This window comes from Mytilus galloprovincialis, chromosome 9 (genome assembly GCF_965363235.1).
Source record: "Mytilus galloprovincialis chromosome 9, xbMytGall1.hap1.1, whole genome shotgun sequence".
Lineage (NCBI taxonomy): Eukaryota > Metazoa > Mollusca > Bivalvia > Mytilida > Mytilidae > Mytilus > Mytilus galloprovincialis.
In genome coordinates this window covers 13,526,402-13,814,759 of record NC_134846.1, presented here as the reverse complement: position 1 = coordinate 13,814,759, position 288,358 = coordinate 13,526,402, and the positions used below count along the sequence as shown (strand labels likewise).

The window sequence follows — 288,358 nt, the reverse complement described above, 5'->3', positions numbered from 1 at the left end:
GTATTAATTAAAAGTAAACTTCATTTCAAATCAGCTAAAATTTTGAAACGGAGCATGGAATTTGATGTTAATAAAACAAAAGTCATATTTTTGTACAGATATTACTCTTTTTTCTTCAAAGTCGAGGGATGTATCTTTGGAGCATACTTTGAATATAGATGATCATATCAATATAGAATAAGATGAGGCGAATGCTTAAATGTTCACTTACCTATGCAAAAAGACAAAAATTCTTTACAGGTTTTTTTTATACTGTTTTCATTGTTATAACATTTTTTACATCGATACTTGGAACGCCCCTCTAAACATTCATTAGTTGGACTGCTATGCAAGGCTGGATATTATAGAATCATATGAAATGATAAATACATTAACATTACTAATTAAAAATTTTGTTTTCTGTCTAGGTTTTGTTTTTCAGAAACCTTTCTAAGTCACCAATGTTCTAAATGATCTGTCATATGAATAAACAGTGGAACAAATTATAACCAGGACGTCGGTCTTTATTTTTATACTACAGTTGGTGTATACTATAATTTTTAGGATTGACTTCAGCATTTAGATTTTTTATCGTCAGACAATTGAATGATCACACCGATCATTATTATTTCTATTAACCAGTAGGGATACTTACTACCCATTTGTTTTTACATTGCGAAGATTTCAACTGATTTATTGTTGTTGGTTACACTTTAGTCGAAAAATACACTAAAGATATTACATGACCATGAAATGAAAACGATTAATCAATAATCCGAATAAATGGATAAAGAAGGACTTTTTTACATTTTCGGAACATTTGAATTTAGATTTCCATGCTGGTTTCAGAAGTACTATTGCTTGTAGTTTGGACAATTTCGTTATTTGCCTGGCATTGTCTATTCGTAAATCAGGGAATCCCTTTAGTATAAATGAGGGAATCCCTTTAGTATATTCCGCACACAATGATCACACATTTTGACTCAAAAGTATAAAGTACAGTAATCTTAAAAACATGTAAGTGAAACAAATGTATTTTGTGTCTACCCCCCGAGGTTTACCCTAACTATTTTTAAGGAGTGTATACAGATTCAACAAGAAAAATCAGTATGCTATGTAATAGCAAGCGGAACAATTACATCATTTCCATCACATTAACGCTTGGATCTATCTGTACCTAGTTTGCTTTTCTAATATGTGTCTATTTCTTCTAACTTACGGAAATTAGTAGATAAATAAATCGCAATTGTTTTGAACGAATCTTGGCGGAACATTTGGCAGACCCTGAATTACATATCTCTTTTAAATTATTTTTGTATCATTCCACTTGTATGCACATTTTCAATATAAATGGTCATTATTATAAATAGCTAACAATAAAATGCTTACCTCTTTGCATAAATTTCTTTATTATTTTCATGCAACGTTTTTCTTTGTGGTATTTTTCATAAAAGCATGAAAACATCCCCTCACTGGTATTGTGTCTATTGCAATTAACACTTCCCTCGTAGGCTCCTTCGGCTGATTTTAAAATCAAAATGTGAAATTATTCCAAACAGATACCTCATGAATATTTGATTTTTAACCATATATGAATTTATTCCGGTAAAATTCCCATTAACATTCCATAGATCCACATGGTATGTTTACATTTTTGTTCTTGCAAAGAACATTTTATTAAACAAAGCAAAAAAAATAAAATACTTTTGCTACTAAGGAAAAATAAATTAATTAGTAAAACTAAAAATAAACTGCTTAGTATAAGTAACATTTTATGTTATTCAAAAGATTCTTTAACAATTGTACTTTATATTTCATTTTGTAAAAAATATCATAAACATACATAAGAAAATGCCTGTACCAAGTTGGGAATATGTCAGTTGTTATCCATTCGTTTGGTGAGTTTGCGTTTTCGATTTTGCCATTTCGCTAGGGACATTTTGAAGTTCCTCGTAGTTCAGTTATTTGTGATTTTGATTTTTAGAACCAGATATAGAGTTGATAAAAAAAAAAAAAAAAAAAAAAAAAAAACAGAAATTGTTTTACTACAAGTGCGACGTCGCCACTCCCGTGGTAATCTCAACATTCTCCAATTCTGTAGCTTTATTCGCACTTCCGCGAAATATAATGACGTCTAGGGTTCAAATAGTTTCATCGAGGTCCAATAGTTGAAAACTATTTATCGATTAAAAAGTTAAAGTTTTTCAATGTTTGAAAAATAGTGAAAATATTGTTTACTTATTGTATATAGAAAAATGTAACTGAGATATCATAATACATGTTGTAGTCACACGACTTTAAGTGTTTTTGGTTAACGAAAAACTTCGGCGCCAAAAACACTTAAAGTCGTGTGACTACAACGAAGTTTTTCGTTCAAGAAGTAATCACTTTTTTTTTATTTGCTTTTGAGATCTTGTAGTGATTTATGTTTGTCTGTGTGAATTTTTCAACACTGCCACAGTATGTACTTAAACAATGTGTGTTTGTCAAGTCAGACACATGCATGTGACCTACCGAATTAGACTATTTACGGGGTTTGTAATAACATGGGCAACTTGACTGGTGTCAAATGTAGAACAGGATCTGCTTACCTTTCCGGAGCACCTGAGATCACCTCCGTTTTTTTTTGATAGGTTTCGTGTTGCTTAGTCTTAAGTTTTCTATGTTATGTCTTGTGTATTATTATTTGTCTGTTCGTCTTTTTAATTTTAGCCATGACGTTGTGAGTTTGTTTTCTGTCTACGAGTTTGACTGTCCCTCTGGTATCTTTTGCCCCTCTTTTGATGATTTAAAACAATCTATAATAGTTCATTCACTCACCCTTTCCATGACATTCAGTAAATATGCAGAAAATGACAATCACGTAGAGACTGTCCATTTCAGAAGATGAAGCCTAGAGAATAACTATCTGTTATAACATAAAACATATTGATATCATTCGAAGCTTAGAGAATAACTATCTGTTATAACATAAAACATATTGATATCATTCGAATAGAGTTTGCACTCTGTGCTTTTCACATTTCCGCAAATCTCAATTCATAGGAATTTAAACAATCATGAAGTACTTGTAATAATGGGGAAGTTGACATTTATTAAAAAAGTTATTCTGGGGATTATAGTGTAACTTATTTCAACAACACTAAAAAAAAACCACTAAAACTTAATCAAAATTTTTTTATGTTTTTTTTTCATGATAGATCAATATTTTTCTTCTTCGTTGAAAACATGTTATTTTGTATAGATCATCAGAACTTTAACACAAATATGAGAGTTGTTTTCTGGTTGCAATGTGTCGTTTTGTTTCTGTCTAATGACATATTAACCACATATTTCTTTACTCATATCATGCGCAGTCACTTGCAGTAATCTCATTATATTAACTATACTTTTTATATAAAAATAGATATTGTGGTGAATCATATGGGTTGAAAAATACCACTTAATAATTCAAGAGTAAGGCAGACTGAACCCCGATCCAATCCTTAGTTTTCTAAAAGAGTTCTTTTTCCCCAGTTTAGTATATACTTAATGCATTTATTTTACTATAATTAAAAATGCATCAAACATAGATATTGGCAAAATTAAAAGTCTCTGATTGTTGATATTTTAGAAGTAAAAGTGACTACATTGATAATCATAATTACTCCAATTTAGCGATTTATTAATATAATACCTCAACAGCCATTTTAATATTATTAATAAAAGATTTATGGTTTTGTAAACTGAATTGTGTATTATACTAACCTATATAACCTATATAACCTTATAAATCAAAAAATGAAATATTAAAGACCAACTGTTGGACAATACGTTTCCAAATGTTGAACTTGCCAATTTGAGTTATATGTAATATGTTAGTTGATATTGTATTTCGTGTTGGATCGTCGCCTTCTGATTTATTGATGTACAGGTTATAATCTTTTTCGAAATAGATATGTGATAAACATTAGCTGTTATGTTTTGATCGCAATTATACTGAAGGTTTATTGTTTATTAAGAGAAAAACACAACCGTTGAGAATGGTTATATGCAATTGGAGCAAACTTTTAAATGGTATATGATATCTGTCTCCACTGCTAAATTTAATAGAAATAAAATTGTTAAGCAGGATACATGTTTCTTATGTGTTTAAGCTATATTGTAAAACACTTTTAGTTACAATTCACTTTACACAGTAGTATCACCATCATGGCCCGTTGAAGACTTTCAATTCCATATAGCATTATTTGCTCATGAGGTAAAGATTCGTCAGTGTCAGAATTTAATGATACATAAGTAAAACTGTTATATGTTATGAATCATTTGATGGCCTAAAACTAAGATTTCAACTAACTCTACCATGAAATGTCCAACTTAAGTTTTGACGCTCCTAAACAATCAAGTATTCCAACATCTTGGTCTCGACCATGATTGATATTACCCAAATAACGTGTTACTGAAATCGATATCACGTGATAAAGTAAATGGAATACTGGGGTAACCTAAAACCAGTGAAGGTAGAATAAAAAGAGAACGAAACTTTCAGATATGGGTGATATGGGATCAGTAAAAAAATATGGAATTCATATTATTCATCTTGCTTGAATGATCTCACAAGGAACCACTACTCGTATTTGTTTTATTTCCGCGTTGTCATTGTAATTGCTATTAATCTTTTGTTATCAGATATTTTGATATCGTTGATAGAAATAATTGTTTTTCGTATCTGAGTACTAGGCATGATTTAGGTAATTTTTTGTTTAGTTTCGGAGTACTAGGCATGATTTAGATAATTGCTGGGAGATCATTTTCCAGTTCGTTGAATAAAAAAGACAAACAAACAAAAGTAAGAAGACAACCAACGAAATATATAAATAAATCAGTTTGAAGTCATCTTTTTTCTATTTTCTCTTTTTCTGATTTTAATAGGTTAAATACTTTATATGCTGTTTTTCGTGTTGGCCCTGATTTATTTCTTGCCAAAAAACCAATGTATTAGACAAAAGCCCTCGGTTCGTTATTGGGGCATCAGGATATAGCTGCGGACCATTTGGCTACGGAGGTTTTCTTATTTCAAACGTACCGAATTGCGACTCAGGTTCATGTGGCACTTATTCCAAAAAATATTATCGTCCGTGCATAGCTTGTAAATAGATAAAGTTCGATATTTTCTTATGATAAGACGTACCCAATTATGTTTGAATATTCATTTCTTGAAACTGTTTTTCGGTATACGCTTCCGCGTATAAAATAACACAACGATCTAATATCTACGGTTTCACTGCTAATCGGGTCAATAAAAAAATGCAAATAATAAAAAAAAATCTTGCAACCCAATGATACATAGTTTTCCAAAGCGACATTGTCTAAACTTCTTTTATTCAGATAAGAAAATGTAAAACATATTAGGAAGAGCAACTACATTTCTAAATGACATGCAATGAATGTATTACGTTATCTTTTCATCATTTTAGTATATACATCATTAAACGATATGTGTTAGACGTATAAGGTTAATTCTGTTTGTTTTTGTTATTTTGCACTATATGTAAACGGTGTAATTTTGTCCTTGTATAATGTGTAAATTAATTCAGTAGTTAATAGATTGTCACACAAAAATAAGCAATAAAGATTTAGTTGGGTTTTTTTACGTGGATAATATATTTTATTGCACTCTATTGCTGTTAACAATTTACTTAGTGTACAGCATTGCACTAAGTATCCCTGATATATTAGTTATTAGGTATCCAGGGAGAATGTCTAATAAAAGTAAATTGATGTTACATTACAATATTACAATACTTTTAAATGATTTCATGTTTACCGGAGAATTTCACTTCCATCCGATAGTTGTTTTTGATATTAGATAAATGTGCATCATATTTGCCATCATCAACTTGTGATTTGGATAAATTTAATTCATAATACTTAGACATTTTGTCTAATTTTAAAGGTAAGTTGACCATAATTTCCGTGATGTTTTGAATCATAATCGAAGTTTTAACTTATTTGAAAACTGTGGTATTTTAGACTAAGAATATATGTCTAAACTCCTCAGGTAAACATGATTATACACAACATCAGAGTGTACAACACAAAGTTGTCAAAAATGAAATAAAATAAAAAAAGTTAAAGAAGAAGACAAAAAAGTGTGTATTATACAATATTGAATAATATTTTATTTTTTTTAACATGTGTTAGATGTTAAAGTACATTATTGTCACCTGACATGCTCAAGTCATGTGACTTAATACTTGGGTCATGTGACCTCAGGGATATTTATTATTATCTAGGATCATTAATGCAGTTTAGGGTTTTTATAATCAATTTACTGTTTTTTCTTTTAATTGCATTATTGACCTCAACTATATATTTTATTTCTGCCTTGAATATTTTAAAGATATCTATTTTTGTAATAAAGATTTAGTTAGTTTTACCATCAAGTCTTAAATAAAGAATAGGAAAATATTTGTATTCTTTTTGTCTAACAATGATAAAAAAACATTATGATTCTGTCAAATATATTGGATTTTTCAGCAGTATTTTCTACTTCTTTAATAAAATCTAATGTTAATGGTCCTTTAATGGCATTATAACAAACAATATTAAGGTATCTTAGACTTAATATAGACATACAATAAAGTTATCAATTTTACATTATATATATCAACACTCATAAACATTTGTGTCAGTATTTTTATTTTTTAGAAATTTCATCGACAGCTTCTGATGTTGCATGGGAAGATGTTTTGTCAAAACCTAATTGGATTATATTGTTGGTCTGATCACTATGGCAAATAACTATATCCCCATTTTCTCCTATTTGCTTCTCGTGATCTTTATTTTTATCTGGTGAGGATTCGATTTTATCTTCATCAATTTCAGTGTAAACGCTCTCGTCACCATTTGAAACACTGAACCTTTTTACAATTGGTAAGACCAGGCTGCTCAGGTCTTTATTATATTTCGTAACGGAGGGATCAAGAACAAAGTACTCGCCTTCCGCCTCGTCAGTATTTAAAGATTCGTTCTCAGAAATAATAGCGTTGTCTCCCTTATTTGTACTGGATGGACAATTTTCAAGATGTGAAATCTCAGTTCCTTGGTTAACAGAGTATGGTCTTTTTAGTTGTTCTCTCTTATTTTTCTTTGATCTGTAAAAATGTATATAATATTTAGGAATGCAAAAAAAGGTTTAACATTTATTTATATTATTTGGAAAGGTATCTTACTACGAACGCATACGAATGTTTCTGAAGAAATTGGGTGAAATCTTATTTAAAATCTTACCGTCGATCGGCATAAAGTGTAACGGAAACTTTTTTTCAACTTTTATAATTTAATGGCTTAATTCTTTTTTTTTAATTTTCGTATATCCATGTAACACCCCAGGATAAAAGCAATCCAATAATATCAAAGATAAAAGTAGATTTTTTTTATAAATTGCTTTTTATTTCAAATTGACGATAACTTGTTGGCATCATTTTTTTTTAAAGAAAAAAAAAGTAAATGGTAAAACGATGAGAGACATGAAAGAACTATTGTTTCAATGTTCTCTTTATCTTATATTCTCTGTTGGAAATCGTAAAACATTCAGTAATATCAAAGTTTTATTTACAACGACTTTTTCGAATTATCAGTTAATAAATTTCGATAAACTTTTCTCCACTCGTTCTAGTATTTATATCGCAAACTAGAAATTATCAGTCTTTCCTGTGACTCAATAAATCAGTTAATATATATATATTTTTTTCATAGATTATATAAAACAGCTTTAAACATGAAATAAAACATTTTTTTTAAAGGTAAATCATGTTTTATTGATAGTTTTTCACTTTTGTTAGTGGATACACATGAAATAAAACATGAGCCGACGTAAAAATATTTGACCAAGACTTATTACCGGATCATAAAGATTCACCCGACGTTCTTTTTTGTGTTTGTATGAAAAAAAACCGATAATGAAAAAAATATATAATCCGCTAAATTGATTATTATGTTTATATCAAATACACGTTGTAGAATATTTGCCGTCCAACGAAAACGAGTATGAAATGAGGTCATGTGATATGATAGCTATGAGACGGTTATGCATCATTAGAGAAATTCCCAAGATATGAGCGACCATAGATAGACGTCGGCCCTTCTAAAATGATTAAACCCCAAAGCATTTAAAGTGGTAAAAGACCCAGACATAACAAAGCGTAAAACAATTTAAACAAGAAAAATAAATATTGCCATACACTGGGGTTTCATATGTGTTCTGGTCACCATTGTAAGAACATTTATCCATAGCTTCTTCTATGTTCTTCTGGTGAACGCCCTCAATATCTCTCGGGGGTTGGATTTCATCACCATTAATTTCATTATAAACTCTCTCGTCACCGTGTTCAACACTGAACATTTTGGTCTCTGGTAAGGCTAGGCTGCTCAAGTCTTTGTTATATTTCGTAATGGCAGGATCTAAAACAAAGTAGTCGCCTTGTGCCTCGTCAGTATTTAAAGATTCGTTCGCAAACAGAATAGTGTTTGCTTTATTATTTGTATTGAAAGGATTATTTTCAAGACTTGCAATATCACTTCTTTGGTGTTGTTTTGTCAGCTGTTCCCTTTTCTTTTTCATTGATCTGTAAAACATACATGTAATAATTAGGAATACGTAAACAGTTTAGAATATTTTTTTTACCATTTTGACAGGTATCGAACGTATTCGAATAGAATACTGCAATCATAATGTTGTTAAACCTTATTTTAAACCTTAAAGTCGATATAATGTATGACGTAATATGTGTGGAACTTTCAAAATTAAACTCAATTTGTTTTAATTCTGGTACTTCCAAAACATTTGCAAGTCAATTAATTCCAAAAGATTGATATCACTACACGAAACCAATACATAATTAAATGTTTGTTTTCTCTTATTTTTGAGTGTAAATTGACATTGCGATAAGACGTGTTACGGTACTTGTCTATCCCAAATTCATGTATTTGGTTTTGATGTTATATTTGTTATTCTCGTGGGATTTTGTCTGATGCTTGGTCCGTTTCTGTGTGTGTTAGTTACATTGTAGTGTTGTGTCGTTGTTCTCCTCTTATATTTATGCGTTTCCGTCAGTTTTAGTTTGTTACCCCGATTTTGTTTTTTGTCCATGGATTTATGAGTTTGAACAGCGGTATACTACTGTTGCCTTTATTAAACATGTTAAATATCCAATGATATTTATAATTTATAAAGGTGATATTTTCTAAATTGCCGTTTCTTTTAATTCGATGTTTAGTCGCGGCCGTTATTTAAAAAAAAAACAATAAACAGATCGTATTACAATGACTACTTCGTTAGAAATGATAACACATTCATTTTCTAACAAAGTTTTACAAACAACAACATTTTTTATATAGAAATTAGTGAATTATATTATTATACTTTTTTTTTTTTTTTTTTTTTATCTTTTTAAATTTATATTTATCAGCCATTGCCCGGATTCTATCTCGCTCTGTAAATTAAAAAAATGTATAAAAGCATAATCCCACCGAAAAACCTGAATTGATCAGATTGTCAGGATAAAAGCCCAACTTTCTATTTCCATTTGTTGAACATACAACTAATTGTTTCAAGCAGGGGGAAAATATGTAATTCTATAAAAATTCGACGAGCTTACGAACAAGATATATTTATCAATATTAGAAAACCTGCATCACAGCAAGTTGTTAGAGATGCAGACATAATCAAACGTAAAACAATTAAAACGAGAAAATGTATAATGTCATACCCTAATGGGATTTCATATCCTGTCTGGTCACTATCATTAGACCCTTTATCCGTGACTTCTTTGATTTCATTCTGGTAAACTCCATCCATATCTGTCGATGATTTCATTTTATCTTCATCAATTTCGTAGTAAACATCATCGTCACCATCTGCACCACTGCATTTTTTAATTTCTGGTAATTTTCGGTTGCTCAAGTCTTTATCGTATTTCGTAATGGAGGGATCGGGAACAAAGTACTCGCCTTGTGCCTCATCATCAACTAAAGGTATGTTAGCAGAAAGAACATTGTATCCTCCCCTGTTTGTACTGAATGAACCACTTTCATATTTTTCGATTGCAAGTCTTTGATCGATAGACATTTGAATTGTATGTTGCTTTCTCTTCTTTTTCTTTGATCTGTTTAACATTAATGTTATAAATCAAAATAAAATAAAGATCTAAAAATATATTAACTATTAAAATGTTGACCAGTATCTTACTACAAATGCATACGAATGGTGTTAACTTGTAAACCTTATTTTCAAAATTTACATAGGCATAATTGACGAAGGGACAATTAATTGAAAAAAGGTTAAATACCAAGAACCGACCTCAAAGGGAAAGTTATTTTTTCTAAAAATGTTCTCTTATATTTGATGCGTTTCCCTCAGTTTTAGTTTGTAACCCGGATTTGGGTTTTTTTTCTCAATCGATTTATGAATGTCGAACAGCGGTATACAGCTGTTGCCTTTATTTATTTATTTATTTATTAAACTTTCCTTAATTAAAAACTCTGAATATTTAACCAAAAGAAGTTATGAAAAGTAACTGCCATATTCCTGACTTGATGCAGCATTTATCAGCTTCTTAAAATGCTTCCAAACTCTCAAATGATGAACATGTTGTTACTGATTTATTTATTATGACTGTGATGTGTTGCAATTCGAAATTGACATATTTGACATATACGACAACCGTTCATGCTGGCTGTCCAAATTTCTCCACCTGAAAAATCACATTGCCAGTTGTCTGCTTGTTTACACACAAAAAAAGGGAGGTTTATGGAAGAGCCTACACAAACGCTCTGCACTTATACACATCGAATATAGAAATTACCTTAATCATCCTAATCAGAATTGAAATAATTGATGCACGCTATACTCAATTGCAGTTTTAACATGGGAAGGCATTGTATTAGAGTTATTTTAGCGCTCACTATCGCTCGGGCAAATATAATCACGAATTGAATGCCTACCTATTTAAAACTACAATAAAGTATAGTTTGCATCAATTATTTCTTAAACAAACGAAAATCAATTTACCTTCTTCTGCATATGAAAAAAGTCATGAGTATAACAAAAAACAATATGATTGTGCCTGTTATTCCAACTGAGATACCAACTATCGCTCCAAGTTTGAATAATTCTGAAAAAGATTGACACCATTAACAAAATTGGTATATGTATGTGTGTATGTAATTTATGTATTTTGCCAAAACAATTATTTAACATTTTCATATTTAATCCTTTCCATTATTGTTCGTTTTTAGATTTTGAAATTATAATGAACCAAGGTTGCAACTCCTTCAGGCAAAATTGACCTAAGATAATTTTTGCTAATTTATTAGGATGTTATTGTTCTGTACGCTCTTCAATTGTTTCGGCTCTTATAAAATCCAGGCTTTCGAATATTTTGCTGTGTTTTTTCCTGGAGAAGATAAATCCAGCCAAGCACTTCGAACCCATGAAATTTATAAAACATGTTATTTTCATTTTACATCACTGGAGTACCAGTCATCGAGGTTAGGTAAACAGTACATCGGTACTAACATGATTTACACAAAATTCCAGTCTAAAATTGTCCGTTTATAATTTTTAAAATCATAAAGAAACTTAGGTTACAACTCAATTAAGAAAAGTTGGTTAAAATTGATTTGGCTATTTTATTCGGTGAATTGTTTCGGTTTTTATAAATCCTTGGCTTTCAAATATTTTATTTTGAGCGTTTCTGATGCAGGAAATTAAAAAAGAAATTTTGGACGCATGAAATTTAAATTAGGATCTTGCTCTCCGGTAGGAAAATCGACCAAACTGGACTGTATTTCCTCCATATGTGTTTATCCTTGGTTTATAAACTAGTATATACGAAAAATGATTTAGTATGATTGCCAATGAGAAAAATCTCCACATCAAACCAAATGACCAAGCAATTAATAGTTATAGGTGATCGTACGGCTTTCAACAATGAGCAAAGCCCACGCCGTATAGTCAACTACAAAAGGCCACTAAAGGACAAATCTTAAACAGTTAAAGCGAGAGAACTAACGGCATAACTTATGTACAAAATAATGAACGAAATACAAATATGTAGCACAGCAAGAAACGACAACGACCTTCTGACAAAGTTAAACTAGTTTCCTGGCGCTTAAACATCAACTAACCTGGGACAATGGTGAAACAGCACAAGATAAAAACAAACTATGCAAAACAATAAACGAAAAAAAAAAGAAAAAAAAACCTTCAGTCACGTAATTACAGGCTGCTGTCTTGGGATTAGTATAAACATGTTGCGGGGAAAGACATGTTAGCGAGATCACAACGCTCCCCTAGATGGGACAGTTATAGCTCTTCATCTTTTATATAAGCTTTGGATTTCAAATATTTTGGCCACGAGCATCCCTGAAGAGACATGTATTGTCGAAATGCGCATCTGGTGCAAGAAAATTGGTACCGTTAATGTTATTGTATAATAATAATTACATTAGATGTATGTTTCATTATAATATTTTATTCTGATTGGCTAACTGCACATCACGTGTTATTCCGTAAGCAGTTGTATTGCTCAATACAACTTTTCACTCCTGATAACACGTGCTCTAACAATAAAGTGCACAGGTGAATTAAATAATAAAATATATAAAATTCGTGTTTTCATGATCATAGCTAAAAAATGTAATTATAAGTATTGAATGCTTCTTTTTGTAACTTTATAGGGTTGTAAAAGCGTTGACCGTGCGTACATTTTTAGAATGAAGCGCGGAAACAAAATGTACTTCGGTCAACGCTTTTACATCCCAATGAATTTACAAAAAGAAGCATTCAATTCTTAAGTACAAAATAAGAACGAACTATAAAAATCAGTTGAAAGGTCCTTATTTTCGTTAATACCAATTTTCTTGGTTTGAGGAAAAAATGTATTTTCGTGGGTATTTGATTTCGTGGTTTTTCCAAAGTCTGCACACATGCCAATAGAAATTTTGTACTTCGATGAACATTTCAATTCGTGATTCAAATGTAACCACGAAATCCACGAAAATTGGTATCCCACGAATAATAATGATACACAATCACAAAATGGACGATGACGGGTACTTTTACATCCCAACAACAAAGACACCAAGTACATATCTGAGACTACTCACAGTTACTGACAGCTTGTTCTCGAGTTAAGTTTGACTAATAAAACATCAAAAAAAAAAATTCCAATAGCCTCTGGTGTGTCGAACCCATATACTGGGCGCCACGTTCGTTACCCCTCAGGAACACGTTTTCCTGAGTTACGTGATAAATCCGAGTACAAAAATTAATTCTTTGCGGTATCAATGTTTCATTCTAGCTTTGATGCCTCTTGTTAGATTCTATTTTATATTTGAATACAAGAAAGGTTCTTTCAAAGGTAGTTAGTATCCTACACTTCATAAAAACATTTCCAAATCCTGTATAAATAATTGAAAATAGGCTTTCAAGTTACAACTTGGTCCCAAATTTCTCTGCAAATTGCCCGATTAGGATTAGAACAGCTTATAAATTCGGTATCTACGTTTATATCCGTAGAGAATTTAACACGCTGTACACCAATTGACAATAACCCACCTTCTATTGATATAGCGAAGATCAGAAATCTCATTACATTGTTGTCTTGTGTTTTTTTTTTGTATATTTAAGATTAAAATAAAAAAAAAGACAAAAAAATTAGTATAAACAATAGTTAATCTTTTGCAGTATGCACAACTTAACTTGCCTTTGTGCGATTTAAAGCTTTGCATGGAGGATTTTTTTTGTTGACCGTTTTTTTTACTTCATACCGAATTTATTAAGGTTTTTGATTAATATTTTATTGGCGTCTACCTTTTATTATTATAAAGTTAACGCCTTTATCTATATGTACTCAATATATTCTATTACTTTCTTTTCCCTTTTTCCTTTTGTGTTTTTTGTCTTTCTGTCTTCCATTTTCTTTCAAACTCGTACTTGTTTCTACATCGTCTGTAACGCTGCCTTTATCATAATCGCAGTTATGTGAATCTACAAAAAAATAAATAAAGAATCATTGCGTAATCATGATAAGCTGATGTTGTTGTATACATATGGTACCCAAACGGACCATTAATTCAAACAATAGAACCATATACCGGGAATTTAAGAGTAGTTGTAACTTACATAATAAGTGTGCTCCTATCGTGAAATTCTTTTGCTATGTTAAACAATCCCCTGCTATAGCCGGTGTATTTTATGCTTAATTACACATGTAAAGATGAAAAATATTTGATTGTTTGTTACAAAATGAGAATAACACTAAAGCGCTGTTCTGGATTTAGCTGTTCTGGATTTAACTTCATCAGGAACAAAATATTTGTAAACAAGGGGAATTGTTTACGTACTTTAGTCCGTACTAGTTTAGAAGTAATTTAATTTCTCTTTAATCAAAAACTTTTAAGGGTTTCTTTGTTGTTTCAGGTAAGGGCGAAGGTTGGCCCCTAATAAAAGTTAGAAACTGCTGCATTTTTTCGTACCTGTCCTGAATGTTTAGTGGTTGTCGCTTGTTGATAGGGTTCATTAGGGTTTCTCGTTTCTCGTTTTCAATATAGATTAGACCGTTGATTTTCCTGTTTGAAAGGCTTTACATTAGTCATTTTGGCAGCCATTTAGAGCTCATTCTCAGATGTGATCCAATACCCTATGTTGAAGGCCGAACTTTTACAAATAATGACTTTGATGGAGAGTTGCCTCATTGGCACTCAAACCACAACTTCATTCTTATGTCTATGCATGTCACATACATGTCATCGTACTGCCTTTAACAAGGAGTACCACTTAGAGGCACTGGCATAACTTAATGTAAAACAATTTAAAAGAGATTTTTTTCCAATTTATACTTTAATTCCTGAGCTAATTAAATATTTGCTACATAACTATCCAAGACAATATTACAAAAACTCACTGCAATCCAAGCTCCTGACCCTAAACAAGAAAATAAAGAAAGGGAAACAATATGTTAGTGAGAACTGTGATCAACCCTACCACAAACCTAGAATATTGTGTAATTATGATTTATAAATGCATTAATGTATCATTCAGTTAAAAAGTCTTGACACATTTTTCCATCATTATGACTTGCTTTCTCAGTAAGAATTTTGTCACCTTTGTCCTTTGCTGTCAGATTATGCTGATTTCTAACACTTTCTGCAATAGAAACAGTAAGCAAATATGTTTTAAAACATTAAAATTGTGAATTACAAACAATATGTAGGGGTTTTCTTCTCTAAAAGATTTGGATGAATTCGAATACAGAAAGCTACTATGTTTTCAGTGGCGTGGGAGCGAGTTTTTTTTAATTCTCAATTTGAAAACACTTTGCCAAAAAGGGCCTTTCAGTTGACACCTTGTCCTCTTTCCGTTTCCAACACCATTGCTTTCAAATGTTTTTTCTTTTAGAGTAAACACAAAGGATGAAAAATGTGATATGTCTCAGTCTCATCCTTGTTCAATAATGCGCTATACAGGTTCCGAAACGAGAACATCGTTATTATATCACAGACTAGTTTATAATACAATTGATTCTTTTGATAGACATGCGATTTAGAATAAAGTAAAATCACAAAAATACTTTACTTTGAGGAAAATGAATGTGGAAAGTCCATAATCACATGTCAAAATCAAATAACAAAACGCATCAAAAACGAATGGACAAGAACTGTCATATCCCTGACTTGGTACAGGCATTTTCAAATGTAGAAAATGGTGGATTAAACCTGGGTTTTATAGCGCTAACCCTCTCAATTTGATGACTGTCTTTATATATCTCCCAATTGATACGATATTCCCGTGCTTGCATTTCCTATCATGATTTTCTTGATAGAGGTTTGCTGCTCACAAGGAAGCTATTAAACCAAGAGTTCCAAATAGTGAAGTTGAAATCATCCCTTCGTAAATTTTACGGACGCCATCACGAGTTGGTTGACCGTTATGGAATAACCGTTTCACAAATGATATCGGATATGTTCCTTACGTCGTAACTACAATCCCCTTCCCTTTCATGAATATGACCTACCGAATTAGACTATTTACCGGATTTGTAATCACATGAGCAACACGACGGGTGCCACATGTGGAGCAGGATCTGCTTACCCTTCCGGAGCACCTGAGATCACCCCTAGTTTTTGGTGGGGTTCGTGTTGTTTATTCTTTAGTTTTTCTATGTTGTGTCGTGTGTACTATTGTTTTTCTGTTTGTCTTTTTCATTTTTAGCCATGGAGTTGTCAGTTTGTTTTAGATTTATGAGTTTGACTGTCCCTTTGGTATCTTTCGTCCCTCTTTTAGAATTAGTGAGTACGACTCAATTTTCTATAAATTATTTCATATCTTAAGCATATTGTTGAAAACTGAAGAAATGAACAAAGATCATAACCAATAACACTAAAAACGGTTTAAGTTTTCTTAATTCAAGAACTGATGTCTAAGTTTTACACTGTGTTACTGAATGAGAATGGTACAATGGTTACTTGAAAGTACGAAAATACACGATTTATGTTCGAAATGTAACATTTAACATATGTCGTACACGAAGCATCATCGACTTTAGAACAAATATTAAAATATAAGTGTTACAAACCACATGGTTTATCTTCCACTCGAGTATGAAACATATTGGAATAATTTTAACTAAATTTTCTCACATCACAATTTTAACGTACCTATGGCAAGCAACAATATTTTTCCGCATTCTTCTTCACTACACCTGTTGTTTCCATCGCCATCTGTACATACCATCTTTGACTGTTTCACAAAACATCCATCAGTTACATTTTCCTTCATGACTGGATTGAATTCATATAAAATGGTACATAAATAAAGGCAACAGTAGTATACCGCTGTTTCAAAACTCATAAATCCATGGACAAAAAACAAAATCGGGATAACAAACTAAAACTGAGGGTAACGCATTAAATATAAGAGGAGAACAACGACACAACATTAAAATGTAACACACACAGAAACGGACTAAGCATTAGACAAAATCCTATGAGAATAACAAATATAACTTCAAAACAAAATACATGAATTTGGGGATAGATAAGTACCGTGACACGTCTTATAGTAATGTGAATTCACACTCAAAAATAAATGAAAACAAACGACACAACGGAAACACAACGTTAAAATGTAACAAACACAGAAACGAACTATAACATAACAATGGCAATTCCTGACTTGGTACGGGACATTTTTAAAGGACAAATGGTGGGTTAAATCAAATTATATACCTACATGGAGTTATTTTCTTTCAGAACGACAGGTCATTCTTTTTCAGAATCAACCCGGACGATACCATGTTTTATTGAAATATGCTCAAAGGCATAAAATAATGACCTGTGTGAGGTCATTATTTTCTTTGATAAACATGCAATCTATGATTTACTTCAAAACTTAATTCGTCTAATAGTTTTTTGTTGCCGATTTGGAAATTTATTTTTTAAAGTTCAATCGATGATAGGTGTTAAAGAAACCGTCATTGTAGTCCCGCATTTTAATTTTAGAAACAAATAACGTGAAGTACGTGAAGTTTTGTTAATTTATCGCTACACTAAAGAAACGTTATCATATATGTCAAATAAATTTTAATGTAGACTTTCATAAGATAAATCCAGATTTAACATATTCGTGTGTAAGATTTTAAAAATCTTATTAAGTCAAACTGAATAGGTTGATTGATTTTTGGTTGCTTGCTTACGTCCAGTGGCAAATATTTCATGCATGTTCAGAACGATACACACTGAATAGGAAATCATACTGTGACCTAAATGTATTTATATTCGTCTTCGTGTCAGTTCTTAACTTTTTAAAATTTATGTATACCTTTTACTCTTTCAAATGATCAACTAATAAGATAGTCTTATATTCTATTGAATAACATTAACGTAACTCACGAAAGGGTCGGGTGCGGACTGGAGGGTACATAATTATATCCTGATTATCTTTTAATAAAATTGTATTGCTATTCAAAATACAATCTTTCTGAATTTTTCATTCGATTCAAGTAAAATTGTTAAAAAAAATGACCACTTTTCCGAGATAGAAAAAACATAACAAATAGAAAAAAAACATACCCATCCCCCTTTTCTATAAGCTGAGTGGTACAATAAATTACTTACAATGTGTCTTGTATTTGTCATACACCGTTATCGGATGGTAACAATACATTTGTGTCTTACTTCATGCAGTTACAGTAATATTTTTATTGTGTATGGATAATAATTTTTAAAAGGTTTATATCTAAATTATCTAGTGAGTTTTATTTCACATTCTAAATGAGCCGCAGGGCGTATTAAAACCTGAACGCATTGAAAGGAATATCCCACTTAAGTGTTGTCGGTAAAATAGGATATTTAATTTTACAAATTTTAATAAAATTAATATTTTTTTGACGGTATATAAGTCAGATAATGCATATTTAAAGGTTTTTCTTGTCGTAGAACACACCTCGGGGTGTCAGGATTGTTCAAAGAAAGACCTCCCTCCGGTCGGTCTTTCATTTGATCAATCCTGACCCCCCGGTGTGTTCTACGACAAGAAAAACCTTAAAATATGCATTATCTATAACATAACCCATGGAGTGAAATATTCGATACTTGTTTGCCAAGGACGGCATTAAATTTTTCATAACCTTTCTCAATGATATTTTGAAACTAGCTAATAATTAGCGACAAAATATAACAATTGAAACATCGTTCGTCAACAGTTTTAATCAAACTTAGATGTGTACGATTAGTTTAAGAGGCTAAACTATCAGTTTTAACTGATATCGTCATACAACCAATCAAATTCTTCCAAATGAAAATATCTTTTGTAAATCATGAAAAGCTTTCATGTATTTAACATCATAACTAACACTCAAAATAAAATTATACATTGTAAAGTGTTCAACTGATTGATTGGACACAATGTGTGAGAAATTTTTACAGTCACTATAAAAATATATAATATAAGGTTCGACTGGAATAACTCGCATCAACTTTTTAATAACGGTTTGAAATGACAACTTTATAAAACGATATTTGCTATGCTAGATGCTTGACACACTCCATACACGGAACGTCATTTTAAAAGACAGTGTTAAGTGTTCACGGGCTGATATAGGGGTCTCGGAATGATACCCGGGCCGATATGGAAAAGGCAAGGTATTGATCTCTATATATGTATTGCGTTTGTACTCAACCAGAGAGAAAATCAATTGAAAAGAAAGTAGTTTACAGTTGATATTTGTACAAATGAAATTTATTCATTGTGCTTTTTTCTGTAGATTTAGTCTCCTCTCTTGTTTGTCTTATTTATTTTTAGCCATGGCATTGTAAGTTTATTATCGATTTATGAGTTTGACTGTCCCTCTGGTATCTTTCGCACCCTTGTTAATCCTTCCATGTTACATTGTACGGATAAATACACGAAAATTTGTTAAAAAAACTTGTCAGACCCAGATTTATATTATAGATTCTGAAATGTTGATATAATATTGTGTCTTTAAACGATCTTCTGGTATCTCTCGTCCCTCTTTCCATTTAACTTGCATTTTTGGTAAGAAGTCACTACTTTTTGTTTTGTTTTAATGTAAATAATTTTAATAAAAAACGACCTTAAGTAATAAACATACCTCCATAGATCGCCATCTGTATAATTTCTATACATTCTTTTTTCTTATGGTAGTTTCTGTAAAGGCACGAAAACAAGGTGTTCGTTTCGTTGAATTCTTTGCAAGGCCAATTTTCTGTTACCGCAATTTTATGTAAATCTGAATTATGATTGGAAAGTATTCCTAGAATTCAACATATAAATGATAGATAAAAGCTATTACTGAACAGTTTTTTTCTAATATTTCATAACATATTAATTTTGTTAATTACATTAACTCATATCAAGTTATTAAAATCCATAGAACACAGATTTACCTGTTTTAGTGTAAAAATACAATCCGAAGACAAAGCAAAATGAATACAACTAGGTACTTATATTTTTGTCTTAGTATAGGTACAAAACAGAATTTGTATTGATATCTCAATTTTAAGTATTTATTAAATTTTGACTGTCCCTCTGGTATCTTTCGCCCCCTTGTTAATCCTTCCATGTTACATTGTACGGATAAAGCATTTATATTATAGCTTCTGAAATGTTGATATAATATTGTGTCTTTAAACGATTTTCTGGTATCTCTCGTCCCTCTTTCCATTTAACTTGCATTTAACTTGATATAATATTGTGTCTTTAAACGATCTTCTGGTATCTCTCGTCCCTCTTTCCATTTAACTTGCATTTAACTTGATGTAATATTGTGTCTTTAAACGATCTTCTGATATCTCTCGTCCCTCTTTCCATTTAACTTGCATTTAACTTGATATAATATTGTGTCTTTAAACGATCTTCTGGTATCTCTCGTCCCTCTTTCCATTTAACTTGCATTTTTTCGTGTTGCTAAGTCTTAAGTTGTTTTTTTGTTTTGTTTTGTGTACTATTGTTTGTTTGTTTGTCTTTTTCTTTTGTAGTCACGGCGTTGTCAGTTTATTTTCGACTATTGAGTTTGAATATCCGTCTGTTATTTTTGGTATCTTTCGCCTCTCTTTTGCTATACATACCAAGATTTTTTTTATGTACTAACTAAACATCTACTTTATGTTTTTTTCATATGTCAAATTTACATTTGACTTCTTTACTTTTTATGTTCATTTGCTTTTTGTTTTTCCTGTTTCGATATTAATTACTAAGCCAATTCTGGTTACATAACAGTCGTGTACGTATTAAACATGAAACGATGTAATAGTGTATTCACTCACCTTTTCCATGAATTCCAGTTAACACGTGGAAAAGAACAATTAAAGAAAGACTGTTCATATTCCTGATGATAGACTAGGAGAATACATAACTATCAAGGTATATATATAATAGTGTTAAAATGCAATTAAAAAAACTAAATATCATAGGAAAGCGTAGGTACTAATACATTCATAAAGTACTTGATGTCACGCGGAAGGAAACATTGATGTGACTAGTTATCATATAAACAAGAGTTAAACGCATTTTCACAAGGGAAACAATACCCTACTTCGACAATTTTTTTTATGTATAAATAGAAAAAATAACGATCTACTCCATTGAGACATTAATTATTTTTGAATTTGATCACTTAGAATTAAAACCATACGATAACAGGTAAAATATTTTGCCCAATAATACCTATGTATCTTTTAATATAAGATTTCATAGGTCATAAAAGGTCATTTGAGAAAATTAAAGCAGATTCCTGATTTTCTTTATTTTGATTTCAGACCTAAATAGTTATCAAAGGTACCAGGATTATAATTTAGTACGCCTGACGCGCGTTTCGTCTACACAAGACTCATGAGTGACGCTCATATCAAAATATTTATAAAGCCAAACAAGTACAAAGTTGTAGGCATTGAGGATATAAAATGCAAAAAAAATGTGCTTAATACGGCTAAGGTAATATATGCCTGGGATAAGAAAATCATTAATTTTTCGAAAAATTAAAACTTTTGTAAACAGGAATTTTTACAAAAATGACCACATTATTGATATTCATATCAACACCAAAGTGACTAATGTTTTTTTTTCCATACTTCCTCATTGCTTTATATGGTCGTTAAAAAATGTGAAGTAGGAGTATACGATAAAATGTGTTTTAATTATATAAATGAATCTGAATAGTTTATTGGTGTGTTATTGTAATGTCTTCAACATCAACATGATCAAATAGAGGTACTATAGTGCCTAACAAGATTTTGTGAGGTAGACGAAATTGACTTTAAAACGATCGTATTGACTTTTGATGTGCAGAAATAGGCAGATCGGACATATTTTGACTTTAGTTACTTACTTCTTAAGTTTGGGATTAATTGTAATCAACATATTCCAATGAGACTAAAAGATGCTTTTTTTTTCTTATGATAAATAATAATTTTACCTGCCGTAGTCGTGCGTAAAATATATTTCGGTATTTCTCTTACGAAAATGACTTGTTTAATGGAACAAAACGTATTATTTGTAAACTTTCTCTTTACTCTTCACAATAGGCTTTTAAAAAATAACCTTTCCAACTGTATATTCCAAAAATTTTGTGAAAATCGAATAAGTGGCAATTCTTACCTTTCTTACCTTAACTTTCATTGATAAAACATAATATTGACTCGTACAGTGTCCAGTTTGAAGGTCATTTTAGTTACCGGTCACATTCATGCACGTTCTAATTAATCAATAGTCATGTATGAAAAGCATAAACAAGTTTGAAGGTAAACTAATAACAACTTAATCCAATCAAATTGCCTACGATTCAATAACAATGACCAGTCCACATCATAAAAATGTATAGGGGTAAACTGGGTAGGGAGAAAATGTCAGATATATTAAGTTCATTATTTTGCAATAACGAGTAAAAATTTGTTAACCGATAGATTTGTTATAATTTCATAATCATGTCGTTATGTATTGGTATAGTTTTTGGATCATTCATTAGCGTATTTAAGGCTGTAGAAAGTTTGGCCTTCAAAAGTCAACATAATCATTGACTTTATAAAGAAAATTCACCTTTTTAAAACATTGAATGTTTCACAAATAATACGCGACAAAGCAAAATCATTTCTTAAAACACTGCAAAAAAATAATTCTGATTGATGCAGTGGTATTGTCATAAATTGCACTGGAGTGAACATAGGTACATCAAACGTCGAATTCCCTCACACAATGTTATCACACACTATAAATACTTATCAAAGGTACCTGGATTATTATTTAGTACGCTAGACGCGCGTTTTGTATACATAAGACTCATCAGTGGCGCATGAAGATGAAAGCATTCACAATTAATTTGCAAATTATATAGAATAAAGATATACCAAAATTATGGAGAAGAATTAATTGTGATAAGTAAAAACAAGCATGAACAATAGAAATAATATATAGCAAATAGGAAATATATCGATTAAAATAACCGGTATGATAAATATTGTAATACATGACGCTTACTTAAAAATCTTCAGGTATAGCAGAGACACGATGGAGTTTCGATATCGACGATATCTTTTCGATATCAATATGCATCTTTTAACTGTATGTGTCGCAGCAAACATAAAATCAGTCGTCGATATCGATTCGTTATTTTCGGTCAAAATCTTTACCTGAAATGTCGCTTTTGAATAATCTGTTTATATATAGACAATTCAGCTTCTTGTGGTTTTTTGATGTTTCAAATGTCGATATCGACCTTTCATGTAGAAAACGTCATTGTAGGTATTACGATATCAACGACATCTAGTCTATATCGACACATCATGTTCCAAATGTTACAGTTATCAATTAAGACAATTTTGTTTCTTCTGGTTCGTATATTTCAGATTTCAATATCAAAATATCATCGACAAATTGTGTTCCAAAAACAATAAAAATACTGAACTCTGAGACTGATTTAAAAAAATCCAGTCCCTAATCAAATGGCAAAATCGAAAATTCAAGCAAATCAAACGAATATTGGGTAACAACAGTAATATTCCTGACTTGGTCAAGGCATTGTCTTATGTAGAAAATGTCAACTGGTTTGATAGCTAGCTAAACCTCTCACGTGTATGACAGTCCCATAAAATGCCATTATTGACTAAACATTAAACGTATTTTTCATAACGGCAAATAAAAGAATACTTTAACACGTTATTAAGAAGATATTGACAAGTTCTGAAGGAACTCCGACTCATATAAAAAAGAAGAGGTCGCCAAGGAAAGGCACAAAGTTCGCTCCAATAGGAATGCCGACAATTTGTTGAAAAAGTCTACCTCCAAATTCAATAAATTTATTGTCCATAAGAAACTCCAGCATATTGGTCGCTTGTTCCTCAAGGTTCCTCTTCACCTTTTTGTTCACTTTTAACAAAATTCGCCGTACGGTATCACACCTGTCTATCTGCTTCAGTAACATGTATAGACCATTTAGTTTCTACTGGTTCATCGTTTAAAATGTCGATATTTCCCTTATAATATTTAAAAAAAGTTTTGCATGATTTGTATATCTTTTCATTTCATTCAGTTAGTTAAAGAGGGACGAAAGATACCAAAGGGACAGTCAAACTCATAAATCTAAAACATACTGAAAACGCCATGGCTAAAAATGAAAAAGACAAACAGAAAAACAATAGTACACATGACACAACATAGAAAACTAAAGAATAAACAACACGAACCCCACCAAAAACTAGGGGTGATCTCAGGTGCTCCGGAAGGGTAAGCAGATCCTGCTCCACATGCGGCACCCGTCGTGTTGCTTATGTGCTAACAAATCCGGTAAATAGTCTTATTCGGTAGGTCACATTCAGGAAAGGGAAGGGGATTGTAGTTACGACGTAAGGAACATATCCGATATCATTTGTGATACGGTTATTCCATAACGGTCAACCAACTCGTGATGGCGTCCGTAAAATTTACAAAGGGATGATTTCAACTTCACCATTTGGAACTCTTGGTTTAATAGCTTCCTTGTGAGCAGCAACCCTCTATCAAGAAAATCATGATAGGAAATGCAAGCACGGGAATATCGTATCAATTGGGAGATATATACCCCGTATGCAGGTGCTGCTGGAATGTTGCTACTTAGAAATGGAAAGTTCACAATTGGAAAGCTGAAATCATCTCTTTTGTCGTAAAGTTTTGTTTTCAACCGACCCTCATTGTCAATTTCTAGATGTAAGTCAAGATATGAGGCCGACTTAACTGTATCTGTAGTATCCTTTATCTCTAGCTCGATTGGATAGATGCGTTCCACATAGTCACCAAATTTTGAATTATTTAGTGAAAGAACATCATCTATATAGCGAAACGTAGAGTTAAAGGATAGTGCTAACTTCTTATCTTTCTTCCTAAGAAGTTCCTGCATGAAGTCAGCCTCATAATAATAAAAAAATAAGTCGGCAAGTAGAGGGGCACAGTTTGTTCCCATTGGAATGCCGACAGTCTGTTGAAAAACACGTCCTCCGAACGTAACAAATATGTTGTCAATCAAGAAATCAAGCATCTTGATAATATCAGTTTCAGAGAATTTTTGTTCGAATCAGAGTGATCCTTTACAAAGTAGGATTTATCCCTCCCTAGTTAATGTCTCTCAATTAAATGTAATGATAAGAAGATCTTTTACAGGTGGACGCATTTCTAACCTGTACAAAATTAACGTGGAGCAAATTTTGTGACTGCTTTCCAAGTTAAGAAAGTTTTGGCAGACAAGAAAGTGAATTTAATCGGTGGTTGAACCCCTACATGTTATGATTTCTAATGAGACAACAAACCACCAGACACAAAACTGATGAAAATGTAAACAGTCTGTAACTAAGATTGTCACAAATACCGATGTGAATCATTTCAAATGATGAAACAAACGTTCTGAAATATGTAAACAAAGTCTCTAATGCATGACTTGTTTCATTATGAATTGTTTTTGGCTTCAAACTAGCTGTCAGTAACTGTGAGTGCTCTTAAATTGTACTGTCTTGTTAATTTGACCTGTTGATAATATTTGTTATGCTTTTTTTTATTCATTACTTACTTATTCAGGGTTATATCTGGTTTATATACCAGCTTTGAAGTGTTTGGTATCACTTTAATTATTCACTTCTTCGTACTATGAACATCAACACTATTTATTTTGTAAAAATATTTCCTTTCTCCATTTAAACTATATACCTAACAACGAAATTATTTTCGTTTACCTGTGTATATTATTATTGTATATGGCGGATTTTTTTTTTCTTCATCAAAGTGTTTAATATTTAACAGCGGTGAAATACTTTTACTTTAATTATTCACCCCTTATCTTATTTTATTGGTTTTGTATATACATTAATTGAATCATAGATCAAATGTATTCGTTCGGTGAATGTTCACTTGTATTATTTCGTTTTTTGATTGCGTTAAACCATTTCAATTGATATTTGATAGTGTGTCTTTCTATGGTGTTATGTTACACTATTGTTTCAGATTACAATGAAGGTTGTGTACCATTAAAACGTTTAATCCCGCTGCAATTGTTTGCACTTGTTCTAAGTCAGGAATCTGATGTTCAGTAGTTGTTGTTTGTTGACATAGTTCATAAGTGTTTAAAATTTCTCGTTTTTGTGATTTTAACACTAGTATTTATTTAGATCTTTATAGCTTCATGGTTGGTGTGAGCTAAGGCTCCATGTTGAAGACCGTACTTTGACCTATAATGGTTTACTTTTATAAATTGTGACTTGCATGGAGAGTTGTCTCATTGGAACTCATACCACATATTCTTAAATCTACTAGTATATAGTAGACAAAAATCAAATAAAGCAGAAAAAACGACGACAACAACTGAATCAAGGTGCTCCAGAGTAGGGTGACAATGAGAATATATCAGGTTAAGCATGCTTATGAGTGCAAAGTCGATTCTTAAATCTAGAACGACGGGTTTGCGTCAATTCATAAAAATACATTTGAAAATAATTTATTATTAAGATAGACACAAAATAAAAAAAACACGTTTAGGAATCAAACAAGTACACAAGAAAACACTTTAAATCAAATATTTATCTGTTGTCTTTTACAAAATATTTTTTTTCTTCTCTTTTCCCTCTCCAGTTTTTTTATGCTAAACACGTGATAAAAGATTATTTCATGGTATTTTCTATATCGACCTTTTTTTCTCTTGACCTTTATCCATCATGCGTTTTGTTTTGGAAGCCTCGCTATAAAAACATGACAGATGGACAGTGACATCTAAAAATTCATTATTTGTATGGTAAATCGTTATATTGTATTTGAAGAACAGACCAATACTTCAAAGTGGTGTTGTCTATAACCATTTTCTTAAAAACAATATATACTGTAATAAATATTCTGATAAGCAATTTGTTTTAATATGCAGTACATGCTTTTGAGTAAATTCCGTACATTTTTCTTTCTACTTTCTTTTCATTTTATCGACGGGGCGAAATTTGTTTTTTTACACAATATGTAAATAAAAAAAGGTTAAAACGGTATGCCTTCAAAGGTTTAGTAAAAAGTAATGTTAACAAATACCACATTTCAAAGGAAAATTCAAAACAGAAAGTCTCTTGAAAATTACAAATTTTAAATTAAAATCTCAAACACATCAAAAGAATAAAAAAACTGTCATATTTAGGGCTTGGCACAGGCTTAAGTAAGCATAACTTTCGGGTCTAAAATTAAGAACAGAAAAATTATTACACTATTTTTGCCAAACAAATCGGCTTTAAGAATATTTTTCTTCATAAACAAATCTATTGTGAACGGCTTGTTGGTTTTCATTAAAGCAAACAATGTCAAAGAATTTCAGACTAAACATAGACAAAATGGTAAACTAAACAATGTTTAGGATACATAAAAATACGTATATACAATTGAGTCAGTACTCTTTTTTTCCTAGATGCTTTTATCGTCTACCTCAGATGATACATGGTAAGTGGTATTGTCGAACCCTAAGTGGGTACCATGGTTGATATGATCCGTACTGTAAATGACTATATCTTTAACATCTTCAATTTTCTTCTGCTGATCTACCTTAATAACTGGCGATGATTCGATTCGATCTTCATCAATTTTATTGCAAACGTTCTCATCACCTTGTGTAACACTGAACCTTTTAACCTCTGGTAAGATCCGGCTGTTCAAGTCTTTTTCATATTTCGTAACGGATGGATCGAGAACAAAGTATTTGCCTTGCTCCTCGTCAGTATTTAAATATTCGTTCGCAGACATAAAAACTTTGTCTCCCTTGTTTACCCCGGATGGACTATTTTCAAGATGAGCAATCTCCATTATTCGGTCATTAGACTGTTGTCTTATTAGTTGGTCTCTGCGATATTTGAAATGTAAAAAAAGTTAATTATTTATTTTTGTAATTTTGAAAGGTATCTTACTACGGACGAAAACGCTTTCAACTTTTAAAATTTAATGGCTAATGTTTTTCCCGTATTTCCAAGTTTAAACAATAAAACATGATGAATTAAAACATACATAAATATCAAATTATATCTTTTATAAATTGCTTTTTATTTTAAAGTGACGTTAAATTATGGCCATCATGTTTTGAAAGATAAAATAAGTAGATGTTAAAACGATGAATGACACATGAAATAAATTTAGTTGATATTCGTAAAACAATACTTTATATCTTTTATCAACAACGTTTTACACACAAAGCTATTAATAGAATTATTATTCAGTAAATTATTTCAGTATACATTTTCCACTAGTTCTTGTATGTTTACCGCGAACTAGTACTGTTTTAAATAAATATAATTCAAAAATCAAACACATTTGACCCATACTTATTACCGGGTCATAATTAATGACCAGAAGTTGTTTTCAAGTAAGTAGGAAACGCATAACTCATAACGATTTTTTTTTTTTATCCGATTACTAAATTATCAGGTTTTTATAATATTTATTTTGTAGAATATTATAAGATTACATTATGTGATATTATTTCGATGAGACAATTATTTCCCCTAAAACAAATGACCACGATATTAGCAGCTATAGTTAAATGTAAGCTCTTCAGCATTAAACAAGGCCCATACCATAGAAAGTTGTAAAAGACCCAGATATAACAAACTGTATAACAATTCAAACGAGCAAAAAATTAATATTGCCATACCTTGGGGTTTCATATATGTTCTGTTCACCATTGTAAGGATATTTGTCCTTAAACTCTTCTATTTCCTTCTGGCAAACACCCTCCATATCTTCATCAATTTCATTATAAACTGTCTTGTCACCCTGTGGAACACTGAACCTTTTGATCTCTGGTAAGATTTTATCTTCATCAATTTCGTAGTAAACACTCTCACCACCCTCTGCACCACTACATCTTTTAATTTCTGGTAATTTCCGGTTGCACAAGTCTTTGTCATATTTCGTTATTGAGGAATCGAGTACTGTAACATAGTTCTGTCCTTGTTCTTCGTACGTATTTAAAGATTTGTTCTCAGAGACAACAATGTATTCTCTCTTGTTTGTACTAGATGAACCACTTTCAAGATTTTTCATCTCAAATCTTTGATCGATAGACTGTTGTCTTCTCTGTTTTTTTCTCTTCTTCCTCTTTGATCTGGGAAATAGAAAAAAAAGATTAAAAAGTAAAATCACAAAACACTGAACTCAGAGGAAAATTCAAAACGAAAATTTCTTGATCAAATGGAAAAATCAAAAGCTCAAACACATTAAACGAATGGATAACAACTGTCATATTCCTAACTTGGTACAGACATTTTTCATATGTAGAAAAAGATAGATATGTTACATTTAAACCGGTACCTTACTACGAGCTCATACGAATGTTTTAAGAAAATGTAAATTCTATACCAGCCAACCTCATTTAAAACTTTAACGTTTGCATTATTTATCAAGGACCATGTAATGCAAAAACAATAATACCGAACTCAAAGATATTAAAAGGTGAAAGTTTTTAAAACACTACGAAATTCAAAGCATGACTATATTTACCAGCAGAAAGACTGGAACACAAAAGTCTCTTTTCTGACTTAGTATAACCCTTATTTGTGAAAAATAGTCATTTATATACAAGCTTAACCTCCTCCTAATATCAAAACTGCTTTAAACCTGTAAAATCGACAAAATTGGGTGACAAAACCAAACAGATGTGATCGGATAATGTGATGTTAGTTGATATCCAGCAGCAGCATGAATACACACTTATAAATTATAAAGCGTCCAATCGTATGTCTTTGCGCGCCGTTCAGTGAATACAAAAAACCAAACACACGAAAACAGATGCACGAATACCAAACCAAGTAAAGAGACAATTGCAAAAAAAAACGATATGATACAAACCACAAATAACTAACATCTTTAACTCAAAACAATCCTGCAATGTTTATGAAGTAGAAACCTAATGTTTATCTATAACAGCTTGCCACTTTCCGTTAATCTGTTTAAGAATGAGGACGAGACTCTCTAACAAAACGGTAAATATTTTTACTCAGACAACGATGACGATTTCTAGTAGCAGCTGCAAGCTATTGCATATCAAATGAGTTGAGAAATGTGTAGCAGTTGTAAGCTATGTAATCCTAAAAGTTGCGAAATGTAAACTTGATAACCACTGTATTCAAAATCGGGATATATGTCGAAAATGAGGCGAAGGAAGTATGTATCCGTGGCTTTTTAAATGTCGAGTTTAGTGTGATATTCATCAGAATCTATGGTCTAGTGATATAATGCGGGAAGATATATATATTCAATAAAAGGGACTTTTTCTATAATTTGCTTTGCTCACTCGCCAAACAAGGCCTGTTGACTTTACATTTTAACCTTGATAGGAATAACTGTTTTGAAGCGGGTACTTATAGATCCTTATACGTTTTGACGACGCAATTGTCTGACACAAAAATTTATGTCTCGACTTTTCTTTTGACGATAGCCCGGAAAAGAAAAATGTTGTCATGTTAAATATAAGCAAAAGTAAGAACTAGAGGCTCTAAAGAGCCTGTGTCGCTCACCTTGGTCTATATGCATATTAAACAAAGGACACAGATGTATTCATGACACAATTGTGATGGTGATGTGTTTGTAGATCTGACTTTATTGAACAGTCTTGCTGCCTACAATTATCTCTATCTATAATGAACTTGGACCAGTAGTTACAGAGGAAAATATTTTGTAAAAATTTTTAAAAGCTGACTATAAAGGGCAATAACTCCTTAAGGGGTAAATTGATCATTTTGATCATCTGGACTTATTTGTAGTTCTTACTTAGCTGTAAATTATTGCTGTGTACAGTTTATCTCTACTTATAATAATTTTCAAGATAATAACCAAAACATTTCCTTAAAATTACCAATTCAGGGGCAGCAACCCAACAACGGTTTGTCCGATTTATCTAAAAATTGTAGGGCAGACAGATCTTGACCTAATGAACAATTTTATTCTTTGAGATTTGATCTTAATACTCGAGTTTCAGAAAAATGAGACAAAAATTGCATTTTACCCTATGTACTATTTTTAGCCATGTCGGCCATCTTGGTTTGCGGTCGGGGTCATCGGACACATTTTTAAACAAGATACCTAATAATGATTGTGGACAAGTTTGGTTAAAGTCTTTACAGTGTCAGAGGAGAAGATGTTTGTAAAAGATTACAAAAATTTACAAAAACTTGTTACAAATTTACTATAAAGGGCAATAACTCCTTAAGGGGTAAACTTACCATTTTGGTCATGTTGACTTATTTATAGATCTTACTTTGTTGAACATTATTACTGTTTACAGTTTATCTCTATCTATAATAATATACGAGATAATAACCAAAAAACGGCAACATTTCCTTAAAATTACCAATTCAGGGGCAGCAACCCATCAACGGGTTATCCGATTCATCTAACATTTTCCGGGCAGATAGTTCTTGACCTAATAAACAATTTTACTTTCGGGCCAGGTAAGCTAAAAATATCTGATTTAATCGGCTATCCTTTAACTATTGGGAAAGTATCCGACGAAGTCAATAATGACTTCACAGGCAGTCTTTTTTTTTAAATTAACAGCTGTTTGTTATTTCTGAGTTTTTATTTATTACAATGTAGATTCAAACTGGATATAATGAATGTAGAATTATAAAAGACAACGATGTTCCAAACTGTTTTTTTTTTAATTTTGCTTGATTTTTAAACGTATAATTCATTTATTTTCGTTGTCAAAGGAAATTAAAAGTGGCGAACAATATATTATTTTGGCGAAAGAGGTGCCGAAAAAGAAAATTGACCTATGGAAACACTGGCGATAGCTTTATTTTGTCAAAACTGATATCTTACAATGACTATCGGTACTTGTTGTATGTTATTGATGAATTGACATATTCAATAAAGAATCGTCGCTATTCGAAAGAACATCTGCCAAACAATAGTGATCAATAAAATTCGGACATTCTGGCTTCGGGAACGAGTTTTCAAGAGTTCAAACCTATAATAAAATTTACGGTACCAATTTTCCTTCACCAGATGCGCATTTCGACAATGCATGTCTCTTCAGTGATGCTCTTGACCAAAATATTTGAAATCCAAAGCTTATATAAAAGATAAAGAGCTATAATCCAAAAGGTCCAAAAAGTATAGCCAAATCCGTGAAAAGAATCAGAGCTTTGCATGAGGGAGATACATTCCTTAATTTATAATAATTTCTAACATTTAGTAACAGCAAAAAAACACAAAATGTTGAAGCGAGACTGACACAAGCATGGAAAAAACTTTAAAAATCGACAAAAAGGCAAACACGTACAACGGCATACAAAACACTACATAGTAAAAAACCCTGATCTTTTAGTAAGCACTCATGTGTAATAAAAATAATTCAACTGTTTTCAAAACTTCTCAAAAAAAAAATCAAAAATATATTACTTAAAAGCTGTATTTGGCAAAACTTTATGGAATTTTGGGTCATCAATTCAATTTTTACTGTTTTTATTCAAGCGTCATTGGTGAGCCTTTTTAACACGAAACTCTCGTCTGGTATGCATTATAGTGTAATACCACCAACTCACAGTACGGTTGCATGCAAATTACTTCTGAAAAATATCTCTTTGATTGGCAGTTGTAGGAAAATTAATCATACATGTCATTGCAGCAAAGACAATCTGGTTCATAAACATATATCTGGATATTTAAAAGTACCATTGTTTTATCATTTTGCGTTTCCATAGAATATTTTTGAAAAATTGAGGTTACTTGGCTACAGGGTGGACAAAGTATTGCCCGCCCGGGAAAACCCATGTATATTATTTGTCTAATATGTCTTCTTGTACACTTGTCTGAGAGTTGCTAGAATAGTACATTCTCAAATGTATACACTTGTATTATAAGTCTCTTAAACAAGTATGAAACTTATTTATAAATCAAAATGTGTTTATAAATATTATAAATGTATTGCATTTGTGTTTAATCACTGAATCCTCTTCAAAATTCAGGCCAGTATTTCATATTACCCAGTATTACCCAGTAAAACCCGGCTTTTACCAGTATTTCATACTGGGCTGGGCAATACTCATAAAACCCGGGATTTTGCCAACCCTGCTTGGTAACTTAGCAACATGAACCCCACCAAAAACCTAGGGTAATCTCACGAGACGTTAAGCGAATCCTGCTCCGCATGTGGAAACCCTCGTGTTTATGTCATTACAAACCCAGTACATAGTCTAATTGAATTGGTCACAATCGTGAAAAGGGAACGAAATTGTAGTTACGACATAACGAACATATCCGATATCATCTGTGAAACGGATATTCCATAATGGTGAACCAACTGGTGGTAGCGTCCGTAAAATTTACGAAGGGCAATTTCAACTTCACCATTTGGAACTCTTGGTTTGGTTTGATAGTTTCCTTGTGAGCAGCACCCCTTTATCAAGGATATCATGATAGAAAATACAAGCTCAGGAAAATCGTATCGATTGGAAGATAGATATTCCGAATGCAAGCTATTGTGAACCGAAATCACCTCTTTTGCCGTAAAAATTGATAGCTTCCTTTTGAGCAGCAACCCTCTATCAAGGAAATCATGCTAGAAAATACAAACCCAGGAATATCGTATCAATTAGGAGATATATATTCCGCATGCAAGCGCTGCTGAAATGTTGCAACATACGCAAAGTTCACTTTTGGGAAGCTGAAACCATCTCTTTTGCCGAAGTTTTGTTTCCAACCGACCCTGTCAATTTCTAATTGTAAGTCAAGATATGAGGCAGACTTCACTGTATCTGTTGTATTCTTAAACTCTAGTTTGATAAGATAAATGCGTTCAACATATTCACCAAATGTTTTGAATTATTTAGTGAGAGAATATCATCTTTATATCGGAAAGTAAAATTAAGGATATTGTTGATTACTTTTCTTTCTTTCTAAGAAGTTCCCGTTTGAAGTTATCTCTATAAGAATAAGGGAACAAGTCGGTATGCAAATGGGCACAGTTGGTTTTCATTGGCATGCCGATAGTTTGTTGAAAAACACGTCCTCCAAACGTTGTCAATCAAGCAATCAAGCGTCATGATGATGTTAGTTTCAGATAATGTTTTGTTCGAATCAGAGCAATTTTTTACAAAGTAGGATTTTCCCTCCTAAAGATAATGAAACTTTACTCATGCCAAGTTTTTCTTAATTTGAAACAAAGATAAGTTCTGAACATTTTGTTGTAAAGTGCAAGTTAAAAAAAGACTGATAAATCAATGTTCGTTTAAATCCTGCACATTTTAATCCTGATATCTATAATGAGTTTATCTACCGGTTAGCGATTATATATTATAACAAACTAAAATAAATGTACCTTCGTCTGCATACATAAATAATAGCCAGTATAACCAGAACTAATATTAGTGTGCCTGTAATTCCAACTGAGATACCAACTATCGCTCCAACTTTGAATATGCCTGAAACAGATAGAAACCATTAGTTAGTAACATATGTGTACGCATATATGAATGTTTATATTCATGTGCGTATGCAATGTTATTTGGAAGAAAAAAAATTCAATTTATAGTAAACCAAAGTAATCGATTACAAGCACGACATGGCAGAAAAATAAGTATAAGTCTCGTAAAGACCTGTTGGTGACCTTCTGCTGTTGTTTTTTCTATGGCCGGGTTGTTGTCTCTTTGGCACATTCCCCATTTCCATTCTCTATTTTATTATGAGATTAATATTAAAATGTGGAACTTTTAATATGCATTAAGTAAAATCTTTAAGGAAAGTTCTTATTGCTGTTTAGTTAAGGACATCAATAAGGTCAATGTACCAATTGTAAGTCATCCAACTACACCCCCTTCCCATCCCACCCACGCTAACAAAAAATCAATCGGAATAAAAGGAAGATAAAAGTATATCAAAACGTTATAGAATTACGACATTTGATATTTTTGCAAATGCCACTGTCATATATAATATTCTTTCTTAATCACAATTTCCAAACTGTAGCAATTGTTACATGTATTTAAACGTTTTACAATAAAATTACGACTGAGCCTCACTTTAATTTGCGAATTCACATAAATGTATTGTGTTTACAAGTTCTAACCGGATCAAACCCATAGCTTCATTGATGAGTTCATCCCAAAACACTTATCTTTAGATGGACTGGTCTATGATTAGCGAGCAGGTTTAACCCCGTCCAGTCAAGTGAAATACATCAAGTAATATCTTTATATTACTGCTTCGGGTATAACTAGTGAACTTGAAGCAAGAATGGCGATAAAACAAAAGGTTTGTATCAAAAGAAATGTTCACAGCCGAATGATTGGTAAGACGAATATTGTGTGAAAAAGTATACATTTGAATGCTTTTGCATGATTAGTATAAATAAAGGCAACAGTAGTATACCGCTGTTCAAAACTCATAAATCCATGGACAAAAAACAAAATCGGGGTAAAAAACTAAACCCAAGGGAAACGCATTAAATATAAAAGGAAAACAACGACACAACACTAAAATGTAACACACACAGAAACAGACCAAGCATCAGACAAAATCCCACGAGAATAACAAATATAACATCAAACAGTCCTTATATCTTTAGATATACAGACATTTTACCAAAATTCTTGTTATTGCATTGAAAACGATAATTTAGTCCAAATTCATTTCTATGTGTTCGGATTTTTAGAGCAGTTTGGGCTTTTTTTCGAGTTATTATACATATTTCATATATGTTAAAATGTTATGCTTCAGTGTATTTACGTTTAAAACCAATAAAAATAAAAAAAGGTTTAAAATTTTGTACTTTTTAAGGCACGAAACTAATGCAATCATCCTGTTAATCAGTTTGGTAATTGTGTACTACGATTACACTTTATAAACAAATATATTTCATTTGTATATATTGGTGTGTTTTACAACTTATAAATTACATGTACAGTTTATATTTATGATATCAATAATATAATGTAAGCATAGATAATTTGGGTTGTGACGTACGTACTTATAGTGTGTTCAGTTGATGCACTGATCATTCCATTGTTAACAATGCAATTATGAAATTGAATTTAAATGTTATTTTCAATTGAAATTGGTCAGATTTAGTGTGTGTATGTTTTGTTTTGTTTTTGTTACTAATGAATTTGATTGTAGGGGCAGAGGGTAGACCTAATTATGTGGAGTATTTTGATAGTCCATTTTTCTGACTTAATTTGATTTTCTTATCAAACATCATAAGACGATATTGCAGCGTATATATAGGCTATTTAGTAGGTCATTTATAACCTTCAGGGATTCCGACGATGTACATTTCGTGTGCAGAAAATTATAAAATAAATTTGATAATCGTAGTAATATGTTTTTTATTGATTTGTTTAGAATATATGATATTATCTTTCACTTCATTACAGGTATAAACTAGAACAAAGTCATTTGTTCAAGTCAAGAATACCTTCTTTTTTTATACCATTAGTTAAAAAAAAACCGGATGATTTCGCAGTTGCTCTCAAAAAAGTCGGGACAATAATAAACACTGATTGTTTTGGATAAATACAAGTAAATTGTGCTTCTTTGTTGATCAAAACTTTTAATAGTATTTCTAATAAGTTGGGTAGTCATGTAAAACTATTATAATTATAAATTAGAAGTTGATTGACCTTGTCGAATGTTTTTTTTTCACTCAATAAAGCTCACAATATACTAAATGAAATGGTTCGATTCACTCGAAAAACCACGATCCTAGCTGGACACTATAACTATGGTGTTAGTGGTAGTAATAGCAAATCCTTCACAGTTTCAAACTTATCTTGCCTAGGCGCGTTCAAAGCTATGTTATGGTACAGAGACTGGTCAATTTTCAAAGACCACATATATACATTACAGTTATTTCTGGTATTTAATTTGTTGTGGTGTTAGGTTGCTGGTTTTTTTTCACGTTTACCTTTTAAATAACAAACTAATTATTAATATGCATTCATATTCTTTATATTACCCTTTTTGTAGTTTTTTCTGTCTCCGTTCTTATAATTTCCTTCTGCATTTCCGTTTCTTTTCCTTTCTTTGTAATCATCGTCTATGTTATCATTGGAATTTTGAGAATCTACAAGAACTAAAAGATATTAACTGCTAATTTCCAAATAGATGATATATTTTTATATGTTTTACATAATAGTAAAATTAAGTATACACCATTTTTTCATACAATGGTTAAAACCTGATTTATGTAAGGCGATTGATTCCTTTAAAATGAGTTTTTTAATGCAGGAACAAAAAAATATTTATTTTAATTTTTGAGCTCGGCAATAGCAATTTTCAATGAAAATACAAAGGTTAATTTGTAGCGATTATTTTTCTCTCTTAATTAGGAAACTTTGTTTTCGCTCTCACATGCTGTGATGCATTCATCGCAGATAATTTTCGTACATATAGAACAAAGTCATTTGTTCAAGTCAAGAATACCTTCTTTTTTTATACCATTAGTTAAAAAAAAACCGGATGATTTCGCAGTTGCTCTCAAAAAAGTCGGGACAATAATAAACACTGATTGTTTTGGATAAATACAAGTAAATTGTGCTTCTTTGTTGATCAAAACTTTTAATAGTATTTCTAATAAGTTGGGTAGTCATGTAAAACTATTATAATTATAAATTAGAAGTTGATTGACCTTGTCGAATGTTTTTTTTTTCACTCAATAAAGCTCAAAATATACTAAATGAAATGGTTCGATTCACTCGAAAAACCACGATCCTAGCTGGACACTATAACTATGGTGTTAGTGGTAGTAATAGCAAATCCTTCACAGTTTCAAACTTATCTTGCCTAGGCGCGTTCAAAGCTATGTTATGGTACAGAGACTGGTCAATTTTCAAAGACCACATATATACATTACAGTTATTTCTGGTATTTAATTTGTTGTGGTGTTAGGTTGCTGGTTTTTTTTCACGTTTACCTTTTAAATAACAAACTAATTATTAATATGCATTCATATTCTTTATATTACCCTTTTTGTAGTTTTTTCTGTCTCCGTTCTTATAATTTCCTTCTGCATTTCCGTTTCTTTTCCCTACTTTGTAATCATCGTCTATGTTATCATTGGAATTTTGAGAATCTACAAGAACTAAAAGATATTAACTGCTAATTCCCAAATAGATGATATATTTTTATATGTTTTACATAATAGTAAAATTAAGTATACACCATTTTTTCATACAATGGTTAAAACCTGATTTATGTAAGGCGATTGATTCCTTTAAAATGAGTTTTTTAATGCAGGAACAAAAAAATATTTATTTTAATTTTTGAGCTCGGCAATAGCAATTTTCAATGAAAATACAAAGGTTAATTTGTAGCGATTATTTTTCTCTCTTAATTAGGAAACTTTGTTTTCGCTCTCACATGCTGTGATGCATTCATCGCAGATAATTTTCGTACATATACCTCTTTGTGATCATTTTATTCCTTAACTTTGTGTTTGCTATTTTGTTTTGTTATAAACTATTTACGTTTATTGCACATTGGTAAACTGCTGTAGCTGAAATTTATAATATGTTATAAAGAGATTATTTCACAGTAGATTATTTATCAATTTTTTTCAGTGACGTCCCATATGAACGTGCAATGAACAGACAATCTTTATTGCTAAATTCTTTATTTACAGCCTGGGCATACAGAGAGAACATCTTACAATCTCACAAATAGTAAATTTTGAGGTGTTGGCAAATTCTTCATACCAGAATATAAAGCATTTCTCAGAGCATCTCAATTCGTGTACCCAACGGAACCCATGACTATGAGTACCACACGATAGAAATGAATTCAGTTTCTTTATATTACCTTGTTTTATGTCATTTTCTCTTTCAATTATTCCTCCATTTTCTTCTCTCTTCTTACTACCATTTTCATCTTTTGTATTTCTGCTTGTACCATCATCACATTTAAATGAACCTACAAAAAAATAATAGAGATTTACTGCGTATTCTCAAACAGCTGATATATGGTATATGAATATAGAAGCATTTAAAGTACATACTATATTATTAATATGCATTCATTTTCATTATATTACGTTTTCTATTGTTCTCTCTGTATTTTCGTTCATTTCTCCATTTTCGTCCCTTTCATTTTCATGTTTTCATCTTTTGTATCACTATCTGTGTTATCATTGGAATTTTGAGAATCTCAAATAAAAGAGTTGAACTAAAATATTATCTCCTCTTTACTGAAACAAGTATACATGTATGTAACCTTACTTATTACAACAAAGAGTTAAACTTAGACTGTATAGCTACCTATAAATAAACTCCGCGATACCAAAATGGCAAACATTTAAAGGAGAAAACTAATGAATTATAATTTTTGTATTTTGTGCTAATCAAAAAAATGTTAAATGTAACAACAGGACTATTAAAATCCCTCGACTACAGATACCTGAATTTTAAGCAGACCGTGCAAGGGCGAAATAGCTATGCATGGTCTTTAAAATCTTCCATTTGTTGTTCCTGGCTTAGAACAATCAAATATTTAGAGGGAACAATTGTGGTTGTAAGCACTCTGATCAAACCTAAGTTAGTTGTGATGCTGAACGAAAATGAAATCTAGTTAAAAATACAATTCCAACTAATAATTAGACAATGTTTTGCCAGACTTAAAAGTAAGTACAAGTTCTCAACTTTATTTGAACCGATTATATCACCTTATCACCTTTTATAATCGATATTCCTTAACTATCAAAATATGTGATCTTTCTATGACCCTGAGTTCTATCATTGCAACTTTTTCAATTATTATTACTTGTTTCCTTTTCTGGTACTTCGTCATGTTTTTCCCCATTATCCTTTTTCTTCTGATCACGCCAAATGTGTAAATTTTCTGAAATAGAAACTATCTAAAACTTTTTTCATATAAAAAAAGTGTTAGTTTTTCCCTAACAGCTGTTAGGACATTTGACAGAAAATATGTTACGTTACCTATGTTTTCTTTGAATTGGTGGTCATAAAATTGCATGAAAAGTGATAAGCAAACCAAAGCTAATTTTTGTGTCCATATTTAATTAACAAATAAGTGGCCAGAAAGTACATGTCAGTTTTCCCTCTTATCCGCCTGTCGTCTTTTACGCCAGTGCTATTTAATGTTTCTCACATTTTATTTATTAAGAATAATCAGTGGTTTAAAAGTTCAGGATATTTAAATTCTATATTTGATACAACACTCCAACTTAGCACTACGGTTTTTTAAAGACCGTTATTTTAAGCAGACAAGTTTATATATATATTGTATATAAGTCATCTATTTGTTAATTCGTAGACATTGACAATATGCAACCATTTTTGATAATGTTGTATCAATATTAGTGACCACGAATCATATCTAAAGTGAATTGAGGAAAACTGAGATAAAAAGTATAAAAAAAACATCGCAAAATGGTCAAAATTGCCTTTTGGCGAGAGCTGCTGTCTAAGATTTATATAAAATACACCTTAGTACTGAATGAACGTTTTTTGCAATAACTTCTAAGCGTCGCGAAGAAAGAGGGTTTAGTTACTATATGTTATATTTCACTCCCGTCAAAAGGTATTCATACGAAATATCCGTGACTTTAAGAAAAAAATGAAATATTCTTGTTCAGAATTAACATGTTGTTCTCCCACGTTGAGTATGTTACATTTGGTACCAACTTGAACAATATTATGTAAACTTACCTATAGAAAGGGACAATAGTTTTCTGCAGTCTTCTCTCAAACAAATGTTGGTTTTCTTATAACTTTTTGTACATATGTGTTTTAACTCCTTCACCAAGCAATCATCAGTCAAGTTTGTATACATTACTGGATATGACGAATTATATGAAATGAAAATTCGATTGATGTGACTCATAAAGCGAACTATTTAATTCTTTCACTTTTTATGGTTTTTTTTGTTGGCTAGGCCATGAAATTTGTTCATAACCTCTTGAAATCGCATTTTATTTTGAATGTTTTGCAAGCTTGAACATGCATAAATAGCGATAAACGTAACAGCATTAACATCGATCTTCAATTTTTTAACAGTTGGTTTGTTTCATTAATTGAAAATTGAAAATTACCAGTTGGAACTATAACCGTCATGCAAACAATTGAAGCTTTTAAACAAATGTGACTCTGTAAGTCTTATGCGTTTGAAGCGCGTGTTTGTATTTAACTTCACAAGCACGGAACGCTCGATTTGCCAAATATTTGAAAATCAAGAACGTATAAATTCATAAACACATTAAAAAAAAACAATACATGTATGACTATGCCAAAAAAAACCAAGAATAATAGCCAAATCTTTTTAAGGTTAAATGTTTCGAGAAAATTGGGACCATAGTATCGAAATACCTATGTTATTTATTAACAACAAAAACAAAAATATCAAAAATATGTTTCTTGGAGTTCAGTAGTTTTGTGATTTTACTTTTTTCCCCAAGTAGTCAAGGAGCCTCTGTCATTTGTTAATCTGTTTAATTTAAGTTTATCGTTCAGTATGACGTCCATTTTTACTGAAATTGCATATATGTTTGTTTTAGGGCCAGTTGCATCCCGCCTCCGGGTGCGGAATTTATCACTGTGTCGAAGACCCATTGGTGGCCTTCGGCTGTTTACTGCTCTTTTTTCGGGTTGTTGTCTCTTTGACACAATCACCATTTCCCTTCTTAAAATTGAGACTAAGATTTAAAGTAAGTTTTATACAACAAAGTATTTCAAATGCAGGTTTATATTACAGTGTTTTACTTTTACGACACACAGCCTAAATGAGCTAAATATGTGGTCTGTAGGAATAAAATTCAACCAAATCATACGTTGTCTCAGTACGTAGCAATATCACCCTGGTAATGTCTTATGTGTTGTCTTTGTTTATGCGTCTTTTTTTATAGTGTTGGTTGTATGTGATTGGTGTAATCTTTTATACAGTCCTTGGATGGTGTAAACTTCCCACTAACACCATACACCATTACACCATACACCTTGTACCATTACACCATACACGTTACACCTTTACACCATACACCTTAAACATTACACCATACACCAATCCCCGTTCTATCTACACGATCCGCAATTACCCATAATGTAATTAAATTTCAAACATTAAGATTATATTTATTGTTTATGTTTGCAATCCGAAAAATTTAAATAAAAAGAACTTCGTTTTTAACCAATGAGATATTTTACACCGTTCATTTACACCATTCCCGATCGCACGTTACACAATCACACCATTTCTCATACACCATGACACCATTCCCCTTACACCATACACCATAGCACCATACACCTTACACCATTTCACCATATGCCATACACCATTTCACCATATACTTTTTTTTGGGAAGTTTACACCATCCAAGGGCTGTAGCATCAATTATTTTTTATTAATTCCTATTTTCCTTGTGAAGTATGATACCGTTAGAAAGGTCTAAATATCTAGGCTACTCTTAGTTCACGAATATTTGTTGTTCTGTGTAGCCTTTAATCCAGAACTCTTAAATAAAATATGTCTTCGACCTGAACTAATATTTATATAAATACAAATACAAATAAGTAAGCCTGATATTATGTTTTTTACACAAGGTCATTGTCTAAAAGTCTGTTAATATTTGATAAAAAACAATTACAGCATCAGTTTCATGCGTGTACTTTAATCTAAAAAATTTAAAATTACTACATTAGGGGAATTTTAACAATATGTTGTCGTATTTCCGAACATGTGTACAAAATATAATTGTTGAGAGCATGATGGAAACTCCTTTTGTTTACGTTTCAGCAAACATCGAGCTTTATAAAACATGACGAAAAAGGGAACGTCAAACCATCAGTTGAACCATCAGTAAATAAAGGCAACAGTAGTATACCGCTGTTCAAACTCATAAATCCATGGACAAAAAACAAAATCGGGGTAACAAACTAAAACTGAGGGAAACGCATAAATATAAGAGGAGAACAACAACACAACACTACAATGTAACTAACACTAAAACTGTCACCAACATTCTATTGAAAGTAAAGCTTTACATTAAGAATACTTAACGATTCGAAGTTTACTCTTCCAGTGTATACTACATACAAATTAAGACAGGTAAAGTTTGTTATGTTTGTCTCAAACTTGTCTTCCATTGACGGTACCGTTGTAAATAAACTCATCATAGATACCAGGATTAAAATTTTATATTTACACCAGACGCGCGTTTCGTCTCCAAAAGATTCATCAGTGACGCTCTGATTAAAAAGGTCAAATGAAGTACGAAGTTATATACCATATGTCTACTCAGTGACGAAACATAAAGGAACGAAGTTCAAACAATATCCTTAGTGTGAAAATAATACGGAAGTACTGGCTAATGTGTATTGCTTTTTTAAGTATTGTAAATTCAGAATTAATTGCATTTATTAAAAGCGATTTTGTCATTCTTGACTAAATTGCAATTATAAGTTTTACTATATTGTTAAAAATCCTATTTAATTCATATGCAAATAGTTCAAAATGCTAGTTTAATTCATTGCGATTTTAACCCTGACGCATTTTTTCTCATTGATAAAAAAATTGCAATAATTTCTGAATTTACAGTGTATGATCAAATGTTGATGGGTCGATAAAATAAAGTAATTTCTTCAATACACATTTTTGTAATAACAAACATCTATTAATTACAAGCTTACCTCTTTGGATCACCATCTTTACGATTTCGATACAGCCTTTTTCTTCATGATATTTTTTGTGAAGACATGTAAATAACGTTTCGACTCCAAAATCTGGTATGCACTCCCCATGAAATCTGTTTTGTTCTTTTCCTAATTTTAGTTAAAAATCAAAAGTATAAAGACTATAATTTACACCTTTTTTTCTTAGATATCATATCATCTCAATTCAGTACAAGGTAACTCGTTATTGTAAATAAACCCAATAAAACGCCTAATTTGTTTAAGTATAAATCCCTTTGTAAAACAAAATCAATCAAAAGACAAAACGAATAAGTATGAATTTTCATATGAGTACCTTATAGGTCAAGAATTGTAGTAGACATTTATTTCAGGACAATTGGGTAGAAAATAATCTTAAAATTTTCTTCAAGTTTTGTCAAATTGTTATTCTATATATATATATATATTCAAAAGTAGTTTTTCCTTCACTTACTGAACACTTATATTAAAATGTCCTTGTTTGGAATGTGGTTTCCTCGGAAGGTAATCATTTTACATGTGTTTTATTAATGTAACGTTTTTTCTGCCCGTAGCAGCATTTCCAAATTTCTGGGGGTTTTCAATATGTCAGCTAACATATTATCACTCTTCTGTTATCTATGATTGATTTAAAGAGATATTGTATGTTTTTTTTTTCTGTTTTAATGTTATCCACGGTTGACATAATAAGTAATAAGGCAATATCGGTTTCCTAGCAGTCATTCACGTTTAAAGTTTGAAACATTTCTATAGTCCATTCACTCACCTTCTCCGCTTATTCCAGTTAATACGTGGAAAAGGACAATAAAGGAAAGACTATTCATATTCCAAAGGATAGACCTACAAGATTAAATAACTATAAATGACCATTGATCATATTGAAAAAATGAATCTAAAACACATTATATTATATTATATACTGAACTCAGAGGAAATTCTAATCGGAAAGTCCATAATCACATGGCAAATTCAAATGACAAAACACAAGGCGTAGGTAGTAAAACTATCACGAAGTACTATGTCTCATGTGGAAGGAAACATTGATGTACATTGTAATTATATATATATTAGAGTTAATTCATTTTCAAAACGGAAACCAATACCCACTCTGTCTAAATATTTTTTGTGCATATAGCAAGTATGTACTACTTCATAAGGACATTTGTATTTTTTAATCATGTCTACTTTTAAAATTGAGCTAAAATATCAAATTTGACTTTTGTATTTATTGTGTTCTTTGACTTCTGTCAAAATGACGTCTAAAACTAAGAAACTTATTTATATTATTTAGGTTATTTTTCTAATTATTTTCCTATCTTATTAATAATTATTTGTAGTAATGCTTGATTACCGTGATTATTAGAATAATTTTTACAAACCTATGCTATAATTTTAACGGCCTTTTTGGATAAAATAACTGGGTGTCTTTTCATTTCATAGTAAAAATTTGTTGTTAACATTTTTTATATTCTTATTCACATACACTAAAATAGTGGTGTTAATATATAGTGCATCTAATATCAGATTAAAAAAGAGGGACGAAAGATACCAAAGGGACAGTCAAACTCATAAATCTAAAACAAACTGACAACGCCATGGCTAAAAATGAAAAAGACAAACAAAAAACAGCACACATGACACAACATAGAAAACTAAAGAATAAACAACACGAACCCCCCAAAAATCTAGGGGTGATCTCATGTACTCCGGAAGGGTAAGCAGATCCTGCTCCACATGTGGCACCCGTCGTGTTGCTTATGTGATAACAAATCCGGTAAATAGTCTAATTCGGTAGGTCATTCATGTGTGAAAAAAAAATGTTTTTAAAAATTCAGAGGCAAGCCATCATTTGCATACCATTATGTGAAAAAACGTTTATTTGATTCATTTAATGGTTGCATCTTACATGTTCATCTGACTGATTAAACGTAAAAATATCCTTATCTCTACTATTTTGTCACTTTATCCTTCAGGGTAGAAAGATATTTCAATCTATCTAATATGTATGTATTAATTGTACTCATTGCGATTAAATCATTGTGGTCCTTGGTTTGTTCAAACGGTTACATTTGGAAACACATTTGAAATAAAGAAATATTTTCCCTCCTACAAATCTCTAATTCCTTGTTTTTATTTAGCTTTTCTTAATTTCATGAATCGTTTGATTTGCTTTTCAAAGTTTGTACTAGTGTTTAGTTTTCAAAAATGTTTGCTACGATTATTATTGAAAACTAAATCACATCAAAATGCACATCTGGTGATCAGCTTAGAAAGAGGGACAAAGATACCAAAGGGACAGTCAAACTCACAAATCTAAAACAAACTGACAACGCCATGGCTAAAAATGAAAAAGACAAACAGAAAAACATAAAAACAATAGTACACGTGACACAACATAGAAAACTAAAGAATAAACAACACGAACACCACCAAAAACTAGGGGTGATCTCAGGTGCTCCGGAAGGGTAAGCAGATCCTGCTCCACATGTGTCACCCGTCGTGTTGCTTATCTGATTACAAATCCGGTAAATAGTCTAATTCGGTAGGTCACATTCATGAAAGGGAAGGGGATTGTAGTTACGACGTAAGGAACATATCCGATGTCATTTGTGAAACGGTTATTCCATGACGGTCAACCAACTCGTGATGGCGTCCGTAAAATTTACGAAGGGATGATTTCAACTTCACCATTTGGAACTCTTGGTTTGATAGCTTCCTTGTGAGCAGTAACCCTCTATCAAAAAAATCATGATATGAAATGCAAGCACGAGAATATCGTATCAATTGGGAGATATATACCCCGTATGCAGGTGCTGCTGGAATGTTGCTACTTAGAAATGGAAAGTTCACAATTGGAAAGCTGAAATCATCTCTTTTGTCGTAAAGTTTTGTTTTCAACCGACCCTCATTGAAACAGGTCTGGTTTTTATGTATTTATTTACTATATTCTAATTCCTACATTTCGATTTTTAAATGGTCTATTGCTATAGATAATTCAGATCAATGTGCTAATCATTTATTTCTAAAAACTTCTATATTAAAAGCAAAAGCAAAAGCAATAGTAATTTGCATTATTATGACCAAAATGAAATAAACAAAATTGCTTACCATTAATTTAAGAGAACTCCTTACAAAATATCAAACTTGTTATCACCAACTTGCATAGCTTTTATGACAGTTACACTGCAAACTACAGAGTTATTAAAAACAAAAAATACACAAAAACATTTATAATTTTTCCATTCAAAATGGTAATGGTGGTTTTTGTTCTATACTTCCTCATTTCTTTATATGGTCGTTAAAAGATGTCAAGTAGAAATATACATTCCAATGTGTTTTAATTATATAAATATATTTCAAAACAATTTATCGGTGTCATATTGTAATTTCTAAAAATATCAACATGATAAAATAGAGGTACTGAATTGTGCATGAAGATGAAAGCATTCACAATTAATTTGCAAATTATATAGAATAAAGATGTACCAAAATTATGGAGAAGAATTAATTGTGATAAGTAACAACTAGCATGAACAATAGAAATAATATATAGCAAATAGGAAATATATCGATTAAAATAACCCGTATGATAAAAATTGAAATATGTGACGCTTATTCAAAAATCTTCAGGTATGGCAGAGACACGATGGAGTTTCGATATCGACGATATTTTATTTATATCAATATTCATCTTTTAACTGTATGTGTCGCTACAAACATAAAATCAGTCGTCGATATCGATTCTTTATTTTCGGCCAAAATCTTCACGTGGAATGTCGCTTTTGAATAATCTGTTTAGATATAGACAATTCAGCTTCTTGTGGTTTGTCTGTTTAAAATGTCGATATCGACCTTTCATGTACAAAATGTCATTCTGTTACTGTTATCTATATAGCCATTATATAGTTTCTTCCGGTTCATCTTATTAAGATGTGGGTATTGACGATATCAAGGACATCTAGTCTATATCGACACATTATGTTTCAAATGTAAAATTTATTAATTTAGACAATTGAGTGTCTCCTGTTTTCGTATTTTTGAGACATCAATATCAAAATGTCAGCGACATCTAGTCAATATCGATAAATTATGTTCCAAAACAAAAACAAAAATACAAAAATACTGAACTCAGTGGAAAACTAATCAAATTGCAAAATCAAAAGCTCAAATACATCAAACGAATGTATAACAACTGTTATATTCCTGACTTGATACAGGCAAAGTATTATGTAGAAAATGGTGTATACAACCTTGTTTGATAACTAGCTAAACCTCTTACATGTATGACAATCGCATAAAGTTCCATTATGTTGAAAACGATGTGCGAACAAAACTAACTGACACAATAGGTAAAAATGTCAATGATAGGGGTACAGCAGTCAACGTTGTGTTATTATCTTAATAAATCTTAAAACACAAATGTATTAACAAGCATTAACCATGGCAAAATAACATAATGACGGGAATTATAAATACAGGGTGACGTCATTGTAAGAAAGAAACACAAAAAGACATATAGACAAAGCATATAAGCAAGAGTGAAAGACAGGAATACAAAAACTATCAAAGAACAATAACACAATTACAGGATACAGTTTCACGTCCAATGCTCATCACCAAAAACAGACTAAACAGTAAAAGTAATATTCCTAACGGCAAATGAAAGAATACTATATGACGTTCTTAAGATGACAAATAGTTATCAAAGGTACCAGGATTAAAATTTAGTACGACAGACTCGCGTTTCGTCTTCATAAGACTCATCAGTGACGATCATATCAAAATATTTATTAAGCCAAACAAGTACAAAGTTGAAGAGCATTGAGGATCCGAAATTCCAAAACATTGTGCAAAATACGGCTAAGGTAATCCATGCCTGGGATAAGAAAATCCTTAGACAAACAACTTCAGTATTAAGGATTCTTCAAGACTACCTTGTGCTATTTGTGAAGTTGATAGCGATTATCTATCACAATGTCTTGGTACATAATTACGATGATCCTTTTTGAAAAAAGTACCAGACGTTCTATGATATACCCCTGGTTCATCAACTTTCTGCTTAAACACTGGTGACCTATACACAGTCTTAGTAGTTTCTGCATGCCCTCAAATACCGAATAAGTTGAAAATGTATATTCCATATGCCGTTGAGGTTGGTACATTGCTACTAAGTTTGGGTAAATTGATAATTTCAAATTTAAGATTGACTCGTTTTTCATTGATTCTGGTACTGAGATGAACATGTATGTCAAATTCGAGATATAGATCTAAAAATGAGGTAGAGGAATCAATGTCTGTTGTTTCTTTATTTTCTAGTTCTCTAGTTCTGATTCAATTAGCAAAATTTAAATTGTTTATGGTTAGAACATAATCAATAAATCTGAAATGAAATTACCTACATTCTTGGTTTTGGCAAGTGTCTGATTGAACTCTGAGTCATATGAAAAGAAGAAGAGATCGCCAAGGACAGGCGCACCGTTATTTTTCGTACTCCATTTAAACTATATACCTAACAACAAAATTATTTATAATTAGATATATAATTACCTGTGTATAATTTATTGGATATGGCGGATTTTTGTTGTTTTTTCTGAAACTGTTTAACATTTCACAGCGGTGAAATACTTTATTGATTTTGTATTTACATTGTATCATATACCAAATGCATTCGTTCAGTGTGTTAATATGTGTTTTGATTGAGTTAAGCCGTTTCAATTGATATTTTACAGTGTCTCTTATTATGTTGTGATGTTACACTATTGTTTCAGATAATGGTGAAGGTTTTGTACCATTAAAACGTTTAAACTCGCTGCAATTGTTTGCACCTGTCCTAATAGTTATCAAAGGTTTCAGGATTATAATTTAGTACGCCAGACGCGCGTTTTGTCTACATAAGACTCATCAGTGACGCTCATATCAAAATTTAGAAAGCCAAACAAGTACAACTTGAAGAGCATTGGGGATCCAAAATTCCAAAAAATTGTGCCAAATACGGCTAATGTAATCTATGACTGGGTTAAGAAAATCCTTAGTTTTTAATTAATTCAAAGTTTTGTACACAGAAAATGTATAAAAATGACCACATTATTGATATTCATGTTAACACCGAAGTATTGACTACTGGGCTTGTGATACCCTCGGGGACGAAACGTCCACCAGCAGTGGCATCGACCCAGTGGTGTAAATAATTATCAAAGGTTTCAAGATTATACTTTAGTACGCCAGACGCGCGTTTTGTCTACATAAGTCAGGAATCTGATGATCAGAAGTTGTTGTTTGTTGACGTGGTTCATAAGTATTTATAGTTTCTCGTTTTTCATATAGATTAGACTTTGTTTTCCAGTTTTGATGGTTTTACTCTTGTAATGTTTGAGCCCTTCATAGCTTGCTGTTCCGTGTGAGACCGTACTTTGACCTATAATGGTTTACTTTTATGAATTGTGACTTGGATAGAGAATGGTCTCATTGGCACTCATACCACGTTTTCTTATATCTATATAGTAAATATAATGAAATACGACAGAAAACTACCGACGACAACAACTGAATTAAGGGGCTGCAGAGTAGGGTGACATTGAGAATATATTAGGTTAAAAATGCGTATGAGTGCAAAGTCGATTCTTAAATCGAGGACGACGGGGTTGTTTCAATTCATAAAAAATATATATTTGAAAATAATTTATTATTAAGATCGACACAAAACAAAAATTATAACAGATCTAGGAATCAAACAAACAAGTACAACAGAAAATACTTTTAATCAAATAGTTATCTATTGTCTTTTATAAGAAAAAATTCTTCTATTTTCCCTCTCCAAATAATATTTATGCTAAACATCTGATAAAAGATTCCTATATCGACCTTTTTTTCTCGTGACCGTCATCAATCCCGTGGTTTGTTTTGGGTAGCCTCGAAATGAAAACATGACAGCTGGAAAATTACATGTAAAAAATCATAGCCTTTATTGTAAATCGTGAGATCTTATTTGAATTACAGACCAATGCTTCAAAGTGGTGTTGTATATAACCATTTTCTTCAAAACGATACTGTATTAAATATTCTGATTAGCAAATTGTTTTAATATGCGGTACATGTCTTTGAGTAAATTCCGTACATTTTTTTCTTCTTGTTTTTTTCATTTTAGTTAATTAAAATCAGGGCGTAATTTCTTTTTATACAATATGTAAATAAAAAATAAAAAATACAAAGGTATGTGTTAAAAGGTAAGGATAGTCAAAAATGTTTAGTAAAACGTAATGTAAACAAATACCAAATTTTAAAGGAAAATTCAAAACAGTCCCTTGAAAATTACAAATTTTAAATTAAAATCTCAAACACATTAAGAGAATGAAAAACGACTGTCATATTATGGACTTGGTACAGGCTCTAGTAAGCGTAACTATCAGGTTTTAAATTAAGAATAGGAAATGATTACACTAATTTTGCCTGATAGAACTAATGATGATTCCGCGAAACAAATCGGCTTTATATTGTTCTTCATAAACAAATCTATTGTCAACTGCTTATGGTTTTCATTATAGCATGCAATGTAAAAGAATTTCAGACTAAACATAGACAAAATGGTAAAGTAAACAATGTTTGGAATATATAAAAACACTTATATACAGTTGTGTCAGTACTCTTTTTTCCTAGAAGCTTTTATCGTCTATCTCGGATGCTACATGGTAAGCGGTATTGTCAAACCCTGATTGGGTACCATGGTTGATATGATCAGTATGGTAAATAACTATATCTCTAACATCTTCTATTTGCTTCTGCTGATCTACCTTAATAACTGGCGAGGATTCGATTCGATCTTCATTAATTTCATTGTAAACGTTCTCATCTCCTTGTGCAACACTAAACCTTTTAACTTCTGGTAAGACCAGGTTGCTGATGTCTCTATCATATTTCGTCACTGATGGATCGAGTACAAAGTATTCGCCTTGCTCCTCGTCAGTATTTAAAGATTCGTTCACAGACATGATAACTTTGTCTCCGGATGAACTATTTTGAATATCAATCTCCGTTCTTTGGTCAACAGACTGTGGTCTTGTTTGTTGTTTATTCGTATCTTTCGTTGATCTGTAAAAATGTATGTGATATTTCGGGATGTAGAAAAGGTTATACATTTATTTTTACTATTTTAACATGAATCTTACTACATACGAAAACGAACGATTTTGAAGAAATTGCTTGAAACCTTATTTAAAATCTTTATTCTCGTGGGATTTTGTCTGATGCTTGGTCCGTTTCTGTGTGTTACATTTTAGTGTTGTGTCGTTGTTCTCCACTTATATTTAATGCGTTTCCCTCGGTTTTAGTTTGTTACCCCGATTTTGTTTTTTGTCCATGGATTTATGAGTTTTGAACAGCGGTATACTACTGTTGCCTTTATTTAGCGTCGATCGGCATAAATTTTAAAGGGACTTTCATTTCAACTTTTAAAATATAGCGGGTAAACTTTTATTTTTTTTATTCTCTTATTTTCTTAATGATACCACAGGATAAAAGCAATAGATATATAGATATCCAATTATATCCTAAATAAAAGGTGATATTTTATAAATTGCTTTTTTTCAAAGTGCTGTTTACATGTGGCCATCAAAAAAACAATAATACGATGGTAAAACTATGAATGACGCATCATATAACTTTCATTTCAATTATCTCTTAATATTTTATTCTCCATTGGAAATCGATAAACATTCCTTTATATCTTTTCATGCCGAGGTTTTATACATAACGCATTTTTTAAATTATCAGTTAGTAAATAATTCCATTATACTTTTCTCCACTCGTTCTGGTATAATCATCCCAAACTAGTATTTTTAAGTCTTCCTTCTGATTCAATAACTCAGGTCAGTTCATTTCTTTTAAAATAATATAATACGGCGTTTAACAGGAAACAAATACCGTTGGTTTTCCCGTTTGAATGCTTTTAGACTGATAATTTTGGGGCCCTTTTATAGCTTGTTGTTCGGTGTGAGCCAAGGCTCCGTGTTGAAGGCCGTACATTGTCCTATAATGGTTTACTTTTATAAATTGTTATTTGGATAGAGAGTTGTCTCATTGGCACTCACACCACATCTTCTCATATCTATAAAGGCCGTACGATGACCTATAGATGTTAATTTCTGTGTCATTTGGGTCTATTGTGGACGGTGGTCTCATTGGCAATCATACCACATCTTCCTTTTTATATGACCTAACGTGAACAAATTTGACCAAGACTTATTACCGGGTCATAATGATTGGGGCAAATTTCTCGTCAAGTTTAAATACAGAAAACCGTTAATGCAAAAAATATAATCAGATAGAATCATATTTATTTTGTAAAATATTTGCTGTAAAAAAAACGAATATGCAATTAAGTTATATATGTGGTCATTGTTATATCATAGTTGTTTCTGTGTGTGTAACATGTTTACGTTGTGTTTCCGTTGTGTCGTTTGTTTTCTCCTATTTTTGAGTGTGAATTCACATTACTATAAGATGTGTCACGGTACTTTTCTATACCAAATTCATGTATTTGGTTTTGATGTTATATTGGTTATTCTCAACGGATTTGGTCTAATGGTTAGTCCGTTGCTGTGTGTGTTACATTTTAATGTTGTGTCGTTGTTCTCCTCTAATATTTAATGCGTTTCCCTCAGTTTTAGTTTTTTACCCCGTTTTGTTTTTTGTCCATAGATTTATGAGTTTTGAACAGCGGTATACTACTGTTGCCTTTATATATGATATGATTGGCATGAGACAATAATTCACCGTAAAACAAATGATCAAGATATTAGCAACTAAAGGAAAACGAAGCCCTTCGGCAATGAACCAAACCCACAACATAGAAAGATGTAAAAAAAAACCTCGACATAACACAGCGTACAACAATTCAAATGAGAAAAAAAACATTGCCATACCTAGGGATTTCATACATGTTCTTGTCACCGTTGCCAGAACATTTGACCTTAACTTCTATTTTCTTTTGGCGGACACCCTTCATATCTGTCGGGGGTTGGACTTCATCTTCATCAATTTCATTATAAACTCTCTCGTCATCCTGTGCTACACTGAACCTTTTGATCTCTGGTAAATCTAGTTTACTCAAGTCTTTGTCATATTTCGTAATGAAGGGATCGAGAACAAAGTACTCGCCTTGTTCCTCGTCAGTATTTAAAGATTCGTTCGCAAACAGAATAGTGTTTGTGTTTTCTCTATTATTTGTACTGAAAATACTACTTTCAAGACTTGCAATCTCACTTCTTTGGTCGATAGACTGTTGTTTTGTCAGCTGTTCCATTTTCTTTTTCATTAATCTGTAAAACATACATGTAATAATTAGGAATACGTAAAAAGTTTAGAATATTTTTTGTTAAAATAATGATTTTGACAGGTATCGAACGTATACAAATAGGATACTACAACCATAATGTTGTTAAACCTTATTTCAAACCTTAAAGTCGACATAATGTATGACGTAATATGTGTGGAGCTTCCAAAATTTAATGGCTAATCTTTTTGTGAAATTGTCGATTTTTCAAATTTGTTCAAGTCAAATACTTTACACCGATTAATATCACTAGATGAAAGCAATACATAAATGAAAATCAAATAAAATTTTTAATAAAAAAAGGGGATATTTTGATTAATTTGTTTTTCTATTTAAAACTTAAGGCCGTCATTTTTTTACAGCAACAAAAGAAAGACATAAGTTAATCGGTGATAATGCATGTTTTATAAAAACAAATATTATCTAAATGATCTTCTGATGTTTTATTTGCCACTAGAAACCGTAGCAAATTCATTTACTAATACATTTTAACACACAATATCAATTTTGAAACATCAGTTTAAGTGAATTATTTCAGTTTACCTCAAAACACAGTTATTTGTATATAGATGCAAATTTGTATTGAAGAGTCTTTGTTCTGACTTTACCATTGTGCTCAGCTCTTAGAATTAAATAACCCTGCTTAAAATGTATAACAAAAATAATCCATCCTTAATTTTTTTCAAACTATAAAAAATTATTAAACAATTCAAACGAAAAAATTATGCTGCCATACCCTAATTGGATTTCAGATCTTGTCTGGTCACTATGATAAGAACTTTTATCAGTGAATTCTTTGATTTTATTCTGATACACTCCATCAATATCTGTTGAAGATTTGATCTTATCTTCATCAATCTCGTAGTAAACATTATCATCACCCTCAGCACCACTACATCTTTTAATTTCTGGTAGTTTCCGGTTGCTCAATTCTTTATCGTATTTCGTAATGGAGGGAACAAAGTACTTGCCTTGTGCCTCGTCAGTTTTAAAAGGTATTTTAGCAGAAAGAACATTGTTTCCTCCCTTGTTTGTACTGAATGATCCGCTTTCATACTTTTCGATTGCAAGTCTTTGATTGATAGCCTGTTGTCTTGTTAAATGCTTTCTCTTCTTTTTCTTTGATCTATTAAACATATATCTTATAATTGGGACTTAAGAAAAAAAAAAGGAAAATATATTATTTTCTAACTGGTATCTAACTACGGGAGCAACGGAATGATTTTGAGAAAGTGTAAAATGATACCATCAAACCACATTTAAAACTTTAATGTCGGCATAATTTATCATGGAACATGTAATGCAAAAATAGTATAAACAAGAAAACCGAACTCAAAGATGAATTAAAAAAGTGTTAGTTTATACAATTGACAAAATTCAACGCCAAACAAACGCCATCAGAACGACTGGAAAATAAATATTAGTTTTCGTACTTGGTACATGCATTATTCGTGGAGAAATACGTGGTTCTATAGGAAGCTAAACCTCCCGTGAATATGAACATTTTTTATAATCTGCTATATTGGCAAGTTAAGGTACAACACAAACATATATTATTGGATGATGTGACATAAATTGGGATCCAGCAGCAAAAACAGACAAATTTGCCATAACAAATTTTGAAGTACATAATTATTTTATTTCATTTGAGCTGACTTATAGGTCCATTGGGTCGGGTGAATTAATATTTATCATATATTATAGGTTTGTAATCTGTATATATTTATGCATGTCACTATAATACATGTACATAATTTACTTACTTTACTTAGAGTATCAAAATAATAATGGCAAATACACATTTCCATTAATGTACATAAGTGAAATATCAAACTACAAGGTAATACAAAATGAAAAAAACCTATAAAACTTAAAGGGGTCCAAATCGTACGTCTGGTTGCACCGCACCGTGAACACTCAAAGTGTACTTCGTACACGGATGATGATAGAACATTGCTGCTTAAAATGTATAACTTGAAAATTATAATCATGTAAAAATAAATCTGTAATTAATGTAATCTCCAGTTTAGGGTGATACTCGTCTAAATTTATCGAAAGTAATGAAACGTGAGAAGATTTAAATCACTATTTCTATAAATATTCAAAAAAAGGTGACTTTTTCTATAAGTTGTTTTGCTCACTCGACAAACAAGACCTTTTGACGTAATTTTAAGCTTGATAGGAATAACTGTTTTGAAGAGGGTAATAATAAATCCTTATACGTTTTAACGACGCAATTGTCTGAAACAAACATTTACGTCTCGACTTTTCTTTTGACGATGTCCCGGGAAAAAAAAAACCTGTTGTCATGAATAAATATATTCAAAAGTAAGAAAAATCTCTGACTTTATTCTGCTATCCGTTAACTATATGGAAGATATCCGACAAAGTTAGTCAATAATGGTGACTTCTTTGAAAGTTATTTTTTTTAAAAGAAGATGTTTGTTATTTCTGAGTTTTTATTGATTACAATGTAGATTCAAACTGGAAATAATGTATGTAAAATTATAATAGACAACAATGTTACAAACTGATTTTTTTTAATTTTTGGTTTGATTTTTAAACGTAAATTATGTTTATTTTCGTTGTCGAAAAACATTGAAAGCGGCGAAAAATATATTGCTTTTGCAAAAAATGTGCTGAAAAAGAAAATTGACCAGGGAAACACTAGCGACAGCTTCATTGTGTGACTCAAAACTGGTATCATACAGTTTTAAAATTATTATCGATACTTGATGAATTGGCATAAAATAAAAAATAATTGTCTTTATCCGGTAGAACATCTGTCAACCAGTAATAAACAACAACATTCGGGCAGCATGAGTTTTAAAAAGATCAAATCTATAAATGAGAGACAGATTATAGCAACCAAAAATGGAATATGTTGAAGCGAGGCTGACATGATCATGAACAATCCCCTAAAATCGAGAAAAAGCCAACTATGTACAACGGTCTATAATCATTACATAGAGGGAAAAACCTGATCGTTTAAAAGCACTCCTGTGTCGACATGAATTATTATTGATATGGTCATAAATACATGAAATATAGTCAACATTTTCAAAACTTTGGATTTTTCGAAATACATGTACTAAGAATTATTCATTTCAGAAATAGATTACATGAGCTCTATATAGCAAAAGTTTATGGAATTTTGGGTATTCAATGCAATTCAACTTTATTGGGTTTTTTTAAAGTGTCATTGATGAGTCTTTTCAACACGAAACAACTCTTTTCTGGTATGATTTAAGTGTAATACCACCTTATCATAGTACGTCACATCCGATTGCATACAAATAAATGTTAAAAAATATTTTCTTGAATGACAGTGGTAAGAAATTAAACTTACATTTCATTTCAGTAATGAAAATCTTAGTCATAAAAATGTATCTTGGATATTTAAATACACCATTATTTTTTCATTTGGTGTTTCTATGACATATTGGAATAACTAGAGGTAGCTGGGTAACTTAAGCTTGTGAACAGGACAAGATGATGACAATTTAAATGATTAAATTCCATTGACGTTCAAAATAGTCACCAAATTTTGAATTATTTTGTGAGAGAACATCATCTATATAACGAGAATAAAAGTTAACGATATTGTTAATTTCTTTTCTTTCTTTCTTAGAAGTTCCTATATGTAGTCAGCCTCATAAGAAAAAAGGAACAAGTCGGAAAGAAGAGAGACACTATTGGTTCCCATGGGAATGCCGATAGTTAGTTGAAAAAAAACACGTCCTCTATACGTAACAAATATGTTGTTAATCATGCAATCAAGCATCTTGATGATGCCTGTGTCAGAGATTTTTTATTTGAAATAGAGTGATTTTTTACAAAGAATGATTTATCCCTCCCTAAAACAATTAGACTTTACTCATGCCAAGTTTTTCTTTATTTGAAATAATGATAAGTTTTGCACATTTTTTTGGAAAACTGCAAGTTCAACTAAGAATAATAAATCAATTTTAATAATAATCCTGAAAAATTTCAATCCTTGTATCTATAAGGAGTTTATCTACCGGTTAGTGATAATGTACATGTATTATTATAAACTAAAACAGATTTACCTTCGTCTGCATACGAAAATAATAACCAGTATAATCAGAAATAATATGATTGTGCCTGTTATTCCAACTGAGATTCCAACTATTGCTCCAACTTTAAATATGCCTGAAACAGATAGAAACCATGGGGGGAAAAGTAAGTACAAATAATATCAATTTCTTTTTCATAAATATTTGACATGAACATTGATCAATTTGTTATCTTCGATATCAATGATATTGTACTATACGAGGTTATCATCGTTCAGAGTAAGGAGGACGCTTTTTATAAAGACAGATAAAGTACTTTGATCTTCCTTTCCGGTGGGAAAATCCCACAAACTGGACTGTATTCCCGTCATTTGTCTTAATCTCCTGCTTATATATAAAAAGAAAATTTGGTATGATTGTCAATGAAACAAATCTGATAAAAATAACCATACAAGTCAGTTGAAAAGGCTTAACTCATTACATGGATACAAGAAGAAATAAATCTAACCAAATCACAGAGTGAACGTTTATGGGTACTTTAAAATCCCAACAACAACAAAAAAGACACCGGGTACAGATCTGAGAGTATTTGCTTTTACATTACATTTTGGATTATAGCTCTTCATCTTTTATATAAGCTTTGGATTTCAAATAGAAATATTTTGGCCACGAGCATCATTGAAGAGACATGTATTGTCGAAATGCGCATCTGGTGAAGGAAAATTGGTACCGTTATTGTTCAAAGCTAATAACAACTAATAAAAAAATATCCTGCATTTTTCGGATTAAGATTAGCTAATAAAACATCACTAAAGCCTAATTAGCCTCCAGTGTGAAAACATTTTTGATTAATAAAAAAAAAGGCTTTCAAGTTACACTTTGTGTCCTAATTTCTCTACAGATCGCTCGATTCGGATTAAACCGGTGCTATTGAAAGCTTTGTATGAGGACTGTATTTTTACTTCGGACATAATATTTTGAGCTTTTAGGTTAATGTTTTTATAATGTCAACCTTTTATAACAGTCTTTCATTCATTTGTACAAAATCTGTTTATATTACTTTCTGTTTTGTTTTTCCCTTTGTCTTTTTCCTTTTCTTTCCCATTCCTACTTTTGTTTACATCGTCGGTATTGCTGCTTGTATCATCATCGCAGTTTTGTGAATCTGCAAAAAAGGTATAGAGCTTTTATGTATATCCCTGATCAGCTGATGTTGTCATATAAATATGGTACTCAATGGACCATTCATTCAAACAATAAAACCATCTACAGAATAAGTGCGTTTCTATCATGAGTTTCTATTGCCATAGTAAACAATTCTCTCCCATGGCCGGTGTATTTTAAGCTGAAAAACAACTTTAAAAATGATACTCTCTACTGGAATAAAATATGTTTGCTTTTGTTACAAAATGAAAATAACTTTATCAATTTCATTCGTTCAAAGGGCTGTTCTTGATTTCCCTTCATCATGAACGCTTATACAAAACATGAGTAAACAACGTGAATAATTTGCGTGCTGTAATCCTTGTTAATGGAGTTCGCTTCTCACTTTCAAAATAATCAACGTTTCAAAACACTAGTTTATATTGATAGGGGATTAATAAAGGAATCAAAAGAGCAAAACATTATAGATCAATGTGCTTGTTTTCGAGATATTAGCTATTAAAGTTTGGGTGGGAAAATATTCTTTCTTGACTTTTCATAGCTTTATCATTGACAAGTTTAAGTTCTCAAAAACTATTAAAAAATAACTAAAATTTTATAAGACTTTTACAGATTGCTTATCATTATACATGTAAAAGATTTATAAAAAGAAAAATGGGGGTCAATGGGCATTTTTTTTTAGGCATTCAAATGGATAAAACCAGAAGATTCCGAAAATCTGACAAAAATCCCAAAGCATGACAACCGAACTTCCTTAAAATCTAAATTTCTTCTTGCATAGCACAGATCTATATAATTAGATGAACTGTTCTTCAATCAAAAACTTACATGAATTCACATATATGTCACTTAACTGCCTTCAATAAGAAGTACAACTAAGAGGCCCTACGATAACTAAATAAAAAGCAATTAAAAAAGTGAAAATAAAAAAAATAAAAAATCTAACCAATGTTTACTTTAAATATTGAGCCTATCAAATATAAAATAAATACAACTATATACAATTTAAAAGAGCAAATAAAATACAGGCTCCTAACCCTCAACAAGAAAATAAAGAAAGGGGAACAATACGTTTGAGAGAACTCTTATCAACACTACCACTAACCTAGAAATTTTGTGTAATTATGTATTAATAAGACATTATTGTTTTAATCAGTTGAAAAGTTTTGACTCATTTTCCAACCATTATCAATTTTTGCTTGTTGGTACTTTGTCACCGATATCACTTGTTTTACCTTTTTCATTTACTTTCTGATCACGCTGATTATGTAAACTATCTGCAATAGACATAAGATTATTTTTTCAAAAGTTAAAAATAATCATATTAAAGTCATATGAAACGATTGACTTGTGAAAAATAATGTTTATCCAATTCTTGAAGCAATGCATGTATATATACTAAAGGACAAGGTACGATAAGGCCCGTTTTTGTGCACGATTTTATCATTTTTTACGCATTCATATCGTATAATCCTCATTTTTTCTCTTGGTCTATAATGATGTGAAAATATGGCAGCTAATTAATTGTTTTGTTTTTAAACCGTAGTTTACTGATTGTCACCTTATAGTTAACAATCAACAACGAAGCATGGATATTGAGCACGTGTATAACATCTACAATAAGATAAAAGTTTATTTCAGTGACAGATCAATGCGTATTGCGATCACCGTATTTTTCCGAGAAAGGTCACGCTGAGTTCACCGCATACGGAAAACATATAGGCGAATTGTTTACTGGAAGCAAACAATTAAACAAAAGTGAATTTCTTCTAAATTTAGACAAATTGTAGAATTTTTCTTGAGAAAAAAGTATTATATTCATAACTTTAATAATGAAATTAGAAGTTTAGTTATAAAAAAATAGTTTACATCATTTTTTTTTATTTAGAGTACAGAAATAAACTCATTATAGATACTAGGTTTGAAATTTCATATTTGCGCCAGACGCGCGTTTCGTCTATATAAAAGACTCATCAGTTAAGCTCGAATAAAAAAATGTAAAAAAGACCAAATAAAGTACATTTTTTTTCCAATTTTAATTGATATAATTGGTCAACAAGATATGTGTCAGATGCCACCCTTGTCCCCATGCATTTTGGTTCCTATGCCTGTTAAATATTTTCCCTTTCATTCATTTAGAATGATTGCAAATCGTAAAACAATGTATTACGACTCAATCTCATTTTTTGTACAATATTGCGCTATGGTTGCTCTAAAACGCATGGTTATAATATAAGTCGTTTACTTGTCTGTTTGTAGACTTTGACTATCTTTTGGGTAGACTACAAATTTAGTATCAGTGAGTACGACTTCTATAATACTTTTGTTATATCTAAAGCAATGTGTGGAAACATAAAGAAATAAAAATAGATCATAACCAATAACATAGAAAATGGCCTAACTGTCTCAATTAAAGAGGTGTTGTCAACGTTTTACACTGTGTTACTGATTGATTGTGGTACAGAAGGCTACTTGAATGAATGATGTTACAATGTTTATATTGAAATGTTACATTTAATGTATGTCGAAAACGACGCATCGATAATATAAGAACTACAACTAAAATATTTGTGCCAAAACACATAGTTGTTCATTCAAATCGAGTAAGTCAAATGTTGGGACAACTTAAACTATGCATGTATTTTCTCACATAAATGTTTTAACGTACCTATGGCAGACGCCAATACTACTCTGCAACTTGTTTTGTTACAGCTGTTGTTGCCATTACCGTCTATACATAAACGCTTTGACTGTTTCACCAGACAGTCATCAGTGATTTTTTTATTCATGGCTGGATATAACGATTTGATATAAAATTATAAATAAATTGAAATAACCCATGAAATGAAATATTTGATATTTTGTTTGCCTAAGACGACATGAATTTTTCTTATAACTTTTCTCAGTGACATTTTAAAACATATTTTGAAACTAGCAATAATTCGCGGCAAAAATAACAGTTGAAATGTCATTCTTCAAAGGTTTTTTTTACAATTTGAGTTTGATCTATAAGTTTAAGCGGCTAAATAAACAGTTTTAACTGTAATCGTAATACAACCAATCAAATGCTTTCAAATAAGAATTTTTTTTGTAAATCATGTGCGTCCCAAGAGCTTTTATGTATTTAACATTATGAATAATGCTGAAATTAAAATGTACATTATTAAGGGTTTAACTGATTGATTTAATGCAATGTGAGAGAAATTTTGATTGCCACAATACAAATATTTCTTCGGTTAGAACATATGTCATCTCATCAGCCTTATTATAGCGGCTTAGAATAAGACAAAAAAAGTTCATAAGAAGGAACCAAGACCTTGTTAATGAATATTCTGTATCAACTCCACAAATAATCACGATGGTCTTGAAGTATAAATCATGGGTACTGAAGTTGTTTTTCGTCTAAATAACGTGTTATAGTATTCTTTTATTGTCTTTATAATATCACTTTTACTGTTTAGTCTGTTGTTTTGGTGGTATCCATTTGACGTGGCTCTGTACTTAAACTTCCCGTTACTGTGTTATTGTTCTATGATAAATCTTGTATTCTTGTCTTTCGTTTTTGCTAATGGCTTTGTATTGTCTGAGTGCATTTTCGTGTTTCTTTCTTGCATGTGACATGGCCTTGTACTTATACACCCCGTCATTGTGTTATTGTGTCATAATCAATGTGTGTTTATATATAGGTTTGTTTTTATAGTGATTAAAAATATAACAAAACGTCGACTGTTGTACCCCTATTGTTGACATTTTTACCTACTATGTCTGTGTTTTTTTATTCACACACCTTTGTCAATATAATGGAATTTTATACGACTGTCATACAAGTGAGATGTTTAGCTAGCTTTAAAACTAGGTTTATTAGACCGTTTTTACCATCAGAAAATGCCTGTACCAAGTCAGGAGTATGACAGTTGCTTTCAATTCGTTTGATGTGTTTGAGCTGTTTGGTTTTGTTATTTGATTAGAGACTTTCCGTTTTGAATTTTCCACGGAGTTAAGTTTTTTTTGTGATTTTACTTATTGCTATTCTGGAAGCGTGACACACTTCATACACAGGACTTCATTAACATATACGATGTAAAGTGTTCAAACACAAAATTAGAAATTGTCATACGAGTTTATTCCAGTTCACAGTCAATATAAAAAATGAAAAGTAGGATTTTTCTTTCTTTCAATTCTATTTAAAAAATATTTGAAAAACAGAGTAACAAAGTCAGACAATGTCTAATATGAAAAGTTCTTGCGTTCAAATCCAAACTAAAAGCACGTCATCGAAGTCGATTAGAAGTCAATTTTAATGACTAGCTGATCTTATTTGAGAAAATCTTTAAATATTATTTAGTTGAATGGAGCATGGTATGGTGGAACAATCAATGAACAATTTTCACATCAAAATCTTTAACCTGGATTTACCTCATACGCCCAGATCCCAAAGTTTGATAGCCGAATATGCGAAACTAAAATAAAACGAGAGGCAAAACCCATATAAGAAAAAACTTTTCTGGAATACAAATAAATCTTCCTTTCTTGATAAAGTCTCGATATATCACTGCCAGTTTTTTTGATTTTTCTGTATATTAAGTCTTTTCTCTAGTTAATCCTTACATGATAAAATGTATGGATAGATTAAAGACTATTTGTTGGAACAAGTGTCAGACCCAAAATACCCAGGTTAATCCACAATTTATTTTATTAAAATGTCCTGTACCAATTCAGGAATATGGCAGTTGTTGTCAAACAGTTCGTTTCTATGTATTTTGGCTTTTGGTTTTGGTGTACGTCAGTGTTTTTGTCGTAATTCTCTTATATCTGTTGTGTTTCCCTCGGTTATATTTTGTAACCCGGGTTTGTCTTTTGTCAATCGAATAATGACTTTTGAGTAGCGGAAAACTGCTTTGGCCATTATTTATATATTGGTCCTGCGTTATTGAAACACTTTGTCATGTCAATAATATTAATGCTTTTAAAGTATTAACTGCTTATTTCAATCGAATGGTTGCTATGCTGAACAACTATTAATAATATGCTTACTACTATGAATCATCATCTTTATAATATCGATACAGCTTCTTTTGTTATGGTAGTTTCCGTAAAAGCATGAAAACATCTGCTCGATGTCACTATGTTGTTTGCAATTTCCTGTGTAATGTCCAAATATGAATTATACTTAAAAAAACTCCAGCCAGTCAAAGTATAACTGTTAGACTACAAACTATTCTTCAACAATTTATAATCATATCAATTCGTTCAATTCTTTAAACTCATAACTAGCTATTCAAATTTATAGAACGACGATCTACTTGTTTTAGTGTATAATAAAATTAGAAGACTAAAAACAAAAACATACAACTATTAGTTAGTATATTAATCCATATATAAGTACAAAACAGAAATGATACTGACATCTAAATTTTATGAATTGTAGTAGATATTTATTTCAGGACAACAGTCAACTGGATAGATCCTAATCATAAATGTTGCATAACGTTTTTTACTTTGTTGGAATGTGTTTTCCTCAAAAAGGAATAGTTTTACTTGTGTCTTCTAAATGTGACTTTTCCTTGGCCCAAAGTACCATTTTGGGGTTGAGTTTTTTTTATTATGTCAAGTTTATATTTTACATTTCATATGTTTCCTTACATGCTTTTGATTCTCACTTTCAAAATAATTAACGTTTCAAAACACTAGTTTATATTGATATAAACATGAGTAAACAACGTGAATAATTTGCGTGCTGTAATCCTTGTTAATGGAGTTCGCTTCTCACTTTCAAAATAATCAACGTTTCAAAACACTAGTTTATATTGATAGGGGATTAATAAAAGAATCAAAAGAGCAAAACAAATTATAGGTCAATGTGCTTGTTTTCGAGATATTAGCTATTGAAATTTGGGTGGGGAAATATTCTCTCTTGACTTTTCATAGCTTTATCATTGACAAGTTTAAGTTCTCAAAAACTATTAAAAAATAACTAAAATTTTATAAGACTTTTACAGATGGCTTATCATTATAAATGTAAAAAAATTATAAAAAGAAAAATGGGGGTCAATGGGCAATTTTTTTTAAGGCATTCAAATGGATAAAACCAGAAGATTCCGAAAATCTGACAAAAATCCCAAAACATGACAACCGAACTTCCTTAAAATCTAAATTTCTTCTTGTATAGCACAGATCTATATAAGTAGATTAACTTTCCTTCAATCAAAAATTTACATGAATTCACATATATGTCACTTAACTGCCTTCAATAAGAAGTACAACTAAGAGGCCCTACGATCATAACTAAATAAAAAGAAATCAAAAAATTGAAAATAAAAAATAAATAAAAATGTAACCAATGTATACTTTAAATTTTGAGCTTATCAAATATAAAGTAAATACAACTATAAACAATTAAAAAGATCAAATAAAATCCAGGCTCCTAACCCTAAACAAGAAAATAAAGAAAGTGAACAATACGTTTGAGAGAACTCTTATCAACACTAACACTAACCTAGACAGTTGTGTAATTATGTATTAATAAGACATTAATGTGTTAATCAGTTGAAAAGTATTGACTCATTTTCCAATCATGATCACTTTTTGTTTTGTTAGTACTTTGTCACCAATATCACTTGTTTTACCTTTTTCATTTACTTTCTGATCACGCTGATTATGTAAACTATCTGCAATAGCTTTAAAAGTTAAAAAAAACTCATATTAAAGTCATATGAAACGATTGACTTTTGAAAAATAATGTTTATCCAATTCTTGAAGCAATGCATGTATATATACTAAAGGACAATTTACGATAAGGCCCGTTTTTGTGCACGATTTTATCATTTTTTACGCATTCATATCGTATAATCCTCATTTTTTCTCTTGGTCTATAATGATGTGAAAATATGACAGCTAATTAGTTGTTTTGTTTTTAAACCGTAGTTTACTGATTGTCACCTTATAGTTAACAATCAACAACGAAGCATGGATATTGAGCACGTGTATAACATCTACAATAAGATAAAAGTTTATTTCAGTGACAGATCAATGCGTATTGCGATCACCGGGATTTTTTACGAGAAAGGTCACGCTGAGTTCACTGCATACGGAAAACATATAGGCGAATTGTTTACTGGAAGCAAACAATTAAACAAAAGTGAATTTCCTCTAAATTTAGACAAATTGTAGAATTTTTCCTGAGAAAAAAGTATTATATTTATAACTTTAATAATGAAATAAGAAGTTTAGTTATAAAAAAAAAAGTTTACATCATTTTTTTATTTAAAGTTTCATTTGACTTTAAGAGTTTATCTTCTCTAACTAATCTCTAATTTTGGACGAATAAGAGTACAGAAATAAACTCATCATACATACCAGGTTTGAAATTTCATATTTGCGCCAGACGCGCGTTTCGTCTATATAAAAGACTCATCAGTTAAGCTCGAATAAAAAAATTTAAAACAAAACCAATAAAGTACATTTTTTTTTCCAGTTTTAATTGATATAATTGGTCAACAAGATATGTGTCAGATGCCACCCATGTCCCCATGCATTTTGGTTCCTATGCCTGTTAAATATTTTCCCTTTCATTCATTTAGAATGATTGCAAATAGTAAAACAATGTATTACGTCTCAATCTCATTTTTTGTACAATATTGCGCTATGGTTGCTCTAAAACGCATGGTTATAATATACTATAAAATTACTTGTCTGTTTGTAGACTTTGACTATCTTTTGGGTAAACGACAAATTTAGTATCAGTGAGTACGACTTCTATAATACTTTTGTTATATCTAAAGCAATGTGTGGAAACATAAAGAAATAGAAATAGATCATAACCAATAACATAGAAAATGGCCTAACTGTCTCCATTAAAGAGGTGTTGTCAAAGTTTTACACTGTGTTACTGAATGATTGTGGTACAGAAGGCTACTTGAATGAATGAAGTTACAATGTTTATATTGAAATGATACCTTTAATGTATGTCGAAAACGACGCATCGATGATATAAGAACTACAACTAAAATACTTGTGCTAAAACACATAGTTGTTCATTCAAATCGAGTAAGTCAACTTAAACTATACATGTATTTTCTCACATAAATGTTTTAACGTACCTATGACAGACGCCAATACTACTCTGCAACTTGTTTTGTTACAGCTGTTGTTTCCATTACCGTCTATACATAAACGCTTTGACTGTTTCACCAGACAGTCATCAGTGAATTTTTTATTCATGGCTGGATTTAACGATTTGATATAAGATTATAAATAAATTGAAATAACCCATGAAATGAAATATTTGATATTTTGTTTGCCTAAGACGACATGAATTTTTCTTATAACTTTTCTCAGTGACATTTTTAAACATATTTTGAAACTAGCAATAATTCGCGGCAAAAAAATAACAGTTGAAAAGTCATTCTTCAAAGGTTTTTTTTTACAATTTGAGTTTGATCTATAAGTTTAAGAGGCTAAATAAACAGTTTTAACTGTAATCGTAATACAACCAATCAAATGCTTTCAAATAAGAAAAGATTTTGAAAATCATGTGCGTCCCAAGAGCTTTTATGTATTTAACATTATGAATAATGCTGAAATTAAAATGTACATTATTAAGGGTTTAACTGATTGATTTGATGCAATGTGAGAGAAATTTTGATTGCCACAACACAAATATTTCTTCGGTTAGAACATATGTCATCTCATCAGCCTTATTATAGCGGCTTAGAATAAGACAAAAAAAAGTTCATAAGAAGGAACCAAGAACTTGTTAATAAATATTCTGTATCAACTCCACAAACAATACACGATGGTCTTGAAGTATAAATCATGGGTATTGAAGTTGTTTTTCGTTTAAATAACGTGTTATAGTATTCTTTTTTTGTCTTTATAATATCACTTTTAATATTTAGTCTGTTGATTTGGTGGTATCCATTTGACGTGGCTCTGTACTTAAACTTCCCGTTACTGTGTTATTGTTCTATGATACATCTTGTATTCTTGTCTTTCGTTTTTGCTAATGTGGTTATGCTATTGTTTCAGAAAAAGGGAGAAGGTTTGGATCCATTAAAACGTTTAATCCCGCTGCAAATGTTTGCACCTGTCCTAAGTTAGGAATCTGATGTACAGTAGTTGTCGTTTGTTTATGTAATATATACGTGTTTCTCGTTTCTCGTTTTGTTTATATAGATTAGACCGTTGGTTTTCCCGTTTGAATGGTTTTACACTAGTAATTTTGGGGCCCTTTATAGCTTGTTGTTCGGTGTGAGCTAAGGCTCCGTGTTGAAGGCCGTACTTTAACCTATAATGGTTTACTTTTTAAATTGTTATTTGTATGGAGAGTTGTCTCATTGGCACTCACACCACATCTTCCTATATCTATTTGTATTGTCTCAGTGCATTTTCGTGTTTCTTTCTTGCATGTGACATGGCCTTGTACTTATACAACCCGTCATTGTGTTATTGTGTCATGATCAATATGTGTTTATATATAGGTTTGTTTTTATAGTGATTAAAAATATAACAAAACGTCGACTGCTGTACCCCTATTGTTGACATTTTTACCTACTATGTCTGGTTTTTTTTATTCACACACCGTTGTCAATATAATGGAATTTTATACGACTGTCATACAAGTGAGATGTTTAGCTAGCTTTAAAACTAGGTTTATTAGACCCTTTTTATCATCAGAAAATGCCTGTACCAAGTCAGAAATATGACAGTTGCTTTCAATTTGTTTGATGTGTTTGAGCTTTTTGGTTTTGTCAATTGGTTAGAGACTTTCCGTTTTGAATTTTCCACGGAGTTCATTTTTTTTGTGATTTTACTTATTGCTATTCTGGAAGCGTGACACACTTCATACACAGGACTTTATGAAGATAGACGATGTAAAGTGTTCAAACACAAAAATTTACTCCAGTTCACTGTCAATATAAAAAATGAAATCTAGGATTTTCTTTTCTTTCAATTCTATTTAAAAAAGTATTTTGAAAAACAGAGTAACAAAGTCAGACAATGTCTAAATATGAAAAGTTCTTGCGTTCAAATCCAAACTAAAAGCACGTCATCGAAGTCGATTAGTAGTCAATTTTAATGACTAGCTGATCTTATTTGAGAAAATCTTTAAATAAAATTTAGTTGAATGGAGCATGGTATGGTGGAATAATCAATGAACAATTTTCACATCCGAATCTTTAACCTGGATTTACCTCATACGCCCAGATCCCAAAGTTTGAAAGCCGAATATGCGAAACTAAAATAAAACGAGAGGCAAAACCCATATAAGAAAAAAAAATTCTGGAATGCAAATAAATCTTCCTTTCTTGATAAAGTCTCGATAAATCACTGCAAGTTTCTTTGATTTTTCTGTATATTTAGTCTTTTCTCTAGGTAATCCTTACATAATAAAATGTATGGATAGATGTAAATTTAAATTAAAGACTATTTGTTTGAACAAGTGTCAGACCCAAAATACCCAGGTTAATTCACAATTTATTTTATTAAATGTCCTGTACCAATTCAGGAATATGGCAGTTGTTGTCAAATACTTCGTTTCTATGTATTTTGGCATTTGGTTTTGGTGCACGTCAGTGTTTTTGTTGTTCCGTCGTAATTCTCTTATATCTGTTGTGTTTCCCTCGGTTATATTTTGTAACCCAGATTTGTCTTTTCTCAATCGAATTATGACTTTTGAGTAGCGGAAAACGGCTGTGGCCATTATTTATATATTGGTCCTGCGTTATTGAAACACTTTGTCATGTCAATAATATTAATGGTGAACAACTATTAATAATATGCTTACTACTATGAATCATCATCTTTATAATATCGATACAGCTTCTTTTGTTATGGTAGTTTCCGTAAAAGCATGAAAACATCTGCTCGATGCCACTATGTTGTTTGCAATTTCCTGTGTAATGTCCAAATATGAATTATACTTAAAAAAAATTCCAGCCAGTCAAAGTATAACTGTTAGACTACAAACTATTCTTCAACAATTTATAATCATACCAATTCGTTCAATTCTTTAAACTCATAACTAGCTATTCAAATTTATAGAACGACGATCTACTTGTTTTAGTGTATAATAAAATCAGAAGACTAAAAACAAAAACATACAACTATTAGTTAGTATATTAATCCATATATAAGTACAAAACAGAAATGATACTGACATCTAAATTTTATGAATTGTAGTAGATATTTATTTCAGGACAACAGTCACAGGACAGATCATAATCATAAATGTTGCATTACGTTTTTCACTTTGTTGGAATGTGTTTTTCTCAAAAAGGAATAGTTTTACTTGTGTCTTCTGAATGTGACTTTTCCTTGGCCCAAAGTATCATTTTGGGATTGCGTTTTTTTTATTATGTCAAGTTTATATTTTACATTTCATATGTTTCCTTACATGCTTTTGAAATATCGTAGTATGTTTTTATTTGAAACTGTTTTTCCTTTTGGCATATTACGTACTTATAGCATTTCATAAAATTCATGCCGTTTAAAATATAAAATGCTTTAGTAGTACATTCAGTTACCTTTTCCATGAATTCCAGTGAATATGTGTAAAAGGAAAACTAAGGAAAGACTGTTCATGTTTCTGAGGATAGACCTAAGAGAATAAATAAGTTTAATTGTACACATATCATAATGTTTAAATGCAACTAAAAAAATGTATATAATAGGAAAGCGTAGGTAGTTAAACAATCATTGAGTGCTTGGTCTAATGCGGAAGGAAACATTGATATAAATTATTATTTTTAAAAAATTAGAGTTAAACCATTTTTACGACGGACTTAAGTACCCTTCTTCCGCTATTTTTTTGTTTTTGTTTTATATATATAAATAGAGCCATAATTTTCTTTTTAATATGGACACTTGTAATGTTTTGAAAAATGGTCACTTTAAAAACGAATCTAAAATATAAAAGTTGTCTGTTGTCATTAATTTGTCGTTGAAATTCTGTCTAAAGGATGTCAAAACCAGTAATTATTTTTATTTTTTTTAAAGTATTCTCACTAAATTATTCAGTGTTATATGTGTTCAGCGGTTGACACTAACTTTAAAAATGTAGAAGTATATAGGAAAAGTAAACTATAATTAAACAGTTCTTCTAATTGTGTTGTAGTCAAAAGAACGCAATTTATGTGCCCCCCCCCCTTTCCCAAGAAAATTTCGAAAAATAAAATGTAAAATATAGTAGAGACTCTCAAGAGCCTGTGTCGCTCATCTGCATTTACTGATGCGTTGGAAATCATGTAAAATAAGGTGAAAATCATAATTAACAGTAGATATTATGATGATATCTAAGATAATAACAAAACAACTGTAAAATTTCTGTAAAATTACTAACTCAGTGGCATCAACCCAACAACAGGGATGTCGGATTCGTCTGAAAATTTCAGGGCAGATACATATAAATCTGATCTAAGTTTTCTATGTTGTGTCATGTGTGCTGTTGTTTGTTTGTCTTTTTCATTTTTAGCCATGGCGTTGTCAGTTTGTTTTAGGTTTATGAGTTTGACTGTCCCTTTGGTATCTTTCGTCCCTCTTTTGGAAGGCGGGGTCATCGGACACATTTTTTAAACTAGATACCCTATTGATGATTATGACCAAGTATAGTAATATTTGTCTCTGTAGTTTCAGGGAAGAAGATTTTTGTAAAATGATAACAAAAATTTACAAACAATTGTTAAAAATTGACTATAAAGGGCAATAACTCCTAAAGGGGTCGACTGACAATTTTATTCATGACGACGCATTTGTAGATCTTACTTTGTTGAACATTATTGCTGTTTACAGTGTATCTCTTACTATAATAATATTCAAGATAATAACCAAAAACTGCAAATTTTCCTTAAAATTACAAATTCAGGAGCAGCAACCCGACAATGGGTTGTCAGATTTGTCTGAAAATATCAGTTTTAACGATGTCAGATTTACTCTAAATGCTTTGGTTTTGGAGATATAAGCCAAAATCTACATTTTACCCCTATATTCTATTTTTGGCCATGGCGGCCATCTTGTTGGTTGGCGGGGTCATAGGACACATTTTTTAAACCAGATCCCTTATGATAGTTGTGTTCAAGTTTGGTAAAATTTGGCCCAGTGGTTTCAGAGGAGAAGATTTTTGTAAAAGCTAACATACGACGACGAAAGACGACGGACGACGGACGCAAACTGATGGGAAAAGCTCACTTGGCCCTTCGGGCCAGATGAGATAAAAAGTTTCTTACCATTAATTAAAAGTTCCTTACACTTATCCAAACTTGTCATCATAAGCTTTCGTAGCAATTGGTAATGTTTTTTAATACTTCCTGATTGCTTTATATGGTCGTTAAAAAATGTCAAGTAGGAGTGTGTATTGAATTCACATATCAGAACAGTCCATCGGAGTTATACTAGAAATTGTCCAAAATTAAATGAAGGTACTACATTCTGCATGAATTTCGAAGCATTGAATCATAATTTGTTAATACATAGAGTAAAGATTTACCGAAGTTATGAAGAATAGTCAAATGCAATCATTCAAAAATAAATAAGATAAGAAATAATATATACAGCAAATTGCTAGAAGAACATATCGATTAAATAACCCCTATTATAGAATCTCATTTACGTCTCATAAAAACTCAAGGTATGTCAGAGACACGATGTAGTTTCGATATCTACGACAACTACAATAGCTTATTGATATCAATATGCATTTTGTACTAAATGCGTCGCGGCAAACACGAAAGCAGCCGTCGTTATTGATTCAATGGCTTTTGTCAATTTTTATACTGGCACGTTTCTTTTTGTTTATCTATTTACCTTAATGATATCAGCGAATTAAGTTCAAAATGTTTATATACTGCAGTCATCTTTATAGCGTTTAGTTGTTTTTTTATTGATTTTTTAAGAAGACAATAACAATCACAACAAAGTAAACAAAGACTCACAAAACCAAAGGACATATACATCAACAGTTATAAATGTTCTAAATTTCTATTTGTTACATCTATTTATATAGATAATTTATATTTTTCTGTTAGCCTTTAAACCTGGTTTTATCTACCGTTTTTCACAAAAGAAATTACCTGTACTAAGTCAGGAATATAACAGTTATTATCCATTCGTTTGATGTGTTTGAGCTTATGATTATGCCATTTGCTCATGGACTTTCCGTTCTGATTTTTTTTGGAGTTAAGTATATTTGTGATTTTACTTTGTAGTCTTCGTTTAAAGAGATTCCTCATAATGTGTGTCTCTAGAAATGTTGCTATGTGATGAGTTTTATAAAAAATGCTAGTAAAAGTTGAATTGTATGTTCTATCAATCATTTATATATCACAACTTCTTGAATATTGTATAACAAAGAAGATGTGGTATGATTGCCAATGAGACAACTATCCACAAAAGACCAAAATGACACAGACATTAACAACTATAGGTCACCGTACGGCCTTCAACAATGAGCAAAGCACATACCGCATAGTCAGCTATAAAAGGCTCCGATAAAACAATGTAAAACAATTCAAACGAGAAAACTAACGGCCTTATTTAAGTAAAAAAAATGAACGAAAAACAAAAATGTAACACATAAACAAACGACAACCGCTGAATTACAGGCTCCTGACTTGGAACAGGCACATAAATAAATAATGTGACGGGGTTAAACATGTTAGCGGTATCCCAACCCTCCCCCTAACCTGGGACAGTGGACTACAGTACAACATAAGAACGAACTATAAAAATCAGTTGAAAAAGGCTTAACTCATCAGATGGACAAAAATACAAGTGGACGTGGCCGGGTACATATACATCCCGACACATTGAACATATCTGAGAGTACTCGCAGTTATCTGACAGCTAGTTCAAAGCCACTAACAACTAATAAAAAAATCATGCATCTAAGACTAAACTATCAATCCGTACACATCCAACATCCAATGGATTTAGTGTAAAGACGTCATGAACATTCCACTATTTTTTGTGATAATTTACTTTTGGTGATATATATATATATATAAAGATGTAATGTACTTCGTCAGACAGTAAGATTGAAAAATAATGGTACATACATTTGAAATTCGTCCAATTCACTGAATTTATATGATCATATGCTAAATAAAGTTAAATGTGAAATAAAAGCTGATACCATTTTTTTTCCTGATATCTTCATTCAAGAATTTCTTTTAAGCGTTCCCGTGTTTGAAAATGAAAAAGAAAAAAATCCGAAAATCACACTTTTACGCGATTTTACCAAAAAAAAAACTGCACCGTAGGAAACTCAACGACAGGGCAAAAATGTAGGCATAATGTTTACTCTATCTTCATGTGAGTTTTCAGCCGTGAGGGATTTCGGTCCATTAAACTCTTAAAACAAGCGACTTTTCCCGATTTTTCACTTCACTATAAATATTCCTATTTTAAAACAGTTTATCGGTGTCATATTGTAATTTCTCCAACATCAAAAAGAGTACTGAATTGTGCATGAACAGAACACATTCAAAATTAATTTGCAAAGTATATAGAAATAATGCATATTTATACCAAAATGATGGAGGAGAATTAACTGTGATAATTTAAACGTTAAAAATAGAAATTATATAGCAAATTCAAGTAGGACATATCGATTAAAATGAACGGTATCATACAAATCACAGAGACTCTTATTTATTAAATACTTGAGGTATGGCAGAGCAACGATGGCGTTTCGATATCGACGAAATCTTATCGATATCAATATGAATTTACAACATTCATCTATATAGACAATTAAGCTCCTTGTGGTGTGTCTGTTTCAGATGTTGATATCGACCTTTAATGTACAAAATGTTATTTTGCAGCCGTTATCTTTATATACATTATAGTTTCTTCTGGTGCGTCTAATTACGATGTCGATATTGGAAATATCAACAACATCTAGTTGATATCGACAGATTATGTTCCAAATGTACAATTTATCAATTAAGACAATTAAGTGTCTCCTGTTTCGTATATTTTAGACGTCAATATCTAAATATCAGAGATATCTGGTCAATATCGACAAATTATGTTCCAAAAAGAAATATAACAAAAACACTGAACTTCAGAAAATTCAAAAAAGGAAGTCCCTAATCAAATGGCAAAATCAAACGCCCACGCACATCAAACGAATGGATAACAACTGTCATATTCCTGACTTGGTACAGGCATTGTCTAATGTACTAAATGGTGGAATTAACCTTGTTTTATAGCTAGCTAAACTTATCACGTGTATGACAGTCGCAAATATAAAAGTTCAATATATTTACAGCAATGTGTGAACAAAACAAATTGACATAATAGATAAACATGTCAATAATAGGGGTACAGCAGTCAACATTGTGATATTAACTTAATTACTGTAAAACAAACAAATATATTAACAAACATTAACCATGGTTAAATAATATAACGACGGGATGTATAGAGGCACGTCATATGTAAGAAAGAAATACCACAAGGTTTATCGATAAAGCATATAAGCAAAAATAAAAAACGAGAATACAGAAATTATAATAGAATAACAAAACAATGAAGGGATATATAAGTAAAAAAAGAAACACAAAATGGCATATAGACAAAGCATATTATGTCCATTGTATGATTTGTGCATCTATTCATTTTATAGAGTTAGTTAAATGTAAAGATAAGGATATCTTTTACAGAAGGGTGCAGTCCTAACATGTACAAACACTAACTTGGAGTAAACTGTATGACTGCTTCTAAAGTTAACTTATCAACATTTTAAGCAGACAAGGAAGTAAACTTCGTTAGTGGTAAAACACGTACATGTAGTTGTTTCTAATGAGACAACAAACAACCAGACACAAAACTGATGAAAATGTAAACAGTCTTCTACTAAGATTATCACTAATACGGAATCAATTAAGGAAGTACAAAAAGAAAACACTTTAATTGAAATATATATCTATTGTCTGTAAAATTTGTTGAAATTGGTTTTTTTCTGTTTTCTCTCTCTAATTTCTTCTTCATGCTTAACGTGTGATAAATTATTACTAGGCGTTTTCTATATCAATAAGTCCTTTGACAAATGACAAAATTAAAATCTCAAACGCATCAAACGGAAGGAAAATAGCTGTCATATTATGCATTTGATACAGGTTTTATTGGGCATAATTAACAAGTCTAAAATAAATAATAGGAAAATAATTTTTAATAGTTTTGCGTGACAAAAATAGAACTAATGATGATTCCACAAAACAAAACAACTTTTAAGTATATTCTTCTTCGTAAACAAATCTATTGTGAACGGCTCTTGGTTTTCATTATAGCAAGCCATGTCAAAGAATTTCAGACTAAATAGAGGCAACAGTAGTATACCGCTGTTCAAAACTCGTAAATCAATCGACAAAAAACAAAATCGGGGTAACAAACTTAAACTGAGGGAAATGCTTAAAATATAAGTTGATAACAACGACACAACATAAAAATGTAACATACACAGAAACAGACTAAGTATTAGACAAAATCCGATGAGAATAACAAATATAACATCAAAACCAAATACACGAATTTGGGATAGAAAAGTACCGTGACACGTCTTATAGTAATGTGAATTCACACTCAAACAAAAGAGAAAACAAACGACACAACGGAAACACAACGTTAAAATGTAACACACACAGAAACGAACTAAAATATAACAATGGCCATATTCCTGACTTGGTACAGGACATTTTTAAAGACAAAAATGGTGGGTTGAAGACGGTTTTGTGGCATGCCAAACCTCGCACTTTAAAGGCAATGTGAAATATAACATTAAAATGACAACATAATATTACAGGAATACAATACAAATGAATAGGAGAACATATTAGACAAAGAAACACATGAATAATAGCTAACAGAAGGCATCAGGTTTAAAATTCAATATACCAGAATCGCGCCGTCCACACAAGACTTACCAGTGACGCCCAGATATAAAAGTTCGAAAGGGAAAACAGTACAAAGGTGTACAGCACTGAGGATAAAAAGTTCAAAACATAGACAAAATGGTAAAGTAAACAATGTTTATGATACATATAATCACTTATATATAGTTGTGTTTGTACTATTTTTCCCTAGAATCTTTAATCGTCTACCTCAAATGGTAAGTTGTATTGTCAAATCCTTATTACGTTTCATGGTTGATTTGATTACAATGTAATAGGTTAATAACTATATCTCTAACATCTTCCATTTGCTTCTGGTGTTTTACTTTCATATCTGTCGAGAATTTAATTTTATATTCAGCAATTTCATTGTAAATATTTCCGTCACCCTGAGCAACACTAAAGTTTTTTAACCTCTGGTAATTCCCGGTTACGCAAGTCTTTATCATATTTCGTTACGGATGGATCGAGAACAAAGTACCCGCCTTGTGCCTCGACGGTGTTGGCAGATCGAATAGGGTGTCCTTCCTTGTTTGAATTGGATGGAACTCTTTCAAGATTTGCCATCTCAAACCTTTGGTCAACGGACTGAAATCTTGTAAGTTCTTCTCTATTTTTCTTTGATCTGTAAAACATATATGTAATAATTGTGAGCAGGGAACAAATGTCATTAGCTTTTAACATTTTGACAGGTATCTAACAGAGAAAGCAAACGAACGGTTGAGAACAAGAAGCTAACTGAATGTCGTGAAACTTATTTGAAACCTTACTGTCCACATGATTTTTGACGGATATTTTATTTCTACTTTAAAAATTAAGCCGCTAAAATATTCTTTGAAATTTCGAATAACGAACGTTTTTATGTCATATTATTTATGAATATTGTATCAAAGCAATACATATAAATGTATTCATAAATAGATTTAATATAAAGGCGGATATTTTCTTTACTGGTTTTGCCTCAAGCTAGCGAAAACTTGTGACTAATGAAAACAGTATAAAGACGGCAAAACAATGAATTTTAAATAAAAAGGATATCAGTTGTTTGAAAGATCCCATTCATTTTTTATTACCTTTTTTATCTTTAAAAATCGTAACCATTCATTTCAAACACGTTTTTTTTTTATTATTATGAAAATGAATTATTTATCAATATTGCAAAACACAAAATACGAATATAGATAAAATGATGTGGTCTAATTGCAATGAGACAAATATTCATCATTTACCCAATGAGATGTGAGCAACTATATATCAACAAACACCCTTCCACAGCATAACCAGGTGTAAGACCCCGACAAAACATAACGTATAACAATACAATACAAGGAAAAAAATGTATATTGTCATACCCTAATTGCGTTTCACATCCTGTCTGGTCACTATAATAAGAACCTTTATCCCTTACTTCTTTTATTTGCTTCTGGTGAACTCCCTCTATATCGGTCAAAGAGTCGATTTTATCTTCATCAATTTCGTAGTAAACATTCTCATCACCCTCTGCAACACTACATCTTGTTTGCGCCTCGTAAGTATTAACAGATTTGTCAGTATTACGAATATTGTATAGTCCTTTGTTTGTACTGGATGGACTACTTTCCAGATTTGCCATCTCAAGTCTTTTGTCGAGAGATTGTAGTCTTTTCTGTTGCTTTCTTTTCTTTTTCTTTGATCTGTTAAACATATTATGTAATAACTGGGATTAAAAAACAGATATAAATTACATAACTACAAAATTGGTATCTGACTACGACGGCATACATTTTTATGTGGTCAAATTTAGATTTGATTCCATAAAGCCTTATTTAAAACGTCGGCATAATTTATTACGAAACATGCAATGCAAACAAGTTAAAAACCAAAATATTAAACTCAAAGATGAACTAAAAAGGTGAATGTTAAAAAAAAAGGGCAACAGTAGTATATCGATGTTGAATAGTAATAGCTTGATTTAGGCAAAACAAATCCCTGTAACAAATTAAAACCGAGGAAAACTAAGCAATTATAAGAGGAAAACATCAGAAACACTGCACTACAACAAACGCAAACGCCCATATACATAGAAACGGACTGTTGTTAACATCTGTCATATTCCTGACTTGGTACATAACATTTTAATGAAAAATGGAGTGTTGAACCTGCTTTTATTGCTAGCCAAACCACCAGTAACTTAAACTGCAATGCTAAAAATATCAATAAAATGACAACTCTTTGTTCCAGGGAAAGTTTTGAATAGAGTAATGTTAAACCAACTCAAACATGCATTAGATAAAAAGCTTCGCGACAACCAAGCTGGATTCAAACAAAACAGATCATGTTCAGACCAAATAGCAATATTACGCAACAATCACAAGAGGTCGATTCATCACTCTATTTTGTTTTTGTCGACTTTTCCAAATCCTTTAACAGCTTAGATAGAGGTGTGTTGTGGCAGTTAATGAGGCGCTATGGCATTACCGAGAAATGTGTAACCATCATCGGAAGCAGCTATTCAGGAATGCAGAGCAAGATTATACATGAAGGTCAACTAACAGAGGCCTTCTATATAACAACTCGGATAAGACGGTAGAAGCAATGGTATCCGATGGACCATGTTCACCCAGCTGGATGACCAAGAATTTGCCAATGACATTGCCTTGCTGTCCTAAAACTACCAACAAATGCAGGTCAAACTACCACAGGTTAAAAAAAAGAGCAGCAAAACAGGCCTTTCCATTAACCACAATTATACCAAAGTGTTAAAGTCAAACACAAGGTGCCTAGAAAGTCTGATGGTTAACACCCAAGCATTAGAAGTGGAATCCTTTCCATACCTTGGAAGCGTAGTGGATAATCGCGGCTGTTCAGATAAAGATGTAAAAATCAGAATTGGTAAAGCAAGAGTTGCATTTAATATGATAGGATCCAGTTGGAAAGCAAGAAACATCACTCTCAAGACCAAAATTTGCTTCTTCAATTCAAATGTAAAAACCATACTCTTTATTGAGCTATGACTTGGAAAACAAAATAAAACTGCTTCAGAAACTGCAAGTCTTCTTTAACAACTGTCTCAGGCGCATCCTGAACATCAGTTGGCCTGCGAAGATATCAAACCAAGATCTGCTGGAAAAGACCAACCAATCCTTATTTGATGAAGAGCTAAAAAAGAGAATGTGAGAATGGATAGGGAACACAATGAGGAAGCCAAAGAACAACATTACAGGGCAAGCATAACAGTGGAACCACAAGGAAAGCGTGTCAGGTGCAGACCAAGATACACCTGGAGAAGGAACGTTGCAGTCTAGATGGAGAAAGAAGGGTACAAGTGGCATGATCTGGAGAGCCTAGAAGGACAAGGTGGAGAAATGTCGTTAGTGGCCTATTATCCACCAAGAGCAAAATGATTAAGCAAAGTAAGCAAGCTTTGTGACAAGAATACAGCAGAAATTCAGCACAGAGGAAAACATGAAGAAATAATATAGGAGTAAATTAAAACATGTAAGCCGCAGAATAACAACGCACACCTTCAACGAATTTACTATGGCACACCAGACTTAAAAAGAAAACTGACGAAATCGACGCCAAACTATATTAACAAAATTAAACAGAACGACTGGACAACAAATATTATATTCCTGACTTGGTACAGGCATTATTCTTGTAGAAAATAGCGTGTTGGACATGATTTTATTGCAAGATGAACCTCCAAAATTGTATAATGTGTTACATTGACCAAATTTGTCAACAAAATTTCAAGTACATACAGTATAGCAGAACATAATATTAAATACACATTCCAAATAGAAATTGAGTCATATATCAATAGCCGAGGGTTAACAAAATGGAAACAGCATGTATGACAGTCGCATATCAATTGTATAAAAAAAAATCGTACATTGTGACTAAGAGAACGAGTATTTAAAAGAACAAACCAGAGACAGAAAATAGCAAACAAAACATAAAACGTTGACGAGAGACTAACAACAAAAAAATGGCAAACATATACAACAGTCTACAACAACAAAATGGCAAACAAATACAACAGTCTACAACAGCAAAATGGCAAACATATACAACAGTCTACAACAACAAAATGGCAAACATATACAACAGTCTACAACAACAAAATGGCAAACATATACAACAGTCTACAACAACAAAATGGCAAACATATACAATAGTCTACAACAAACTACATAAAAACTGATGTTTTATTACCTGTGGGTTAGGTGGCAAACATATACAACAGTCTACAACAAACTACATAAAAACTGATGTTTTATTACCTGTGGGTTAGCCTGAATTTTGGTGAATATGGTAATAACTATGAATTCCTACAACAAACTACATAAAAACTGAAATGTTATCACCTCTGTGTTAGCCTGAATTTTGATTATTATGGTAATACCTATGAATAAACTTGTTTACAAAACGTCGAAATATTACGACTTACTATTAAAGGAATAGCGTACGTCAAATCTTTATGGAATTTTTAAGTCGCCATTGAGGTGGGTTTTTTATTCGATGGTCACTGACGATAAAATACAGCTATGGCGAACACAATTTAATCATGGTTCATATATTAATGAGTTTAATTAAAGGTATTTTTAGATATAGTGTTACAAACTAAATTTAATTTACCTTCGTCTGCATATGACAATAATAACCAGTATAATCAGAAATAGTATGAGTGTGCCTGTTATTCCAACTGAGATACCAACTATTGCTCCAAGTTTGAAAATTTCTGAAAAAGATATACACTATTCACAAATAACATATATAAATATGTATGTATAAATAAAGGCAACAGCAGTATACCGCGAAATTCATAAATCGATAGAAAAAACAAATACGCGTTACAAACTAAAACTGAGGGAAACGCATCAAATATAAGACAACTTCGACACAACATAAACACAACATTAAAATGTAACACACACAGAAACGAACTATAGTGTAACAATGGCCATTTTCATGACTTGGTACAGGGCATTTTAAGAAAAAAAAAAACTTCCCGCTTTAATGGCAATGTTAATTATAACATTAAAATGACAACATCACATGACAGGACTACAATACAAATAAATGGGAGAAAATATAGGACAGCGAAACAAACGAATAATAGCCAACAAAATGTACCAGGTTAAAAATTAAATACGCTAGACGCTCGCCACGTCCAAGTTGGGAATGGAAATGGGGAATGTGACAAATAGACAACAACCCGACCATAGAGCAGAAAATAGCCGAAGGCCACCAATGGGTCTTTAATGTCGCGAGAAACTCAAGCACCCGGAGGTGGGCCTCAACTGGCCCTTAAACAAACATGTATACTAGTTCAGTGATAATGGACGTCATACTAAATGTATGTATATATGTATGATTGTATATATATGTATGCAAGTTATGTAATTTTGAAGAAGAAAAAATACTTGTTAATTCTACACTTATGATATAGATTTATTACTTAAGCAGTAAATCAAAGCAAACAAAATAACTTCAACAGCATGACTGTGCAAAATCAGTGCAACTAGAAACAATGTAATGCAAAGGGGAGAAAACTTCTAAAATTTGGAAGAATTATCTGTTGGTTTTATTTAGCCTCCAATACACTTATAGATTTCATATTTCAGAATGTTTGCATTGCCTAAGAGTATTTTCATTGGGGGATAACGAACAAAAAGAATAAACATAGGGAAAACACAGGAAAAATAACAATAAGCTTGGTTTTACGATAATTAATAAATGAACTGCTTATATTTTTTTTAACTCTTTTATGTAATTTGTCAATATTTTTTTCTAAAAGCGTGATTGATATGTAAAATGTTTACATAGTGTCTAATCACGTCAGAATGATCATGACATGATAGAATTATTTTGATTAAAAAATTTTGTACTTCAAAGCGGACCAATATGATACATTTCAAAGACAGAAATTTTAATTGATTAACCTAAAACCCATTTTACAATTAAATCAGATATTTATTACACAGTACACTACACATATATTAAAACAGACTCAGGTTAAACTAATCATATACTCTGGGCTTAAAAACAAGACGTTTATAAAAAAAGTAACCGAAAAACTAGTCAATATAAAACATTGACACCTAAAACTTTAGCAACACAAATCTCGTCAAATTAATATTGGTGATCACATGTGCTCTAGAACGGTTTTCAGAGCCTGCTCTATATAGGGTATCAAGTACACATGCAATGATAAGTCTTATACGAAGGTTACATTTGAGAAAAAGAGAACATTAGTGTGGTTATTGCAACTGAAGCATATCAGTCTGTTTCCGTGCAAAAAATACGATATTGCTTAAAAAAGAGGGACAAAAAATACCAGAATGATCTTCAAACTCATATGTCGAAAATAAACAGACAACGCCATCACTAAAAAAAGAGAAAAATACCTATAAACAAACGATATAACACAAAACGCACCATATAAGAACTAAGGTCTGAGCAACACGAACCCAACCACAGCTGAGGTAATTTCACGTGCTCCAGAAAGGGAAATCGAATCCTGCTCCACATGTGACACCCGTTGTGTTGCTAACGTTATTACATAAATATCAACCAAGCGTTATAAGAATTTTCTAAGGAATGAATCCAACTTCACCCAGGGTAGAAAAACAAAGAAATGGGTTTCAAATGGGAAATCTATATAAAAAAGTTCGAACGCATTCAATCTATAAGGTGTTATTCTCAGTTTGTGAGCCCTAACGCTATTATAAATAAGATATCGTTTTTGTCCTATAAAATAAATAGATAACCCGAGACTATGTTCAAATGTTTTCATTATATTACTCTTCTTTTTATCTTTGTTCCGATTTTGATCATTGTTTCTTCCATCCTTTGTTAGTTCTACGCGACCCTTTTTGCCTCTTTTTTCTGCCCTCTCTTTGTGCAAACTTTCTGCAATACAAATTGGTATTACTTCTTAATGATAAAATGCAAAATTACAAAATATATTAAAAGTGTTTTTTTCTCCAACACGTCTCAGGATACAGAGGAGCAAGAAAACGGTGTCTATTCAATATTTCCTCATCTTCAGTTCCTCCATTGTTTTTAAATCAAATGATGTTTTATATAACAATGCAGTTACTCCTTATACAATATTACAGCTGTGGTGATAAGAAAAAAGAGCGCCTCACAATTAAAGCCATTGCAAAGTTGTTAAATCAGTTATATGCTTGTTTATTCGTCTACATAGAGCTGGTATTAACTCATTTCATATAAAAAGGTGTCATGTCTGAAGTGGTTTCGACATATGTTTTCATTTAAAAGTGTGAAAAATGAAAGATGAACAGAACCAATAACAGAAAATTAACTGAACGCCAAAATGCCTACTACCATGAGCTGTCATCTTTCTGTGGTGGTACGAAATAGAGTTGTACAATGTCTATCAATAAATGGTTCATCTACGGTTGAAACAAAACATTAATGACTTTAAAATGAAAATATCGTTTTTCATTAGGTAAGGGTCTTTCAAATCGAGAGTACATTTGGTACCGTCTTTAACTTAATTTCCTCACATAAAAATAAAAATTGAAGAATGGTTATGTGTTGACTCACCTATACAAGAAGCTAATGATTTTCTGCAGAGGTCTTTTTCTTTTGCACAGCTTCTAATTTCAGTACTTGCGTTACACTGCTCCAACAAACATTCGTCTGTTGAATTCTCACGACGGGCTGAATATAAGACAATCATACATAAATGAAAATTGTATTCAAATAAATTATGAGGTTAAAAATTTCATACTTATATATAAGAAGATGTGTAATGAGTGCCAATAAAACAACTCTCCATCGAAGTAACAATTTGTAGAAATTAAACCATCAACATGTAGCCTTTTATATAACATTTTTCTCGATTATTGTATTTTGAATAATATCACGTGTAATATTTAGATCACAAAATAACAGCCAGAAACATAGGTGTGTTCTATTTGTTTGAGGGGAACCAACTTTATCATCTACAGAATCAAAGACAATTGACGGCTCTTCCGAATGGAAAACAAATGATGATGAAACATTGACTCACTCGTCACGCTTTTAAATGTTTCAAATTAATTATAAAAATCAGTTAAGAGTTAAAATTAAAAAAGGAAGGTTCTTTTTATCAGTAATACACATTTAAAAAAACCGGTTATCATGACATTTCATCGACTTTTTATGACGATATAAAAAACGCATCAAAGAGACAATGTTTATAATTTCGTACGCCGACGAGCGGGTTTGTCTGCACAATTTTCATCAGCGCCTCTGCACTTAAAATTATAAAAAGGTCAACTAAAATAAATCTATATGTCTAGCTTGCTGTTTGATTCACTGATAACAAATGCTGAAATTTTCGGTATATGTTTAAATTTTCGCAAATATTACAATAAACGGCAAAACTTTCCAATGCGTCACTTTAAACTTTATTACTCTTTAATACATACTTATATATGTATATATAGCTCACTCTGATACAAATGCGTATAATCATAAACAACTATTTGTAATATACTCACCGTTAGGTATTATCATCTTTATAATTTCAATACAGCTTTTTTCTTGATGGTATTTTTGGTAAAGGCACTTAAACTTTTTTTTGCTGTTTCCATATTTTTGACAAACTTTAAAATAAAAACTGACAATACAATATAATGCACAGTAAGACAATGGAGATTTTTTCCCCAACAACATGTTTTCCAATCCTATTCATTGCAATTGCTTCTTCAATCAATTTCACGTGAAATCAAAATCCAGTGAGTTTCACATCAAACGAACTTACACGTGAAACTCACGTGAAATCAGTGCATGTGGGTTTTACATGCATCTCATGTAAAACTCACGTAAAGGATAAGGGGCATTACGGCCCTTATTTGGCTAAAAAATTACGGCAAATTCAAAAGTTATCATACATATTCTTAAATTACCGAAAACTTGACTAAGGTACATTGTTTTCAGAAAGACAAAACAAATTTGACATTGAACAAGTTACCATGGTCACAAATCATGACATAATTTGCATGTTTTGTAAAAGTTAGGGTTTTTCCTTATTTTTCATCAAATTTTCAGTATAATAAAGATTGAAAAAGTATGTGCGCACGCATTAAACAACTTTATAATAGGTAAGATTATGTCAAAAGTTATAATAAAGCTTCTGTTAAATTATTTTGTTGTTTCTTGGCTGCGCACGATGTCTCCACAACGAAAATAAAGATAGAAAACTTCATAAATTCTGTATTTTTTTTTACATGAAGTTCATTTGAATTTTTTAATTAAAGATTCAAATAACAAACTTCAGATTCAATCAAAATCATGAAAAATACCATATTTTTTTATAACATCACGGGAATATGTTAAAGTGAGTTTCATGTACAAGCTTGATTGAGGTGAATCACATGTGAAATTTACGTGACGTATGTATAAGCAACTAAGAATAAGCAGTAAATCCAGTTAAAATAATATTTGTACTTGTTTCTTTACAAATATTTTGATATGAGCGTCACTAATGAGTCCTATGTAGACGAAACGCGCGTCTGGCGTACTAAATTATAATCCTGGTACCTTTGATAACTATATAAACATGCAAACTTTCTGTGTTATAGCAGTCATGCATGTATAAAACATATAAAGTTTGTATATCCATTCACTTACCATTTCCATGAATTTCAGTTAGTACGCTGAACAGGACTACCACGTAAAGACATTTCATATTCCAAAGGCGGTACCTACGATAAGAAAAGAATAACTGTTGATATAATGTTAAATCGCAAATCTAATTTAAACAATGTTCTAATCAAGCGTCCACTCAACTTGATGTACAAAAAAGCGTAGCTTTATAAAAACCGATCATTGAATAATTTTACTAATGCGGAAGCCAACGTTTAAGCAGAATATAATCCTAAAGACAATAGAGCATTTGTTAATAACGAAACAAATACTTTGATACTTCCTCAAATTTATGTTTTTCACCAATAGGAACAAAGAAACTCATCATAGATACCAGGAATACAATTTAATATTTGCGCCAGATTGTATGTTTTAATTGTAGCTTCATTAGAATTAAAATAAATGTAAAGTTACCTTTTGTCTTTAGTGTATCGTATTGTTTCTGTCTAATAGACGTATAGACCACATATTGTATTTATATTATATTGTCTCTAGATAGAGATTTAGTATTATATGTGATAAAAGTTAATAATCGTGATTATATTCAATTATTTTTATTCAACCCTTGTTATAATGGTTTTATAAACAATAAGATGTGGTATAATAGACAATGAGACAACTCTTATCTAGATACCAAAATGACATAGAAATAAATTACTATATGTCGTCGGTTTTTCAGATACATTGACTTAATTTCTTTTCATATTCTCTGAACTTTAGTTGAGTTATTTTTTTCCTTATTTTTTCACATATTTCAACTAGCAACTTACTAATATTGGTGTTAGTACATAGTGTATTGTATATCCAACCACAGACTTACAATGTACTATTAATCGATATGAGTAAATACTCCTGGTCCAAATCAATCAGAAGCAATGTGTCATTTTCATATCATTGTAAAAATAAATTTTAAAAATTGGTATTTGACTGGATTGGGTTATACCTTTTGCCTTTTTTTGTATTTATAGGTTCCTTAACTATTTTTTAATAAGTTTTGGATATTTTTCTCAAGCATCACTTAAGAAACAATTAATTTCAAAATGGGCATCTGGTGCAGATAAATTGATACCGTCTATGTTATGACTACATTTTTCGAGCAGGGATGGCCATTGTATTCATTTATAATTATACAACTCAATTCACTGTTTACCTAGTTTTTTACTTTATATTAAGACGAACCATTGATTAAAACACCAATCAAGTCGTTGACAGTTCTTTGATTTTTGACACGGTGATGTTACGATATCAAAATTTGATTTAGATAAATTAATGAGTTATTAACTCTTACACACACATTCAATATACATGCAAAAATAGATGCAAAATATATTTTTAAATTAACGACATACAAAAAAAGTATTCATTAGCTTTCGTCGTTTTCGTGACAATTATACACACTACATTATTTTTTGAGGAAACAACAACAAAATAATTTAGAATATATCCATACAATAAGTGCAAACTCATATTGTAACTTTTTTAAAACTTCCTTATTGTTGCATTTGTACGTTAAAAAAATGTCAAGTGAGGACACATTTTTATACAATCATGTTAAAAGTTCATTTCAAAACAGTCGTATTGTAATTTGTTAAACAGCAAAGAAAGATAGTAAAATCATTCAATTTGCATTATCTAAAAAACGAAGATATACCACCTGTATAAAGAATGATTTAAAAAAACATCAATCTACAATACAGTTAATTTCAAATAGGACATATTGAGAATAATAACCTTTGTGATTGAAATCTTTTCAGATTCACTTTGTGTATGGGTACCCACTGACTGTATCAACAAAATACACTGCAGATGATATTTTTAAAATGCTAGAAATTTTGATCGACAATATATTTGTTTAGTTTTGGGGATTGATATTTCAAAGACATTCTTTTTTGCAATATGGGTACTAATTGTACAATCCCATGTTGCCGATTTGATTTTGCAATCGTATGAAGCAGATTTAACAGATCATTGTAAAAGACAAAAAAGAAAAAGCAGCTAACGAAATTATAAATTTTACTTTCAGATATACTGATAATTTCTTACCACTGAATAACCTGTTTTTAGGCAGTACTTATATCGCATATATACCAGTGAACTTGAATTAAAGAATACTACCCTCTGTTCCATTGTATGGTTTTTACATATCTTAATTGATACGTTATGCTTGTGTATTTTCAGACTATACAGACTTCATAAACAGGAGTGTGCTCCTTACTTAGAAACTGATCTAACAGAGTTATAAGGAGGAAAGATTTAAAATTACACTTTGTTCATTTAATAAACACCATCAAGAATTGGTTGATCTATAAGATGAATGTATGTCTTAAAGTCATATGAAACGAGTGAGTGGTGAAATATAATGTTTATCCAATTCTTGAACCAATGCATGTATATATCATAAACTTAGTCCTCTGTGCACGAATTTATCTTTTTTTACGCAAATATATCGTTTAATCGTCAATTTTTTTCTTTCTGTCTGTTATGATGGCTGCTCATTAAATGCCGTGTTTTGAAGCCAAAGTTTACCGATTGTCACCTTATAGTAAACAAATAACAAAAAACATGAGTATTGAGCACGTGTTTAACATGTACAATCAGATAATTGTTTATTTTAATGACAGATCCATGCGTATTGCGATCACCGGATTTTTACGAGGAGGATTACGCTTAGGTCACTATGCATACGGAAAATATGTCGGCGAATTGCTTTCTGGAAGGAAGCAATAAAAAATAAGTAAACTTTTTCTAAATGTGGACAAATTAAAGAATTTTCCTCAAAAAAAAGTATATGTACATATGTTGTATAATGAGAAGTATCTATTTAGTTATAAAAAACATATGCACAATTTATTTTAATTTGAGGTTTCTTATGACTTTAAATAAGGACATTTTTTCACGTCGTAGATTATGGTTTACCACCAATGTCGTATTATCTGCTTCAAACGTAAGTTATTCCCGAATATGACTGATTTTTCTAGTATGAATTTGCATGGCTATACGACGTGTATTTATACATCAGACATTCATTCATTTACTTACATGTATGATGTTACTTTTCAATGTCCGGTTGGACATTCTGTTATGTTTTAATGTTTGTGATTTGAATTCTATATGTTCTTTATATTTCTCACATGTCTTATATGTTAGTGTAGGCGAGTTACTCGTTGTTCTTCTTCCGTGTTTTGATGTTCAGTGGTTGTATTTCGTTGATGTGGTCCATAAGTGTTTCTCATTTCACGTTTTTTATATAGATGAGACCATTGTTTTTTTCTGTTCGAATGGTTTTAAACTAGTCAATTTTGAGGCCCTTTATAGCTTGCTGTTCGGTGTGAGCCAAGGCTTCCTGTTGAAGGTCGTATTTTGACCTATAATGGTTTACATATAAATTAAGAATTGGGTAGACAGTTGACTCATCGACACTCATTCCACATCTTCTTATATATTTTGTGTATTGTATGACTAAAAATGATATTATATGATTTAATTTAGATGTAACATAATATAAAAATGCTGACGGGATTACATCCCTGGATTTCTGTTAAAAAAATGCACGCTCTTTTAACTAGAATGCCAGACTAGTAAAGAAAATTGTTAACAGTATATGTAGAATTGCAGTATGTTTTAAAAAAAAGTATACCGCGTCAGCACTTTTATACGTGGGTATTCATTTTACAAATGTACTTTGAATTGTAGAATTATTAATTCGTATGGAATAAAAAAGTAAGCCCTTTACGATTTGTTTTCATATGAGTATTATAAGGAGATGAAATGAACAGTACATCACCGGATATTATCACCGAACGTCTTGACTTTCATCTACCTTAACAAATTTTCTCGTGTGAATTAAAAGTTAAAAAATTCGAATCAGCTTAGATTTTTAAAAATTGAATGGGGAAAATCCTGTCTGAAGAAGTATATATATATTTCGTAGTACTTTTGTTGATTGTCGATATAATTTCTAAATATTATTCCAGTTTTCATGTAGTCAAAACTACATGTATTGTGCACAGTGAGGAACAATCTTGTATATCTGTATATGTTCGATAATCATCACTTAATCATTTATATGTTCGATAATCGGGATAATCATGCACACCTCCATTATTTGTATGAACATCCAACACATATTAAAGCAGGTATTCCGAAACTGAAGGAGTTAGGGGGAGACAGCCAATCAAACCATGATCTTTTTATGTAACTAGTACCAACAAAATGAGTCCAAAGACCTGTCATTTTCATATAATGTCAGGAATATGACAGTTGTTTTCCATTCGTTTGATGTGTTTTGTCATTAGATTTTGCCATGTGATTAGGGACTTTCCGATTGAATTTTCCACGGAGTTCAGTATTTTTGTGATTTTACTTTTTTTTTCTTAAAAATATTCAAAAGAAATAAAAAGCACACCTTCGTTACGAGTATGAACTTCAGAATATTCAAAAGAAATAAAACGCACACCTTCGTTACGAGTATGAACTTCAGAATATTCAAAAGAAATAAAAAGCACACCTTCGTTACGAGTATGAACTTCAGAATATTCAAAAGAAATAAAAAGCACACCTTCGTTACGAGTATGAACACCCTACATAATATGATAAAAATTAAAAAAAGAAAGTTCTAAATCAAATAGTAGTTCCAAAAGCTCAAATGCATCAAACGAATGGATAATAACTGGCATATTCCTGACTCGGTACAGACATTTTCTTATGTAGAAAACTGTGGATTAAACCTGGTTTTATAGCTACCTAAACCTCTCACTATGTTTATGTGACAGTCGCATCAAATTCCATTATATTGACAACGATGTGGGGATATAGCCGAACAAACAATGTATCCTAATTCGGACGGACGGTCGAATGGACAAACGGACAGGAATAAAGTAATATGCCCGGACATTTTGTCGCATGTGCATAAATAAACAACCACTGTTTTCAATAACAATGAATGGTTTAGGGAGTATTAGTATTTGTCTTGTGAGTCGGAGCCATTTTTAATATATCTTTTACAAATGTATCACACTTCACATTTAATATATACCCAAAAAAACACTATGTTGAGAACTTATCAAACCAATTGGAAAATGTCTAGAATAGTTTCGGATTCACATTTAATGGGAGGGCTTGATCGGCGTTCTGTTTCAACCTTCATATGAATATAATTATCTGAAACCGACATTGCCTTTTATTAAACTGTAAAATCAAAGCGTTAAAACAAAACAAAAAACAGTCCATCTCATATTTTTTTCATGCTTTCTAATATTGTGAAAACGTTCCTAGGAACATTACGACCATAGTTTGCTAAAGGATTTATTGGAAATTCAAGGCAAAATTAGATCATGTGAAAGCACTTTCCGAATCCTATATTTGAACTTTATGTAACATTGTATTATAATATTCTATTCTTGTAATTTTTCATTAATAAATACTGTTCAAACTAAACTAATGCACTTTAGTTTAGTTTTTTTAGAGCAGGATATGTTTACCCTTCCGGAGCACCTTAGATCACACCTAGCTTTAGGTGGGGTTAGTGTTGCTTATTCTTTAGTTTTCTATGTTGTGTCATGTGTACCATTGTTTGTCTTTTGTCTGTTTGTCTTTTTCATTTTTAGCCATGGCGTTGTAGGTTTATTTTTGATTTATGAGTGTGACTGTCCCTCTGGTATCTTTCGTCCCTCTTTTAAATTAAATATATCTATTGTTTTTTCTCTCTCTCTAATTTCTTCTTATGCTAAATACTTGATAAAAGATCACTAATGGCTTTTTCTATATCGACCCTTGTAAATTCCCTTGACCCTGATCCTATCCAGACCATGGTTCGTTTTTTAAGGCCTCGGAATGAAACCCGGACAAATGGACACTGACATCTACAAATTCATGATTTTCCTATCGTAAATTGTGAGATTTTATGTGAATAATATATTATCGATCCTTACAGTGATGCAATTAATGGTGATTGCGCTAAACAAATTTAATATAATTATATTCATTCTTCGTAAACAAATCTATTCTGAACGGTCCATTGTAAATAACAATGTCAGAAAATCTCATCTTAACATAGACAAAATGAAAACAATTGTGTATGATATCAACGCTAAAATATCTTTTTGACAGTACTTTGTGTCCTAGTAGATTTGATCTTCTACCTTTAATGTCACATTGTAAGTTGTATTGTCAAACCCTATTTGGTTTCGATTGTTGGTCAGATCAGTATGGTAAATAGCTATATCTCGAACTTCTTCTACTTGCTTCTGGTGATCTGACATCCCATCTTTTGAGGTTTCTGTTTCAATTTCAACAATTTCACTGTAAACTTTCTCTTCACCCTGTGAAACATTGATTTTTGTATCCTCTTGTAAGACCCGACTGCTCAAGTCTTTATCATATTTCGTCACTGATGGATCGAGAACAAAGTACTCGCCTTGTGCCCCGACGGTGTTTGCAGGAATAATAATGTTTTCTTCCTTTTTTGTACTAGATTTACTACTTTCAAAATTTGCCATCTCAATTCGTTGGTCATCAGATATTAGTCTTGTTAGTTGTTCGCTTTTCTTCGTTGATCTGTAAAACATATAATTTTAATGTAATAACTGTGAAAAGACGAACAAAAAGACATTATTTACTTTCAACATTATGCCAGGTATCTAACAGCGAAAAAACACGAGTTGGTCAGAACAATACCCAAAGGAGTAGGTCCGGCCGTAAGGACCGATTTTGGCCTCAAATTTCAGGTTCATCTGACAAAAGACTTTGACCACTTTTTAAACACTTAAGTGTCTATTTCATTTGAATTAATTAGTTTATGTGGAAGATTTTAACAGATTTAGTCATTAAAAACCATCCGATTCAAGCTCAAACATGAAAAATCTACCAAATATGCCGAATAAAGGCAACAGTAGTATACCGCTGTTCAAAACTCATAAATCCAGGGACAAAAAACAAAATCGGGGTAACAAACTAAAACCGAGGGAAACGCATTAAATATAAGAGGAGAACAACGACATAACACCGAAACGTAACACACACAGAAACGGATCAAGCATCAGAAAAACACCACGAGAATAACAAATATAACAAGAAAACCAAATACATGAATTTGGGATAGACAAGTACCGTGCCACATCTGATCTCAATATCTCAAAAATAAGAGAAAACACAAACGACTCAACGTTAAAATGCAACACACACAGAAACGAACAATAATATAACAATGGCCATCTTCCTGACTTGGTACAGGACACTTTTAAAGGGGAATAAAAGTGGTGGGTTGAACCTGGTTTTGTGGAATGCCAAACCTCGCACTTTAATGGCAAAGTTAAATATAACATTGAAATGACAACATAATATTACAGGACTACAATACAAATAAATAGAAGAACATATTAGACAAAGAAAAACATGATTAATAAATAGATAACAAAAAGCATCAGGTTTAAAATTCAATACGCCAAAAACGCGCCTTGTCCACACAGGAATTACAAGTGACGCCCAGATATAAAAGATCGAAAGAGAAAAAAGTACAAAGTTGTACAGCACTGGAGATAAAAAGTTGAAAAGGTTTCGCCAAATACGAAAAATGTCATTTTTCAGTTGGTTTTTGGTAAAAACGAAAGTGGCCGCATCCGTGTTCATCCTCAACCTTTATATATGTTATGTATTATCATCAAATACAACTTACGTTTTAATATTAAGGATGAACACGAATGCGGCCACTTTCGTTTTACACGAAAACCGTCTAAAATTTAACTAAAATGCTAGAATTATGAAGATTTCAGTAATTTAGCAAGACTTAATGGTGCTAGTACCGGATAAATTTGCATTGTATTGTCAAAAACAGCCCATATTTATGTAGCAGAAGCATTCTACTGTCTAATGAATAACTAAAAGTTTACATTTTAACAATTTTGTAAAACTGCTATATTTTGGGGCCAAAAAGGGGTCTTACTGAACCTACTCCTTTATTGCAGTGAAACTTTTTATGACCCGACGTCATAATGATTGACCCGACGTTACATTTTCGTTAGCTTAAAAAGAATGGTTTCAAAATTAAAAACACACATATATAATCCGATAAATAAATTATCAGTTTCTATCATATTGATATAATTGTAAAATATTTGCTGCTCAATACAATTCGTGGTGTGGTTTTGTTGCAATGAGACAAATAACCACCGTAAATTGTATGACGTTGATATCAATTTTCCTTGATATGTGATTTCGTGCTTTTACCCAAAGTCTGCATACAACCTGATCAAAAATTTGTGATTCGTTGAACATTTCGAAAATTCATTCACACGAATCCACGAATAACACGGAAATTGGTAACCATCGAATAATAATGAATCCACAGTATAGGCCAACGAACGCCCTTAAAAAAATAGCATATCACAGAATAGCAAGCTATACAACCATTTGACATACCCTAATAGATCTTTGGTCCGATAACTATGGAGAGAACCTTGAACTCTACCTTCTTTTATTTGCTTCTTATGAACTCCTTCCAAATCTGTCGAAGATTTCATTTTATCTTCATCAATTTCATAGTAGACATTCTCATCACCATCTGTACTACTGCATCTTGCAATTTCTGGTAAATTCCGGTTCCTCAAGTCTTTATCATATTTCGTAATGGAGGGATCGAGAACAAAGTACTCGCCTTGTGCCTCGTCAGTGTTTTGAGATTTGTTTGTAGAAAGACTATGGTATTCTTCCTTGTTTGTACAGGATGTATTACTTTTTAGATTTGCCATCTCAAATCTCTGGTCCATAGGCTGTAATCTTGTTATGTTCTTTCGCTTCCTTTTCTTTGATCTGTTTAACATATAAGTAATAACTTGGAATAAGAAAAAGGATAAACATATAGATTTTAAATGCTGATCTGTATCTTACTACGAGAATATACGAATATTTGTGGAAAAATAGTGAGTTAATGCTGTAAATAAAGGCAACAGTAGTATACCGCAGTTCGAAACTCATACATCGATAGAAAAAAACAAATCCGGGTTACAAACTTAAACTGAGGCGAACGCATTAAATATAAAACCTTGTTTAAATCATAGCGTCTAAATAGATTATCACGATAAATTAATTACCAAAAAAGATATTTGCAAAAATACAAAATTTGATGATAAATTCAAAATGGAGGGAAATAATAAAACCTTAAAATATCAAACGCACGGTTATGTCAATTAACAAGTACTGTTCATAGTACCTTGGAACAGTATGGCTGATACATATATATGTTCCTGATAGTACATACATTTTCAGAAGAAAATGTGTTGTCAAACCTGAATTTATAGCACGATAAACCTACAACTTGTACGCCAATTTTTTTATTGACTGTTATAGTGACAAAATAGTGTGAGTAATTAACACTTACATTATTTGTTAAGACTGCAATTATTTGAATACATAGAAAAAACTTTATTCCCATACATCACATACACACAAATACTACTATCTTAAAAGTACAAGAAAAATCCGTTCAAATTAATTGAGGGACGAAAGATACCAAAGGGACAGTTAGTTGTATTGCATATGTTAATATATATCTCCCAATTGATACGATATTCCCGTGCTTGCATTTCCTATCACGATTTTCTTGATAGAGGGTTGCTGCTCACAAGGAAGCTATTAAACCAAGAGTTCCAAATGGTGAAGTTGAAATCATCCCTTCGTAAATTTTACGGACGCCATCACGAGTTGGTTGACCGTTATGGAATAACCGTATCGCAAATGATATTGGATATGTTCCTTACGTCGTAACTACAATCCCCTTTCCTTTCCTGAATGTGACCTACCGAATTAGACTATTTACCGGATTTGTTATCACATAAGCAACACGACGGGTGCCGCATGTGGAGCAGGATCTGCTTACCCTTCCGGAGCACCTGAGATCACCCCTAGTTTTTGGTGGGGTTCGTGTTGTTTATTCTTTAGTTTTCTATGTTGTGTCATGTGTACTATTGTTTTCTGTGTTTTTTTCATTTTTAGCCATGGCGTTGTCAGTTTGTTTTAGATTTATGAGTTTGACTGTCCCTTTGGTATCTTTCGTCCCTCTTTTAATAGGAGCCAAAACTGTGGATACGTACTTTTAGAAATGCAATACAACTAACTAAATAATCAAATGTTTCAGAAACAGACGTCAACAAGAATGTTTCGTCAGTACACGGATGCTCCATCCACACTATCATTTTCTATGTTCAGTGGACAGTGAAAATGGGAGGGCGGAATCTCTTATTTGGCTTTAAAATTAGAAACTTCGTATCATAGGGAACATGTATACTAAGTTTCAAGTTGATTGGACTTCACGTTCATCAAAAACTACCTCGACCAAAAACTTTAACATGAAGCGGGACAAACGAACGAACGAATTAACGGACAAACCAGAAAACATAACGCCTATAAATAGGACATTTATAGTGTGCCTTATTACTTTGAAATGTTACACTATTTTTTTCAGACAATGGGAAGGTTAGTAGCTATTAAAACGGTTGAACCCGCTGCATTTGCTTGCACCTATCCTAAGTCCGGAATTTGATATTTTATTAAATATAAAAAAGAAGATGTGGTATGATTGCCAATGAGACAACTATCCACAAAAGACCAAAATGACACAGACATTAACAACTATAGTCACCGTACGGCCTTCTACAATGAACAAAGCCCATACCGCATAGTCAGCTATCAAAGGCCCCGATAAGACAATGTAAAACAATTCAAACGAGAAAACTAACGGTCTTATTTATGTAAAAAAAATTAAGTTGTTTGTTGATTTGGTTTATAAGTGTTTCTCGTTTCTCGTTTTTTATGTAGATTAGACCATTGGTTTTCCCGTTTGAATAGTTTTACTCTAGTCATTTGTTGACCCTTTATAGCTTGCTGTTCGGTCTATGTCAAGACACCGTGTTGAATATCGTTAAGTATTGCTGGATTAGATGGAGAGTTATCTCATTGGCATTCATACCACATCGTCTTATATCTATTACAATGCAAAGGCATGCAAAATGAAAATAACACTATATGACATTATGCGTCATAATCGTATCTCTAGACCCACTACATCAAAGAACACCCAAATTAAAAAAAAACTAAAAGCTGGAAGCACGAATGCCGATCCATGTCAAGAAACCAATTTGAACAGTACAATGTATATGAGATAATGTGTGGAGGTTAATTGTACTGAATAAAAGCATCAATACATATAAAGTATGCAATATTATCTTACCTCCTATACATTTCTAGGAATATGGTTGTTTAAGAGCGTCCTCGCGGAGACCGTGTATATTTGATATTAGGTTAGTAGGGAGGCGGGGCTTATTTCATACACGGTTAGTAGTGGTGTTACGTCCCTTTATATTCCATATTAGGTAAAAAGGAGGCGGGGCTTATTTAATACACGGTTAGTACATGGTATTACTTCCCTTTATAAAAACAAAATGATACTGAAAAAAAGTCTTGAAATTCAAAACAGTGTAGCTGTGGCCATTGATTGACACATTAAAATCATCCATTGACTTGGACAATTTACGTGAACGTTTGTCTGTAACGACCACTGTTCACGACGTACCTACGATAGACATTTAAACTGTGGGGTCACCAAAGGTTTCTTAACGCCTTTAATTATAAAATAATTCGAAAAATTAATCAGGAATAACCTTTGTGTTTTGATTTATATAATTGATATAAATCAAAATATCGTGTTATTTCTGATTAATTTTTCGAATTACTTTATTTAGGTGTTGAGAACCTTTGGTGACCCCATAGTTTAAGTGTCTTTAAAAAGTACATAGTGAACATTGGTCGTTACATACAAACGTTCACCTAAATTGTCCCAGTCAATGGATGATTTAAATGTGTCAATCAATGGCCACAGCTACACTGTTTTGAATTTCATTCTATAAATAAGATGGAAATAAATTCATAAAACGCATTTAAACCTAACAAGTTGTTATTGTTGGCATCTGTTTTTGTAGGATCAATGGAAGTAGTTTCTTAATGCTAACAGGTATTGAAGACTTGACCATTTTGATAGGTCACAGTTCTAAATTTCACATGTCAAGATAATCGGTAAGATAAATTCGTTACATAGTGCGCTTCGCTCTCACCCCATATGGAATTTACTGACCCCATGTATACCGTATTAGGTCACTAGCACATTATGTAACTAATAATATCAGCCTTTTAAAATTATTTCAAAGCGCTCACTCATATGAAACGCTTGATATTGTGAATCACAATTAATACATAGCGTTATATGTTTGATATGTTAATGATTAATTGACAGACGATCAATTGTGACCATGTAGTTAAAACAATCTTCAAAAATTAAAACAAGTGCATTCTCACTCTTAGAACAGGTGTCCAAGAGTACAACGTTATAATGAAGAAACAGAAAGTACCAAAAGAAAAATCTAAAGTTTATTGAATACGTGCAAGAAGACTAATACAGGCATAAAAACAAACAAAAAGTTTGAAAACCGCTACTAAAACAAATATATTTTTTCCGATTGAACTTTGGAATTTTTAGTTAATCATTCGAAAATAACTTTACCTTCGTCTGCATACGAATATAATAACCAGTATGATCAGAAATAATATGATTGTGCCTGTTATTCCAACTGAGATACCAACTATTGCTCCAAGTTTAAATATTTCTGAAAAAAAGAAAAACATCATTAACAAATAACATGCATATATACATGTAAAACTCGGAGGTGCGATGGTCCATTTGACGCCTGGTGGCTATAGTTCAACATCTACAGATATGCAATTGTTATGAGATGTACAGGCAGATTTTTTATTAGTTAGTACATGTATATTTTACATTCATTATTGGCTATGACTGTCCTTAACAATATTTTATTCAATTGTATTCTAAATGAGAAATCGTCCTCTTTGATTTCTGTATGTGGACATCATTCTGCGTGAACATTTTATCTGATATTTTTTCCTCTCATAAGTTCCTCGTTTATCGTAAATATATTGATTTGTTTGTTTTACCATAAAAAAAAACACTGATATTGAACTTTCCGAGGTTATCATACATTTCTATGTAAATCTTTTGACGAAACATGATTTATTATGCAAATTCAATCAGAAAAAATATATAGAGACGCAAAATTGCATAAGTGTTAATTTCATGTCGATAAATTCTATGGTGATTGGTTACATTTTGCTACCAACGTTTCATGCATATCGATATTTTCTAATTATTTCTTCGATAATTACTAGTGGAGTTATAAAACCACGGAAAACAGTACGATGAAGTTTCGTTTGACAACAAACGCTCATATTCGAAAAATGGTGAAAAAGAATTTAATAATTACACTATTTTGTTGTTTTTTTTTTTGTTTTTTTTCCATTTCACTTGATAATATTTGTGTTCGTTTTGAGATTAAAAATACCTCAAGGTATTTCTTTGAAAACACAGTTTTTTCTCATCATTAGGCAAATCATTTGATTGCATTTAACTGTTTTACCCTAGGTGATGTTTCATTTGATACATGTAATTTGAAAAAGATTAAAGGAAGTGTTCATTCTGTATGTTCATCTACATCATGTACATTTCCGAAATCAAAAACATCCTCAATTTAAAGTATTTTTATTTAGTTGTAATTTTTTTCCACGGAACTTTGTGGTAACAACAGCAAATCTTTTGCAGCATGCAAAACTTGTCTTGCCTCTGAGTATTTAAAGCATGGAATATGGAAAATGGAGTTTTCAACTTTTGAAGACCATATATTTACTTTAAAGAAAAATAATCATGCATTGATTTATTGTATTGTAGGGTGACTTTTTCCTTTGCGTTTTCACTTTAAGTAATTTCGTTGTTACTTTTATTGATATTACCGTTTTTATTGTTTTCTCTGTCTTCTTTCCTTCTTTTCCCTTGTCCCTTTTCGTTTTCTGTAGTTCTTTTGTTTTCATCGTTGTTATAACTTTCTGTGGTATCATCGTAATGTTCTACATCTAAAATAAAGAATCATCATTGTTCAAATTATTTTTTTAAGCAAACATACAGATTTCAGAATTTTTTTGTAAAGGTTCTTTAAATTCATACATAAAAAAAAACTAATGAAACAGCAATTAACCTTTACCAGGAAAATTGGAAGTATTATATTGACAGGAACTACAACGATTAATTAGCATTTATTTATAACCCGGCTAGCCCTGTAGAAAAGATATGTCTAATTAGTACGCTGTCGTTAATTTCTTTTGTGACTATCTGCGATGCCGCGGTCATAAATTGACCAGAGATACTTCTTATCAATCACGTGGTTTTAATCTAGACAGCTTAACAATATTACCTGTCGGAAAACACCTTAACTTATTTCAATCGCGTCGGTAGACCTTTATTCGTAAACAACTTATTTAAACAAATCGACTGATGCATAAAAAAGGAAAATCGGCCCAGAATTAATTATTCTGCAACGATTTGAAATAGTGAGTCACATTATTTTATAAGTTTGTGGGTGAAGTTTAAATCGCGATTAAGGTGTGTTCCGGTTACCGCCGGTTAACATTAAATATATTTGATAAATATCAAAACTGTGAAGTTCAGAGTAATATATATGGTACTGGGTCGATGCCTCTGCTGGTGGACTGTTAGTCCCCGAGGGTATCACCAGCCCAGTAGCCAGTACTCCAGTACTGTCATGAAAATACGGATTTTTTGTGTTATTAAATTTGCTGTTACAAAATGTTAAAAAATATTATAAGTTAAGGAATGTATCTCCCTCATGCAAAGCTCTGATTCCTTTCACGGATTTGGATATACTTTTTTGAAACTTTTGGATTATAGCTCTACATCTTTTATATAAGCTTTGGATTTTACATATTTTGGCTACGAGCATCACTGAAGAGACATTATTTGTCGAAATACGCATCTGGTGCAGAAAAATTGGTACCGTTAATGTTATTAAGTTACTGGATAATCCTGGAAAGTAGAAATTTCCAGTCTACAATACGAAAATTAATCGAGCAAGTACCAATCAACAAAATACAGCAGAAGAAAACAGATATCTAACTACGTTATACAGATATTTATATAATACATTTCTGTCCTTTAAAATATGTGATCATTATCCGACCAAATGAAACCGTCCAAATGATACTGGTATATATTATTGAACAGTCGCACAAGTATTTGTATAATGTCCCTATACTAATTTTTGAGTCGCAGTGCTAAAACAATATTTCAACACATCGGAGTTCAGCTGAACATGTGTATATACCAACCAATGATCTTACCCTGGATTTAGAGCGAAGCTTCATAATTCCTACATTTATTAAAAATCTCTTTGATCTTTTGATTTTATCAGAACGATCATTTACAATCGTCTTAAATATGCAGGAAATGTGTGCCACTCAATGGAGTAAACAGTAGTTATTATATAATCACAACTTGCGATATATATTACATATAGTGCAATTTCTACCGAAAAAATTAATCAATAAAAAAGGGGCCTTTATTTAATAACTTTCCATCGTCAATGTGTTTTTCTATAGAATTAATGATGACTCGCATTGATCCATCAATCACTCAATATGCACAGTTAGGTAACGGAATCTACCGAGGTTTGCCGATTGCTGTTTCCTAAGAATTAATCACAACTTTCGATTTCTTCGTTTATTTCCGTAATCCCGAAAGCAACCGAGATGACAATATTGTAGGGCACCTCACGCTGGTATGTAAATAACGTGTCATGTTTCAAGCTAATTAACATGTCATTAAGTTTGGCGCGGCATCGCAGATGAAACGTTTGAAGTTGGGTCGTAGTAGTTTCTGTCAATATAATACTTCGTAGGAACGATCAAAGCCGATATAATTGAAATCTAATAATGAATAACCAAGACTGTTGTACCAGGTACCTTTTGTTAGCTATTATTAGTGAGTTTCTCTGTCCTATATGTTCTCCCATTTATTTGTATTGTAGTCCTGGCATGTAATGATATCATTTTAATGTTATATTTAACATTGCCATAAAAGCGGGAGGTTTGGCATGCCACAAAACCAGGTTCAACCAACCATTTTTTTCTTAAAATTTCCTATACCAAGTCTGGAAAAATGCCATTGTTATATTATAGTTCGTTTCTGTGTGTGTTACATTTTAATGTTGTGTTTCTGTTGTGTCGTTGTTATTCTCTTATATTTGATGCGTTTCCCTGAGTTTTAGTTTGTAACCCGGATTTGGGTTTTTTTCTCAATCGATGTAGGAATTTCGAACAGCGATATTCCACTGTTTTATTGCCTTTATTGAAGACCGATATGATAAAAAAAGACTATAGGATTAATGTGGGGGATGTATTGTTGAAGTAAGATATAAATTGCTTGAATTTAATAGAAGAATTTTACACTGCAGGCTCTTATTGTCAATTATAAGTAGTATAAAAGAAAACGCAAAAGAAGAAATTTCCTACTTAATTTTTTGGTGCTTATTGGAGCTAATGATACTGTTAATGTAATATCATTGCTGCTTTTATTTTAAGGAACTTTTATTGATTTTCCAAAATGACTTTGGGCATCATAACATTGTGCTGGTCTCATTGTTTTTGGTTTTTAAAATGTTCTCAAAATTATAGCTGGCAAAATATGTATGCACATTTATTCTAAAAACAGTTGTTGGCATGACACGGGTTATGTTCTTCTCATATATGTTATGATGGTATGATACTAAACCCCTAACGGGAAGGATTGTGCCTGATGTTCATATGATGAAATCATAATCTTTCAGTCAGTTTAATTGAAGTCTGGAGCTGGCATGTCAGTTAACTGCTAGTAGTCTGTTGTTATTCATATATTATTGTCATTTTGTTTATTTTCTTTGGTTACATCTTCTGACATCAGACTCGGACTTCTCTTGAACTGAATTTTAATGTGCGTATTGTTATGCGTTTACTTTTCTACATTGGTTAGAGGTATAGGGGGAGGGTTGAGATCTCACAAACATGTTTAACCCCGCCGCATTTTTGCGCCTGTCCCAAGTCAGGAGCCTCTGGCCTTTGTTAGTCTTATATGATTTTAATTTTAGTTTCTTGTGTACAATTTGGAAATTAGTATGGCGTTCATTATCACTGGACTAGTATATATTTGTTTAGGGGCCAGCTGAAGGACGCCTCCGGGTGCGGGAATTTCTCGCTACATTGAAGACCTGTTGGTGACCCTCTGCTGTTGTTTTTTATTTGGTCGGGTTGTTGTCTCTTTGACACATTCCCCATTTCCATTCTCAATTTTATGAAATGAGAAGCAATTCATAAACGTGTAGGAATTAATTATTTATCTTTCACTAAGTATGAAAATAGTGTGATACTATATTTAATACAATATCTTTATATTTTCATCAGGTTTTTTTCATTTGTAATATCCAATGATCTTTGTAATCACTGTTACTTTAATTTTATTATTGTGAATCTAGTGTGACGTAGACGTGCATTTCAACGCAAACGAGTTTAAACGTGAAACAAACGTGAACTGTTTTACACGAGTTTCACATAATACTCATTTCAAACTCACATGATTCTCATTTGAAGCTCACATAAACTTTTTTTCGTGAAATTCACATGAATTTTTGAAAATACTTTTCTTCAAATAACATAAGTTTGAAATTTTGAATTAAACATGAAAAACGCATTTTGGTTTTATATTTCGTTAACTACTTTGAAATTCACCTAAAACATCAAAATCAGATTCATGAGAATTTCGATTCATGTAAAACTTTAACGCACGAATAAGATAGTTAGAGGTAAATTTCATATGAGATGTATGTAAGAAAAATTTATCTGTGTAGAGCACGTAGACTTGTCAGTTATTGAAAATGGTAAAAGCTTAGTAAATCTTTCTACCATAGATTTTTGTGTGGCTTTGGAATGATGTTTCATTGACTTTTAACTTTTATAAATATATGTATATATATATATTACTTGGATGGAGAGTTGTCTCATTGGGACTCATAGCACATCTTCCTATATCTATATATCTATGTGACTTGAATGGAGAGTTGTCTCATTGTCACTGATAGCACATCTTCCTATATCTATGTGACTTGGATGGAGAGTTGTCTCATTGGCACTCACAACACATCTTCCTATATCTATGTGACTTGGATTGAGAGTTGTCTCATTGGCACTCACACCACACCTTCCTATATCTATGTGACTTGGACGGAGAGTTGTCTCATTGGCCCTCGCACCACATCTTCCTATATCTATGTGACTTGGATTGAAAGTTGTCTCATTGGCACTCACACCACATCTTCCTATATCTATATGACTTGGATTGAAAGTTGTCTCATTGGCACTCACAACACATCTTCCTATATCTATGTGACTTGGATTGAAAGTTGTCTCATTGGCACTCACACCACATCTTCTAATATCTATGTGACCTGGATGGAGAGTTGTCTCATTGGCACTCACACCACATCTTCCTATATCTATGGGGCTTGGATTGAAAGTTGTCTCATTGGCACTCACACCACATCTTCCTATATCTATGTGACTTGGACGGAGAGTTGTCTCATTGGCCCTCGCACCACATCTTCCTATATCGATGTGACTTGGATTGAGAGTTGTCTCATTGGCACTCACACCACATCTTCCTATATCTATGTGACTTGGACGGAGAGTTGTCTCATTGGCCCTCGCACCACATCTTCCTATCTCTATGTGACTTGGATTGAAAGTTGTCTCATTGGCACTCACACCGCATCTTCCTATATCTATATGACTTGGATTGAAAGTTGTCTCATTGGCACTCACAACACATCTTCCTATATCTATGTGACTTGGATTGAAAGTTGTCTCATTGGCACTCACACCACATCTTCTAATATCTATGTGACCTGGATGGAGAGTTGTCTCATTGGCACTCACACCACATCTTCCTATATCTATGGGGCTTGGATTGAGAGTTGTCTCATTGACCCTCACACCACATCTTCCTATATCTATATACTGTGGATTCATTTTTGTTATTCGTAGAGTACTAATTTTCATGATTTCGATGGGAACGACGAACAACGCATTTAAATGATTAACCAGATGCAGCTTCAGTACAGGAATATATGCAGAATTATCAACAACAATAATTAGTAATCACAAAGATTAAGGATTTCCCCAATAAACAAAAATAGGCACCAACGAAAAACCACTTCTTAATTTCCACGTCTTACGGTCAATTGTTGTTTTTTCGTCTTGTTCGGTTTCATCAACTCCTCTATTTTCTTCTCCATTCTTATTTTTGTTTTCATCGTCTGGATCACCGGATGTAGCATCATCAGAGTTATGTGATTCTACAAAAAAAATAAAGATTTATCACAATCTCTGGCGGAGACATCATATCCGTTCCGTTCAAAACTTCATAACACTACATTCTATATCACTTCTGCTATGTGTCATATTACAAGCAGTATTGCAGACCATGTATGGAATAGATATGAACTCTGCGCCGGAGATTGGATTCACAGCACATTCCAAACAGCTGCGGTTCTTATATGAATATCATAACTAATGAACCATTCATTCAAACATTTGAATCATAAAACCTGATTTCTAAAGTAAACACTTTTAGGATCAAGGGTATTCTAGTCGTGGAAATATATTGCTGTAATTCACTGCAATAGCGGGTGAATCAAGATGGATTGTAAGCCAAAATACCCTTGTGAAGATCTACAGTTTTGCTATATGTATGATTTTTGACAACAAAAAATGCGGAAATAATGGGAATAAACTACAATGTTGTAAATGAATTAAATTTTGCATTTTTCAAAGAAGACAATGAATTCAATTTAAATAAAAAGGAAATTTGCAAAAGCTATGCTTCTGATTTAGTTGTGGAAGAACAAATTAAATTGATAACTGTCCACTTATCGTAATAAAGGTCTTTTTTTAAATATGTAACAAATAATTATGTTTGAATTCATTGTTTGTTATTCGTCACCTTTTTACCTCTATCATTATTGCTCCGCTTATGCCGATTCTGTAATTCTTCTGCAATAAAAAAAAAAAAGAAATTATTTGAATATAGAAAAAATGGACAGTAAAATGTTGTTTTTTTTTTGTCTCTCAGCTCTTAGAATGAATGGGAACATTTTATTTTGTATTAATTTATTAATTTACAAAGGAATCAATTAAAAAAATTAGAGTTACAATTCTGAAAAGTTACAAAAGAGGGACGAAAGATACCAAAGTGACAGTCAAACTCATAAATCGAAAATAAAACTGACAACGCCATGGCTAAAAATGAAAAAGATAAACAGACAAACAATAGTACACATGACACAACATAGAAAACTAAAAAATAAGCAACACGAACCCCATCAAAAACTAAGGGTGATCGCAGGTGCTCCGTGAAAAGGAATGCAGATCATGCTCCACATGTGGCACCCGTCGTGTTGCTCATGTTATAACAAATCCGTTAAATAGTCTAATTCGGTAGGTCACATTCATAAAAGGGAAGGGATTGTAGTTACGATGTAAGGAATATATCCGATATCATCTGTGAAACGTTAATGGTTATTCCATAACTGTCAACCAACTCGGGATGGCGTCCGTAAAATTTACAAATTTTTACAAGCGATATAAACCATCAATTTTATTTTTCATTTGGTACAATGGATGTGACTAGTAGAAAAAACGGTACAATGTTTATTTACTGTAAGAATACAATTATTTATAAAGAGTGAAAAAGAAGCATCAAAAACTTTTAGACGTACACATGAGAGGATATGAGATAGTTATGTGTTCAGAACTTATATGTTTATTTTTAAATATCGAGAATGGACCATTTGGTTACAACTATATTTGCGCACATTGAAATAGAATGGAAATTTTGTTTGTTATTTGCTTACCTATGAAAACAGACAATAGTTCTCTGCAGAGTTTGTCTGAACAGCTGTTGTTTCCAGCGCATTTTGTACATGGAAGCTTTGACTGCTCCACCAAACATTCCATTGTGAAGTTCTTATGCATGGCTGTATATTAAATATGTATATGAAATAATACATCGATTGATATAACTCGTGCAATGGAATATTTGATATCTTTAGAGACACGAGATGTTTGCATAAATTTTTTTCAATAACAAAATTTAATTCAAACGTTTTTAGCAGCAAAAACTAATATCCAAAACGGTGGTCTACAACATTTTTTCAAGGTAGATGTATACCATTGAGAGAGATTATTACCAGTTGTAACCATAATTCTCAAACAAACAAGTAAGTGTTAAAAACATCTTGTAAATTGTATGCGTTCGAAGAAATTTTCTTCTTAAATAGAGTTTAAAGAAAGAAGATAAAAGCATAATAATCATATCACTCAAAGGAGTCATTTATTTAAGATAGTTCAACCAACAGTTTCTAAGTATTGTCATAATTTATTTACTGAAAAAGAATTTAACAAACGTATTTTTCAAATCTTGTCAGCTACAGATCACTAACTACTGAACTGAGGATACATTTAGAAGTAATGTTCACTGCCAGCAGTAACGACTCAATTTTATATAATGAAATAATTAAGTTTAATATCCGCTTTTTATTATAAATTTACCATAATCGGGACGGTCAGAGTGAAGACAATACGATACCATATAAGTATTGATAAAAAGATGACAAACGAAAAAATGTATTCCTAATTAAATTTTGGTATGTTTTGTATGTTGGTGTGTGTTTTGTGAATTCGGGAATTTTTCTAATACGGAACAGTCGATTCTAAATGAATTTTGTGGACTGTTGTTATTTATAATTTGCTTATGAAATATGATAGTAGTATAAAGGTAGTAGTCTTAATGCAGAGATGGGTCTGGTTACGTCCAATGTAATTGATTAAATTACAATTACTTTGTCGATTGTACAGTCAAATTAAATTAATGATTACATCATTTCTCAATGTAACTGATTAAATTTATGCTTAAACTACAAGTAATCATGACAACATCTGATTACAAAGAATTTCAAAATTACCAATTTCGATTATGTAAAAGAAATGAAGGTTTAATACATGATAATTCTCATATCATTTGTATATCTATAAATAATTGAATTTAATTGGTCAATTATAATTTTTCTCTTGGTTTACACTTCGGTAAACCATATTTCCGAAACTACTCTCGTAATCTATTCATACGCGATCCTGGGATTTTCAACAAATTGAGATTATAAAACAATTGCATAACAGTTGTTTCTATTTTTATGCATATATGACAAAAAAAGAAATAAAATAAATGCAGTTAAGCTTCGAAAATGTATTATAAAAAATAAATAAGATTCCGCAAAATTTCATGAAGAATTTGGCAAACTTACGTCCTGGCAAAACACAACGTCATACGTATGAAAAGTTTCAATGGTAATATTATTTTGTTACATGAACGTTTCAAATTCGAATAATATTTAGTTAAAATGAAGTTTTTGAGGTAGGTGCTATTTTATTTAGATTCTGTTGCATTTATCGGACATTAATTGTTTTTAGAAAGTCAAAATGGCGGCGTACTGCTTAGCTACAACTAAATCAAATCACTCAAAGGTGTCATTTATTTTAGATAGTTCAACCAACAGTTTTTAAATATTGTCATAATTTATTTACTGAAAAAGAATTTAACAAACGTATTTTTCAAATCTTGTCAGTTACAGATCACTGACTACTGAAGTGAGGATACATTTAGGAGTAATGTTCACTAGCAGCAGTAACGACTCAATTTTATATAATGAAATAATTAAGTTTCATATCCGCTTTTTATTATAAATTTACTATTATCGGGACGGTAAGAGTGAAAACAATACGATCCTATATAAGTATTGATAAAAAGATGACAAACGAAATAATTTATTTCTTATTAGATTTTGATAATGCTTTGTATGTGTTTTGTGAATGCGGGATTTTTTCTAGTTCGGAACAATCGATTCTAAGTGAATTGTGTGGACTGTTGTTATTTGTGTTTTGCTTATGAAATATGATAGTTGTATAAAGGTAGTAGTCTTTATGCAGAGATGGATCTGGTAACGTTCAATGTAATTGATTAAATTACAATTACCTTATCGATTGTACAGTAAAATTAAATTAATGATTACATAATTTCTCAAAGTAACTGATTGAATTGATGCTTAAACTACATGTAATCATGACAACATCTGATTACAAAGAATTTCAAAATTACCAATTTCAATAATGTTAAAAAATGAAGGTTTAATACATGATAATTCTCATATCATTTGCATATCTATAACTAATTGTATTTGATTGGTCAATTATAATTTTTATAAAATACGCGATCCTGGGATTTTCAGCAAATTGAGATTATAAAACAATTGCATAACAGTTGTTTCTATTCTAATGCATATATAACCAAAAAAAAAGAAATAAATAAACTCATCATAGATACCAGGACTTAATTTGTGTATATACGCCAGACACGCGTTTCGTCTACAAAAGACTTATCAGTGACGCTCGAATAAAAAAAAGTTAAATAGGCCAAATAAAGTACGACGTTGAAGAGCATTGAGAAACAAAGTTCCTTAAAGTTTTGCCAAATACAGCTAAGATAATCTATGTCTGAGGTAGAAAAGCCTTAGTATTTCAAAAATTCTAAATTTTATAAACAGTTAATTTATAAATATAACCATATCAATGATAATTTATGTCAGCATAAAAGTGCTGACTAGTTGGCTGGTGATACCCTCGGGGAAATCAATTTCCACCAGCAGTGGCAACGACCGAGTGGTAGCAAATGAACTCATCATAGATACCAGGAGACTTAATTTGTGTATATACGTCAGACGCGCGTTTCGTCTACAAAAGACTTATCAGTGACGCTCGAATAAAAAAAAGTTAAAAATGCCATAATAAATGCACTTAAGCTTCGAAAATGTATTAAAAAAAATAAAATTCCGCGAAATTTCATGAAGGATTCGGCAAATTTACGTCCTGGCAAAACACGACGTCATATGAATGAAAAGTTTCAATGGAAATATTATTTTGTTACATGTACGTTTCAGATTCGAATAATTTTTAATTAAAATAAGTTTTTGAGGTAGGTGCTATTTTATTTTAGATTCTGTTGCATTTATCAGACATTAATTGTTTTTAGAAAGTCAAAATGGCGGCGTACTGCTTAGCTACAACATGTCATTGTGCTTTTGATGACAAGTATAGCAGCCATCAAACAAATAATGTACACTAATAATCGCGTATGTTTGGCTGAAGAATTATAAGGATTAAAAACATTTTTTGCTAGAGGTTATTGATGTTTAAACCGGGTCTCTTACTCACAAACTTGACATAAAAGTCCGAAACTTTTATTCAGTTTGTGAGTTAATCGCCCCGGTTTACACTTCAATAACCTCTAGAAAAAATGTGTTTAATCGTATATAATATAACTGTAGAACCTTTGTTAGAAAGGATTTTTTATTTGATAGGTTACAAAATAATAACTTCTTTAATTTATTGTTATTGCTTAACTGATTTAGGATGCATGACGAGATGTATTCTTCTTTTGCCTTTTTATGTCCTTTTTTGTTTAGTTTGTTCTTCAATATTTGTATTGCGTTTTAGTTTTAATAAGTTGGTCTCGATGATCACTGAATAGACATTAATTGTAGAAATGTGCATCTCTAGCAAAAACATTGGTACATGTACCGTCAATTTAATTATTTTGAAGACGCTCATATCAAAATATTTATATAGCCAAACAAGTACAAAATTGAACAGCATTTAGGATCCAAAATGTCCTAAAATTTTTGTAAACAGGAAATTTATAAAATTGAACCCATTATTGATATTCATGTAAAGACTGAAGTGTTGACTACTGGACTACTGGACTGGTGACACCCTCGGGGACGAAACGTCCACCAGCAGTGGCATAAACCCGGTAGTGTAAATAGTTATCAAAGGTACCAGGATTATAATTTTGTACGCCAGGCGCGCGTTTCGTCTACATAAGACTCTTTAGTGACGCTCATATCAAAATATGTATATAGCCAAACAAGTACAAAGTTGAAAAGCATTGAGGATCCAAAAATTCCTAAAAGTTGTGTCAAATATGGCTAAGGTAATCTATGCTTGGGATAAGAAAATCCTTAGTTCCCAGAGCTTTTCATGATATGTTTCGTCTTTTAAATTTCATAGTAGCAAATTAAACAACATTCGACTTTTGATGTCCATTTCTATAAAGCTCGGCTTATGATACCCCAAGGGACTTATATGATTTACTAAAAAGACTTTTTCTATTTTTTGGGGGAAAATTACAAATGTTGTATAATCTATAAAACTTGTGCGACAGTAGTTAACCGATGTTCAAATCGACCTATATAAAATATAAGCCTAGGTAATAGCAAATGATTTGCATGCATATTAAGAGGTTTAGTTAGCTATAAAACCAGGTTAAATCCACCATTTTCTGCATAAGAAAATGCCTGTACCAAGTCAGAAATATGACAGTTGTTGTCCATTCGTTTGATGTATTTGAGCTTTTGTTTTTGCCATATGATTAGAGACGTTCCGTTTTGAATTATCCTCAGAGTATATTGTTAATTTTTTTTTATATTCAAAATACTGTAAGTTTTAAAATCTACTTAACCTTGTGAGTTGAAATAATTTAAGAAAGTTGATCTTTACTGTCTGCACGGCGAGCACTCAGTTTTCCTAAGTATAGGCAGAATGTTTGTGATCAGATTTATCATAAATCTATTTATTTTTTATATTTCTAGCTTGCTGTTTGAATCTCCGGTTTGTTGTTTTCATAAGCGAAATCTTAAATGAATATTTTAGTAGTCATTTATGTTAAGAGAGAGAAAAACATTGCTCTTCATCTACTTTTTTTCAGTTTTCAGTAGAGTTATCTGACTCACTTGTTAATCTTTCATGAAGCACGGTAAAGTTTATTTCATAAAAAGTAAAATAACAGAAATGCTGAACTCCGAGGAAAATTCAAAACGGAAAGTCCCCAATCAAATGGCAAAATCAAATCATAAAACACAACAAACCAATGGACAACGATTGGCATATTCCTGACTTGGTACAGGAATTCTCAAATGCAGAAAATGGTGGATTGAACCTGCTTTTATAGCGCTTAACCTCTCACTTGTATGACAGTCTCATCAAATTCCATTATATTTAAGACGATGCGTGAACAAAACAAACATAAAAGAAAAATTGTCATAATAGGGATAATAAGGCCTTCGAAAATAGTGGAATGAATTACTTTTGGAGTGTCAAGAACTCGTTGGAAGTACTTGATAAATTGCATGCTTATATTGGTGATTTTGAATCTGTTCAAAGTTTTGATTTTTCTACCCTGTATACCACATTGCCTCACATTCTCATTAAGAAAAAATTCACACACCTAATTAATTGGTCATTCAAAAAATCAGAATGTGAATATATATGTTCAAACTCTTTTAGGTCATTTTTTAGTAGCAATAAACAAAAAAACTATGTTAATTGGACATGCTTTGATACTATATATGCCCTTGAATTTTTACTAGGTAACATTTTTGTTCGCTTTGGGGATTCCGTATATCGTCAGATTATCGGAATTCCAATGGGGACTAACTGTGCACCACTTATTGCGGACCTGTTTTTGTATTGTTATGAGTTACAATTTATGACAAAAATAAGCAAAGACCCATCGAAACAACATCTGATAAACAAATTTAATAATACTTTTAGATATTTGGATGATATTTTGGCTCTCAATAATGACGACTTCAGTATGTATATTAATGAAATTTATCCTGTTGAACTTACTTTAAATAAAGCTAATACTAACAATGACCACTGCCCTTTTCTCGATCTTGATATCTATATCACTAATGGAAAGCTGAATACTAAAATTTATGATAAAAGGGATGATTTTTCATTTCCTATCGTTAATTATCCGTTTTTAGATGGTGACGTTCCCTTGTCACCATCTTACGGTGTTTATATATCTCAACTTGTACGATTCGCTCGTGTATGTAACAATGTTTTAGATTTTAACGAGAGAAATTTATGTATTACTGAAAAATTATTACACCAGGGTTTTCGATATCACAAACTAGTTAAAACATTTACTAAATTTTATCATCGGTATAAAGACATCATTCGTAATTATAGCTCAACATGCAGACTTCTAATACGTTCAGGTATTTCACATCCAATTTTTTATGGTAATATTCTTTATAAAGCACAAAGGTGTCAGTATTCACCTCAGAAACTTACAAAACCTTTGAATAGACTTATTAAGAAGGGATATAATTACGATACTGTTGTCAAGTCATTAAAGATTGCATATTTTGGCGTTAATATTGAGTCACTGATAAGGTCTTTGCATCGGAACTAAACACATTATTTTTTTAAAAACAATTGTTGGCATGACACGGGTTATGTTCTTCTCATATATGTTATGATGGTATAATACTAAACCCCTAACGGGAAGGATTGTGCCTGATGTTCATATGATGAAATCATAATCTTTCAGTCAGTTTAATTGAAGTCTGGAGCTGGCATGTCAGTTAACTGCTAGTAGTCGGTTGTTATTTATGTATTATTGTCATTTTGTTTATTTTCTTTGGTTACATCTTCTGACATCAGACTCGGATTTCTCTTGAACTGAATTTTAATGTGCGTATTGTTATGCGTTTACTTTACTGCATTGGTTAGAGGTATAGGGGGAGGGTTGAGATCTCACAAACATATTTGACCCCGCCGCATTTTTGCGCCTGTCCCAAGTCAGGAGCCTCTGGCCTTTGTTAGTCTTGTATTATTTTAATTTTAGTTTCTTGTGTACAATTTGGAAATTAGTATGGCGTTCATTATCACTGGACTAGTATATATTTGTTTAGGGGCCAGCTGAAGGACGCCTCCGGGTGCGGGAATTTCTCGCTACATTGAAGACCTGTTGGTGACCCTCTGCTGTTTTTTTTTTTTTTTTTTTTTTGGTCGGGTTGTTGTCTCTTTGACGCATTCCCCATTTCCATTCTCAATTTTATACAGCCATCAAAACCGTGTTACAAGCTCAATCAAATCAAAACAAACAAATATATAACAAAACAAACAAAAAAAATTAAATTACCACATGCATTACTACTTATATGTATATAAAATCAAAACAAATGACTGCATTTCGAGGTTCCGTGTATTTGATGTGGGAATGTTCACACGGGGAGAGATATCAACTAATTTTGTCTTTAAAAGAGTTATTATCATATACTTAGACTAAATAACATATAAATTTTACCGTATGATAATAGTATTAAATTGACGTAAATTCCATATTTTTCGAATCGGTGCTTAGCGGGCTGATATGAAAAGTTTATCACATGCTTCGATTGTTATCACATGCCTTTCCGTAACGTTATCACATGGCATTCCGGTAATACTCGGCCAATTCCGGAAAATACACCTCAATGCTACGTTTTCAGTGAAAAACATTACAAAGTAGTGTACAAAACAATTACTTGAATACTGGAATGAATATTGCTTAAAATAATAATAAAAAAAAAAAACAAAAAAAAACAAACAATTACATTATTTAAGAAATGCATTTTTTAAAGTTTTTTTCTGAAACATAATTTAGAAAGTTTCTTTAAAAAGTTGACTTTTCCAAACAGTGATCATTATGTATATTGTTGAATTATTTTTTAGTCGATTCGTTCATATTAAAATGTTTTATTTTTCTCTCTCTCTGTTGAGGCATATGATAGAAAGATTTCATATTGAATGCATCAAATTTTGGGTCCGACGGCCTTGGAACCTTTTTACTCTTTAAACTTCGGGAACCATGTAAAAGGATCAATTTATGAATCTGTTATTTTTCTCTACTGTTGAAGCATATGATAAAAAGATCATAACATGTCATTTTTCATATCGCATGCATTATCAGCCCTCGGTCAATATCAGCCCTCGAGCCATGCGGCTCTTGGGCTGATATTGAACCTAGGGCTGATAATACATGCGATATGAAAAATGCCATGTAATAATCTGATAATATTATACTAGAACAATAACATTATGACTTATACTAGAACAATAACATATTTGGTGGAATGTTATAAGTACAAAACTTCGTCATATGTATCACAAAAACACAAAAAGTAGCACGTACAAAGCACACCAGCAAAAATAATAGATATTACAAACAACACATTTATATAAAATAATTTTGTAGTTAAAAGTATTTTCAAAGTTATAATAAATCATTAAGATAATGACCTTTTAATAGAACAAAAACATAATGATGGGATGTTTAAAAATACACAGTATCATAATTAAACGAACATTTGTTTGAACACTTATCAGACCAAGCAAAATAGAGTTCTTTAAAATCGTGTTGTTTTATTTTGCTTTTCAGTATTCCGTTCATCCATTGTTTTTCACTTAAACTTGATGTGTTTCCCTCTGTTCTAATTTGAAACCCAGATTTGTTATTTCTTACAATTAATTGATGTCTTTGGAACAGCGGTATACTACTGTTGCCTTTATCTATTCATGTTATTTGTTAAGTATTTAATAAATGGAGTTGTATTTATAAACAATTATTAGTTAAATGCTTACCGGTTTGAATCACCATCTTTATTTTTTCCATGCAGCCTTTTTCGTTGTAAAATTTTCTATGAACGCATGAAAACAACTCGGCGACGCCATTATATCCTTTGCAATGCCAATTTATTGTGTTTGTTTCTAAACCTAAAGTATTCCAAGAGGTCAAAATATAAATATAAGACTTTAAGCTATTCATCAACAACTATTTGTCTAAAATTGCAAATATTTTCAATTCTTTCATTCAGGTAATTCATAACTAGGTATTTAGATTTATAGAACACAGATTTACTTGTTTTATTGTAAAACCATCTATAAAAAACAAAACCAAATCAATAAAACTATGAATTATTTTTTAAGCTGAGTATTGAGTACAAAACAAAAATGGTAGTAATATATAAATTTACAGAATTGTAGTAGATCTATATTTCAGGACAACTTGGTAGGAAATAATCATAAAAGTTGGTTCAAAATTCGCAAAATTGTTGTAATATACATACAAAAACAAATCCTTCATAAACTGAAGATCTATGTTATGACTTTCCTTGTTAAAACTGTTCCTTGTAAGGCAATCACCATTCATGTGTTTTCTGAATATGATGTGTCCCTGAACCGTATCAATTTTTCAAGATTTCGATATATTTTATTGTTTTTAAATAGTTTAGCTTTACATTTTACTTATCTTTCGTTTTCTTGAATTGCTGTAGAGAGATCGTAGTTTTTTGGTTTAATCTGTGTTAATAATTTTCCGGTTTTAAAGGTGCTAGGATTATTTAAGTTTAATAGCAGTCCTTCACGTTTTAAACATTTTATTTGGAAAGTCCAATAACTTACCTTTTCCATAAATTCCAGTTAAGACGTGAAAAACAACAACACAAGAAAGAATGTCCATATTCCTGATCATGAGGATAGACATGAGAAATAAATAAGTGTGATGGTTCATAGATCATATTTTTTAAATACACATGAAATTTGTACCGTGTGATTTCCGAAATTAAAAAAAAACTTGATTGATAGGAAAGCGTAGGTAGTAAACCAGTTATATAGTACTTGGTTTAATGCGGAAGAAAACGATGATATAAGTAGTAATTCTATATATAATAGTTAAACGTATGTCATCAACGGAAAAATACCCTACTTAGAGCAATTATATTCTACTTCATAGAACACTTGGATTTTTGTTCTTATAATTATGTCCACTTTTTTCAAATTAAACTTAAATATATAGATTGTCTTTTGTTTTAATGTGTCGTTCGGTTTCTGTCTGTTGACGTCTAAATCAATGAATCTGAATTGTTTTAAAACTATATTATTTATTCTTTTGTATATCTGTTAATGCTTGATAATCGTGATTCTTTCCAAATCATTTTTGACAAACCTATGTTATAACTTTTTACAGCAATTATAGATACAATGAATAAGTTAATTTTCATATAATCGAAAAATGGTTTGTTTACTATTTCATATTTTTATTGACACGTTTCAACTCTAAAATATATTGGTGAATATAGATAGTGTACTTTACATCCGGTAAATTGATATTAGGAAAACACTCTTGATTTTAATCATTTATAGGCAACTCATCATGTGAATATCCCTATGTAAAAAGTATACTGTGGATTCATTATTATTCGTTGGATACCAATTTTCGTGGATTTCGTGGGCACAGTCAAACCACGAAATTAAATATTCAACGAATGATAATTTTTCTATAGATTTTTATGCAGACTTCAGCAAAACCACGAAATTAAATATCCATGAATATGCAAGTTTTTCTTAATCCACGAAAATTGGTACCAACGAAAATAAATGAATCCACAGTATTTGATTCATGAATATGTTGCATCATATATGACCATCTGACTATGAATACAAGTGTGTATCTCAAAATGTCCTTATCTCTCCTATTTTATGTCTTGAGTTTATCCAAACGGTTACGTTTGGAAACAAATGAAAATGAAGGAATGTTTCTCCCACTCAGTTCCTATTTCTGTTTGATTTGCTCTTCAAAGTTTGTCTTAGTGTTTTTTGTCTTCAAATGTATTGGGGCTCGTGCATTACTTTGATTAAGAGACATTTACTGTCAAAATGCGCATCTGCTTTTATTAAATTAGAATAGTTTATGTTACTTAAAGTAACTTTCATATGTTTGTTATTTCCGTACTTATATCTTAATTACTACATTTCGACTTCCAATGGTCGTTTGCTATAGATACGCAATATAATTATGCGAACCATTTATTTTTGAAAAGCAAAAGAGATAATCATTTTCAATAACATGATCAGTAGGAAAATAATAAATGTTTACCATTAATTTAAAAGCTTCTTACACAATACGTTATCATCAGCGTTCTTTGATAATCACACTAAACACTTTGTTAATAGAAACAAACAACAACATATTGAATATGTCCAAATATCAGATAAAACTCACAATGGTGATGTTGTTTTTTTATATTTCCGCATTGTTAAATGTGATCGTTATAATAATGTCAAGTGGGAGCATATAGTCCTATGTTGTTCTGCTATATTTCAAAACGGATTATCTAATTCAAGTCAAATAGGTTTTCGTCAAACAGCAAATGGAGGTTGTGAATTCCGCATGAAAAGTGGGAGCATTCAAATTTAATTTATTATGGAAGAAGACGAAATTGTAATGAAATAAAAACACAAAAAAAAACATTCAAAACAAAAATTTATATAAAGCAAATTTCTGGTACATGTATGATATTTCGATCAAAATAACCCGTTTGATACAAACCACAGTGACTTTTTTTCCTGAAAAAAATGAAATATGCAAAAGACACGATGTAATTTTTATATCGCTGACTATTCACCTTTTTCATTATCTCTCGCAGCACACAATATCAGCCGTCGATACTAATTTATTGTTTTCAGTCGAATTTTATACGTTTCTTCAGGTTGAATTGTTTAACTTTTGATAAAATGCATGTCTATATTAACTAATCATCTTCCACATCTCTATCTAATACAGTTATCTGTATAGACACGTTAGTTTTTTCCTGGTTTGTCTATTAATGATGTCTATTTAATATAATTTCCATGTCAACATTTTGAAAAAAAAATGTTTCTCTATGTATTTCATTTTATAAGTTAACGTACCAGATTAAACATAAAGATAAGAAGATGCTGGAAATTTTTCAATAAGTCAACTAACCACCAGATAAAAAACGAAAGTAAGTGTAAACAACAATGACAATCGTCCAGTCTTCAACAAAGATTAACACTAATAGTACGGTGACCAGACCCAATATTTTTTAGATTTAATCGTCAAACATACTATATGGCTATATCATATATCATTGGATTCGGAAAAATGAGTACTTTTGAAATATCGATGTCGTCAAAAAGAAATGTGGTGACAGTTTTGCATAAAATAAGGTCAAAGATCAAATTCTTTTTTTCCTTTTTCTTCTTCCATACTTTTAAAATTTGAAGATATATACAACAATTAAGTTTAAATTTCAGATACAGACATTTTTTTCAAATCAATTAACAATGAATTACCTCGAAAATGTAAAAAAAAAGAATTAGGAAATCGATTTATTCTGGAAATTGGCGTTTTTCAAACACTTGATCTATTATACACATATTCTGTTAAAGTTACAGAAGTTATCTTGCTGGTTGACATTCAACGTCAGCACATAAAGGATAACTATTATTATTTTAACTGAAGCCTACAATCATGAAGGCGTATTTTGCCTAAGCTCATTCATGTAATTCATTAATACTAAAAAGCACTCAATACCTCGAAAATGTAAAAAAAAAAAGAATTAGGAAATCGATTTATTCTGGAAATTGGCGTTTTTCAAACACTTGATCTATTATACACATATTTTGTTAAAGTTACAGAAGTTATCTTGCTGGTTGACATTCAACGTCAGCACATAAAGGATAACTATTATTATTTTAACTGAAGCCTACAATCATGAAGGCGTATTTTGCCTAAGCTCATTCATGTAATTCATTAATACTAAAAAGCACTCAATACCTCGAAAACAGTTGCAATCAAAAATCCAATCAAAGAGATCCACACAACAGAATTATGCCAGAAGTATCTTTTGGTTCACCTGTCAAGGAACATGCTTTGAAATGTCTACACAATTCTGAACTTTCCAGGAGCAAAGTTCCGGACATGTAGGGTGTTGTTGTGAACAAACACATGACTATTTTACATGGAGATTTTCCTTTCAATGAAAACACAAGATTCTGTAAGAATTCTGCTGACATATGCCCTTTACAATACTTGGGGTGTAATGAATCATTTAACTATCGCCAGTCGTATTGTAAAATTGAAGTAATAGGGGGTTTAGCAATGTGTAATGTGGTCTAAGTTTTTAGTTTGAAACGCTGTACGTAAAACATGCTGTTCCAGTGCCGCCTCACAGAGAGGTAATCTGACTAAACTTACATCTTTACTAGCGGCAAGCTTGACGCGCATTGGATAATAATTATAATGGAATGGTTTTAAAGAGATTTTTCTGATCATAGAGCTTTGAAATTAACTTTCATGAACAAGCAAGGGTTTTATCTTTGGCAATATTATCGAAACTCTAAAAACCACTGAAATAGTCGTGCGTGTCCTTCAAAATCTGGTAGATAGTTTGTTTACCTAATCCAAACAGAGACAAAGTTGTGTCGCATCCGGTAGGGCATGTACAGCAGTTAGTAGTTTACAAATTGTTGGGGAAAACAGACACATAGTTAGTGAATGGGTGAAAATCTCTGCTAATGCTCCCCATCTGCACCCTGATATCGCTTGAATGTGTCATATATTTATAATAGTGAACACGAACACACAGAACAAACACATTTGTATTAGAGGTCTGTATGTTTGTTCTTTCGCTTTTTCCCATTTCTCTAAACTTCGTGTCAAAGTTTAAGGCATTGAGTATCAGCCTAGGTCTCCTCTTGAGTGCTAAGCAAGTTACTACTGCCATTAACAGTGTTGGTATGAATAACTTTGACAATTTCGGAATTTACAAACGTTCTGGCTATGCAAAGCTCACATAAGGTGGAATCATAAGGGATTTGTCAAAGTTTTGCAGTCAGGAATACTTCTCCTCTCAATAATCTTATACACTTTGGTGGTAGCTGTAGTCTTTCCCTTTCGGCAGACGTTATAGAGTTGTTCATGTCGTAGCGGTCAAAAACATCTGCTACTGTGTGCGCTATAGGAATTCATCAGAACATATGTTTTAATAGTCAGCTGCAAGATCACCGAATGTTTTACCTTTCTTAATATCAATACATTGAACCAATGCCATACCATCTCTGATGTAAGTTGAAAGTGATGGTACAAAGAAGGGTATGGAAAGTGCACAAGAGACTCAGATTCTAAATGCTTCGCCAAATCAGACTTGCATGATTTTCTCATGGTGCCGTCATCTTGAAAAAAGGAATTTGGAATAGGAAATAGGACCTACAGGGTGAGACAGCACATGTTCTATGGTAACATCATCTCTACATTTTGCCAAAATCAGTGCACGCCTAAATACAAGTTATTGATTTATTTGAGCTAAAAGTATTTCCTCCGATTTATATCTAATGTTTGTTTTTGTGGTCATGTTGTAAAACGTTTTTAGTTTTGACTTTGATATTGGACTATATTCAAGCCTTCCTATACAGCTGTGAGCAAAGAATCTCGAATATCTCGTGTAGCATGCATTCTAGAAGAGATGTTAATAAGACACGGAGGATGGGATTCCACATCAAAGGGATCAGTCATGGATCATTCAGATGGTCCACAATGGCAATAACATGTTCATCTCTTTTAATTGCTTTTAGCTTTATTTTCCATTGTGATAATGCATTATTTGCAGCAATTCCAGCCCTTTTCAGCGTTACACGGCTTAGAGATTCTTAGAAATGTCTAGAAAGGGTCCACCTAACAAGCGCAGACTTTTGATTTGTTATGCCTACAGTGCCACCTGATCCCCTTGAGGCTTCTAGAACGGTCTTTCTGTTGCCATGTCTTTCCATGAACCGTTGGAATGCCCAGGAGTCTGTCTGAAAGCAAAGTAGCCATCTATTAAATTCTCAGAAAGTTGAAGCATATAAAGTATGTAAACTTGCATACACCTTCAGTAATTGGTACGGTTGGTTACAAAAACATGAGGTTACATTTGAGATGACGATCTCAAGGTAGTGACAAATTTCCCACTCGTTCTACTCTAACATTTGACAGCAAATGTCTACTGCTTCAAGGAACACATCCTAGTATTTGAATGTAGTTGATACAGCACATTCCCTTTGCTTATATGTATCTATAATAGGCTGCATATATGATCTTCGACTAGCTCCGTCGTATGAGCGTTAAAACTTATATCTGGCTTGAATTGCTGAAATAATGTTTCTGATATAAACGAATTTGATATTATGGATTAATAAAGGTATTACATATCATATAACTGTGAATAATTTTACATTTTGCGTTAAAAAAAATTATGAAATTAAATTGAAACGTACTCTATTCAATGCAAAATGTTCGTACTGTTAATCTTTTCATAAACTCTTAAATAACGGGTTAATTTTGCTAAACTTTATTTGAAATCGTTAAAATAAGGTGTAACAACAATGTATATAATAACAGAAATCATATCACGGATGTTATTTTACAACTTAGACCTCAAAACTTTTCTACGTCGATTTTGTGTTCAAGTTAACTAACGTATTTCAAAGCCCATTTTACAAAAATTGCACCGTACGATTTTTTGACGACAAGTCAAAATGTTTAGATTAACCTTTCAACTATCAATACTGTGATTTATAGCCGTATAGTCCGAATGACAATTAGACTCCTTAAATAAGCGACTTTTCCTTACTCGGTCACCGTACTATAATACCGATATGAAATGTCAAATATTTTAAATGGCAAAACACACTCTTATTTATATATATATATATATGTTAGCGGCAATAAGTGAAATTAAGAATTAAGCTTAAATCCTAGGCAATAAGCTAACGCCTAGGCATTAATTTATTGCCTAAAATTTTCAGGTATTAAGCTTATTTCCTGAAATTTGGTGATGATTATTCATCCTATTGTCGAACATAATTTTAGGCAATAAGTAAACTCTGGATTTATACATATCTGGTGATTTGTTCTTGATTTAAAATCGTTTCTTATTTATATTTCTAATATTTCATGTATAAAAATACATTTATTTGACAGATCTTCAAAAGTAAGTTTATTTAGTCATTTTAAAAGTTAAAAAACCGAATTAACTCATACTTTTTTCATGTTTTTGAGGTATTACAAAAAATAAAATGGGGGATATTCTATAGAATAATTATAATATTTGTTTGAAAATTTGTTTACTTCACTAGTCTAGCTGGTTTGAACTGGTCAAAAGTATGCAAAATTAAGATATGATGTTTTGCTCACACCTTTTTGGATAAGTAAATTTTCTTTGATAACAGTTCCACAACTTGTGTGATAACAAAATGATTTATATTCGATTTCTATCAAGTTTTCATATTTTCAAATTCTTAATTGATGCGTTTTTAATATAGATAACATATTTTATTTGTGATTTTATTTCCGGTCTCTTGTGGACAGTTGTCTCATTGGCAATCATACCACATCTTCTTTTTATATTTTTATTCATATAAATAAATGTCTTTTATTCACTCGCATTTATATTTTAGGCATTAACCTTATTAATAATGTCTGCACACATTTTTTAGGATTTAAGCTTAAATCCTAGGATTTAAGACTAATGCCTAACACCATTTAGGCAATATACTTACTGCCTAGGCGTTAGTTTGTTGCCTAGAATTTAAGCTTAATGCCTAATTTCACTTATTGCCTCTTACATGTATATGCCAAACGAAAATCAAATAAGGTAGATTACAGCCGACTGACAATCATTGAATCAAAGAGCTCAATATTAAGTTCAGTCAAATCGAGAACATATTGGTGCTAAACAGGTTTACAAGCGCTAATTATACATAAAAGCCGGTTCCATGAAATCAACTACGGTGGTGTGTTCTCAATTCATAAATACTGAATGTAAAAATCAGTTGGAAAAAAGATTGATTGTTTAGATCATTACCAAGAACAAAAACAAAAAGACAAAATCACAAGGTATCGATCTTCTAGTACTTGATTTTTATCAACTCACTTAGTTTTTATTTTATCTCAATGAATGAATAAATCCTGTTTTCCTGGTTGAAATATGAATCAGTTTCCATCAAAAGAAATTTTGATTTTACATAGTTCTAAGTGTTCTTACGTAGTCTGTATTTAGTCATCTTTTTACATGCATAAACCTTGACTCATGAATATTAAGTGATTTCGAGTATATCCCTAATCTTAACAGACTTTGCATTGAATCTTTAATGCGAAAAAATGCTTTTTCTATCGTAGATTTGGTAACGGTATCCTTATTTGTAAAAGCTTTTAAAAATGTCTTGATTTATTCTTAACTATTTGTAACTGCATTTTTTATTGTTCGCCTGTTTTAACAATGTATTTCATTAACTAATCATGGAGCCCAACAAATTAAGTTATGCAATCAAAAGAATTACAACATATATTTAGAAGTAAATACAGTAGTTTTGAACATTTTATCAGCAATCAAAGACGGGCTTCAAAGTTATTGTGAAACTGCCTATTCTAGAGGGGGCGTGAACCAGATGTGGATACTTAAAAATTCCAAAGATCTTTTAGAGTACATACAATCTAACTCTCTTTCATCTTGTTACAGTATTAAAACATTTAACTTTTCTACTCTGTACACTAGTATTCCACATTCCAAACTAAAAGACAAATTGAAAGAGTTGGTATTGCTTTGCTTCGTAAAAAAGAATCGTTAACGTAGATACAAGTATCTTGTCTTAGGGAGGGATAAATTCTACTTTGTAAAGGATCACTCTGATTCGAACAAAAAATTCTCTGAAACTGATATTATCAAGATGCTTGATTTCTTGATTGACAACATATTTGTTACGTTCGGAGGACGTGTTTTTCAACAGACTGTCGGCATTCCAATGGGAACAAACTGTGCCCCTCTACTTGTCGACTTGTTTCTTTATTATTATGAGGCTGACTTCATGCAGGAACTTCTTAGGAAGAAAGATAAGAAGTTAGCAATATCCTTTAACTCTACTTTTCGCTATATAGATGATGTTCTTTCACTAAATAATTCAAAATTTGGTGACTATTTGGAACGCATCTATCCAATCGAGCTAGAGATAAAGGATACTACAGATACAGTTAAGTCGGCCTCATATCTTGACTTACATCTAGAAATTGACAATTAGGGTTGGTTGACAACAAAACTTTACGACAAAAGAGATGATTTCAGCTTTCCAATTGTGAACTTTCCATTTCTAAGTAGCAACATTCCAGCAGCACCTGCATACGGGGTATATATCTCCCAATTGATACGATATTCCCGTGCTTGCATTTCCTATCATGATTTTCTTGATAGAGGGTTGCTGCTCACAAGGAAGCTATTAAACCTAGAGTTCCAAATGGTGAAGTTGAAATCATCCCTTCGTAAATTTTACGGACGCCATCACGAGTTGGTTGACCGTTATGGAATAACCGTTTCACAAATGATATCGGATATGTTCCTTACGTCGTAACTACAATCCCCTTCCCTTTCATGAATATGACCTACCGAATTAGACTATTTACCGGATTTGTTATCACATAAGCAACACGACGGGTGCCGCATGTGGAGCAGGATCTGCTTACCCTTCTGGAGCACCTGAGATCACCCCTAGTTTTTTGGTGGGGTTCGTGTTGTTTATTCTTTAGTTTTCTATGTTGTGTCGTGTGTGCTGTTGTTTGTTTGTCTTTTTCATTTTTAGCCATGGCGTTGTCAGTTTGTTTTAGATTTATGAGTTTGACTGTCCCTTTAGTATCTTTCGTCCCTCTTCTTTAATAAATAACTGCTGTTTAATCCGTATCGCTCAACTTTGATGCTGAAGCCTATATCATACAGTCAAAGGCCTCGGGTTGATATTGATATATTTGTATGATACGGCTTGTGATTCGGATTTTGACATGTGCTATTCTCTATTTCATCATAAAAACACTATTTACATTATTATAGCCGGGTAAAATGGCGTTCCGGCTAAAGGTAAATCAAGAAGGAAGATTTCGCTCCTTAAACTTTTTTTTCAGCAGTACGGCAATACCGAACAACAAACTCCAAACTAAATGTAATGTAACATACAAACAATAACAATATATATATAAGCACAATCAATTAAGGGATTAAGCAGATTAACAGAAGACAAATTACAATAGTTTAAAAGAGTAATTAGTGTCCGACACGTATTTGTAAATTATAGTCCAAACTGTCACATAGAATAGATAATGAGATAAATAGAGTAAATGCATTTAAGACCTTTGTCCAAGATTATGACACATAATCCGCGTAAAACACTTATGTCTGAATTCACGACAAAGTATAGAATAACAAAATAAATGCAAAACCTAAATATACATTAAATTTTGGCTAAGTTTGGTTAAATTTGGCCCAGTAGTCTCAGAGGAGAAGATTTTTGTAAAAGTTCACGACGACGGACGACGACGGACGACGGACGCCAAGTGATGAGAAAAGCTCACTTGGCCCTTTGGGCCAGGTGAGCTAAAAAACTAGGGGTGATCTCAGGTGGTCCGGAAGGGTAAGCAGATCCTGCTCCACATGTGGCACCCGTCGTTTTGCTTATCTGATAACAGATCCGGTAAATAGTCTAATTCGGTAGGTCACATTCATGAAATGGAAGGGAGTTGTATTTATGACGTAAGGAACATATCCGATATTATTTGTGAAACGGTTTTTCCATAACGGTCCACCAACTCGTGATGGCGTCCGTAAATTTTTGTTAAGGTGTATGATCATCACACCGTTCAAAATAGTACCATCCTTTTTTTCTAAAATGATTCCAAATATTGTGACATCGTTGCTAGAAACCATACATTGTAAAAGATCACACGTGGTAAATCAATAGAACGTTTTTAAATAGTGTGGAAAGGAATCCGAAACTAACGAATAAGATTTTAAAAATCCTTTTATTAAAAATTATAATGTTAACAATATTCCAAATAGTGTTTTTTTTCTAGATGCGTTTCAAGTTTTGAGTAAATTCTGTATCATTTTAGCTTTAGCCCTTTTTTGTTGTGTCTTCATGGCGTGAATATAAAAGTATAATCAGGTATAAACTTTATAACAGATTGTCATAAAAAAAATAATAGGATAATTGGCAATAAAAGTTAAGTGATCTTACTTTCAAGTCAAAATAAAAAAGGAAAGTTTTTTCAAAATTTTTGCTTGACAATAATAACAATTATGATGATGTGGCCAAAACAAAACTGGTTAATCATATTCTTCTTCTTAAACAAATCTATGCTAAATAGTCCTTGGTTGTCATTATAACAAACAATGTCAGAGAATCTTAGACTTTACATAGACTATATGGTAACGTAAACAATTTTGTTGTATGATACATATGTACAGCAATATATATTCCGCCTTTTCTTGTGGCCTAAAAGATTATATCGTCTACCTCTGATGTCACATTGTAAGTTGAATTATCAAACCCTATTTTGGTTTCATGGTTGGTCAAATCAGTGTGGTAAATAGCTATATCGGTTGCTTCTTCCATTTGCTTCTCAGACTGGTGATCTACCTTAATTACTGTCGGGGGTTCGATTGGATCTTCATCAATTTCATTGTACACTGTCTCGGCACCCTGTGCAACACTGGTTATATCAACCTCTGGTATTACCATGTCTTTATCATATTTCGTCACGGATGGATCGAGAACAAAGTAATCTCCTTGTGCCTCGTCAGTTGTTAAAAGTTTGTTTTCAGAAAGAAAAGTGGTTCCTTCCTTGTTTGTACCTGAGTGATTAATTTCAAAATTTGACATCTCATATCCTTGGTCAACTAACTGTTGTCTTGTTAGTTGTTCTGTGTTCTTTTCCATTGATCTGTAAAATAAAATGTAATAATTTGTAACATTTTAACAGGTTTCTTAATTTCTAACTTTGTTTTTATCTTACGTAACTTATTCATTAATATCTTACTACCAACTTTTTTCACGCAAAGCATATTTTAAATTTTATCAATAATGAATTAATTTATTGTTGATCAGAATATTTTCACCTATCGTTCTTACAGTTCATCTCGATCTTGTAGCTAATGGTCTTCCCTCTGACCTTTTCAATCTGCTCAGCTCTTAAAATTATATAATAAAGCTTTGACACGTGCAACAACCAAGACCAGACTTCAACAAATTTGACTCGAATGTATCTCCGTTGCCTTAATGATCAATTCTCATTTGCTGGAAAACAACAAAACAATTGTTTCCATCATGAACTAAAAAATGTTTACTCCGATAAATCAATAATCAGAATTCTGTCATATTAGTATTGATAAATATTTGCTGCTCAACACAAAATGAATAGTATTAAATCACGTGTTTGATAGCAATAAAAAAAAATATGTCCAACTCATGTGACCAAGGTGTTAGCAACTATAGGTTAACATATGCCCTTCGTCAATGAGAAAACTACACCAGGGCAACAAGCTGAAAAAGACCCTGACAAAGCAAAACGGAAAAAAATCCAAACGCGAAATTATGATTTGACATACCCTAATTGTGTTTGATTTATGATCAAATCATTAGGGTGAGAACTTTGATCCATAACTTCTATTTTCTTCTGGTGAACACCCTCCATATCTGACGATGAATTTATGTTATCTTCATCAATTTCATAGTAAACATTATCGTCACCATCTGCACCACTACATCTTTTAATTTCTGGTAATTTCCGGTTGCTCAAGTCTTTATCGTATTTCGTAAAGGAAGGATCGAGAGCAAAGTACTCGCCTTGTGCCTTGTCGGTATTTAAAGATTTGTTCGTAGAAGGAATAGTGTATTGTTCCTTGTTGGAACAGGATGGCCCACTTTCAAGATGTGCCATCTCAAATCTTTGTTTTCTCTTCTTTTTCTTTGATCTGTAAAATATATATTTTTTTGCATTAATTTGTAGGATCCTCTACAAAAGATATTTCAGCTGATCTGTAAAAGAGGGACGAAAGATACCGGAGGGACAATCAAACTCATAAATCGAAAATAAACTGACAACACCATGGCTTAAAACGAAAAGGACAAACATACAAACATTAGTACATATGACACAACATAGAAAACTAAAAAATAAACAACACGAACCCCATCTCAGGTGCTCCGGAAGGGTAAGCAGATCCTGCTCCACATGTGGCACCCGTCGTGTTGCTTATGAGTTACACATCCGATGTAACAATTCCATCTTCATGCCTTATATCTCATGTACTGTATTAAGACGCTAGATTAAAACTGACGACAAAAGGTAACATCCGGCCACCGAAGGCTTTATTATTGTGAAGCCTAGGTGGCGGAGTGGTCTAGCGTGTCGGATACAGTACAAGGCGATTTGGTGTCACGATATCTCAGTAGCATGAGTTCGAATCCCGGCGAGGGAAGACCAAAACATTTGCGAAGCGAATTTACAGATCTAACATTGTTTGGGCTAATGTTTAGACGTGTTGTATATACAGACTGTACACAGCCTTATATCACCTTCACTGCAGGTGATCCGATGGATAAATCTGTTGTAGAGTTTTCACTGGTTCAGACGTATTTATATATGAAAAAATGAAAAAAGGCAAAAAAAACCATTAACATTTTGAAAGTATGAAAACATGCGAATGTTTTTGAAGAAAATGCTTAAATCTTATTTGAAATCTTATCATTGACTAGAATCTTTTGTCAAGGATCAAACATTTAGGTCCAAAAGGTTGACAGTTACTTAAGATTCATTTGTGTGTTCAAGAAGATGGTATGAAAAAAAAATGAAGGGAATTATGGACAGCTGTTTCAATAATTTGATAAATTTCTAACAATAAAAAACTTGCCACAATCATTCATTCTTTTGTTCTATATATAACATGTCAGTTTAAACAAAAAATACCATTCGATGTTAACAATTAGATAACAAAAAAATATAAAGCAACCCTTTTTTTCGCGGTATTGAAGACCATTGGTGGCCTTCAGCTGTTTTCGGCTCTTTGGTCCGGTTGTTGTCTGTTTGACACATTCCCTATTTCCGTTCTCAATTTTATTTCTTTTGGTTTACGGGAACGATTATTTATCAGTTTCTTATCTGTCTAGACTACTTTGCTCCGCTCTTGTCACACGTCAGTAGCTAAACCTAACCATACATATTGTAAGTAAGTATGCTGGTACGAACAAAAAATCTTTTTTCTTTTATAACAAATATTGATTTTCATCATATTAATATTGAAAAATATAATTTTCACACAATAGTAAGCCCTTCTAAAATCATTCGCTTCTCTTACTCGACAACAAGCTTCATATTGTGACTCACGACTGATATTCTAGTATCAAATATCAACCAATTTTGAATAATTCAAACTAAATGGCGCAGTTTTCTTTCAGAGCGAGTGTCTTATAGCACAACACATTGTGCTTGTCTCCATGACAATTTGTTCTGATATTCTTAAGAGACCGGCGTTCGTGAGAAACTTTTTTTTTCGAGAAAAAAAAAGAATCTAGCATTAATCTTTTAGCTTCACGTTCCATAAATACATGATGTCCTTTAACTTAATAATTCGAAGTTGTGTGATTATGTCTAACGTATCTATTTCATCACGCTTGAAATAACGCATGAAACAGATATAGTAAAGTATGCCTCATATCATGTATAATATCTACAAATGAAAATGACGGTTGGTTGAATAAAAAAATTAACGCGTAAAAAAATGATTTCAGATTCCCTATTTTGAACTTTCCATTTCTATGTAGAAACATTTTAGATATTTCACAGATAACGACGGATATGTTTCAATTGTCTAATTCACAACCTTTCTATCTTCTATCGAATGGAATCTTTCTGATTAGCCTAATCACCAAATACGCACTCATATGAGCATCACAACGGGTGCCACATGTTTGGCAGGATCTGCGTATCATTTTGGTGTACTTGTCCCTTCTCCCAGATTTTTGATGGGGTTAATGTTTCTCATTCTACAGCTTTCTAGGTTTGGTTTTGTAGAATGCTGTTTGTTTTTTTCGGCGTTTTTTTTTTTTTTTTTTTTACCATGACATTGTCCAATCAATGATTTAATAATCCGTTGACATAATTCAACTCTCTTTTCAAACAAGACTTTTCCCCTTGCTTATTTACATGTAGTGTAACAAACGAAAATAAATGTACCTTCGTCTGCATACGTATATAACCAGTACAATAACCACACATAATATTAGTGTACATGTAATTCCAACTGAGATACCAACTATTGCTCCATTTTCAAAATCTTCTGTAAAAGATAAAAACCATTCATAAATTACATTGATGCTTGCAGGTGTATATGCATGTCTGTAAATCAAATTTTATTTAAAAGAAAATAACATTACATAATGTACATGATATGGTTTTAACTTACTCATTTAACCGCAAATTGTGGAAAGTGATGTGAGCAAAATGATGTCTTCAAAATAGGAGAAAATTCAGTACACGTGAAGACCAACATAATAGATTGCATAAAATCCTGACATTTTAATATATATATTTACTTTTCTTTGACGTTAAACCATTGACGTTGAACTTTCCTATGTTGCCAATCATTCACAATGGTCCAAGAGAAATTATTTTGACATACATGATTTAAAACATTTTGATAAATAGTCTACTAAATGGTTATATTCATCGTCAAATAATTTCATACGTATTTAAATTTCCCATGTGTGTCTCTGGTTATTCCGAATGTATGTCAATCTTTGAAGGCGACCAGACACAGGGAAACTCACCGTTGTTTTTTCGTTTTGAGTGCATATTTTTGTTTTTATTTGAAATTTCGCTTCTTTTTGCCACCGGACATTTTTTTTAGGGGCTTTGTAGATAAATGCAGGGGACTGGCAGAGCACCACTGTCGTTTCCTTCCCACTTGTGTGTTGTTTTTTTTTTGTAAGGTAACTGGAACCTCCTAAAGGCATGTTAATCACGACATTACGGGTAAAACTAAAGCAGCAACGATCCTGAGAAAAGAGACGTACCATTTTTTTACCAAACAAAAACTTTGTGAAAATAGTGATTTTGTCTAATGCTTAGTTCGTTTCTGTGTGTGTTACATTTTATTGTTGTGTCGTTGTTCTCCTAATCTTTTAATGCGTTTCCTCGGTTTTTTAGTTTGTAGCTCGGATTTGGTTTTTTTCTATCGATTTATGAGTTTCGAACAGCGGTAAACTACTGTTGCTTTTATTTGTGACAAATCGGCAAATGAATCAAAGAGATCTTACAGACAAACTACAGATTTGATGACAGAAATTTTCAATATAATGTTTTAAACATAGGTAACTAATTTGTCTGTTCTTTTTTGGTACAGTTCATTATTCACAAAAGTCATAAAACATTGACATTACTAGACTATCCCTAGTAAAGTAACTGAATACATAAATAGTCATTTATTTTAAGGAAAATCATCGGCAGGATTTAAAGACGAAATCCACTGACAATTAAGTACCGAATTGTCAAAAAGTCAGTCAAAACAATAAAGACTTGCATGTTCTTAAAAACCGTAATAATTACCTAGTGTCTTTTTATGAAAGGTTTAATGTGGTGTTCAGTGCGTGTCCCTCTGGATTTAACTTTTAAAGGACATATATGTCTTTTTTTATTTATATACACATAATTTGTTTATATTACGTTTTTTTCTGCGGTCTTTCCTGTCCCATCTGTGTGTTCTTCTATCCCCTCGGTCATTTTCGTTTTCGTTTCCATCTAAAGCAGTTTGGTCGGAATCTGTGGTAATATCAGAATTTCTGGAATCTATAAAAACAAATAGAGATTCGCTACATTTCCGAATAACTTATAATGCTGTAAAATGATAACTCTTCAGAATGTTTCGTTTAATAGGGAATAAAAACAATTAAAGCCATTTCTTCCTTAATGAAAGACTAATTCTTCTTTTTGAAATTTTACAGGTGATGAATTTGGTTATGTAAATTTTATAAAAGCCGAAGTCTCTGTGTACAAAGGTAAACATCTACGGCGGTAATTATAGATGGGAATTTTCTGGCAATCGCATATGTCTAAACGTCATGACTATAGTTGCAATACTACTGGTTTTAATGTTGTGTTTCTGTTGTGTCGTAGTTCTCTTATATTTGATACGTTTCCCTCAGTTTTAGTTTGTAACCCGTATTTGTTTTTTCTCTATAGATTTATGCATTTTGAACAGCGGTATACTACTGTTGACTTTATTTAATATGTGGACTCTCACTAGTAAATGAATTTCAATGTTAATGGCATCATCTAAAAAGAAGTCTGAGTAATAAATCATCTAATCATTTAGTCATTATCAGTTTTTAAGTCCATTTTCAGATGGATCCACTGAGGTAATTTCAGTACTTTTCAGTCAATTAAGTATACAATGATGTTTACAGGTAAATAACATTTACTCAAAATGATCGTTTCGAATAAAAAAAATTAAATTAATAAGTGTTGTTAATGCAAACAGAGTAGCAACATCCTTCAGTTATGTAGTCCTAGCAGCGATAGAAATTTTGGAACATTTAGCTATTTTAATTTAGGTGATGCTATAACTGAAAATCAAAATTAGGGAAATCCAATTCTGTGGAATTATTTTATTTTAAATAAGGCAAGGGGGCCCTGAATAGGAAATTTTCAATTTCGGTGCAGTTATCAAGACATATACTTTCATGAAGAACAAGTATGTACATGATGTAGGCATCCAAGTATTAATTTTAAGAAATAGATATTTTTATTGTGGTGTTGAATTTCTATCCCATTGAATTTTATCTTTGAAAGGATATATTTTCCAATTCATATACACCTAATTTCTGTTTATTACGTTTTGTGCTGTCGTCTTTTCTGTCTTTTCTGTCCCGGCTTCCTTTTCTGTTATCCCGTCCATCATTCTCTGTTCCATCGTATGTTGTATGATCAATATTTGAACTTATATCGACATTTTCTGAATCTGAAAGAACAGATAAAGATTTGAATTTCCGAACACCCGTAAGAATCTTGTTTGTTAGCAAAGATTCATCTTTCTCATTGTTGATTTTTTGCAGAGCAATTACTTTTCCCAGTTGAATTTGTTAACCAAGCGTTAACCTTTCTATTTGTTATACCTTACCAGACTGTTTCTCTTTCTGATTTTTATTTGCCAATGTCTGATAAAAAGTCATTAAAAACGGATTGCAAGCAGGAAATGAATATCCCTTAATAAAAAGACACATCCATTAAACTTATATAACGTATATGATTTTTTTACAAAAAAACTCATTTTTAAAATGTCACAGTAATGAGAATAAAAGCCAGAAAAAGACCGGACGTATATTTCCGAAAATTTCGGAAACGACAAATTCCTCGGTTGAATGTTCACATTTTGACATTTGTATATGCCTAAAAGTTATGACTAGGCAATAATACGGATTATGCTACCTGCAATAACATTTTTTCAAAGAAATTGTGTTGCCAAATATAAAAAAGAAGATGTAGTATGATTGTCAATGAGACAACTATCCACAAAAGACTAAAATGACACAGACATTAACAACTATAGGTCACCGTACGACCTTCAACAATAAGCAAAGCCCATACCGCATAGTCAGCTATAAAAGGCCCCGATAAGACAATGTAAAACAATTCAAACGAGAAAACTAACGGCCTTATTTATATAACAAAATGAACGAAAAACAAATATGAAACACATAAACCAACGACAACCACTGAATTACAGGCTCCTGAAGCTGTATAGTCTACACAACATATGCAAATATTCACATAAGATTAAACTATACCATATCTACTAACAGTTGTCATTACAAAAGGACGTCGGCAGTATCACAGTCCTTTTTAATGAAGGTGCATAGATTTTCAAATAAAATTGAGAATGGAAATGGGGAATGTGCCAAAGAGACAACAACCCGACCATAGAAAAAACAACAGCAGAAGGTCACCAACAGGTCTTCAATGTAGCGAGAAATTCCCGCACCCGGAGGCGTCCCTCAGCTGGCCCCTAAACAAATATATACTAGTCCAGTGATAATGAACGCCATACTAATTTCCAAATTGTACACAAGAAACAAAAATTAAAATAAAACAAGACTAACAAAGGCCAGAGGCAAAAATGCGGCGGGGTTAAACATGTTTGTGAGATCTCAACCCTCCCCCTATACCTCTAGCCAATGTAGAAAAGTAAACGCCTAACAATACGCACGTTAAAATTCAGTTCAAGAGAAGTCCGAGTCTGATGTCAGAAGATGTAACCAAAGAAAATAAACAAAATGACAATAATACATGTATAAATAACAACAGACTACTAGCAGTTAACTGACATGCCAGCTCCAGACTTCAAATGCATTTTTGTCCACGAACAAAATACAATGTTGAAGCAAATGACCTTTAACAATTAGGACTTTAAGTGTCTGTATGTGCTTATCACAAGGGCTTCATTTAGTTTTTAAGCTTAAATCATTTCTTAATAGACGGAAAGCATACTTATTCAACTGAGAACAACTGAATTTAATGGAAATAAAATTGGCTGGCAGAATCTGTGTGACGTAATACAGAAATGAAGGCGCTACAAATATCCTTCCTCAGCATTAAAGACAATGACACAGATAACGCCAAAATTTAATTTGAAACCAATGTTTTGAGATAAATCTTTATACATACCACGATGAACTTTTCTTTTACAGTAATATTCTACATATAGGTACTTTGTAATACCGCGGCATGGAGTTCCAAATGTATCTTTGTTCACGGGAAGAAAGCATTGTTGTTGCCATTTACATTTATTATTTAAGAATTTAAGTGTTTGCTCTTGATGGTCACAAGGAAAAATTTCTAAGCCCTTCCAATGGCTACATCTCTCCTTGTCTGACTTTCCACGACCAAAGTTTGCATCCTTAAACACTATAACAAAGTTGTTTGGACATGTTATATTCAAGGTTTCTCCTTGACAAAGATCTGAAATTAGTCATTAATTACTGATGAGTTTCGAATACAATTGATCACATTATTTTTATTGAAGATTTAAATAGTGGTTTTCAACGTTGCGTTTAATGAAAATGTATATCCTTATTTATTGCATAATTTGAAAATGAATAATTTCTTCAGACTTTGGTAACATTGAAATAAGACATAAGTGTAATGATAACTTGTTGATAGATAGTTCTATATAAGTCTGTTCAATAATGTCTATGATGATTATAAGAATTTTAGACTGATGACTGAAATATAAGAAAATGCCTACATGATATATATACCCATTTACAATTTGCTTTAGCGATGTTTGCTTGCTATTCGGTACACAGGGAAATTTGACTCGCATGAATTTCACCTCAAACGGGTTTATACGTGAAACTCACGTGCAATCAGTTCAGATCAGTTTTATGTGAATCTCATTTGAAATTACATATTTTTCTTAGTGAAATTGATTTGAATTTTGTTGAACTTACTCAAATAACATCTGAATTTTCAAATTAGATTGAAATCCTGACAAATTCGATATTTTTTTGTTTGTTAAGTTCAACTGAAGTTTATGTAAATTTTAATTCCCGTGTAATCCTCATAAAATAAAACCACATGAGTTTCATGTATATTCTGTGATTTTTTTTATGAGAAATTCACGTGAACAAAATTTGTCTATGTATTATATTTTTTCATTATTGAAGATCGAACAGTGAAGTGTTTTGTATCAAATTTTGTTCGTGTTGAATGAAAAGAGAATAGTTTATAAAATATCGGCGGATATTTTTTTACTAAATGGTATAAGTTATTTTTATAGTTTCTTAGATTGTAACACATTTTGACTGCTGTCTACCGATTTTTTTACCTATCATGTTAGATAGTAGTAATTCAAACATTGTTGTCAATATAATGAAATTCAATGCGAATGTTATACCAATGAGATGTTTACCTAGCTATATTAGAAAATGCATGTAATGAGTTAGAAATATGGCCGTTGTTTTCCACCCGTTTGATGTATTTGAGCTTTTGATTTTGCCATTTAATAAACGACTTTCCGATTTAAGTTTTCCTAGGAGATCCATAAATATTTTTTCTCTCTTTTTCCTATGATAGGTTTATTGTGGTATTGGGTTGCCGTTTCGTTGTCCTTTACATTTTAAATGGTCAATTTTATTATTCATTAAAACTAATTTCTTTAGCTTACATTCTTGCATGTCTTCAACGTCTCTGTTGTCAGCGTTTGTAGTTTGATCATAATATGTAGTTGTATCGGAATTTTCAGAATCTGCAAGAACCAAGAGAGATTTACCACATTCTCGACCATATACATAACATATAGCAGAGACTGTGATAGAGCAGATAAAAACCCCGAGAAAACAGTGTAAACCGAGGCGAAGCTAAGGTTGACTATGCTTTTTCGATGGATACCAATCTGCTCTATCACCCTCTCGGCTTTATGTAATGTATTATACTGAATGTCCTATCATTATTGTCGTTTACTGTTGAATTGAAAATTTAATGACGTCACGTACATAACAACGTTACAAAGTGAAGCAATGTTTTTATATTTTCGTGTTGAATCTATGAAAAAGTTTCTGTTGCAAAACGTGGAATTCGAGCATTGTCTTCAAATATTTTCTGTAAATTCAGTTTTACAGAAAAGGGTAAGGGTGACATTCAAAACATTGTCTCCATCTCAGCTATGGGATAGCCGAGAGTAAATTGTCTCCCTCGTATTAGCCAATCAAAATCTACGTGAAGTATAAAAACACATAGTGTTCCAAAAAATGTTAACCCTTTAAAATGTTAATTGTAGAGAAGTATTTTAAAACTATTTTCTAGAAGAAAACAAATACATTACAATTTCAATAACGAATATGCTTTTGATGAATTCAATTTTAAAATGTTTGAGGTTATGAATACTAATTTGTATTATATTTTTTATTATTAAATCCAAGTGTCTGTTTCAAAAGTCCAAAACTACTTCGGAAATGAGGTGACTTTCTTATACAATTGTATATGCCCAAAAGAATGACTACGTCTACACTCAACAATATTTGAAACGGGTTCGTTATGTTTTCAAAAGTGGGGCGGCAAATAGGTAAGACTCATAGATCGAAAATAAACTGACGACGCCATATGGCTAAAAATAAAAAGGCAAACGGATAAATAATGGTATAAAAGACACAACATAGACACTAAAGACTAAGCAACACGAACCCAAAACTGTGGATGATCTCGTGTGCTCTGCAAGGGTAAACATATTCCGTTCCACATGTGGCACCCGTCGTGTTGCTCATGATATTACAAATCCGGTAAATAGTTTAATTCGGTAGGTCACATTCATCAAAGCTGATATATCTTTTTTTAAAAGAGTTAGGTTCTCATGTTGTTGCCTGTAGTTTGGCCTTTATGATCAGATAAGTATTCATTTTCGATTCACCTTTGTAAAAGTACGGCCACAAGACAAACAGCAGTACACGAAACACAACATAGAAAACTTTCTTTATTCGTTTATCTTTAACTAGCAGATAAACTTCTGTCCTACATGATTACTATGATTCAGGTTGCATGATATATATAGGAAATAATAGTGTATTGACTTGACATATCATCGATATAAGGATGAGGCTTAGAAACGGGAAAATGCGAAGTATTTTGCGGTGTAATATTATAACACAATAAAATGTGATCTGTTGAAACCAATCCGATGGTGAACTACTTCGTTTGAGTATGAATATCACCAATAGGCATAATACATTATGATTTATATATTTTAAACAAACAATATTAACAAGTGATATTATGTGTTTCCAATTTATGAAAGAAATAAGTTTGGGTTGTTCCACGCTTCGTAGTATACATTGGAAACAAAGACAGGTTGAAGAGGTCGTGATGAGTAACTAAATATAGTTCCGGCAACTACTATTTAAATATGCATGAGGAAAAAGCGGATTTATGTCAAACAAGTGTATCAAAAGCAACCGGTGAGGTGAAAATGCGGTGGGCATAGCAATTAAAGATGTTCGTTTACCTTAATTTTAGCTTTTTGTCAGATGTTCGAAATCCGCTTGTTTTATATGAGGCCATCTTAACGTTTGTCTGTCAATACTTTCATTTTCTATTCTTTTTAACATATAATATTTGAAATTTTTGTATAAATTAAGAAAAAACGTGTCAATGTAAAACATATGAAAAATTTTGAAAAAATCATTCCCATCAAGTTTTAATAACTTATATCTCAAAACAAGGTCACATGAAGAATAAACTGAGCAGGCAATACTGGACAAAACCATGGTCAAAACTTTTTTTAGGTTTTAACCCTGAATGGGAAACCATCATGTTTAGGGAATTATCAAAAAATGTGTGCAAGTATTCTAGTATAATAAAAAGAATACATAAAAAAAAATTGCCACATAGACACATATACCATCTTTATCTAAAAATCTTGTCAATCGCCCTTATTGCTCGTATCTTATTTCAATAGAAAACGTTTGCCCAAATTATATTAACAAGTAGGGTAGAATCATATATGATTTATTTTGTGGCCGCACGGTCTAAGAAGTCCAAATTTTGCATCACTAGCTAGCCTGTCAACACTAAGATGTTTAATCCCCGCACTTGGCGCATTTAACTCAAATCTTAATTGACTAGGATTGTCAGTTTTCAAGTCGAAGGCCGTTGGTTCTCTCAGGTCACTCCGGCTTCCTCCGCTGATAAAAACCGATCCCTGCAAAAGTGTCAATACGGCTGAAAGTGGCGTTTAACATCAATCAATCAATCTTTAATGGATTGCTAGAAAACATTTTACCTTTTAACTTGAGGTGATCAAATGACATCATCGTATGCATGCACTCATAATTTTTCTTTAATTGGTTCTTTTCATAACTTTGTTTCATATAGTTAAAAAGGCCATTTATGCTATTCCTTCTTACTTTTTTCATATTATTTAAAAAAAAAAAAGAAAAAAGGAGCCAATGGTAAAGATTTCAAAAAATAAGAGAGAAGAATTTCTCTGGAAATTTGTGATAACTAACTTTATTCATCGCAAACAACATCACATACTTTTAATTTATTTCTGCTTTAAATTTTTAGTTTCGTTATATACTATCAACTATTATCAGTCTTTTATTGATTTATACTTATATGTATCTGTCTGTCTTATATTTTCTCGTTCAATGGTTGATAAATAATTGAGTTCAACTCGACAACGTTCAGTTTAATTCCAACTCTTTTTGTCTTATTCAACGAGTTACCAATGTGAGGTTACGTTATTGATATTTACCCTTGCATTTCAGCAGTGCATCCATACACAATGTTTTGTTGCAATGTCCTCCCTGATTTATCATTTTGTAACCTGAACAAAACGTCTTTTTATGAGACAAACAATCTTTAAGGATACTCTCTTTTGGCTCTGTTCCAGTTAAATTACACAAGCAATGACCTGTAAATAATATGTTCAATTTATTTATTTACAACTCTAAGCACACTTCATACCATACACTGACCATTCTTAGCACTCCTCATTCTATCCACTTTTCATTCAATATCCAAACCATTCCATACAGAGACAATTCCATTTACTTGCTATTCCATACATTTGCCATTCCATACACTCACCATACCATACATTACTCATTAAATACACGTACCATATCATACTCACCATTACGAGCATTCACCAGGCTAAACATTCACTAAAACATAAAGGCATCATTACATGCATCCACCATTCAATACACTCACCATCCCGTGCATTCACCATACCATACATAAAAGAGGGACGAAAGATACCAAAGGGACAGTCAAACTCATAAATCTAAAACAAACTGACAACGCCATGGCTAAAAATAAAAAAGACAAACAGAAAAACAATAGTACACACGACACAACATAGAAAACTAAAGAATAAACAACACGAACCCCACCAAAAACTAGGGGTGATCTCAGGTGCTCCGGAAGGGTAAGCAGATCCTGCTCCACATGTGGCACCCGTCGTGTTGCTTAAGTGATTACAAATCCGGTAAATAGTCTAATTCGGTAGGTCATATTCATGAAAGGGAAGGGGATTGTAGTTACGACGTAAGGAACATATCCGATATCATTTGTGAAACGGTTATTCCATAACGGTCAACCAACTCGTGATGGCGTCCGTAAAATTTACGAAGGGATGATTTCAACTTCACCATTTGGAACTCTTGGTTTAATAGCTTCCTTGTGAGCAGCAAACCTCTATCAAGAAAATCATGATAGGAAATGCAAGCACGGGAATATCGTATCAATTGGGAGATATATACCCCGTATGCAGGTGCTGCTGGAATGTTGCTACTTAGAAATGGAAAGTTCACAATTGGAAAGCTGAAATCATCTCTTTTGTCGTAAAGTTTTGTTTTCAACCGACCCTCATTGTCAATTTCTAGATGTAAGTCAAGATATGAAGCCGACTTAACTGTATCTGTAGTATCCTTTATCTCTAGTTCGATTGGATAGATGCGTTCCACATAGTCACCAAATTTTGAATTGTTTAGTGAAAGAACATCATCTATATAGCGGAAAGTAGAGTTAAAGGATATTGCTAACTTCTTATCTTTCTTCCTAAGAAGTTCCTGCATGAAGTCAGCCTCATAATAATAAAGAAACAAGTCGGCGAGTAGAGGGGCACAGTTTGTTCCCATTGGAATGCCGACAGTCTGTTGAAAAACACGTCCTCCGAACGTAACAAATATGTTGTCAATCAAGAAATCAAGCATCTTGATAATATCAGTTTCAGAGAATTTTTTGTTTGAATCAGAGTGATTCTTTACAAAGTAGGATTTATCCCTCCCTATGACAAGATAATTGTATCTACGTTGGCCATTCTTTTTTATGAAGCAAAGTAATATCAACTCTTTCAATTTGTCTTTTAGTTTGGAATGTGGAATACTTGTGTACAGGGTAGAAAAGTCAAATGTTTTAATACTGTTACAAGATGAAAGAGAGTTAGATTGTATAACCATTCCATGACTTTACCTTTCCTATGCCACGGTCTATACACCAGCAGTTTATGTTATTACCACCCATGCACTAAACATTCCATATGCTAACCCTTCTATACACTATATCCATTCAATACACTCACCATATATGCACCATTTTATAAACTCACAATTCCATACAGTTCCCATTTCAAAAACCAACTCTTTCATACACTTTATTAACTTACCATTCATTTCTTTTTCTGCGGTACAATGTTCCGCTAAATCTTTTATTGTAGCATCGTTATTGTTACAAAGACACTTGAACAATCCATCAAAACCTTTTCCATCATTGCCCATTACTACAATTGATTTTATAAATTATATTTGTGTGTTTTGGAATACTAATGCATTGATACTATATTTAAGAAATAATTCATTCATGCCATGCTCTATGCTCATTTTAACATGGGTAGGCATTATATTTGTTAATATCTTAATACCGAGCGTTTGCGAGGTAGGCATTAAATTTTTACAAATATAATGCCTACCCATGTTAAAATTAGCATACAGCATAGCATGATAGAATTATTTCGATTCTAATAGGAATATTTTGAACTTTTGTACTTCGAAGCGGACCTAAAGTAGACGCTCGAAATGTCGTCATTTGGATTTGATGAACAAAAACGTTATAGAAAAATCAACAATTTATCAATAAAAAAAAGAACAGAAACATTTAAACTTACTTTTATAATGTTTTTAATTAATTTCATAGCGAGAAACACCAACACAAATGTCAATTTTGATATCTGGCGTTGTTCAAAATTCATCTGACGGTGCAATTTCAATTGTGACGTCAATCACGTGCAGCCCATGTTCTATTCCAACTAGAACATGGCTTTGTACCCAAAGCTAAAGAAGAACGTCATAATAGAATCAATACTTATAGGTTCAAACTATTTTGTAGTTGGTTAGTTCGTGGCTTTGTTAAATGATATGAGCAAATCTGACCGCCCTAAAACGGATAAATCAGCATGTGCAATACTGGTGGCGTTGTCCTGTCAATATTAATCCGGAGTTAATATTGGATTTCGGACAGGGACAATACAGGAAAAGCCGTGTTTGCCCCCGTATTGGCCAATGGGCTAATTCGGGACGTTCGCTTCCGCGCTTTCAATTTGCGATCATTTGCTTTCGCTGAGCTTACTTGGCAATTAACATTGGACGTATAGTTATGCATAAAATACATTTGTTTTCATATTTTTTAACTAAATATCATAAAATAGTTTAAATGATTTTCAGTGTTTTGTAACACATACATTTAACAATGTTGAAAAATCCATCGTGAATGCGAAAAGAGAAATTCAGAAATTAATTTCTGTATGTTCTTAAACTTCAACGTAAGTTTAATAGAAGAATTAAAATCATTAAATAAAAGTGTTGTGAAATGGCTGTTTCTGTTTTGGCTCTGTTATAAATTTTCGATCAACTGTATTGGGCCTCACCTCTTCGAATCTCGGGTCCACAATACAGCTAAAATTGAATCTATGACAGCGCCAATACAGAAACAGCTAGTTTAAAATAACACTAAAGTATTAAAAATTGTCAACAACCAGGAAACTTCGGATAAACGTTGAATGTGATTTCAAAGTTTTGTTAAGTGTTGTGTACCTAGTATAATAGTTATCATTGAACATAATTCATAAACAAGGAACTATTTATTTATGAAACCAAATGATAATTTAATTTCCATTTAGCATGTTTAGAGTAAATATATAACATAGTTTTCGTAATTTTAAAATGGACGGAAATATAATATTTCTTTGATGTTCACTCCACATATTTGTGTATCATCAACACTCAAAATTGAAAAGAAAAATAAATATTAAATAGGACCCTCTTTCATTTAAATAAAATCTATCGAATGTTTCCTCTGTCGCTGCCGCTCGTGATAATTTTTTTAGCATTAAGGATTAACCCGCTGTAAAATCGATATACATTCAAGTGATTACTTTCCGGTTATAGAACACTGACGGTCATACATCCTGTAGACTGGTACTTTGGCTTTGCACAATACACCTGGGTTTTTTTTAGACTGTACTCTATGTTTTTATATCAAATGCATTTGATGTGTGCTCATTGATATTATGTCTTGGGTACATATTTTTTTTTAGTTGTTAAAAGTTTTGTTTTTCAGCACTTGCATATACTCTAAGATCAGTACTTTTGTCTTCTTGGGTTGTTTGCTTTTTTGTTTTTTGTTACGATTTGTGTCGCCCTGATACCATAACTCTTACATCTATGTCAACCCCCTTTTAATTGATGTGTACAATTTGTCTTATGTTGTGCTGTTACACCGCTGTCCCTAGTAAGAGGAGAGTAAAGCACTCCCCAAAATGGTTGACCCCGCTGCATTCTGTAAAAGTTTGTCTAAAGGCTGTATATCAGTTGGGTTTTTTTATGTTCTGTGTCATATTTGTTTATTGTTTTGTTCATAAATCAGGCTATTCTTTTTAATTGTTTTACACTTTGCCATGTAAGGATTTATATCCCGCAATACGGTATGGGTTCTACTTACAGTCGAAAGCGGTAAAGGGACATATACTTGCTCACATTCACGTCATCTTTGTTCCATTCAATAATTCCTTATTTTTATTTCTTATTCTAATCTATTTTAAAGCAGGGGTAATATTCATATACTAAAGTAATATAAGAAACCGCGGTGGCAGAGTGATCTAAGTAGTTGAACTACTGTATCACTCGCCTGTCAATACTGCGGATGTGCGTTTTAGTCCCGCACGTGGCAGGTGTGCTCGACTCCAATTTTACTTGATTAGATTTGGTGAGGGTTGGTGCTTTTCTCAGGGAACTCCTGCTTCCTTCGACAATGAAACATACCTCCACCACGATATATCACAATAGTGTTAAAAGTGGCGTTAAGGATGTACTTAGGTGAGGTTAGGTGAAATTTAATAAATTAAGAATTTAAAATTGATACTATAAAAGAGGGACGAAAGATACCAAAGGGACAGTCAAACTCATAAATCTAAAACAAACTGACAACGCCGTGGCTAAAAATGAAAAAGACAAACAGACAAACAATAGTACACATGACACAACATAGAAAACTATAGAATAAACAACACGAACCTCACCAAAAAACTAGGGGTGATCTCAGGTGCTCCGGAAGGGTAAGCAGATCCTGCTCCACATGTGGCACCCGTCGTGTTGCTTATGTGATTACAAATCCGGTAAATAGTCTAATTCGGTAGGTCACATTCATGAAAGGGAAGGGGATTGTAGTTACGACGTAAGGAACATATCCGATAACATTTGTGAAACGGTTATTCCATAACGGTCAACCAAAACGTGATGGCGTCCGTACAATTTACGAAGGGATGACTTCAACTTCACCATTTGGAACTCTTGGTTTGATAGCTTCCTTGTGAGCAGCAACCCTCTATCAAGAAAATCATGATATGAAATGGAAGCACGGGAATATCGTATCAATTGGGAGATATATACCCCGTATGCAGGTGCTGCTGGAATGTTGCTACTTAGAAATGGAAAGTTCACAATTGGAAAGCTGAAATCATCTCTTTTGTCGTAAAGTTTTGTTTTCAGCCGACCCTCATTGTCAATTTCTAGATGTAAGTCAAGATATGAGGCCGACTTAACTGTATCTGTAGTATCCTTTACCTCTATCTCGATGGGATAGATATAAGCTGGAAGAGCATCAATTAAGGATAAAAATAAGCTAAGAATATTGATAGGTCATGGACCTCCTTTTCGAGATATTTGAGATTTAAAATATGGCTGGAAAATGCTGACTCGGACTTTTACCTTATATTAGCATTGGTATTATTTGGGTCTCAAAACAAAAGAAAGAAAATCAAGAATCTTCTAAAATTTCGGTAAATGACCTTTCATGAGCTATTAGGTCTTATATGAAAAAATAAGGGGTGTTATAGGGGCAAAATATTTTACATTGTATTGTATGGAAAAACACCAAGGAGTCCAAACATTTGACACAAATTCCAAAACCTCACCTAAGTACATCCTTAAAACACCAAATAAACTATAATATTACATTAACAAGCTCTTCTTCTGAATATGCATTAAATTTGCTATAAAAGGTGAAACAGCCATCCATTATCAGCATTGATATTCATACTACAGGAAAGATATGACTACTTGTATCACTTACCCTTTTTAGCATAAGCTAGATTTTGCAACCAGCAAAATATGATAAACAGTTTTGTTTTAACCATTATCACTTGTAATCCATGAAATTTTATGGTATATATAAATGTATAAATGAAACGGAAACTCCATCACTTAAGGATTAGAACTTTACCCGGAAAATATTATACTTTTTTTCTCAGCAAAGTCCCTGTAACTTCCTCTTGATAACATCTACATTTACACATACGAGCTACACAAACCATATAATTTTATTGTTATTCTTATTTCATTAGATGCTGTAAACGCTTTACATGATTTTTATCGATGTTTTTATTTTTGTGTAATCAAATGTTTTTTTTATTATGGATTGTTACCGTTAAAAAGCCATGTTTAACTAAGTTTAATTCTTTTGATATTTATAATGCAAGGAAAATAATATATTTTCAATGAGGGTTTGAACAATTATTGCTGTGAATCTGGCATTTACATCTTTAAGTTTATACTTACTCTTTATTGTTGGTTCTGATCGAATACGGAAGAGGGTATTTAACCTGGAGCTCAATTGTATGTGTCATTGGTCAATACTTATTTTTCCTAAGTTTGGTTTCTTTTTTAAAATCTGATAGATGACCAAGTATAATTTTTGAATTGATTGTAAGGTGTACATATTAGTCGCAAATGGTTCGTCAGAAAAAAAATGTGTTATGGTTTATTGATTTGTCTTAATAAGTTTGGTGGTTCTAATCTCAGATGCTCAATACAATAGGTCTTCAGTATTTGTTATATTGAATGATTTAATATGCAAATGTCTACTTAGGTAAACTGAGATTGACATTATTTTTGTACGTCATCGACCAATCTTGAGTTTTCATAACAGCCGACTTCATTGAGTGTGTAGCCAAATGTAATATCTTTGGTTAGCTTGCTTGTTAACTGAACCGTGAAGTCATTATGAGGTCAGGTATACTACCCTCTTTTCGAAGTAGCATAGTCCAAGAGACAGATGGATTGGTCTTCTGTCGGACTTGTCTATTCTCAAAGTGGGGTAGTTTACCTAACCTAACAATGACTTCACGGTTCAGATAACAAGCAAGCTAACCAGAGATATTACCTTTGGCTACACACTCAATGAAATGCGCTGTAATATTTGTTTCCCATATGCTATACGACATAGTCATAGGCTCAATTTGACTGCCAGTCAGAAAAGCGCTGTATCAAACGTTTCTGTTATTTTTTACAAGAAAATTAGCGCAAAAGCAAACTGAATTTTGATTAAAATGCAATACAAGCCTGCAATGCAAATCATGAAATACAACCCTTAGGCGCAAATGAAATACTGTTAATAAGTTTTGAAATGCAATGCATAAGAATTTACTTAGCTATTCGTATTTCTCCACGCGAGCAATGTTTAAAAAAGCTTCATATTGTGTCGAGCAGCTGATATTTCCCATTGTCACTATGATAAAAATATGAGAATTGATCGATTGAATAGTTAATTTGCTTTCCTCTATTTAAATCATTTTTAATTTCTATTGTATGTATTTATCTCTAAATCTTTTTCATTTTTTCCAGTGAAATCTATACAATTTATACTTGTACTTCCTGTAAACAATGTATGTATGATAATTCATATTTACTAATATGAATTTTAAAATAAAACAAGATAAAAACAATGCGCGATTTACAGACATGCATTCTTTAATATTCGCATATTGAATTGTAATATAACCTCATATTCCTTGCTTCTTTTGAACTTTTTTTTGTTCCATTTATAGGCATTATGTTTTGGGGTCTGTGCGTCCGTTCGTCTGTTCGTTCGTCCGTCCGTTCGCCCGTTCGTCCCGTTTCAGGTTGAAGTTTTTGGTCGAGGTAGTTTTTGATGAATTTGAAGTCCGATCAACTTGAAACTTAGTAAACATGTTCCCTATGATATGATCTTTCTAATTTTAATGCCAAATTAGAGATTTTATCCCATTTTCACGGTCCACTGAACACAGAAAATGATAGTGCGGATGGAGAATCCGTTTACTTGGGACACATTCTTGGTTTTTTTTAATCTAGATGGAGTTAAAAAAAAAAAAGAGGGACAAGAGATACCAGAGGGACAGTCAAACTCATAAATCGAAAATAAACTGACAACGCCATGGCTAAAAATGAAAAGGACAAACAGACAAACAGTACACATGACACTACATAGAAAGCTAAAGAATAAACAATACGAACCCCACCAAAAACTGGGGTTGATATCAGGTGCTCCTTTTAAACTTAAAAGTTAAACTTGGATTAAGACAAAAACGACGAAGGGGAAGGGGTTAACAACCTTGACAACCAATGAGGGTCTTGCACGGTCGGCCGTTTTTTGCTTTTGAAAAACTAATTTCTACTTTATGGAAGTTATTGAATACATTATATGAATAAAACGTGAAATGAACAATAATTTTAAAAAAAACAAAAAACAAATATAAGTAATGAATGAACTAGCATAAAATAATTAAAAAAACATGTATGTGAAGTTAGCAGCCGGTTCGTTATTCGTTATTCGATATTCAATATCCAACCGGCTGCTAGCAGTCGGTTGGATATTCAAAATTTTGTTGAAAATCATAAAAAAAAAACAAACTTGATAACATTAAAAACATGATTTTCATAGTTAAGATGACTGATAAGATACGTAGGAACTTATCAAAATGACCTCTTCAAGCTGTTGTAAGTTCTCGTTGTCCTCGAATATAAACCCTTTTCTAAGTTGCAAATTTGTCTTTATATAATATAAATTGGTGTCAATAAAAAAACTGCAAAGATTTATTTTCTACATGATAATTCTTAAAACAATAAGAAAACCCGCTTACTCTAGAAAACATTAAGAAATATGAATAGAAATATTTATGGAACGCCCAAAAAAGAAATATATAGTGAAAACCGACCCGAGACCGCTTAAATGAGGTTGAGACCCCCCTGGTCTTTCAATGACTATAAAAGTCAACCAAATCATTGACTCTGTATATATGAAGGTTGTATTAGATGGATTTTTGAGAATAACGTCATCTTCAATATCTACGGAGGGCTAAGATTGTCACTTTTTAGTAAAAAAATGTCAAATTTTTAGGACAAAGGGCACAATGTAATGGTGAGAGCCCCCTGATCTCTCAATCTTTCTAATATTTTACAGACATTTAGTCAATAGGTAGATACAAACGTGGCTAAAAGGAATTTGGGTACACTTCCTGTCTTCTATGTTTACGGTACGCCCAAAGTGCCAGTTGGATATTCAAATTTTATATCAAAAATCGACCCGAGACCGCTTAAATGAGGTTGAGACCCCCCTGGTCTTTCAATGACTATAAAAGTCAACCAAATCATTGACTCTGTATATATGAAGGTTGTATTAGATGGATTTTTGAGAATAACGTCATCTTCAATATCTACGGAGGGCTAAGATTGTCACTTTTTAGTAAAAAAATGTCAAATTTTTAGGACAAAGGGCACAATGTAATGGTGAGAGCCCCCTGATCTCTCAATCTTTCTAATATTTTACAGACATTTAGTCAATAGGTAGATACAAACGTGGCTAAAAGGAATTTGGGTACACTTCCTGTCTTCTATGTTTACGGTACGCCCAAAGTGCCAGTTGGATATTCAAATTTTATATCAAAAATCGACCCGAGACCGCTTAAATGAGGTTGAGACCCCCCTGGTCTTTCAATGACTATAAAAGTCAACCAAATCATTGACTCTGTATATATGAAGGTTGTATTAGATGGATTTTTGAGAATAACGTCATCTTCAATATCTACGGAGGGCTAAGATTGTCACTTTTTAGTAAAAAAATGTCAAATTTTTAGGACAAAGGGCACAATGTAATGGTGAGAGCCCCCTGATCTCTCAATCTTTCTAATATTTTACAGACATTTAGTCAATAGGTAGATACAAACGTGGCTAAAAGGAATTTGGGTACACTTCCTGTCTTCTATGTTTACGGTACGCCCAAAGTGCCAGTTGGATATTCAAATTTTATATCAAAAATCGACCCGAGACCGCTTAAATGAGGTTGAGACCCCCCTGGTCTTTCAATGACTATAAAAGTCAACCAAATCATTGACTCTGTATATATGAAGGTTGTATTAGATGGATTTTTGAGAATAACGTCATCTTCAATATCTACGGAGGGCTAAGATTGTCACTTTTTAGTAAAAAAATGTCAAATTTTTAGGACAAAGGGCACAATGTAATGGTGAGAGCCCCCTGATCTCTCAATCTTTCTAATATTTTACAGACATTTAGTCAATAGGTAGATACAAACGTGGCTAAAAGGAATTTGGGTACACTTCCTGTCTTCTATGTTTACGGTACGCCCAAAGTGCCAGTTGGATATTCAAATTTTATATCAAAAATCGACCCGAGACCGCTTAAATGAGGTTGAGACCCCCCTGGTCTTTCAATGACTATAAAAGTCAACCAAATCATTGACTCTGTATATATGAAGGTTGTATTAGATGGATTTTTGAGAATAACGTCATCTTCAATATCTACGGAGGGCTAAGATTGTCACTTTTTAGTAAAAAAATGTCAAATTTTTAGGACAAAGGGCACAATGTAATGGTGAGAGCCCCCTGATCTCTCAATCTTTCTAATATTTTACAGACATTTAGTCAATAGGTAGATACAAACGTGGCTAAAAGGAATTTGGGTACACTTCCTGTCTTCTATGTTTACGGTACGCCCAAAGTGCCAGTTGGATATTCAAATTTTATATCAAAAATCGACCCGAGACCGCTTAAATGAGGTTGAGACCCCCCTGGTCTTTCAATGACTATAAAAGTCAACCAAATCATTGACTCTGTATATATGAAGGTTGTATTAGATGGATTTTTGAGAATAACGTCATCTTCAATATCTACGGAGGGCTAAGATTGTCACTTTTTAGTAAAAAAATGTCAAATTTTTAGGACAAAGGGCACAATGTAATGGTGAGAGCCCCCTGATCTCTCAATCTTTCTAATATTTTACAGACATTTAGTCAATAGGTAGATACAAACGTGGCTAAAAGGAATTTGGGTACACTTCCTGTCTTCTATGTTTACGGTACGCCCAAAGTGCCAGTTGGATATTCAAATTTTATATCAAAAATCGACCCGAGACCGCTTAAATGAGGTTGAGACCCCCCTGGTCTTTCAATGACTATAAAAGTCAACCAAATCATTGACTCTGTATATATGAAGGTTGTATTAGATGGATTTTTGAGAATAACGTCATCTTCAATATCTACGGAGGGCTAAGATTGTCACTTTTTAGTAAAAAAATGTCAAATTTTTAGGACAAAGGGCACAATGTAATGGTGAGAGCCCCCTGATCTCTCAATCTTTCTAATATTTTACAGACATTTAGTCAATAGGTAGATACAAACGTGGCTAAAAGGAATTTGGGTACACTTCCTGTCTTCTATGTTTACGGTACGCCCAAAGTGCCAGTTGGATATTCAAATTTTATATCAAAAATCGACCCGAGACCGCTTAAATGAGGTTGAGACCCCCCTGGTCTTTCAATGACTATAAAAGTCAACCAAATCATTGACTCTGTATATATGAAGGTTGTATTAGATGGATTTTTGAGAATAACGTCATCTTCAATATCTACGGAGGGCTAAGATTGTCACTTTTTAGTAAAAAAATGTCAAATTTTTAGGACAAAGGGCACAATGTAATGGTGAGAGCCCCCTGATCTCTCAATCTTTCTAATATTTTACAGACATTTAGTCAATAGGTAGATACAAACGTGGCTAAAAGGAATTTGGGTACACTTCCTGTCTTCTGTGTTTACGGTACGCCCAAAGTGCCAGTTGGATATTCAAATTTTATATCAAAAATCGACCCGAGACCGCTTAAATGAGGTTGAGACCCCCCTGGTCTTTCAATGACTATAAAAGTCAACCAAATCATTGACTCTGTATATATGAAGGTTGTATTAGATGGATTTTTGAGAATAACGTCATCTTCAATATCTACGGAGGGCTAAGATTGTCACTTTTTAGTAAAAAAATGTCAAATTTTTAGGACAAAGGGCACAATGTAATGGTGAGAGCCCCCTGATCTCTCAATCTTTCTAATATTTTACAGACATTTAGTCAATAGGTAGATACAAACGTGACTAAAAGGAATTTGGGTACACTTCCTGTCTTCTATGTTTACGGTACGCCCAAAGTGCCAGTTGGATATTCAAAATATACAGTGAAAACGTACCTGAGACCGCTCAAATGAGTGTGAGACCCCCTGGTCGTTCAATGTCCATAAAATTTAATAAATTATAGACGCTGTGTATATAAAGGTTGTACTAGAAAGAATTCATATTCGATATTTATGGAGGCCTTTTATTGTCACTTTTTAGCTACATATTGTCAAACGTTTACATGTAGGACAAAGGACACTTGGCAATGGTAAGAATCCCACAAGCTCTCAATTTTTCTTTTATTATGCAGACATTTAGTTAATAGGAAGACAAAAATTAAAACCTTATTCTGGAAGGGGGCAACTATCACCACTTGGGGTTTTGAGAGATTAAACAAGCCGCTGACCACCAATTTGGAAAAGAGAGGGAACGATTGAGATCTTCAAATTGTGAGCTATTGAGTGAAAAAAAAGAACAGGCGTACCGGGTATGATTACCATGAATTGTATATTTTTTGACGATAGGACCGTAAGATCAAAAACAGGGTCTAAAAACATTGAATTGGGGATAGTGGTTTTGGGTGACCTAAATTGATTTTATCTTGGAATGTTAGGATAAAGACATTGATCCAATAGCTAAAAAAAAATCGATCTTTTCAATTCAATTTTATTAAAAAACAAGCAGAAATGCATGTGATTTTTTTTTACCTTTTGATAGATGTATGCCTATGGTTTCAGAAAACCAACGCTTAGGAGCGTTCAAACAAACGCTTAGATGTGTTCGAACCATCGCTCAGGGTGGTCATGACAACGCTATAAATAAATGACGTTATAAAAATTACAGACACTAAACAGTGTGAGGCGCTCGCCAGGGAGTTGCAAGAGATCAAGCGGAAGATTCAAGCCAGTAACATGCAGCATCCGCTCGAGAAGATTGTACTCAACCGGGCCCTTTCAAAGGTGTTAAGCCTGTGGTTGAGGCTCAGCGAGAGGCAGCTTCAGCAATACCAAAACGATTGTATACCTTCCTGCAGCAGTGACAGTCCTCCCTCCTCCACCACCAAAGTTTGCCTACCCACTACCCATTGCACCACCTTCAGACACCGTCCTCGGACCTCGAGCACAGCAGTATTTGCAGCTCAGTAACAATCCTTCCGCCGACCACACCTTTAGATCGCGATCTGAAAACGATGGTATCTTCATCGGAAGCTAACCAGTTACTTCTGACAGTGATGATATTTCGGGAATGCTCTGAGGTACAAAGGAACCCTTGACCTCTTGGAACTCATGGTGAAAAAGAAACCAGAATCGTTTGAGCCCGAAGCTTTAAAACCTTGTCGACTATGCAGAGATCCTGAACAGTTTCGGTGCCATAAATCGACAAGGCAATTGACCCTCTCTAGAACTCGAAGGCGATGAAAAAGTTACAAGTGGACGAATATTGTGTCGCACATCTAAAGCAAGATAAGCATTGTAGCGGACTGCAAACCGTATTTCGACACTCTGACTTTAACTAGCTCCTCCATATATCGCCTGGATCTGTGTAACGCTGCCGACCGTGCTTGAAATAATGGTGTGCGCAACGAGCTTGTGGCGATCCTCGATGCCATGAAGAAAGGTGAACACATCAGCACCAAGGAAAATAAGCAATTCCATCGTAGTATCCTCTAACTAAATGTTTAAGGTTTTGTTCGAAAGTATGCATACGGCGGTAGTTTGTTTGACACTATCGCCGGTATCGCTGGTCGCATGTTCACCTCCTCTGCTGCCAAGGCCTTGGAAAGTAAGACTATGAGCGCTTACACCAATGCAACCATGATAGGAGTTGAAAGGGCGTAGCCAAAGTCGTCGACCATGTCGATGAAAAAGTGACCCGCCTTCGAAAACCCAGTGTCCAGCGCAGCAAGCCCAATTAACAGCTCAGTATTAAACGCAGTAAGCCCCAAAACCAAACACAGTTAAACAATTCCATCTCCCGTGGCATCGCTACCGTCCATGATTTTGTCCAAAGCTTTCACTAAATCCATAATGCCGACATCCTTACAATCATAGTAGGATTAACCTACGATGGAAATCTTAAAAAATATTAATACCAGGTTCACGAATTCGTACCTTAAGCCGGCGCCCTACTTACCAACTCTGAAGCGGAGATCCGAATCAACATCGAAACACAAGACCTGTTCCTTCAAAAATCGAGAGTTATTTCTTAGTAGAAGGAAGACTTCAAAATTACGACGGCACTGCATATGCAGACGTTGATCTCATTCACAATGGTATCATGTATCTCTTCAAAACTATATGATATCGACTCTCCGGTCAGCAGATTGAACACATTAACGACCCCGGCATCGCAACCACTATGCTTGGAATGTAAACCTTCCTCGGCGACTTTTTCAAAACGTAGGGTCTCAACCGACTGTGGTATAAGGATTCTTCTACCGATGCCGAGACTGAGAATACTGGATTTACAGCGTGGCATGAATACATTATCACTAAGCCCACCAACAAAGGATCGTACTCGTTTGCCATTCCCCTGAAACATATTATGGGATTATTACTATAAAATAGTGTACGGGTTCAGGCACGAACTTCCACTCGTTCGCTATTCAGATGCCAATGCCATTACGAGGGCTGCCGCCGTCAATAACGTGGCAAAAATAATCCTGTATAAGATCTCTTGGATCCTCTTTCGCAAAGTGTCTATGTCACCCTCAAAGCTGAACGCGACTCAGCCGTCGACTTTAATGCCTGGTTTTTACAAAACAAGGTTGCCAGAGTGTTCAAGGAGGCTGTAGACTTCAGAAAGAAATTCTACGACATTGAAAACCTTCTCAGTAACGGTGGTGTCAACCCCTCTGATTTTATTTACCTATAGCCGCTGTTTGTGATCGAAGTAAGTCATTCGCCCGAGTGGACTTCCAGATTCGAGCGGAATTCGAGCGTAATGTTCCCGCCAACACCGAAGCATTTGTACTTGCAATCTCCGAAGGAGTCCTCCAGTTCGAATCGGATGGTCAGAAGATGAACGTCGTTATTTAATGAATACATGGACTAGTAAATGGACACCACACTGTTGCAGCAAATCGTCGACCACACAGACTAAAAGCAAGGGTTTTCCATCCTTGTCCCTGGAAACGATAGCCGCATTTTACCCGGTTCACCCCTACAATTTAAGGAATCGAACACCGTATTGGGATTTTAGCGACAGCTCTACACATTTGATCAGGCAACAAACGGTTACGAAGAGATTGACTACATTGTTAGCATCAGCAGTATCAACAGCATCTTGGTGAACATTGGCATTATCAATGTAAGCTACGTAAACTCCACCCAACAGTCCAATATCTACAGCTTTTCAATCGCATGCAGACATACTTAACCGACCAAGACGGTGTTCCTATCAATCTCCGCAGTAAATATATCACCATCCGTTTTCATCTTCGAGAGGTATGAGAAAATAGTCTATCAAAATACGGGTTGAATTTGATAAAAGGTCAAGCTAATAAATTACACGGAGCAGCAAAAAAAGGTAAACCATTCGTTTATCCCACACAAACCTGGAAGGTAAATACAAGATGTGCTTACCCAGCAACAGATTAAAAAATATCACCAAGCTCCTAAGAAACGTTTCTAGTGGTACGACTATGGAAATAAGCACTACACAATTGAAAAAAAAACATTCAAAAAGAAAGTGGATTCCTACCCATTTAAGCGGGAAGGGCAATGCAAGTCTATGTTGGCGAACACAATTCTCCCAGCATGAGGTGTTGGAGCCCTAAGTTGCCTTTTGAAATAGCCGTCAGCAATGCATTTGGACCTGGAATTTACATCAAAAGGGGTGCTTGTGTGAGCTGTGCGAAGGTGCGTTGTAAAGGTCTGTAAATCATCCCCGTTTGTACTTGAAACAAGGTCCTCGGTTCTACTAGGGTTCTGGTTTGGTCCTAGAAGCGAACAGTCCGTTCAACAGCATTCCCCTTTTCATACAATATTTATATATATAGAATCTATGATTTGGTTGAATTTAATGGACATTGAAAAACTAGGTGGGTCTCAACCTGATTTAAGCGGATTCGGGTAGGCTTTCGCTAAATTATTTGAATTTCAAACAGGCACTTTGGGTGCACCGTAAACATAAAAGAAAGAAAGTGTACCAAAATTGCTTTAAGTAACATTTGTATCTACCTATTGACTAAATGTCTGTAAAATATTAGAAAGATTAAGAGATCAGGGGGCTCTCGTCATTACCTTGTGCCCTTTGTCCTAAAGTTTTGACATTTTTTGACTGAAAAGTGACAATCTAAGCACTCCGTAGATATTGAAGATGACGTTATTCTCAAAAATTCATCTAATACAACCTTTATATATACAGAGTCAATAATTTGGTTGAATGTTATGGACATTGTAAGACCAGGGGGGTCTCAACCTCATTTAAGCGGTCTCGGGTCGATTTTTGAAATAAAATTTCAATATCCAACTGGCACTTTGGGCGTACCGTAAACATAGAAGACATGAAGTTTACCCCAATTCCTTTTAGTCACGTTCGTATCTACCTATTGACTAAATGTCTGTAAAATATTAGAAAGATTGAGAGATAAGGGGGCTCTCACCATTACATTGTGTTCTTTGTCCTAAAGTTCTAGCATATTTTGACTGAAAAGTGACAATCTAAGCACTCCGTAGATATTGAAGATGACGTTACTCTCAAAAATCCATCTAATACAACCTTTATATATACAGAGTCAATGATTTGGTTGAATTTTATGGACATTGAAAGACCAGGGGGGTCTCAACCTCATTTAAGCGGTCTCGGGTCGATTTTTGATATAAAATTTGAATATCCAACTGGCACTTTGGGCGTACCGTAAACATAGAAGACATAAAGTTTACCCAAATTTCTTTTAGTCACGTTTGTATCTACCTATTGACTAAATGTCTGTAAAATATTAGAAAGATTGAGAGATCAGGGGGCTCTCGCCATTACCTTGTGCCCTTTGTCCTAAAGTTTTGACATTTTTTGACTGAAAAGTGACAATCTAAGCACTCCGTATACATTGAAGATGACGTTATTCTCAAAAATCCATCTAATACAACCTATCTATATACATATTTATTGATTTGGTTGAATTTTATGGACATTGAAAGACCAGGGGGGTCTCAACCTCATTTAAGCGGTCTCGGGTCGATTTTTGGTATAAAATTTGAATATCCAACTGGCACTTTGGGCGTACCGCAAACATAGAAGACATAAAGTGTACCCAAATTCCTTTTAGTCAATCTACCTATTGACTAAATGTCTGTAAAATATTAGAAAGATTGAGAGATCAGGGGGCTCTCACCATTACCTTGTGCCCTTTGTCCTAAAGTTTTGACATTTTTTTACTGAAAAGTGACAATCTAAGCACTCCGTAGATACTTAAGATGACGTTATTCTCAAAAATCCATCTAATACAACCTTTATATATACAGAGTCAATGATTTGGTTGAATTCTAGGGATATTGAATTACCAGGGGGTCTCAACCTCATTTAAGCGGTCTCGGGTCGATTTTTGATATAAAATTTGAATATCCAACTGGCACTTTGGGCGTACCGTAAACATAGAAGACATAAAGTGTACCCAAATTCCTTTAAGTCACGTTTGTATCTACCTATTGACTAAATGTCTGTAAAATATTAGAAAGATTGAGAGATCAGGGGGCTCTCGCCATTACCTTGTGCCCTTTGTCCTAAAGTTTTGACATTTTTTGACTGAAAAGTGACAATCTAAGCACTCCGTATATATTGAAGATGACGTTATTCTCAAAAATCCATCTAATACAACCTATCTATATACATATTCATTGAGTTGGTTGAATTTTATGGACATTGAAAGACCAGGGGGGTCTCAACCTCATTTAAGCGGTCTCGGGTCGACTTTTGATATAAAATTTGAATATCCAACTGGCACTTTGGGCGTACCGTAATCATAGAAGACATAAAGTGTACCCACATTCCTTTTAGTCACGTTTGTATCTACCTATTGACTAAATATCTGTAAAATATTAGAAAGATTGAGAGATCAGGGGGCTCTCACCATTACCTTGTGCTCTTTGTCCTAAAGTTTTGAGATTTTTTGACTGAAAAGTGACAATCTAAGCACTCCGTAGATACTTAAGATGACGTTATTCTCAAAAATCCATCTAATACAACCTTTATATATACAGAGTCAATGATTTGGTTGAATTTTATCGACATTGAAAGACCAGGGGGGTCTCAATCTCATTTAAGCGGTCTCGGGTCGATTTTTTTGTAAAAAAAATTTGAATATCCAACTGGCACTTTGGGCGTACCGTAAACATAGAAGACATAAAGTTTACCCAAATTCCTTTTAGTCACGTTTGTTTTTACCTATTGACTAAATGTCTGTAAAATATTAGAAAGATTTAGAGATCAGGGGGCTCTCACCATTACCTTGTGCCCTTTGTCCTAAAGTTTTAGCATTTTTTGACTGAAAAGTGACAATCTAAGCACTCCGTAGATATTGAAGATGACGTTATTCTCAAAAATCCATCTAATACAACCTTTATATATACAGAGTCAATGATTTGGTTGAATTTTATGGACATTGAAAGACCATGGGGGTCTAAACCTCATTTAAGCGGTCTCGGGTCGATTTTTAGTATAAAATTTGAATATCCAACTGGCACTTTGGGCGTACCGTAAACATAGAAGACATAAAGTTTACCCAAATTCCTTTTAGTCACGTTTGTATCTACCTATTGACTAAATGTCTGTAAAATATTAGAAAGATTGAGAGATCAGGGGGCTCTCACCATTACCTTGTGCCCTTTGTCCTAAAGTTTTGACATTTTTTGACTGAAAAGTGACAATCTAAGCACTCCGTACATACTTAAGATGACGTTATTCTCTAAAATCCATCTAATACAACCTTTATATATACAGAGTCAATGATTTGGTTGATTTTATGGACATTGACAGACCAGGGGGGTCTCAATCTCATTTAAGCGGTCTCGGGTCGATTTTTTATAAAAAAAATTGAATATCCAACTGGCATTTTGGGCGTACCGTAAACATAGAAGACATGAAGTTTACCCAAATTCCTTTTAGTCACGTTTGTATCTACCTATTGACTAAATGTCTGTAAAATATTAGAAAGATTGAGAGATCAGGGGGCTCTCACCATTACCTTGTGCCCTTTGTCCTAAAGTTTTAGCATTTTTTGACTGAAAAGTGACAATCTAAGCACTCCGTAGATATTGAAGATGACGTTATTCTCAAAAATCCATCTAATACAACCTTTATATATACAGAGTCAATGATTTGGTTGAATATTATGGACATTGAAAGACCATGGGGGTCTAAACCTCATTTAAGCGGTCTCGGGTCGATTTTTGGTATAAAATTTGAATATCCTACTGGCACTTTGGGCGTACCGTAAACATAGAAGACATGAAGTGTACGCAAATTCCTTTTAGTCAAGTTTGTATCTACCTATTGACTAAATGTCTGTAAAATATTAGAAAGATTGAGAGATCAGGGGGCTCTCACCATTACCTTGTGCCCTTTGTCCTAAAGTTTTGACATTTTTTTACTGAAAAGTGACAATCTAAGCACTCCGTAGATACTTAAGATGACGTTATTCTCAAAAATCCATCTAATACAACCTTTATATATACAGAGTCAATGATTTGGTTGAATTTTATGGACATTGAAAAACCAGGGGTGTCTCAACCTCATTTAAGCGGTCTCGGGTCGATTTTTGATATAAAATTTGAATATCCAACTGGCATTTTTGGCGTACCGTAAACATAGAAGACATGAAGTGTACACACATTCCTTTTAGTCACGTTTGTATCTACCTATTGACTAAATGTCTGTAAAATATTAGAAAGATTGAGAGATCAGGGGGCTCTCACCATAACCCTGTGCCCTTTGTCCTAAAATTTTGACAGCTTTTGACTGAATTTTTTTTTTTTTTTGGCTTTCCATATATATTTCTATTTATAGTTATCAATATTTCTAGAGTTATGGGTTTTTCTTTTTGTCTTTAGAGACATTATACACAAAAGTACATCATTGAAGTCGTTTTATTGACAAAACTCTATACCACATAAAGTCAAAATATTTAACATGGAAAAGGGTTTACATGCGAGGACAACGAGAAATTACGACAGGTCAAATAAGTCATTTAACGATTTTTCTACATATCTTATCAGTCCTTTTAACTATGAAAATCATGCTTTATATGTTATCAAGTATTTAATTTTCGTATAATTTTTCACCAGATTTTGAATATCAAACCGGCTGCTAGCAGCTGGTTGGATATTGAATATCGAATAACGAATAACGAACCGGCTGCTAACTTCACATACATTAAAAAAACAGCCCCTAACTTAAACAAGTAAAAAAAATAGGATCCTTTGAAAGCCGAAACTAGTTTTATCTTTCAGTCACAATCAAGGTTGATTCGTAGTTGACATTTTTTTTACCCGGAAAATCACAACACGAAATGTATTATTGGTTCAGACGAATAATTTAAAAATAGGTGACAAAAAAACAGACCTAAATTTGGCTTTTTTTTTTAAGAATTGGCAGTTACAGAAACACGTGTTCCTCGGTCAGCACACCTTTGGTACTGTAAATAGACTTCAATTCAGGTCAATACACCACACCCACTGGATCCGACTCAAAGTCAATTGACCCTACAATTTTTAACTCAATAGATAAAGAAAGATGTGGTATGAGTGCCAAAGAGACAACTCTCCATCCAAGTCACAATTTATAAAAGTAAACAATTATAGGTCAATGTATGGCCTTCAACACAGAGCTTTGGCTCACACCGAATAGCAAGCTATACCGGGCCCCCAAAAAAAACTAGTGTAAAACTATTGAAATGGAGAAACCAACTGTCTAATCTATATAAAAACGAAAAACGAGAAACACTTATGAACCACATAAACAGACGACAACAACTGGACATCAGATTCCTGACTTAGGACAGATGCAAACAATTGCAGCGGGATTTGAACGTTTTAATGGTACCAAACCTTCTCCCTTTTCTGAAACAATAGTATAACATCACAACATAGAAAGACACACTATAAAATATCAATTGGAACGACTTAACTCAGTCAAAAAACGTAGTAACACAAATTTACACACAATGAACGAGTAAATTTGATATGTGATACGTTGTAAATACATAATTAATAAAAATATGAGATGATTAAAGTAAAAGTATAAAACTTCTATGAAATGTTGAACAATTTTAGAAAAACATCAACTATGAAAATAATTTTGTTGTTTAGTATACTTCTTCTTCTGTCCATATAATCTTCAAGATACATCTTTTACTCCGTCTGATGTGTTTCTTCAAAAAGAACCGATTCCACCACCAAGTATCTCATGCATAACATAAATTTTGAGTTTGAAAAGTACATATATCTTTTTGTTTGCTCAAGGGCCATTATTTTTATTTTCACAATGCAGAATTATTTACATAGCGAACAATATTTCACAATAAAAAAAATTATACATGATAAATCGTCGATTACGAAGCTTGAAACAGATGGTTGCATATTTACAGTTGATTTATAAACATGATGCATGACACTATCAGAAATACCCTTTGAAATTTATTCTGTCTCGACAATTTTATGAATATTCTGTCAAAATTTAGTATTTTTTTAAATTTTTTTCAAAATCTAATAGAATTTTTATGAGCCATGATAAAAGAGAATGAGGATACCTTCTCATACTCTATTAAGGCATTTACACTTGCAAAATGTTGACGTTGTTAGTTTTTATGATAGTCGGAGCTATAGTTTTGAAAGCGGATGATGAGCCCTGCGACAATAAAAGATGCGACCCGGATATTTGTAAGTTGTAATAATTAATTGCCACATTCAAATTTAAAAGGTAAAATTGTTAAACTAAGTATATCTTTTTATATTACTGTTCCAATAAAAGATGATTATGTGCAGGCACTGTCATTATATTTGCTTGAAGCTGAATTTTCGATTTGCCTCTTTGCAAAATATTTTGTAGAACTTTTTATGTCGTAGATTCGGTTTCAAATAGCTACATTCTTAAATATCGTAAATGCATATCAGTAGATATATAAATTCCTATTTGGATTTCTAGGCAAGGCTTTAATACTTACAAATGAATGATAATGTATGTGACTTGATATGAGAAAGTATTTTTATTTTAGAATGCTCGTCCTAATATCACATTAAACAAGTACATGCATATTCAGATTTCTAAGACAATAGAATATAGTATTTAAATTCTTGATTGCCACCGGATGGCAATTGATTTCTGATTTGTTTTGTTAGATTGCTGTCTTGTTGACATTTGTCCTTCAGCCAATATTTTATATAATAGTTGTCCTACATTAACAGAGAAATCGATAGTCGTTTATATATTTTTACATCTGTTGTTAAAATAAAGGTTGGAAACGCATGCTGGTCTTTTTTGACCACCTATGTTCCTTAACACATGGGCCTTAAAGTATAAGGTCCACGTTTACATGTTTATAATGGTGAACAAATATATTTGTTTATTTTTTAGTACTAAAGGAATGCCGAAATGATCCAACCCTTTTACTTCCACACCCTGGTGAATGTCAGGTTTACTACGACTGTTCTGTGCTCTATGAGAATGTTCCAAGATATTTTGAGCAGCATTTAGAGGAATGCCGTTACCCTCTTCTGTTTTCAACGAAATCTCTGAAGTGTGAACAACCTGAAGATGTCGACTGTGGAGAACGCAGGGAATACAAAGACAGATGTAAATATTTTTGTCAATTATCGAAAAATGAAAGAAAAAGTTCACAAAAAATGTGTGATTCTAATTCGAATAATAATTAATCAATGAATCAAATATGATTAAACTAAAATTTATCACAGATCACAACCCTTTTTATGACCTTTTTTTATTTCATCTTAAGAATTTTAAATTATCAATTATTTATATAAAAAAATATCAATTATAAAGACAGATTAAATCATATCTTTCGAGAAAAAACTCATCAAAGATACCAGGGTAATAATTTGGAAAGCCAGTCGACCCCCCCCCCCCCCCTATTTCATGTATTTCTTGTACATTGTAGTGACATTAATATAAACAGTTACATCCGCTGATAATTGATACTGTGACAGTTTCTATGTATCTATCATTTTGACCACACACGGGTTCATAATCTGCACATAGTTTAATAAGGCTTTTATTAGGATTATAATCATTCTGTAACTGTAGTTCGATCGTTTGAGTTGTGTAATAAATATTAGTATTTACTTGGATTCTACTTTATATATATGTAGCATAAGATGCCACATACATCTAATCATTAAGTCTTAGCAGTGCCGTTCTTTTAAAGAAAACAGTTTGAATTTAATTCGAATACGAAGTTGAAGAACATTTATCAAAATTTAAAAAATTGAACACCTGCAAATTTTAAACATTTTTAAAAAGTGATTATCATATCTGAAACAATTACCAAACAAATGTTCCAAACATCATTTAGAGCGATATTGGTTCATTTTCCCCAACTATCAAATTCATATAATGAATTCTATTCATATATTATAATTTGAAATTATAGTTTATCCCTTTAATTTCTCACTTTAATTGCAGGTGATTACCGAAGAGAACAGTGTGGAACTTCACATTGTTACTGTCAACTTAGATATCCTAGCTGCATCGGAAAGACTGATGGTTTGAATAGCTTCCCCTACAGACCAAATACGCCATACTATATCATTTGTGAAAACCAACGTCTTAAGAGTGCTGGTTTATGTGGGAAGGATTCAGTTACGGGAAAACAAATGTTCTTCATAAAAAATGGATGCTTTTGAAAAATAAATTTTGATATTTTTGTCATTGTACTCTGTATATAGTCAATATTTATTCACAGATGACGTATTGAAATGGTACATCAAAAAACATTAACATATTCACATGAATATAAATAGATAACAATGCGCATGACCAATACTATACAATATATTATACCTCAAATTACGAAGTACATGTAAGTGATGACAAATTGAATGTAATATACCACCCACTTAGTACTTCCGTTTTACTCTGCTACTGCAATGATTTGATATTTCTTCTGCCGGGAACTTTATGTTGATGAAAGTACCTTTGAGTAATTTCCAGATCTGTGCTTAGGAATTTTGTTTACTTGTTACCAATCTTATAAAAATAAGAAGATGTGGTATGATTACCATGCAACGAGACAACTCTCCACAAGAGACCAAATGACACAATTCTCTTCTTAGAAAGATTTGGTTAGGTTTGGAACTTCATCATGATGAGTTGTACTGTGTTTCAATTTTTATACCTGCTGTTAATTTTTTTGTTAACGAAACTTTGGTTTTGTATTAGGCACACAATGTATTGAATTCTCTGTTACATATCACTAGTATATAGCTTCTGTATTATGAAGTGATTTTTAAAATATTTGGATCGGAACGTCATCATGTACTAGTAATATTCCAATATAATTTTTCCTTTTATTTGTCAGCGATTTTCATTCTCTGGCAGTCATTTTCAAAATTTGTATTAAAATTTGTATTAATCCATACCAAATGAGAATTAATTTTATTGTATGTGAATAGGTTATTGCAAGTGGTGCACAGCGTTTTCGTATTTTTGCTCTTCCGATTTAGTTTATTTATGCAAAAGACGTATTTAAAGTTGGAAATGCGTAATCGGTGGGAGTAATTGTTATTATATCATATTACCACCTTGACAGTGAACTACTCAAACTTATATGTTTTGACAAGAAGGTAAGAATGATCTTTAAATAGAGATCATGTGTAAAATAAAATTAACGGTACCAATGTTCTTGCACCAGATGTGCATTTCGACAATACATGTCTTTTCAGTGATGCTCGTGGCCAAAATATTTGAAATTCAAAGCTTATTAAAAGATGAAGAGCTATAATCCAAAAGGTCCAAAAAGTATAGCCAAATCCGTGAAAGGAATCAGGCTTCTATATTATGAAGTGATTTTTAGAATATTTGGATCGGAACGTCATCATGTACTAGTAATATTTCAAACTATATCAGTAAGACTGAACATTGTATGATGATTTAACAACAAAAAGCTAAAGATACCAAGGGGATCTTGTATGAACTTTTTGTGATCGAAAGTAAAATGTAAAAGAGATAATATGGTTGAGGTCTTCACAAACTTGTAAAACCACCACTAAATCCCTGGTTGTCTGGAACTTTGTCAATGGTTATTTTATGTTATTTTGATGTCTTAGTAATTTAAGGAGTTGAGTGATGAGGTGACGGATGTTTGAAAATTTTGCTTTCATAATTATAAAGTATTTTCATTTTACCTCCATGCTTCTACGAACTCGATATGATTCAAAACACGTCTTATTGTACAAGACACTTGTCTATTGTTAAAGACTAGATGTTGACTTCGAAATTTATTTTTACTGATACATTTTTGTTTGCTGCTACGATCATTGGTGCATTACCCACATCTTATGTTATTCCTATATGTTTATTTTTCCAAACGCCATCCGTTTAAAGGCCGCAAAATAATAGAATAAAGCTCTCTTTAAAGTAAGAGATATCTTCAAGTTGTAATATCTTTTTTGAATTTTTGGACTTAAATTATTAAACAAAGGGAAAATTTTCATTTTATTTCATGTTCCAAATCAGATTCACAATATGGCTAAAAATGTGCGCTGTGTTAGTTGATAGTATGTTCCATTTTCTGCTTACCCTTCCGGAGAACCTGAGATCACCCCTAGTTTTTTAGTGGGGTTCGTGTTGTTTATTCTTTAGTTTTCTATGTTGTGTCGTGTGTGCTGTTGTTTGTTTGTCTTTTTCATTTTTAGCCATGGCGTTGTCAGTTTGTTTTAAATTTATGAGTTTGGCTGTCCCTTTGGTATTTTTCGTCCCTCTTTCATAATTGAGACTTTCCTTTAACTCGATTTTTTATTTTGATATTTTTCGATTTGTTTTTCGATATCAATGGCACTTTTTTTTTTAGATAAACCACCATCGATATAAGGGAAATAGGAGACAGTTGACTTTAAAATATGTCATACTTTAATTGCTACGAATCGAGAAGAGTTGTCAATAAAACCATTGACTATCAAAGATTTGCTATCACACCAAAGCTTAAACTAATTAGGGAGGGATAAATCCTACTTTGTAAAGGATCACTCTGATTCGAACAAAAAATTCTCTGAAACTGATATTATCAAGATGCTTGATTTCTTGATTGACAACATATTTGTTACGTTCGGAGGAAGTGTTTTTCAACAGACTGTCGGCATTCCAATTGTAACAAACTGTGCCAATCTACTTGTCGACTTGTTTCTTTATAATTATGAGGCTGACTTCATGCAGGAACTTCTTAGGAAGAAAAATAAGAAGTTAGCAATATCCTTTAACTCTTCTTTTCGCTATATAGATGATGTTCTTTCACTAAATAATTCAAAATTTGGTGACTATGTGGAACGTATCTATCCAATCGAGCTAGAGATAAAGGATACTACAGATACAGTTAAGTCGGCCTCATATCTTGACTAAAATCTAGAAATTGACAATGAGGGTCGGTTGAAAACAAAACTTTAAGACACAAGAGATGATTTCAGCTTTCCAATTGTGAACTTTCCATTTCTAAGTAGTAACATTACAGCAGCACCTGCATACGGGGTATATATCTCCCAATTGAAACGATATTCCCGTACTTGCATTTCCTATCATGATTTTCTTGATAGAGGGTTGCTGCTCACAAGGAAGCTATTAAACCAAGAGTTCCAAATGGTGAAGTTGAAATCATCCCTTCGTAAATTTTACGGACGCCATCACGAGTTGGTTGACCGTTATTGAATAACCGTTTCACAAATGATATCGGATATGTTCCTTACGTCGTAACTACAATCCCCTTCTCTTTCATGGGTGTGACCTACCGGGTTAGACTGTTTGCGGGATTTGATATCACATAAGCAACACGACGGGTGCCACATGTGGAGCAGGATCTGCTAACCCTTCCGGAGCACCTGAGATCACCCCTAGTTTTTTTGGTGGGGTTCGTGTTGTTTATTCTTTAGTTTTCTATGTTGTGTCGTGTGTGCTGTTGTTTGTTTGTCTTTTTCATTTTTAGCCATGGCGTTGTCAGTTTGTTTTAGATTTATGAGTTTGACTGTCCCTTTGGTATATTTCGTCCCTCTTTTAGCATGAAATATCAACACAATATTATCATTGCACACAAAAAAGTCCTTTCAGATTGTTTTTTTTTATTTGTGTTTGCTTGCTAGGTTCCATCTTTATGTGTTTTTTTTTTATTTGTAATTGTTAGCATATTTAACATAACCAACTCGGTGAAAACCAAATTGTGTTGCATTGTTTTATCTCAATTTAGTGAAAAGAAAACAGAAACAAATAAAAATGTATAACACCACGAAAAAAAAATCTTTGTTTGCCCATAAAAAAAAAGACGGACGGACATGCAGGTTGTGAAAAAAAATAGTAATTTGCGCCACTGACGCTATTTTTATGAAAACAAAATTTAACATAATACAATTTATTAAGATTAAGAAATAGCATACAAACATAACATACAAAAATAACAATTATTATTATTACCAAAAACATATTACTAACAACCAATCTATCGAGTATATAGAAACACGTACAGTTTTTCTAAAGTGTTTTCATGAAATGCAAAAAGGAGCACTTTTTCTTCATGAAAATAACTTGAAATAGCTGCAATTCTTTTCTAAACTTTATGAAAATAAAACTACAAATAAAACTGCGGGTGTTTGCTCGTAAAATAATTAACCAATATAATTTTATGAAGATTAAGTAATAGCATACATATATAACGTAAAAAATAAACAACTTTTATCATAATCATCATAAAAGGTGCATCAGAAGTCTTTTCTTGTTTATACCTTCATACGAATCACTAAAAGCCAACATATTGAAGTAAAATCCAGTCTGAGGTAGACTTTTCATGAGAAAGATCTTATAGAATATTTATTTGTGTTACGTTGCTATAGTACAATAATGACGTTTATAAGATAGAATACTATGTGTTGAGGTTTTGGTTTCAGTTGTTTTAATCATATTTCTGATTATCTTTCTTGATTTTTGCTTCATCAGAAACAACCATAGACTAAATTTGAACTTTTGAAAAAGTCTTTAAAAAGGGTCAATTTTACCTGAGAAGCAATGCCATCAGCTAGATTTTATCGAATCACAACATTTATACTAAAATTAATGTATCATCGATAAAAATAGAAGGTGTAAAGAATCTCAAAAGTATTCATGTATCAAATCATTCTTTGTAAAAGTTCTATTATCTTCAAACTTGATACTTTATAAATAATTTATATATTTATCTAAAGTCGCATAATTGAAAGTAGAAGGGCCATTTAATATCCTAAAACTGATTGATTGTAAGTGAATAATAGTTTGAAAATAAAGAAAATAAAATGATGGCAAGTGTAATGTATATAATGTACTAGTAATGTACAAAAGACAGATTTCACAAATACTGACTTTTTCTTATGTTTCTTGTTTACACGTCTTCTATGTTTGCTAACTCGTCAGGATTTTACGTTATGCTATAAAGTTTGAACATGAAGTACACCCTTCTTTTGTGAGTGAAAACTTTCAAAATGATAAGAAGTTTTCATGCTATAATCTTACCATTTTCAGCGATAATGTATAACATTCAACATTACATGATGAGTATTTTTTGTTACGTTGCTATAGTACAGTTACAATGAAATACTACATGTTGATACTTTTATTTCTGTCTTTAATCCCGTTCTTCGTATTTGTTTTTGAATCATATTGCTGATTAACAAATGTAGCTTCTGTGGCGTCTTCATCATCATATCCAAAATTGTCCATATCGACGTCATCTTTATATTTCTGTGACCCTTCTTCTTCACCATAACGAGCAACTTTATTTCTACTTGCTTTGTTTCTGTAAGACATAAATTTATTAATGATTACCTTAAAAATATAGAAAGGGTCGGTATAATTGTATGGGACAATGACCGAACAACACTCAAACGCTATTTGTGCTACAAAAATGATGTATTGCACTTACTTTTCGTTCTTATGATGATAGATGACTTCGTAACATCCAGCAACAAATTAAACTAATATAAAGGACGAGAACATGTTCATACTTTTTGAGTAATTACCATACTTCATACTTGGTTGATATATATTTAAGTTTTTCATAATCATTTGTAATTCTCACAATTTCTTTGTGATATGCATGTAAAATTTAAATAATGATTTGTTATACTTACAGTTTCTTTGTAATATATATACTAGTATGTAAGTTTTTCATTGTAATATAATATAATTGTCCTATATTACAGTTAAGCTTTACATCGATTTGTAGAACTCGCTTGTGTTTCATTAGTATATTTCAATAATGATTTGTTGTAATCACTATGAAATAATAAGCATCTTTAATGATTTATTAAGGAGCCAGCTGAGTACCACCTCCGGGTACAGGATTTTCTCTCTGCGTTTTAAGACCCATTAGCGGCCGTCGGCTGTTGTCTGCTCTTTGGTTGGGTTGTTGTCTTTTAGACGTATTCCCCATTTTTTCAATTTTATTTGATGATATAATTTTATCTATTAAGTAAGCTTTTATTGTGATCATTAGTACTCACCGTTTCTTTGTGATATATAAGTAAGCTGTAATAATGACCACCACTGCTAGTGCTGCAATAACTATTCCTGCAATCATACCACCATGGCTGTTGGAGTTCTGTTTTATAATGAGACAAAAATTACAGTTACAGGTTGAATTGCGAATGCTGTCTAATAATATGCAGTATGTATCAGAATGGAAGTAATAAAATAAGACAAACAGACAAATAATAGTGCACAAGATACAACATAAAAAAATTAAGACAAGGCAACACTAACCCCACCAAAAACTAGGGGGAGGGTGATCTCAGGTGCTCCGGAATCGTAAGCAGATCCTGCTCTACGTGTGACTCCAGTCGTGTTACTCATGTAATTACAAACCCTTAATAAAAAGAAGTGGAAATGATAAGGTGACATTCAAAACTCACAGGTATCAGAAAGACTAACAATGCCTGGCAAATACGATGCAAAGACTTACAAAACCACACATCAAAAATACAAAACTAAATATTGATCTTAGAATAAAAGTAAAGATTTTTTTATAACTTAACTATTATTATTACTTACCTTATCTGTGGTTTTTATTGGTCGTTTTTTAACTTCGCCATTATATTGTTTCAAATGAAGAGCTGCTGTCGCCTGATTGAAATACTTCTGTACCACTTTATTACTAAGTTCTTTTCCGTTCTTTTTGACAGTGTATGTAACTTTGGTAACCAACTCACTGAAAAATTACATTTTTCATCTAATATTTCAACTTGAAGCATAAAATATGCCTACCGCAAATATATTGTGTTATTCTTGGGAATTGATAATGTACAATAAAAACGCAAACTGGATTTCCTTTCTGCTTTCATTATGTATGATTATGATCGAATTTGAGATATAAATACTTGATAAGATTTATAAATTAACTGTTTACAAAACATTGAATTTTTGAAATACTTAGGCTTTTCTACCTCAGGAATAAACTACGTTAGCTGTATTTGGCAAACTTGTAGAAATGTTTGGTCCTCAATGCTCTTCAACTTCGTACTTTATTTGGCCTTTTTACCATTTTTTTATTCGAGTTTCAATGATGAGTCTTTTGTAGATGAAACGCGCGTGTGACGTAAATAAAAATATCAATCCTGGTATCTATGATGAGATTATTTGCTTTATTCATTTGTTATCGGAAAAAATTGTGCAAATGCTAAAATAAGGATTTTGCGTAATCTGGGTCTCATGGGTCAAATAGTTTTCCACATTATGAGATAAATTCATACTGCTAAATATGGTACTAGTATTTAAAGGACAGAACAATTTAGCCCAAATAAAGTTATGGTGTTCAACAAACAACAAATATGGTCGGGTTGTTTTCTCTTTGACGTATTCCCCATTTCCATTTTCAATTTTATTGTAACACATTTGATTTTATTAGACATTTTATACCAATATAGGAGTTATCAAAACTTACCCGTCCTCTCCTAATACTATTTCAGTTGACGTTGTGATTGCTATGTCGGCACCTGGATCATTCAAAGATTGCTCAATCAAGTCTTTCATTGTAGCTGTGATGTTTTTCACAGATATTGTGACGTCACCTTTGATAAGATATGCACCAGGCTTTGGTACTGAATGAATGGGTGTTGATGATGCAGTAGGTTTAAAAGTCGTTTTTATTTTTATTGCGTTCTGAGTGGTACTTCCAAAAGTTTCGTTTTTTTTAGTTGTCATTAATGTTGTAAGTTTTGTTGTTGTTGGTGGGACCGTGACTTTTGTTGCCATAGTGGTAAGTAGCGTACTTATCGACAGAGGTGATTCCTTCGTTTGTTGTTGAATAGTTGTGGAATTCATTGTTGTTGGTAAAGATGCATTTTTCGTCGTAATCATAGATGAGGCTTTCTTCGTTGTTTGTGAGGTAGTACTTTGTAGTGTTGTTTGTTGGGTAAAAGATATCGTAGTCGTAAACGGAATAGTAGAATTCGTAGTTGTAGACAGAGTAGTATGTTTCATTGTTGTAGACGAAGTAAAAGGTTTCACTTTTGTAGACGGAGTAGAATGTTTAGTTGTTGTAGACGGATAAGTAGATTTCATTATTGTAGTCGGAGTAGTAGGTTTCACTTTTGTAGACGAAGTAGAATGTCTAGTTGTTGTAGACGGAGTAGTAGATTTCGGTGTTGTAGACGGAGTAGTAGATTTCGTTGTTGTAGACGGAGTAGTAGTTTTCGTTGTCGTAGACGGAGTAGTAGATTTCGGTGTTGTAGACGGAGTAGTAGATTTCGTTGTTGTAGACGGAGTAGTAGTTTTCGTTGTCGTAGACGGAGTAGTAGTTTTCATTGTTGTAGATGGAGAAGAAGGTTTCACTGTTGTAGACGGAGTAGTTGATTTCGTTGTCGTAGACGGAGTAGTAGTTTTCATTGTTGTAGATGGAGAAGAAGGTTTCACTGTTGTAGACGGAGTAGTTGATTTCGTTGTCGTAGACGGAGTAGTAGTTTTCATTGTTGTAGATGGAGAAGAAGGTTTCACTGTTGTAGACGGGGTAGTGGATTTCGTAGTTGTAGACGGAGTAGTAGATTTCCTTGTTGTAGGCGGAGTAGTAGATTTTATTGTTGTAGACAGAGTAGTAGATTTTGTTGTTGTAGACAGCGTAGTTGTTTTCGTTGTTGTAGACGGAGAAGTAGATTTCGTTGTTATAAATGGAGTGGTAAGATTTGTTGTAGACGGTGCCAATGTAGTTATCAAAATATCACAGTTCTTTCCCATGTATCCACTTTGACATGAACATTGATAATCATTTGTTCTGTCCTTACAACTGCTATTGTGTTTACAAGGATTCGATGCGCATTCATTGATATTAGTTTCACATAACCGCCCAGTAAATCCTATCTGACATGTACATGAATAACCATTGATTTCATCCTTGCATGTTCCATTATGACATGGATTACTTTTACATTCGTTAATGTTTATTTCGCATTGAACACCAGTGTAACCTTGGTTACAATCACAACGAAATGAATTTTCTAAATTTTTACAGACACCATTGTTACAAGGGTTACTAATACACTCATCTATGTCAGTTTTACAGTTTACACCTGAGTAACCAGGACTGCATAAACACTGATAGCTATTGACAAAATCAACACAGTTACCATGATCGCAAGGGCTACTTTGGCATTCATCAACATTTGTTTCACAATTTCTTCCAGTGTAACCAGGAACACATAAACATGAATATCCGTTAACTTGATCAGTGCATGTTCCATTATGGCAGGGATTACTACTACATTCATTAATATTGTGTTCGCAATATTTTCCGCTATAACCATACTGACAGGTACAGGTATACCCATTTACTTGGTCTACACATGTACCATGTTTGCACGAAATATCTTTACAATCGTCAATATTAATTTCACAATCGTTACCAGTGAATCCTTTCACGCAAGAACAGGTATATTTGTTAACTCCATCTTGACACGTGCCAGAGTTCTTACACGGGTTTGAAGAACAATTGTCAACATTTGTTTCACAGTTTCGACCGGTGAAGCCAGCTAAGCAGGAACAGGTATATTTGTTAATTCCATCTTGACACGTGCCAGAGTTCTTACACGGGTTTGGAGAACAATTATCAACATTTATTTCACAGTTTCGACCGGTGAAGCCAGCTAAGCAGGAACAGGTATATTTGTTAACTCCATCTTGACACGTGCCAGAGTTCTTACACGGGTTTGGAGAACAATTATCAACATTTATTTCACAGTTTCGACCGGTGAAGCCAGCTAAGCATGAACAGGTATAATTGTTAACACCATCTCGACACGTGCCAGAGTTCTCACACAGGTTTGGAGAACAATTGTTGATATTTGTTTCACAGTTCCGACCAGTGTAGCCAGCTAAGCAGGAACAGGTATAATTGTTAACACCATCTGTACAATTTCCAGAGTTTATGCATGGATAAGAGGAACATTCGTTGATATTAGTGGAACAATTTTTATCAGTATATCCAGGTTTACATGTACATGAGTAGTCATTAGTGTGATCATGACAAATAGCATGATGCTGGCATGGATTCAGCTTACAGTCATCAATGTTTGTTGTACATGTACTCCCTGTAAATCCAGTTGGACATATACATGCATATTTGCCTATATGATCTATACAGGTTCCTTTATTATGACATGGATTTGATTCACATTCATTAATATCTGTCGCGCATTGCTTTCCAATAAAACCTTTTAAGCATGTGCATGAATAGTCATGTACACCATCAATACAAGTGGCTCCATTTTTACACGGTTGGGGTGTACAATCGTCAATGTTAACAGAACATGTTCTACCTGTATAACCTGCATTACAAGTGCAGTTATATCCATTTGCAAGATCATGGCATAATCCATTTTTACAAGGATTCGATTGACATTCATTTATATTATGTTCACACATTTTACCAGTATAACCTGGTTTGCAGGAACAGGTATAACTATTTACACCATCTTTACAAGTTCCAGAGTTTTTGCATGGATTGGAGGAACATTCTTTGATATTTGTAGAACAATTTTTATCAGTATATCCAGGTTTACACGTGCATGAATAATCATCAATATGATCACGACAAGTCGCTTGATGTTTGCATGGATTAGGATTGCAATCGTCGATGTTATTTTGGCAGTTTGTCCCGTTAAAACCAGGGGGACACACACATTTGTAACCGTTTATAAGATCTGTACATGCAGCGCCGTTTTGACATGGATGTGATCCACATTTGTTGATATTATGTGTGCAGTTTGATCCGCTGAAACCCGAGGGACAAGCACATTTGTACGAGTTTATCTGATCAATACATGTTGACCCATGATGACATGGATTAGACAAACATTCATCTATGTCGTGTTCACAATTTTTTCCACTGTATCCTGCATTACAAGTACATGTAAAACCATTTACCAAATCATTGCATTTTTCATGATTTGTACACGGATTCTGTGCGCACTCATCAATATCGTTTTCACACCGAGTACCATTGAATCCGGCCGGACATGCACATCTGAATTTATTTACTAAATCAGTACACTTTCCTGTATGACAAGGGTTAGGTGCACAATCATCGATATTAGTAGAACAGTTTTTACCTGTGAATCCTGCTAAACAGTGACATTCATATCCATTCTGCTTTCCTGAACAAGTCCCATTTTTGCAAGGATTTGGTGAACAGTTGTCACAATTCCTTCCTGTAAATCCTAAGGAAAAATCATAATGTGAACACATATTATAAGGGATTTAATATCTAACGATGTAAGCCAAGAGTAAAAATACGAAAAGGCAGATTTACTTACTGCTGAGAAATCGGAAGGAATGTACTTAATGGACGAACCTAACACACATTTAATTTACTGTATCGTGTACACAGCTACCTCGTCCTCTTAGCCTCAACTGTGAAGCTAACGGATGCAACCAATCACCCATTTCTCCTTACAAGGGGCATTCCGACCATATGAAATCAATACCCCTTTTTTATGGGACTCGTGTCTATAGTTTTCTTTGTGGTTTTTTGGGACAGTGTTTTGTTCCATTGACTTTTCTATCTCTATTTGTACATGTTAAGTTCATATCTCCCTAGAGCTTGTGTTGAATATGTGACTTATGCCGAATCAAATACCCTTTTCTTTTCTTATCTTATCTTATTTTTAAAAAATGCGATTGTATAACTTAATTCAATGTATATCATCCTGAAAAAGACAACTCAGAGTCAATTGTGATTAACATACATTTATGTATTATCGTTAAATTACAAAATTAGATATAAGATGTGGTATGAGTGCCAATGAGACAAATATCCATACAAGTCACAATTTGTAAAAGTAAACATTATAGGTAAAAGGACGGCCTTCAACACGGAGCCTTGGCTCACTTTGAACAGCATGCTATAAAGGACCCAATCAATGGCTTCTTTAAAACCATTCAAACTGGAAAACCAACGGTCTAACCTGTATAAAAAAAAAAAACAAGAAACACTTATGAACCCGATCAACAAACGATAACCACTAAACATAAGATTCGAACGATTTAATAGGTCCCTACCTTCAACCTTACCTATAACATCACATCATAGAAAGTGAACATATACTGAATGTTAAATTTGATCTATGACACAATGTAAATACAAAATCAATAAAATAAGGGATGAGACGTTAATCGATATCAGAAAGACAACCATAACCTTGGACAACATGTCGCTAAATAAAATAATGTACACAGGTAAATTAATATATATTTTTGTTGTAAGGTATACAATAATGAAATACAGAAGCATTTTTAACAAAATAAATAATTTTGTTGTTCATAGTACGAGAACAGAAGTGACAATTTATAGTCAAACCAAACACTTTTCAAAGCTGGTAATTATTAAAAATAGAAAGACGAGAATTAAAACTAAATAAGGGTACATTAAATGACAAAAAAAGCCAAAAACAATTAATAATATAAAAATCATGCATCAGATACTAAAATCAACTTCAACACCTCCCATGGATTTAGTTTTTTTTTACATCATGGATAGTCAAAGAAGACTTGACTTGTGCAATGTCAAGGGCAAAAGTATCGACAGGCAGTAGGATAGGTAGAAGTTAACCTTTTATAAAATAAGTATAATGTAATGCAAAGATAGAAAAATCTCTATATTGAAAATGAACGTGGATGTGTATTTATACATCCCAAAAAAAAAATCCTCGTTTGAAAATAATACAGATTTAGTTATATTTTAATTTGCTGATGACATCTGTGATAATATTAACTATATTCAAATTACAACATTGGTAAGCTTTACAAATAAGTTTGTTCAAAGGTTCGATGAGTTTACACGGATCACAAAGTAATTTCCGCGCTTTTAGTACAATGTTACCCTTATAAGCCTTATACAAAATGCTAAGTACCTACTCAAGTATAAAACAAACTAAATTCCAGTATCAACAAAAACATTAAGGCATAGCTGAAAACAGTCACTGGTGTTAATATCTAATTTGAGACAGGCACAAACTTTCCATTTGTCATCACAAATATATCAACCGTTCTATAATATCAGACGATTTATATCATTTGTGGTATTAATAACCAAGATTTTACGATTGTTCTGGAGTATGTGACTTTAATATGATCAATAGATTTGTGTTTCTTATTTCTATGAAGAGCTTTTGAACATTCTATGTGTTACCGTTCAGTATTTTAATGTAAAGCAATGATTTTTAAGTTTGTTTTTATGTTGTACTAACAGTCCGTTACAACACTGTCCAAGCTTAAGGCGAGGGTTGGCGCCTTTAAACTCTTTTTAACCCCGTTCAATTCTGTAACGTCCCTGTCCCGAGTCAGGAGCCTGAAATTCGGAAGTTATCGATTGTTGCTGCATTTCAAATTTGTTTTTCGTTCGTAATTTGGAACATTAACCAAGCCATTAGTTTTCTCGTTTGAATTGATTATTTGTCATTTCGGGGCCTTTAATAGAAGTAAGAGGTTTTGCTCATTGTTGTAGGCCGTACGGTGACAGTTAGTTGTTAGCTTCGATGTCATTGGTCTCCTATAGAGAGTTGTCTCATTGTCAATCATACATTTCCATATTTTTTAATAGAAAAGTGATATGATTACAAATAAACAAAATAAATATCTAAAGAAAAATTAACGGCATCATGTATGACAAAACAGTAAACCTAAAACAAATATAACAGATTGCAGCCAGAGACAATCACTGAAAAACAGGCTCCTGACTTTTTTGTGACGCTTAGTGCTCAACCCTTTCCCTTACCATTGCTTATTGGTGTAATAGCACAACAAATTGAAGTTATCAGTTGAACTCATCAGCCACGAATACTCGTAGTTACTGAAAGCCCGTTTAAAGCCCTTAGTAACTGCAAATCTTCAAGCTCTTTTTCTCAAACTTCGATTTTTTGTTGTAGTGTATATGTAATTCATTTGTATATGTTATTGAAAGACTGAAGACGTTAAACTATGTTTTAATATCTATAATTTGCAGGATCAAATGTTGAAACTATGTTTTTTGATGAAAAAAACAAATGCAGTTTGGACTTAAAGTATGCCCTTTTCATATGCTTCACTCCAATCCAATCGCAATCAATAAAAATAACGTGGATATCAATTAAAACTCAATTGTTTAACTTACATATGCTAGATATAATATAAGGCAGAACCGCCGCCAAAAAAGTAAAACAACATTTCTTTTCTATTTATTGAAATAAAAGATGTTGGCAATGCCTGTGCTCTTTGAAATTTTCCAAAGTGTTCATTAAATAAGCCTTATAAAACATCCCTTTTATGACGTCACTTTGTCGAAGATTGATATCATATATGGTCATTTTTTTTAAATTTACTGTTGAAAAACTTTAAAAACTAAGGATTTTTTTTATCCCAGGAATAGATTACCTTAGCCGTATCTTGCACAACTTTTTTTTAAATTTTGGGTCCTCAATGCTCTTCAAATTTGTACTTGTTTGGCTTCATAACTATTTTGATCTGAGCGTCACTGAGGAGCCTTATGTAGACGAAACGCGTGTTTGGCGTATTAAATTACAATCCTGGTACCTTTGATGACTATTGACTCATATACATATTTCCAAAGATTTATTAAGGAACGTGTTAAATAATAGAAACATGATCACTAGATTCCTTTAAAATCATCTATTTCTTGTTAAGGTGCTATCTAGGATATGTATAAAAGCCAACAGCGTATACAAAAAAAAACTGATACAAAGTAACTAAATGGACCAAGATTCCACACAACCAACAAGATGATCAAACTACAAAGTTCTTTAATTAACTGGTATTAGACTACCAACACACATAAATTTAGATCTATGACATACGAAATACAACAGTTATTAGAAATTGTTCATTTTTTCAAGAATTTCTATATGCACTTTATCCTTTTTGTATTTTTCAAAAATAACATAACAAACCAACTGACATGTGAGCGTCTTATTATAAGGGTTGTGCATATGGTCCGAGTGCACAGTTATTTTGTAGTGCATTTCTTTTAGACAATAAATGGAAATAAAAAAAATCCCACCTGCGCTTTCTCAATAATATTTTTACAGTGTGTTGTACTTCGTTTGGGACAAATTATATCAATATTATAGAAAACTTCATCGGCTCTAACTCAATATATGGACAATGTTATGTTTAGGGGTTCTTGAAATCTTTTGACAGCTTTCAAAATGCTATTGTTTACCTTTTTCAGGTGGACCAAATCACTACTTTACTTTAAAATTCATGAATCAATTTTTTTCACAGTGTAATTTTATCCGCCTAATTGCTATTCGAGGCATAAAACATGAAGAAATAAATTTGGAAGAGGTATAAAAAAAATTGGCAAGTAACACACTGTCCACACTATGGACTATATTTGTGGACAACGAAAATCAAGGGACGATAACTGTGTACTCAGACCTAATATATTCAATTTTGTAAAACGACTACATAAGATAACTCACCTGTACTACAGCTACTTGAAATCTGTATTTGAATTCTACAACGAAATGTGAATGAAAGTTTACAACGGAAAAGAATATATAATACAAAAAAAATGGTACTTTAAGACGTTTATTACCAGATGTTAAAGTGGAGAGGATAACAGATGTTGAAAGTGACCATCACTTTGTTATTGCAAATATTAAGATGAACTTGAGGAAATACGTTTCAAGCTCTGATAGATAATCCTGATATGTTCGCAGCAGAAACAATAGAAAAAAGTAAAATCACAAAAATACTGAACTCAGAGGAAAATCTAATCGGAAAGTTGATAATCACATGGCAAAATCAAATGACAAAACACACCAAAAACGAATGGACAAGAACTGTCATATTCCTGACTTGGTACTTGGTATTAGAAGTCAACTCAAAATGGAATAAAATACTAGTAATAGACAAAAAAGTTAAGCGAATGGCTAGAGCAAATGAAAAAGCTGTCATGGACGACAATGTCAGACAAGCAGACGAAGCAGCAGAAATGGGCAAACAGGGAAAATTAATAAAACTATAAAACACATCTGTGCGAAATTTTGTAGCACAATCGATATCCCTATAAAAACAAAATAGAATACTTTTGACAACAGAAGACGAACAAAAAGCATAATCGATATAACACTTCAATAAAAACAGAAATAAAATCGATAAAAATTGTAAAATCACCGAGGTAGGAAAATCTGAATACAGAACGTTTCGAAGCTAAACTTGCTGCTGAAATTCTTCAATCATTATTTACATTAATATAAGAAGAAGAAAAATATCTTACGAGCAAGAAGAATTTTGTAAGGTTAAATGATGATTACAACTCGAACTCTATTCTTTAATGTGACTTTAAACCCAAAGCCAACTCTTACTCGAACTTTATCTCTTATTATGGCTTGATTTCCATCTCGAAATCGAAGCTTAACTCGAACTTTAATTTGAACCTCTACTATATTGAGGTTTAAATCATATTAAGTAATGACAAAACCATATCAAGTCATTCATGTCATTACGAAACCGTAAAAAAAATCATTTAGTAATGACTAAACCATATTGAGTAGTATTAAAACATCATCAAAAAGAGATGATAACGATAACAAAGGGATAAAACTCATCAGTTGAACATGAACTGGCAACGTCATCTTCAAGTTATATCAAAACCACAGAATGTAATGTCAGAGTACCATATAAGATCATATTAAATCACATATCTTTTTTTTCTAAATAACTGTTTACCTTGTTTTGTGATTTCCTTTTAATAAAGCGCCTATTTCAGTGTTGTTAGATAAGTTCCTAATATCTACTGTGTGTGTCAAAGTGATCATTAACTTTGTTGAAAAAGTGTTTCGATCCAATACAGATATTTTAATGTTGATCGTATGCTGAAAGTAGACAAAAAGACAACAGGAAATGATCATTTAACGCTGGATTTGTATTTCCATAACTGTTACAAAGGGTGTGTCACACGTGGAACAAAATTTGTGTACTATTCCGGAGAATCTGATGATTCCACCGATTTTGCCCAGTCTTTTAGTTCAACGTAGTGTTTTGAAGACAGTTATTTGTTGGTTTGTCTTTTTTTTTTTTGTCATCATTTTGTTCGTCTATGTAAAGGCAACAGTAGTACACCGGTGTTCAAAAGTCATAAATCGATTGAGGGAAAACAATCCGCGATACAAATTAAAACCTAGGGAAACACATGAATAATAAGAGGAAAAACAAAGGAACAACAGGATTACTGAAGTACAACTAAAACAAACGCTAACATACATAGAAACAAACTATTTGATAACAAGTGGCATATTCCTGACTTGGTACAGTTTATTTTAAGAAAAATGGTGGGCTGATTTATGGTAGGCATTTTTATAATTAAAGTAGTATACCGCTGTTCGAAAGTCATAAATCGATTGAGAGAAAACAAACCCGGGTTACAAACTAAAATGAGGGAAACTCATCAAATATAAGAGAAAACAACGAAACAACAGAAACACTAAAGTGCAACAAAAAATCAAACGACAATGCAACACAAACACAGAAACGAACTATAAGATAACAATTGCCATTTCCCTGACTGGGTACAGGACATTTTAAGAAGAAAAGTGTGATGAACCTGCTTTTTTGGCTAGCTAAACCTCCCGCTTTTATGGCAATGTTAAATATAATACTTAAATGACAGCATTACATGACAGGACTACAATACAAATAAATGGAAGAACATTCAGGACAGAGAAATACACAAAAAAAAACAATACAGCATTACGACATGCTAATAGTTATTAAAGGTACCAGGCTTATAATTTACTACGCCAGACACGTGTTTCGTCTACATAAAACTCACCGGTGACGCTCAGATCAAATATTAAAGAAAGCCAAACAAAGATGTAGAGCATTGATGTCCCAAAATTCCAAAAAGTTGTGCCAAATACGGCTAAGGTTATCTGCTTAGGATAAGAAATTCCTATGTATTTAGAATAATTCATACTTTTGCAAACTTTTTTAATTTAATTTAATCAGTATTTTTGTGATTTTACATTTTACTACTTACATTTGTATAACTACATCGGAGTAACTGGCTTTTAAATGACAAAAAAAAATATTCTAAAAATATATTTGTTTACTCTTGTATCATAAATAAAATGTAATAAAATTAATTTTGATTCATTGAAATATTTTGCATTAAAAAAAAAATTGCATTTTTGGCGATAAACCACAAATTAGTAAATGAAGAAAACTGATATCAGTTATTTATTAGATATTAGTATGCATGTCTTAAAATTTGTAAAATACAGTTTCTTAATTTGTAAAATACAATTTCTTAATTTATAAAATGCAATTCCTAAATTTGTAATATATATTTTCTTCCACCCCTTACATGTATATCTACATTTCTTGATTTGATTTCTTAAAACTCATGAAAAATACACTACTTTCGATTTTAGTCATAAATTATTTGGGGAAACGCAGGCATGAATGATACAAAATTAAAATATGAAATTTGTAATCTTCAATTGGATGTCTTTAAACGCTTCTGTTATAGATTGAAGAAATTTTACGAAAGATTTGACAAACGTATTGATGTCTAAAAACTTTAATTCTAGATTGAATCGTAATGTTAAAGGCAACAACAATATGCCAATTCATCAATGAAATACGGAAAATGATAAAAAAACAAAAATAACAAAATTTTAAAATATTGCTGTGGATGACTAGAAAAAGCTTCTATGAAAGATCAAAAAGATATGTAATGGTTTGACTAATTTATTGATTTCAAAAAAACATTTATCCCTAGACTTTTCGTAACGTAAACGGTAGAACATAATCCCATTAATCAACAAATCCCGGAAAATGAAAAGTAAATATTTAAAACATTTATCATGAATAGTGTTGGGTCTAAATTCTGTCAAATTCCATGAAATTTGACGATATTTGTGTCTAAAAGGCTTACACCTATATCAAATTGTTAACTGTAAAGACGCTTTATAAGAAAACAGTACAAGTAAAAACCGAGAAATAAAAAAAATAGGTATTTAAAAAATTGACAATATAGCTTGGTTTTTTTAATTGTGAACAAGCTTCAGTAAAAGTTTTCTCAAATTCCATAAATAAGTAAAATTGAGAAAGGAAATGGGGAATGTGTCGAAGCGACAACAACCCGACCATAGAACAGACAACAGCCGAAAGCCACCATGGGGTCTTCAGTGTAGGGAGAAACTCCCGCATCCGGAAGCATCCTTCAGCTGGCCCCTTATTTGTCAAGATATTTATGTCTGAAAGGAAATAACGGACTTTCATCGGAGGCATGAGAAAAAAAACAGTTGGGTAAACAAATATAAAAAAGAAGATGTGGTATGATTGCCAATGAGACAACTGTCCACAAGAAACCAAAATGACACAGACATTAACAACTATAGGTCACTGTACATCCGTCAACAATGAGCAAAGCCCATATCGCATAGTCAGCTATAAAAGGCCCCGATAAGACAATGTAAAACAATTCAAACGAGAAAACTATCGGCCTTATTTATGTAAATAAAAATGAACAAAAAACAAATATGTAACACATAAAACAAACGAAAACCGCTGAAATACAGGCTCCTTACTTAGGACAGGCACATACTTAAATAATGTGCCTGGTGATAATAAATTTAAACGCATTGGGTAATCTTTTCTTGACATTATTCATGTCTGCAAAAAAAAATAACAATTTGTAGATTAGATGAAATGAAAGTGTACCTGACTCTTACCTAAACGACGGTCAATAATTCTGAAGCATCTGAAAACTTTACCGATTCATCAAATATTAAATCTAGAAAGTTTTAAGTCAATAAAACTAGTATACATACCTGATTCGTAGGGTTGCTAACTATAATTGGATTAGGTTTCACCACTTGTGTAGCAAAGTTTATATTGTTTGTGTTGTCAATATTTGTAGTAGTCTTTTGACAGTTTCTGAAAGAAAAAACATTTCATCTATAAAATGTCATTGTCTTTGACTTTATTTGAAAATCAGTGAAGGATTGTACGAAAACTCTTAGATGCAAAGCTCACAAAGCATAAACTTTATCAATACCATGTGTTATATAATTCTATAATCAGTAACAAGCGTACCATATTTCCTTATTTTTGTAATGTTCGGCTTTCAATGATTCCTTATTATATCTTATTACTTAAAGTATACAAACATTGATTGCTACACAGATCCCTAAACATAATGTGACAAATTCTTTAATGTAAAGGTTTATCATGGATGACGATCGATTGTTTCATATGTATAAAAACTCATCATATATAAATGGATTGGCATTTATTTGTACGCCAGACGCACTTTTCGTCTACAAAAGACTCATCAGTGAGACTCAAATCAAATAAAGTATATCAACTATTTCTTTTACCTGAATATTCCCCGTTTTGTTTTAACCAATTCTGTAAACACTGCATACGTTTTGAATTTTTCATAAGAAATTATTGAAATCAAATACTTCAGACAAAAGTTGAAACTTACCCATTGATACACACGTCGAACACTGGGTCACATTTATTAAATCCCCAGTCGCAGTTTGGCCAATTTGTATCATAACTCATAAGTTTTACTGCAATTTTTGATGATGCTCTGATAGGATTGAAAATCTGAAACATAAAAATACCGAAACTTATTGATTTATCTGAAAATACAAGAAAATATGCCGATCAATAATTCATGTAGTCATTTTCGTGGTCGTGTAACTGTATGTTCTTCAAGACAGTATCTGGCAATTCGAACAACTGAATACTTCTATAGTGTTATCGATGGAAAAGCAATACACACAGTCAATTTAAGTGTAAGTATGTATATAGCTAGAGGATTAACAAAAACCTAAAACACTTGCCCAATAATTTGCCAGTGCAATAGTTTTCTAATAATGAAGGAATTTCGATACTAAGAAAACAAAAATAACAATTTTTAACCTTTGAATTATTGCTTTGTTTGAAATGTAGATAGGTTTCAATCGTCTGTTCGTCTTTTTGCTTTAGGATAATAATCAAATCTAGCTTGATTAAATCTTTTGACATTTGAATACATTATCATAGATAATATAATACAGATCTAGTTTTCAAAATTACCCTTATCTGTTTTTAATTTGAAAAACTAAATGTTGCGCTGGACAAAATCTTTTTAGATATAACCACAACGATGTGGACCATAATAAATAGGTTTAGTTCGTTTGTGACACTGAACACAATTGTTTCCGTTCAAGAGTAATGCGACTGGCGGGCAATTGATGTATCTTCAGTGATACTCGAGTTTAAAACCGAAAACAAACGTTAAAGAGTTGATAAAACCATAAAAGACCAAACGCTATGCTTAAGAAAGATATGTTCCTTACTTCAAAATGATTTCGAAGTTTAATAGCAGTAAATTTAGATAAAACAAAATCCGTTTTTTCGTGCTCGTCCCAAAGGACTGGATAAACTTGGCTTGTGATACCCTCGGGGACTGTCAGTCCACCAGCAGAGGTATTGATCCAGCTAAGAGTATTTATAACGGTACCAAATTTACTGCATTTTGGCTTTTAATGTCTATTAAATTTTCCTCTAAACTATTAGAAAATAAATACAAAAATACAGAACTGCAAGGAAAATTCAAATCAGAAAGTCTCTTATCAAAAGGCAAAATCAAAAACAACGAAAGTCCGAAACCAAAATAATACAAACGTTGAAGAACTAATAAAACCAAAAAGAACCAAATCCAAAACCAATGACATGGCATTAGAGGTATACTTGAAAGAGATACGTTCCATGATTTGAAATGATTTTGACATTATATAACAGTGAACTGCAATACAACAACTATTCGTATTTTCATGCTCGTATCGAAGTACTGGTTAAGGCTAGTGATATCCTCGGGAACTCGGCCTTCAGCTATGAGCATAGTTAGCTATAAAAGTCCACGATCTATAACAAAACGTAAAACAAACAAAAAATATCTCCAGTGTAAATTCAAAAAGGGGTAGTTCATAAAAACTTCCAAAATCTAACGATATCAACCAACAGAAAGAGGGGAAAATAAAAGTCATATTCTTGATTTGTAAAGGTATTTTTTGGTTGATTGGTTGGTTTTATAGCTAGATAATCTTCCCACGTGTATGATAGTTGTTTATAGTTCCGCTAAATGGACAAAATTAGTTGAGTAACCCAAACAGACATAATATGTTAATGTGACAGTAGTTGGGATCCAGCAGCAAAAACTGTGTAAGCTCACATCACAGACATACAACACAACTGACTAAAAAATCAACAAACATACAAAGAAATCTAACAAAGAAAGTTGTTATAGATGAAAGCAAATTTGACAAAGACGCCAACAAAAAGTTTTTGAAGTTGATAGTACTTTCCGTATATAGTATATACTTTCTCAAAACAGTAAAAATCTAACAAAATATAAACAACACTGTAAAACCTCTTAACCCACATTCACCAGAAATGCCCAGGATCAAAATCCCAAAAGCGGGAAACATAAATACTGAGTCATGTGAAAAGTTACAGAGGATAAGAATAATACAGTAAAACAAGGTACTGATTTTAAGTTTTAAATAGTAACAATAATACCACATGACGGATATATATATAACTCAGTAATTGGCACTCTTAATGGACAAGGATGTATCAAAACTCTGGAGATTGCTTCAAAATTACTGACTCTGAATTTGAACCTTTTACAATTACATATTACCAGTTTTTATATTTTATTGATTTATTATAACAGTTGAATTAGTTAAGTTGGGTGTATTTCTTTAGTTTATTATCATCCAAACTTTTAAGAAATGCAGGGTCACCTACATAAAAGTAATATATTAAGTAATCCCCTTATTATATCTAAGAAAATTTTTTAACAATCTTTTTGTTTTATCATAAACAATATATTATACCTATAGACGAAACGCGCGTCTGGCGTATAAAATTATAATCCTGGTACTTTTGATAACTATAAAACAAACTTTGTCTTTTTTATAAATAATTTTTATATAATGAATAAATGGTTTATCACGGTCTCAAATGTCTGCAACAACCAGTATTTTCATTGGAAAATATACTAATTCAATGGTTAAACTATACCAATTCTATAAACCATCTTTATGTCAGGACTTTTTTTTATTAAATTCAAATGCGGCATTTAGCTGATGGCTTACATCATTGGTATAAAATATACAAAATAGTAGCATAACTTGTGGTTTTCCGAAGAAGGCAAGAAAATTCTAATAAGGAAATGAAATTTATGTCATAAAAAAAATAAAACCCTACAACAACACAAATGTACTGTGTTAACATCTTAGAAAACACTAAGGAGGAAAGGTAATAATCGACTTACAAAAGGTGTATTTTCATATAGCCTAGTGGTCAAGTGGTCTTAGGTGTTAAACATTTATTTTGATTGACTACATGTATCTGTGTTATTGGTTGTCTAATGAAATGTTTTATGGTATATATGATATATTAGAATAGAATTCTATCAAAAGAAAAAATGAGTTGAAGACGGTGCTGGTTGTGTTGCTAATATTATACATAAACACTGGTGCAAATCAAGTGAAGGACAAAGAACTTCACTTCTAGCAGTATTAGATGAATTTTTGACGAATTATGTATATATGTGTGTGTGTTTGTATGTACTGATGATGATAAAAGATAAAAATACACGAATATACGAATAAACGAACAAAGAAACATTTTATCGTAAAGACAAATATTTCCGCAAAACAGCTCGCATGCGTCACTACGATTCGATACCTACCAAATAATTAGTTGATCGTTTTCTATAGACTTTTAAACTTTCTTGTTGTTTTTTTTTCTAACTTTGTTATTGCACACAATAATATCTGATATTGTTCTAGTATCCTTGTAGACCAATTTAATGAACATAATTCTTTTTTTATGTTTTATATGGTATTTTATATCTCTGCGTTGTACAAATATCTCTGATGAATGAAAAGCTTCAACGACGATGTTTTCAAATTGTATTACTTATACTTTCAGTCATTATACACTTTGATAAACATAAATTGTTTAATAACTTTTTCATTGATTGATTTTACAACAGGTTCATGTCTGTTAATCGTAAAGTTGTATTTAAAATGATACGGGAAGTACATAACATGTGGACATATTAAATAGAAAAAACAAAGGATATGGCTAGCAATCCATGACACAAAATCATTACATGAATAGTAAAATCACACAAATTCAACTAGTCCTTGTTCGAAAGAAGATAATTCGTGGTATGACAAAAAGTACCAATAATGCCTTGTTTGCTATAAATATAAAAATGAAAGTTGACTTACAGGGTCAATCTTCTTTTTCAATCTTCCTTATCGAATCCCCTTTTAAAGACCAGAGCTAAGAGAATTCGTGGGGGCAGAAAACTCAGAATGTTTGAAATTTTTCACAAATGAGGGGTTAACATCGGACAGGTTATTTATTCTTCCATAAGATATATAACTTTTTTCCCGACCAATAATATTGCAATACGGTGAACCACATATGTATAAGATATATATCCCACAGAACACACCGGAAAAGTGAGATATGAATAAAAACAAGTTGATTATCTAATTTATTTTAAATAAGTTGTTTAAACGTAAATAGATTATTAATAATCTATCTAAGTTGTTTGCTACGTCATAACTGTAGCGAAAACACTTTAAAATATATCATCGTTCACAAACACAATTTGAGCAGCTAACAAAACTATCCAAAACCCATAAGAAAAGAAAGATTAATATTCGATTTTAATGAAATAAAAGTTCACCAACTTGAATAGTCCTCTTGTATTTTGTCTTTAAACTTCTTCATTACTTCCGTCAACAAGTATATAAACAAATTAAAATGACTGCCTACCAGTATAGACTGCAACATTAACATATTGAATTTCAAAGACTCTGCACCACGATAAATAAAGGCAACAGTAGTATACCGCTGTTCAAAATTCTTAAATCGATTGAGAGAAACCAAATCCGGATGCCAAGCTACAACTGCGGAAAACACATCAACTATAAGAGGAAAACAAAGGAACAACAGGAACACTAAAGAGCAACAAAAACAAAAGCCAACATGCATAGAAACGAACTTTTGGATAAGATCATAATGAAGACTTGTAAACGATAGACCACGTTTACTCCTGGTGCTTGGGCAGTGCAAATCAGACCAAGTGCTGTGGAAGTACCACTGGCATTGATCTCTGAACATTTCTTGTAATAATTTTATTTATTTTAGCTTATTTAAACTCCTTCATTGCTAGTCTGAAGTAATCTTGTATTGAGAAATATACTTTTATAAATAATAAACATAATTCATAGGCATATAAACCATGCTGCGGGGTTTACAATGATTGTATATGATGAATCCTCTACTAACCCAGGACAGTGGTGGAACTTAAAAAAAAGAAGACAGCAGTACGTGGATATTAGATATATAAGAAAGATTTTCTACAACTAAGATCAAAGTTAAATACTTTATTTTGAAGACAACTGGGATGGAGGTTTCTGGCTTCGAACAGTATGCTACATTTTTAAGATACGACAATACTTTGTCCCTTTTCTGAAATTAATCGTTAAAGGGGTGTCGTTACAAATACATGGAAATACCACAATTTCATAAAAAAAAAATTGGTTCTTAACCTCATTAAAATTGCTTAAAATTTGTCATTTTGTCTTGTTGATATGTTGTCAACAAAAGACTCATCAGTGACGCTCGAATCCAAAAAAGTTAAAAAGGCCAAATAAAGTACGAAGTTGAAGAGCATTGAGGACCAAAATTCCTAAAAGTTTTGCCAAATCCAGCTAAGGTAATCTATTCCGGAGGTAGAAAAGCTTTTTTTTTTTTTTTTTTTTTTTGTAAACAGTTAATTTATAAAAATGACCATATCAATGATAATCCATGTCACCACATAAGTGCTGACTACTGGGCTGGTGATACCCTCGGGGAATTAAAACTCCACCAGCAGTGGCATCAACCCAGTGGTTGATCAAGATATAGATCTGTTCATCAAATGCTGATTAGAATTTAGAGTATAAATAACAAATTTATTACATTTTGAAGTAAAAATCGAACGTGTGCTTTTATTGACTTATGCAACCAGCAACCTTTCAACTAGTTCAATATAAGACTATTAATCGTAAAATGAAACATAGTTCCCTGCCAAAAAACACGAGTATAACAGTTCATGTGACAAAAGTTAATTGACAAGGTTTAATAAGGTTTGTATCTAATATTTATATACAGCATTTTCATGTCTGACAATCGATGTGTTGTTTTCAAAATAATGTTAGAAGTAGGACGTACTATGCGGAAACCTTTTAATCTAATCTTTGTGTCCAAAATATTTTGACCGATTATTTTCAAATAAGTAGTGTCCTATTTACAGTCCAAGAAATATAAATATACAGTATATGAATATCGCACAAGTTTACGTGTGCACATTTGCATACGCCAAAACAGTTTGTTTTCTATAAAAGATATTAATTCTCCATTGTTCAATTTTCCTGTAGAGGAAGAAAATAAAACTTACGCTAAGTGAACATTTCATCCATCGTTAGTTTGTTAATCCATCCCAAAAGTAAACAAATCGAGCCGAAAGAAACTGAAAAGCATTGATAGTTTTTATTCGTGTACAAATTTCTAAAGGGAATTCAAATTTTTTAAAGTTTTGCCAATTCATTTCAGTAATAAGTTCCCTTCAGATAAGTGCAAGTGGAATATTTCATTCAAATCTAGTCTTTGATTTACCTAGCAAGACTTCACTCAAAAATTTTTCCCTTTTGATTAGTTTTTGTTTTTCATTGAAATTATTCACATCATTATGAATTTGAAGATACCAGTAAAACGTCATAATTTTAAGCTTTTTTGAAATATGCATAAACAAAATAAACATAAAGAAGCAGATTACAATTGCTCAAAGATGTGAATGCAATTAAAATAAACAAAACTGATAAATACAAACAAGAAGATGTGGAATGATTGCCAATAAGACAACTCTTCACAAGAGACCAAATCACACAGAAATTAACAACTATAGGTCACCGTTCAGCCTTCAACAATGAGCAAAGCCCATATCACATAGTCAGCAATAAAAGGGCCTTATTTATATTGATGAATGCAATTAATTAGAGCCAATTATCTACAAAATTGGTTAATCAGCTAGCAAATGGGAATATCATATCGATAAAGAATAATGATGCATCATCAACAATAAAGCTTTATAAATATATGGACATTTTTGTGATGGTAGTGTTGTTGCTTTTTATCATTATCTACTTATCAACCCCCTTTTTTGCTAGTTTCACATCTTTAATATAAGCTTTGGATTTTACATATTTTGGCCACGAGCATCACTGAAGAGACATTATTTGTCGAAATGCGCATCTGGTGCAGAAAAGTTGGTACCGTTAATGTTATTCATTTAGCTCCTTACTTAGATGTTATTGTGTTAATATCAATCTAAAACTAATGGATACCATAATTATTACCTTTGAATTTTGAATACAAAATTCACCAATTTCATAACATTTTTCGTATAATTTTTTTAAAAGAAATATGGCGAGAGAATCATAGGTATTTGTTTTGTCTCTTTTTACTTTCAATTGAAAAAAATAAAATCTTTCATTCTGGATGTAGAAGTGATCTCTGTTGAATACAACGTTTTCGATTAGTGTCATAGGTTTCAAATATATTGCAAAGAAACCCCTTGAAAGTTCTTTTGCTATTTTTAAAGAAATAAAATCTGTTTTAGAGGCTTTTCTCAATTGTCAAAAGAAGGATAGTTCAGCATATTAAACAATATTCGTATATGAATGAAAGATAAAAGTACTAAGCTACCAATAAATCAAAATATGTTATCGCTATCAATATGATACATTCTACATGCAGAGTATTTTTTTACAATTTTTTCCATCCTTCTAAACACTGATAAATTACTTACTGTGAACAAAAAAAAATAAGTACTTTTATCTTACCATGCACAGAGAACAAATAAAAATACTAAGACTCTTTAAGTAATCCATCACAAACTAATGTTCCAATATAACTGTCAGTAGATAACTTTAACTATACTAGTATATAAATTCATTCTAATCAAAGGTTGGAAGTTGATAGTTCACTAGTTGTCATTTTGATCATTTAGATAGCTATAATGTACGTTTATTGATAAAAGCAATACATCTTTGAAAAAAACACAGAAGATTTAAAAGGGACAATAAAAAATCTCAAACCTCAAAATATTATGGCAAACAAACGACAAAATGACAAACAGCCGTTCAAAAACAAGTTACATGAAAAACGAGGGTGACCTTAAGTCCTTTGGAATGGTAAAAATAAAATGGGTAATGTACATTTAAAGACACGTGGAACAAGAGTTTTTAAAATACATGAACACTTAAAGTAAAAAAAAAATATTGGATTTTTTGTAAAACATCAGGATGACGTGAAATATAGACTGTGAAAGAAAAAAGTACAGTATGTTCAAGCATGACAAAAATTTACCACAAATAAGTTACATAAAAATATATACATATATTTGGACATATCCTTATAAATATCAGTAGGACTTTTAACATAAAAAAACACACACACACACAAATTAACTCCACAGGTTAGAGACAGCTATGAGAAAATATGAATTTTAATAATACCACTGGTGTTCATGTTTTCATCGTTTATGTTTATTCAATTTCTAGGGATGGTATTAATTCATCTAAATTAAAATTAGGGATGGTATTAATTCATCTAAATTAAAATCTAGTATAAACATCTCTTTTTTAATATTTCTTTTTAAAACGGGTTTCAATTTCCAGAAATGAAAGGGTGTTTGCCCTAAGAAACATTCAGACTGTTGTATATTTATACTAATACGACATATAAACCCCCCCCCCCCAAAAAAAAACACACTTTCCTGAAAAACGCTTAATAAATTAAAATAAAACAGAAACCTATCTTATTGACCGTAAGGTATGATAAATAGTTGAAGATATGTTATTGTATATATATTATTTAAAATCTTCTATTCTATGTATTGAAACATCAAAGAAGACTCATATCCTATCTTCTGATAATTATATTGCATAATAATACTGGCGGTTTCAAAATAAAAGATGGACAAATGTCATCTTTAATTATTTCTTTTGGCAATTTACTCGTTTTCTATCTTCAATCTTCTGAAATAAGTTCCTTGAATGTTTTTTAATATTAAGTTTGCGGTTATCATATATGTATAGATTATCGTTTTTTCTACACATTGATCGACAGTTGTATCAGCTACTTACTTTCAATTTTATAGTTTGTTCGTAAAATGTTGACACAAAATTTACTTTAAGAACTACCCCTCTGAGGAGCCAAAAATTTCTAGAATAAAACTTTTTTCTAAACCTGTTTTGGGGTTTATATGACTGTAAAAAAATAATTGGTGAAGAAATTATTATATGGTGGGTCACTTCTTTTTTTACGACGGCCCTTTGAAAGTACCCAATTTTGATGATTTTCCCATTTTTCATCAATTTTTACCTATTTTTTGCTATAATCATGAAAAAAATCACATTTCCACAATTAAACTTTTTGTCATACTTTCAATAAAGATGAAGGGGACCAATCTGAATAAATTAGAATTAAACAAAACTATAGGTAGGTGTTAATACAAGAAAGTTTTATCATATTTTGATGCTTTTTTGTGTCAAATTTACCATGTTGTCAATTTTGTAAAGGAGTAAGGGCCGATTTTGGCCTCAAATTTCAGGTTCATCTAACGAAAGATTTTGGACACTTTTGAAACACTTAGTGTCTATTTCAATTGATTCAATTAGTTTATGTGAAAGATTTTAACTGATTTAGTCATTTTTAACGCTCCGATTCAAGCTTAAATATGAAAAATCTATCAAATATGACAAAAATCGTCACTTTTCAGATGGTTTTTGTCAAAAACGAAAGTGGCCGCATCCGTGTTCATCCTCAACCTTCATATATGTTATGTATTATCATCAAATACAACTTACATTTCAATATTATGAATGAACACGAATGCGGCCACTTTCATTTAAGACGAAAACCGTCTAGAATTTAACTAAAATGCTAAAATTGCGAAGATTTCAGCAATTTAGCATGACTTAATGATGCTAGTACCCGATATATGTGCATTGTATTGTCAAAAACAGCCCATATTTATGTAGCAGAAGCATTTTACTTTCCTGTAAATAGCTAAAAGATTACATTTTCACAATTTTGTAAAACTGCTATATTTTGGGGCCAAAAAGGGGTCTTACTGAACCTACCCCTTTGTGATATTTCCACATTTTAAGTGCAAATTGCAGATTTTTTCAACTTCTTTGTTATAAATGATTGAAAAAATACATATCTAAGAACTTTTAAAAGAAAAAAGTGATGTGGGATGTACATGTTCCTGGTAAAATCATTTTTTGTATCCCTCACCTATTTTCTCAAAATTTTGGCTAAAAAGACTGACTTGATTGGTAATTAAATTTGAAAAATTGATTACTCAAAAACTACTTATTGGAAATATCCAAGTTTTTCACAGAGTTAAGTTTGATTATAACATTTTTTTAAATTCATTGATATTTTTCACTTGTATCACATATTTTAGAAAAAATTCCCGAACGAGATTTCTACGAGACTGAAACTTCAAAAGAATACATCCTTAATATCAGCAGGCAAAGACATATTGAAAGAGTTGGTATTGCTTTGTTTTATAAAAAAGAATGGCCAACGAAGATACAAGTATCTTGTCTTAGGAAGGGATAAATCCTACTTTGTAAAGAATCACTCTGATTCAAACAAAAATTCATCTGAAACTGACATTATCAAGATGCTTGATTTATTGATTGACAACATATGTGTTACGTTCGGAGGACGTGTTTTTCAACAGACTATTGGCATTCCAATGGGAACGAATTGTGCCCCTCTTCTTGCCAACTTGTTTCTTTATTATTATGAGGCTGACTTCAAACAGGAACTTCTTAAGAAGAAAGATAAGAAGTTAGCAATACCCTTTAATAGATATAGGAAGATGTGGTGTGAGTGCCAATGAGACAACTCTCCATACAAATAACAATTTAAAAAGTAAACCATTATAGGTTAAAGTACGGCCTTCAACACGGAGCCTTGGCTCACACCGAACAACAAGCTATAAAGGGCCCCAAAATTACTAGTGTAAAACCATTCAAACGGGAAAACCAACGGTCTAATCTATATAAACAAAACGAGAAACGAGAAACACGTATATATTACATAAACAAACGACAACTACTGTACATCAGATTCCTGACTTAGGACAGGTGCAAACATTTGCAGCGGGATTAAACGTTTTAATGGATCCAAACCTTCTCCCTTTTTCTGAAACAATAGCATAACATCACAACAAAGAAAAACATACGATAAAATATCAATTGGCAGACTTAACTCAATCAAAAATTTAACTCTATTTTCCGCTATATAGATGATGTTCTTTCACTTAATAATTCAAAATTTGGTGACTATGTCGAACGCATCTATCCCATTGAACTAGAGATAAAGGATACAACAGTTACAGTTAAGTCGGCCTCATATCTTGACTTGCATCTAGAAATTGACAATGAGGGTCAATTGAAAACAAAACTTTACGACAAAAGAGATGATTTCAGCTTTCCAATTGTGAACTTTTCATTTCTAAGTAGCAACATTCCAGCACCACCTGCATACGGTGTATATATCTCCAAATTGATATGATATGCCCGTGCTTACATTTCCTATCATGATTTTCTTGTTAGAGGGTTGTTGCTCACAAGGAAGCTATTAAATCAAGAGTTCCAAATGGTGAAGTTGAAATCATCTCTTCGTAAATTTTACGGACGCCATCACGAGTTGGTTGACCGTTATGGAATAACCGTTTCACATATGCTTTCGGATATGTTCCTTACGTCGTAACTACAATCCCCTTCCCTTTCATAAATGTGAACTATCGAATTAAACTCTTTACCGGATTTGTTATCTCATAAGCAACACGACGGGTGACATATGTGGAGCAGGATCTGCTTACCCTTCCGGAGCACCTGTGATCACCCCTAGTTTTTGATGGGGTTCGTGTTGTTTATTCTTTAGTTTTCTATGTTCTGTCATGTGTTCTATTGTTTGTCTGTTTTTCCTTTTCATTTTTAGCCATGGCGTTGTCAGTTTATTTTCGACTTATGAGTTTGACTGTCCCTCTGGTATCTTTCGTCCGTCTTTTCAAGTAAAGATGGCGAATAACTAATTAACAAAGGTTTGGTTTCATCACCAAAAAAGGACATGAGAGAAAATAAGAGAAAAAAAGGTTTAAAAAAACCAACTAAATTACATGATTTTCAAGACAACAATTAGAGAGGTTCGTGACTTATCAATTGTTGAATTTAAAATGCGATAGAAGACTTACTTTTCTGAAAGATGAGTTTAAACGGGATGTCGATTAAAAGTACCCGAAAACACCACGATAAAATCCTTTTATGCACACAAAGATATTGTTAAAGAAATTTGAAACCGTGTGTATCATGCTTTTCAGAAGCAGATAACCACATTGCTGAAAGACTCCCCTTCCCCTAAAGTATTGAAAATTTTCATTCTGCATTGATAACAAATATCGTTGTGTAAATAAGATACAGCCATTTATGCTAGCGCCCTCAATATGTATATTATGCATAAAACTATAAAACAAAATGAAAAAAATTACTACTGTATTTGAATTTTAATGTGTTAGCAAATAGACGTAATATCACCAAGGTTAGATCAAGTGTTCATAATTCAGTGATTGAAAAGGGAGACACCTAAACATTTCCAGAGAAAACCATTTGTGTCAGTCCGGTACTAACATTGAAGATAAGAAACCTTGTCATTTGTATTGCATGAAATACTCCATAATAAGACCAGCGTTTATTAAAAAAAATAATAATTGGCGCAAACTGTTTAGCAAATTTTGTTACCTAAATGTATGCTTAAATTGAAATTATTCTCTCCCATCAACACAAAAAAAAGCTAAGGCAAATGTTCCTTTATAAAACAGTCATTAGTACTAAGGGTAGGGGGTTTATAATTCAATTATAAACTGTTATACTTAGTACTATATAATCATATGTATTGATTAGTTTGTGCATTATATTATACATGCGTTCGTCTTGTCATTTACATTAAACTATATCTTTTTGTTTATGTCACAAATCATTTAAGTTGAATTTAATGACAGTAATGTTTTAATTTGAATTTTTAAATATAGTATCTTTCTTTTTCTCTTTTTTCTTTTTCTTTTTTTCTTTTTTTTTTGGGGGGGGGGGTGGGGGTGGAGTGGGGGGTTGTTTCTGTTTTTAGCTCTTATCTACCTTTGCAAGCTGTTTAGAAACTATTCCCAATCCTCATCAACACAATTGTGTGTCTCGTTCAAGTGTTGCACTTAGATATCAAAGGTACCAGGATTATAATTTAGTACGCCAAGCACACGTTTCGTCTACATAAGACTCATCAGTGTCATAGTTTAGTATGCAAATAGATTTAAATGAATATTGTGATTTGTTGTCAATCATTGCAAAATACTTGGGACATCGAATGAAATTGTATTTGAATAAACATATTGTTAATAACTTAATTATAATTGCAATTTCATAAACAAGTAAAATTGACATTGTTTAAAAACGTTGTCAATTTTGAAGTTAAATATTTTCATTTCTGTCTATTGAAGTCCACTTTATATTAGAGGATTGATATAAAAAGCTGGATGAAGGTCAAATTGCGAAAATCTTAAAGTCTGGTTGTATTGTTCGACCCGTGTGTGTGCATTTGTATTCTGTCAAAACAATCAGCTATTTTGGGTGCTGCTACCTCAATGAAAATCCCTATTCATCTTTTCAACAACAAAGAAATAATATGAATTCATTGAATCTCTCTGTGTTAATAGTTATCAAATGTACCAGGATTATAATTTAGTACGCCAAACGCGCGTTTCGTCGTCATAAGACTCATCAGTGACGATCAGATCAAAAAAGTTATAAAGCCAAACAAGTACAAAGTTGAAGAGCATTGAGGACCCAAAATTCCAAAAATGTGTGCCAAATACGGTTATGTAATCTATTTCTTGGATAAGAAAATACTATGTTTTTTCGAAAAATTCAAAGTTTTGTAACAGGTAATTTATAAAAATTACCATATAAATACATCAGTCTTATATTTCAGCTAATCATCGGAGAGTATGAGAGTCTAATAGCTTCTCTTTTATTCAAGAAAAATAGAAATATTAAAAAAAATCAAAAATAATAACAAAATAACGTCCTCTGTTGTTTTAAGTTTTTTGTGGACGAAGCTATTGTACTTAACTATATCCCTGGTATCTCTGATAAGTTTTGTTTAGCTGTGTTTATATCGCTATAAGTATGCATGTCCTTATATTCACAATCAAATTCTAAACATTTTATCCAAAATTATGGACACATTAGGTGTGTATCGTATCAATAACCTACAAATTGAGACTGCACTTGGTTAACATGCATTGATTTTTTAAAGAAAATTATATCAAATGGCACTCCGTGTACATGGAATAAAACGTATCCTTTACGTTTAGGAAAAGCTTCGTAAAAAGTAAAATCACAAAAATACTGAACTCCATTGAAAATTCAATCGGAAAGTCCATAACCACATGGCAAAATCAAATGACAAAACACATCAAACGAATGGACAGCAACTGTCATATTCCTGACTTGGTACAAGCATCTTCAATTGTAGAAAAGGGTGCATAAAGCATATTGAGCTGCACTGATCTCGTGTACATCCACACGGACACGGTAGATATATTATATCAGCTAACAGTGACAAATGACATAAATTAGCCATAAGCAATTATAAAATAATGCTTCTGGTAGAATTCCTCCCTAGTATAACGTGAATTTAGTTTTCTATTAAAGTTATATTTGTTATATTTCTTACCATAGACAGAAAAGAAAAGAATATACAAAGGTACGTAATGTAATCCATTTCAAACTTATGTCACAATATTACTATCAGTGAACGAGTATGACCATATACTTATTATTGTGATCATAGGGTGGCAGTTGATAATAACTGTACTAGTTATCATTCAGTTCATTCAGATAAATATTGTATAAATTATATAAATATATTGATAAAAGCAATGCATCTTCATTTTTATAAATCATCTTTCGAAATATGATAGTATAATAATTAAAGGTTGATTTGATAACCATATAAATATATGGTTTTCTGAAAATTGAAAATCGAATTAATGAAAAATAAAATATGAAGTAGTAAAATAATTGTCATTTAAATGTTTTTGTTTCTTCCATCACCGTCTACTTGCATAAAGGTCCGTCCCTTTATATCATTGTTTTTCTAATATTGATAAAACATGAAGTAAAAATGCACAGATAAGCTACTTCTGGCGTAAGACACACATTTTTTTTTCTTTATTTGTGAAAAGAAGACACTGACTTTGTTGTAGACTAACAGAGCTAGCCTACAAACGTTTATTGATGTTTGTTTTTTTTTTGCTTGTAACTTACAGAAACATTACATGTTGAATTTTCATAGTTTGCTTTTTTTCAATTTGGTGTGTCTTAGTTTTATCAATGAACCTGGAATCCTTAACTTTTGTACAGTTGCAGACAAAACATATTTATAGTGCTAAATGTTCCCTAGCACATACAACGATGTAACATGGTATGTTAAAGCTAATCCACGGACCAATTCTTCCAAAGGATTTGTACAAAGCCCATGTATGTATAGAAACTTAAGATAATAGTGTAAGATGTACTAAGGTCTATCGTATTAGTTCATGGAAAGCTCAGTCCCATGGATTTCAAAATAACTGGAACTTATAATTTCGATGTAAAATAGTATAAATTCTTGCTCATGGAGAGACGCGCAAAGGGACATTGTTGTTAGGTCACAACATTAGTTAAAGCCGATAGAACCGGTAGCTTGTAAATTTGATATAACAGAATTTAAGTGTTTATTCCTATAGATGTTGAAACAATTTACCTTTTTCAGAACTAGCATTTCATATTGGTGAAAATGGCGACCAATTGATGAACAAATTAAGCCATGCTACCATTACTGAATCTCCCCAAAAGGAAAAGAGAAGAAACGGGGGATAGGGGCCGAGGGACAACAAAAATGCGTGATTTTGAAAACCGTGTGTTATATTTTTAAAATACTACAAAGGGATACCCATTTCTGTATAGTTAATCTCAAAAGGGGTGTCAATTTCAAATACATGGAAATACCACAATTTTCTGAAAATGGGTTCGTCACCTTATTAAAATGACTTCAACTTGGTTATACGTTCTTGTTGATATATGTAAGTGAGATTTATCTGATACAGTGTAAACTGGGTATGTCTTTATTTGTTTACTACTTTTGTTGACAACTGATATAGTTACCTAATCATTATAGTTTATATCTTCAAGATCATTTCAGTATTCAACTTTTAACATGTTTAGTGTTTAAGTGTTTACAGTATCATTGGCCAGTCCTTTACATATATAAGGTCACGGCGTAGTAATTACAGAAACTTCTTTCAGTGATAATTAATGGACAGTTTTATCAGCTTACAAACTTGTTAAAAACTTGACTGAGGTCAAATAGATACTGATCTGTCAATCATCATACGATGGTTATCAACTGGGATAGTACTGATAAAAGATCAACATGTCATGGATGCATGTTAACTATAATCTGAAATTTGAGGGACGCTTTTATATTTTCGTACCATCAGGTCCATTACAATACTTTTGTTTAAAAAATATATAATGATGTCAAGCGTCAACCATGTTAAAAATTTTGTGAGGAAAGATGACAAACCCAATGAGCAGAAGTTATATTAAAAGGGCCAGTATTCATTATAGATGTTTTCATGTAACTTTTTCAACCCCTATGATGGAATAAGAATATTAGAGCCTAAACCATAATCTTAAAATAATTTAACATTTATGCATGTTTCAAATCATACAAATGTAATTATGATTTACAAGTTGCATTTTTTCTTCACAGCCTCATTGTAACCATATGGCATTAACTTTTTCATAAACTGTTATCACAGAGATAAGTCCTGTTTTTTGTAATTTTGTTTATGCAAATGTTGAAATTGAAATAGCAATACTCTTAACATGTTACATAAATGAAGCAAATATTCAAAGTCAATGAACCATGACCGAGGTACACGGCTAAACAATCTTCATGCAAATGAGATGTGCCATTGTTAAAACAGCTGCATACCAATTATCATTGACTTATCATAAATTTTTCCTTTAAACAAACCGAAAACACAGACATTAACTTGTCACGTGTGTAAACGTGTCAAAGTCAATGAATCATGAAAAGGGGTTGCGACTATACAATCTCCACAGAAACGATACTTGCAAATGACAATTAATTTGCATACCAAATATCATCGACTATCTTCGTGTGCTGAATACCAATTATCATTGGCCTACCACTAATGGTTCCCTTTGAACTGACCTAATCACTAACTAAAACGTTAATTAAGCAAAATTTTCAGTCAATAGACCATGACTAAGGTAGCATGGCCAAGTTATCTCCATGGAAATGAGATGTGCCAATGCTGATACAAAGCATACCAAATATGATAGACCTAACACTTGTGGTTCACCACAACTCACAAACTAACACTTTGTTGACAGGGCATACTGGTCCCGCTTTTTGACTCCCTCAAGGCGAGACAAAAAAACAGACAAGGGTCAAAATATCTGAAAATATATTATGCTTTCTGGTCTGTGTGTCTGGACTTTCATTCGTCTATTCTCAGGTTGTTAGTTTTTGGTTACAGTGAACTATTATGAAGTTTGTGCATATTAAATTTAAAATTACTTCGAATATGAGCTTTTTTGTATGCTTAGTTACATTTAGACCCTGATTTCACGATTCACCGAATTTTATCTTCTCTTGTAAAAAGTTATGGGTTATCGTTAAGGATATTATCCTAAACACAAAACTCAACTGAAATACCAAAACCTGCCAGATACATCAAAATAGTGCTGTTTGGTAAGTGGTTGTAACAGAAAGCATACAGGACTTTGCTAACCAGCTTATGTAGTCCTTATGTAGCATGTGTTAGTTTTTTATTGATTTTTTTTTTTACACTTTCTAACCAGGTGCTCCGCAGGGCGCAGCTTTATACGACCGCAGAGGTCGAACCCTGAACAGTTGGGGCAAGTATGGACAAAACATTCAAGCGTGATACAGCTCTGAATTTGGATTGTGATCAAATTTTTGACATTACATGTTTTTTTTTACACAAAACAAATGTCAAGATTTTACAAATCAATTAAAGATTTCTTCTTCAAACTTTTTAAATCTAAAATTAAATAGTTGACACAGCATAGGTTTCTGACACAGAATGAATGTGGTCTAATGAACTTAAAATATTTTTTTTGCCTTTGAGCAATTCACTATGCTGTTGAATATTAATCCTCTCAAAAAAATGTTTGAAGAAATTTTCTTTTTATTTATGAAATCTGAAATGAGAAAAATTTAACCCCCCCCCCTTTTTTTTCACATCCCCGTTTCCCTTTTTCCAAAACTGATATCAATTCAAATTTCTAATGGAGTTTGCAACAATAACTACTCTTTTAAATACATCATAAAATATTAAAATGTAAAATAAAGTGCTTGTTATCACTGAATGGTAAAGATTGGTTGGTAGTAAAAGTGAATATACATTGTTTATTGTATAAAACAATAAAAAAAACTTCATCAGCAACATTTTATATTGGCAAATTTCCAATGAAGTTATTTACATAAAGTTATTGGCAAATAAAAATAGAAAATGACATCATAGTCATGTCTGGCAAATGTCCAACATACATTATCTAAAAACATTTTAGATAAGATAAGGAAAAAAAGCTTCATCAGCAACATTTTATATTGGCAAATTTCCAATGAAGTTATTTACATAAAGTTATTGGCAAATAAAAATAGAAAATGACATCATAGTCATGTCTGGCAAATTTCCAACATATATTATCAACTTCTATTCTATACAAAGAAAGATAACTCCAATTGAAAATTAATTGCTATTGCACAATATTGTGCAATTAGATATTTCTTGCTATTGTGCAATACTGTGCAATTGAAAATTTCTTGCTATTGCACAATACTTGATATGGAATCCTGATTTGGACCAACTTGAAAACTGGGCCCATAATCAAAAATCAAAGTACATATTTAGATAAAGCATATCAAATAAGCCCAAGAATTTAATTTTTGTTAAAATCAAACTTAGTTTAATTTTGGACCCTTTGGACCTTAATGTAGACCATTTGAAAACTGGACCAAAAATTAAGAATCTACATACACAGTTAGATTTGGCATATCAAAGAACCCATTTATTCAATTTTTGATGAACAAAGTTTAATTTTGGACCCCCATTTGGACCAACTTGAAAACTAGGCCAATAATTAAAAATCTAAGTACATTTCTAAATTCAGCATATCAAACAACCCCCAGGATTCAATTTTTGTTAAAATCAAACTAAGTTTAATTTTGGACCCTTTGGACCTTAATGTAGACCAATTTGAAAACGGGACCAAAAATTAAGAATCTGCATATACAGTTAGATTCGGCATACCAAAGAACCCCAATTATTCAATTTTTGATGAAATCAAACAAAGTTTAATTTGGACCCTTTGGGCCCTTTATTCCTAAACTGTTGGGACCAAAACTCCCAAAATCAATACCAACCTTCCTTTTATGGTCATAAACCTTGTGTTTAAATTTCATAGATTTCTATTTACTTAAACTAAAGTTATTGTGCGAAAACCAAGAATAATGCTTATTTGGGCCCTTTTTTTGCCCCTAATTCCTAAACTGTTGGAACCAAAACTCCCAAAATCAATCCCAACCTTTCTTTTGTGGTCATAAAACTTGTGTCAAAATTTCATAGATTTCTATTAACTTAAACTAATGTTATAGTGCGAAAACCAAGAAAATGCTTATTTGGGCCCTTTTTGGCCCCTTATTCCTAAAATGTTGGGACCAAAACTCCCAAAATCAATCCCAACCTTCCTTTTGTGGTCATAAACCTTATGTTAAAATTTCATAGATTTCTATTCACTTTTACTAAAGTTAGAGTGCGAAAACTAAAAGTATTCAGACGACGACAACGACGACGCCGACGACGACGACGACGCCGACGCCGACGACGCCAACGTGATAGCAATATACGACGAAAAATTTTTCAAATTTTGCGGTCGTATAAAAAGCTGCCATTACAATATTTATAATTTTGACCTGTAGCCACTCTTATTCAGTTGGATGATTTAGAAAAATGAACAGCTGTGCCATGAGCACGATGAGCACATGATACGCCTTTCACATTTTCAAAGAATAAAATGACTTCTCAATGTCATATTCAAAATTTATGAAAATTAAAAGGGAGCTTACATCAATAGATATAAACAATTCACCAAATTTTCATGAGAATTGCTGAAAGCTTTTTGGGGTTATTGTCCAACAAGAGGCTGTCACAACGACAGCAAACCGGATTTATTAACATTTATTTGTGTCCTGGCAATATCACAAGAACCATTACTGATGAATGGTGAAAGTGAAAATCGTCAATATCAAATTTGACCTCCATTTTGTCATCAGTATCAACATATTAAAATTTGAAAAGCTTAGATTGAATGGTTCATGAGTAAATGCAACAACGTGAATGGAAACGCCATTTTACGATCTTTCAAGAACCATAACTCCTGAACGGTAAAAGTCAAAATCGTCATTATTGAACTTGATCTCTATTTTGTCATCAGTAACAACATATTAAAATTTCAAAAGCTTTGGTTGAATGGTTCATGAGAAAATGCACGGACACGACGGGAAACACCATTTTTCAATCTTTCAGGAACCATAACTCCTGAACGGTAAAAGTCAGAATCGTCATTATTGAACTTGACCTCCATTTTGTCATCAGTAACAGCATAATAAAATTTCAGAAGCTTTGGTAGAACAGTTCATGCATAAATGCGCGGACACGACTGGAAACTCCATTTTTCAATCTTTCAAGAACCATAACTCCTGAACGGTAAAAGTCAAAATCGTCATTATTGAACTTGACCTCCATTCTGTCATTAGTAACAACATATTAAAATTTGGGAAGCTTTGGTAGAACATTTCATGCGTAAATGCACGGACACGACTGGAAACTCCATTTTTCAATCTTTCAAGAACCATAACTCCTGAACGGTAAAAGTCAAAATCACCATTATTGAACTTGACCTTCGTATAGTTGTCAGTAATAACATATTAAAATTTTAAAAGCTTTGGTTGAACGGTTCATGAGTTAATGCACAGACAACATTTGATTGCCGCCCGCCCGACCGCCCGCCCGGCTGCCCGCCATACATCCCCAAAACAATAACCGACATTTTTGTCACAAAAATCCGGTTAAAAACTGGAAAATCACCGCTATTTTATGAATAAAACCCCAAATCATGGAAATGTGAAATCCATAAATTTATAAAATTTCAAAGGGAGCCATCAATAGATATTAACAAATGAGTAAAAGCTTATAACTCGTAAATGTAAATTCAAAAGGGAGCTCATGTCAATAAATATTAACAATTTATCAAAATATCTTGCAAGTTGGTGAAAGCATTCTTCAGTTATTGTATGAAAACTGAAAAAATCCCCCTTTTTTAAAGAATAGAACCCTATAACTGGGAAACGTAAAATCTAAAATTTATAAAAAAACGAAAGGGAGCTCACGTCAATAGATATAAACAATGTACCAAAGTGTTATGCGAATTGTTTAAAGCGTTTTTTTGAGTTCATGTCTGACATGTTGACACCGAACAGACTTTCAGACAGACAACTGTATACCATTATACGTCCTGCAAACGGGCACTTAAAAAATCAGGGAGCATAAACTGTAATAGATGAAGATTATGAGTGGATTTTTTTATGGAAGTGATTGCATTTTTCTTTTTATCTTTTAATTATAAGATTATGTCAAGTTTTTAGGGGTTTGAATGGAATGAAGAGTGACTCTTATAGCCTATCCCTTGCTAGTACACCAATGTTATAGGTTGAATGACAATAAAACAATTTATTTTACATTCAGTTATTTCTTTTATTACACAGTGACTTTAAAAACAACTTATATCGTCAATATTGTTTACATAAATCTTTTTCCATTCAATGTATTAAAATGACATGACCATTCCACATTGCCAAGTTCCAACATTCACTCTGAAGCAGGCAGGATATCAGTTTTTCTGAACTGGTACTGCTCCCATTCTTGTAGGATCCTGTGATGGATAGTGGACTGGTAACTGGTGCCTCTGTTGCTGCTGCTGTTGTTGTTGTTGCTGCTGTTGATGATGTAGGGGAGGTCTCATTGGCATCATACCAGGAGGAGGTGGAGGAAGTCTCATTCCTAAAAAAAAAATGCACATGTTATTTCTGGTGTTCAAATAGTATCTGTCAATTATATATTTGTTACTGAAAAATGAAAATTAAAACTGATAAAAGAAAATGTTTCTGACAAATGTTAAATGTTATGGAAAATGTAATTTTGGCAGTAAATTTTTATGGACAAAATGTAAATTGTTACTGCCAAATATTAATTGTTATTAACAAATTTAAATTATTACTGACAACATAAATTGTTATTGACAAACACAAATAATTACAGACAAATAAAATTGTTACTGAAAAATGTAAATTGTTTCTGAAAATGTTTCTGACAAATGTAAATTGTTTCTGAAAATGTTTCTGACAAATGTAAATTGTTTCTGAAAATGTTTCTGAAAAAAGTAAATTGTTACTGACAAATGTAAGTTGTTTCTGACAAAAGTAAATTGTTTCTGACAAATGTAAATTGTTACTGACAAATGTGAATTGTTTCTGACAAATGTATATTGTACTGATATTTGTATCTTGTTATTGACAAATGTATATTGTTACCAACAAATGTAAAGACAATGTTCTTTCTGCAATACAGAATAATAAATAGAAAATTACACAGAGCAAAGTTTTGACCAATCTTGTTTACAACTAACACACAAATGTTAGTCCTTTATAACATGTTATAATGACCTTGGTTAGAAGTCACAGATTTGTTTTCTCACATTTTGTTTTTGCAGGAGGTTATAGTAAGTACATGTATTTTCTATTACAACCACTATAGGAATATTAAGTAGTGTTGTTTCCCTCTGTAAGTTCTAACTTACCTGGAGGTGGTGGTCCCCTGAAGAATGTGAATGGTACAAAGTTAGGTGGTGGCCCTCTAGGAGCCCCTGGTGGCCTTGGTGGTACAGGCGGCATCATCATGGGTGGAGGTCCATTCAAATTAAAGAAATTGTTATTGTGGACAATCTCCTCTGGAGGCAGAGGTAAAGCTGCAAATAGAAAATAAAATAACATTGTACAAATTCTAAATTAATAAATATATAAACAAATAACATGAGGGTGTTATTTGATATTCAGTCAAGATAAACAAAAAATAAGTCTTAAATAAGCCTTACATAAATCAGGTACATTTGTATTTGATAAAAAAAAAATGATTGTATTAGCATTAGGACATTTTTAATGATTTAAGTTGAAAATATTCAAAATAGCTTTTGTATTCAGCTGTGCATTCTAAAATTTGACCTCGAGGGTATTTGAATATTGCAGTACACAAATTAAAAAGAAGTACTTGCTGAGATCAATGCAACAAGTGAAACTATTGTAAAAAAAATTTGCTTTGCTGAGTGCAGCCTGATACGACCGCAAATGTTGAACCCTAAACAGTTCGGGCAAATTTGGACACAATATTCAAGCTTGATACTTTCTGAATTTGGATTGTGACCAAATTTTTGACATAGTATAGGTTTCTGACACAAAATAAATGTCAAGATCTTACAAATATATTGCGCAAAACCTGTGCAATTAAAGATTCTTTTTAAAATTTGACCGTTTAAAAAATTACAACCCCCCAAACTTCTGATCCCTCCTTGGAACAATTACCCCCCCCCCCACTAATCCTTGCCTTTCCTTTGTAGTATGGAAACTTGTAGTAAAATTTCAGAGAGATCCATACTCTTAAACACAAGTTATTCGTTCGAAACTAGAACAATGCTTGTTTCTGGCCCTATTTTGGCCATTAATTCCTGCATGAAATGGGCAATTACCCCCAAACTCAATCTCAGCCTTTCTGTTGTGATATGGAACCTTGTGGTATAATATCAGAGAGATCCATAAACTTGCACACAAGTTATAGTGCAGAAACTACAAAAATGTTTCATTTGACCCCCTTTTGGTCCTTAATTCCTAAACAGTTGGCACCATAACCCCCAAAATGAATCCAAACCTTCTACTTGTGGTATTAATTGAAATACAAGTCATAACAACTTATTATCCTGAAAGTAGAAAAATGCTTGTTTCGGCCCTTTTTGGGCCCCTAAATCCTAAACGGTTGGGATCATCATCCCCAAAATCAATCCCAACCTTCCTTTTGTGGTATTGGACCTTCTTCTTAAATGTCATAGAGATCCATTGACATAAATAAAGTTATTGTTCGGAAACCAAATGTGTCTTCGGACGACGCAGACGACGAAGACAACGACATCATACGATCCATAATTTGTTTGCGGTCATTTAAAAAATGGGACAATTTTTAATTCATTAGTGTATATATTTTCATTTTTCGTGATTTTCTTTCTGTTATGAGGACTTTGTTTCCTATAAAGCCCTTTTATTGAATGTGAAAGGTTTTAATTTAACTGTATAAACCATCTTTAAAACATTGTACAACTACTTAATTAATATAAGATACATCATACATATCTGAATGAATACCAACCTCCAGGAAGTCCTGGGACAGGTTCTAGCTCTGCTTCATCTTCCTCGCCATCTTTCTTCACCGGAGCTCCTTGTTGAGCCTGAGATTTTCCCCATTTTATTGTCAGCCTTCTGCCTCCAAGTATCAATTTGTTAAATGATTTTTCTGCAGCTGTTTCAGCGGCTGCCCTTGTTGTAAACTGTACAAATGCACATTGTTGTTTGGTGACAATATTGACAGACCTTATCTCACCAAACTGGTAGAATTGGTCTCTGCAAAAAACACATCAAGTATTATTTTATATCAAGTTACTTTTCACTCTATTGATAAAACATGTCTTCTTATTATTGGCAGTAAAGATTCCATACCAAATGTCTTAGTTTTATATCCTCAACAGAAAAAATGAAAAATACTGCCTTAAAAATATTGCACCTCCTGGTGAACCCTAACAAAGTTCTTTAGATTATTCTTTCTTTTTTTGAACAATTTTTGAAAAGCTACATTATTTGATTGAACTTTTCATTTTTCAATGAATGTATGAATACAATATTTGTATTACCATTTATCAAATGATATTCGAACAAATCTGTCCAAATATGGATAAATCGGCATGTGCAATACTGATGATGTTTTCCTGTCAAAAAGGAGTAAATATTGCTTATCAACACAACAGGGCCAATACAGAAAAAGATGTATTGACCCATGGGCTAAGCTTACTAAACTTTGGATGCATTTTTATGCATAAATACATTTGTATCATATTTTTTAACTTAATATTATACTAAAAGTTTAAAAGATGTTCACATGGTTCAGTGTATGAAATGTCTTGAAATGGAAATGTTTCACAGTCTTTTCGAGTATGACTTTCGAGTATGACTTTCAAGTATTTTCACTGTTTAATTTCCGTTGATCAATAATCAGAATGCAGACAATTCAAGAGAAGAATTGTTAAACTGTCTGATTTATTCTTTCTAGCTACTTTATATTCACTAGATTAAATGAATTTTAATAGCAGAAGATTAAGTTATTGGACAAGAAATCAGAAATTACATTTGACAATGTTGACAAAATATTCATTGTGAAAGAGAAAAGACAAAGTTCAGATATGAAATTCTGTATCTTCTTCGCGGTAATTATTATTCTTATCAAAATAAAAATCAATTAATAAAAGTGTTGTGAACTGGCTGTTTCTGTAGTTACTCTGTTATAATAGCTTCTTAATCAGCTGTATTAGCCCTCGTCTTTTCAAGTCTAGAGTCCAATACAGCAAACCTTGAATCTATAACAGGGCTATTACAGAAACTACCAGTTCACAACACTAAAGTATTACATGCTACTGAAATGATTATAAAATATTTGCAACACATTTTTTAAATATACTGAAAGATATTCTTACTTTAATTCTGATTCTTCTATCTTTTCTCCTAGATTGCCTACATATAATGTAGTTATAGTTTTATCATCTGGAGGGGTAAGTTTAGGCATGTCACTGTATCTTCTCATTAACTTTTCTGCCACAGGGTCATTCATACCATAAAATCTATCTTTTATGTTCTGATCAGCAAGTGGATCATCAGGGTCTGTTGGTTTGTCATGTCTGTAAAAATACACAAAAATAAAATCTATCTTTTATGTTCTGATCAGCAAGTGGATAATCAGGGTCTGTTGGTTTGTCATGTCTGTAAAAATAAACAAATATAAAATCTATCTTTTATGTTCTGATCAGCAAGTGGATCATCAGGGTCTGTTGGTTTGTCATGTCTGTAAAAATAAACAAATATAAAATCTATCTTTTATGTTCTGATCAGCAAGTGGATCATCAGGGTCTGTTGGTTTGTCATGTCTGTAAAAATAAACAAACATAAAATCTATCTTTTATGTTCTGATCAGCAAGTGGATCATCAGGGTCTGTTGGTTTGTCATGTCTGTAAAAATAAACAAATATAAAATCTATCTTTTATGTTCTGATCAGTAAGTGGATCATCAGGGTCTGTTGGTTTGTCATGTTTGTAAAAATAAACAAATATAAAATCTTTCTTTTATGTTCTGATCAGCAAGTGGATCATCAGGGTCTGTTGGTTTGTCATGTCTGTAAAAATAAACAAATATAAAATCTATCTTTTATGTTCTGATCAGCAATGCAAATAGATCATGAGGGTTTGTTGTATATCTGTAAACAAAATTATATCCATTTCAGTGTTGATTTAAATGTTGCTTATAAAACTTACAACATGGCAGATTAACTTGCTATAAAATATTGTGTCAGCTGACATATATTGGATTTTTGGTGTTTTAACGCCACTTTGAGCACCACTTTTACGGTAGTCTATTTAATGGTGATTAGTTTTTATTGGTAGAGAAAGCTGTATTGCACAGAGAAACCTGACAACCTTCAATAGGAAAACTGACAATCCTTGTCAATTTCGCAGGAGCGGGGTTTGAAACTCACAACCTCAGTGTTGACTGACTAGAAATTACAGTAGTAACCACAACAAGGCCCCTTCTGACATTTAATGAATGGCTATTATTTATTTTGAATTTATTGAACCATAAACTTAATTTTTGACTCTTCACATTGAATAATCCGCAATGTGAAAAGTCAAAAATTAATTTTATGGTTTAATAAATTCAAAATAATTTATTGCCATTCATTATAAATAAATTTCTATCAAAAATAAGGCTCAAAGAACTTTTTATATTATTTAAATTAACAATAACAACGTACACACATGTAGGCGTATGAATACACAACATTAGAGTGGGCGTGTCGCCATCAAAATTGACAACATAGAAAATAAAAGTAATACTTTTAACCAATCAGAAGACAGTAAATACACCCAATTTATTTATATTATGATGTTCTATTGACTTTTGGTAAATACTTGTATACAACATTAGAAAGGGATATAACTCATCAACTATAAAAGTGATGCCACCTAAATTTGAATTGTTCTGAGAGTAGTGGTGATAACCATTGTGCATATGTTTCAAATCTGTGTTTTGTGGTAATCAGCATTGTATACAATTTTTATAAAATTTGGTTGAGGCAAACTTCAGTTAGAGAACGAAAACCAATTTCGGTATGTATGTAGGAAGGACGGACATGGGTACCCCTAAAAGGGGGCCATTTATCTTAACATAATGAAAGTCTGGAACATTTGATTTCCTGATTATTCTTTTGATATTTATTTTTCTTCATAATTCTAAGAAAATCAAACCCATAAATGGTCACTTATTGGTGTGCCAAACTTTTCAATAATAATGCTACAAAATTTAGAACAATTTCTGATAATACAAACCTGTATGGGCATTCTTCTCCTCTTTTACATTCACCTTTGACCCAGAATGAACAAATATGTGGTCTGTTTCTCTTGTAATAGGGTGTAGTTCTAGCTAACTTTAACAACATATCACTAGGAGCCATCGCTTTACCTAAAGCACTTGATGAATTTAAACCATCTTGTGCCATCTGAAAAAGAACAAGATTATTCTCATCAAGAATTTTAAGTTTAATCAATGAACCATTCACATGTCGGTAACACCTACATACAAAAGGTTGTCTATTAGTTTTTTTCTTAGAAATCAAATTTTTTTCTATATAAATGACGGTTTCAGAAATGGAAGGTTTGACTTTTAAACTGTTAACTCAGAATTATGTCTTTATAACTGCTTTGCAGCAAACATCATTAACAATTTTAGGGACCACCATCTTTCTACATGTACTTTTTTAAATATTCAATTGAAACAAGTAAAATGAACTTATTCTATCTCATAAGGTTAGATAAATAAATGGAGAATGTGTCCCCATGGACACAGATAATGCCCCTGCTTGCATTCAACATTATAAAGGAACATAACTCAAGAACGATAAAAGAGAGGGTACCCAAATGTGTACTTGATCTGAGTTTTGTGGTTATAAGTATTGTGTATGGATCTCATAATGTTTGGTTGGGACAAACTTAAGTTACAGAACAGAAACTAAAAATTTTGCAATTTTTCGATTTATAAAGGCACATAACTCAATAATGATTAAAGTGTTGCCACCAAAATTCAACTTGATCTGTATTTTGTGGTAAAAAGCAATTTGTATAAGTTTCATAACATTTGGTTGAGGCAAATTAAGTCAGAGAATGGAAACTAAAAATTTAGCATTTTTCAATTTACAAAGGGGCAAACTCTAGAACGGTGAAAGTGATGCCACCAAAATTCAAATTTGATCTGTGTTTTGTGGTGTTAAACATTGTGTATAAGTTTCATAAGATATGGTTGATGCAAACTCAAGTTATAGAAAAGAACGAAATTTTGCGAAATATGTACATTCAGACAAAGGTAAAACTAAATGCCTCAGCGGTGGGGCATAAAAATGTTCAATTTTACAACACTAGTCATTATGCATGTAGAAAAAAAAATCCTGTCACATTAACTTACTTTGTCCTCCATATTCTGTGTATAAAATTCCTTGTTGACATCAGATTTAGGCATGTTGTCCTGTATCTTCAATGCTGCATCTCTAACCTGTACTGGTAATCCTGTAAACAACAAACTAATATAAACTATGTTTTACATAAACCTGTAAAGAACAAACTAATATATGCTACTTTTTACATCCTGGAATTGTTATATATACTTTAAAATGTAAAAATAGGTAGTAGTAACTCAAGGACTGTGTCAAATTTAGATTTAATAGACAAATTCAGATGTATCAGACCAATGTTTTGTTTTAGGAAACAGTTTAAATAAACTAACAACTCATTAATAAATCTTTTTAAATGATTCAATTGTTAAACAAGTTATATGTTCAAACAAACATTTTTGAACATTGTAAAACTAGAAAAGATGTTTTTCCTGAAAATGAACGTAATTTTCATGAAATTTATGGACTATTGTTGGTAAAACCTACTTGTTACACGGGTTGATTCCAACTCTTTTACCCTATAAGTGTACAAAAGATGTTTAAAATGTTGAGACAGAGGCCATCAGTGTTCTCCCCAGAACCTTCATATAGCACCATGGAAATCAACATGGCACTGGTTTTCCATAATATGGCCCCTTTGAATTCTATTATAAAATCGTCCAAAATAACATCATGGTAGAAAATATAGCACCAGGGTACCACAGTGCTTTAAGGCCCTGAGGAGAACACTGGGCCTGTGAATTAAATGACCGTCTTTATAATTACCATATTCTAAATCAAGCAGACATGTCTGACAAATATTCTTAATTTTAGAACATGTCTGACAAACTTCAGTCTTCTTGTATCTCATCCTTGCTCCGGGACACCACCTGAATACTGTGAAGGGTCGGACACAAATCTTACATTCCTTTCCATACTTTTCTTTCATCTGTAAATAAGAATAAGACGGAATGCAGTTTATACAATTTTTTGCAAGAAGAAGATGATATCAACAAATGATCAAGGGGCAGTTAAAAATTGTGTAAAAAATGACCGACATCATTGATTTCATCACCAGAAAACAGAAACAAAACATCAATAGTCTCCATAAAACCAGGGGTGTGGAAATGCTATGCCCGACTCGCCCGACTCTTACATTTGAACAACCGGACAAGTAATTATTTTTGTATGGGTTGCCCGTGGACAAGTAAAATAATATAAAAGACAAAGTTCAAATCCAACAGAAATATAGAACTAATTTCAACATGTTCAAAATATATAAAGATGTTCAATTTATGTAAATGAAACCAATGGTTCATGACGATAAATATTACATAATACCGAAAATAGATAGATTAACAAAATAAATAAAAATAAGTATGCGAACCCGAGTTGTGTAACATTGCATTGGTTTTGTCCATTGACACAGGATGGTCGATTAGGTTTTATCCATCATGTACCGGAACTGTCATTTTATATGATTTTGTATCGAGAATCAGATTGATAAATACTTTATAAAACACCGGGCAAGCAAGACAAAAAGAGTAATGAGTCGAGTAAAAACCCTAAAACGCAAATGGAGGATAAGGAGTATTAAAAAAAAATATGGAAGCGAGAATTTCAGACATCGTGAATATCAGATTGCACCTGGTCATCTAGGATGGAAATTCGGAAAATAAATATTTTTTTTGTCTTTATATTTATAGATCAAAGGTCAACATTATTTGTTGTCAGAGTGGTAAATGGAAGGGACGGTTTAATTGCCCATCAATACAATTATAAAAAAAACCAAAAAAAAAAAAAAAACAAGTGTGTTGATCAGTTGAGAGAAACAGCAAAAAAGTCAATAGTTAATCCATTATTTAATTTCCATTTCTTCACTCACTGTCCTCTAAACTAGTATATCATTATATGTACCTACTGGCTACAATTTTTATTCCAAAACTGCTGCAAAAATTACCTTTACATGTTATTTCATTGGTTGTTTTGCTGTAAGGTTTTTGTCCCATAGATGTTGACCTACTTTACTAAATTTTTACACATAATAAACAAATGGATTTCACTTGTTTGTGATGCAGTTGTAACAGTGCTAAGAATCATATATTAACTACAATGAAATACTTCAATAAATTGGGACCATCAGGGCAAGTAACTTTTTTTCCGGACAAGTGAACTTTACAGTTTTACTTGCCCAGGGACAAGTGCCCACAGCAAATATTTCCACACCCCTGAAAACAGACAGAAAACTTAAAATTCAGCAGCTCAAACCTCACTTAACATGCTTAAAGTGACCAAGTGAGGGCTTTAAAGAAAGGCAATGTCATTAAACACACCCATCAGTTCATTTTTTTCCATTCTATAAGTAAATGTCTATTATATTACTTTACTTACCATTCTTATGTATGGGTTATCACCAAGACATGTCTGACAAAGGATTGGGAATTCCTGCAAATAAAATATATTCATTATTGTATTAAATTTTATATATGAAATACTGGTTGTTCATCACCCTTTTAGATACATTGTATTAATTAATGTAACGAACTACATTTGTACCGTCTTTTGATAGAAATGAGGTGGTCTTGAATTCAACAAAGTTTCATATGATGAAAACATAATCTTTCAATCAGTTTAAATGAGGTCTGGAGCTTGCATGTCAGTAACCACTAGTAGAGTCTTTTGCTAATTTAAGTATCATTGTCATTTTGCCTTGTTTCCTTCATTTGTCCTTTGAATACCTATTCTGAATACCCTTAATTAACCACAGAACTTCAAAATGTTAATACTTCAGACACTATTATCGTGTTATTCTTTCATTCATATTTTGATTTGACAATTATTATTCAATTCCATTTAATTTTTCTATTTAGGCCATAGTTATTATATTTTTAGTTTTACGAAATTTTTTGACACAACCAATGGGTAGGAGGACGAAAAAAAAAAAAAAAAAAAAACTGCTGCTGCTGATTTTTTTTTTTATTTCACCAGGAGATTTTCTACTAGTGTAACAACTATTTTTTTTTTTCTTGACAAGGTTTGAATTGAAAATCAATGTGCAACAACTTACTAAATCACCAAGAGCATAAATTTAGATTCTTTCATGCAGTTATGAACTAAAATTTTTTTTTTTTGCATGAAAAACACTGGGTCGGAGGAGAAAAAAAAATAAAAATCAACATTTTTGATTTTATTTTTTTTCCTATTTGGCAAAAATTAGGGTAGGAGGGTTCGTAAAACTAAAAATAAAAAAACTACAGCCTTATGGTCTACTCACAATCGCTACACCCCAAACTGAATGGCCAATAATATAGAAATCAATATCTATTGAACATTGTTGAATACATGTTTATCTTTTTTTTGCATTTTTAATTCATTTTTGAAAATATGAAGACATGCATTTTCGTAGTTATTTGTTACATTCATTTCGGTTGGTATTTTTTTAAACTTTTTTTTTTATTAATTATATGTATATATATAAAACAATCCAGTGCTAAGAGACTAAAAGTTATATATATATATATATATATATATATATATATATATATAAATATATATAAAACAATCCAGTGCTAAGAGCTACCAAATACTTCCAAAAAGATATCTGAATCTTTGAGCATGTTGAGTTGACTAATACCATATTATAAGTGTCTCTTTTTAATTGTCAAAAAGTTCAAGTTTGATGACTGTTTTTGGATTCTAATTATGTTGTGTGCATTTGACAATATTTCCGATTTCTGCCAAATTTTGTATGCATTAAGAGATCGTATATGTATATGGAGCATTAACATATAGATTCTGTATTTTGAATGTTGACCTTAGCATGTTCACCAACCCAATTAAAGTACCAAAATTTAATTAGATTAAACCATTTTGACACTTTCCATAAATCAAGCAAAGATTGTCATTTAAAAGTTTTGACGCCTAGTGTTCTGTGGTATTATGCGGTGTTCTGTGGTAAAAAGATGCTCCATACTTTTTCTGTAAACTCCTTTTTCTACCATCTACAGATATTAAGGTTCACCTAACGGCCATATTTACACCACAAATTTTACTCTGAGTACAGACACACCTAAACCCCTGCAAAATTTTTCAGGGATGACAGGAACATGATAATTAGATTTTAAATGCATTTTATGTTTCAGAAAATTACAAACTTTTCTGGATAATATTTGCTATTCATATTTTTCATTCTTGCAGAATGTGCCAAATAAAAGTTTGGAACAAATAAACTTTTCCATAGAGGTTGTTTGTCACATGTAAAGGTAATATGCAGTGAAATAGTCTTTAAAACATACAGAATCTTCCCAGTTTTGTCGATTGTACGTATTTGCACCCTTCGATGTCGCCATTTCTTTTCTTTTAGTGAAATCTGGTCCCCTGATGTTGCGAAGTATAGTACAACACTACCTAAAACAGAACAAAAGTTTGTACCAGTTGTTTAAAATCACTAAAATGTTTGATTGTAGCAGTAATAATGACCTAGATTTCAAGAACAAATATGACCCAGCTTTGTTTATTTTGAGAAAATTACACACACAGAGGAACTGAAGAACCAAAGAAAAGTATTCTTTTGGATCAATTTGCTGATCATTTCTTATAAATTTACAAATATACTGTAAGGTAAACAAATGACGTATTGCCATATTTTATTTTGAAACGAATTCGTTCGAAAATACACCAGATGGTGGTCTGAACTGAAGACTGAACAGAAAATTTATGGAAAAAGAAGAAGTTTTTTTTTATAAATTTAATGAAGTCTGTACAGATAACTCCATCACTTTAACTTCTTCTTCTTTCAGTGAAGAACCAAATTCAATAGTTGAATGTATTTGATCCAGCGGAAACGATGCCTAGTGTCAGACACCACAGAAAGTTTTCTCTTGGCTGTTTACATTTAAAACAGTCTCAGTTTTAATTGTAAATACATATAGAGAGTCTCTAAATGTATATGTATTTACAATTAAAACGGTTATGTAGGTTAAATCTCATTAGAGCTCGTGTTATGTACTCGTTTGTATACTATGCCGACTCTAAATAAAGCTGTTTTTTTTTTTAATAATAATAAAAATTACCTACAGGATATTACCGTCTAGATTCATGATTGTAGCAAAACATGCCTTCAGGGCAGCTCTGAATCCTTCAACTGTGTCGGCTGTAGTCTGAGATTCCTCTGATATCCAACAGCTGTTTTTCCAGACAGGACCCGGGCCGTGTCCCAGGGCCCAGCTTGTCTGGCAAAAAAGAACTTGGGCATCAGAGTTATCTCAGGCAAGTTGGCTGTTGTTGGCATTTTAGTTCCAGTCCCTGATGGTCCTTAGGAGTAAGGAAGAATGATTGGCCAAAGGTGTCTGCTGTAGCCTTTTCTTGGTAGAATTAGTTTTTACCTCTGGTCTGCCCAGAGGTCAATGGAGTTGTTAGTTTAGATATAAAGGCTCTGTCAACGCTTAATTTCATAGAAAATAAGCTTCATTTTGTTTTAGAATATATAGCTCACCACGATTTGAATTATCACAAAATTTATTGGGGCCTCATGATCAGTGGCCAAGTGGTCTAAGTAGTTACTACTGTATTCACTAGCCAGTTAATGCTGAGGTTGTGAGTTTGAACCCTGCTTGTGCAGGTGCACTCAACTCCAATTTTAATTGACTAGGATTGTCAGTTTTCCTATCAAAGATCAACAGTTTTCTCTGGACACTCCGGACCCGGCTTCCTCCACCAATAAAAACTGACCACCAAGAAGTAGCCCAAAAGCAGTGCGTGAAAGTTGCCTTCAAACACCAAAAATAAAATCTAATCACAAAATTTATATTTCAAAAAATTTCCAAATCTGAAAAACATTGATGACAGCTGGTGAATTAGCAGATTAGTGAAGTTATTTGGAATTAGAAAGATCTATTTGTCCTGAAGCTGTGTTCAAGACGTTTCATGATGTTGCTTGCAAGTTAGTAATAGTATATATATATGTGCTCTAATAATTTGCAAGAAATGCAAGTTTATAATGAGATTGGTCTATAGTTACCAGGATGATGCTTGTCTCCTTTTTTGAAAACAGGTCCAATCATGAGGTACTTTTCCTTGATGTTGTAAAGATTATAGTGTGTTAATGTTGTCTTTTAGCACTATTCCAGTTATGTTTTTTAGCTTGTCCTGTTTTAGGATATAAATGTTTTTTTTTCATGTTTATCATCATGATTATTAATGACTCTAACCCACATGTATAGTTGCATCAGGAATTCAGCATCCATGATAAGTTGTTAATGCATAAAAGTCATTTCTGAAAATTTGTTCATTTTGGTGAATTGAATATAAACATTTTGTATGCCCCTCCTAGGGGCATTATGATTTTTGGTCTGTGCATCTGTTTGTCTGCCCTTCTGTTCATTTGTTAATTCATCTGTCCTGCTTTAGGTTAAAGTTTTTGGTGAAGGTAGTTTTTGATAAAGTTTTAAGTCCAATCAACTTGAAAAGTAGTACTTATTTTTCTATGATGTGATCTTTCTAATTTTAATGCCAAACAGTTTAACTAGAGTTTTGACCCCAATCTCACTTTCAATTCAACAATGAACATAGATAATGATAGTGTGAGTGGGGCATCTATGTACTAGCACCACATTCTTGTTTTATCAGACAGGTGTCTAATTTATAAAATGTATACCATCATCACCAATTAAGAATACAATTTGATAAAAACTTCTTTATCAAATACACTGACTGTCTGAGTAGGCATAATTTACTTGTTTTGACTATAAATGCCAGATGTTAAAGCCAGTTTATAGTTACAACTTTAAGACACTTTTCTAAAATATTTATTTATAAAATCAACATGTGTTTGAAAGGCAATTACATATTACTGCCAGATAATTATTTCAAACTCTGTAGAATCAATTGAATTGTCTATGATTTGATAACAGAAACAACATATATACATGAATTTGGTTTGAAGAAAATGATTAAAAAAACTACTATTTAAAAATGCAAAATAAAATGTTGTAAATGTAAAATCTTTTATCATTTTTATAAAATAGAAAAATTAACTACCATTTTGCATTATGTGAAAGATACAATTTATTTGCATATCACTGGTATCACAAGAATAAAATAAATTGATATTTAAATTTCATATTATCTCATTATATAAAATATATATATATCATTATGGGAAAGTGTTAAAATGACTATGAATAATGAAGAAAAAAATATAAAACAAATTTATGTATGAAAGATGATAAAGATTTGATCAATTTTCATGATGTAAAGTAACCATTTTAAGGAATACAATGTTTCTTTTATGATTTAATTAGTATTATAATATTGTTATAGATTTCCTATATATGTATTAATTTTAGACTAAAACAATTCTAATTTCTTTCGTAAATTGAAACAGAGATTAAGCATCCTAATTCAACTTTTAAAAATTCAGTGTCATTGAAATTGTCTATCTTACATGTCTTATTCTGGTAAGATTAATTGTAAATCCACATCAGTTTTAGCAAGAGTGTCCGTCACATTTATGTTGGCTGGTATAATGATTTGTTATATTCATGGTTTTCAGACGCAAGTTTGAGATACAAATATAAAAAAGAAGATGTGGTATGATTGCCAATAAGACAACTTTCCACAAAAGACCAAAATAACACAAACATTAACATCTACAGATCACCGTACGGCCTCAACAATGAGCAAAGCCCATACGGCATAGTCAGCTATAAAAGGCCCCGATAAGACACTGTAAAACAATTCAAACGAGAAAACTAACGGCCTTATTTATGTTAAAAAAAAATGAATAGTTCTCTCATCTTTTGTTTTTGTCAAATTCAATCAATTAACTCTATAATTTCCTTTGTCTTTTCTTCTGTAGCTGTGATTTTTTTTCACTTGATGTTTATTATATCCTTTATTGTTTCGTTGGTGGTACCGGTAGTTTGTTCAAACTGCACATTAGTCCTTTTTGGTACATGAATAGAAAAGTTTATATTCTTCATTGAAAATTTTCCTATACACAGCCTGACTGACAATGTCTTTCTCTGGAATTTGATCTTTACATTGTTCTATATATAATTCGTACATTCTTTTTATATTCACGTCTGCTCCAAAATACTTCCTGTTTGAAATTTTGCAAGTGTAATGGCCATCTCCTAACGGACAGGACTCTATGTGGTGTCTTACCAAATCCATTGCAGTATTGGTTGTTTTGTTGTAGGGCACATGTTTACCACGTTTATCTTCCCCAATATAAACGCCATCTTGTTCATTTTTAAACGCATGGTTTGCAAAGGCCTCACCAATCCCTAAAGTTGCCAAAAAAAAATTCTTGCATATTTTTACATGGTTCCCATCAACGTTAAATGAGTATGATCTGTGAACATTTCTCTTCTTTTGAACAGGTTCATCGTTATCATCTAAATATGTTCTAGTTTTCTTTTGTGTTGCATTAGCGATGATAAAATCTTTTTTTCTGGCGTCTGTATCTAGAGACCAAAATGTTGTGAAAATTTGCTGCCTATGCTTGTCATCTATACCTAAATTACATTTATAAGTGCATTTTGAACAGTCTACAGATTTTACTTTTTTTTCTTCAACCACTTTTCCTTTTGCTGAAATATACTCCTTTCCTGAAAGTCTCAGTTTTTTCCTAATATTCTTCTTCCATGTTTCAGGGTTGGCTTTCCGATTTCTTATTAAAAACTTTTTTGGTGGTGTCATAAAATTCGAAGCTTTTCTCTGTGGTTTTCCTTTTGGTCTGCCTTTTTTCTTTGGTTTAAGTGGAGTGTTACAATACTCATTAATTCTATCCTCTTTAGGACTCTTAATATTGTTTTGGTCTTCAGTTATTTCAATTCCCCTTATTATATTTTCATCAGGAACTGTCAAACTTTCTTGTTGTTTTTGTTCATCTTCTAACTGGGGTTCACCTAGCTTTGGGTTTAGAATATGGACAATATCATTTGACGACATCTTGAGAATCTGAAGAAAACAAAGAATATGAATGAGATTAATAGTTTTGCACTTTATATTTACTTGAGATATAGTTAACACCTTAAAGCTCAAACAAATTTGACAAAGTGGTACATAATACTACAGGGAGATAACATTCTATCGATAAGGAAATATTATGCTTCTCAATGATCAAAATTAGTGTTAGTCAAAACTTAAACAAATATTTTGTCAAAATTTTATGAAAATTAAAAAAGCCAAATTAATTTTAGTTGAGGTGTTTGGCACCACCTTCACCAATCAGGGGACTTGCTGATTTTTAAATCACTGATTCGAGTAATATTGTGTCCACAAATGTTGGAAATAAGAGTTGTCTTTCTTAAATAATAATCACCTATTTAAGTAGTACAAATAAATCATTAGTTAATTTTATTGTAGCTTTAAATATAGAATACTAATGATCAAGGGACTAATTATGTTGCTAAAATTAGCAGAACCAACATCTGTGTTGATAGGAAGTCCAAGTCATTTCAGGTTATGACCTTAACATGCTTAATTGTACTGATACTGGCATAATGACAAAAAAACACTTGTTAAAGTAGCATACCTCTATTTTCATCCAAAAAAAATCACTTCTTTAGGTATTTTATTTAAATTACCCCACTAATTTCAACAACCCAAAACAGTGATCCAAATTTTAATTTTGAACAGTAAAATTTTATTACATATTATCTGTATTAGATGAAACCTTGAATTTTATAGGAAAATTACTCCCACTGCTGGGAAAAATATGTAATGACAGTATTAGTTCATTAAGTACAGCCTTTATTTTAGCATTTTTACAACAAAAAAAATAATTAACAGCTAAATCATTGCATCAATTCATAAACCTTGCTACTTAAAAGAAGCAAAGGGTTATTTTTTTTCGAATTTAACTATCAATAAGATATGTTTAGAATTTTAATTAAAACTACAAAATCACAATTTGTGACAATATTTGGAATTTGTTACTTGCAAATGACTTGAATAAGTGATTTTATTGTTATAATATTCCTAGGAGTTTGGTACTTATATGACTTTACTTTTCATATCCCCTCCTATAAGAGAAAAATATCATATACTCTTGCTTGACCACTGATGATTAAAAATAATAATGATCCTAAGTTACCTTTATGACAATAGACAATATTTTATTGGCACAAACGCATTTACAATAAATGCTAATGACGGAATGGATAAACAATTTGCAATACATGGTAGTAAAATACAAACAATTACATATATATATGAGATTGTGTAACAATACCGATAAATAGATGGAAAACAAAACACTAAAAAGTGTTGAATGTATTGTTACACAATCTTTCAGACTCATATAATTTTTCCTGTTTGTGTAGTATTGTCAATTTTGATGATCCAATACCTATTAAGTTTACTGGTTGGTAGATTCGTATAGACTCTATATATATGTGAATAAAAGATTAAAGGTATAATGAAAATCTATTGCAATAGAATACTTCTTGCATTTAAACAATTTGTTACGAAAGAGGAAGATAATTTTAGTGCCGTATAAGATATTTTGTTGAGTATAAGATTTATTTTATTTTTATCGCACAATGTGGTTATATTTTTTCCTGTAATTTTAACATTTTTAATACAAAAGTCTCTCTTAAGCTGGAGTAACCTCTGCAGTGTAGCAGCATTTGCTGTCCTTTTTCAATTTCACCACTTTTACAGATTTCACAAATTCTTTGATCTCTGGGCACTTTTAAATATCTTCCTCTTTCAATGGCAAGGGGTTATGAGCACTAACTCTTAATTTGCACAATGATGACCGGTCTGATCTATTTCTTAACCCTTTCCTCAATGGAATTTTTTTCTCTCACATACTTGATTCGCATAGGATTTTTTCAATAAAAAAGATCATCTGGTTTAAAGTATTAATGCATTGTGAAATGTTGTGAAAACGAATATTTCATCAATAAAATTCAAGTCAGATATTCTTATGAATGTCCTTTTCAAATTGGATACAAATTTTTTTAAGTCTGATGCAGACATTTTGTAGTCAAAGTGTTTCAACTGAGGTACTACACAGGCGTCAAAAGGTGTCATTATGGAGGAAAGGGGGTGGCGTCAAAAAGCGTCATTATGGAGGAAAGGGTTAAAGCATCAACATAACATGCCTGTTCACTCATTATGTAAACACTCTGGAAAAATTTTAATTTTGGAGATGCTGAAATATTTGCATGTTGTTTCTGAAAACCCTGGTCAATTATTCTGTGTTTTATAAAGCCAAAATGGGGTTTAATAGTAAGGTTTTCATTTGACAAATATGATAAACCTAAGTTTTGAATAATAGTATTTTACCTTTTAACCCATGGGTTGCTTTTTTTTTTGTAGCATTATATACTTGGTGAACTAAACTTCTTTCTGAAGTGATGAATGGTCCTAGAATTTAATACTAGATAACATTATTCTTTTTCAATGGCAGTCTTGCAAGTTTGGAATGACATGCATCATTCGAGGCCTTACAGTGTGTACTCCCAAGATTTCTTTAATAAAGGAGTAGGTCCAGTAAGACCCCTTTTTGGCCCCAAAATATATCAGTTTTACAAAATTGATAAATTATAAACTTTTAGTTATTTATTGAACAGTAGAATGCTTCTGCTACATAAATATGGTCTGTTTTTGACAATACAATGAACATATATTGGGTACTACCACTATTAAGTCATGCTAATTTACTGAAATCTTCACAATTCTAGCATTTTAGTAAAATTTTAGACGGTTTTCGTGTAAAACGAAATTGGCCGCATTCGTGTTCATCCTTAATATTGAAATGGAAGTTGTATTTGATGATAATACATATCATATATAAAGGTTGAGGATGAACACGGATGCGGCCACTTTCATTTTTGACAAAAACCATCTTAAAAGTGACATTTTTCAGCATATTTGGTAGTTTTTTCATATTTGAGCTTGAATCGGAGCGTTTTTGATGACTTAAAATTAGTTAAAATCATTCACATAAATTAATTGAATCAAATAAAATAGACACTTAAGTGTTTAAAAAGTGGTCAACATCTTTCGTCAGATGAACCTGAAATTTGAGGCCAAAATCGGTCCTTACCGGACCTACTCCTTTTATATGCAACTTTTCATAGGCATCACTGTCTTAAAATGTCGAAATAATCCCCCATATTTCGCTACAATAAAGGAGAATAGGGGCTACTAAGGAATCAAAAAGTTTTTCCAGAAGTTCACAAGGGTTATCTAATCCTATTGTTTCTTTATTTCAAGATATGCTTTCCTAGCTTTTTTCATAAGCGAAGTGATGGCGACATTAAAACTGCCATTAAATCTAATATTAATACCTAAGTAACAATAAGTACTAACTGTCTCTAAGATTTTGCCATCATAATAAAATTCTTTTAGAAAAGACTTTCGGTTTGAAATAAAAACTATTACTTTTGATTTCTCTGTATTGACTTGCAATTTCCAAGAAGAACAATAATTACTTAATCCATTGAGACAATTTTGCAAACCCTCTTTTCTATCTGATAATAATACAATATCATCGGCATACAATAGTGCATTTATTCATAAAATTTATTAATGTCTTGCTCAAAGCAAAATTTAGCATCATATCAAATAAATTTACATTGTATCATAAAGATTAAAAAAAGCAAGAAAAACAGACAATTAGAGTTGACTATTGAAAATCTTAATTGGATTATTCATTTGATAAAATATAATTTACATATAGTTAAAAAAAAGAATTTAAAAATAACTAAAGAAATGCATATCATTTTAAGTTCTTTTGTCAGTATTAAGATCAAGAATTTTCATTATAAATATATATCTTCAAAACTTACCACATCAGTTTCTATTTTATGTAAAATATAAAATCAGTTCTAAAACCACTCAAATCTGCTTACACTTCTTTTCACTTTATACGTGTATTTAAAATACACATCTGGAACATATCATCTGCTGATATGACCTGAAAGTTCAATTTGCATCAAAATGAATAATGTACAATGAATCATGCAGAGCCAAACACACGTATCAGTTCATACTGGTATATAGTGCAGACATCTAAGGCCAAATAAAATAGAATGTGTGGTTCCAGTTACATCTAAAAAAAAGTTAAGGATTTTAATTGTTTTACATTGAGTCTATGGAAGCAACATTCTGAATTTAACAGTGTTTAAGGAAAATAAGGAAGAAAAAAAATCTTTAGGAAAAGCTATAAAAGACTAAAATTAAGGGGAGGTAGGGTAACTGGAACCACACATATATATTTTTATTAGGCCTAAATTAATCAGAAAATGTTTTTCTAAATCTTAAAACTGATTTATCTCAAGCATTTGACATTTAATTTCAATTCAGATCAGACATTTATGTTCTATAATATAAAATATCATCAGCACATAATCTGATTGTAATACCGTGAAAATTTATAAAAAAAATAAATAGATGATACTGAATAAACTCCAGTTAAATCAGCTTAAAAAATGTTGTCATTATATAAACTTATATTATTTTTTTAGTCCCTCATTAAATAAAATTTATTTAAGGAATGACTATAATATTTTTATACGACCGCAAAATTTGAAAAAATTTTCGTCGTATATTGCTATCACGTTGGCGTCGTCGTCGTCGTCGTCCGAATACTTTTAGTGTTCGCACTCTAACTTTAGTAAAAGTGATGGGAAATCTATGAAATTTTAACACAAGGTTTATGACCACAAAAGGAAGGTTGGTATTGATTTTGGGAATTTTGGTCCCAACATTTTAGGAATTAGGGGCCAAAAAGGGCCCAAATAAGCATTTTCTTGGTTTTCGCACTATAACTTTAGTTTAAGTTAATAGAAATCTATGAAATTTTGACACAAGGTTTTTGACCACAAAAGAACGGTTGGGATTGATTTTGGGAGTTTTGGTTTCAACAGTTTAGGAATAAGGGGCCAAAAAAGGGCCCAAATAAGCATTATTCTTGGTTTTTGCACAATAACTTTAGTTTAAGTAAATAGAAATCAATGAAATTTATACACAATGTTAATGACTACAAAAGGAAGGTTGGTATTGATTTTGGGAGTTTAGGTCCCAACAGTTTAGGAATTAGGGGCCAAAAAGGGACCCAAATAAGCATTTTTCTTGGTTTTCGCACCATAACGTTAGTATAAGTAAATAGAAATCTATGAAATTTAAACACAAGGTTTATGACCATAAAAGGAAGGTTGGTATTGATTGTGGGAGTTTTGGTCCCAACAGAATAAGGGGCCCAAAGGGTCCAAAATTAAACTTTGTTTGATTTCATCAAAATTGAATAATTGGGGTTCTTTGATATGCCGAATCTAACTGTCATGACTGTGTATGTAGATTCTTAACTTTTGGTCCCGTTTTCAAATTGGTCTACATTAAGGTCCAAAGGGTCCAAAATTAAACTTAGTTTGATTTTGACAAAAAATGAATCAGTTAGGTTCTTTGATATGCTGAATTTAAAAATGTAATTAGATTCTTGATTATTGGCCCAGTTTTCAAGTTGGTCCAAATCGGGGTCCAAAATTAAACTTTGTTTGATTTCATCAAAAATTGAATAAATGGGGTTCTTTGATATACCAAATCTAACTGTGTATGTAGATTCTTCATTTTTGGTCCTGTTTTCAAATTGGTCTACACTAAAGTCCAAAGGGTCCAAAATTAAACTTAGTCTGATTTTAACAAAAATTGAAATCTTGGGGTTCTTTGATATGCTGAATCCAAAAATGTACTTAGATTTTTTATTATGGGCCCAGTTTTCAAGTTGGTCCAAATCAGGATCTAAAATTATTATATTAAGTATTGTGCAATAGCAAGTCTTTTCAATTGCACAGTATTGCTCAATGGCAAGAAATATCTAATTGCACAATATTGTGAAATAGCAAATTTTTTTTTAATTAGAGTTATCTTTCTTTGTCCAGAATAGTAAGCAAGAAATATCTAATTGCAAAATATTGTGCAATAGCAAGATTTGTTTTTAATTGGAGTTATCTTTCTTTGTTCAGAATCAACTTAAATCTTTGTTATATACAATATACAATGTATATTCACTTTTTACTACCAACTGATAAATTAAAATAATCTTTACCATTCAGTGATAACAAGCAGTTTTTTTACATCTTAATATTTTATGATGTATTTAAATGAGTAGTTATTGTTGCAAACTCCATTAGAAATTTTAATTGAGATTAGTTTTGGAATAAGGGAAAGGGGGATGTGATTAAAAAAATTGGGTTCAATTTTTCTCATTTGAAATTTCATAAATAAAAAAGAAAATTTCTTCAAACATTTTTTTGAGAGAATTAATATTCAACAGCATAGTGAATTGCTCTAAGAGAAAACAAAAATTTAAAGTTCATTAGAACACATTCATTCTGTGTCAGAAACCTATGCTGTGTCAACTATTTAATCACAATCCAAATTTAGAGCTGAATCCAGCTTGAATGTTGTGTCCATACTTGCCCCAACCGTTCAGGGTTCAACCTCTGCGGTCGTATAAAGCTGCACCCTGCAGAGCATCTGGTTTCTGTCTATGAAGAAATAACATAAAAAATTTGGTGCACACTGAATAACGCGTGTAGCCGGTTGTTTAACAGTGTGCACCACATTTTTTTTGTTATTTTGAATAGACAGAAAAAATATTAGTCATTTCTTTTAATTTAATTCTAAATTTCATTTAAACCGTAGAAAATCATGAAAAAACGTTGATGTAGTCACGGTCACATGACTAAATTATGTCTATGGGCTGATAACAAAATAACGTCAGCCAATCAGAAGACGTGTTACATCCAAAATTAAATTATATTTATATAACAATACACTTTGAATATTGAATTATCCTCAATATGTTGTTGAATAAAAATATTGTCTTCTTTATTCCAGACTAGGCTTATAGTTTGAAGTATCAACACTCAACAGTACATGGATCTGTGAATTAGTGATGTCATCCAATGGAATTCTTTCCTTACATTTTAATCAAGATCATGGTAAATATATAAATACTAATTAAAGGAATTATAGTCAATATTATATCAACTAAAAAACTAACACAATTAATAAAAAACATTAATTAGACACTGAAATCAGTGAAATGTGCATGAAGTCCTCCATAATAAAAATAAGTGTCAATAATATATGTCAAGCTCTGAATTACAATCAGTGTAAGCAAGTTGTAAATAATTAAAAAAATAACCACTGACAATTTTCATGAATTTAGACATCCACAATACCATGTGAGTGTTGAGGAAATTTGTCAGATAACTAACTTAGCAATATCTCAATGCTCTCAGTTTCATATAAGTCTGTGAGTGGAATGGCAAAAATATAAAGAAATAACCTGGGGTATTCATTAAAAAATTACTCTGGAAATAGTACTTACATGTATGACACCAATATCAGTTTATTACTGATGAAATATAAGCAAGATTGAATTATACTCATCCCTTTAATTCAATATGATGTGCAGATGTTCAGGTATGGAAATAAAAAAAAAATTCAGCATGAATGTGTCTTTTTGGTATTCTCTCCAAGTTGACCATGATAGTTAAAATAAAGACAAATATTGTATTTTGATTTTAAAAGAATCAGTTTGCTTCTACCCTTGAAAATACATGTATTTAAACCTGTACAAGTATGTAATGCATGCTATCATAGGTAACCTTACTGTAGCTTCAAATAATGTATCAACAACAAAAATGACACTTAAAGAATAATGTATCAAAAACAACATTTCTTACTTGTTAGATAACCTCTTGAAATGGAATTTTGAGTGCATTACTTGCAATTGTAAATATAACTTTTTTATTTGTAGGTTGTTTTACTGTTTCAACAGAGTCTGGTTTGAGAATTTACAATGTTGAACCATTGACACAAAAGCTCTATTTGGGTGAGACATTTGGTTTTTGTTGAGCCTGCAACTTTTGTTGCAGAAAGCTCGACATAGGGATAGTGATCCGGCGGCGGCTACGGCGGTGTTAGCTAACTTCTTAAAAGCTTTATATTTTAGAAGGTGGAAGACCTGGATGCTTTATACTTTGTATATAGATGCCTCATGTTACGAAGTTTCCGTCATTAACATGTCCAATGTCCTTGACCTCATTTTCATGGTTCAGTGACCACTTGAAAAAAAGTTCAAATTTTTTGCAATGTTGAATTCTCTCTTATTATAAGTAATAGGATAACTATATTTGATATATGCGTACCTTGCAATGTCCTCATGTCTGTCAGACAGTTTTCACTTGACCTCGACCTCATTTCATGGATCAATGAACAAGGTTAAGTTTTGGTGGTCAAGTCCATATCTCAGATACTATAAGCAATAGGGCTAGTATATTCAGTGTATGGAAGGACTGTAAGGTGTACATGTCCAACTGGCAGGTGTCATCTGACCTTGACCTCATTTTCATGGTTCAGTGGTTATAGTTAAATTTTTGTGTTTTGGTCTGTTTTTCTCATACTATATGCAATAGGTCTACTATATTTGTTGTATGGAATGATTGTAAGGTGTACATGTCTAGCGGGCAGATTTCATGTGACCTTGACCTCATTTTCATGGTTCAGTGGTCAAAGTTAAATTTTTGTGTTTTGGTCTGTTTTTCTCATACTATATGCAATAGGTCTACTATATTTGTTGTATGGAACGATTGTAAGGTGTACATGTCTTGCGGGCAGATGTCATGTGACCTTGACCTCATTTTCATGGTTCAGTGGTTCAAGTTAAGTTTTTGAGTTTTGGTCTTTTTATCTAATACTATATGCCATAGGTCAACTATATTTGGTGTATGGAAATATTTTATGATCTTTATGTCAGTCGCACAGGTTTTATTTGACCGTGACCTCATTTTCACGGTTCATTGCACAGTGTTAAGTTTTTGTGTTTTGGTCTATTTTTCTTAAACTATAAGTAATAGGTCAACTATATATGTTGTATAGAAGCATTGTTAGCTGTACATGTCTGCCTGGCATGGTTCATCTGACCTTGACCTCATTTTCAAGGTTCATTGGTCTATGTTTAGTTATCTTGGTTAATATTAAGTTTATGTGACAGTTGTTATAAAGCTTAGCTTTATACTAAGGACTATCAACATAATATCAATGATTAGTATAGAAGGCGAGACATTTCAGCGTGAGCACTCTTGTTATTATTAGATTTAAAGACACCCATATATTGTTTTAATCTAGAGATATATCATGTATATAAGGAATAGTGAACAAAGAAAAGTGTTCCAATGTTAAAAGAATACAAGGAAGAGTCTCATACAATACATTACAAATATGAACAAATGTCACCTTAGTACACAGATGCCCCATCGGCACTATAATTTTTTATGTTCAGTGGACTGTGAAAATGGGGTAAAAACTCTAATTTGACATTTAAATGAAATGATTTAGGAAACATTATTTCAAGTTTCAAGTTGATTGGACATCAACTTCATCAAAAACTACCTTGACCAAAAACTTATAACCTGGAGTGGGACAGGCTGACAAAAGAACAGATGAACGAACAGAAGAATGAAGGGACGAATGAAGGGACTCACAGACCAGAAAACAAAATGCCCATAAAAAATATATACTGATATGCTGATGGAAATTTTCTCATTTTCTCTGACAGCATTAAAATAAAGATGTTTAGATGAACCATTACTGATTTCTTGCCATTCTATAATGCTTGCTAACAATATTAACATCTAAATTAATTTCATATGCTCTATGCTACAGCCTCATGTATTTGTGTGGACTTAATTATTTATTTTACAGGCCATGAACAAGTTGGTAGTGTTGCCCATGTTGAAATGTTATATAGAACAAACCTCCTGGCAATCATTGGAGGAGGTAGTCTCCCAAGGTTTGATGAAAAAGCAGGTAAAGGAGTATTGTGATAAATGTTTTTCATTTACTTAATTTTCGAAAAAGGGGAAACAACTCTATAATATGAAATATTAGTTCTGTGTTGACTAGAAATTTAATTTATACAATGTATCAAAAACATGTAAAAATTATTTACTAATAAAACATTTGGCTAAATGTTTACCAATGTTATTTATATAACACTGAAAAGGAATGATTGCAGGCTTAAAGAAAACATATTTATTGTTCCATATAAGCAACAGGACAATTTTCATTCTATATACTTAAAACATTTACTAAAAAATCTTCCTACATAGAAGAAATAAGAAAATCTTCAGAATGTAATTATAATCAAAAATATATGTGTCACTAGAAAAAGGATATGTGCTGTTACATCATACACAATACCCATGGAAGACTCTTTCAAAATGAATTAACCAATTATAGAAGCAAATTTAGACTTTGGCATTGATTTTCACTGTCTTGACACTCACCCATAGTTGAGATGTCAAAGTGCCTTACCTGGGTTATTGAGTTTACAAAGGTGCAATCATAGTACTGGTTAAACTTTTTTCTGTAATCCTGATTTTCTTTTCTATAAGAAACATTTTGTATTTTAAAACTCACACTAAAGTTTTGACAGACATAGACATGTCTTTTGATAAAACTAACATTGATGTCTTCACAGAAGTCACTTACAGCGGGTTTGGATTACTTGAAAATTGTGTGTATATTAGTTATCTATATTTATTGTAGTTTTAATATGGGATGAATCACAGAAAGATGTACAGAAGAAAGCAGTCATGGATATCACTTTCTCACAACCTGTTGTTAATGTTAAAATGAAAACAGACAGGTAAAATACAACGAAAGGGAAAGAATACATTTATTAATTGGAACATTCTTTAATTGATACATTGAATTAATTTACTACTGTGAACGTACTTTTATTCGTGGTTTACCAATTTTCGTGGTTTTCGTGGATGACTTTATCCACGAATTTAAGTGTCCAACGAAATAAAACAACCATTATCCAAATCAAGACATGGAAAGATCCCCATCGGTAGGCTTGACTACTGATATGATCTATAGCATATATTGAATAACGCTAAATCTGAGACTACTTTAATGGCAGTCACAGAACTACAACTGCATGCAGGATTATATCCATTTAATTTTAAATAACCTAAACTGTACAACTTTTGATCTTTTAATTGTCATAAAAAATATTTTTGATCGATGAAAGTCAGGTTTCCGGTGTTGATATGCTAGTATGATAAAGTGTTCATTTTATATCCTCATAGTTCTCGTACATATGGGAAATAATAATTTTATGCTGGGCTTGATTTCGATAAGAATTATTTGACAATTCAAGATACTTTTATAGCATTTGTTTATGTTACTGTTTTCTTTAGGTGACATGTTTATGGCCTAATTAACACCTTTGATGGTCATCAATCTGTTGATCACTTTATCATGGGTTAAATAGTGTTATTACTACGATTTACATGGGTCAATATTTATTTTGCAATTTCCTTCAATTCAGACTATTTGTAATCTTCGCTTCTAAAGGCTTTAATTTTTTCAATTGTTTTTTTTCTTTAGAAAACTAAAATCCACGAATTTAAAAACCCACGAACATGTAAACATTGCTCAAACCACGAAAATTGATACCCACGAATTAAAGTACTTTCACAGTACATAAAATTTCTCCATTCACTTTAAACTTTACACAAAACTCATAGCAACGGTAAAGTGATGTTATTACTGTTCTTTCACTCAAAGTCAAAATTCTCAATGAACTGCCATGATCATTTTTTGGGAAAACATTGCCAAGATGTATAAAAATGAGGATCAGCTATAACTGACTCATATTTGAGGAAACCAGACTCACCCACTTAATTCAAAATGCAGTGCAAATATAGACAAAAAGCCATTGCATGTACTTGTCTTCTGTTTCATTTGAGGAAAAAAAAAAGCTTTTTATATCAATAACTTTTTTTTGCAACCTTCTATATTCATAATGTTTATTCCTGAGATTAAATTAAGAAATAGCTTCACTATTATCAAATAGGAATCACAACTAAGAACATTGAAAGTATAGATCAAATTAACAGTTATCTCCCCTTAAACTGCATTATCTCCATCTTAAAACTTCTTATCTACCACAGGCGATCATACAGTTCACTACTACACACAGCTTATTAGTTAGCTACTGCAGCTGATTTGTAGGTTAACTACCAGAGATAATTTGCAGTGTGATAATTTTTACGGGGGTGCAATTAAATATGAAATTATTAAGCAATTACTGTATAGAAATTAAAAATAAAAAATGTATTTAATTCTCAATTGTTTGATTTTTTATATTTCTGATTTTGATCCAATTATGTTCACTAATTAATCCAATAAAATATGTTGAAAAACAAATTATTTGTCTAAATGCCGTTATCTAACTCCGGTTCCTCGCCTAGCTATTTTCGGATAACTGATATCACTGCCGACACTTCAAACTTCACTTTCGTCTATATCAGACTGCTTAAAACACTAAAACCCTTCATCTTCTTCCTCCGATTCGAAGAATGAAGCCCATTGATCGGCCATTGTTTCAATCGCATTTCTCAAACGAAAACACGTATTAAAAACAATGTATTTTTATGTAATAAAATTGAGAATGGAAATGGGGAATGTGCCAAAGAGACAACAACCCGACCATAAAAAAAAACAACAGCAGAAAGTCACCAACAGGTCTTCAATGTAGCAAGAAATTCCCGCACCCGGAGGCGTCCTTCAACTGGCCCCTAAACAAATATATACTAGTTCAGTGATAATGAACGTGAATATGAAACATATTACCTTTCAATGAAAAGGAATATACGAATTGAAAGCTTATTCATTTGTAAAACCGAATTTGATTGGTTCATTTCGGGATTCCCCCTAGGTATTTTCCAATTTAAAGAGTTTTAACAGTGGTATATTTTACGGGAATATCCGTCAACGGGACTGCGCATGCATTGTTTACAGCGGATAGATCAGTCACTGCGAATACACAGGTGACACGGCAAGCGAATTTATCAGTCACTACGAATTAAACAGTGTTAATTACCGTGTATATATCCGTCAGTGGTAGATAAAGAGTTAAGGATTTATTTTGCAGTACCTTTTTATTATTCAATATTTAAATTCTTCTGATGATGTTAACCATTAAATTGACTTAGACCATACAAAACCAAATATACATTTTATATTTATTAATTTTTGACTTCTCTTATCCAGTTTTATTTGATATATGTTGATATATATATTATAACAAAATGTGTTACAGTCAACTGGTTGTATTCAAATTCTGTTGAGCAACTGTGTATTGTACTACTAACAAAGTGAGCTTATTGTAGGTTAATAGTGGTGCTGAGGAACCAAGTTCATGTGTTTACTTTCCCTAACAATCCTCATAAACTGGATTCTTTTGATACCAGAGATAATCCTAAAGGTTTGTACTTTAAATTAATATTGAATAGACAGAATTGTACTAGAAATACATAGGGGCCAGCTGAAGCAAAGCAAAGAAAAGATTTAGTATATATGTCTCTGGTAGAAGTATTACACACTTGTACCAGAAAGTTACCCTTTAAGCTCTTCATTTATTATGTATTTATTGAACTGAATTTGTTCCTCAACAGTATTATTGAGAAGCTAGATAATAAACAGACTTTGCTGTCATTAAAAAAATACAAACATGATTATCTTACTTATATAGACTCACAAAATTCAGCAATCAAAATGCTGTATTTGGTGTTTCAAGCACAAATGTTGTACTCTGAGTACAGTTTATGACCTAGAGCTCAAAAATGCAAGTTCTCATTGATAAGGTTTTTATCACACAAAAATTCTTTTTACTGTATTTTATTTTAAAAGCATTATTGCACAAGTCTTATCATAAGACATTTAATTTCCTTAACTGGCAACCATTGAGTTTGCCAAATATTTAAAGTAGTTCTTCAGATTATGCTTAAACAGTAATTCTTTAAAAGTCTGTAAACTAAAATAACACCCAGGTTCATTTCATGTAGGATAACTTGTAAAAACAAATGTTTCATGAATATTGAAGATAAAAACTGATTGGTTACTATGAAATAATTGACAATTATATATTTACCGTCCCAAAGTTTTGTGTAAATTAAAAAAGCATTAATGTAAACTATAATTCACATAAAACTTAACCATAACATCAATTGAATAGGGGCATTACCATCGTATATAGATAAGGTATCCATGTTAAATGAATTACAGTATTCCTGTTTGTGTTTTATTGTAGGTCTGTGTGAAGTTAGTTCATTAGGACAGACCCTAGCATTTCCTGGACCAAAATGTGGAAGTGTTCAAATTGTGGTTTGTACTTTTGATAAGAAAATATATTCAGATAATCATACCGACTCTTTAAAGAAGAGAAGTATACTGGTTTACCTTGTCCCATTAATAAATTTTCTGAACAAATTTTTGTTGCAAATGTAATTTCTATATTCAAACTTTTTCCATGCTCTATATAAAAATAGGAAGATGTGGTATGATTGTCATTGAGACAACTCTCCACAAGAGACCAAATGACTAACAAATTAACAATTATAGGTCAACGAACAGCTATCAACAATGAGCAAAATGAATGCATTGTTTTTTTCAGAAATCAAAAGAAGCAGGAATTGTACCCACATAAATTTCCATGTTTGTTGTACAATTTTGTTCATGGAATTTTTTGTTCAGACCAGGTCTTTGATTATATTTTCAGAATCTAGACACAGCCCAGCCAGGTCAGTCTACAGCACCTGTGATAATCAGTACTCATCAGACAGAACTGGCATGTTTGGCTCTCAATCAGAGAGGTACTTTATTAGCAACGGCTTCCAAAAAGGTAAAGAAAACTTATATTTAGACCTGTTATAATCAGTACTCATCAGAAAGAACTGGCGTGTTTAGCTATCAATCAGAGAAGTACTCTTTTGGCAACAGAAAGGTAACGGGAACATTTACTGTAAATTCAGAAATTCTTGCAATGTTTTTATCATTGTGAAAAATTATGAGTAGATAGATTGCATAAGATAAAACTTGTATATTGGTACCATTATTTTTTTGCAACATTACCTGAAATTGCAATACTGTAAATTAGGAAATTATTATGTGCATTTATTATTGCAATTTCTGAAAAAATGCCAAAAATGTGTGATTCATTATTGGGAATTAAGGAAATTAATACAGATATGCGTATCAAATTTAGAATGCAAAAGTTCTAAATATTGCGAAATTAACCCAGTCACATTAATCACATTTATAAAAAAAACTCACAATAATTAAAGAATCTACAGAAATTAAGCTCATATTTGTATTGATTGTCTCTTAATTTCAATATAGAGATTCTGAAGTGAAATCCAGTGTTTTAACTCTGGAAAAAAAAACCCACAAAAACACAATACATACAAAGTTTCCGAATATCTAAAATGTTTCAGTTAAAAAGATAGTAAATTTTAATAAAACATTAGTATTAAAAGTAGGAATGTTTTATGGTTTGTTGTTTCAAAAATTGTCCATAATTTACATAGCATCATTTAGAAATTGGTACATGTACAACAAAAATAAATGATTCCATAGTATATAATTTTTTATTAGATATGTAATTGAATAAATTAGTAAAGTACTTCGTTATTTTGATGTTGTTTAACTTATAGGGTACATTGATAAGAGTGTTTGATATCAATTCAAAGAAGAAGATAGCTGAGTTCAGGAGAGGAGCTGATCCTGCAGTAGTATACTGGTAAGGAACAGATTCTATCACTGTAATCAGTGGTGTGATGAGACAGTTGTTCATTTTATAGTTAAAAGATTTAATGTATACAAGTTTTGTATTTTCTATTATTTCTCATGACACGAGTTGATTGATGTATCATAATGGATTTTGCAAACCTGTTTCACTTTTGAGTTGAAAGTTATCAACATGAGACTTAACAAATTTTTTTTAACATTCTATTCACTTGTGATAAACAGATTTTCTGCAGCTATGTGCAGCTAAATTTTTCTTCCAGCAATTTTTTAAGAAGTTTAAAGTAATATTCACACTTTTTCTGAAGTTGCAAATTAAAATTTTCTAGAAAAATGAATAGAGTATACTTGATAAGTTATGATTTTGATATTAGTTCATTTTATTTTTCAGTATAAATTTTAGTCATGATTCGGAGTTTCTTTGTGCATCGAGTGATAAAGGAACTGTACATATATTTGCTGTACAAGACATGGAGCTTAATAGAAGATCAACGTAAGTAGGAATAAAGGATATATTTGGTAATGACAGGAAAATCAAGTTATAGATGGTATTAAAAACTATAGATTGGTGGTCATGTGATGTTTTGGGCTTTTTTCTGTCTCTTTGACACATTACCTGTTTCCATTCTCAATTGTATTTATTAATGTTTGCTAAATGTCCAATTGGTATATCTCATGCATATTCAGGATTATGTATAAATCTTATTAAACTTCAATTTTTAAACTCCATGTGTAATGAGCAAAGTTGAATGAGTCTTTGACTGTAAAAGAGGGGCGAAAGATACTTTTAAAAGTGACAGTCTAATTGTTAGATCGAAAAAAAAACTAACAAGGTCATGGCTAAAAAAGAAAAAGACAAACAAACAAATAATAGTACACAAGACACAACATAGAAAACTAAAGACGAAGCAACCACAAACTCCACCAAAAATTGGGGATGATCTCAGGTGTGTGGGAAGGGTAAGCAGATCCTGCTCCACATGTGGCACATGTTGTGTTGCTTATGTTAATTCTGGTAAATTGTCTAATTTGGAAGGTCACATTCGTGAAAATTGAAGGGGATTGTAGTTAAGACATAAGGAACATACCCAATTTTATCTGTGAAACGGTTATTCCATAACGGTCAACCAACTCGTGATGACGTCCGTAAATTTAACAAAGGGATGATTTTAACTTCACCATTTGGAACTCTCGGTTTAATAGCTTCCTTGTGAGCGAAACCTTTTATTAAGGAAATCATATAAATAGGAAATACAAGCCCAGAATATCATATCAATTTGGGGATACATACATTTTTCAGTAACCTTAAAATGATAATATACCATTCCTTTAATTAATCAAATGATTTCATTGTTAACATGCATGTTAAGAAGGATTTTTATGCCCCACCTACGATAGTAGAGGGGCATTATGTTTTCTGGTCTGTGGCTCCGTCCGTCTGTCCGTCCGTCTGTGGTTCCGTTCGTCCGTCCAGGTTAAAGTTTTTGGTCAAGGTAGTTTTTGATGAAGCTGAAGTCCAATCAACTTGAAAATTAGTACACTTGTTGCTTATGAGATGATCTTTCTAATTTTTAAGCCAAATTAGACTTTTGACCCCAATTTCACGGTCCACTGAACATAGAAAATGAAAGTGGGAGTTTCAGGTTAAAGTTTTTGGTCAAGGTAGTTTTTGATGAAGCTGAAGTCCAATCAACTTGAAACTTAGTACACTTGTTGCTTATGATATGATCTTTCTAATTTTAATGCAAAATTAGATAATTACCCAATTTCACGGTCCATGGAACATGGAAAAGGATAGTGCGAGTGGGGCATCCGTGTACTTTGGACACATTCTTGTTAGTCCATGTTTTGATATTGTACAATTGGACAATTCATGTGATGATGTCATGTTCGAACTCACTTTTGGAGGTGGCTTTTTACCACATTATGCTTCATTTTCTATTTATTAATGCAACTTTGAATAGATGAGAAAAAGACATAATTGTGTGCAGTGCTTATAAATAAATAATATAGTATTCAAAAAACCTTCCAGGGAACTATCAATGTTGAAAATATATAAATTAATCAGTAAGTTTTCTTCTTTTCTCTTGTAGATTTAAGACAATGGGTTTTCTTGGAACATATGTAGAATCCCAATGGGGTTTGGCTAACTTTACTGTGGCTGCTGAATGTGCATGTATTTGTGCATTTGGACCAAGCCATTCTGTGATAGGTAAGTTGTTTGATTTAAATAGATCAATGTAATATTAAACTGCTTTTGATATTATTTGGAAATCTGAATAGAAGGAGATGGATGTCCTAATTGTAAGATATATATGTCATCAAGGCGGCAACCAAATATAAGAATGAAAAAGAAATTATGTAAACTGCAATCCTCAAGTATGGTCAAGTGTTTGTACCATATATTAAGCATATAAAATGTCAAAATAAACATGCTTATTTCTGAGAAATAAAATATGATACCACCATTACAAAGATATATATTTTAATCTCATTAACATGTTTGTACAATGTATATACCATCCTGAGGACCTTTGGGACTTCAGGATTGGGTGTTTTTAAGCTTGGGATTTCGGGATTGACCTTTTACAGATCTGGGAAATTTTGGGGGGGAATTTTGGGATGTCCGGATTTAAATTTATTTAAATTTGGGACCTCGGGATTTCATTTTTTAAGCCCAGGGTTTCAGGATCAGGACCCCTCCTACCCCCATCCCCCATCCTGTTTCAAAAAATAATTTTGCCAAGGTCTCATAATGAGACTATTTATTTATTTTTTGCAGTTTTTACTTAGATGCAAGACCTAAAGAAAAAATGTTATACAAAATTAGGAATTGAAAAACAGATATCAGACAAACTGTTAATTTAATTTTGAAGGATGATATTTGCTTTATAATATTTTTATGCTCTATTTATGGGCAAAATGTTTCCTAGTCTGTGCATCCGTTCCTTTGTCCCTCCGTCTGTCTTTCCCTGTTCAGGTAAAAGGTTTTGGTCGAGGTAGTTTTTGGTGAAGTTGAAGTCCAGTCAACTTAAACTTAGTACACATGTTCCCTATAATATGATCTTTCTAATTTTAATGCTGAATTAGAGATTTCATCTCATTTTCAAGGTCCACTGAACATAGTAAGGACAGTAAATAATTGTGTGGATTGGGCATCCGTGTACTATGGACACATTTTTGTTTTACTTTTAAATTCAAGGGAAGTAAAAGTTATCCTGTAAGACTATCTATATTCATTATCATTGCATTCAAATATTGGATTTATTATCATTTCTGTAATTATATTTTCAGCAATTTGTGTGGATGGGACATTTCATAAATATGTGTTCACTACAGGCGGTAATTGTAACAGAGAAGCTTATGACAATTTCCTGGAAATGGGAGACGATTTGGAATAGTCAATTGTTGTTAATGCAGTTAGATTTTATGTTTATGAATATGTGATTTGTTATATTATGTTTTCTTTAACTTTTATTTCTTTAAGTAAAAGATTGTTTAAGTTTATCTGACTTGTAATGCTACATGAGCTAAAATTATCATTCTTTTACCACTTATAAATAAAAGTTTATAGTTGAATATGGCTATAGGAACCTATTTGTTTATAACCTTACAAGTTTGAATCTTTTGCTCGTTGCTCAAGTTAAGCATAACATATGAAGATGCACATGAAGCAATTAAACTGATCATTTATTTTGAAGGGGGGATAACTTTAAATCATTTGAAAGATAAATTTGAATGGGGAGTGATAATATTTTAGCTTAGTCATAGTTCTTTTATTTAGGGCTTTTCCATTAAGATTAAAGTTGTTTGGAAGAAATATATTTCTAAAGTCTTCCCACAATCAGCATACCTTTTTGAGTAATTTTGCACACATATAATTGACAACCATAAATAACCCACAACTTATGTCCAAAAATAAAACTTTTTCCACTAAAAATGTTCTTTCAGTTTAAAACAGTTGTTGATATATGTTCCTTGGATAAGTACAAACAATTATTTCTTTCAGTATTTATTTTACACATATAATATATAACTTTAAGGTTATATTTGACTATTTGCGCTAATGTTGATTTGCATTTCAACTTGATCATATTTATTATTTGACATATTCATGAGGTTCCAACATTGATGATTGTATATTCCCCTTGACATTTACCTTACATTTATTCTCATCATAGTATACCCTGTGACAGTTCATCATTTATATAGAATAATCATATTGTTGCCATTTCATATTTTAAAGATGGAATAAAAATTTAAATAAGTTATATGTTTGTTTTATATGTTTTGTATAAACAACCAGGTGCTCTGCAGGGTGCAGCTTTATACGACTGCAGAAATAGAATCCTAAACAGTTGGGGCAAGTATGGACACATCGTTCAAGCTTGATACAGCTCTGAATTTGGATTGTGACTAAATAGTTGACACAACATAGGTCACAGAATGAATGTGGTCTAAGAACTTAAACATAAAAACTTTAAATTGGAAATTTACCTATTATGGTCCAATATCAAAAATCTAAATACATGGTTAGATTCAGCATATGATAGAACCCCAAGAATTGAGTGATGATGAAATCAAATAATGTTCAATTTTAGACCCTTTAGACCAATTTGATAATCGAGCCCAAATATTAAAAATCTAAATACATGGTTAGATTCAGCATATTGAAGAACCTCATATATTCAATTTTTGTTAAAATCAAACAAAGTTTAATTTTTACCCTTTGGGCCTTAATGTGGACCAATTTAAAAACGGGACAATACTGTGCAATTGAAAATTTCTTGCTATTGCGCAATATTGTGCAATTGAAGGATTTCTTGCTATTGCACAATACTGTGCAATTAAAGATTTCTTGCTATTGCACCAATCTGTGCAATTGAAGATTTCTTGCTATTGCGGAATACTGTGCAATTGAAAATTTCTTGCTATTGCACAATACTTAATATAATAGTTTTGGACCCTGATTTGGACCAACTTGAAAACTGGGCCCATAATCAAAATTCTAAGTACATTTTTAGATTCAGCATATAAAAGAACCCCAAGAATTCAATTTTTTATACGACCGCAAAAATTCAAAAATTTTTGGTCGTATATTGGTAACACGTTGGCGTCGTCGTCTGCGTCGTCGGCGGCGGCGGCGGCGGCGTCTGAATACTTTTAATTTTCGCACTCTAACTTTAGTAAAAGTGAATAGAAATCTATGAAATTTTAACACAAGGTTTATGACCACAAAAGGAAGGTTGGGATTGATTTTGGGAGTTTTGGTCCCAACATTTTAGGAATTAGGGGCCAAAAAGGGCCCAAATAAGCATTTTCTTGGTTTTCGCACTATAACTTTAGTTTAAGTAAATAGAAATCAATGAAATTTAAAAACGGGACAATACTGTGCAATTGAAAATTTCTTGCTATTGCGCAATATTGTGCAATTGAAGGATTTCTTGCTATTGCACAATACTGTGCAATTAAAGATTTCTTGCTATTGCACCAATCTGTGCATTAAGGTCCAAAGGGTCCAAAGGGTCCAAAATTAAACTTAGTTTGATTTTAACAAAAATTGAATCCTAGGGGTTCTTTGATATGTTGAATCTAAAAATGTACTTAGATTTTTTATTATTGGCCCAGTTTTCAAGTTGGTCCAAATCGGGGTCCAAAATTAAACTTTGTTTGATTTCATCAAAAATTGAATAATTGGGGTTATTTGATATGCCAAATCTAACTGTGTATGTAGATTCTTAATTTTTAGTCCCGTTTTCAAATTGGTCTACATTAAAGTCCAAAGGGTCCAAAATTAAACTAAGTTTGATTTTAACAAAAATTGAATTCTTGGGCTTTTTTGATATGCTGAATCTAAACATGTACTTAGATTCTTGATTATGGGCCCAGTTTTCAAGTTGGTTCAAATCAGGATCCAAATTATTATATTAAGTATTGTGCAATAGCAAGAAATTTTCAATTGCACAGTATTCAGCAATAGCAAGAAATCTTCAATTGCACAGTATTGTGCAATAGCAAGAAATTTTCAATTGCACAGTATTGTGCAATAGCAAGAAATCTTCAATTGCACAGTATTGTACAATAGCAAATATTTTCAATTGCACAGTATTGCGCAATAGCAAGAAATATCTAATTGCACAATATTGTGCAACAGCAAGAAATTTTCAATTGATTGGAGTTTTTTTTTTTTGTTCAGAATAGTAGTTGAATCATCTTAAATCATTGTTTTATACAATAAACAATGTATATTCACTTTTACTACCAACTGATAAATTAAAACAATCTTTACCATTCAGTGATAACAAGCACCTTTTGTTACATTTTAAAATTTATGATGTATTTAAATGAGTAGTTATTGTTGCAAACTCCATTAGAAATTTGAATTGAGATCAGTTTTGGAAAAAGGGAAAGGGGGATGTGAAAAAAAAGGGGGGGGTTAAATTTTTCTCATTTCAGATTTCATAAATAAAAAGAAAATTTCTTCAAACATTTTTTTGAGAGGATTAATATTCAACAGCATAGTGAATTGCTCAAAGGCAAACAAAATATTTTAAGTTCATAAGACCACATTCATTCTGTGTCCGAAACCTATGCTGTGTCAACTATTTAATCACAATCCAAATTTAGAGCTGAATCCAGCTTGAATGTTGTGTCCATACTTACCCCAACCGTTCAGGGTTCAACCTCTGCGGTCGTATATAGCTGCACCCTGCGGAGCATCTGGTTTTAAATCAAGCTAAGTTTAATTTTGGACCCTTTGGACCTTAATGTAGACCAATTTGAAAACAGGACCAACAAGAATGTGACCAAAGTACACAGATGCCCCACTCGCATAATCATTTTCCATGTTCAATGGACCGTGAAATCTTATTTAGCTTTAAAATAAGAAAAATCATATCATAAGGAACATATGTACTAAGTTTCATGTGGATTGGACTTCAGCTTCATCAAAAACTACCTTGACCAAAAACTTTAACCTGAAACTCACACTTTTATTTTCTATGTTCAGTGGACCGTGAAATTGGGGTCAAAAGTCTAGTTTGGCTTTAAAATTAGAAAGATCATATCACAAGGAACATGTGTATTAAGTTTCAAATTGATTGGACTTCAGCTTCATTAAAAACTACCTTGACCAAAAAGTTTAACCTGAAACTTGCACTATCATTTTTTATGTTGAGTGGACCGTGAAATTGGGGTCAAAAGTCTAATTTGGCTTTAAAATTAAAAAGATTATATCATAATGAACATGTATACTAAGTTTCAAGTTGATTGGACTTCAGCTTCATCAAAAACTACCTTGACCAAAAACTTTAACCTGAAGCAGGTCGAACAGACAAACGAACAGACAGACGGACGCACAGACCAGAAAACATGATGCTTCTCTACTATCGTAGGTAGGGCATAAAAATTAAGAATCTGAATGCACGGTTAGATTTGGCATATTAAAGTACCCCAATAAATTTTTATATGACCGCAAAATTTGAAAAATTTTCGTCGTATATTGCTATCACGTTGGCGTCGACGTCCGAATACTTTTAGTTTTCGCACTCTAACTTTAGTAAAAGTGAATAGAAATCTATGAAATTTTAACACAAGGTTTATGACCACAAAAGGAAGGTTGGGATTGATTTTGGGAGTTTTGGTCCCAACATTTTAGGAATTAGGGGCCAAAAAGGGCCCAAATAAGCATTTTCTTGGTTTTCGCACTATAACTTTAGTTTAAGTTAATAGAAATCTATGAAATTTTGACACAAGGTTTATGACCACAAAAGAACGGTTGGGATTGATTTTGGGAGTTTTGGTTTCAACAGTTTAGGAATTAGGGGCCAAAAAAGGGCCCAAATAAGCATTATTCTTGGTTTTCGCACAATAACTTTAGTTTAAGTAAATAGAAATCAATGAAATTTAAACACAATGTTAATGACTACAAAAGGAAGGTTGGTATTGATTTTGGGAGTTTAGGTCCCAACAGTTTAGGAATTAGGGGCCAAAAAGGGACCCAAATAAGCATTTTTCTTGGTTTTCGCACCATAACGTTAGTATAAGTAAATAGAAATCTATGAAATTTAAACACAAGGTTTATGACCATAAAAGGAAGTTGGTATTGATTTTGGGAGTTTTGGTCCCAACAGAATAAGGGGCCCAAAGGGTCCAAAATTAAACTTTGTTTGATTTCATCAAAATTGAATAATTGGGGTTCTTTGATATGCCGAATCTAACTGTCATGACTGTGTATGTAGATTCTTAACTTTTGGTCCCGTTTTCAAATTGGTCTACATTAAGGTCCAAAGGGTCCAAAATTAAACTTAGTTTGATTTTGACAAAAAATGAATCAGTTAGGTTCTTTGATATGCTGAATCTAAAAATGTACTTAGATTCTTGATTATTGGCCCAGTTTTCAAGTTGGTCCAAATCGGGGTCCAAAATTAAACTTTGTTTGATTTCATCAAAAATTGAATAAATGGGGTTCTTTGATATACCAAATCTAACTGTGTATGTAGATTCTTCATTTTTGGTCCTGTTTTCAAATTGGTCTACACTAAAGTCCAAAGGGTCCAAAATTAAACTTAGTCTGATTTTAACAAAAATTGAAATCTTGGGGTTCTTTGATATGCTGAATCCAAAAATGTACTTAGATTTTTTATTATGGACCCAGTTTTCAAGTTGGTCCAAATCAGGATCTAAAATTATTATATTAAGTGTTGTGCAATAGCAAGTCTTTTCAATTGCACAGTATTGCGCAATGGCAAGAAATATCTAATTGCACAATATTGTGAAATAGCAAATTTTTTTTTAATTAGAGTTATCTTTCTTTGTCCAGAATAGTAAGCAAGAAATATCTAATTGCAAAATATTGTGCAATAGCAAGATTTTTTTTTAATTGGAGTTATCTTTCTTTGTCCAGAATCAACTTAAATCTTTGTTTTATACAATATACAATGTATATTCACTTTTTACTACCAACTGGTAAATTAAAATAATCTTTACCATTCAGTGATAACATGCAGTTTTTTTACATCTTAATATTTTATGATGTATTTAAATGAGTAGTTATTGTTGCAAACTCCATTAGAAATTTTAATTGAGATTAGTTTTGGAATAAGGGAAAGGGGGGTGTGATTAAAAAAATTGGGTTCAATTTTTCTCATTTGAAATTTCATAAATAAAAAAGAAAATTTCTTCAAACATTTTTTTGAGAGGATTAATATTCAACAGCATAGTGAATTGCTCTAAGAGAAAACAAAAATTTTAAGTTCATTAGAACACATTCATTCTGTGTCAGAAACCTATGATGTGTCAACTATTTATTCACAATCCAAATTTAGAGCTGAATCCAGCTTGAATGTTGTGTCCATACTTGCCCCAACCGTTCAGGGTTCAACCTCTGCGGTCGTATAAAGCTACGCCCTGCGGAGCATCTGTTTTTTTTTTTATGAAATCAAACAAAGTTTAATTTTGGACCCTTTTGGCCCCTTTTTCGTTGGGACCAAAACTCCCAAAATCAATCCAAACCTTCCTTTTGTGGTCATAAACCTTGTGTTAAAATTTCATAGATTTCTATTAACTTGTACTAAAGTTATTGTGCAAAAACCAAGAAAATGCTTATTTTGGACCTGTTTTTGGCCCCTAATTCCTAAACTGTTGGGACTGAAACTCCCAAAATCAATCCCAACCTTCCTTTTGTGGTCATAGACCTGATGTTAAAATTTCATAGATTCTGTTTACTTATACTAAAGCTATTGTGCGAAAACTTAGAAATATGCGTATTTGGGCCCTTTTGGCCCCTAATTCTTAAACAGTTGGGACCAAAACACCCAAAATCTATTCCAACCTTCCTTTTGTGGTCATAGACCTTGTGTTCAAATTTCATAGATTTTTATTTACTTATACTAAAGTTAGAGTGCGAAAACCAAATGTCTTCGGATGATGATGACAACGACAACGACTACACCAACGTGATACCAATATACGACCAAAAAATTTTCAATTTTTGCAGTCAAATATAAACTTAACTATAATCACTGAATCATTAAAATGAGGTCATGGTCAAGTGATGCCTACCTTTTGGACATGTACACCTAACAATCCTTCCATACACCAAATATAGCATTACTAGACCATTTGCTTACAGTATGAGAGATATGGACTTACTACCAATTAAATGTGTATGTGGTGGCTCACATGACCCAGAGCAGCTGTGCTTAACATCATATTAATGCTGTAATAAGTAAGAATAAGACAACATGGTGAGATTGTTTATTTACAGTTGCTATCAAAGGAATAAAAACTTTCCAAAATCTGCTGAACACATTACAACTTCAATACAGAAGAATTTGGAGAATAAATTGTTTTTGTTTCAATATATTTAAAATCATTTTTGTTTCCTTATACAGAAGTATACACAAAAATCTGTTTATAAATATGCAACAAGAAAATTTATACATTTGTATCTTCCTTGAAAAAAATTAAAGATTTTCCCGTCACATATATTTCATCACCATGAATATCTAAGACGAAGTAATGAATTTTTTTTATGGACACACACGACTCCCAGAGCCAACATTATATGTCTCCTCATTTTAAGAAGTTATCTTACATATATCATAAATACAACAAAACAATGTAACATTCAAATGATGTGTTCACTTGTTTATCATAAAAGGTGAGGTAATAATATTACACATCATATGATAAATATCATAGCAAAGGTCACTTAAGCATGACAAAGAGGTTTGAAATTCTATTCAAATTGTTAATAATTGAAATCAATATTTTTATGTAGAACAATTTTATTAATATTCAATTAAATTTATCTTTAGATACATTTGTATGTATGACTTGACACTACAGCAATCAATTAGTCTTGTATGTTTGAAAAATTAATAGTAAATACAAGTAAATTTCATGTGTAATGCCAATTTATGATTTTGCATCAGCCAACTGTGATGATATTGATATAGGTCATGGTTGCCAACTTTATTAAAGGCCTAATTTGTATTACTGTGGATTCATTATTATTCGTGGAATACCAATTTTGGTGGATTTTGTTGGTACAGGCAAAATTAACTGTTCAATGAATGACAGATTTTACATAGGCTTGTATGCAGATTTCAGCAAAATCATAAAATTAAATATCCAGATATATTTAAGTTTTCCTGAATTCATGAAAATTGGTCCCCACAATAATAAATGAATCCACAGTATGTTACGTCACATTAAAATTCAAAGTAGGTATATGGTAAAGTGTATATTATATATATTTTTTTAGTATTTAACAATGCATCAACCCTCAATATAATTCCTTGAGCAGGTTGATACAGGCACCATATTCAAAAGCCATAAATATCCCCTATATAATATTATTTGACACAAACAGAAAACAAGCGACCATTTGAAAGACAATTGATCAATGGTGAGTGACCCCTGCTATAAACTTCTATAAATTGCTGAATGCATACATATATAAATATACAATTTAACAATATGTCACACACTATTTCATCCATCTTATGTTTTAAAACATTTATATCTACACACATCATATAAAAACACACGCTTCACAACATACATACAATTACAAAATACACAACAATCCTTGGAATCAGAAATCAAGGAATAAATTATCATATTTATCCTTCTCTTTTATAAATAAGACCTGTTTATTTGTAAATGAAGAAATCTAATGATTTAGTTAAGCACAATAGCTACACAAATTTTTACTTAAAAGTTATTCATACAAAATATTGTTTTTTTTATTTTTTATCATAATAAGACTATTTTACATTCTCATAAATGACAAATTAATTTACTAACATTTATTTGTGATTTTTAAAACTGTTTTTAAATAACTTTTTTTAGTGAATTAGGATTTCCTCCTCAGGTAACTGCTTTCATGTACAGACCAACTGCAGTTATGAAAGTCTGATGTTTCTCAATAGCTTCCACAACATTAAATACTTTATAAGTTACTGTGAGGTCTATTCAAGGTTTATATTTACATTCTTGTATAATGACAAGATGTCTGTAGGTTTTTTGTTAGGTTGCTGTCTCATTGATATATACACATTTCCTTCCATTTAAATACAGTATTTCAATTTTGATATCAAAATTTCAACTTAGTCTTTGAGGTTGACCAGGATATTTTACAATGTTACATATATACATAATTTCTTTCCTGAAACTTCAAGTTTTGTGACATTTCTACCTAACGATCAAGATGGTAACTTTACCAGAAAATCTCTCTAGTAACAGTTTAAAAGCATACTATAACAAATAGGATAAATGCTGTGGAAAATGTTTTCAAATCATGAAATATTTAAAGAATTTCAATTAGTCTTATAAATTAAAACTTAGATTTATCTATACAGCTTCATCTTTCAAAACAGGCTTAGATTTCTAAAAAAATAACTTGAAAGTCAAAATCCTACTTTTTTGTTCATATTATGAACAGTTGTTTGTTTTTGCTTGAGAACATAAGCTCAATATTGTTCACAACATGAAAACAAGATATGAAACTAATCCCAATGTATTTTCTACACAATACTGTTGTAAATCAAACAGCTATAAAGTACAGATTAAAATCTAACCAAAAGACAATACAAATCACACTAACATTTATAATATTAATGTTTTCTTTTAAGTTTATTTCGAAAAATCATATGCAATATATAAACATGATTGATGTCTTTATGAAAATAGATATACAAATAGAAATGAAGAAAACAAAATAATGACTTCTCAATATCATACATCATCATCACATTTGTTCAACAAAAACAGCACTACATTTACGTTAAATATCTGAGAATCAACAAATTATATTAAAAACAATTCTGTCAAATTATATCGCAAAAATTACTAAGCTACAGAAAAAAAACTTGTTTATGAAGTAACTTATCTAACAAAAGACCATATGTTAAAATGAAGTTATAATTTCAAAGTATCATTTATTTTGTAATACCTTTGAGCATAGAAATATCAAGGAATGAAAAATATGAAAAACTTGAATTAACAGATTCAAATTAACTATCAGAATGCAGAATGCAAAATGTTGATTAAAGTGTGGATGCACAAATTTCAAAAAGATTTCCATAGATTATTTTCAGAAATGTTTATAATAATGTCCGACGAATTTGCAAGTGTTAGTACCTTTAAAATAGGAAAGCTAGAAGCTTGTTTAATATAACTTTTATTTGTGTTTGAATCAATTTAAATCAGCTACATAAGCTTTGACAGCTGGCAATTAGAAAAATTATAAATAAAAGATTGATATCACATAATAATTAAACAACTATTAATCCAATTATAATCATGCATATATCTCTTGTAGTCTGTCACATGAAGGTGTCTCCATTTTTGAAGCTTTATCATATAATCTAGCATCTGCATAATTTCTGGCTTTCCACAACATATTTTCTTCTGCAAATAGAAAGAATATTCAAATTAGACAAAACTCTAAGAAACATTAAATTGCCTCAGCAGTAATCACTTGTTAAAGATTCATTTGAAATTCAAACGGCATTAAAGTAAAATTTGGCAAACCATTGTAAAACTCTTTCAAATACTAAACAAGAGGCTGTCACAACGACAGCAAACCGGATTTATTAACATTTATTTGTATCCTGCCAATATCACAAGAACCATAACTGATGAACGGTGAAAGTGAAAATAGTCAATATCAAATTTGACCTCCATTTTGTCATCAGTATCAACATATTAAAATTTGAAAAGCTTAGGTCCAATGGTTCATGAGTAAATGCACGGACACGACTGGAAAAGCCATTTTTCAATCTTTCAAGAAGCAAAGAGTGTAATGCTTAGGGCAATTCCAGAAAAAAATGTAGGGGGGGGGGGGGGTTGGAAGGCAGTTTTTGTCAGCACCCACCACCCAGACAATTGTAATTGAGAATTATAGTGCATTATAGTGTGAAAAGTTGCTCTAATACCCATCACCCATGTATTATTAAGATAATGTGCCTTCCAACCCCCCCCCCCTACATTTTTTTCTGGAATAGCCCTTATGAAAATTTTGGTGCTTTAAGAAACATATAAAACGGACCAAATTTCATCTTTTAAATGTTCCAGAATCAATCAAATTTTTTTTTATGTACATGTATATCTGCAATTGCATTAGGTTGATTTAAAGTATTTCTGGCGAAATATCTTTTACAACTCCATGTGTCTTGGTCAGTAAATTTTCTATTTTAAGATGAAGAAAATACTGTGAGAACTTAAATGTAATAACATAAAACCATATTGAAATTCTAGTAGCCTGTTTTCATACAGAGTGAATTGATTAATTTCTTTCTTCTGCATACAAAATTTAAGCATTGCCTGGCTGAAGAGTGGTTCAAAAATTCTACAAATATGTACATGTAATGATACAGGTGAGAGGTTTAGCTAGCTCTAAAACCAGGTTTAATCCACCATTTTCAACATAAGAAAATGCCTGTACCAAGTCAGGAATATTACAGTTGTTATACATTTGTTTGATGTGTTTGAGCTTTTGATTTTGCCATTTGATAAGAGACTTTCCGTTTTGAATTTTCTTCTGAGATCAGTATTTTTGTGATTTTACTTTTTATTTTTTTCACTTCACAGACGTTCTAATACTTCTGTTGTAAAACACCAAGTTAGACAGACCCTTATAAACTTACTATAACTCCTTTCTCTCCAACAACTGTTACGTAAATTTGAAATATATTCTTCCTCTACTTGTCGTTCTATCCTCCGTAACTCTGCTCGACTTTCCATTTGATAGTCTTTTTTAAGGAAATATGGAACATTTAAATTACTTGTTTTTCTACTGATTGGATGTTTACTGAAATATAAGAAATACAACTTGTTATTTATATTGATTTTTAAGGTAAAACAGTCAAAATGAATTATTTCTAAGGATTAATCTCATTCAAGATTCTATAACAAATTCAATTATTTATATTATCAAGATTTCATTTGAAAATTTCCAGAAATAAACAAGTGAAACTGCGAGCTACTGCTCACTGATGATACCCCCGCCGCAAGTGGATAATATTAATAGTGTAAAAATATGCAAGTGTTCGGTAAACAGGAAGTTGTCGAGTGATGAATCTGAAAACGCATCACACGGTATAGCTGACTTATAAAAATCCTGAAACCAAATTTCAGAAATCCTTGTATTGTAGTTCCTGAGAAAAATGTGACGAAAATTTTTAACTTGGCTATCATGTGTAAAATCATACAAGTGTTCGGTAAACAGGAAGTTGTCGAGTGATGAATCTGAAAACGCATCACACGGTATAGCTGACTTATATAAATCCTGAAACCAAATTTCAGAAATCCTTGTATTGTAGTTCCTGAGAAAAATGTGACGAAAATTTTCAACTTGGCTATCATGTGTAAAATCAGACAAGTGTTCGGTAAACAGGAAGTTGTTAAGCGATGAATCTGAAAACGCATCACACGGTGTGGCTGACATATATAAATGTTGATACCAAATTACAGAAAGGGTGGATGTGTAGTTCCTGAGAAAAATGTGACGAAAGTTTCATGGGACGGACTGACTGACGGACTGACTGACGGACTGATGGACGGACGGACTGACAGACAGAGGTAAAACAGTATACCCCCCCTTTTTTAAAGCGGGGGTATAATAAAGAGGGGGTCAGAAGACATTTTGTATCTTACACTACCCTGATTCTTAAGTTGAAATGTTTTTTACTGACCTAAATAAAATTAATCAGGTTTTTCTATTTGCTACAAAAAAATAACGATGATCTATAATTACGACTTACTCTGACTGTTGTAAACTATACAAAGGTTCTCCAACCAGGAAACTACTCAGTACTGAGAGAAAGACTAATAGTAAAATTGGTGCAAGCTGTAGTAACAATGTATAACTCGCCTGGAATAAAATCAAAACAAACGTAATGTTAATCAGTACTCAACATGAATTTTTGTTTTCACAGAATGAAAAAAACTTTTAAACCATTTTAGGTATATTTTTTTTTACTTTTCACAAAAATTGAATTGATTCATTTGTTAGTAATGATTTGATGCAGAACTTGATGCAGAAGTTGGTGCATGAATTTTTGTTTTCACTTGATGATATGTATGGAACCAGTCAGGCCAATTTAATTGAAAGAATTAGCAAAATTGAACATATATATAACCTGAGAATCACCCATGTAAAGATTTATCTATATGCATACAGTGTTTTGGGGGAGAAAATTTCTTCAGAAAATGGCAAAAGACTGATACTAAAATAAATCCGGGTGAATATGGGAAGGGGATCGATATTCTAGTATCAGATCAATGTATTTTATAGATGTCATGGTCTTCATTATTATAATAACATTATTCTTACTTAATCAATTGTTTCAGTTACAATTTTTTCCTATGGCTTTATCCGAGAGAGTAATTTCCAAGCGATAGTTTCGTTATTCAGGTCGTTTATAGTTGACAAAATTGTTTATTCTCGGATACAAGAGATTTAGAAAATTTAGATTTCTCTTCATTTTGTTTTATCTCACTCTTTCTTTTCAAAAGAAAATACAACAAGATTAAAGACGCCGATTGACTATTTTTGAGGTGATCATCAACGGAAGTCATAAATAATCCTTACTTTATACACACCCAAGCTCATTAGTCATAGTGTATATCACAATTAATTGTTTTGTAAACATTTTAGATACTGTTTCATGAACATTAACAATATATCACTAATTATTTATAAAAATTCTATAAAATAAAATCTTAGGTAAACAAACATGGAAATAGCATGTCATAAATCAATACAGTGGTCAGTGACTGGAAATTTAATTACATGTGTATTGTCAGATTAACTCTTCAATCCATTTAAATGCAGGAGGTTATGTTTTGACATATGTGTATTAGTTCGTCATAAATAATGAATTTTGAATGCTTTTGTTAACCTTGGGACCATAGTTCGACTCAACCGAAATTTCAAATCATCCAATTTTGACTCATCAGGAGTCAAATTGCATACATTTATATGGAACAAAGTTCGGGACCACGTGAAAACTTCTACTTATCTGAAATTTCGAGTCAACCCAGTTCGAGACAACGAGAGTTAACTGTATTTTTTAACATTTATTTGTGTCCTGGCATTTATCAATATCACAAGGACCAAAACTCCTAAATGGTAAAAGTTACAATTATCAATATCAAACTTGACCTCCATTTTGTCAACAGTAACAAGATTTTAAAATTTGAAAAGAATTGGTTGATTGGTTCATAAGTTAATGCAATGACACGACTGGAAATGCCATTTTTCACTCTATCATGAACCATAACTCCTGAAGGGTAAAAGTCAAAATCGTCATTATAGAACTTGACCTCCATTTTGTTGTCAATAACAACATATTAAAATTCTAAATGCTTTTGATGAATGGTTCATGAGAAAATGCACAGACAACATTTGACTGCTGCCCGCCAGACAGTCTGCCTGGCGCCCAGGCCAACTGCCTTAAGTCCCCAAATCAATAACTGATATTTACTTCATAAATCCAGTTAAAAATGAATGAAATGAAACCCCATATACACATCTTCTCTTATGCTGAGCCTCTATACAATGCATTGTGTACTTACATCATTACTGACATTTTCCTGTCTCTGGAAATGATAGGCATTTCTGTTGTGGTGATGGTGGTGATGTCTGTATACATTATCTATAGAAAAAGAAAGTAATCACTATTGTGAAGTGTTTAAATTACATAGAAAATTGTTTTGCCTTGGTTTGTGTGTAAGTTTGTGTGGTATACAATAAATCAGAATATGTTCATGTGTGCCTAAACTTCCTTTTATTACCATTTGTAAGAAACAAATATATAATTTTTTTTAAATGCATTATACAGTTTCATTAACTAAGGCTCTTTCAAAACAACATTTACTTTCTCAAAACTTTTATGAAGATCTATGAACATGTCAGAAACAAAAACACCTTCTAGGAAGTTATAATGTTCACTGTAATACTACAAAAGTACTTCCCCTCTTACTGAATCATCAAATCTGAAATCTACTTTACAAATAAGTAGCTTCATATAAACCCAAATTTTCATAAATTTGTAAAAGCAGACAAGTAAAAATACAGACAAAGAAAGAGCTGATAATTTAAGACATTCTACTAACACTCTTATGTGTTGTGAATCCAAGTTGGTTTGAAAGAACAAGATGAAAATAATATTTTACACACAAATAAAATCTGTTATTAGTTCTAGTTGCTAAATGTTATAGATAGTTTTAAGTGAACAGTACAGAAAGTTTTTATGGGTAATAAAATAAAAGAAGTATGTCCCCTATCAAGCTTTGCAATTAAAATAAAATAAAATGAGACAAAAATCTAGAATGCTAAGTGACCCACTGCCTTAATTCAAACATTGTCTGCTTTTTTTTAGCTTTTCTAAAGGTTTCAAAAAAATTGGATGATAAAAATTTAAATTAGAGTGTGAAAACAAAAATGGGACTGACTGTCAAGGGTAACACTTAATGATACCTTGCCTATGGTAGGGGAATAAAAATTAACCACATCATAAGTTGCTTTCCATAAATATTTACTAGCAGGAATCCTTCTTCTTAAATAATCTTATTTGTCAACAGAAAAGGGGAAAAGATATACCGGTACTGGTAACTAAGGTCTAAAACATATGAAGTAATTCCCTATAGATACTTATCTTTTTAACCTATTTAAGCATGATGAATGTTTTATCTTAATTAATTAGATTAGGGATAAATAAATTAAGCTTCATATAAAAACCTAAGGATTGAAAAGACTGAATCACTGATGACAAAATATAACTTAAGAGCATTACGATGATTCTGTTGTGTAGGAGGTTAATCATCCCAACTAACTTATGTTAAAAAATGTTATTTGGGTAGCTATAGTTTCTACATAAATGCTAACCTCGATGAGTTCTGTATACATTATCTGAAAAACAGAGAAAGAAAGGTCTATACTTCAATAATTTTTCCCAGATGAGAATTCAAACTTCTAGAGAAAACTAGATAACTGACATGCTAGAAAGGGCCCCCTTCATGCATTATGGAATTTTAGTGTAAGGCATAGAAATAGCAGGCATTCTGAGAGTATTGCATGGCAATACATAGTTCCTAACTGGTAACAATTTTTTTGTACTGGAACAAAATGCTTACTTGCTCATCACTTGTCATGTCATGAACTATGTATCAAATTTCCAATCAATATGTTCAAGCATGACGAAAAAATTGTGGAAAACTGATTTTTAAAGTCGAAGGACCATAACTCTGCACAAAATCATCAGGCCAAAAAAAAATATATGTCTGTTTCCTGTTTCCTGACTGACCCCGACTCAAACCCCCCGACCCTAGATCTTTTTATTCAAATCTGGAAAAAAATCGTTTCCGGTCAGATCCAAATCCGTATTTTACTATGCCCAAACAATCAAAATGGCTGCTCCCAGCACAAATGTGCTACAATTAAGGTTTAAAAACTAAAGATGTCAGCACTCGGAGGATTATTCAATTAAAGCTTCTTTAAAGGGATTAAATCATTTTGGGGTACAGGACCCTAACCAAACATGACATGTAACCGACTGCAAATCTGACAGGGAGTGCAAAAATAAAAAAAAAATAAAAAAAAAAAAAAAAAATCCCGACCTACCGACCCTGATTTATTTGCCTTGGAAGTAGGAAACAGACATATATTTTTTTTTGGCCTCAGACTGATACAAAATTTGAACTTGCTCTGTAACTTGCATGATAAAACTTTAGACCAATTATCAAATCAATATTTTCAAGGATGTGGAAAACTGAATACTTGAGTTAATTTACAAAGTCCAAGGACCATAACTCTGCACAAAATTATCAGACCGGAACAAAATTCACAATTAAAAAAAAAATGGTCATGATAAAACAGTTTACCAATTATCAAATCAATATCATCCAGCATGAAGAAAAAAAGTGTGGAAAAATTATTTGCCAGACTGACCGGTGGACAACTAAAACTTAAGTCTGTTAAGAGCTAATACTCAAAACTGATGCACATTTTGCACACATAAAAATTTGTTTAATTGGGGTAATATTTTTCATGAATTTCATGCTATAAGCAAAACATGCAATTAAAAGTAAGTGTCTAATGAAATAATATGTTCTCTTTAGTTCTAACAGGTCTGTCTTTTGAAAGCAATGAAATTTGACAACTGACAGATAATTTTAGACACCAGGAATCAATGTATGATCATGGTGACAGCATGTTATGGCTGAACATCAATAATTTGTTTACGTCATAGCACAAAAAGATGTTTGCCTTCTGCTGTTGTCTACTCTATGGTCGGGATGTTGTCGCTTTGACACATTCCTCATTTCCTTTCTCAATTTTATTCTTCAAATTTCAAGATTTTTTTCACAAAAAGAACACTTTTAGTATAAAAAGCACAACAAAATTGAGATTTTATCATACCTGAGATAACTAAGTTTCTTTTTTTATGAAAAACAAATTTATCATTTTTTGTAGACATTAAAATACACACAGTTTGACATATCATATTCTATACTTGTACGGACATGTCAACTTTGCTTAAACCCTAGCATACAATAAAGAGTGATTTTGTTTTTAACAAGTAAAATCCCCCCTATCTATGCAAATTACTAATTAAAACACCTATGTATGATGGATTAAAACTGTACAAAATTTCAACTGTTCATATCTAGAGTTCAGAGTTTCTACATTTACATAAAGAATTTCTCAAATTTGTGATATTTTAAACAAAAATTAAGTTTTTACCAGGATTAATTTGCCAATTTCTCACATATTTTGCTTGACAATGGTGCACAAATTTCATCAGCATCCTATCTATCAAGAGATTTGGCACTAACGAAATAGTTTTTGAAGCTCATACAGCTGTTATTACTATGGACACACATTTTAATGTTTTTCTACTTCCCTGAACAATGATTTTATGTAAAGAATTTTGCCATAGTACTTCGTCTTGAAGTTGTGTTATTAATGATTGTCAAATTTTTTGTTTATTGTCATATTGAATTTTAAGAAAACAAGTTGTATGTGACACAAAAATAATATCCATTCCTGTGCATTAGGTTTTTCAGAACTTTAATTTTAGTACTTTGTCTTGAAGTTGTCATTAATGATTGTTGACTTTTTGTTTATTGTCATATTATGTTGGATGAAAACAAGTTATATGCGACACAAAAAAAATATTCATTCCTATGCATTAGATTTTTCCGAACTTTAATTTTGGTATACACATGCAATGAATAGTGCTGGATTTACTTTTGTGTATGGAATGATAACACACTAATAACTACTGGAAATTATTGTACAATGTTTAAGGCGCTTTAAACAAAGTGGTGAATTTTTCATCAACAATAATCTGATCAAATGACACAAGGTAATTATCCACATATAGGATTTTTTACAAATACTATTTAAAGTGCTATTTGATGCTTTTTCAGACCATTTCTTTTCTTTTCTGTGGATTTCTCTTTTCGTTGGATTTCTGTAGATGTGTCTCCTTTATTTCTTGTCTGAATACATCTTTTTTCATTTCACAAGTGTAGGAACAAATTTACAGATACTGACTCTCCAAAACTCATGCATTTAGCTTCTCTTGAACACCAAAATATCTATATTTGTACTTACTCGTAGGAAAACCACCACCAAAGAACATGTTAAATAATTCTTCTGGTGATACTTCAGCTGAAATTTAAAATATTAATTATTATCATCTTGATATAATAGAGTGATAAATTGCACTTTGCTGCACAAAAAACGACAGAATAGAATAAATGTTTTAAGTTTCCTGACTATAAACAAGAGGCTCATATATAGATGCATGAAACTCTCTGGAGTACCCAGTCAAAATTATCAAAAATCTTGATCAAACCATACAAGTGTGTGACAGATGGCTGCCACTATTGCTAAAATTTCAATGTTACATGAAAGTGATGTTATTAATTTCCAATTTTCTCTCTGACAGAAGATTTGACCAACTCTGCAGCTGAACACTTGGCTGTTAACTTCTTCATCAGATTTTGGAAAGCTTTTAAGTAGAAAGTTTCTAAATTTTAAGATATAAATTATTTTTTTCCAATTTTTTTTTTTATCATATTTGAATTAACAGTTTGATCATCTCAGAATCCATCTGAGCCTTAGTTTACATTCATGTTGAAAATTTGGCTCTATGTGTTGGTCTAGCAAGGTTTGTACTTAGATCACTTTAAATCCTGAGTATGCACTGAAATAATTGCCACTTGATCGTAGATATTCATCAATCCAACTATCTTAAGATGATAATTCAATTTTCAACATGTAAAGTTTACTAAAACTGGACAAAAAAATCCATTATTGTTGTTTTCTTAATCTTTCCCTTTTTTATGTGGAGAAATACAAATTAAAAAGTTAATAAGCCACAAATGCTCATTTTTTTTTAATTTTCTATTTTTGATATACAGGTACAGGCAAAATTATATAGATGCATGCATCAAGCCTCATGTCGGAACTTTTTTCAATAAATTTAATTAATTTTCACAGGAAATCAACAGTGAACACACAGTTTTGCCTCATGTTGAATTAGAATGGAAGAAAAATTATCTGTGGTTTAGCAATGGTACTTACTTTCATAATATTGTTGATGATTATGTTGACTAGATTCTTCCTCTGGTCCATGTACATCATATTTCCTTCTTTTATCTGCATCACTCAGGACAGCAAATGCTTTACCAATAGCTGAAAATTATAACATACAGCTGTCTTATTATGTCAAATGAATACTGTACATGGGTAAATTCAGAAATTATTGCATGCATAAAATTTATCATTTGGATTTTTGAATAATGGACAAAATGAAAAATTATCATTTCCATTTCAGGAATGCCTGCATAAAGATATTTGCATCTGATATCAGAATTAACATTGACATGAGAAACAAGATGAACAAGATGAACAATATTTTAAGGATTATAGGCATGGCTTTTTTTAATGTTTCAATTGGAAGAAACTCTAATATCCTATCAATAAAACCAAAAAACATCACATTATATGTTTAAATGTAATATCGTCATGCAGGCTTCTGAAAACTTTGTCTTTCCCTACCTTTAAAAGCTTCTGTGGCTCCTGGAGCTTTGTTTTTGTCAGGATGCATCTGTAATGCCAACCTTCTGTAGGCTTTCTTCAGATCATTCTCTGTTGCATCTTTTTCAACATTGAGGATCTCATAGTAACATTTTACCTTTTTTATTCTGAAAATACAACTTGGTATTAAATTTTATTCACATTTCGTAGGATTTTGTTGAAATCATTGTGTACAAACTGTCACTACAAGTACAACAATGTGCATTGAGTACCAACTTAATCATCACATACAAATTACATGTACATGTGAAATCTGGAAAGTGGTACATAGTCTACATGTTCAATGAAGAATATATTCTACAAACAAGTGTTTGTATTATCACTGAAATACAAGGGAATCAGCATTTATAAAAAGAAGGTACATTTTGGGGTTGGTTTTTTTTTGTGGCAAATAATATGGTTAAGAACTTTACTGATACCATTTTGTCTGGGACACTTGTCTCATTGTTACTCAAACTGACACATCTCCTTGTTTTTATATTAGGTTAAAGGATGATGCAAATTAAGGGTTATGTCATATTGCCGATTTATCTTATTTAAGAAAATAATGCAATATTATGTTGAAGCCCACATATTCAAGATAATGGCAACTTCTCCTTTAAAGGAAGTAAGAATCCATTTCTAAATACAACTTTATTCCATTTCTATCTGTTTAAATATGTTACATTTCTTTTTAAAAAGATTTAATGTAGTCAAATTGATTGTCAGAAACAATTCAGGTTTATATGAAGAATCACATCTGAAAATAACTACAAATCACACAATATGCCACACACCTTTTGACTGCTTCTAGATTTTCTTTTGTGTATTCTATTTCTTTCTTTTCTGGTTCATTTTTTTCCTCTTTTACCCTGCTTTGGCTGCCTTTTCTTTGACGGACACCTTCAGTGTTATTTGGTTCACTTTGATTTTCTTTTTCAGCTGTATCATTTATTTCAGTTAAACTTTCAATTAAATCTGTGAATTACAAATTTGTATATTTTCATTACTTCTAATAATTTTTTTTTAGAAAAATGGAAATAGGAAATTGACTTTTAAATTACAATACATACAAATTTAAATCTTTTTTTCTCCTTTCATACGTGTGATTACAAATTTAAGTAAACAATGTACCATATATATTTATTTCCAAATTGTTACCATTTGAATCACTGATAGTACAGTAGACTCAACCTAATCGGATATCAACTAAACGAAAAAATAGGCTATTGTAATATTATTTCAAAACACCAAACCCTTCCCCATATGTTTAGTGTTAATTTCATCGTGTAATCGAATATCGGATAAGAATATTCAGGTAAATTTGTTCAAAACCATGCCCAATCGGATATTTTCAATGTTTTTCTGACAGGAAAAGGACCTGGAAGTTGCAAATTTACAATCTTGCAGGCAACAAGATTTTGCTTTTACTGAATAACTCAAGTCTCTCGAGAGCCTGTGTCGCTCACCTTGGTGCATATTAAACAATGGACACAGATAAATTAATGACAAAATTGTGTGTTTTGGTGATCGTGATGTGTTTGTAGATCTTACTTTACTGAACATACTTGTTGCTACAATTATCTCTATCTATAATGAACTTGGCCCAGTAATTACAGTGGAAAATATTTTCTAAAAACTTCTGAAAATTTTTAAAAGATTTCTATATAGGGCAATAACTCCTTAAGGGGTCAACTGACAATTTTGGTCATGTTGACTTATTTGTAGATCTTACTTTGCTGAACAAACATTATTGCTTTTTTACAATTTATCGCTATCTATAATAATATTCAAGATAATAACCAAAAACTGCAAAATTTCTTTAAAATTACTAATTCTGGGGAAGCAACCCAACAACGGTTTGTCTGTTTTGGGCCATAAAAAAGAATAGGTTTGTATGCCCAAACGCTACCTACCCAGAAAAACGCTGCCTACTAAAATTCTTTTATTGTCCTGATTTGAAGAAGTTTTTTTTAATCAGATAGGCATGAAGACTAATAAACACCTGATACTTTAATTTCTCTTTTTCAAAAAAAAAAAAAAAATGCCTACCTACCTACCCACTGTCTCAACCTTTGGGTAGGGTTTGGGCAAACCAAAATATTTTTAATTGTGGCCTTGTCTGAAAATTTCAAGGCAGATAGATCTTGACCTGATACACAATTTAACCCTGTCAGATTTGCTCTACATGCTTTGGTTTCAGAGTTATAAGCCAAAATCTACATTTTACCCCTATGTTCTATAATTAGCCATGGAGGCCATCTTGGTTGGTTGGCAGGGTCACGCCACACATTTTTTAAACAAGATACCCCAATGATGATTGTGGCCAAGTTTGGTTAAATTTGGCCCGGTAGTTTCAGAGAAGAATATTTTTTAAAAGAATACTAAAATTTTAGAAAAATGGTTAAAAATTGACTATAAAGGGCAATAACTCCTTAATGAGTCACTTGACAAAATTTCCTTAAAATTACTAATTTGGGGGCAGCAACCCAACAACGGGTTGTCCGATTTGTCTGGAAATTTTAGAGCAGATAGATCTTGACCTAATAGACAATTATATTCCATGTCAGATTTGCTCTAAATGCTTTGTTTTCAGAGATATAAGCCAAAATCTACATTTTACCCCTATGTTCCATTTTTAGCCATGGTGGCCATCATGGTTGGTTGGCGTGTCACCGGACACATTTTTTAAACTAGATACCCGAATGATGATTGTGGCCAAGTTTGGTTAAATTTGGCCCAGTAGTTTCAGAGGAGAAGATTTTTGTAAAAGTTTACAGACGACGGACGACAAGTGATGAGAAAAGCTCACTTGACCTTTCAGGTCAGGTGAGCTAAAAAGGAACTATTTCTCGATAAATTGTTGTGTTTATTTATTATCTATCTTCCTTTATCATGAGAATTAGATGCCTTATATTCAAATGGTTCGAATTTACAAGACTCAGTTGACAAGATCAGTACCAGTACAATGCTGTTAAGAGAATTTGATAAAACTCAAAATGCTCACAGAATCAGAAATATAATCTCAACTGAATGTACATGTACCTCCTTCTGAATATTTTTTATGAAAATTGGACTACATAGCACTAAGGTGTATCATCATTCCTGAAAATCATATAAAACAACAACCATTGGTAACAGTGCTTAATAAGAATATATGCCAAATTGTTGTATAAAGAGAAAATATTCAAATTAAGGATCATTTGAAATATGTTAAGTTGAATGGCCAGAAAGGAAGAACTACATTGTGTTCTAGTACATGTACTACTATAGATATATGTCATTCCTTCGTTAGACATGTAACAGATGCTTTCATGAGTTGGTGGAACATTAAGGAATGTTTGTGGCAGACATGACAGATCTGAGATGACCACTTATATTGTTACACTGTGATAATCACAATTATGATAGTCTTTCTTTGCCTCTCACACTGGACTGGAGCTGTGCTGGCAGGGATTATTTACCTGGTACCGCCACCGAAGCCGGATTGGTTCCGGCCAGATGAACGAAAAGCAAATGGGACCCCCCCCTTTTTTTTATACACTGCTTTATTATTTTTTTCTTTTTTCTGTTATTCTTTATACTTGCTAGAATATTCATGATATTCTTTGGTTATCTTACAAAGTTGCTCTTTTTCTTGCACCCACTGGAAGCGTTGAGTATTGTTCAAGTTTGACAGATCAATGTAGAATGTAGACACAACTTATGCCACACATAAAACAGGATATGCAACCCTTCCAGAGCACTTAACATCTTCATGTTATTTCTTCTTTTTCTTCTTCTTCCAAATACAGGAGTAGACTCCTGAGGGGGGATTATCAGGACCTTTATCGGGACTCCAGGATCGGGTGTTTTTAAGCTCAGGATTTCGGGATTGACCCTTTCTTGATCCGGGAAGTCTTTTTTTCAAACTTCAGGACCTAAGGATTTAGTGTTTTAAGTCCAGGATATCGGGATCTGGTGTTTTTAAGCCCTGGATTTCGGGATCAGGACCCCTCCTACCCCCCTCACTCCTACTGTCCTAGGTAGGACTAGGAGTGTAAAACTACCATCCTTAGATTACTGTTGATCAGTTTCTTAGTTTACTAATTTATGATTGTTTTTTTTATTTTTTTAAATGGTTTTCTTCGTCCTATATGTTTTTTTATTTGTCAAAAATTATTTGGTATCTTCGGACTCGGTCTCTTTTTTTATTTGTAATTTCGTATACACTTCATTTTATTTCTGTACCTTTCGCTTTTTGGGAAGGATATAAACGTTCAGCTTTGTTTAAAAATTTCAGGGCCTTTTCTCTGTCTCCTAGCTTGGAATATTTAATTGCAAGCGATATACATCGCTCGCTTTCGTCTTTATTTCCATCCATTTTGTTTTTGTCATTCCGAAGTCGATTTGAGAAAAACATTCCGATTGGACAATAGTGGAAGAGGTCGCAAGTGTATTTTAATCAGTAAGTAGTGAATTTTGACTTAAGAAAACACTGAATACCACACAACTTGTTATAAGATTAAAATATTTTATCTAAATAAATGCGTTAAATGTTTAAAAAACCTGTAACTTTCCTTATACCAAAAAAGGAACGAAATGCAGACGAAATGATAATAACCAATCGAAACATCGTTTACATATAAAACAAGCATGACGTTTACATTAAAAGATTGCAAAGCAATCACTTAATCACGTCCCCCCCTTTTTAGCTCACCTCAGCTTTTCTCGTCAATTGGCGTACGGCGTCCGTCGTCGTCCGTCGTCTTTAACTTTAACATAAATCTTCTCCTCTGAAACTACTGGGCAAAATTAAACCAAACTTGGCCACAATCATCATTGAGGTATATAGTTTAAAAGATGTGTACGGTGACCCGGCCAACCAACCAAGATGGCCGCCATGGCTATAAATAGAACATAGGGGGTAAAATGAATATTTTGGCTTATATCTCTGAAACCGTATTTAGAGCAAATCTGACATGGGGTCAAATTGGTTATCAGGTCAATATTATTATAGATAGACGGGTAAACTGTAAACAGCAATAATGTACAGCAAAGTAGGAGCTACAAATAAGACAACATGACCAAAGTGGTCAATTGATCCCATATTTAAGGAGTTATTGCCCTTTATAGTCATTTTTTTTACAATTTTCATAAATTTTGTAATTTTTGTAATTTTTTAAAACATATTTTCCAATGGGCCAATTTCATTATAGATAGAGATAATTGTAAGCAGGAAGATTGTTCAGTAAAGTAAGATCTACAAACACCTCACCAACACTAAACACAATTTTGTCATGAATTCGTCTGTGTCTTTTGTACAATATGAACCAAGGTGATCGACGCAAGCTCTTTAGAACCTTTAGTTTTATTTGTCATCCCTTATTTTATATGTAATATTCTTTCTAGATTGTCTACTAAAGTAATTTCTATTTAGTATAAACGTATTTTGCTATAATACAAGTGATTCACACTTTACATACGAAAAGAAAAGAAGAACAGAAAAAGGGGTTCCATTCTCCAACCATCATGACCATGTTGATTATTAGGATTTATCTAACTATATATCAAACAATCAGGTTAAATACTCTCAAAAATCCAGGTTGAATCACGCAAATTTGTATAAATCATTATCTTAATGTTATTAATTTGATATCCTTAACTCTTGTCTTTTAATCTTTGGGTTGATATATCCTGGAAAACTGCACCTGATTTCATATAAATTCATAGCACTGATGTGTGGTTCATATTTTATATGTATAATTAAATAATGTAATGCCCAAAAAGGCGCAAGTCAGGGTCGACCGTACAAGGGCTGTATAGCCAGTCCAGGTCGTTAAAAACTTCCATTTGTTGTTGGTTCATATTTTATAATCGTATGTAAGGGAGCTACCATTTGATTTTCTAGAGGGGATAGAATTAAAAATGTTGTCCTGCCTTTTAATATTTTACTCTATTCGATCCTGCCCTTCTTTTTATCAGTTTATCCTGACTTTTTTTTAACATAAATTGTTATCCTGCCTTTTATTTGCAAAGTGTCTCATCCTGCCTAATTTTTACTCAAAAGTACTTTGTCCTGTCTAAAATAATTTCAAATTTCAGCCTAGCCCCCCTCTAGAAATCAAATGGTAGCTCCCTAAGTGAACGACCATATAATTTAAAGGGTTGGGATGGGTTTTTTTCTTTAAAAAATATTCTGATCCCAACTTGGTCAATCAGAAGACAAAAAAAATATATATTTGGACTCTATACCCACCCACCTTTTTGCGGTAAAATGTCTTCGAGTTATGATGGCAATGTCTCCTACAAATTAGAAAAATCTTCAACAATCTCCTAACACCCCTAACTAAGAGATTCATATTGCATATGTATGAGTTTATAAAGCTACAGTTATAAAGCTGCAGCTCAAAAAACAGAAGCTGGAGATCATGCGAACATTTTATTTTGATTCTGTGTTCCTATGCAAACCAACCTATAACCAGAACACCTCAACCAAATATCTCAACCAATCATTGAAAGACAGGGTGCTGGTAGTTGTGACAAAAATAAATACAGAAACATCACAAAAATAAATAACCCTTGTTTTCAGATCGTCAATGTGTCTAAGCCAATTGTACATGGTTTCAATAATCTGAAATGAAACCGGTTCACTTAAGAATTACTTCAACACTCCAAACACCAGCCCCGACACACTTGGTTAAGACGATGGAAAATGAAGAGTTGAAAGATAGACGGGCGGACCGACGGAAGCAAAGTGAAACGAGACAGATCACAACAGCTCACCTGACCAATACTAGTATTAGATTTTGCAAACGAAAATGTCTACTTTCTACGTGATTTTTAATTGTCCTTTCATTATATCTGTTTTTACTTTTATCTGATTTTCGGAGGTAGTGCCCAGTTGCGGATTTACCGGGGGCATAGGGGGCACGTGCCTCCTCCCCAGTTCAGGTCACCAAAATTTGTTTCTAACATAATTTTATTGCTACTGAAACTTCTTATCTAGTGAGGAAATTGTCACAGCTTGACTATACTTCTTAAACTGGCTGTTAATTAATACTAGTGTTCACATGCGTGATTTATGACAACTTATCGGTGGGTGTGTAAATATTGACACCTGTGTGTCATTACGTCTCTATGCAAAAGCTTTTATGTAAAATACATTTACATGTTGATTGGAATAGCTCAAATTTGTATTGGTTTATAATATAATCCCGATTAAGATCGATTACCAGGTGAAACTTCTATGTGTATTTCAAGAAAAGGTACACCAAGGATTTGTATAGTCTTACTATACAAATCCTTGGGTACACATATATGTTTAATGTCGATAATGTTGGTATACATCTATTTTTGGGTATCTCTTCATTCCAAAATACAGTACTCACAATAACATTTCCTGTAAATGTACGTTTTTTTTTCAAAACTGTCTTTTTGTGAATTTATTCAGCAACTAATTAAGCTATCTATTGGTTGATAACTTACAAGATATGTTTTTTAAACGGAATGTCATATTTCATTCCCCTCTTATTTTCAAGGGAAGTCAACAATTTGTTTTACCCTTTCCCCTAATGCTTTCCCCCGGTCCAGGGGAAATGAATTGACATTTCCTAATAATTAATTATAGATAAAATGCTATTGATTTTCGTTAAAATTTGCTTTGTAACAGAATCTAGGACTTATACATTTCTCTAAAAGCCCAAACATGCAGTCATATTTGTTTTCATTTTCCTTGTTTCAATTACCATTTACATACATGTATGAGGCTATGCAAAAGGTCACCATTTATAAGGATATGAAGGTCAGTGTATTACAGATATTAGAATAATGTGCAAAAAAGCAAGTCTTGAAGCGAGGCCAAAAAAATATAGATTATAGTATTAATGAATGGGTGTTTTTATAATGGCCCTGTTATATGTCCAAGGTCAGTAATAATGGTCGAGGAAGTCTATAATGGCCCGAGACAACGCCGAGGGCTATTACAGACATCCGAGGCCATTATTACTGACCGAGGACATATAACAGGGCCATTATAAAAACACCCATTTCTTAATACATTTATTAACCAACTGAACAAAAGTGTATGTGTTGCTGCTAACTTGATGTACTGTCTTACTCTTGTAATGACAGTTTAGTTTGAACAAAGTAATTTGTACTTCACCATTATAAAGCTTTAGATATACCAAATATCCAAGATATTATGTTGAAAGAGATATATATATGTGTTAAAACAGGATGAACAGTGATCCCTTTATATGGTTCTTTAATAATGGTTGCTGGTTACTAAATTAAATAAAATACTAAAAGGTATTATACTCTTTACAACTTAGTTTTATTAACTTTATTAAAAACCCTAACAGGGCTTAATACAGACAAACTGGGCATTAATACAGGGCCATTACAGAAAAACAGGGCCATTACAGAAAAAACAAGGCCATTACAGAAAAACAGGGCCATTACAGAAAAAACAGGGCCATTACAGAAAAACAGGGCCATTACGGAAAAAACAGGGCCATTACAGAAAAACAGGGCCATTACAGAAAATATGTAATTTTTAATAAACAGTCACTTTTGGCAATAATGCACTTAGTTGGTTAATAAAATAGAATATAGAGGACTTACAGAGGTGATGAAATATAAAGAAAATATTGATTGATTGTTGTATTGTTGTTAAACGTCCAGTGGCAAATATTTGAAGCATGTTTAGGTCGAATATAATAAAGATCAATTGGCAGGAAAATAAAGAATAAAGTGAAAAAGTAAAAAAAAATAACATAGAGAAATATAGAAACGTTGATTTTCAGGTTGCAAGTAAGAAATATATAAAGACACAGAGTTACAAATCATCATAAACTAACCTTTCGCTTGAAACAGTATTTCTATATCTTAGAAAGAATCTCACCTGGACGTTTTCTTGGCCGTGCCATGATGAAATTGTGAAAGTGAGTAAGGGTAAGAGATGTTTAGGAACTTCGATTATCAAGAAATTGATTATAAAAACCAGAAATCGCAATGTAATGTAACAATTATTTGTACTTTAACTGCTAAAAACCTATTATATTTTTCTTCAAACGCAGATTCGCGTTTGACACCTTCCTTTGAAGTATATAAGGCAGTCTATAATATTTATAGAACTTGAATAAACCGTAGGTCAGTCCGTAAATTAATCACGTTGATTCTGTTAAACTGACTGTTTTATATACTTTGAATGTTAAAAAAGATGGAATGGTCTCTTTTGATACTCAAATAAGTTGAAGACAACCCATGCTTTGCACATTTTAGGGGGGTGCACGCCTGCCACTCCCGCGCCTAAATCCGCCCCTGGACTAGGAAATAACATAAAATGATAAAAGTAAGCATGCAGAGGTATTTAGAGAAAACAGTACGTCAGTGTTTTGATTTTATTGTACATTGTTGTGCGTTGTTACCATGAGGTAATTGGCTGATTGAAATAGTCTCTAGACTTTTCTTAAAGTCCGAAATCTTACGAAAATTTGTCAACAAAAACATGCGAAAATTGTTCAGATGCTTCCTTATTTTGTTTTTGCTGTTATTTTGCACAATTTTATTGTTTTTGCTGATAATGAATGATGTAAGTATGTCCAAGAGACACGTAATTCTTCCTCATCGGACAGCACCCAACATGTGACATACTGTCATATTTGCCGGCTTGTTTCATTTTTTCGATCTGATAATTTTACCTAGAGTAGTCTAAGATCTGTGTCGATCAGCCCATAAACAGAGTCGTTTCATCCCAATTTAAAAAAAAAATATTACAAATTTTAATATTTTCCAAAATGTTTAAAAAAGTTTGAATTCAGTTTTTCTGACTTATTGAAGTCAACACAATGGTCAAGTACATATGTATTCACTAAGAATAAAGATAAATGGTATTTAAACCAATCTGAGTTTTTAGCTCACCTTGCCCATAGGGCCAATTGAGCTTTATTTTTAGCTCACCTGGTCCATAGGGTTATGTTAGTCCGAGATTACTCTGACATCCAACGCTTGTCAGAGCTCGTCCCATATCAAAAGGTGGATATTTCCCCATCCAAAATGGATGTGCTGCTTTGTTGCTTCTGGGGCCGCCTGACGACATTGGAATTATATAAATCTAACATCAATATGTTCATTTTTTTTTTCATTTATCTCTTCATTTTTTTTTAAAGTTTCATCTACCTGCCACCCTTTATTTTCTCATATTTAGACAGTTTTTAAATAAGAACAATGTCTAATTATTCACACACGTCTTTAATGTAGAACAATGACCACGGTCATCTGTAATGAAACATAAAACATTATAAGCATTAATAGGCACAGTTCAGTCCATAGTTATAAGTAGCAAATGTACATAGGCAATTATAACCCTCTATCTCCCCTTAAGTTTTTGGTTCCTGTAATGTTCCATTAAAGGTGGCAAATACTTGTACACTGTAATATGACTAAGATGATATTCACTCTAATCTCTGTTAGTTGAAATTCATATCGAAAATTCAAAATCTCAATGTCATGATTGTTAATTCATACTATAATCGGAATGCCAGGCAAGTGGTCTACTAGCACGACTAGATTTACGTTGTGGAATAAGTTCTGTCGGAGTAATAATCAACAGTTGAACGTAGGATCCTTCGGAAATGTTTTGATAATTTGAAGACCACCTATAGGCTATAGATGACCTTGGTCATAAATAAGAACAATGTCTAATTATTCACACATGTCTTTAATGTAGAACAATGACCATGGTCATCTGTAATTAAACATAAAACATTATTAGCATTAATAGGTACAGTTCAGTCCATAATTATAAGTAGCAAATGTACATAGGCAATTATAACCCTTTAGTTTTCACAGTGACCCATTGATTCAGACATTTTTATTTTTATTTTCAAAAGTTACAAGAGACTTTGCTGCCTTGAGACTGAAGTATGCAAATATTTATGCTAATTTCAGCATTCTGTATATTTCTTCAAACCCTTAATTGGAGATCGGTATTGAGCATTTAGTAGCCAACCATGATAACAATCGGAAACACTCAAACATTTATCTTACTTGCATCGTAAATGAACGAGGTGTTATGTATGTATTCATATTGACCTAGGGTAATTTGCATAAATCAGCTCCCATAATCCATTGTGCCTAACTTTTTCTTGTTGATCAAATGACAATCTTTCAAAATGACCTATGTATACCTACTTTAAATAAATTTATTAATTTTCTTTTGCAGACATTTGAAGATGTAAGAGATGATTTTCTACTGAATGATTATTTGAATAATAATGATGAGGGTAAGTTTACATATATATACAAATACAGTCTTGCTTCCATATAAAGCAATCTGTAATATGGATATTTCTTTCTGGGTAACAGTTGATTTTTGGAATCCTTTTCTCTGTTCACGTTTCAAGTATGTTGAAATCATTTGGAAAGATACACTTTTCCTCCTGTTTCTAAATTTCGTACAAATAATTTATATTTTCTGACAATGTACATATATTGTTAATATATATATTGTCTAACACATAATGGTCAAGTATGCATTGCATTTCTAGGGAACTACATATGAGGGGGAGATTTCTGAAATAAGTTGTCAGATTTCATGTGAACATTTTATTTGTATGTGGTGTGTTATACATTTATGGATCATCAAATTTTACCAAGTGAAATATTTATATATTTTCTAACGCATAATGGTCAAGAGACTTAAGAATGAATATTTTGTGCTTTTTTTAAAGACCTACTGAAATGTCTTGTCAGTATGAGTAGTATATGATGCTTTACTAAGTGAAAAAATTTCAGATTCATCCTTCATCAACTTTCTGTTTTCAAACTCTTCAGATGGGTACGTATGGTTAGTAAACAGTAGCTAACAGTTTCACTAGTTTTGTAAATTATTAGCCTGCACGATCCACTTAGTTTGCTTTTGATATTTAAGACTTAAGATGAAATTGTAGACAAACCTGGTACCTATATTATTTATCAACTTCCAGAAAGTAAACCTAAATATGAACAGAAAGATTCTATTCCAAATGAAACAGTAACAAAACCAATTATCTTGTGGTGGACCCCATTTACTGGGGATGTAGGAAGTTACAAAACATGTGGAGATGTTAAATGTTTCTTTACAAATAACAGACTATATAAAGATCATGATAAATTACAGGTATGTATTAATTATTGATAATGATTGTCACATAAAATGCTGAGAGTAGCCTACCTTAAAAAGCTTAGAGCATCCTTCTAAGAATAAATCTATGATCTCTTTTAAAACTACAAAGACCTTGATAAATGACAGGTAAGAATTAACTGTGAAACATAATAATGATTTCTCATAAAAAGCAGATGGGAGCCTACCTTGTCCAAAAGCTCAGAGCAACCTCCAAGCATGCTCAGAATTCCTCGTAAGAATAAAGATATGGTCCCTTTTAAAACTGTATATGATAAACCTTGAACTAGTTCAACAATCAGAAAATATGAATTGGTAAACATTTTTTTTCTTCTGTAAGTGGGGAGGGGGATTGTAAGTAAACATATTCTATACTAATTCGTTCTGGCTTCATAGCTCTTTTAATTATAAACCAATAGTGCTGAAAGGGGAGTTAAACACAAATTATTCAATCATTATTACTTGTTATTTCATTTTAATTTTCAGGCATTTATATTTTATGGAACAGACTTCAAGCCATTCGACCTACCTGTTCCTCGGAAACCCAACCATGACTGGGGACTGCTACATGAAGAATCTCCAAAAAACAATTACTTATTCTCACATGAAGAAATCATGGAGTTGTTTAATTACACATCAACATTCCGCAGAGAATCATCCTATCCAATATCTACACAATATGTAGATAGTATAAAATGGTTAGAAGATCAAACATACATTGTACCAATTAAAGAGAAGAATAAATTCCTATCTGAGTTATCTCCCCTTATTTATACACAAAGTGACTGTGAGGTTCCATCAGGGAGAGACCAGTACACTAAGATATTGATGGAGTATATAAATGTTGATTCTTATGGAACCTGTCTGCACAATAAAGATTTACCAACAAAGTAAGTATCACTTCAAGAGTGAGAAAGAAAATCATATGATATAATTTCTGAACACACCATTAATTTTTATACGACCGCAAAATTTGAAAAATTTTTCGTCGTATATTGCTATCACGTTGGCGTCGTCGTCGTCGTCGTCGTCGTCGTCGTCGTCGTCGTCGTCGTCGTCGTCGTCGTCGTCGTCCGAATACTTTTAGTTTTCGCACTTTGTAGCTCGATCCTTGCTAAAAAAGTATTTGCACAGGTTGTGACTCTGTATTTTGTAATAATCAACACACTGACAAAAAATATTTTGGGCTGCGTTTGAGCTGGATACCAAATTCGGCAAAATGTTCCTAAAACTTGTCTGGCTGGTGCTTTATTCTTCCAAATCTCTTTTGTTACTTTAATTGAGTCATATTCAGATTGCATCATGGAGTCTTGGTTTGTGTTAATATTTTCTAAAACAGTTCTTCAGATTTTGAAAAAGCATGAATTTGAATGATATCCTGCGATTTTGTGCTTTAGTTTATAGGATTCCATTTCAGCTTAAGAGACCCTATTGAAGGAATGGATCACAAGGAATTCTATAAGCTGAATGCTAAATATAAATTCTCCCTGGCAATGGAGAATGGTTTGTGTCCTGACTATATGACAGAAAAGTTATGGAGGCCATTTCATCTAGGATCTGTGCCCATTATTTTAGGATCACCTAAAGTAAAGGTAAGTATTTTCAAGAAAAAAATAGTTTCTCATAATTTTTTTCATTTTTAACCATGGCGTTGTCAGTTTGTTTTAGATTTATGAGTTTGACTGTCCCTTTGGTATCTTTCGTCTCTCTTTGATGTAATAAAATACTTTTTCTTTCTTATTTTATGCAGATATACATTTCATCAATTTTTGTACACATTGAAAAATAAATTCGGCTAGTGGAAATTTTGTCTACACAAGGCACATTTGGGAAAAAAGCTAAAAAAAAAATTGAAAGTCCCAGAAAAATATATTTATATAAACAACAACTGTGTATGTGTGAAGACAAAAAAATGCCTATTTTTATCTTCACTTTTTAAAATTAAAAGTGCACTAAGTAAGGAAAGAATACATAAACCACCTAAGATTAGAATCAAAATAATAAAAAACTTTGAAATTTTAATGAATGGCACTAAAAGTAACAGCTTTAAACAACTTAACCATCAGGATGTCACGTGTTACACCTTTAGAATTTATCAACAAAGAAAGTAGTTACGAGTCAGTCAAGCTTACTTTAAATAAAACAAATTTAAAAACAATCAATATGATAAAAGACATCCATATATGTACACTGAATGTTAAAGGACTCAGAGATAAAGAGAAAAGAACAAGATTTTATCAATGGATAATCTCAAAAAAGTCTTATAACTTTAATACAAGAAAGTCACTTTGATGAAAATATTGAAAAAAAATTATATACTGAAACTAGTAACCTTATCTATTCTAGTCATGGTACAACCCAAAGTAAAGGGGTAGCCATTATCATTGATAATAAGTTAGAATGTAAAGTAATCAATGAAAACAAAGACAAAGACGGTAGAATACTAATGTTCAACATAGAAATAGAAAATATCATTTATTCGCTCATCAACATACATGCACTAAACATAGAAACGGAAAGAAACAAGATTTTAAAAAATCTGTCTGATTTCATAAAAATCTTTAATTAAAACACACAATCTAATCGATATATGGCAATGTTTAAATCCTAAAAAAATACAGTTTACATGGAAAAGGTAAAACTTCAGTCAAGCAAGTCGAATTGATTACTTTTTTTTTTTTACTTTTTGTGCTCAATACAAAATCAAGCGACATAAGACCCGCATTAATAAAAAGCACAGACCACCAAGCATGTCTCTTAAATTACAAAGCGTAACGGCCGAAAGTAGAGGTCCAGGATACTGGCTATTTTAGAAGAATATGAATATTGTAAAGAAATAGAAATAATACATTTTTGTAATTGCAAAATACAAAACCATCATGCAAGACACAACTACGAATGTGCATCTTCCTTGGGATGCGATTTAACTTGATATTAAACTGTTTACAATAAATTATTGCAAAAGTAGAGCTTACAATAAAAATAATGCAATTAAGCAAATGGAAAAAAAATTAACAATCTTAACTGAAAAATATCAGAAAAATGAAAACAACGATATTTTGCAAAAAATTAATCAAATTCAAAATAAGTTAGAAAAACATTATGAATATAAAGCTAAAGACTGCCAATTAAGATCGAAACAAGATTGGGTAGAAAAAGGCGAAAAAAATACAGCTTACTTTTTAGGCCTAGAAAAAAATAAACAAACAAAAAAAAAAAACAATAATAAAACTAAAAGATGACCAAGGAAATATTGTTACAGATCAAAGTGAAATACTTCAAATTGAAAAGAAATTTTACGAAAAAACTATATTCAAAAGAAAATGGAAACATTGCCTAATCATGGGAATATATTAACAGTACCGAAGTAAAAAATAAATTATCAAAACAAGAAAGTCAGACGTGTGACGGATATGTTACAATAGATGAATTAACACTAGAAGTAAATAATTTAAAGCCCAATAAAAGCCCAGGTAAAGATGGTAGCACAAATTTCTGTAAAAGGTTTTGGCAATCATTAGGCCCAATCCTTGTTAACATCTTTAATACAAGCTACGACAGGCAAAAGCTATCATTTTCTCAAAGACAAAGTATTCTTTATCTTATATACAAAAAGAATAATCCACTAGATTTTTCAAATTTATAGGCCAATCTCCTTATTAAACTCAGACTATAAAATACTATCTTACACATTAGCTCAAAGAATAAAAAATGTACTAAATTTAATAATAAATGCAGACCAAACAGGATATATAAAAAAAAACGATATATTGGCTTCAATCTCAGACAAATACAAGGCATCATAGATTACGCTGACAAATTTAATGTTGAAGGTGCAATTTTGTTTCTAGACTTTTCAAAAGCATTTGATACTTTAAAATGGACCTTTATGTACCAAACTCTCTTTGTGATCGCAGTTGAAATCATGGCATGTAAATTAAGGAATGATTATAACATTAAAGGTTTTGAAATCAAACTTGACCATTCAAAACAAATTTTGAAAATTTCCCAGTTAGCAGATGACACCACTCTGTTTCTTAAATCAAAAAATGAAATTATAGCAGCGTTTAACGTTACTGAAATATTTGGCACATTTTCTGGTCTTAAATTAGATAAAAACAAAACGGAAGGTATTTGGATAGGAAAACTAAAAAGTTGTAAAGATAAAGTAGATAATATAAAATTCACAGATAAACCCGTTAAAGTGTTAGGATTGTATTTCGGCACAGAAGCAGAATGCCCAAAATTAAATTGGGAAAATAAGTTTGAAAAAGCCAAAAAACTCATGAAATCTTGGGAAAAAAGACGTCTTACTATCATTGGTAAAATTCTGATAATCAAATCACTTATTATTCCACAATTCACATACTTAGCAAGTATGACAGTCATAAATAAAACATATAGCGACAATCTAGGAAGAGAAATTTTTAATTTCATTTGGAATGGTAAACAAGATAAATTAAAAAGGTCAACTCTCATAGCAGATTACAGTAATGGAGGACTCAATATGATAGATATCGACAGCTACTTTAATACACTTAAAATTAAATGGGTATCAATATTAATGGAGTCAAAACATGAAAATTGGTCAATTATTCCGAGATTCTTTTTTGATAAATACGAGAATAACTTCCTTATCTTCAAAATGAATTTAGAACTTAAAAATTTAAAACCACTTAAAATAATAACTGAATTTTATCTGGATATTGTTAAAGGTGGCACGGTAGTATTTCCTGGCCCATAGGGATAATGATAGCCTTTTTAGAATTTTCACCACTTTCTAACACTGCAAAAAAATCTACATTCACACTTAACTGAAGTACTTTCATTTTACTATTCAGAAATGAATTTGAATATGTATCATGACCGTTTACTTTTTTTGCTATTTTTAGAAACCTAAGGCCACTAGTAATTTTAGGTCTTTTATGGTGCAGTGAATACAAAATTTAAAAAAATTCTCAAAAATTCATTTTCATCTGTATGTAAAATTATTTCATATTTTTCTACACCTGATTCATCCCTCAGTTTGGGAAAGTATGTTCAGTTGATACTGTATTTTTTGTCCAATCACACTGTTTAGATACATTTACCTAAGTAGGGTACACAAAAGAGCAACCTAAATTCTGGAATGCAAATACTACCGTGCCACCTAAATGCTGGATATGGAAAGGTGGAGGTCAAACTAAATCACCCGATAACTATAGAGAAATACGCAAAGAAATTATATGGGGTAATAAAAACATAAAAATAAAAAATAAACCATTATTGATGCTCAATTGGATCAGAAGCAATATAATCTATATTAATGAAATTATTTACGAAAACTGTCAAATCAACGAAAAGACAATATTGCATATGTTAGAAATAAAACACAACTGGATAGCCGAACTATCAATACTAAAAAAAAGCTATTCCAAAATGTTGGATAGATATCCTGAAAACAAATAAATCTGTTAAAACCCGAGTTAGTATTAACGAAAAAATAATCAGAATGAATGAAACAGGAATGAATTGAGCAGATCTTGATAACAAAACCGTCTATCAATATTTTATACAAAGCAAAATAATTCCAAACATTGGAATAATCAAATGGCAAAGAATATTAGGCGTAAAACCATTACAAATTAGACACTCCTTATCATTTACAAACAAAGAAATATACACAAACAAACTTGAAGTTTATAAATGGAAATTATTTAGCTATATATATTGCCGAACACAGAAAATCTTTTCAAATGGAAAATATCTAATTCGTCAGAGTGTATGCAAATGTACAGCCAATTATCAACATTTTTTTATCGATTGTGAATTTTTAAAAGACTTGTGGAATAAAATAACAGAAAAAATGAATATCATAAACTTCTGTAAGAAAATAAACTAAATAGATATGGTCTTTGGATATAAAATAGGAGACCAACATTATAATGACATAAATCTTATTATAACGTTGATAGGTTTCTCAATTTACAAATCATTTTACACGTCGAAACAAAGTATAAAATCCGCCGACATATACAACATCTTCAAAAAAGAATTTGAATTATATTTTGAAGTTATCAGATGTGTAAAAAAACGTAAAAGTAATCTAATTCGCAAATTTAAAAAATTTCTTTAAACTATTAGATTATAAAATATGTGAACAACTATATTCATATATAGTTTCGAAACATAACCTAGAAAATATTTACTTGAGTATCTCTAAAATAAATACTACAAATGCAAAATAAAGATTGACATCTCAGCGGCCGTTAAGAAAAACCCTTAAATTACACCTATTCTAAAACTTTAAAACAAAACACAATAAGGTACATATTATGGGGAAAGACCATAAATTCACATTTCGATAATAATAAACATATAATATCTTACCGTTTGATAATAATGCAAAGCGAAACGATTAACACATGAACTATATTATCCTTCAATCATGTCAGGTTACTTATATTACGGAACACAATAACGTAATTATAAATGTGAACGATTTGCTTATATTGTAATTTTTTCTGTTTGTAATTGACTAACAATTAGTTGGATTATATTATAATTTATAAATGTATTTTTTACAGACAAATTTAACTAACAAGTACTAACAAAATTTATTATATACTACTAACAGTTAACGAGGCCGGGATAAGGTACCGGTATTTCATGTATTTGATGTATCCACTAACAAATGTGAAAAATTATTAATAAAACATGATTTACCTTTAAAAAAAAAGAAAAAGAAATTCAAAAATTTTTAGGTCACCATACTTATATTTAGCTCACTTGGCCAAAGGACCAAGTGAGCCTTTGTCATGTGACAACTTTGTTGTTTTTTGTCCATTGTTAACCTTTACAAAAATCTTTTCCTCTGAAACCACTGAACAAAATTATAACAAAACTTGGCCACAATCATCATTGGTGTATCTTTTTATACGACCGCAAATTTTGAAAAAATTTTCGTCGTATATTGCTATCACGTTGGCGTCTGCGTCGTCGTCGTCGTCCGTCGTCCGAATACTTTTAGTTTTCGCACTCTAACTTTAGTAAAAGTGAATAGAAATCTATGAAATTTTAACACAAGGTTTATGACCATAAAAGGAAGGTTGGTATTGATTTTGGGAGTTTTGGTCCCAACATTTTAGGAATAAGGGGCCAAAAAGGGCCCAAATAAGCATTTTCTTGGTTTTCGCACCATAACTTTAGTTTAAGTTAATAGAAATCTATGAAATTTTGACACAAGGTTTATGACCACAAAAGAAAGATTGGGATTGATTTTGGGAGTTTTGGTTTCAATAGTTTAGGAATAAGGGGCCAATAAAGGGCCCAAATAAGCATTTTTCTTGGTTTTTGCACAATAACCTTAGGTTAAGTAAATAGAAATCTATGAAATTTAAACACAATGTTTATGACCACAAAAGGAAGGTTGGTATTGATTTTGGGTGTTTAGGACCCAACAGTTTAGGAATTAGGGGCCAAAAAGGGACCCAAATAAGCATTTTTCTTGGTTTTCGCACTATAATGTTAGTATAAGTAAATACAAATCTATGAAATTTAAACACAAGGCTTATGACCATAAAAGGAAGGTTGGTATTAATTTTGGGAGTTTTGGTCCCAACAATTTAGGAAAAAGGGGCCCAAAGGGTCCAAAATTAAACTTTGTTTGATTTCATCAAAATTGAATAATTGGGGTTCTTTGATATGCCGAATCTAACTGTATATGTAGATTCTCAACTTTTGGTCCCGTTTTCAAATTGGTCTACATTAAGGTCCAAAGGGTCCAAAATTAAACTAAGTTTGATTTTGACAAAAAATGAATCGGTTGGGTTCTTTGATATGTTGAATCTAAAAATGTACTTAGATTCTTGATTATTGAAGTTTTTTGGTCCAGTTTTCAAATTGGTCTACATTAAGGTCCAAAGGGTCCAAAATTAAACTTTGTTTGATTTCATCAAAAATTGAATCCTTGGGGTTCTTTGATATGCCAAATCTAACTGTGTATGTAGATTCTTCATTTTTGGTCCTGTTTTCAAATTTCAAATTCTACATTAAAGTCCAAAGGGTCCAAAATTAAACTAAGTTTGATTTTAACAAAAATTGAATTCTTGGGCCTCTTTGATATGCTGAATCTAAACATGTACTTAGATTTTTGATTATGGGCCCAGTTTTCAAGTTGGTCCAAATCAGGATCTAAAATTATTATATTAAGTATTGTGCAATAGCAAGTCTTTTCAATTGCACAGTATTGTGCAATGGCAAGAAATATCTAATTGCACAATATTGTGAAATAGCAAATTTTTTTTTAATTAGAGTTATCTTTCTTTGTCCAGAATAGTAAGCAAGAAATATCCTATTGCACAATATTGTGCAATAGCAAGAATTTTTTTTAATTGGAGTTATCTTTCTTTGTCCAGAATCAACTTAAATCTTTGTTATATACAATATACAATGTATATACACTTTTTACTACCAACTGATAAATTTAAATAATCTTTACCATTCAGTGATAACAAGCAGTTTTTTTACATCTTAATATTTTATGATGTATTTAAATGAGTAGTTATTGTTGCAAACTCCATTAGAAATTTGAATTGATATCAGTTTTGAAAAAGGGAAACGGGGATGTGAAAAAAAGGGGGGGGTTAAATTTTTCTCATTTCAGATTTCATAAATAAAAAGAAAATTTCTTCAAACATTTTTTTGAGAGGATTAATATTCAACAGCATAGTGATTTGTTCAAAGGCAAAAAAAACCCTTTAAGTTCATTAGACCACATTCATTCTGTGTCAGAAACCTATGCTGTGTCAACTATTTAATTTTAGATTTAAAAAGTTTGAAGAAGAAATCTTTAATTGATTTGTAAAATCTTGGCATTTGTTTTGTGTAAAAAAAACCCATGTAATGTCAAAAATTTGATCACAATCCAAATTCAGAGCTGTATCATGCTTGAATGTTTTGTCCATACTTGCCCCAACTGTTCAGGGTTCGACCTCTGCGGTCGTATAAAGCTGCGCCCTGCGGAGCACCTGGTTTAAAGATATGTCTGTGACTGCAAACACTGTAATAGATGGAGAGAAAATTCTGGTTGCAAAATTTATCATCAAGTTAAGTTCTATGAATAAGTATGGCATGGTCAAATTGTCAGTTGACTCTTAATTAGAGTTATTGCCCTTGGATGACAATTTTACCAGGTTTGTTTTGGTACCTTTGCATTTCATCTTGCAAATTATATATTGAGAGATAGATAGAAGCGTATGTTTTGGTAGATATTTGATTTTATATTGTTGCCAAAGTTGACATAAAAAGCCTATACAAAATTTTAAGTCACATTAGTAAATCTTGCACAAAATAATTTTATTTTAGAGAAAAATAAAAAGAATTTCTAAGTCTTCCTGTCAACTTAATATATGAGGCAGAAAAATACTGTCAAAGCTAATCTAATTATTCAGTTGAGTAAAGTGCAATCTTTTAGGCTTTGATAGGATTGACTAGACAAGGATTGGTATAAAAAGAACAGCAGAAGACTTATTGCTTCAAATAATTGAACATTTTATTTTTTATCTTTTTTATATCAAATTTTAGTGAACATTTCTTTTTCTACAACATGAAGAGAGATAATATTTTCACTGAAGGAAATTTTTTATTTTTCATAATCATGAATTCTGACTGTCAGTCTGGACAGATTGTATGATCTTGATCTCATTTTTAGCTCACCTGGCCTGAAGGGCTAAGTGAGCTTTTTTCATCACTTGGCGTCCGTCGTCCGTGGTCGTTGTCTGGCATTGTCATTAACTTTTTACATTTTGAACTTCTTCTAGAGAACCACTGAATGGAATGAAACCAAACATGGCATGAATGTTCCTTATATTGTGCTGACCAAGTGTTGTTACTTTGTAGCCAATCCATCATCCAAGATGGCCACCAGCAGGGGGCTTAGTTTAACATAGGACCCTATGGGAAATGCATATACAAAAGTCTTCTCCTAGAGAACCACTGAATTGAATATCAAACATAGCATGAATGTTCCTTTCCTTATGAGGTGCTGGCCAAGTGTTTACTTTGTAGCCAAATTTCTTTTTTTATATGATTTCAAAAACCTAAGTAGAGTCAGGTGAGCGTTACAGGCTCTTGAGAGCCTCTAGTTATGGTAAATTGGTCAATGGTAAGGTTTAGTTGGCCAGGTCAATTTTAGCCAACAATCAACTATAATTGGTATTAAAAAATAACTATATGGTGTCTGCATTTGGCAATGTTCATCTGACCATGATCTCATTTTCATGCTCTAGTTAGGTTGCCATGGTACGGTTCATTTGTCATACACTGTAAACAGAAGGTCATCAACTATATTTGTTTAATGGAGTGGTTGTAAGTTGCACATGTTAATTTGTTAGGTTTCATCTAACATTGAGCTCATTTTTTTTTGCATCACAGACAATGCTTACTTATATTTATGCACCCGTTGTATATAGATATAAGATGTGGTATATGTGCTTATGAGACAACTCTCCATCCAAGTCGCAATTTGTAAAAGTAAACCGTTATAGGTCAAAATACGGCCTTCAACAGGAAGCAGTGGCTCACACCGAACAGCAAACTATAACGGGTCCCAAAAATGACTAGTGTAAAACCATTATCTTGAAAACTTTCAATTATAATCAGTAAAACTGAAAAGACATTTTAGCTTGCCTGCATTCATGCTTCCTTATTGCTATGGTGCATGCATGATATGAAAGATAAGAGTTAGTTTTATACAAAGATGGCAGGTGAGTAATATTACTGCTTCCTTAAAGTGTTTGTTGTCTGGTGGGATGTTTGACAGCGTGCCAAGTTGAAAAAACTGAACCCTAAATGACTGAGGTGAACATATCAGGTAATTGCATTTGTTTGTTACACATTTTTGTTCAATTTTGTTTAATAATGTACATGTTAAAATCTGGCACAAACATGGGTTGTACTTTACAAAAATAATGTCTTATTTTCTGATTTAAAATTTGCTGTTATTGCACTGGATATATTTAATAATGAAATATTAATTACTTTTTTAGGAGTTTTTACCATCAAATTATTCAGCAATAGTTGTAGAAGATTTCAAAACAGTCAAAGAACTAGCAGATTATATAAAATACTTGAACGACAATGATGAGGAATATGCCAAGTATCTAGACTGGAAGTCCAAGGGTGTCTCAAATCAGTATTTAAAGAAATTATTATCAGAACGAGAGTGGTCAGTTCAAAGTAACTGGGAAGAGGAGACAATTAATTTCATCGAAGGTTTTCAGTGCCATGTTTGTAAAAAGATTCATGAAAAAAATGAGCGAGTGAGAAATAAAAAGGAACCTGTAAAATATCAGGCAACGAAAGATCATTACGGTTGCCCAGGTCCTGTTACTTACCATAACGATGGCAGGCGTAAGGAAGGAGGAAGCTCTTCCTGGGACTATGAATTTAAGAAATCAAAATATTTAGCATTAGCTGTGAACAGACTTATAACATTAGGACAAAACTTTTCTAAAAAAGACCTTTTTCAATTAGCTAAAACGATTAAGGATGAACTAAGATGACGTCAACCAAATTAGATTACATATTATACAGTCTAGTATTTTAACATTAGAGTTAGTTAATTCATAATTTGGTAAAAGTTTAAAATAATCCCTATTCAAAAAAACATTTATTTTGTTGTGCATTTCCATCAAAACTTTAAAATCTGGGCAAGTTGACCTTGAATTTGACATAAAGGATGTTTTCTTTTTGGAATAAATTCAAATTTATTTTATTATTGGGCCTTTAGCATTAAAGTTTTGTTTTGCTATAAGAACTGAGTTACTTACCATGACTTAAGTCTTTGTAATGTATGTAAGAGGGCAATTTGTTTGTAACTGTCTCAAATGTCTATAACTTATGATTCTTTTTCTGTAACATATATCATTCTTATGTATAGATGAAGTTTATTTGAGAGATCATGGAAAAACTCAGGAATTGTTTGTTGCATAACAAGTTGGAACAATGTAGCTTTCTTATACATAATTATATACATATGGTGACCTGTTGTTATATCTTTGTTCTTTAGTCCTTGGTGGTTAGTTGTCTTATTGACATGCACCCACTTGTCCTTATTCTTATACATTCTATAAAAACACCATAAAAATATTTATTTATGATGTTTAGGGAAATTTCATTTTTATTTTAATTTGAGACTGAAAACTCTATCAGTATAAATATATCAGTATTTTTTATACATATTTTTATTATCTTTTTATTTTATTCCTGCAAAATTGCCATGTGTCTTTCGGTGAGTGCTATATTTTCTATCAACGGTTCTATGGAGAGAAGTCCCTCAACTAGTTATATATCAATTTTACAACCAATGCATGAAATACTGTGGATTCATTATTATTCGTTGGATATCAATTTTCGTGGGTTTCGTGGGTACAGGTGAACCACGAATTCACATTTTCAATGAATTACAAATTTTCTATAGGCTTTATAGACAGAAATCTTCAGACCACGAATTCAAATATCCACGAAAATGTAAGTTTTCCTCAATCCACGAAAAATTGATACCCACGAAAATAAATGAATCCACAGTATTACATAAGAATGTATATTTCTGTGTCGTTGAACAACAAGAGAGGTTAGTTTGTGATTTAATGATTTATTACGATAAGTCCTTTTGTCATTTGACAACAGAAGAGAGCAATCACAACTGACATTTGTCTTTTTTTTTTAACCTTTTACCAATGTAAACCATTTTGATATAAGGATAGGAATAACCATTCTGAATTTCCAGATATGTTTCCATCTAGTCCCAATTGACTTAGGGATCTCTTAAAATACAGTAATTTTATTCCTAACTTACTCAGGCTTTTTTTGCTGAGATGGATTTCAGGTATATATAATGTCATATCCTACCAGGTAGTTATTCTGTCTGAATCAACCTGTTTCTATTAGGCTTAGTCAATTTTAAAACTTAACAATTCTTTATATTTTTGATGAAATTTAAACAGTTGAACTCATGAATGATCTGTTCTGATTAATTTATTCTATGACCAAAATGTTATATATCCATTTTACTTGTTTCCTTGTCTCTTGGCAGCAAAAACTTGGGGAGACAGGTACACTAGTACGGCCATATAAAATATCTTTCCTGTAGATTTTTTTGTAAAACTAAAACAAAACAGTTTTATATTATATTATAGCCATGAACTGTTAGTTAAATGATGTTATTGATTTGTTTTATTGTACCAGCACTATAAAGGGAAATGTTCTGTACTAATTTTTAAGTCAGACTTATTACAAATCAAAATTAGTGTATTTTGTCTATTTTTTTATGATATAATATTTATGATTTTTAAATAGATATATTTTGTTATTTTTTATTGATTGTGAATCCAACAAGTTCATCATGATTCAATATGCATTAATTAGAAGAAATCCATGTACTATGACTTATTTATATATGTATATTTGTATTTGTTACTTGATATTTTAAAATGTGTTAAAATTGTTATAATTTGGTGCAAATGCATGATTTAGAAATATTTTGTGTATACTAGTTAGAACATAATCATATTCTTAACTAAAATTAAACTCCTGTCTTATTAGCTTTTACATTACAAAGTTAAAGTTTATTGATACTGTGGATATATATTATCATTTGTTGGGTACCAATTTTTAGTGGATGACATGTGTAACCACTTTAAAATTTCTTATAGGATTACATTTGTGTAAGCTAACTTTGGCAAAACCACGAAATCATGTATCTACAGAAATATATTTTTTCTTAAATCCATGAAAATGAATTCATCAAAAGTATGACTTCTACAATATAAATATAAGGACATTTTTATAATAGATAACAATTATTTAAACTAGTGCTGTAATATAGTTGAAAACTTAAATTTTCATTTTTGTTTAGTCTTGATAATAATCAGAGCTATTGGGTATGATGTTTGCAAATAATTTATTTGATCCTGTATGAATGTGTAACATTTATAGTTCATGTTATGTTCAACTTTACATTTATCTATTCTATTTATTACTGCTCTGTTTATGGAAATAAACAATATGGATATTAAAAACATAATCTGAAATTAATTCCCATGTGAAATAAAATTTAAAGAAAAATAGAGTTATCCCTCTTTGCTTATATGTAGCCTCATCATGACTATGTTACTATGAAAGAGTGGTACACTCAAAATACTGTAATAAATTTAATTTTAAACTTGGTTTTCTATAAGTTCTATTATTATTAGTCCCCTACCGACGAAGTTGAAGGGGACTTAAGGTTTGCTCTCCGTCACTCTGTCGATCTGTCAGTCAGGCAAATCAGTTTTCCACACTTTTTTCTCCATTCTTGAAGATATTGATTTGAAAATTGGTTTATATAGTTTTATCATGATAAGTTACAGATCAAGTCCGAATGTTTTTCTAGTCTTATGATTTTGTGCAGAGTTATGGTCCTTGGACTTCGAAAATTTCACTAAATAATCAGCTTTCAACACTTTTTGTTCGTCTTGCTTGAAGATGTTGAATTGATATTTGTTATATAGTTTACACCATGACAAGTTATAGATCATGTTAGTATTTTGTTCCAATACAAAGAACTCTTTAACCAGTGAAGGACTATGTATTGCCATGCAATACTCACAAAATGCTTGTTGATCTGGGTTGTATGTCAGGTGGTTGAGCTAGTAGCTGAGTTGTTCCTGTGTAATAAACTGTCTGACCAATGCTTGTCAAATATTTTATATGTTTTTATTGATTATCAAAATGGAGATCAAGTCAGATATTTTAACATTTTTTTCCCCATTCAGGAGTAATAGTTCTTGATTGTTTGAAAAAATGACACTGTATGTTGTTTAAATGCACAAATTTAAGAACTCTTCAATCAATGGGTTTTAAACTTTGATATGTTGTTGCTTATGACAGAATGAAGGTCAAGTTGGATATTGAAGATTTTTACTTCTACCTTTCCAGAGTTCAGGTCCAAAAATGCCCCTTTATGTTGTTTCCATCAAATAAGTTGAGAATATTTTAA

At 31.9% G+C, this 288,358-nt stretch overlaps 11 protein-coding genes and 1 long non-coding RNA gene across 17 annotated transcripts in view; 3 read left to right on the top strand and 9 right to left on the bottom strand.

Moving 5' to 3' along the window:
- The window catches only part of LOC143046490 (uncharacterized), a 4,176-nt gene extending 1,212 nt beyond the window's left edge, over positions 1 to 2,964 (bottom strand). Inside the window, exons 1-3 of the mRNA XM_076219647.1 lie at positions 2,800 to 2,964; positions 1,369 to 1,500; positions 212 to 334 (exon numbers count right to left, since the gene is read on the bottom strand). Coding sequence (XP_076075762.1) covers positions 212 to 334; positions 1,369 to 1,500; positions 2,800 to 2,857 — 313 coding nt within the window. The 5' untranslated portion in view covers positions 2,858 to 2,964. The remainder of the gene's footprint in view (positions 1 to 211; positions 335 to 1,368; positions 1,501 to 2,799) is intronic.
- A 23,515-nt stretch (positions 2,965 to 26,479) lies between these two features.
- On the bottom strand, positions 26,480 to 40,800 carry LOC143046644 (uncharacterized). The gene is made up of 6 exons (XM_076219770.1): positions 40,681 to 40,800; positions 38,816 to 38,926; positions 36,975 to 37,082; positions 34,341 to 34,443; positions 28,671 to 29,123; positions 26,480 to 27,866 (listed from the first exon to the last, which is right to left on the bottom strand). Exons 5-6 carry the CDS (start codon positions 29,060 to 29,062, stop codon positions 27,434 to 27,436), a joined length of 825 nt encoding a protein of 274 aa, XP_076075885.1. The 5' UTR covers positions 29,063 to 29,123; positions 34,341 to 34,443; positions 36,975 to 37,082; positions 38,816 to 38,926; positions 40,681 to 40,800; the 3' UTR covers positions 26,480 to 27,433.
- A 9,549-nt stretch (positions 40,801 to 50,349) lies between these two features.
- LOC143044462 (uncharacterized) lies at positions 50,350 to 64,350 on the bottom strand. The gene is made up of 8 exons (XM_076216499.1): positions 64,240 to 64,350; positions 61,874 to 61,996; positions 60,441 to 60,482; positions 59,102 to 59,206; positions 58,075 to 58,177; positions 54,741 to 55,130; positions 53,595 to 53,990; positions 50,350 to 51,762 (listed from the first exon to the last, which is right to left on the bottom strand). Exons 1-8 carry the CDS (start codon positions 64,313 to 64,315, stop codon positions 51,327 to 51,329), a joined length of 1,671 nt encoding a protein of 556 aa, XP_076072614.1. The 5' UTR covers positions 64,316 to 64,350; the 3' UTR covers positions 50,350 to 51,326.
- A 12,003-nt stretch (positions 64,351 to 76,353) lies between these two features.
- Positions 76,354 to 86,876, bottom strand: LOC143046643 (uncharacterized). Its single transcript, XM_076219769.1, has 7 exons — positions 86,724 to 86,876; positions 85,592 to 85,696; positions 84,651 to 84,767; positions 83,883 to 83,990; positions 81,714 to 81,816; positions 78,446 to 78,766; positions 76,354 to 77,718 (listed from the first exon to the last, which is right to left on the bottom strand). The coding sequence occupies exons 1-7, from the start codon at positions 86,779 to 86,781 to the stop codon at positions 77,493 to 77,495; spliced, it is 1,038 nt and encodes a 345-aa protein (XP_076075884.1). The 5' UTR covers positions 86,782 to 86,876; the 3' UTR covers positions 76,354 to 77,492.
- Positions 86,877 to 92,613: 5,737 nt separating this feature from the next.
- Positions 92,614 to 117,218, bottom strand: LOC143044461 (uncharacterized). Of its 3 annotated transcripts, none has more exons than XM_076216495.1 (9): positions 117,075 to 117,218; positions 116,256 to 116,387; positions 107,582 to 107,704; positions 106,680 to 106,721; positions 105,905 to 106,024; positions 100,584 to 100,703; positions 99,286 to 99,388; positions 95,154 to 95,543; positions 92,614 to 93,293 (listed from the first exon to the last, which is right to left on the bottom strand). In XM_076216495.1, the coding sequence occupies exons 1-9, from the start codon at positions 117,181 to 117,183 to the stop codon at positions 92,858 to 92,860; spliced, it is 1,575 nt and encodes a 524-aa protein (XP_076072610.1). In that variant the 5' UTR covers positions 117,184 to 117,218; the 3' UTR covers positions 92,614 to 92,857. The 3 variants fall into 3 exon arrangements, with proteins under 3 accessions (XP_076072610.1, XP_076072612.1, XP_076072613.1); XM_076216498.1 differs by having other exon boundaries at positions 92,722 to 93,293; positions 95,203 to 95,543; XM_076216497.1 differs by lacking the exon at positions 107,582 to 107,704 and having other exon boundaries at positions 117,075 to 117,204.
- Positions 117,219 to 127,584: 10,366 nt separating this feature from the next.
- On the bottom strand, positions 127,585 to 146,600 carry LOC143044460 (uncharacterized). The gene is made up of 10 exons (XM_076216494.1): positions 146,449 to 146,600; positions 142,490 to 142,603; positions 140,573 to 140,731; positions 137,492 to 137,572; positions 135,991 to 136,284; positions 134,162 to 134,287; positions 132,994 to 133,116; positions 131,506 to 131,608; positions 128,879 to 129,244; positions 127,585 to 128,214 (listed from the first exon to the last, which is right to left on the bottom strand). Exons 1-10 carry the CDS (start codon positions 146,510 to 146,512, stop codon positions 127,767 to 127,769), a joined length of 1,878 nt encoding a protein of 625 aa, XP_076072609.1. The 5' UTR covers positions 146,513 to 146,600; the 3' UTR covers positions 127,585 to 127,766.
- A 15,728-nt stretch (positions 146,601 to 162,328) lies between these two features.
- On the top strand, positions 162,329 to 164,479 carry LOC143046642 (uncharacterized). The gene is made up of 3 exons (XR_012969201.1): positions 162,329 to 162,463; positions 163,158 to 163,376; positions 164,223 to 164,479. It is a non-coding gene; the product is annotated as an uncharacterized LOC143046642 (long non-coding RNA).
- Positions 164,480 to 168,134: 3,655 nt separating this feature from the next.
- LOC143046489 (uncharacterized) lies at positions 168,135 to 199,307 on the bottom strand. The gene is made up of 9 exons (XM_076219646.1): positions 199,194 to 199,307; positions 184,747 to 184,871; positions 184,088 to 184,193; positions 180,981 to 181,126; positions 179,729 to 179,763; positions 171,706 to 175,471; positions 170,817 to 170,973; positions 170,270 to 170,367; positions 168,135 to 169,563 (listed from the first exon to the last, which is right to left on the bottom strand). Exons 1-9 carry the CDS (start codon positions 199,239 to 199,241, stop codon positions 169,365 to 169,367), a joined length of 4,680 nt encoding a protein of 1,559 aa, XP_076075761.1. The 5' UTR covers positions 199,242 to 199,307; the 3' UTR covers positions 168,135 to 169,364.
- Positions 199,308 to 206,348: 7,041 nt separating this feature from the next.
- Positions 206,349 to 217,877, bottom strand: LOC143044458 (pre-mRNA-splicing factor RBM22-like). Its single transcript, XM_076216490.1, has 9 exons — positions 217,756 to 217,877; positions 215,852 to 215,905; positions 214,247 to 214,409; positions 213,496 to 213,596; positions 212,367 to 212,536; positions 210,464 to 210,664; positions 209,089 to 209,339; positions 207,476 to 207,643; positions 206,349 to 206,679 (listed from the first exon to the last, which is right to left on the bottom strand). Exons 1-9 carry the CDS (start codon positions 217,807 to 217,809, stop codon positions 206,510 to 206,512), a joined length of 1,332 nt encoding a protein of 443 aa, XP_076072605.1. The 5' UTR covers positions 217,810 to 217,877; the 3' UTR covers positions 206,349 to 206,509.
- An 85-nt stretch (positions 217,878 to 217,962) lies between these two features.
- Positions 217,963 to 241,595, top strand: LOC143044459 (WD repeat domain phosphoinositide-interacting protein 4-like). Of its 3 annotated transcripts, none has more exons than XM_076216491.1 (12): positions 217,963 to 218,080; positions 229,322 to 229,425; positions 230,250 to 230,324; positions 232,196 to 232,300; positions 233,042 to 233,141; positions 235,678 to 235,772; positions 236,598 to 236,671; positions 237,066 to 237,188; positions 238,000 to 238,085; positions 238,482 to 238,583; positions 240,184 to 240,302; positions 241,385 to 241,595. In XM_076216491.1, the coding sequence occupies exons 2-12, from the start codon at positions 229,380 to 229,382 to the stop codon at positions 241,489 to 241,491; spliced, it is 1,032 nt and encodes a 343-aa protein (XP_076072606.1). In that variant the 5' UTR covers positions 217,963 to 218,080; positions 229,322 to 229,379; the 3' UTR covers positions 241,492 to 241,595. The 3 variants fall into 3 exon arrangements, with proteins under 3 accessions (XP_076072606.1, XP_076072607.1, XP_076072608.1); XM_076216492.1 differs by having other exon boundaries at positions 217,974 to 218,022; XM_076216493.1 differs by lacking the exon at positions 217,963 to 218,080 and adding an exon at positions 219,383 to 219,401.
- A 6,737-nt stretch (positions 241,596 to 248,332) lies between these two features.
- LOC143044457 (dnaJ homolog subfamily B member 14-like) lies at positions 248,333 to 265,584 on the bottom strand. Of its 2 annotated transcripts, XM_076216488.1 has the most exons (10): positions 265,425 to 265,584; positions 261,992 to 262,172; positions 261,177 to 261,322; positions 260,700 to 260,810; positions 259,725 to 259,781; positions 256,992 to 257,015; positions 255,680 to 255,759; positions 253,864 to 253,973; positions 252,748 to 252,911; positions 248,333 to 251,509 (listed from the first exon to the last, which is right to left on the bottom strand). In XM_076216488.1, exons 1-10 carry the CDS (start codon positions 265,555 to 265,557, stop codon positions 251,400 to 251,402), a joined length of 1,116 nt encoding a protein of 371 aa, XP_076072603.1. In that variant the 5' UTR covers positions 265,558 to 265,584; the 3' UTR covers positions 248,333 to 251,399. The 2 variants fall into 2 exon arrangements, with proteins under 2 accessions (XP_076072603.1, XP_076072604.1); XM_076216489.1 differs by lacking the exon at positions 256,992 to 257,015.
- A 5,056-nt stretch (positions 265,585 to 270,640) lies between these two features.
- Positions 270,641 to 287,445, top strand: LOC143044456 (GDP-fucose protein O-fucosyltransferase 3-like). Its single transcript, XM_076216486.1, has 6 exons — positions 270,641 to 270,768; positions 272,401 to 272,461; positions 273,164 to 273,336; positions 273,826 to 274,229; positions 274,757 to 274,931; positions 284,367 to 287,445. The coding sequence occupies exons 1-6, from the start codon at positions 270,685 to 270,687 to the stop codon at positions 284,880 to 284,882; spliced, it is 1,413 nt and encodes a 470-aa protein (XP_076072601.1). The 5' UTR covers positions 270,641 to 270,684; the 3' UTR covers positions 284,883 to 287,445.
- The last annotated feature ends 913 nt before the right edge of the window (positions 287,446 to 288,358 follow it).

Excerpts from the sequence above, each read along its gene's own strand:
- LOC143046643 (XM_076219769.1), bottom strand. The coding sequence starts at position 86,781 with ATGAAATGTCTTTACGTGGTAGTCCTGTTCAGCGTACTAACTGAAATT. Across the intron at positions 81,817-83,882 it reads GAACAAAGATAAAAAGAAGA|AAATTTTCAAACTTGGAGCA; the intron begins GTAATATAATGA and ends TATCTTTTTCAG. Across the intron at positions 78,767-81,713 it reads ATTGTCATATGCAGACGAAG|ATCAAAGAAAAAGAAAAGAA; the intron begins GTAAATTAAATT and ends TATGTTTAACAG.
- LOC143046489 (XM_076219646.1), bottom strand. The coding sequence starts at position 199,241 with ATGGATTACATTACGTACCTTTGTATATTCTTTTCTTTTCTGTCTATG. Across the intron at positions 179,764-180,980 it reads AAAGGAAATCACAAAACAAG|AATTCAAATACAGATTTCAA; the intron begins GTAAACAGTTAT and ends ATTTCGTTGTAG. Across the intron at positions 170,368-170,816 it reads CAATAAAAACCACAGATAAG|AACTCCAACAGCCATGGTGG; the intron begins GTAAGTAATAAT and ends ATTATAAAACAG.
- LOC143044461 (XM_076216495.1), bottom strand. The coding sequence starts at position 117,183 with ATGAACCATCACACTTATTTATTTCTCATGTCTATCCTCATGATCAGG. Across the intron at positions 107,705-116,255 it reads AAAGATGGTGATTCAAACCG|CCATGCATAAGAACTTCACA; the intron begins GTAAGCATTTAA and ends TTTAATATACAG. Across the intron at positions 99,389-100,583 it reads CAGAGAAAACAATAAAAACG|AAATATTTAAACTTGGAGCA; the intron begins GTAATATCAATA and ends TCTTTTTTTCAG.
- LOC143044456 (XM_076216486.1), top strand. The coding sequence starts at position 270,685 with ATGCGAAAATTGTTCAGATGCTTCCTTATTTTGTTTTTGCTGTTATTT. Across the intron at positions 272,462-273,163 it reads TTTGAATAATAATGATGAGG|AAAGTAAACCTAAATATGAA; the intron begins GTAAGTTTACAT and ends ATCAACTTCCAG. Across the intron at positions 274,230-274,756 it reads AATAAAGATTTACCAACAAA|CTTAAGAGACCCTATTGAAG; the intron begins GTAAGTATCACT and ends ATTCCATTTCAG.
- LOC143044459 (XM_076216491.1), top strand. The coding sequence starts at position 229,380 with ATGTCATCCAATGGAATTCTTTCCTTACATTTTAATCAAGATCATG. Across the intron at positions 230,325-232,195 it reads GACACAAAAGCTCTATTTGG|GCCATGAACAAGTTGGTAGT; the intron begins GTGAGACATTTG and ends TTTATTTTACAG. Across the intron at positions 238,086-238,481 it reads GATCCTGCAGTAGTATACTG|TATAAATTTTAGTCATGATT; the intron begins GTAAGGAACAGA and ends TTTATTTTTCAG.
- LOC143044458 (XM_076216490.1), bottom strand. The coding sequence starts at position 217,809 with ATGGCGACATCGAAGGGTGCAAATACGTACAATCGACAAAACTGGGAA. Across the intron at positions 212,537-213,495 it reads CACAGAATATGGAGGACAAA|ATGGCACAAGATGGTTTAAA; the intron begins GTAAGTTAATGT and ends GTTCTTTTTCAG. Across the intron at positions 210,665-212,366 it reads GGAGAAGAATGCCCATACAG|ACATGACAAACCAACAGACC; the intron begins GTTTGTATTATC and ends GTATTTTTACAG.
- LOC143044457 (XM_076216488.1), bottom strand. The coding sequence starts at position 265,557 with ATGGATGGAAATAAAGACGAAAGCGAGCGATGTATATCGCTTGCAATT. Across the intron at positions 262,173-265,424 it reads TCCTTCCCAAAAAGCGAAAG|ATTTAATTGAAAGTTTAACT; the intron begins GTACAGAAATAA and ends TGTAATTCACAG. Across the intron at positions 251,510-252,747 it reads TTGGAGAGAAAGGAGTTATA|AAGAAAATATGTTGTGGAAA; the intron begins GTAAGTTTATAA and ends TTCTATTTGCAG.
- LOC143044462 (XM_076216499.1), bottom strand. The coding sequence starts at position 64,315 with ATGTTTTCATGCTTTTACGGAAACTACCATAACAAAAGAAGCTGTATC. Across the intron at positions 59,207-60,440 it reads TCAGAAAGTAAATGAAAAAG|ATTCACAAAACTGCGATGAT; the intron begins GTAAAACAAGTG and ends CCTTTTTTGCAG. Across the intron at positions 51,763-53,594 it reads AACATGTATGAAATCCCTAG|ATCAACGAAAGATACGAATA; the intron begins GTATGGCAATGT and ends ACATTTTTACAG.
- LOC143046644 (XM_076219770.1), bottom strand. The coding sequence starts at position 29,062 with ATGAAAAATCTTGAAAGTGGTTCATCTAGTACAAACAAGAGAGAATAC. Across the intron at positions 27,867-28,670 it reads AACATATATGAAACCCCAAG|AGACCAACTAATAAGACAAC; the intron begins GTATGGCAATAT and ends CAAATATCGCAG.
- LOC143044460 (XM_076216494.1), bottom strand. The coding sequence starts at position 146,512 with ATGGTTAAAACAAAACTGTTTATCATATTTTGCTGGTTGCAAAATCTA. Across the intron at positions 137,573-140,572 it reads TGCACTGCTGAAATGCAAGG|ATTCTGAAAATTCCGATACA; the intron begins GTAAATATCAAT and ends TGGTTCTTGCAG. Across the intron at positions 131,609-132,993 it reads GAAAGACCGCAGAAAAAAAC|AAGATTTTGAAAATGGAGCA; the intron begins GTAATATAAACA and ends TATCTTTTACAG.